We start from the raw sequence: 280,889 nt of genomic DNA, 5'->3' as shown, positions 1-280,889 counted from the left end.
TAGCAAACAAAACACTTTCAGATAGCCTGACAAAATCTTGGACATGTGGTAAAACTGAGCTTAGCCTGTGGCGACAGCAGCATGGGCTGTGTCAACACCATGACGTGTGAATAGCGGCCAAAGAATAGTAATGGCATTATAATAGAGGTTCAGTGAAAAACACAGCTAGACCTGAGCGTGAGTCAAGTGAGAAGGGAGGAGGAGAAAATGTCTGCTGAAAAGAGATTTCCGGGGAGATGCCAACATAACGGCAGCTTGAGCTTTTATTAGGTCACATTTTAGTGAACAGGAACCAAAAAGGACAATAAATATACATTTATCTCACCAAAATCTTGAATAGAAAATAATCAGTAAAACACACTTTACTTTTTAAACCTAAATTATGTCTGATAAATTGCAACCTTCTACATCACACCACTTCTGAAAGCCTGAGATGGTTCTGAGTGTGGAGACCTGCCACCTCTCCACAGACAGAGCCAGTTCGTTTATGAAGTCTGTATCCGTCTGCTTCTGTCTCTGTTTCGTCCATCGTCATGTCTTTTGTCTCTGTGCCTGCGCTGCTGGTCCTTATCTCTGTCCAGCCTCTTATCTTGACTTGTGCGGCCGTCCCTTCGAGGAGGAGAAGGAGAGCGTTTGCGCTCTGTGCGCCCTCCGTTACTCCTGTGATCTGCGGGCGGCGATCTGCTGCGGTCACGCCGTCTGTCCGGGGACTCGCTCCTCATGCGTCCTCTCGTGTTGCTGGAGCGACTAGTTCTGGACACGTCGGAGCGGCGCTGCAGGTCTGTGGAGCGAAGCGTGTTGAGGAGAAAACGCTTGTTGGTGCCCTGCAGGGGGCATTTCAACCTGTTGGGGGAACACAGAGGGTCAATCCAGCCATCAGAACGTCACTCAGAGGAAGAGATTGACGTGACATAAAGGACTCGGATGATCATAACTCACATCAGCTATACAGCATGGCACCAGGGATAGACTTTGCTTTTAGATCATTTTGATACCCTGTGATTCGTTCTGCCTTTTGCTATGTTATAATCACAGACTCTTATACTATGTTACTGGGGTTTTTTTTACACTAACACAAACTATAAGATAATTTGAAAAAAGAAAGATAAAGATACTAAAACATTTTACAAGTAAAAATCTGAAAAGTGTGGCATGAACATGTCTTCAGCCCCCTTTACTTTAGATATGTTCAACCTATAATTTCGGTATAACCCTTTTTTTTTAATGAAGGCTTCAGAGGTTTGTTAGAAAACAAATAGCATCAGGGAGATCAAGGAACAGAAGACAGGTTTAAAGCCGTATTGGGATATAAAGTAGGGATGCACGATATATCAGCATGTATAACGGTATCGGCTGCCGTCACTTTTAACATATTGCTACTGGTCCTGATAAGTAAAACTGGGCAGATATCAACAACCAATGTTTATTTATATCTTACTAGGATTTGTGTATCAAAAGGGGAAAGTCACTGATGCAGTTCAGGATTATGGGGCGTTTAACTGAAGCAGAAGAAGGCAGTGCAGTTGATTTTATATGGCATCGAAGATGTAGGGAAATGAATAGTACGTATGATATTGTTAAATAACAGAAGTGTTAATATCTTATTGGCCCAAATTTCCATCCCTAATATAAAGCACTATCAACAAATAATAATTCTTCAATCTATTATTGTAGAATGCACAGCGTATGGCACAACAAGAAAACGAGCGACATGGCCGCCCACCTGTTGGTCGATGAGAAGAACATCAGAAATGCATTTAACACAACAAGAGTCCCAGCTCACCATCCTGCGGGGCCCATGGTCTCTGCTCTCAGCCGGGCTCTGTCAGTCTCCCTGAGGAGCTCCTCTACAGCGCGCCTGCATGGACAGATGGATCCACAGGAAAAAAGCGTAATGTGGAAATGGACAGGAAACTGAGCTCAAACCAGACGTAAACACTCAAGGTAGAGCCCAAGGGATGTGAAGAGGTGAGAGAAAACTGTAGAAGTGAATCATATGACAGCGGGCAGTGTCCCCGTTTAACCCGAGGTGCTGATCATGAGCTTCGCCGAATCAGCCGAGTTTTAATCACATGGTGCAGGCATCTTGAAGCAGGCTTGTCCATGGACGCATTTTTACAAACATTACACATAAAGAGAAGTGAATATGCTGCTAATGGACTGGAGGTACCGTTTGGAGGTGAAATAAACACGGACATTGTCCGTTTTACGTTGACTGGGGGGAAAAAACAGCGATTAAGTTACTCACTTTTCCAGATCGTTATCTTCTGCCATCACCTTCCGGCTTAAAACAATCAGTTACGAGCTGTTATACAAAGAGATACTTCATCTCTAAGTCAATATCTGTAGTGTTAATGTTGCATTCCCGTCTGTTTACTTCCCCGAGAGGGCCTCTCACCAAGGACCCTGTTCTTTTGGCAGCCCTGAAGAATGCCTGATTCGTGAGTTTCTGACTATATGAGTAATTTGGGGAGCTGCTGATGTTTTTCTGAATTGTTTGACATGTTAAATTTCTACTTTTGATGAATATTTAATCTTAATTAAAAGAAAACATTTGATTAGAAGTCATGCTTCATGTCCGTTTTATTTGATCTTTTATGCAAATTTCTCAAAAGCTCATCTATCTGAACTGTGCCCCCAAAATCCAGGAGTTGAAAAGGAGCATGGCAGATCAGAGAGCAGAGAAAGGAGGAGGAAGTTCAAAACATCACTGTTAATCATATTGGGTAAGGATCATGTCCTTGACTTCAACATCGTTTGCATTGCCTTTCTAACCATGCGGCGAGACAGAAATTGACAGAGGAGTACCATAAGCAAAAGAGGCATAAGAAACAATTGATGGGGTCCTCCAGGACATCTTACTGTAAAATATCAGATAGGCAGACAGACTGACAGACAAACAGACAGACAGGTAAAACCGCAGTAAAGGCAAAAATGACTATTTTTCTTTCTTTGAGTTCTTTTTCCGCTCCCTAAATGGATGGTGCCCTGGGCGAAGAGCCACAAGTCCCATATTAAAAACCACTGAAATGCATGAGAGAATCTTGAGAAAGAGATAAGCCGCCCTACAATGTTGCATGAATCTGAAAATTACATGCGTTGACATAAATAAATTATACTCAAGACAACCAAGGTTTTTAAAAGTAGATTTTTGTACAGGCAGAAAACAAGCCACCTCTACCTCAGCTGGCGCACTCATATCCCGCCCACTCCCACTTTGATTGACACAAGTAGGCGGAGCCAGCGTCAGCAAAGGCACGGGGGCGTTTTCGTGCGGGTTGCGGTCCGCTCGGTTGCGGCGAATGCGTGGTCGAGGTCCCGCCGCTGACAGTTGTCCGCCTCCCCCCCACCACCCCTGTTCGGGGCCCGAGCGCTCAGCGCGGAGGAGCCGCCGGCGAAAAAGGTAGCTATCATCCCTCACATCTGCATGCATGAGTGGTGTCAGTGTGTGGCTGGCTTTGCATTGGTACTGTCGCTTCTTCTGTCCTTCTGTCCTCTCTCTGCCGCTCCTGGAAGGAGGGTGGGATGGAGTCAGACAGATGGAGAGGGGTGGGTAATTTCAACATCGTTCCTGTCTAAACAATCGGAAATTATGACGCTGCAGTTTGTGCGTTGCCCAGAAAAAAATGAGGATAATGTCAGCGAGAGGGGGTAAACAAACAAACAGACAAAAAAAGGGGGGGATTGCAATTTCTAATTAAACCAGTGACAGTTTTTGTTATCATCAGTGCATGTCTGTCTCGTAGATGTGTGGAGAAAAAAAGCAGTCAGTTGCAACAGACCTTGCAGAACCTTGCAGAACAGCAGCAGGCCTCCTTCTTTTCATTTTTTTTTTCCAGGATGAGGGGTTTTGTCAAAATGTAGGCTAAACCGAAAGGACTCGAGTTTTGAGATCTGTGGCCTTAGACATCATGCCATGTTTGAATAAGTAACTCCTTTATGTATCACTGTGGGATTTGATTATGCCTTGTAAAAAACAGAACACAGCACAGGTGCAGTAATGTCACTTATTAACAGGTTTTTATAAAGGATTGCTGTAATGATTTACAATCTTCAGGTTTACTTCTAGGTTGCAACAGAGTCCTCCCCTGTTTAAAATAGATGTCGGTGTTTTCATAATTAGGACATCTGAAGTCTTTACTTATTGACACGGTTGGTTTCTCAGGGCCTGCTGCCTAAAAAAGACTCCTGTGCTTGACGTGTGCTTGTTTGCTTTTTGCTTGCATGCCTGCGTGTTTTGTGGTGATGTCACAGCTTTGTTATAGAAACAGAGAAGCCTTGTGTCTTCATGATTAATTCATGTCCAGCTGCGGGATGGGGACAGAAGCGTTCCAGTCACACATAAAGGAAGGAGACATACATGTAGGTAACTGCTGGGTACGGGTGTAGATTTAAAAGGGGGGGCAAAATGCAGCTAAAAAGGCAAATCAAACAGGAAGGGGGACGGGGAAGGGGCGTCTGATCACCCTGTGACAAGCTTTCGTGGGTGTAGTGGGGAGGAGTAGAGCATCCTGCTGGGAGAAGTGCATCTGCTGTGTGCCTCAGTCCCCTGCATCCTTCGCTGGCTTCCCTCTGAATGTCAAGCCCCAGTGAGCAGAACAGGATCCAGGTCGTCATGGAGACAGGAACAAAGGCAGGTAGTCACTGTGGCTTGGCCGGGCCAGCTGAGGGGAGAAGCACGCCCTCTGTCGTCAGCTGATGGCATCAGGCCCACACAGGAAGGGGAGTGGGTGGTGATGATGAGGTTTATATACAGTGGATCCTAAGTACACCCCTCCTGTCAAATTGTTTTTGTAAGGTAAATAAACGTGACTATCAAAATAAAAATAAATAAACTTTTTCCACCTTTAAAGTGATGCACATTCTGAATATGTGTATATATATATATATATATAAATTTGTTTATAATAAGTCATAAACAAATTTATTAGTGAAAATAAAACATCTGCAATAACACATTTCTGTGATTTAATTCAATTTAATTCATTCAATCTGCTTTGGGAAGAGTCTAGCATCCCACATCTAAATAATTGCCCACTCAGCTAATTCTCTATCAGACTTAGTTCTGGACTCCAAAAACGTAATTTTTCCTCTTATAAATTCATTTTTATTGATTTTGATGTTTGCTTGAACTCATTGTGTTGCTGAAAAATGAAATCCCACGGTTTTTTGTATGGCTATGTGGGCAGGTTTCCGGGGATGACGATAGAAGGTGCAGTGCACAATAGCAAAGAAAAATTTGTAACTAATTTCTCAGTTGTGCCTTGAAAAGGTTTTCTGTTGCTTTTATGCATGCAGTTAACGGGTTGAGAAGGCATTTACTGGTTAGTACTGAGGATTAGGAGACTAGCCTATGTGCTTTGGAATGAGGGGTATATCGATAGTAGAACCACCACTGAGCAGGCATCTGCAGGTTTTGGATCCGAAATGACCAGAATTTGGAACTATTCATAATTTCATCAACCTACTACCACCATGCCTTGTGTTCCTTTGGTGATCTTTACTGTTATTTATACACTAAACATGCCTTTGGGTTGTGTGCTTTTGTTTATTCGGACAATAACACTTTCTCTCACAAAAACATTTGAAGATTGTAGCTGCCTGGTGTCATTGGAAGAAAAGAGTATTCTGCAACGCTATTCCTTAATCAGGATATATGGAAAATGGTATAGTTACAAAAATTCCTACAACATAGCTTTATTTCAGATTAATTAGACTCAGAATAGATGCTGATATTAAATCAAAAGTTGCTTTAACAAATAATTTGTCTACATTAATGCAACCAGGTTGGTGTGCCTTTATTTATCTTTTTGGATTTTTGCACCTAACATATATTTTTTGTTTAATTGTACAACAACAAATATGTAACGTTGAAGGTAGAAAAAGTTTTGAGATTATTTATTATAGTGTAATTCTTTTTACGTTTGAACAGGGTTGTGTAAACTATTGAGAGGCAGTGGAGAGCTGCTGTAGATCTAAGTAGACTCTCCCCTTTAGCTTCAGGGACCCCAAAGCTCAGCTTAGTGCTTTATTTCAAGATCTTGCTTAAGGCATGTCCTTAGTGCCTGCACTGAGCATGGAGTGTGTATAAATCCACCCTGTCATTTTCCTTTGTTCTCCCCTCGCAGCATTTGCAGCCTCCGTCCCTCCCTCCTGTTTGTTGGTTGCTTTGTGTCTGTTTACACATCCCGTTGATCTCTTTCACCGTTCTTCAAATCTCTTTCTCTGCCTCCGCTGCTCCCTACCTCCTGCTGACTTTGCCTCTGCTTTTCTCAATCCCACTTTCTCTGATCTGAGTCCTCTCTCTGCCTCAATCCCATATAATTCCCTCTCTGTGGAATTGGAAGATTGGAGCAAAAGAGAGATTATACCGTCAGATTAGCGAACAGGAGCCGCAATACATAATCTCGGCAGGCTCTCACGCACGCACTTAGCGCAAACACGTGCACAAGGCATTTGCCACATGAATAATTTCGCCAGCGTATAATGAGACACTCGTTTTCCTGAAACAGCTGTTGAACATTCCTGCTGTGCCCTTTGACCTGCAGGGCTATGTGCCATCAGCCACTGGAGGGCTTCTGTCCTCTCTGCAACCTATTCAACGTTTGAGGCCTATGGGATAGGAGTGTGCGCCCCTTCCCATCCCTGCAGCCCAACTGGAGTCATTTGTGCCAAAGCTGAGCTGCGCTGAAGGAGAAGCGATGGGCAGCCCCGGCTGCGACGTAGACGTAGTCAAGCCCTCGGAGCCGCCCCTGGAGGCCGCGTGTCCAGAGTGTGGCCAGATCCACCGCAGCTGGGAGAACCACCTTTATAATTACCGCCTGGAGGTGGACGACGACCTTGTGTGCCACATCTGCCTGCAGCCGCTGGTGCAGCCCCTCGACACACCGTGCGGACACACCTTCTGCGCCCGCTGCCTGCGCAGCTTCCTCCAGGAAAGGGATTTCTGCCCTCTGGACAGGACAAGGCTGCAGCTGCAGGCATGCCGCAGATCCAGCATCCTAGTGCACAAGCTGCTAGACAAGCTGTCTGTGACCTGCCCTTTGAGTCCCGTCTGCTCCCTCAGCATGCCTCGATGTGACCTGGAGGCGCACCTCAAGCACAGGTAATAAAGCTGATGTAATTAACTTATAAATCAAGTGATGGATTGATTCAAGCTGTGTACACATAGGTCAGACATTATGTGCGCCTGTCAATTGGTATTTCATAAACAATTTAGAGATAAGGAGACTTCTGTTTTATGGCAGTTTTTAAGGTATCTACAAAAGACTTTACTATTTTGGCAGTTAAGTGCTTGCTAAGCGCTGACAGTGGAGATACTATAATTATAATTTCTTTTGATTAGCCCCGGCTAAAAAACTATCAATAGAAGTATTTTGTTTTATCCTCTGGGATCATGATGACCCTGCCCTGAATTTACTACCTCACACAGGTTAAACAAAGCCCTCTATGCAATAATTTACCCTCATTAGGTCAGCCACCTAATGAGGGTAAATTAGGTGTACATCAAGAAGCAGTCCTTGGTCCCAAAACTATTCACTATCTATTTGAATGCATTTCTTTTGGATAATCTCTTCACTACTATGATAATAATTTCCTTTTCTATGCAGATGGTATTCAACTACATGTGCTAAAAAAAAACAACTACGTCCCAGACGCCTCAGTGATCCTACAGCTTCTTTTTCTGATACGTTGGTCAATCTGGGATTTTTTTCGAATACAGTGATGATTAGTCATGCTCAGATTCTTGCACATAGAGATCATTGTGTGCGGGGCTCCCCACAAGGACCCCAGCAGCGGAAAGGCGCATACATCTCCAAACTCCGCATTGGATGTTTGCTTGGAGACTGGAGGAAGCTGTGAATTCATCTGGTTGCAGATCAAGCTGCTGATAAGCAGTTGAAAATACTGACAGTATTTGCTTCTCTGCAGCAAAGCAAAGCTAAAACTGGTTCAGAAACCTCCCACATATACTTAGGAAAAAGATGGAGATTGTGAGGAATCTTTCTAGTGCAGGTCTGACACATTCAGTGGTCGTGTTGCAGTAGGATGGCTTAGAAAGCGGTATGGAAGATTTGATTAGGTTATTATACTGGCACTCGACTCGACATACCGAAATACCTCATCCTGTCTTGTGAAAGCTCATTGTTGATGTCGAAATAAAACTCGTCTAGCAATAAAAGAAAAAATTAAATAATGATTTTACTGTTGCAAACTGCCTGCCTGAACTATTCACTCTTCATTGTCTTTTTTTTTTTTTTACCAGTATCTAAGAATCAGATAGATTTACCCACGTTACCTTTAACCTCTACACACTTTGGCTGTCGGCCTATTTGGACCAGGTGCTGTCAGAACCCAGAAGGGATTATTGAGCTGTGGGTCATGTGATGGAGGATTAGTGGTTCCCTACCGCAGTCATAGGTTGGCTGGCCAGCAGGTTCATGTTCTCATTTCACAACTATGCTGGGCAACTTCAACACCAGAGATCTTTTCAACCACTTCTTCTGTGAAACGGCCAAGGGCAACCCAGGCCTGTGGTGAGTGGGACACGGTGGGACGTGATGGCAGTTCTGGGGATATAACAGAATCTATTTCTTACTGGTGTCCACTTGAGTTTACTCTCTTTTTTTGTACTTGGTTTGACTGTTTTGATTGATTTGATCCATTTCTCTATAGGACACAGGTTGGTATGTGTTTGCCAATTTCCTTAATCCATCTAGTTTGCTGTAGGATATCCAGCTGTGAAAATAGGTAATGTAATTTATGCAAATGTGTAGATATCATATTAACATATAAAGATCTTTATTTAAGGATAAGAGTAGACTTGATCAATGGTGTTACCTCTTGCTGTATGCATGAGTGTTTGACACTGGATTACCACTGGCTATCCACTGCCAGCCTAACACCACACTGAAGTTGAGGATATGTTCCTTAAGAAGCTTAGCATGCTGTCTATACCAGTATGATAGAAGTGGCTGTGAGACAGGTGCTTTAATAGGAGAGCTGTTGATTTTTCTTTTAACTAAGACTGTGCCCTCTTGTGCCGTCTCCTGTATTCAGAAACTAGCATTGCCTGCATTTCTCAGGTGTGACTTTGAAACACTCTTCCAAAGAAACTGCCTTCAGATTTTAAGTATTCTGATCTTTAATGTTCTAGTTTGGTGACTGAATTGGTCATTTCAACAGCTGAACTTTCTTTCCCAGAGACCAAAAGAGGGTTTCCTTGGGATCATTGTCATGCTCAAAGTTCCACTCTCATTTCATCTTTAGATTCTAGTTAAGAATATCTCAGTAAATATGCAAATTCGTCATCCCTTCAGTTACACGGTCATCGTCACATCATGATGTTCACACCTTCAAAACTCACTTTTAGTGTGGCTTTTTTTTTTTTTTTGGTGATGTCCAGTGACATTGAAATATTTTAACTTTGGTCACATTTGGCCAGATCATACTCCTCCTGCTTGTCCAATATTCTCCAGCAAGCATTAAACAAACTTCAATTTGTTTTCTTCATTAGTGGAGTCTTGTGCTGTGAGTGTGTAATGTGGAATTTGAGTGCATTACTTCTTGTTTCTCTTACTTTTTGACTCCTCAGACAGAGGAGCAACTATTTGTTTTATGGGGAAATTATGTTAGTTCCACTTCTGGATTATGGCTTCAACTGTGGTCAATGGAATATTGAGAAGTTCAGAAAAGATTGCCTCTTCAGTATGTTTCGTAACAATAAGGTTGCAGACCATCAATTAGGACTAATGCCATTCTGCCCTGATTGCTTTCCAAATATTGATAGAACTAATTTTCCTAGGGTTTTTTTTCCTGTGGTTTATAAAGCCCCTTTTTGATTATGTATTCAATAACTATTTGCTGTATCATTCTCAATTAACACATTCACCCTAATCATGGATCAATTCCTATTTGGGCTGTTACCAACACCTGGTGAGAATTTTATACATTTATCAAAAAAGCCGATGTGTTCGATACTTATTTTCCCTGTTGCATGTTGAGATGTCAAGAAGGGATGATGTAAGACAGATCAAATGAGTTTAACAAGCTGACATTTTTAAGTAAAGATTACTCTCTGGCCCCACGTGGGTTCCACACACGCTTACCCTGCTGCCGTAAGAAGCTAATCGGAGCAAAGGGTCTACAGTCCACATGTGACATTGAGAGTCAATGTTGTTTATGTTGCGGATTAGAATACAGAATAACACGGTAGAAGATCTGCCAAAATGCAATGTTTTATTTGTGTTCAAGGTGGGCTTGTTTGTTATTGGTACCAAAAAAGTGTCTTCTTTAAGGTTTTCTTGATTATTGTCTGACTAATGCATCTTTTGATTGAAAACAGAGACCCAGTACTTTTTCCTACTGTCCTTGCACAAAGTTTCTTTGAATGTTTCTCAGCAGACCTTTGTTATGTTGCATCACCCACCTGTATACTGCTTGAAGGAAAGACTGCAGGGTCAAACAAGGATGTGAACAGTCTAATCCTTTGAGTCTATTTGTTGCTGTGTATTTTTAAAGAAGGGTCTCTCCTTACATTAGCAGCTTTGATCTTTTCATATCCATCCTTTTCAAGCACATAAAGCAGGTGTCTGCATATCAGGGACTGATGCAGTTTGACAGTTTTTATTTATTATTGCAATAATAATATTGAATAAAAATTTATTGTATTTCTGTCCTCTTTCTGCTTCTTTTTTGTCATCAAGAAGTTTCTACCAGCTTGCCACAAACTTTGACATCTCACTGTACATCACAAGCAGTGAGTCATGTTTTTGCAAACAGCGTGTGAATGCATCACACTTTAAATATTACTGTACCAAATATTGCATCCAGAGAGTCCTTTGATATTGCACATGCTGATATTATGATGACAACTGTGATTCCATGTGAGAGCTCTAGGCCAGAGCCATTTTTAAATGTGCCCATGTGTGTCCCAGGGTTTATTTAGCATTCCTATTTAAAGTGAACAACCGTTGAATGTGATTGAACTTTATTAGGATGAACATTTACAGCTTTTCTAAAGTAAAAAAACTGCACAATCTGTTAGTGAAAATTTCTCTAATTCCCCATCAATGTGAATTTAAGGCCACATTTCTGCAGGAACTTTTTCCAGGAAAGGTGGTTTTCTGGGACCATTATCAATACCCTTTTTTAATTTTATTATTATTATGCATGATTATTTTTAAGTTTCCTTGTGCTTTCCTCCACAAGGAATTTTGATTCCAATTCAGATTCTTTTATTGCATTTACCAGTATAAAAACACAGAGAGACGCTGGTAGGGAGGTAGTGCTTTTTATTTTTGGGTGGATATTTGGTGGTAAAGTTCTTCTAAGCATATCAAATTGTTGTTGTCTTTATTTTCAACACAACAGTTTATTCATATTTGGGTTTTAAACCAATTATGTTAAATTACACTCTGACTTGGAAGCGATTATAATTCAGTTTCACTGTGTAAATGCTGTGAGTTGTTTACAAATTTATGGCTAGAATACTAAGTTTGACCACAGCTGTCACTTCTCTTCAGGATAGCCCAGCATGGAAGGTTGTTTTGAAATATCTTTCAAATTTGTTTGAGCTACGCCATTTTTCTTAAATTTGTTGTGATTATATAAGTGGTGTGTATATAAGTTACACACCACTGTTGCCAGAATTATCAAAAATAGTTTTATCTTGCTCCCATCTTGCAGTTGAAGTTAAAAGAGTATCTGAGGTAAAGTTCAGAAGAATGGACATGTATTATGAACTGTATTGTCTAGAAAACATTAACTCATAAAGAAATAGTCAGTGTAATGGAGATTTTGCATAAAATTTTCAAGGATAAAATATATCATATTTTGAAAATGCTGTAAACATTTGAAAATGCAGTAAACATTCCCCTTTTCACATCTGACCAAAACCATTACAAAGAAAACATTATGAATCAACCAGAACATGAACAGACGATTGAAGCAAACCATTTGGCATTTCAAAAAACAACCCACACTATGGTCACCATGAAGCTGATATTTGCAGAGAGAAAGCATCCATAACTCCAAATTGTGCAGAACCTATTTCAGGAAAGTAGCAGAAAAAAATGTATGCTGGTTAGAATGCGTCATAGTAATGCTTGTCTTCACTCTGAAATAGGTCCAGAAGGGTAAAGAGACTCTCAATATCTTATGAAGGGGTATGCTTAAGAATATTGTAACTGTTTTCACCTTTCAGCATAGAAACTGATGCAGAATTCAACATCAATTTGTTGGGAAAGGGTTTCTCAGTCTATGCTTTACTTCTCTTTAATTCAGATCCATGCAGTTTTACTTAAATGGTGTCAAATTACAACAAGTCCCAAACAACCTAACAAGTAAAATAAGTCCAACTCATAACCAGTTATATAGTTGTCAAAAATCTGTTACAAATAGAGGAATCTGATGGCGTAACAGACCTGTTTCTTGGTGAAAGGTGTCCTGGGACTCGGTGTCAGCAGACAACTGTGGACGGGCCACGATGTGAGAGCGGCGATGAGCGAGCCATGGTGACCACCCCTCCCATGTCGCCTCACTCCCCGCAGACAGACCTGAGAGAACGCTCGCCTTCGCCGCACTCTGGCCCCACCACCGCCTGCAGCAATGGATCTGCATGGACCGATGACGCCGGCCTCGACAACCCTGCATTTGAAGAAAGCAATGAAGAAGACAGTGAGCTCATCCTCCAGGCTTCCTCTGAGTGAAGGAAAATGATAAGCTAAGACTTTATGTTCTGCCTGTTCCCAGGTGTGCTGGGGTTGGAGTGTGTGGTCCCTAGGGTGAAGCGGCCCCTCAGTAACCCCTGCATCCATCTCCTCCGCTCTGTCAGCTCCACCTCCTCTGGCTGGGATTGCCCTGAGTCTCCACCTCTGTCTGCAGAGGAAGGTATGTCATCCTTCATTTCTCTGAGCATGCTTGGCTCTAGTGAAAGTGACCTACAGCTGTTTGGTTTGTCTTTTAGGGTGCGTGAAGTTACCCTCCCTTCCCGAAGGAGAGATAACAACCATAGAGGTCCACAGAGCCAACCCGTACGTTGAGCTGGGAATCAGCATCGTTGGCGGAAATGAGACGCCTCTCATCAACATAGTGATTCAGGAGGTGTACCGAGACGGGGTCATTGCACGAGACGGGAGACTGCTGGCTGGAGATCAGATACTGCAGGTGAGGGATCAGCTTCTGTTTATCGTGTATAAAACATTCACTTTTTCTATTTAAATAAAACCTTCCAGGTATTCCTTTTGCAGCTCACAAGATTCCCTTGTTGAAATGGCCCAATCAAAGTAAAGACCTTAAAGCAATTGAGAACCTGTGGCAAAGTTTACCCCAAAAGACTTGCAGCCATTGAAGAGGAGGCATAATTCATCTCAGTTACTGGTTCATACAGACATATCTGTCCGGGGTTAAAAACTTATCTAATTGATAGGTTTTTTTTAGAAAATGTTGCAGCTTATATCTCACTTAAACTCAGAGATAAGTTAACTTCAGATACTGGCTGGGATTTTAAAGAGGCAGTATCATGTAGTTTGTAGGCACATAGTTCCATTTTATTGAACAATAAAGTAACTGTGTTACATTCAGCTGTCAATAAAATTGCGCCTCTGTCTCTTTAAGAAGCTTTTGCTCTGACACTCCGCCTTCAGCACGTCGTCACAACAATCCTCCTCCATGATGCCATTTACAACGTTTCTAGGAGTGCTGCACTAAGATGTAGTTTGTGTGATAAGCTCAGCAGAGGCATGATTCAATCAGGTGTTTGCTAACTGCTGCTGCCGCTAGTCTGGAGGAGCTGACAGCTCCATACAGCTCCAAGGAGGAGTTGTGTATAAATAATCAGCGCTTTGTGAGAGCAAGCATTTAGGCACACTGGATGACTGCCAGGGGAGATTAAAGGATTTTTCAAATATGCATGAAAGAATCAAGGCAACAAGTCTGTTTTTGATGAGGGATTACTATCATAACAAGACATAAATCTAAAACAATAACTTTAAACAATAATTTTAAGAAAAATATCATTCTGGGTCTAAACAACAAATACAAGTCAAAAAAAAGTTTAACAGCTTAAAGAATATATTCATTGTTTAGGACAGTGGTTCCCAAAGTGTGGGCCGCGCCCCCTAGGGGGGTGCAGTGCCATTGCAGGGGGGGACGGGAAGCGGTATGGATGACTGAAAAAAAAAAATTGTTGCACAAAAGTGTTTCACTGTAAAGATGGTTTGTAGTTTGTTTTGTTGCAACCTGAAGTGTGAAATAAACTTCAGTGGAGTTTGAAAACAAAATATGTGTATAGGTTTATGACTGCTTGAACAACGTGTGTGCCCAGTTGATTTTTTTTTCTTTTTTGGGGAGGGATTTTATTGTAATCCATAGGGGGGTCCAGAAAATCTTTGGGAACCACTGGGAGGAGGGCTCCCAAAGGGGGGCAGAAGAAAATCTTTGGGAACCACTGGTTTAGGAGCAGGAAAAAACGATTGAATATTGATCATTAATTTCTATTGAGAATAAAAATGTATTTACATTAATGCACATCTGCTTTGATGAATTTGTTTCCAAGGTGAACAACGTGGACATCAGTAACGTCCCACACAGCTTTGCCCGCACCACCCTGGCGCGCCCCTGCACCACCCTGCAGCTGACCGTGCTGAGGGAGCGCCGCTGTGCCTCCAGGGCTCCTCCCTCCTCCTCGTCTTCGTCCTCCACCACCCCGGCTGTGCCCCACGCCCCCTGCTCCACGCCCGAGGGTGCCCCCTCCAGCCCCGCCACCCTAAGAATCACGCTTCACAAGCGAGACTCCACAGAGCAGCTCGGCATAAAGCTGGTCCGTCGAACGGACGAATCAGGGGTGTTTGTGTTGGACCTCTTGGAAGGAGGCCTGGCCGCGAAGGATGGCAGACTGCGGAGCAACGACAGAGTTCTGGCTGTCAACGATCAGGACCTTTGCCATGGCACGCCTGAACAGGCGGCTCAGATCATACAGGTGTGGATGCAGGTTGTTGTGATGGTTAGATTATTTAGGTATCATCAGAAGAGGAGTAGATTCACAGTACTGTGCAAAAGTCTTATGCTTCCTTGAACAGGTTAGAATAGATCTATGGGTTATGCAAAACATATTCATTACATTTTGCTCACAAAATCATTCTTAGATAATGAGATTTTAGTCTGTTCAGTTCTGCCGATTTTGAGCTTCTTTCAGAATGAGTTGTTTTAGGGCCTCTTCTCTCTTTAAATCCAAATAGCTGCTGCTAGCCAACCAACTCAATGTTGACACTCTCATGTGAAAATGGCTGCAAACAGATGCACAATTATACAATCGTATATCTTTGTGTGACCCGGCAGGGGGTTCTTTTTAAAACAAGATGCACCGGAACACAGAATAGTTCACAATATTTTATTTAAACAATTTCATTTAAAACATTTCTTTTTAAAAGCAAGGCTTCGGGCCCACTACTCTGTCCCTGGAAATGAAAAGGGATCATGTGAAATAAAAGTGACAACTTGAATTATTCAAAAAAAATAGAACAAACAAAACATGTAATGCCAAAGAAAACAAATTAGTAAATCAAAACAAAAAAGCAAACTCATTAGTAAGTTCAATAATAAGCAAACAAACTGTAAAAGGAAAAACACAAACACTTTAAACGGTGGAACAAATCGTCGTCGTCCAATTTCAGTGCCCTTCAAATGGGCCAGAGGAGTCCTGCCCCGCTCGCTCAGCCTGTCCAATCAGCAACAGGTTGCCTTCAGAGCGGCCCAAACAAGCAACAAGACAAGACAGCAGAGCGTCCAAGCGCTGCAACTCCAAACAATCCTAAACCAAAAAAACGCATTAGAAAACCCGTGGATTCAGGTAAAGTAAATTAAAATCTAAACAGGTAGCTTACCCAGCAGTAGTAGCACAGCCGACCCAGGGAGAGAGCGGATCAGCAAGCGAGGGCTAGATGGAAGCCGCACGCCGCAACAACCTCCAGCTGCAGCCGCTAACGCCAGCCGAGCAACGCTGCAGAAACGCACGGCAGGTATAGCACCAAAACCTAACCACAATCCCAGCCAGATGGTACAAAATGGCACTTACAATTCAGATGAGCGGATCAAGCACACCAGCCACTTGGGCAGCCGTCATGTAGTAGAGGAAACAAAGACACACACCTCGCAGCGGCCTGCTCAGCTATAAAGCTATTTGCCCCGCCCACCAATCAACTGCACGCTACTTGATACACCTGGTGCACATAGTTGGGAGGGTGGAACACCATCCCACCACATTCGAAAAGCAGAAGAAGAGCATTCTGCACAACGAACAAGAATGTAGGAAGTGATTCCTGGATAGTAAGTCAACAACAAAATACTTGTTTTCCAGCAGCCATTGTACAGCGAGTACAGTGGTAAAACCAGCTGACCAAATGTACTTGAACTGTTAGGTGATGGGCTGTCCTTGTCTGGAGTTGCTAGGTAACGGCACAGTGTGACTCAACAATCGAGAGGTTTTTGAAATGGCTTATTATCCAAATACACACAAAAAAATAACTTCTTACTAAAAGGAGCTGGATGGTGTTTTTTAAGCGCTTGGGCTATTTTAGAAGCAGCTGAGACCCAAATGGAAGTATAAAAATGTGCAAAAACTAAGTTTTGCAAAATAAATCATAGGTAAAATAAATACTAAATAAATAAATCATCAAAATAAATCATTTCTATATATATTTAAATAAAACACACTTTCTATTCAAATATTGTAAAGCAACTAGTAGTATTTTTCTATAAAATCAGTCACACTCACATTAGATACAATTTGTCACCATTTATTCTGTAAGTTGCAGTTTAGTCAAGATACTAATGTAGAAAAAGTTTTGTTTCAAACAAAGTTCAGATGTATGAAGGGATTGAAACCCCATCTCTGTGCTTCTGCAGGCAAGCGGAGAGAGAGTCCACCTCCTGATCGGTCGACCCAACAAACCAACTCCACCCCCACCGCCAAAATCAAGCTCAACCAGAGACCTGTACTGCCTTGATCACTTCCTGCCAAATCACAGCTCTACTCCAAGCCCTGTGCCCGTACACCTGTCCCGCACTAGCACTCACAGAGTAAGGTTTTGTGTATGTGTGTGCAAGAGTTTTCCCATCTGCATGCTACATAAATGTATTTTTAGCTTGGAGTCTTCAGAGAAGGATGTGTCTTAGGATGAACTGGAAACATTCGAGTCTGTGATTTCTGATGTCTCCCAGGATCTGTCCCAGTGTGTGACATGTAAGGAGAAACACATCACTGTGAAGAAGGAACCCCTCGAGTCCCTGGGGATGACCGTGGCAGGAGGCCGGGGCAGCAAGAGCGGGGAGCTGCCGATCTTTGTGACAAGCGTTCAGCCACATGGCTGCTTGTCCCGGGATGGACGAATCAAAAGAGGTGCACCCTCGTTTTCAGCGGCCAGGAGTCAGGACACCTGAGCGTTACCTGAAAAACTTTTCTTTCTTTTTTTTTGCTTCCTTCCCATCAGGTGATATCCTGCTAAGCATCAACGGTCAGGACCTGACATACCTGAGCCACAGCGAGGCTGTCGGGACGTTGAAGGCCAGCGCTGCTTCGCCCTCGGTGCAGCTGAGAGTGCTAGAGGTCAGCATGGTGGAGGAGCACGACCATGACGAGTTGCTGCCTCATGGCCACGACAGCGACTTCGATGCAAACTGGTCTCCCTCGTGGGTCATGTGGCTGGGCCTGCCTAGGTGAGAAAGACTGGCTCAACCTCTGCTTGTTGATGTTTATCACGTAAACTGCTAATAGAATACATTCAGGTTTGTTGTTGTAACAAATGTGGAAAAAGTACCAGGATCCTTTTAACTCTCAACTTTAAAGTATTGCAGCATTTCAAGTGTGAGTAGATGACTTTATTCTACATGTCTCCACTTTTCTCTTCTTGCAGCTACCTGCACAGTAGCCATGAGATCGTGTTGCGGAGGAGCCATCCCGGGAGCTGGGGCTTCAGCATCGTTGGGGGCTACGAGGAAAGCCATGGCAACCAGGCATTTTTCATCAAAACTATCGTCCTTGGCACGCCTGCATACTACGATGGCCGCCTTAAGTGAGCAATCAGTGATTATTACCCAATGGTTACATAGTTTCCCAGAACCTATAAGTTACTTTCAGGAACTTGCAAATTACTTTCCAAAGCATATTGTGTACTTATTGTGTAGTTTCTGGAAATTATAGCATATTTTCCTGAAACTCTCATGGAATGCACAGGTTACTTTCTTGATACTTACAAGGTTATTTCCCCAAAAAATATTTTGTATTTTCCACAAATTTAACTAGTAAGATCCATAAAAGTTTCAGGAAAGTTGCATATTTCTGTTATTTTGAGACTATTTTCAATTATTATTATGATAATGGAATATGTTTTCCCTCTCAAAGACCTTAATTTTGTGAAGAACATGTTACACTGAAACTGGAAGATATTTTTAAAAATCACAACCAAAAACAATATAAATAAAACCCACTTACAACTGAAACCATAAATAAAAAAAATATCTCTACACTAATTGATGATCAGAATGGGAATTATTCAACTAATTGTAATTTATCTTGAGATTACTTAATGCGACAGGCTTAGCTGAACGAAGACGCATTTTTATTTTGTAGCATTATGGCAAAAATAATGTGGCAAAATTTCTTTACCTTCTTCTTATGGTGAAGAAGGTAAAGAAAAAGCTCTGTTAAAAAACTGCAGTGTAAAGTCCACTTCTCGAACTCTGTTGCTCTAGGTGTGGAGACATGATAGTCGCAGTAAACGGCCTGTCCACAGCAGGAATGAGCCACTCAGCTCTGGTGCCGATGTTAAAGGAGCAGCGCAGCCGGGTGGCGCTGACCGTGGTCTCCTGGCCCGGCAGCCTGGTGTAACCAGGACAAAAGTCAACGGGCTTCACCCAGAATGTTCTAAATCGGGAGCAACCTCGGCCAAAGTGAACTACTGTACATCGCTCCATACCGGGCTTAATCCAGGACCAAACACACCCAGGACTGTTGTAGACCCAGCAGGACCAAGCGAGGCGGGGGGACCGATCCAGATTGTGCCACGTCACTCGACAGACTGCACTCCTAAACAGACTGCTGTGTTTCATATGGTCATGTTGTCTTCACTCCCGCAGGGAGAGCCGTGCTGCAACTGTTAACATGCAGTCTGTGCTGTATTCACCTCACTGAGCAGTGGTAGAACCTCAGGGTTTTATTCAGGTGGAGGCATCGTGGCAAGTCCGAAATGTTTCAGATGAACGTGATCTGATCCTCTGCCATCCTAGATGAAAAGAAATGAAATAAAAAAAACACAAATCCCCTTCATCAGGTTGCTCTGCTGCATCAGCGATGTTTCCATCTGAATGAGCCCAAGGCCTTATTAGAAACCTGCCGCATCCTGAGGGAGGTCAGCCCTCAGGTATCATCACCATACAACCAGCTGACCTTTTATACATGTGTGAATGTGTGTTTTGTTTAATAAACATTTCCTTTTAAGGATTAGCGTCTCCATATCCTTGATTCTGTTGAAAGGCTCTTCAAAGAAATTACTGCCACAAATGGTTCAACTCACCAAATGTTAAATAGCAGAGCTTTGACGCATTTTTGATCAATTGGTCACTTCACACCAAAATTTCACTGCAATTTTTAATCTGACTGAACACAAAATAGTTCAATTTTATTTCTGAAGCACCTTTTATATTAGATTCAAAGGCAGAACAATTAAGACAGAATAATAATGTTTCTTAAAGTACATGCCACATGTGGACAATGGAAGGGTCTTCTAAAGCCTTACAGCCACTGCTTGAAAAACCCGGTCTCCACAGGCTTTAAAACAGATTCAAAGTAACAAACATTTGACTCAAAAACCAGAATCCTAGATGAAGCTAGAGGATCTCAAAGGTCCAGAATGAATTTAAGGGCCTGGTTGTGGATTAAAAGTTGTTTTTTTATTGAATCAAGTCAATAGGAAGCCAGAGCAGGGAGGCAAGAATATGTTGCCCCCGATTACACACTCACTTACCATAATTGGTAAGCGAGTGCAAGGACAGCATGAAAGAAGCCATAGTGAAAACCTGTTTGCCACAAGCCATGTTGGGACACAAACATGTGGACAAAAAGTCTACCTTGACTAAAATGAAACATTGTATGCTAAAATATATTAAAATCACTGTGTGGAGGGAAACTAGCACTGCATATCATCCAAATGAAATGTGGTGGCAGCATTTTGCAGTGGGGATGATTTAATAGAGGGGAATACTGAAAGAATCTTATTGGCTGCAGTAAGATTTACCACCAGGACAGCCTTCAATGACCTCTTCAAGCTGACCTGCAGAGGTTCTTGCAGGACAACTTGAAATATGCAAAATGCGATACAATGGTTTGGGTCAGAGATATACTCCTGTCTTGGAATGGTGCAGTTTCAGCTCATCAATTGAGAGTCTGTGGCAAGACTCAGATTGATGCACATGTCAAATAGTTTGGGCAGATTTGTCTAGAATGTGCTGGTAAATTTGTAAACCAGGAGACTTGGTGAAAGGTGATCAAGTATTTACCCTCAGTGACCAAATGCACTTCACATTATACTACTCACATGTCTACTAAAATGCACCCAGTTGAAGTTTGTGATTGCAACTTGATGAAAAGTTGAAGCAACTTTTACCTTAATCGCTTTAAAGAGTTAAATGAAAATTGAAATCCATCTTGCCTTACCCTCCCAGAAAATCTTTAAAAACATGCATTTAAACAAGCTGCTGTGCCTCAAATGCACTGAAGAGCATTACATTTCATGGCAATAACTACTCCCCAGCCCCAATTTAATTTTGACCCCTTTATTCTCAGCAAGAGCATACAATTATTATTTTTTTATCATTTCTACAATAGTAGCAATAGCTACCCATACATTGGCTTGGACTAGTAGCTTTAGCACAAAAGAGGTGTAGGAAGACTGTTTGTTATGCTTTGATATGGGGGGTTTATTCACACTTTCAGAATCAGTAGGAAGTATATGAATGCTCCCCAATTAAAGGTCACCCCTAGACTAACGAGTAAGATTCAAGATACGTTTTCCTCCAGAGTTGTACTGTGCAGCTTTGCAGCAAGCTTGCCGGTTTCTTGATCATCTGCAGCCGACTGGGTGGCCTCCTGTGCAACCTGCGAGGGCTTGTCCTTTTTAGGCTTCCGTTTCTGAAGGGAGTGCAAATAAATATAAACCTAATGATGATCATATGAACAAGAAATTGAGGACTAAATGCATAATTTACCTTCAGCTCTCTTTTTGCAGGGTTGTGAACCACACCATGTCGCCATAAGCTTTCCTGTTGAGCAGAAAGTTTGGAGTATCATTTTGTCCAAAACTAATCAATCCATGTAATGTTTCTGAACAAGTCAGAAAGCTAAGGGTTTCTCCATGGCTTCATAAAGAGTAACATTTGCCCTAATACAGGTGAATTTACTGAAACCTAAGAGTTTGGCCAATATTCAAGACCTGTTAAATCAAATGGAAGGCAAAAACTGATCACTCTTTGGTAGAGTGGCTCTAAAAATGGCTTCAAGTTAAGATATTTTTGCATCATTGTCCCTTACCTTCAAGGCAAAGCTCTTCCCACAGCCAGGATATGCACAGGAGAAGGGTTTCTTCCCTTCATGGTCTCCCAGTACATGACTCTCCAGTTTGACACGGCGGGTGAACTTCCTGTTACAGCCCTCTCTGGGGCACAGGAAGTACCTCTTCTCCCCAGAGTGCGCACGCAGCTCATGCAGGTGCAAAAACCAGGTGTTGTTGAAGAGTCTATTGCACTTTTCACACACGAGCTTCTCTGAGAAGATTTTTTTTTTTTTTTATTGAAATTCAGAAAAGAAAAGTGCATGAGTATAGCAAGGCGTACATACTGTACCTCTGTGTTGGGCTCTGTGCTTCAGATATTCAGTCCATGTTTTACTCAGGGTAGGACACAGGTCAAAGCTGCAGGGGTAACCTGCAAAATGAGAAGCAGCAGTTTTAGAGAGCAACTCTAAAAAAAAAAAAAAAAAAAGAAAAAGTCAACAAACCTTGATGAACTTTCTCGTGATGCTTCAGTTTCTCTCGACTGGGAAAGTCTTTCCCACATCCGTTGAATGTGCAGCTATAAGAAGAGAAGCCTTTATGCAGAGAGAAAAATATTGACAGTTCTTTATATTTTGAATGTTTCCAATATCAACTTACTGAAAAGCCAATGGTTCTCCATGTTCACACTTGTGAGCTTTTAGTTGTTTCTTCTTGCTGAAATCCTTTTCACAGCCTTCATAGTCGCACTACAGGGGCGGGGGGAACATGCATGTGCAAAACAGAAAATGTAATTTTTATCTTAATTAACAGGGTGAACAGCTGTACTTTATATCTGTCTTCCTGGTGCTGGTGGACTCGAGTTATGTGGTTCTTCATGGTGACATTTTTCCCAAAGGCCTCCAAACATCCATCCATGGGACACCTGCAAACCAGGCCGGTAACTAACGACACCCAGAAGGTGACCTTTCTTATTTTAAACAATTGTGGGTCTTACTTATGTGGTTTTTCACCGCTATGCACTCGTTCATGCCTGGTGAGCTCATAGCGAGCGCAGAAACTCTTCTCGCAGCTCTCACAGGAAAATGGTTTCTAAGACAAACCCACAAGCTTCAATTGAGAACGCAGGGAGAACAGGAGGCAGCATCATGCGGTCAGTCTTACCAATCCAGCGTGTTTGCACAGATGAGCCTCTAACTTCCACGACTTCCTAAATGTGGCGTTGCAATCAGAAAAAGAGCAAACGTATGTGTTTTGACTTTGCAACTGTTCACCCATCTTTAAAAACAGTTGCCAGGTTTTGTGCTGTTTTCTCAAACAAGGGTTTGTGAAAACTGGTAGGACACTCAATGACCCACAACCACCAGCTCCACCTGGGCTTCATTTATCTGATTGGGATGTACCATTCCATTCAGAAAAGGAATGTCCTGCCATTTTTAAGCTAAACAAACAGGAGAATATATTTCAGAAGACCCTCTGATCAGATTTACTGATAGAAACATATAGTAATATATATGTATATATAACATATAGTATATATCTACCTTTTTTCTGTTTCCACTCAATCTTTGGAGAAATGTCAGCCAGGCTTCCTGTTGAATGTGACCTGAACTCCTGATCCATGTGGTGACAGGCAGGAGGAAAAAAGGCGTCTGATTGTCTGCATCAGTATGACACATTGAGATTTTACTGCCCTAATCTTAATCTTATCGCTCTATTAATAGCATCTCCTTTGAAGGTGTGATTTATTGCTGTGAAAAAAAAGTTCCTAACAAGATTCTGTGTAGTGTAGCCCATGAGTAAAAATAAATAAATTAATTAATAACAAATAAATAATAAAAAAAAAAATTTAAATCCTAAAATTGCTTAACAGAGTAAATTACTCTTCATTTACAAATGAAATAAATTTTGAATCTTTTTTATTTAGGTGTGTCTTTATTCATTTATTTCTTTATTGTAAACAACCGACAGTTTCTCAGTTTTTTTTCAGTTTGGTTCTGTCTTTTCCTGGGTTTATGAGACTTTTTCAGCATGCAAATTTTTAGATAATCTTATACATTTTCTGATTTCATTAAAAAAAACTTTTAGAGAAGTTTTTGTCAATTTTCTATGACTTTATTTAGGGAGTTTTATTGGTACATGCGTTAACAGAAGTTACTTCAGGTTTCTGTTTTTGTTTCTTTGTTAAGTATTTTCTGATTCATTTTCTATTTTGCCTCTTTGCTAATTGTTTTGCTGATTTTCTGACTTTTCTAATTTGTTTTCAGTCATTTTACATATGCTGCATTTTTTTTTTTTTTTTTTTTTTGCCCTATAATTTTTTTGTAGATTTTTCTTGTTGCATTTGTATATTTCTATTAGTTTTCTGTTATTCTACAGAATTTGTCAATATTACACAGATTTATTAAGGATTTAAGGTCTTTCTTGCTTTCTAGTATCTAAAAATCTTTTGGTAGATTTTTTTGTTTTGTTTTCAATATTTTGCATTTTATATGTACTTTTACATAAGAATTGCATTTTCTGAACTGTTCCCTGTACTTTTTGTCTTTTAAAATAGTTTTGATCCTTCTCAGTTTTCCCTGCACAATCAAATTCAGCTAATTGATTGAATTAGCCACCAGATTAGAACTGTAGCTGCAAAGTATACACATTTATTAATTAATAATATTATGATCGAACAAATACACACTTTTTTCTACTAAACATAATGTGCGTATGTCATTTTGATCCTTTAAAAAAAAAAGTGGTGGCCAATCCAGAGACGCTATCTACTTGTCCAAACATTCCAGATCGCCTTATGCGCCCATGCTCTGCCCTCATGTGAAACCTTTGACTGACTTTTGTGAATGAGGCCTATTGAGTGTGCGTTGGGCGTTAGCTCAGCGCCCTCCCACGCTCTCAGGTAAGCATGCCTGGATCCAGTAAACCCTGTTATCAGCCTCCTCCTCCCCTCCTCATCCGGCGCCCCCACTACCACCACCGCCGTCAGGGAGTGGATCAATACAGCTGGCCCGATAGCCACATATACCCCTGCGCCTACACCTGGCTGCCCCTGATAACCACACAAGACTCTCACCCCACCTATCGCACACAGAGATACAGCAATGCTGCAGGTCTGTTTGGCAAGCGGTGGGATTTTCCTGCATCCTTAAGCACATCCCAAACATTACAAGCATCAGAGCGACTGCTGATGCTCTATTTCATGGAGCAATTAGGTCAGATTATGTTAACTTCTTCATTTTCTCAGTTATGCCTCTATGGTGTTTATTTTTAACATGTCGCATTCTTACTCAGACTAGTCCAGGTGATTTGAAATGGTGTGAGCTCATATTGGGATATCACGCTATGCAGCAGCTCCACAAAACAAACCGTGTTCATGTCCTACTATCTACTGTTTGCCTGTGTGTGTGTGTGTGTGTGTGTTGTTAATGTGTAACGACCCGGGTCGATACAGCTGCTCTGAGCTGCTGGCTGAGCTGACAGACTCAATCTGTGTGTGTCAAACGTGTGTGATTAAGGAGTTCATAGTGCTCCGCAGCTTTTATCCACAGGCCTGGTCTCTCTCTTTCTCCCTCTCTCAGCCCCACCTACCAACTGGCTTTGCTTTCTCCCTCTCCCCTCAGACTACGTGCTTTTTCGTCTTTCAATCAGTAACTTCCATGAGTCAGTGAGAATCTGAAAGAGCACATGGAAAAACAGGGAGAAAGTAACCGATCATGTTGATGGGGGGGGGGGGGGGGAATAAAAAGGTTTTATGTTAGAGAGAATGAGACGATTGCTTTAAAATGTGTTCTTTCATATTCGTTTTTCAAGTGGGAGAATACAAGACAAAGCTGTGCAGATAACATTATCTGAATACTACGAGCTGGATCCAAACCGTGCCGATCAATACCAAGGGCTTTGGCTGCCAGCCTGCTCATTGATTGATTGCATCTTGTTTTTCCATCTGCTTTTCCTGGTTTTATCTCTTTGGGTTGTTGGACACTTATTACTTTGTACTGATAAGGCTGGTGTCTGAATCTACTGACCTCAGGCCGGCAGGGTTATAGAGGAGCAGGACGGAAAGCCTCTGCACGTTCAATTATAGAAGCACCTTAATTTGTCACATATTAGAAGATTCATCATCCTCTTGTAAATATAATGCATTGTAAAGTGTTTGTAAACCTTAAAGTATTTCACAGTTTATGTGACAACCACGTCAGTGTGGGGGGGGGTTTTTTGTTTGTTTTTTTTGGTATTTCATGTGAAAGACAAACAGAAAGTTGCAAATAATTGCAGAGTAGAAGGACAAGGATGCACCGTTTTCAGAATGTTTTCCGAGTAAAAGTCTGAAAAGTGTGGCATGCATTTGTATTTAGGCTCTTTTCCGCTGATCCCCTTAAATTAAATCTAACACTACCAGTCATTTTCAGAAGTTGTCAAGATGCTAGAGTCTGCCTCTATAATTTAATCTGAATATAAACTCAGCTTGTTTGTGGAAGTTGATCCACCTTAACTGTCCGTTTGCATGGAAAGATATGGCAGCATAAAGATGTAGGGAATGCTTTTCATCATCAGGGACAGGGAAGCTGATGACAGAAGACTTCAGTTGGAGGTGGACCCTAAACATACAGCCAGAGCTATAAATAAATAGCTTAGCTCAAATTTCCTATGGCCTAGCCAAAGCTCAGACCTAAACTGATTTGTCAAGACTACATCTGTAGTAAGACTAGAAAATAAATGCATGTTCACAAACACACTTCATTCAATCATTTTCTTTGCACTTTGAAAATAAACCTGTCGCATAAAATTTGAAAATGTTTAAGGAAGGGGTGTCAATACTTTGGCCACTGTAACCTCTCCACTGTTTACTTTTAAAAAATCAAAAAACACGTAAGGAAAAGGATGTTGGTTTTTGCCACAAGAATCCTTTGGTCCTCTCCTCCTTCCTAAGCCGCCTTATCTCAGCAAACTGGTCCTAATTTGTGTCAATATTGGGTAAAGTACTGAGATGGGGTGAGATAACCTATTTGTCACATAACCAACCAGCCATTCAGCCTCCACTGATTAAACAGCACATATCTAGTGGCCCACACCAACAGAGACTTGGCTCTGTATTATACTATTTCCGTTTATTAAACGGAGCAAGACACACAAAAAAGAAATAACCCAAATATTTTTACATTAAATAGGAAAACACACTCCCCATTTAATTTGATTAAACCCAAACATGGATTAGATTATTCTATAGCCAACACTATCTGAATGGTCAAGACAGAGAGCAATAATCGTTCATATCAATAAAAGCTGCAGCTGGACCTCTTTAAGAGTTAGACAAGAAGATGGTGCGCACCGCCCCCTGCTGGACAAACAAGAAAAGCTAAGTGATGCAATAACTTCCAATGATGTAAACTGTTCGGTTTGGAGCGTTAGTATTAAATCATCTGAACCTGCAGTTTCCTGAACAGCTGCAATTATTACAAGCTACGTATATTCTCAGGTTAAGTCCTGAGAAAGCACATGACTTACATTTGCTCTGTTACATTTAGTTGAACAGCTTTATGACAATGTAAGTGATTCTAAAACTATGTTTACTAAACTATGCAACTCTTGGTTGTACAGGATCAATCTTTATAAAGATATTTAGTTTTGCTATTTTAATATTTTAAAAACCGTCAATATTTGAAGATTTTGTAGTTTGCTTGTTTAATTACAGTAAAAATTAACCTCTTTCAATTATGCAAAAATTAAGACTGAAAAATTGCTTTTCAGGATTTATGGTTTTCGCTTTTATTGAGTTTAGGAGAGGATTATTTGGAGTAAATATACAACTAAAGTGTGTTTCTGAGTCTGTTCAGAAGTTACTGCATCTCAAAATATTTCACAAGTAAAACACTTAAAAGTTGACATTTACAGATGTTACAACTTCTACACAACTCTCCTCCTAATAGCTTTTGTTTTAACTTTTGTCTCTCCCAGGGATGTCTGACTCCAGACCTCAAGGACCAGTGTCCTCCATGTCTTAGGTGCTCCAACACAGCTACGTTACAGCAGAGAATTCAAAATGCATAATTCATCGAATTCAAGCGAACATCCAACACATGCAGAACTCTCAAAGCCCAAGGACTGAAGCAGGCCACCGCAGTCCTGCTCTGACCAATGAGAAAACTGCAGTCTGGAGAGCTATAGCTAGACACCTAAAGGCATTAGCCCTGTCTGTGTTTTTCTCCTAGTTATGTGATTGGTGCAAACAAGATAAAATGCTTGTGACATAGGCCCATCACCCTCAGTTCGCCGGTGAAATGAGGTGCATTTGATTTCATTTTTTGGAAATCAAAGGAGGAGAATCATCACCGAGTGAGGGCCCATCACAGCTGTTTCACATGTAAAAAGGCGTGCACAAAGACGACAACATGCCAGATGGGATGTGTACAAATATCTTTATTAATTTGAGCACTTTATGCCATGAACTCGTAGGGGATTGGCTCCAGCAACTGGGGCTCGTTCTTCTTGGTGCTGACAAAGTGAGCCTCACGAGGAGGAGCGGGCTGAGGAGGAAAACAAAAATAAAGTCAATAACACTTAACATACAAAGTGTGAAATCTCTGTGGAGGAAATGAAATGCAGTGGTTTGGTGCTTTGAATGCAGTTCTGTAACATATATTGTTCTCCACTTAAACCTCTCAGGATCAGATCATACCTGGCGTTTCAGTTCCACCCAGGTGCCTTTCTGCTTGGCCTCCAGCTTCTTGCGCTCGTTCTCTTTGACACGCTGCAGGAAGCTGTCCCTGCTCTTCGAATGCTTTACGTGCTCAATGCGCACGTTAATCCTTTTGGCCAGAATCTTGCCCCTGAAAAGAACAGACACAGGTATAAAAACATTGCCGCAGTCAGTGGCTTCAGCTTCGACTCGTCTGCAATGCCCTGCAAAGCTGCAGTCCTGTGATGTCTCCTCAAAACAACCCGAAGCCCAAAGACCAGCTTTAGACCGGGGTGCCTGAGGATGAGCTATTCTCCCCCACATGAATGACCACTGAGGACAGAGAGGATCCAGGTGGCAAAGTGAAGATGGGGGTTTTAGAAAGTTAAAACAAACACACCAGAGGTTCAGGCAAACTTTCATCCCTCAGAGCAAAGAACACAGCTCCCCTTCTACAGAGTCTAAAGTAAAACAGAATAACCATTTTCTACTTACTTGACCTGCTTGTTGACAATAATGCCGACAGCATGTTGAGTCACATTGTAGACGCGTCCTGTTTTGCCGTGGTAGCACTTATGAGGCATACCTTTCTGAATGGTACCGGTGCCCTGGAAAAACACCCACATGACGATGAATCCACTATCACAACATGGAGTCCAGTAGCTACCAATATTTATTCTTTTTAAAATTCCACACTTTTAATACCAACAAACTGTAGATTTTTGCTTTGTCTATCCTCAGTGTTTGATTATTCTTTGAAAATACCTACACTGTTGTCAGTTTTTGTTGATGTATGTTGCTTTAATTAAAGCAGCATCGTGGTGAAATTGTGTTGCAGAACGGCTCAAAGCAAAAGGCCATTTCACTGCTTTACGGAGGTGCTTAGATACACTGCCTGGCCAAAAAAAAAGTCGCCACCAAAAATGGTCACACTCTCTAATATTTTGTTGGACCGCCTTTAGCTTTGATTACAGCCCGCATTCGCTGTGGTATTGTTTCAATAAGCTTCTGCAGTGTCACAAGATTTATTTCCATCCAGTGTTGCATTAATCTTTCACCAAGATCTTGTATTGATGATGGGAGAGTCTGACCACTGCGCAAAGCCTTCTCCAGCACATCCCAAAGATTCTCAATGGGGTTCAGGTCTGGACTCTGTGGTGGCCAATCCATGTGTGAAAAAGATGTCTCATGCTCCCTGAACCACTCTTTCACAATGTGAGCCTGATGAATCCTGGCATTGTCATCTTGGAATATGCCCGTTCCATTTGGGAAGACAAAATCCATTGATGGAATAACCTGGTCATTCAGTATATTCAGGCAGTCAGCTGACCTCATTCTTTGGGCACACAATGTTGCTGAACCTAGACCTGACCAACTGCAGCAACCCCAGATCATAGCACTGCCCCCACAGGCTTGTACAGTAGGCACTAGGCATGATGGGTGCATCACTTCACCTGCCTCTCTTCTTACCCTGATGCACCCATCACTCTGGAACAGGGTAAATCTGGACTCATCAGACCACATGACCCTCTTCCATTCCTCCAGAGTCCAATCTTTATGCTCCCTAGCAAACTGAAGCCTTTTTTTCTGGTTAGCCTTACTGATTAGAGGTTTTCTTACGGCTACACAGCTGTTCAATCCCAACCCCTTGAGTTCCCTTCGCATTGTGCGTGTGGAAATGCTTTTGCGTTCACAATTAAACATACTCCTGAGTTCTGCTGTTGTTTTTCTTCGATTTGATTTGACCAAACGTTTAAGTAATCGCCGATCACGATCATTCAGGATTTTTTTCCGACCACATTTCTTCCTGGAAGACGATGGTTCCCCACCATCCTTCCAGTTTTTAATGATGCGTTGGACAGTTCTTAACCCAATTCTAGTAGTTTCTGCAATTTCCTTAGATGTTTTCTCTGCTTGATGCATGCCAATGATTTGACCCTTCTTAAACAGACTAACCTCTTTTCCACGACCACAGGATGTGTCTTTTGCCATGGTTGTTTAAGAAATGAGGAGTTACTCATTGCATCAGCTGGGGTTAAATAACTTGTTGCCAGCTGAAAGATAATCGCCTATGCAGTACTTATCCAATAGGAGGCTTGTACCTATTTGCTTAGTTAAATCCAGGTGGCGACTTTTTTTTTGGCCAGGCAGTGTATGTTGTAATAGAGCCTGGAGCATTGCGCACGTTTTAGTTCTCAAACCCTTTTGTGCTTTGTTGAAAATTCATAAGTACTAAAATTCTCTATATGACTACACTTAATATTTTTCTAGATGTTAAAAGTTTTAAATATATGTAATACAGAAGAAAAGAATATGCAATATCCCACCTTGATGTCTACGATGTCTCCTTTCTTGTAGATGCGCATGTATGTGGACAGAGGGATTGGGCCTGGGGAGTAGGGGGAAAATAATGCAAACAATTAAAATAATGATTATGATTTTTTAATGCTCATTTTCACTATTCAAGCGTGTGTACAGGTCTCCATAGTGCTGAACAATTAAAATGCTACATAATTTTGGGTTATTACTGAAATAATAAAATTTCAACTTGGCACCATTTCATTACCTTGTTTCAATGTTTCAAGAATACATAAGAGGCGAAACATGTAGCTTAGGTTAGACAAATGTATAAACATACAATTAGAATACTGAAAAAAATAAAAACACAAATATAACACTTGTCCTCACACAAACTCGCTACAAGGTTTTTAAACATTTTCCAAAGTTAAAATATTTTATTCTTTAAGCTTCTTTTTGAAGAAACATCAGTGTCCTGCTTCAAAACACCCGAATTAAATGTTTTGAGTTATTAGAGAGTCGATGGATGTTTAGGAGATGATTCAGGTAACTGATTCAGGTGTGATGGACCAGGGGCATATCTAACATTGCAGGACAGCGGCCCTTTAGGACCAGAGTTTGACAGACCAGTTGTGAACCCAGACATCAACTTTAACCAGCTACTCACCATGTTTGCGGAAGGGCCTGCTAAACATGTACCTGGTCCCCCTCCTCTTGCCTCTGGTGTTCGTCATGATGCCTGATAACTGAGGAAAAATAGACTTTAATAACCCACGAAATGCACTGTCTACAACAAACAAAGTCAATGTTTATGTAGCTTACACATAAATAGCAATATAGTTGTGCCCTCCCACCAACGAAAAACTCTTTACAGCATCTAATTTAGTGCTATATTATAAAATCATCATTTCGAAATTTTCTTTAAACAAATTGCCATTTTAACCAAAGCTGCGTATGCTGCGTTGCAGAATAATAAAACAATGTGGAGTTTACAGAGATAATCAATTCATCACCGTAGTCCATACCTCTAAATATGTCTTATGACAACATTAGTGCTACAACCCCGTTAACTGTATTTACTATATATTTAATGTGTTTCAGAGGATAAGTAAGCCTTCTATCCAGTGCTTCTGAAGCAGACAGGGCCGCATGGAGAGCCACGCTGCTCCTCATGATCACAATTTGCGAACAAAATTACACTCGGCGATTATTTTCCACCCAATAACATTTCTGTAGCGTGTAAATACACATCTCCGGCGACCGTACTGACATAACTATGCATAAATCAGGTAACAATAAAGAGGAAAATAACAATTTAAACGGAGAACATCTTACCCCCGGTCTCTACAAGATGGCGGGTACGGCGGAAAGAGAGATTAAAGGCCCCCAAACTCCGCCTTGTGAAGTAGGATTCAGGTAGAAAGTCCTATTGCCTGAACTAAAACAAAGAAATTAGATTAATTTAATAACTAAATAGGTGTTTCGTGTGTGTGTTTTTCTGTTAAATAAAATTCAAATATACAGTAATTATAGGTATGCATTTCACATGAAATTGGGTGGAGCAATGATTTACTTGACAAAGTCTTTGAAATTATTTGACAACCAATCTCAAAGGTTGGTCGCAACACTGCAACCACTGTAGACAATATTTGATGCATTTGTTCGTACAATACAATTAGTAAATTGGCTTTGTTGTAATAAATAAAAAAATAAATAAATAATCACGGAAATATCCGAACAATATCCGAAGGTTACTGAAGACTAATGACGCAGCGGGGAATCTGCTAGTTACATTACCACAATAAAAATATTTCTCACTTGTTTTGGTTCTAACCTTTCTCTGTCTTGTGAAAAACTATGGTTTGGCTCTTTTATTTATATATGCATATACAAAAAAGTCAAAAAAGTTTGCGTTGATGTTTAGTACTACTGTGCCAACATTGAAACGCAACGAGAAGCCTGCGGTCGTAACAATTAAACGAAGACGGAAGCAGCTAGCAGTGAATGCTCTTGTCTTCTTCAGGCTGTTTGTCCGCAGCAGTCGCGAGCTCAGCAGCGTCTCCTCACGAGGACATCCAGCCCAGTCCTGTCAGCGCGCGGATGTATATTGGAAGATGGCGCTAGCCGAATGGAAATCCTAATGACAGTCTCAAAATTTGCCTCTTTTTGTACCATGGTGAGTGCACAGCGGCCACATGCTGGCATTATTTAGATTATTTGCTGATTCAGAAACCACCACTATACCATTATCATCTATTTAAGCCCTAGGAATAGAAATGAAAGCAGTTAATGTTGGTTGTGCTAGGCAAGCAATATTCGGTATGTAGCCACCCACCGTCTTCTCCTCCGCACTCTTTTTTTTTTTCCGTTAAAGGCTAAATACGGACATTTTCGAGTGTTTGTGGTTTCTTTGCTTAAGCTTTGCGTCTTAATTAGGTCATGTCTGTCGAAACTTAATGTGAAGACGGTGATAGTGCACCTGCTGACGTTTTGATTCAAAGCTAACCAGCTAATCTGTAGCTAAAATCAGTGTTTCTGCTTGTCAACAACTGGAGCAGTTGGGTAATGGATGACTTAAGGGAGACAAACACTTAACCTATATTATATTTAGAGAAAATAATGAACACGGAAACTAAGATATTGCACTGGCATTTAACCATATAACATATATTAATAAGGTGGGCAATGACGACATTTGCGGCGTAGTTGTGTTCTCCGTCTCCAGTTTTATTTCTTCTCTTCCTTCTGCGGCTTGACTTTGGGCTCCTTTCAGATATTTCAAAGCTTTATAATCTCCTTGGTATGGAAACTCACAAAAAATCACCCAGACGGTTTTGCATTTAAATCCCCCTGGGAATACGTAGTGGGAGTGCAGACATATCTGCCTTTACTGTCATTTGAAAATTATGCATAATTTGCTCTAGTGACAAAAGAGGAATGCCAAGTATTTGTGTTTTTTTTTTAAATCTTATTTTATTTGAATAAAAGTTGTTTTGAAAGGATCGATTCAAATTCATTGTCAGTGTAATGTGTGTTTTATTTTTTTAAGTCGTAGATGAACTTTAAACTGATTAAGAGTTAGTGAAATTTACATGTGTGTGTTGCACTTTTTACAGGGCGCCAATGCCTCTGCTCTGGAGAAAGAGATTGGATCTGAGCAGTTTCCTGTTAATGAGCACTACTTTGGCCTGGTCAATGTAAGTGAATAACAAAGTGGTTGTTGGATCATGTGTCTTTATTTAAAGCTGACTTAATTTCCTCCCATTAAATATATATCCAATGTCCCTGGAGTTGACTCTCCTCGCAGCAGCACGTGCTTTTAGTTTAGAAGTTGTCACAGGAGGAAATGTCATTTTAAAAAGACAAGGAAAAGAAGATTGTTTTGAGATTTTTTTGTTGTTGTTGCTAAGCCACATTCTCTAGAGAAATGCCAAACAGGATTCTATCACTGTGGATAAAATACAACCTCTTCACTGGAGAAATTTTCTTTTACAATTAAGTTTTTAAATATTTCTTTATTCAGAATGTTCACTTATGAATACACATTTGAAATGAATTAATCATGGATTACTTTTCTGAATTGCTTAATTAGTTAATTTGAGAGAACTTTGATATATATAGACAATAAGACAAAGCATTATTATTGGTATGCTGGAGATTCAGCGATTGTTGAGTAAAATACGAAATGTGGAACACATTTCTGCCAATTTCAGAAAAAAATAGTCAGTCATAAACACTGAAAGCAAGTTTTCTTCCTCAATGAATTCAGAAAAGCTCTGCTTCAATAATAAAATTAATTATTGGTTGATTGTCTCTTTCAGTGTGTTGTTAAGCTGCACTCTGAAAGAAAAGCTGTCATCCAGGCAAATAGTCTTAATATTTGTAAAATTATATTTGCTCAATAAGTTCTTCTCCCAGGGGAAAAATATTGAGATCATCTATGACTTTTTGGGAAAACATGACTTGAGTTTGGTTCTCAAAAGGAACATATACTTTACACAAGAGCTAAACATCTAACTCTTTAATCTGTTTCTATTTAAGTCTGTATCAAAATTAAATGAACTATAAATAAATGTTAGAACATTTTCCTACCGTATGTTATTTTAGCAACGGTAGGAATAAATGTTGCTTTTGCCTTTTAAATAAAAACTCATGAAATCTATTTTGTGTGTGTTTTCATATTAATACTGTGAAATTGTGGCATTTCTACTAAAGGTTTTCTGTGAGAATCTCATAGCAGCTCATACTTAGTCTGTTTGTTTAAGACAAAAACAATAAAAATGCAGAACCCGAACACGAGGAAGATGGATTCATGACGGTGTTTTATGCATTTATGTGACTCAAATGCTGGAACAAATCGTGACACAGTGGAGTTGTGTGTTTTCTCAGACCATAAATATCTACTGATAATTTCTTAGAAACCTATTTATGTAAACATTACTAGTGAGCCAAGAAACCTGGGAAATTTAAGTCAAAAGAGGAATTGTCGACTGCATTACTCCCTCCTGTTCAACAAGCAGTGTGTCTTATGGGCTTGTTATGCAGTTTTGACAATTAGGGACTCTCATTTTTAAATTTTCCATGTCTAGATAAGTATGGAAAATAAAAACTGAGAGTGAGGAGCATTGTAGAGGCTCAATCTTACATCGACTCAATGGAAATGACTTTAGATTAGATAAAATCTCAATCTGACCTTTATTTTTTTCTCAAAATTCTGTAACTATGGGTGTTAAACTGGACAAGATTTTTGAACTGATTTCAGATCAAAAATACTTTTTTGTGTGTGGAGGTATTCCTGACAAATTGGGTTATAGTATCTGTATTTATCTAAAATAGCCTAGTCAGGAATTTATTAAAAAATTTGAACTTATGTTGGTTTTGTCCAGATGCTGAAAAGAAATTTTCAACACTGGAGAATTATAAGCCAGCTTCAGTACTTTCTTGAAAACTCACTCTACTAAAAGCTTACGGTCCTGCTAATATTATTGCTTACATGTTTGTTTTTTGTAATGTCGGGATTCCTGTGGATTTGCTGGTGGCTGAATTTAATCTGAATTTAATTGCATATTGGAATTTGGTTTTTCCAAACTTCCAGAAGGGGAAAATCCAAACTTGAACAAGACCTCTGTTTTTGTTCTTTGGTACTACTGTTATTTTATGGATAACTGTAGCTTATTCTTCTCCTGAGGAAAGTAAGCTGTAGAACTGTTTATGACATTTTGCCATTGATAAAATGAAAAACAAGAGCAAGAGTGGTGTAGCTGCTCAGTTCCTCAGTGCAGTCAGGGAAACGCATGAGAAATATCATTTCACCACCTGCTAGAGCTTTTAACACAAATTAGGCCAAAGTATCATTAGGGTGCAATCATCAATCCTTGTTCTCTGATGTTGATTTGCAAAATGAAGTGGATGTGATGTTTTGATGTGATGTATATTTTTACATTAGACTGCTGTCGGTAAATTAATGCTGCAGTTTAGATGCAAACTTCCTGCAGATCCAGTGTTCAGCTGGAATATAACTGCTTGCAGTGCACACCTTTGGTGCTATTAGTTAATATTAAGATGAACATTATTAATCTGTTTTAAACTATAAGAAAACAGTAAGAATGTTTCAAGAAATATAATAAATCTTTAAAGCATTTTATTCTTTGTTTTAGTGGTTTACCTTGTCACTATATTCTCCACTGAAAGATGTCCAGATTGCATGCACAGCTGCTGCTGCACCAGGTTTCTCTGCTGTTTTTTTGGTGCTGACTGCAGGGAACCAGTTTTGCAAGAATTTCAAAAAATGGAACACGTTTGTGCTTCTTCAAGGTTTTCACACTCAAGTATGTTGGGATCAGTTTGGAAAAAGTGTCTTTTTTACCGTTGTGAAGTCGTGTGACGCTCTGTGCTTAAAATGACCAGAAGCAACTTGATTTCTTTTGGGATTCTAGGAGTTAAAGATGAACAATGCATGTGCAGAGTGGATTTACTTTGTTGTAAATATAACAGAACAGGCAGCGATAGATGATTCAAACAAAGGACACACACATTCTTAAAAAAAATAAGCCTGTGATATACGTCATTTGCTCTTGAAGTTGCTCTTTTATGTTGTAAGAGGCAGCAAAGCTTTGATGTAGAATTCTAGCCTGCCTTTTAAAAATCATCATGATTATTGTGTGCTTACCGTACGTCTACCATCTGGCTCTGGAGTGCTCTGATGGAGCAGAGGCTGCTGGCACACACTCAATCTAAACTACATTTTTCAAATGGGTCAGCAATCAAAGTGAAGAGGTGGATATGTTATCTGGCTGTAATTGCAGCTCAGCTGTGGCTATGGGATGTTTTTAAAATCATCATTTTGTGATTTTTAGTTTGGGAACACCTGCTACTGCAACTCGGTGCTGCAGGCTCTCTACTTCTGCCGGCCGTTTCGGGAGAAGATCCTGGCGTACCGCAGTCAGCCTCGGCGGAAGGAGAACCTGCTCACCTGCCTGGCCGACCTGTTCCACAGTATCGCCAACCAAAAGAGAAAAGTGGGGGTCATACCACCCAAGAAGTTCATCACACGGCTACGCAAGGAGAATGGTGAGTGGGGAAGGAAATGCAAATAAAACAACCTGTTTTAGATGAAGATCCAGTGCTTCTTATAGTTGTGGCTGAAGTGCTGAAGTTTCGGTTCTGTTCTCTCCTCAGAGCTGTTTGACAACTACATGCAGCAGGATGCCCACGAGTTCCTGAATTACCTGCTCAACACCATCGCAGATCTGCTGCAGGAGGAGAGGAAGCAGGAGAAGTCTAATGGTCGCCTAGCCAACGGCACATTGGACTCCCAGAACAACAACAGCAACGCCACGCCTGCTCCCACCTGGGTCCACGAGATCTTCCAAGGCACTTTGACCAATGAGACGCGTTGTCTCACGTGTGAAACGGTGAGATCACATCGTACATTTTCACTGACTTAAACGTTCTTTTTTAGGGGTCTGAAAAGTTGGAATCCTATTTAAAAAATCTTGACATTTTAACATGTTTTTTTTCCTCTCCAGATAAGCAGCAAAGATGAAGACTTTCTGGACCTTTCTGTGGATGTGGAACAGAATACCTCCATCACACACTGCCTCAGGTAAAACTACGCCGCTGAATTACTGAAGCATCCTGAAACAGACTTGTGAAATTTTGAAGAATTGCAATTAAAGCTTCTTCCATTTGAAATGATAAATTTATTGAGCATCGCTGTATGGTTGTGTGTCAACAGTGTAAATTAATGTGATGTCATTTTTAGAAGTCTGTGTTTGTCATTTCCTGCAGAACAGGAACCTGTGGTAAAACAGCATGTATGCTGAACCAACCTCGATTTCTTATCATTTTTCCCCGTTTAAAAAATAAAATGTAATCTGTAATAAATGATAATACTGCAGGAATCTTTTTCCTGTCAGTGTGACAGGAAGGTTTGCGTTTGACAGCCGTAGGCCTCGCTCTTCCTTTCGTTTAGATTGCAGGGGTGCGTGACCGCTGGTTCTGCTCACTTCTGTATTTATACGTCTTGCATGCAGTGTAGCGGAGTCAAGCTGGCAGTTCCCTCCAACGCAACAAGAAAAAAAAATCAATAATTTATTTTAATGAATCAGCTGAATGCATCGCTGTAAGCAAGATAAGACCACAGTGAGGCGTGCTTTTTCTGTCTAGAGGCAGAAACTTCTGTCAGGTGCTGAACGGTTAAGGTTTATAGCAGCCATTTTCAAAGTCCGGAGTCCAGTCCAAATCCAGACCAAAGAAAAACGGAGACCAAGTCACAGAATTAAGAATGTGGAATATTGTGGAATTTGTGCGTTAAATATAAAAGATCTCTCAAAATCAAACTGTCCTGTCAGTGTGCCCTTACACCAATGTTCAGTGACGGAGAGTAAATCTTTTCTGCTGCTCACAACTGTAAACCTGTTAAGCAAAGGAAATGATGCTAAATTGACAGGAACTTGTTTGGAGGCTAAAGACTTTAGCAACGCAGCTTGGGTTTGTCCAAAAACACATTTTCAACAACAACAATAGTTTTTGTATCTCTTGTCCATTGAACATATAGATGTTCTTCCTCAAGTTTTTCTTCTAATGTCAGCAGTGCTGTAGTTGGCTATAGGTTTATTTCTGATTTTATTTGAGCTGCACCTCTAAAAGAAAAGAAACAGCTGTCCCCCCCCCCACTAACTTGAAGTCCACTTCAAGGTTGTTCTTTAACCCAGCCAGAGTCCAGGTTGGCAGAGTCAGTAGTTCCCTTCACGTTGGTTAAGCTGCTCCCTTGCTACTTTTTCATATTTTTCACAGCAGACATGTTGGTATAAGCTTCTTAAAAACCTTTTTTGGACTTCTGTATTATCAAAAAGGTTAAAGTTATAAAAAAAAAAAAAAAATTGATTTAAAATCTACTTAATATAATAGCAGCTAAAATGCTTTGTTTGGGAACACACGAACGGCACCAGGAAGATGTGGGATTATTTTTGTAAGCGTGGACCCTGGATTAACTGTTTTTCTTTTGTTTCCTCTCAGAGGGTTCAGTAACACGGAGACTCTGTGCAGTGAGTACAAATACTACTGTGAGGAATGTAGAAGCAAGCAGGAGGCGCACAAGAGGTCAGTGGAGCAGATTTTTTGGGGTCCAATGTCCTGCAAAAATATTTATGCCCCTCAAGTTTTTCACATTTTGTCCCATTGAATCCACAAACTTTAATGACTTTTACTGGGATTTTATGTGAGAGATCAACACAAAGTAGCGTGAGATAATTGGAGGAAAATACCACATCTAGGAAGGATGCTTTCCATCCGGTGTGACTGAATTTGAGCTATTTTGCAAAGAGTAGGCCAGATTTTAAACCTTTAGATGTGTAAATCTGGTTAAGCTTCACCTCTAAAGAAAAACCTCTAAAGATTGTTTTTTTTGTCAAAAAAAAATCTTGCCACCTTTTACTTCCACCTCAAAATTATTCAGTGCTTCATGTTGAAATGCCAGTTAAATACATTGAAGTTTCTGGAGAATAATTGTGAAAGTCACTGTAAATTGTTTGTTGTCTCGGTTAATTTCATTCATCTCCGGCCCTTCAGGATGCGTGTGAAGAAGCTGCCGATGATTCTGGCTCTGCACCTGAAGCGCTTTAAGTACATGGAGCAGCTGCAGCGATACACCAAGCTCTCCTATCGCGTTGTCTTCCCTCTGGAGCTCCGTCTCTTCAACACCTCTGGAGACGCCACCAATCCTGAGAGGTTATACGACCTGGTTGCTGTGGTAGTGCATTGTGGGAGGTGAGCGTGTGAATGAGCAACCGGTGTTAAAACATCTCTCCTTTTGACTCTGAGAGTGGGAGTTTGTATGTCTGTGTTTATTTAAGGTGTTCCCTGCCTGTTTTTCAGTAAGTGCGTGCTGAAACAGACTTGAGCTCTGCACGAAACAAACAATAACGAAGGGAAAGGTTGAACTTTAGAGTGGGATAAGAGCCCTGCTTGTGTAAAATGTCATATCTAATTCAAGCTAGCTCCCATCTAAACCCCTTAGTGATTTAAGAGCCATCCATATCAGTCAAGAAGTGGCTCAATAGAGTGAGCATCAAACTGCTTGAGGGGGAAGTAGATTCGACATTCATCTGCATATAAATGGAATAGAATCCATTATTTACCAAGCATAGTTTCCAGTGACAAAAAGGTGCAGGGAATAAACAAAAGGCCCAAGAATAGAGTTTCAGCCGACATGTTGGGTCAGCACTAGAGGAGGTAGGGACGCCAATCCTCACAGAAAAACCTCCGTCATGGAACTGAGCTTGTGATTCCCACCCATTGCGCCAGCTGCCTGCCTCAAAGGCAGCAGTAAGGTCTAACAGTGGAAACAATACACATTTTCCACAGTCAGTTGCTATAAAAAAGTTGACACTGAAGGAGCTACAGGGATTTCTGGCAACTTCTGGATTCATTCTCTACATGTGGCAATAATTTCTTATTTTCTCTGCAACTCTTCACTGAGATACATGGTTGTAAAACAGGTGTTAAAACTTGGTTAAAACCTCCATAAATTGTTTTGGAGAATGCATGTAGTATGGATTTACCCTTTTGGCCACAAATGAGGCACCAAAAGTGAAGCAAGGTAGTGGTGGCATCATGGCTGAAGGTCATTTGGATTAACATTGAGCTTTTAGTTTGTTCCAAGGTGGATGAAATAATGTAAATCTGAGTTTTGACTCAAAACCTTCAATTATCTTCCAGAAAGTTGAAGTTTCATTTTCCATTTAGTTCAAAATTAAATCTAACAGAAGATCTGCAGATTTGCCTGTTCAGGCCTGCAGATTTCTAACACAGATTGAATCTGGGAAGAGAAATGTCGCTAAGTTGGGATGAATTTTGTTGGGACAAAATATTAGAGAATTAAGACTGTTGGAGTTTTATTTGTTTTACATTTCCCTCTAAAATTTTTGAAGTATATGGAATGGATGCAACATGTGGAAAAGACTTTGAAATCAACCATTGTGATGTAATTATTGTATATGACAAAAACCTTGCATTACAACAAGTTTTGAAACACTTTAGGGAAATATATTCTTCTCTCAAATGTCCAGGATGTTTTAAAACTACCTGAAAACCTCCGAAATTTGAAGCTGAATCTGTACATTTGTAGCTTTAAAGGATAAACTTTTTTTTTTTTCTTCCAGTGGTCCAAACAGGGGTCACTACATCGCCATTGTAAAAAGTCATGACTTCTGGTTGCTGTTTGATGATGACATTGTGGAGGTAAGCAGGTTGTTTTGTGTTCAGCCCCAGTAGGATTCATGTCTGTTTGTTCGGTAACTGAGCCGTCCGTCTTGCTTCTGGTCTCGTAGAAAATCGACGCCCAGGCCATCGAAGAGTTCTACGGTCTCACCTCCGAGATCTCCAAGAACTCCGAGTCGGGCTACATCCTCTTTTACCAGTCCAGAGACTAAACCAGATGTGGACCGCAGCGCTTTGCCACATCATCCCAGAGAGACGCTCTCTTCTAACTTTGTGGGGGGGGGAGCAGCAGATTGTAAACTCGCACGGCGTCATACCTGCTTCTACCTGAGGCTTCTAAGCACCTCAGCACCGCAGCTCAGCCGTGGCAGTCCCCCCTACTTACCAGCTGACCCCCCCTCCTCCTCCCATACCTTTCCTGCTTCCCTTCATCCACCGCTGCTGCTGCTGCGAGGACAGAGAGAGACGACAACAAACGAAACTGTGTCATGATTGTTTTCAGAAGAAGCGACTGAGGGTTGTACAGATTTTGACTGGCTGTTTGAGTGCTGTTCTAGTTTTTGCCTTGGGTGTCGGGTGAGTGGGTATTTAATTCATATGATGTAATATCGGCCTGGAGTCTTCACCTCCCACAATGTTACTGTGACGGAAGTTTTTTTTTTTTTTTTGGTCATGGACGTGACGGAGGACGGACAGGAGGTGGGCGCCCCGCTTACAGGGAGCACTGGGCTGTGTATTTCTAGTGTACAGAATGGTATTTGTATAAATATTTCATTAAGATATTATCATTGGAAAATGTTAGACTTGGAGAAGATGTATTAACACTATGGTGCACTTTTGATACTGTTTTGTAGGTGTTGGCAAGCTTAATGTGAGGGTGGGGGGTTGCTTGAAAAGGCCTGTTGTGAAGCGATCATTTTCTGTTTTAAAGAAAAAGAAATAAAGCCAATAAGATTGAGGGACCGTCTGCTCCACTTTCTGCGTCCCACAGGTGCCACTGATGACTCATGGGGAGACTCGACGTCGCCATCCAGTGGTGTGCTTTGGTACTCCTGCTTTTTATTTTTATTTCATCCGGAGTTATTTTTAATCCATTCAGAGCCAGTAAACAGCACAGCGAAAGATCCTACAAAGATGCATCTCAATAAATTTGAATGTTATTGCATATCCTTCATTCTTTTAATTATTTTGATTATGACCAATAACTCCCCAGCCCTCCGAAAATGTATTATGTAAGATAAATCAAGATTATTCTATAAATAAATATATTTCTGACTGTACAATAATATGGAATGCTTTTCCATAATAAACTGTACCAAACTTAAGGTCTTTGGACCATCATCACTCTTTGTGTGGCCCTCTAAACTAGAAAGAGAGAATTCCAGAAAACATTTGTGTTCCTAAATATTTTTATCAAATCAAAGCCGTTTTTGTATTCTGCTAAATGACCTTAATCTGAAAAGAAGTTCAGTATATAACTTTAAGAAGAACTTTTCTTAAAGTGCTGAAATTTTGCTCATTTTGTCCAAAGTCCTCTTTTGTGATGAAATTAAATTTTGGAAATCAAATTGCGTTAAGTCTATTTTAGTGTCTGTGATTAATTGGGAGTCACATCATCTGCTGATGGTTGTCTATCGTCTTTTATCTAAAGTTTGCACAGCCAAGTATCTTTTAGTGCATTTCATTAGACAAGCTGTTATTTATTTCAGTTCTTTAATCTCCCCTGACATAAATCCCAAAGTAAAGCTGCAGGTTGTTAAGAGGAAAATTTGAATGTTTGAATCTGAGCCTCTCCATGTCGCACCGCATTGATGCAGTGTAGTTAAATGATTAATTGGGAGTCTACATAGGCTACGTTTCACTGTATGAATGTTTTCAAAGTTATCTACCCGGACAGGTCAGTCTGACACTAGGACATTCATGCACACACGGAGAATTCAGCGAGAGGAGGAAGCCGGAGTACCCGGAGAGAACCCACGCATGCAAACTCCGTGCAGAAAGACCCCGGGCCGGGAATCGAACCCAAGACCTTCTTGCTGCAAGGCAACCAGTGCTACCAACTGCGCCACTGTGCAGCCCTCTGCATGGTCATGTTAAAGCATTTTTGTGCAACCCACCTGTATGCTGAGGTGACTTCGCAGCAGAAGATGGAGGACAGGGAGGAAGAGGATGAGGAAGAGGAGGTTGGTGACACGCATGGGGGTTGCTGTTAATAGCTCAGACGGGACCAGAATAGCAGGGCGTCGCGGGAGGAAAAGCGACTCTCTGCATCCAGCAACCTCCCGTCTGAAACTTGAGTCTGGCCAAAAGCAAGTTAAACATCTTCCACAATAACTCCTGCTAAATTATAGACTCAACATTTAAGGAAAAAACTCTTGTTTACTCGGCAATAAATTTGTCCTTGATGAAGCGCGAGGCAAATTACCGGAGTTCAACCAGTGTGGCCCTTCTGGGACTCCTCCGTCAGCGGCATCATCATCCTCATCTCCACCTTCCTCTCTTCTCACTCACCTCCTGTCCCCCCCCCCTCTCTCTCTCTCTCCTCTCTTCCTCCTCCTCCTCCTCCTCCGCCGCTGCTGCTCCACTCGCCGCTCCGTCCCCGCACCACCGCAGTCCACGGCCCCGTCAGTGGCCGAGCCGTCGCTGCGCTCTTCCCTCCCCGGTCTTTCTTCCATGATCCTCTCTCCTCCTCTTCCTCTCCTCGCTGAGCTGCGTCTCTGTCCGCCGGCGCCGCATCATCTGCATCCCTAACATGGGAACACAAAGCTGCCGTTCTTCCATCTAGACGGGAAGTCGCACCTCACAGAGTCAAGGTAGGCTGGATGGATGGATGGATGGAAGCTTGGTGATTACTGAGCACCTTTTGCATGAATGGAGAAATGCATGTTTTTCTTCCTTCTTCTTCTTCTTCTTCTTCTTCTTCTTCCCTCCTTTACCTTCAGCCTAGCTCTGCGGGCTGAGCTATAGTGAAGGTGCAATGCCATTTTTCCAAAGCAAGGTGCGCAGGGATGTGGTGGTGTTTCCGTGTCGGGTGCGGTATGTTCTCTCTAGCAGCTGGTGGATTGAGCTGTGGCCATTGGCAGGGCAGCGCTGTCGATATTGACTTCTGCAACCTGTAAGTTAGTGCAAAGCATCGATTCTGGTTATCCGCTGGCTTCTTTTGTCGATTCGTTTATAAACGCAGCCCTTGACCGTAATAGACCTCTGCTGTGATAACTTTTAGTCAATCTGTTACGCCTCTCCACTGACAACGTGGCTGTACCTTATTTAGTAATTGCAGAGTGTAATGTTTGATCGTTTTTAAAAAGAACTAACGAAGCTTAATTCTGAGCAGTGACACTAATGCTGCGTGCTTTAGTCTCCAAAAGCCCAGAGAACACTCAGTACCACTTTCAGAAAACCGAGACTGTGCCGAGCAATGAGTGAATGTGATAAAAAAAACAGTTTTAAATCACAGCTGGATAAAGTGATCAAGCCCAGCTTTTTAGATCAATTGTGGAGGAAACATTAATGAGAGAGTAAAACAATTCAAGAGATTTATTCGTGTATCGTTACAGTGGCTGTTTTGGTGAAGATGCGGGTAAACGCTCAGGGCGCCATCTTTTGATGAAAATAATAAGTTGCATCCTGAACTAGTTTGGGATTCCAGGCTGGAATTTGTCGACTCTACTGTAACGCCTCTAGAAAAAATAAGATTGTTCACCACAGCTACCTAACGATGCTGGTTTGATTTACTGTAGTTTAATAGCTAAAAAATAACTTTAATTACCAGTAGTAGGACCTAAACTGGACTTTTATACACTGAAGAAATTGAAATCCTTGGTAAAAGCAAACAAAAAGGAGTTATAGTTTTGTCTACTTGTCAAAACTATTTTTTAAAAAATTGGTTTGATCTTTTCAGGTTGGAGATGGGCTCAAAATCAACTCCTGAGAAAGTGTTTTAAAAAAACCCCACTTTCTTCAAACAATGGTCTAGGAAGAAGTCGGTGATTTTTATGCAAGACATTGCTCCATCACATGCATCAAAGTACACCTCTGAATAGCTAGCCACTGAAAATATTAAAGTTTAAAAATGTATGACATGGTCCCCTTCTTCACCTGAGCCGAACCCAGTGGAGAACTTGAGGACAGTTTTTTTTTTTTTAATGTCAAAAATGTTTATTGGAGAGTTTTGTTTACAATTCTCTCTTAAACAGATGAAAATTTTAAAAAAGTCAGATGGGAAAATACGTGTTTTTCCTTTAGTTGCAAAATAATTCTGCACAATAATTCTCCTAAAAAAGCCAATACCTTACTCTCAAGCTTTTAAACATTCATGTTTGAGGTTAATTAGCATTTTGTATTAACAGAGTGGTTAGAAAAACTGCCCTCAAAAAATAAGACTTGCCTAATAGCTGTGCAAACAGCCTGTAAATGGATTTGCATTGAACAAAGACAGTCAGTATTTTATGAAGGGCTCGACTGTAACGTTCCACTGCTTCTGAAAGTGGAAGCAGTGAATCAGTGAGCTACATGTTTCCAGTTTTCTTTGATGGCGAGCAAGATAAAGATGTTAAATAAAATTTTCTCCATGTGTTTCTCACATGATTTCTAAAATAAGCGTTAGGTTGTGATCTCAGTCTCAAAGGTGTGACTGAGATCTGGTGTTTGCAGAGATCAGAGGGGCAATGAACCCCGACGACGGGGGTCGACTCCATGATCCTTCACATTGTTCATATTGAAATTCTGGCCCTGATAAAAGTTGTAGGGGGAAACCAAGACTCATCAGACCAAGCAACATTTACCAATCTGTTGAGGTGGGTCTGAGTTGTTCTCCCTGTTTCCTGTTTTAGCCGATAGGAGCAGCAGCCAGTGACGTTTATTGATCCTGCGGTCCATGCTCTTCCCAGGTTCTGTTACTAAATCAGCTTATGTTTATCTTAAAAATGGTGACAGATTAATGGGTTTCCTGTCAAAAGAGGACACGGAAAAACTGTTGCACGCCTTCAATTTGAGTACGGTAGGTTGTATTACAGCAGTGACATCTTTTCTGGTCGGTCTGGAGCTGCAGCTCTAGTCCTGACCAACACCAAGAAAATGGATCAAATAACTGCACTATACAGATTTTAAAATTCTGCTATTGGTTTATAAAACGCTAAATAGTTTTGGGTCAAACTACATTTCTGCGTTGCATGTCAAGTCTGAACCGTAAAGAACCCCAGGTCTACGGAGACTTTTTTTACTCAGTGTTCCTTGGACCATAACTAAATAAGGAGAGATAGCATGTCGTTTTGTTCCTCAGCTCTGGAACTAACTCCCTGAAAACCTGAGATTGGTCCCTTTAAGTCAGGGACTGAAAGCATAACTTTTTATTTTAGCTTTTATCAAAACAATCTGACTGATGAACTGTTTAAAACATTTATTTATCTCTTTAAAATTCATATCTTAACTTCATGCAAGGCTTTTATTCTGATGCTTTGTCTTTCTGTCTTTCCCGTGACGCTGAGTCAAGCACTCCGGATTATCTCGTGTATGGTTATGTAAATAAACTTGCCTTGTCTAGACTTAGCGTAATATTCTCACATTCTTATGCCTGCTTATTTTTGAACATCACCTGTTCATGACTGAACAAAATGTGCAAAGACGAAGAGGAAAGTCAATCCGGTTCACTTCGCCTCGTCGTGAGATCCACTCACTACAGACTGATGGAGCCTGTGTTTTTACCCCCTGAATGTTCTGCGTGTGATAATTTTAGTGTGTGTGCTCTAATTTCAGATGGGGGGCACAGTGAGTGAGGAGCCACCAGTCTCCCCCAGCTGGCTGAGCCCTGATCCCACAGCATGGGCCAGCGGGGCCCCGATGGACAACAGCACCAGCTTGGGGTCGTTCCCAGCGGAGGACTCCCCCCTGCGGCCCAGCCAGCTGCCACTGCTGGTCAACCCCTGGGACATCGTGCTGTGCTCATCGGGGACCCTGATTGCCTGCGAAAACGCCTTGGTGGTGCTGGTGATCTGGCAGAACCCGACGCTCAGAGCCCCCATGTTCCTCCTGATCGGCAGCCTGGCTCTGGCCGACCTGCTGGCCGGCCTGGGCCTGGTCCTTCACTTCACCTGTGCCTACCTGCTCCGCTCGGACTCGGCCCAGTTGCTAACGGTGGGTCTGGTGGTGGCTTCCTTCTCGGCCTCCGTCTTCAGCCTGCTGGCCATCACCGTCGACCGCTACCTGTCGCTATACTACGCCCTCACCTACAACTCGGAGAGGACGGCGGCCTTCACCTACACCATGCTGGTGTTGCTGTGGGGTCTCTCCCTGTGTCTCGGCCTGCTGCCAGTCACAGGGGTCAACTGCCTGGCCGAGGAGGTCACCTGCAGCGTGGTTCGACCTTTGACCAAGAACAACATTGCAGTCCTGTCCGTCTCCTTCCTGCTGCTCTTCGGCCTCATGCTGCAGCTTTACGTCCAGATCTGCAAGATCGTGATGCGCCACGCCCACCAGATCGCTCTGCAGCACCACTTCCTGGCTGCCACGCCCCACTACGTCACCACCCGGAAGGGCGTGTCCACCCTGGCCATCATCCTGGGCACCTTCGCCGCCTGCTGGATGCCGTTCACTGTCTACTCCCTCATAGCCGACTACACCTACCCTCCGCTGTACACCTACGCCACGCTGGTGCCTGCCACTTACAACTCGGTCATCAACCCGGTCATCTACGCCTTCAGGAACCAGGAGATCCAGAAGGCGCTGTGGCTGGTGTGCTGTGGCTGCGTGCCGACCAGCGTGGCGCACCGTGCTCGGACACCCAGCGACGTGTGACCTCGGAGACCCCGGGTGGGACGAGAAGGGTCAGCTCTGCTCCTCCGCTGGAGCCGTCCAGCGTTACGAGGAGGGCAGCAGCGTAGGGACGCGGGTGCAGCTCTGGTTGGAGACGCAGCAGCCCGCCGTGTCTTCCTGTCTTCCCAGCGCCAGGCCAAGAAGGTGGGCTGCATCCTGCCCACTCTGTGTGTTCTTAATTTCTACCGGAAAGTGCATCCCCATGTTCCGGTGCGCGAAAAAAAAACGCAAGCCCTCTGACAGCTCTGTAGCTTTGCTTGTTTTCATGATGCACAGAAATGATCCCAGCTGATGAACAGCGGCTGAGCAACACTTGAAGCCCGTTTGGGGCAGCAGCAGCAGCAGCAGCGGCCCGGTTGCTGCCGCCGCCGCCACCGCCGCCGCTGCTGCACTCTGGACGTGCGTCGAAAGCTGAGCAGACCCGGAGAGCTAAAAATAGACCCGATGCTCTCTGATCCGCTCCACAGACGCCGGGGAAGAAATCTAGCCTCTTTTTCTTCTCGCCTCGCCCATTTCTCTCCCCCCTCCTCGCTGCTTTCTCTCCTCTCTCTTCTGGCTGTCGATTGCGCATGAATGCGCAACAATAAGAAAGGTTCCAAACAGACCCGCCCAAGCAGTACCTGCCCTCTGTATTTTTGTTAGTTTATATATACCAAACCAAAAAGAAAGCCTATATTTAACTCTTTTTAAAAAAAAATCTATTTAAAGACATCTCAGGATCTATTTGGAGATCCACTTCACCAAAGTTTTCCACATTTCTTGTGATTTGATCAGAAAGCTACCGAAACCATTAGATTTAAAGCAAAACCACGCCAGACTTTTCCTTAAAATCAATCAAACTCACTTTAGTTATAGTTTCTAATCTATAAAACATTTCATTCCGAGTTGTATCTGTTTCTATCTAAAATGAAATCCTGTAAAAAGGAAGCATCCGCACAAACATGTCTGTTGTGACCTCACAAAAGGTGTGAGGAATCTGTCCAGCGTTATTCTGACAAAATCCGTTTATATTATTGTTTTACTTTCCCCTCTACGTTCATCATTTCGATCAAATTCTTCAATCAACATAGGGTTGAACTTCTTGCTCGAATTCAGCTCAGAATGAGTGTTCAAAGTCGTCCATCATAACCTTTGCTAATGCAGGCTGTTTAGCTTGGTTCTCGTGCCTCTTGTGATGTCACCAACCCAAATATAAAGATGTATTTTTTTTCCCGTCAGCACCCTTTTTAAAAAAACAAACAACTTTGTACTTTGTGAATCCATGTTTTGCTACCCAGCTGTGCTCTTCTTGTCGGGGTGCATCTGTTTGTGAGAACAAAAACAACACTGGACAGCATCTTTAACTAACGGGATTAGCTGTAATTAGCATGCAACTAGCACAGTCCAGTGACGCGAGGTGGGCCGCGCGTAGCCACTGCAGGCTATGTGCCGTGGCTGCCTGACTTCACCATGACCCAAATAATTTTGTCTATGTACAGAGTACCACCGTGTACCTCACATGTGCTGCATTATAAGAGCTAAAACTGTCACACCAAGGTCATGGCAGCTGTTATTTTATTTAATTTATTTTTTTAAATGTTGCTTTTAGCGTTACGATACTTTGTGAAAGTTGTCCCACTTTTTAACTTTTTCACATTGTATCACGTTACAACTAGACTTAAATGTGTTTCATTGGGATTTTATGGGGGGGGGGGGGGGGGGGAATAGAGCGTAATAAGAGAATTGGAAGAAAATTTGCATAAAAATCTTGTGTGCTGCAAGCGCTTTGCAGAAAACCTCCAGCTGTGGGTGTTTAGGGGAACGTTTGGGTTGTTGCTGCTGGAAGCTGAACCTCTGCTGGAGTCTGGAGTTTTCTGCAGCCTGTCAGAGGTTTACGTCCAGGGCTGGCCCTTCGTTTGGCTTCATCCACGTTCCCATCCAACTCTGACCAGATTCTCTGTGCCTGACGAAGCGTCCCCTCAGCATGATGCTGCCACCAGCTTGTTTTAGTGCTTTCATGATGTGTTCAGGGTGACACGCGGTGCTAACATAGCGCTCTGCACGTAGACCAAAAAGTTTTATTCTGGTCTCATCTGATCTGCTTTCCTTTCCTAGCTGAGGAATAAAAAAAAAAACCATCCCCATGGCATAATGCTGCCACCACCATGCTTCATGGTGTTGATAATGTGTTTTCCCACTACAGCCATTTCAATGCAAAAAGCAGCTGAGCGTTATTCCTAAATAACGCTTATATTATTTAGGAATATAAGCGTATAGAGGCCTGTGTACAAATAGGAATCGCAGTTTTACTTGTAAAAAACCACGTATCATTTTTCTCCCACCTTACATTTATTTTGTGTTAGTTTATCTAATAAATCCCAGTGAAATACACCACATTTGTGCTTGTAACGTGATAGAATTAGAACAGCTTCTAGAGGTCAGAGAACCTTTGCAAGGCGCTGCGTATGTGAGCCCCATCACTTCCACGCTGCTCTGAGTTACTGTTTCCAATCATCTGTTGGTTCTACTGTTACTCCAGATCTTGTCAGCAATAACTAGCCTGAATGGTAGTTATTTTTTTAGATGCAGAGCAATACTCAGACAGCAATAACATCCGCGCTCCGTGAAGCACCATAACGTTTCCAGAAAAGTGAAAGATATGACAAAGAAAGCGTTGGGTTAGTCACTCCCGGGGGTCGGGGCGAGACCAAGCTGCTCGTTCATCCTGGTGACAACACTGCCTCATTTTATCCACAAACCCCGAACGGGGTTCTGATCATTTGTCACATCAGGGGGGAGGCAGAGTTGTGAAGTTTTTTTTTTTTTTTGCCGTTTGCCTCTTCCTTTCCTGAGCGGATAAGGTTTCACTAGGCGTTGTCGGCTTGAATAACAAAAAAGGGATTTATTTTTTTTTTTATGACTGTGCATCTGCTCTGAGTCGCATGGCATTCTGGGTGTGTGTGTGTGCACACGTGTGCACTATGATGTGTCTCGTGTCGTCGACATCCCTGACCTTAGAGGATTTACACTGTCAGTCTTCCTTCACTGTCCACTTTCCTGAGGAAAGTGGACTCGTTTCGTGTTTCTCGGCAGGAAGTGGGACCAGGACGCTTTGGCGCCCCAGCACTTCAAGCCAAAGGGAAAAGTGACTCTGAATGAACTTTTACCCCAATCCTGCTGGGGTTTCTGTCGTCACACTCCAGCTTAAATCAGTCTGGTTGAGGCAGGTGTCTGTCAAGTGACCTCTGAATGATCCTATGAGCTAAAAACGGCTACTTCCAAATACAGAGATGAGTTTGTTTTTGTTTTAATTATTTGTCTGGTTTTTATGTTTTATTCATTGAGCCTTTTAATGACATTCCAGGAGCTTCAAGTCTTCAGCTTTGCTACGAAGCAGGAGAGAAATATTTTTTTAGGACTGGAAGGTCAGCTTGGAAAATCAACATTTCGAATCAAGGAAAAGTAGCCTGTGTGAGGGAATGTGTGCAGAGGGAGGCTCAAACCGGTAGACCCTCAGTGTCGGGCAAAAGTGTTCACACCGCTTTTCCGGTTCCACTTTCTGTTTCATTACAACCACAGAGTTCAAAATGTTTTCTCGTTTTATGTTTCTATAATTAACGATCTAAGAAATGCCCACCTGCATTCAGAGCCACCTTTTGCTGCAATTAGAAATCTTCATGACCTAAAAGGTAGAGCATTTTATACTGTAAACTTATTAAGCTAAATTTTAATTTAAAAAAATGTCAGTTTACTATAAAATTCTTCTTATTAAAGCCAAAAACCTATTTAATAGAGAATTGATATTTTGTATTGCAAATATTTTTATTTTTGAAAAGATTTTTAATTTATCTGCATTGTGTTTGAAAGGCTTCACTTCATAAAAAAATTGATATTTTTCTACGTTAGCCAATATGCAGCCGGAAGCCACAATGTAGTCCAGGGCCGCAAAAAAAATGATTCTGAGGGCCACAAATGGCCCACGGTCTGCAGTTTGGATACCGTTGATCTAAACCCTTGAAATGTAGCTAACAGGTTATCGCCCTTTATATCAACACTGATTAGCTAACCCGCTTCGGTTGTGGAAAAGCATCCCCATAGCATGATGCTACCACCACTATGTTTCACAATGTTGGTATATTTAGGGTGGGTTCATTTTCAAATGTTTTTTAATCTCAGGTAAAGAAAATTACATACATACAAACTACTGCATACAAAACATTGTTGAGATATTTAGAAAATAAGTTCCCCTCCACTTCAGAGTTCACAATGCATTGTAAAATCCTGATAAGATAAACTGAAGTCTGTGGTTGCAACGTAAATGTGGAAAAGTTCAAGAGGTATGAAAACTTTTGCAAGGCGCTGCAGGTCAGACGCATCATAAACCTTTACTGTTTACCTTTTGGAGAATAGTCTATTTTGTTACGGTCACTCAGAGGTTGCATTTCCTTTTCCCTCCTTTCAGGTGTCTGTCGTTGTACGACACGAGCGCGCTGTAAAAGCCTTTCTCTGAATGTAGTATCTATCAAAGTCCTCTTGAGTTTCGTTTCTGTAAATAGGACCTGCTGAACAGGAGGGGGGCTTCTTACCACCGTGCATGGTGCTACCAAAGCTCGTCAGTCTGAGGGGGAGAGTTGGGTTGCACCATTTATTTTTCTCTGTTAACGTTTGATTCATTTGCTCTCTTCAATATGCAGCAGATTTGATTCTTTTTTAAGGTTTGCCGACTGATGGGAAGGGCAAATGTTTGGGAATTGAATCGACCCACAATCGGGGAATGTGAATCTCTTGTTGCAGCTGTACTGACAAGGTTTTAACTGCTGAGCACTTGAATAAGGGCTTTGTATCAAGGAAAGCTGATGAACTGCGAGGTTGGGTGTAATTATCGTTTTTTTAACACCTTGTTTATCTACTTAATGCATTTATTTTGTGATAATAATGCACAAAGATGTGAACAAAATTGTTTTGTTTTTTTATATCAGTGACAAGATGTTGGACCAGCAGGACGAGGCGTCTTTCTTTCTGATGGTTACTAATTTAGAGCTAAGTATCAAAACACACAAGGGCCTGTGAATGTCTGTGTGAGAGTGAGAGTGTGTGTTGCTGTTTATTTTTTTATTTTTTAAGATGGAGATGAGGTTGAAGTCACAGTTACAGCATCTTGTGTAGACGTAATATTCAATGTGAAATGCACTTTATTTTTTTGGGGGGGGGGGGGTGAAAATGGCACAACGAATAATTTATCTGCAAAACGAAACTTATTAATGATAATCAACCTGCACTAACCTAACTGAAATATTGTAAAGGAAAAAAAAAAATGTTTATGTGAACGTGGCGTCTATTTTTCCAAGGTGTTAGATGTACTTTTTATTGCTTTGGTTAGTGCACTCCACTGAGAGATCTTGTTAATTTTGTATTAAAGACAAACATGTGCTGTGCATAAAACTCCTGCCTCCACTGATTTTTTAAAGAAAAAATTTCTAACCAGTGTTTATTTTCCATCCTCGTCGTGGCTCACTGCCCTCCTTTTATGCGCTCTTCTGTTTCCTTGGCAACTCCCTTCATAGCAGCACTGTTGCGATAGCAACCGAAATCCTGCAGCCAGGTGTGTGTTGCGTCTGCGACGAGAGCTGAGCATTAAAGAGACGTGACGGCTCAGCAGCGATCCTTCATTCATGATTTTATTTCTCTTTGGGTCAGAGGTTACAGAGTTACAAACTAAGCCCCCACCCCACATACACACACATACACACCCATTCACAGCAGGGAGCGATTGCAAACGCAGGTGGCTCATTTATAATAAGACATTTCACAAATAATCCCTCCATTGACAGCTTTTTAAACACCAAACTTTGTCACATTACAGTAAAAAACTTTGATGTATTTTTATTGTATTTTATGTAACAGGCCGACACAAAGCGGTGCATAACTGAGGTGAAACTAACACAAAATAGAAACAAAGTTGTACCACAAAAATTATGTTTTTATTCATGAATAAATTCTAAAGATATGACAGGTGTTGTTGTTGTTTTCACTTCTATGTTCACTACTTTATGTTGGTCAGTCACACAGAATTTTAATCAAATGTATCAAAGTTTGTGGTTGTAAGATGACAAAATCTGAAAAGCTTCAAAGGGTATAAATACTTCTGCAAGTCACTTTAAGCCGGGGTTCTGTGGAGTTGCTATCTGCGGTCAGTATCTTTAGCACAGCAGAAATCCATTTAGGATCTCAGTTTTTCCAAACAGGTCATTTAAATGGTCACTACAAGTAAGACACTGATTACCAGTAACAATCCCACAGAACCTCATTTTAAACCAAAGCAGATCTGCCCCTTTCAAAAAGCCACCACTAAACTCTCCCTATACTTCCAGTTATATTTATCTACAATTTAAAGACTTACCTCAAGATCTATGGTATACATACACAGGTATTTCAGTAAAAACACTTTAAAAAAAAGATAAGTACACAGGTTAGGTCAAGAGGAAGGTTTTCTAATAGCTCTAATAGTTTCAAGCTCCGACTATGCAGGAAGTAATCACCTTCACATGGTGTGTTATAGTGTTATAATATAGAAACATCTACTGGGGTTTATTCACAATGCTTCAAAGTAATATAATGAAGCTCAGTGGTTAACAGATTAAAGAGTGGTCGATATTTGAAGTTCATGTACAGTATTTTTGCATTTTCCAGCTTACATCTTACAGCTAATATTGACCCTACAGCATGTGATTGTGTTCAGGTGCAGCTTCTGTGTTTTACAGCGACAGTCTCTGATGGTCTGTGGGTGTGTCACAGTGAGTGTTCCTCAGCGTGAGCGTGTGGTTAAACGTGTTTCAGTAGTTCTCCTATTGTTTTTTTTTTTTTTGTGTGTTAATCTGACCAATCGTTCTCCTCCAACTCCGAGTCGTCCTCCGAGTCGGAGTATTCGACGGCGATGCGGCGCGACAGGATGGTGGCCACGTCGTTCCCAACAGGCTCTCTCTTAGCCTGCTGCTCCTGTTGCTCCTGCACCTTCTTCAGCTGGATGCCTGCAGACAGAAAAGCACATTTTACTGACACGTTCATGAAACGGGGAAGAATTATTCTACAATAGAACAGCTCTAGAATAAACTCAATCTCTAATTGCAAATTTCAAAATACTGCACAAATTATCCCAGATGTATTCCTTCTTCTCTTCCAAGGAATCACAGTATCTTGTAACCTTTCAAAACTGGCCTTTAAAAGGTTCACTTTTTCACTCTGTGTCTGTCTTTACCTTTATGGCAGCTTTTTGTACTGAATATTCTTCAAAAGATAACGACACTGGTTGATCTTTTTAGTATTGACAATCCAAAAAGATGTAAATTGAGGTTTGACATAAAAATGAATTAAAAAAAACAACAACAGAAAGACGTTTTTACTTATTAAAACCACTTTAAAATATTAGAAAAATGTTCCTCAATAAAAGACAAGTGGGTTGCTTCAACTAAATCTTCTCCTGCATTAAGTCGAGTAAATCTTACCCATGCGTATAGCAGCCAGCAGGTCACTGCGAGCGTCGTTGACAGCCGCGTTCTCAGCCTGCGCCGCGGAAGACATCTTGTAGGACGTGGAGTGGGAGGCACCAGCTGGGACGAGTGGAGGCGGTGGCCCCGGGGGGCCGGGAGGAGGAGGAGCCACTTGAGCTCCAGATACAGGTAGCGGAGGCGGAGCGTAGCCGGCGGAGACGGCCATGGGGCCGGGGGACATGGGGCCGCCGGGTGGTGAGGCGAAGGCCGTCTGTGCAGAAGGTATGAGGGGTGCAGGGGGCGGCGGGGGAGGGCCGGTGTTGGCATAGCCGTCCATACTGCAGAAGAAGACAGAGGGATGAGTTAACAGAAACCATAGCAGCCAGCAGCTATACACTAGGGGGCAGCAATAACACAGAGTTAGTCATTTCATGTTGGAGCCTGAGCTGTTAAGTATTTTTGATACCAATCAAAAGCAGGCACTATTTGAACAAAGAAAAGCCATTTGACAATAAGTGAAAGCTCAGAGCTGTGTGAAAGAAAAGAAGTGAGCCTTTGTTAGCTGGATCCTGTAAATTAAATCTGGAAAGTGTCCAGGGATTAGACAATTATGTCCCCTGTTTCTCATTTGTTCTGTCATTAAAATCTAATTGCTCAAGCAGAATAATGAAAGAAGGTGAATCCTTCTCAGGTAATGAGATTTTGAAAAACACACACATTAAAAGCATCAGAACGTTTTAAGATTAACCTCAGAGGAACAACAATACAGCTACTGGAGACCAGCTGAAGAAAGAGATCAATGTGCTGCAGATTGAACCTTAACCTCATGGAAACATAGAGAACGAAACATAAAGTGATGCCGGTAAGCCTCATTTAGTTAAAGCTATAGTGAGAAGAAAAAAGAAAGCTGAAAATGTGACTGGACTGTTGGAAGCCCTTATATTATATTTATACTATATAATGTTTAAAATTAGTTTATTTTAAAGGGGCAGTGTTATGTAATTTCCAAGTATATCGTGCCATTTTATAGCACAACCAAGTAAGTATGTTACCTTCTGTTGTAAAAATGCTGTATATAACTAACATAACTGAAAAGAAACTCTGCAATTTGATGCCTTGAAATTGGACCGCTGTCTCTTTAAAAAGCTCCTGTTTATCCAACACTCTGCCTTCAGCACATCATCACAACACATTAATTATCCCGTTTACAGCAATACTTAGGAGCGCTGGACTGAGAAGTAGTTTGCATGAAATGGAAATAGGTGAACTTTCTATGCAATCCTGATTGGTTGCCAAGGCAGATTCAAGGAAATATCAAATACAGTAAATAATCAAGGCAATAATCCAAGTTTTTGATTAAAAAAATAACATATTGCATAAAATTATCATTTTTGATACACCCCTTTTAATAAATAAATATAAAAATATTATTCTGGATTTTTAAAGTAATGATTTAAAACCTTTAAAACTGGCAGAGAGTGTTTTTAACTGTAAAGCTGTAAAGTACTCCTGTTTCAATGATGTAGGTGTTTATGTTGAAACAGTGGAAGGAAAATGTTTAATTGGTATTACCATCTACTTGCTACTCCTAGATAAAGGTCAGACCTTTGGAGTAAATAACAAATAATTATTCTGTTATTAACAGATTCTCCTCCAGAGCTAGCTTGGCTTTCTCAGCTGCTTCGCTAAATGTTCTCCTTGTCCAGTTGGTGAGTTTAGGTGGAGACCTGCAGTGTTGGTAGTTTTCTCCAATCTAACCCCTGCTTTAAACTTTATTTACCAGTAGTCCATTGGTGGCAGAGACATAGAGCCACCATTCATGGCCTCAGCTGGTGGAGGAGGCAGAGGGGCTTGGTGGTGGTGCGGGCGGCCCAGCGTCCCGCCCTGGTAGGCCATCATGGTCCTGCCTCTACTGTCGTGTTCGCCTCCTCCCCGGGGGGCGTGTCCTGCAGCCATCTGGGCGGCCAGGATGCTGGGCGGGGGGCCGGAGTAGGTGTGGGCGTGGCCGGCATGGTTCATGCTGTTGGGGTAGTGATGCTGATCCACACTGTGACCCCTGAGAGAAATAATATAGTCAGTGATAGGAATAAAAATAGTTTTTAAAAGATCCAGTTTTTGTTCCGTAAGTACCTGTTTTCTGGTGACATGGATCCTTCAGAGGAGGCGGCTCTGTCTCTGTGAATTGTGTGCCGGTGGTCTGGCCTCAGCTCCTTATCCAGAGCCATCATGTTCCACTCCTGCCGACGGTTCCTCGCTTTGCGGACCTTCTTGACCTCCCTCTGCAGAGTCCCATCCACACAGCGCCTCTGCTCCTGCAGCAAAGTGTAAGAAAAATGCAATATAACCTCAAACTCGACTTGGAAATAAAATGTTCTCCAAAAGTTGTGGTTGTAGCACTTCTTTTTTTGTGTTTTTAATGAAACCACGTTCCACTGAAATTACTTTGTTTTACTCCTCATAATATCGGAGAAAGTTGTGGTTGGAAAGCAATTAAAACCTCATAAGCAGATTGCAGACAAGCACTGTGGGAAATCAAAGCCTAGCACTGATTGGGAGAAGATCCCAGCCAGTTTCATTACCTTCTGCTTCCTCTTCTCTTTCCTTTTGTCCTCCGTGTCCTGCAGCATCTTTTCTTTCCACAAGTCAAAAAAGTAGGAGGGGTCTGTGTAAAATTTAAGGGCTTCCTTGTGATCATCTCTAAAAAATAAAAAAACAAATACGGAGGTTATGATATACAGATCTCTCCATTGTTACAGTTCAGGTTTATATTCACTCACCATCAACAGGAACGAAATGTTATTTTTTGGCTAACAAAGAAACAATTTAGGTTCCAGTGTTACCTGTTGTACAATTAACATCAATTTAAGCTTTAAATTATTCATTAGAAGTTAAATATCTGCATACATCCCCACTAATATTTGGCATACTTCACTTTTCATTGCCATCAATGAGATCCTAGTAATATTTAGGTCGGATAATTGATGATTGGGATGCACGAGTATGAAAATTTGGGCTGATATTGTTTCCAGTATTAATATTTTATGTGGACTTTAAATTTTGTGAACATTTGCAGAGCTAGATACAAAATCTATAGCAAAAACTGAGCATAAGCCAAGATTAAGTTAAAAGCAATTAGAACTAGAATATAAATAAAAGAAGAAATGCCATCATGTTTCTTATTACCTTATAAAAACATAACTGCAAATTGACTGCTAGAGCACAAACACTTCAATTAAGCTCCGTTAAGCTCAGAATCAGGGCTTGTGGTAGAAATGTGGTAGATTTTAGTATAAACAGCCAGCAGAATGTCAGAGTTCAATGTGGAGAAGGCGGACCTGTAAGGAGTGAGGATGGTGAGCGGTGGCGGCTTGTCGCTCAGGTTGTACATCTCTTTCACCGGGTTGGGAACGCTGCTCTTGGACACCACCTGCTGGTCTTGAGTGGTGGAGCTCTTAAAGGCCTTCCTCATGTTGATGTCTTGCAGAGAAACTGAGAGAACAAAAACAGCGAGATAAAAACGGAGAAATGGTTCCAATGTTATTAAAAGAAAAAGGGCTTTCAGTTATTAGAAATCATGAAAAACACACACACAAGACTGACATCACTTTGGTGACAGATGGCGGCTTGCTGTGCTATCCTTCTACCCACCTTCCTCCACTGTGGAGTCCAGCTGCGTGACTTTGACGGCGAGCCGGTCGATACGGTCCTGCAGAGAGTTGGCACGCAGGTAGAAATTGTTGGCCTCATTAAACAGTTCGCCAAATATGTCCTCTGCATGTTTACCTGGAGAAAAGAGGTGAGGAAAAAAAAAACTGATGGGAAACTGAAGGAGGAGGACGGAGACTTTAATCTTCATTCCAAGCCGAGCGGATCCCCACAGGGCCTGAGGTCCGATCAATACAAAGATAATGTGATACAACGCATAACGAGAGTCGAAGGATCAGTGCTGGGAACTGTAACTCATACGACTCCATAAAGAAATTACCTCATGAATAATTTAACACGAGTCAAATATAAATCATCCAAATCGATCTCAGTAGATATTAGTGTGCAGCAAGTGACCAAAAACAGCTGCATTCGTTTAAGCCACCAAATTTCTACATTTCTTAAAAGAGAAATGTAGAGCGACTAATTTGGAACTAAAACCTCTTAATATTCGCACATAAAAACACCTGTCAAATCTTTCTTCATTTTGTTTTTTTGGGTTTTGTGTCTACCAGCTTTTTTTTGCCTCTCGCTCAAACTCCATCACATCGTTTGGAGCGCTTCACTGAACTTCATCTCTATCAACTCTCACCAGCTTCCCTGTCCCCGCTGAAGGAAAGCATTCCCAACATCAAGATGCTGCCACTACAACATACACTGCTAGTTTTCTACCATAAAGCATTTTGAATGTAAAGATGCAAAAGTTCAGATTTGGTCCCATTTGACCAGAACATGTTTGCTGGCTCTCTGACAGCAAAAACAAAAATTACTCCAACAATGGTTGGGTTTGTGGGGCCGTGGCACCTCCTTCCATCCTTTGGGGGCGCCACTGAACACATGACTTGTGAAGGATTTCATTCAGGGGCGTAATAAAAAAGACAGAATCCTAATTTAACATTTTTTAAATTTTATTTTGCATCACTTTTATTCCGCTTCACAATCACAAACTACTTTGTGTTGCTCCTCATTAAATACCAATGAAGTACATTAAAGTTTGTACTTCACAACCATGGAGAGCATCGAGTTCAAATTTATTGCCATATTTATGGGGCGAGGCAGATTTACAAAGGTAAAAAAAAAAAAACTTTATTATATAACTAAAGCTTCTTAAAGAGAATGAGAATTTTTTTTAAGCTAAGCAATGCAATTCACAGCCGTGGCTATGTGGAGAAAATGTAGGAAAAACTGACTTATCCTAAAATTGGAAATTGTTGCTCACTGGAACCCTGATTGAAATCAAACAGGGGAAGTTTCATTATAGTGTAACTATTTCAGTGCAAAACATTACATCCAATGTCCTATAGAGAACACAGGGCTATTTCTGTCAGGCCTGCTGACAGGATAGGCTGCAGGGAAAACATTTAGAGGAAGGAAGAATCCCAAATCCGTCGTGCTGAGCCCGTCGGCCCCGGCCTCTCGTTACGGCCCTGCCGCGCACACATGTGCACAAAAGCATCCACAGTGAACCGAGTATGTAGATTTCCTCTGTCAGGCCCTTGAAAGCATTTATATTTAACCCACACAGCTGTTGCTGAGAGGCCAACTCCCTCAGCAGGAACTTGACACAATAAGACGCAGACAGAATCGATACGAAGGGGCCAAAAAAGCAGAGAGGATAGATGTTTTAATTTATCCCACAACAAACTTTCAGCACAGTTCATGCGAGAGTTGGAAAATGAACGCCGCTAAGTGCTAAATAAAAACACATTAACAGTGTGTTGATGTGTGTGGAAATAGGAAGTGGATGGAAGATGGGTGGCGCTGTAAAACCTCCATTTTGCAGTGGACCATGATATCGACAGACCAGCGCGTAAACAGCTTTTACACAAACACACACTCCGACACACACACCCAGAGTAGCAGCTCGGTCACATGCCCGCCACTGGATGGATAAGGTCCTTTTGCGGCGCTGTCTGAAATGATTACATTTCAGCGCTCTGTGTCCCAGTGCGAGGCTGGCGTAAGCCTGCAGCGAGCCCTGTGACCCCTCCACCACTGTAACCATGACGACATACAAATCAATCACAGCTTTAGGATTAATGATGAAGCCGGCGCAAAGAGGATCCGCAGAGTATAAACATCATCATGCTAAGCTTAATGGGGGAAAACCCCGAAGGTGCTGCTGTACTTTCAATCTGTTTTCTCTTTTAATTTATTCAGATATTAATATTTTATGCATCAGTTTGTTTAATTGAAAGTCGCCTGCAATTAGTTGGAAGAAGATGCTTTGGTTAAAGGAAACTACAACTCAACAAAGAGGGCAGTGCATCACCCGAATCACACCGTTCCAACATGGTGATGGCAGCACTATCATGTGGGATTGCTTTTCTTTGGCTCGACTGTGGAAACTAGAGGCAACAAAACATGAAGAAGGGGTGTAAATACTTTGCCTCGGTGAGTGTGTGTCTCTTACTCAGGCTGCTGAGCTGGCGGATGATGGCTGACAAGGTGTTGTTCATCACACACTCCAACTCGCTGCCGATGCCGTCCGGCAGCGCCCCCCGGCAGAGGTGACGCGGCTCGATGTTTCTCTTCACCAGCGGCATGGCGAGGCCTCAGACTGGAGGGAGGAGCAAACACACACACACACACATCAGATGAGACACAGATGTAGACTGTCAGCATCTAATCTGCTGAGGCGTTAATGAGCAAAGCATTGATCAAACTCCTAATTACTTCAATGATCAATGCCGAAGTTTATATATCGGAAAGCAGTCTGATTTCCCAAGAGTGACATTTAATTGCTTAATGTAGAAACGTGTCAGTATCCTGTCACGAATTGAAACCGATGAGGAGCAACAAAACTTCTTCTAAAAAACTCTGGAAACATAAAGTACAGCATAAAATATATATAAAAAAAATTTTATTACCTTTTACAAAAGAAACTCAACATTTTTTTGCCTAAAATGCAAATAGACAGCATTCCTTTAGTGAACACTTGATCATTTGTAGCAAAGGATGCTTCTGCAGCTAAAAAATCTTCTATCAACATGTGAAAAACTCAGCCCTTCGTTGAGGAATTTAAACCAGGTGAAGCTAAACCTTTTCACCAGAAGAGTTCTGGGTATTATATATTTTTAAACAAAGTGGGGTTTTCTTCTTAAGTGCAAAATGTATGTACTTTTTGCACAGTTTTGGCTTTTACTGTGTTGTTCTTTCAGCAAATGGCCTTTTGTAGAGTCTGTATCTAGATAGCTATAATCATCAACTAAACTAGTGACAAGACATACTGACAATGGCAGCAACATGCATTGAGGATGTTTTTCTTCATCCAGAGTTAGGCCAGAGTAAATCCTTATGTTAAAATGACCCGGTTAAAGTCCAGCCCTAAATCCAAGAGAAAATCTGTGGAAAGACTTGAAAGCTGATGTTCATAGACGCTCTCCTTCTAATCTGACCGTGTCTGAGCTTTCTTCCAAAGAAGAATGGGGAAAAAAATTGATGATTCCAGATGTGGAATGTTGGTAGAGATTTCCAGCTGTTACTGCAGAGAAACGTGGCTCACATTTGCACAGGTTTGTGAATGTGCAAATTTACAAAACCTGGTTCACACTTGACCTCAGGTAGGGAAATGTGGTTCATATCTGATGTTAGATTTTTATTTAGTTTGATGAAAACGATGTATAATTTTCCTTTAAGTTGGTATAGCCCATAAAATCCCTACCCCAGATCATTACCCAATGTGTAGCGGTAATTTGGTAAAACGTGAAAAAGTTCAAAAATGCTTTGCAAAGCACTGTATGTTGTGTAAAAACAATTTGTGTGTGTGTGTGAGTTGTTGATGGGGAGATTGTGAACAACGACCAAAGCCAAGATACTCCTGGCGACCGGAGGAAAGATTAAAGCATTAGTGATGGGAAGATACAACATGCCAGCTAATCCCAGGCTAGCCTGTCACCGGCCCAGCTGGAAAACTGTCACAGCCAGAGATTCTGCTTAGCACAAAGAAAAACAGAAATAAAAACAAAAACTTTAATACACCCAGAGGCACAGCTCTCTTTTCTTTGGCTTTCTGCAGACAATAAACTGTGCTTTGCTCCCATTCCCTGCAAATCTGAACATGACTGCCTCAATTAGCGCTCAGTCGCTGTAGGATCACACACTCTTACTCTCTGAGCATCAGAGAGCAGTCGTCTTATCAGCCCCTCTGCCTGCTTCCTGTTTTTCCAGCTCGAGTCTTCTTCCTGTTTCCTGGTCCTCTCTGGTGTCACAGCAAACCTTCCAGTCTCAGCTCAACGCTTGGAAAAGAACAATACAGTCACAGCTGGAGAAGCAACCAGAAGGAGAGTTTTCCAAACGAAATGTTCCCGAAAAGATCCAGGCTCAGTTATGGTTCCAGAGTGTTTTTACTGCACAGCTTTTCTGCAAAGGGAGAAAAGCAGGTTGCATCGACACAGGAGACCTGGCAGCCCGACAGAGGGCTAATAATAGCAGACTGGCTCATGAAACATAGACAACACAGAATAAAAACCTGAATAAAATGGAATTCTTGGCAACAAATTGAAATGTACAGTACTGATCCTCCAAGAATATACGAAACTCCCAAAGCCTTAGAAATGGCTTCATAAACCTTTCTGGCCTAAAACAGACCTGCCCAAATGTGTTCAAACCTCCAACTGACTTAGATTTAAAAATAGTTTTATTCAACAAAGATGCTTGTAGAAAACGAAACAGGTGAAAGATAATAAAACAATATAAAGTAGAATCTATTTTGAGAAACATAACTTAAGTTTTTTTTGGTTTTTTTTTAAACTTGAATGTTGAAAACTATTCACACTATTCTCAATAATTAATGGCGGTTCTCACAGGTGTTTTGATGATTGATCTGTGTTGATGCACTCCAGGTCTTTGAGGTAGGAGGGCCGCCTTTCCATCACCCTAATCTTTAGCTTCCTCCACAGATTTTCCAGCAGATTCAAGTCAGGACTCGCTGTTAGTAATAATTACTCTCCATTAGGAAGAAAAATTTTGGTAAAATTAAAAGATTACTTTGAAAAATAAATCTGTCGGAATTTGAATAACTTTAAGCTTAAAAGTCAATGTAAATGTCATTGATTCTCAACTTTTCTTTACTTTCCTAAGATCAGGGCATGATGTGTTGCTTTTTTAGACCCTTTTGGCCCACTTCTTGTTATCAGACAGGTTTAATTAAAAAGATTTCTCGACTCTACAGGTGTGGCAGTAGTCAGCCTTGGTTATGGCCGGTGAAGTCGAACTCAGCTTTCCCAAAAGCGTGCTATATTGTCATCACTCGTGTTCTCTCTGTTTAATGTTAAAATTCATTTGATAACCTGAAACATGCAGGAAAAAAGCAAAACAGAGTAAAACCTGTAAAAGGGTCAAGTATGCTGATTTTTAACATGATGAACCATAATTTCTCAATAGGAAACCACAGTAATTACATGTCATCTGTTTAGCTATCAGTCACCCGCAATGATTTCCACCCACAGACTCCTAACTAGATCCGGCAGCATCATGCCAACAAGCTAAAACAAAGTGTAAAATTACACCCATAATGGGCTGCCACAAAGAATGACTAATCCAGCCAACAAGATGCCTGAAGTGTCCCAAAACCACGGCTTTCAGCTTTCTGCATGAACATTTTGGAAACACTGAGCTTTCTGTTGGAAAGGAGGTGATGCAAATTAGAAGATTGCATGTTTTTGCTCACACTGTCTGGCTTGCATGACAATCACACTGATGAGGCGAAATAATGAGCAACCGGAGGGTTGTGGGGGGGTGGGAGCCTTGTCTTGCTTGTGAGACATGAGGGGAAAAGAGGAGGGCACTCTAAACGAGGCGCAAAGCGGGATAAGAGTGTGACAGATGAGATACAGTAAATGAGACGGTGTGTGTGAGAAAGAGTGTGTTTTAAGGGTGAGTGGGAAAGAGACAGCAGAGCATATACAGTATATGTGTGTGTTTCTGTGTTTGTGTGATGGAGACAGGCTGGATTGAGTGGGGGGATGGGTCTGGAGAGGGACCTCAGGGAAGCCACTGAAAGGTTCCCGGGACAATAGAGCTCCGTTCACACGGCAACAGCACTAGCTCTCCCATGAATCCCCCTTCCCTCCACCTTCCTCTTCCTTCTCCTCATCTTCCTCCCCAACCTTCTCTAAGTCCCCCTCTACTGAAAGCAAAAGCAAGCTAGCGCTCCTTTTTCTAAAAGGGCTGAACTCAAACTCGACAGATATCCTCGCTCCTGTGTTTAAGGTGCCCAACGCTTCCTCAGGGTCATGTGTTTGGACGCTTTAATTATTCCAACACAACATGCACACCCCGCCCTTCACCAAAACATCACACCAGGTAGCCTCTCAAATGTCCCATTAGCTAGCCCCAAAAAAAACAGCCTTTCATCCTCCGAGACGTGACACTCAGGCTGCATCCGGGACGAAACTCGGCTCCCCTAGTAGTAAGGGCCCGGCCGCCGGGCCCTTACTACTACAGACCTGAGAGCTCCATTAAGTTCTGAAAGGCGGGTCATTACCAATTTATGCTCTACGTCCAGCTTCTCGTGTCGGAGGCTGTTTTGCTTGTTCTGATGTTATAAATAATGCATCCTGGATTACGTCAGATCTCACTGCCCCAAATACGATGTCTAAAAACAAAACGAGAACCAGGAACGTCTACTGGTTCTAATAATATTCAGGGACAAACATACTGTAGTGGAATATGGGAAAAACTCCTTTAAATATAGAATCCTGCTGGGGTGAAAAGAGGACTCTGATGTCTGATTTTGACCTATTTTTAAATTGAAGAACTATAGAATATAAAAGAGACCAAAGTGAAGCAGGTGATGTGACAGAGCTAGTAGTTACACGATTATCACCATTCACGCCTTAATGTGTCAGCCCCCAAATTTCACCAACTATACCAGAAGTGTTGATACTAATATCTACTGCAACCTCTTTAACAAAGTTTGTACCTTACTTAAAAAAATTGCTGCACTACGTGAAAACCAATATTTTATATATTCTGTATAAACATATAAAAAGAACTACATGACTGCAAAAAAACACTTTTGTATCAATTATGATACCAAAATAGGTTTTGTTAAAATGGTCAAATGAACAATCAGCTTTAAAAAAAAAAAAAATTTCAGACAACAGTTTTGTTGTATCAGGCTTTAATCAGTTTTTTTTTTAATCGTCAAACTATATTCAACTGAGTGGTATGTTGGGAGATTTTAATTTTTGAGTAGAGCTACAGGTTTAAGACAGTATAAATTTCATTCTCAGTGCATGTTATTAATCAATTAATTATTTCTCACTGTTTAATGTCAGTCATGCACATAGCACTGAACATGTTGCTGCAATGATAGAAAGCATAACTGTGGAGAAAGTAATAGCAAAAATGTTAAAACAGTTAAGCAACGACTACCACATCCTAAGTGGTTTTCCTTTTTTTTTTTATAAACCTTTACGGTTACATTTAAATTAGACATCTATTGAAATACTGGGAAAAGAATGTAGTGGGTAATTCAATAAAATAGCAATATTTGCCTTTTTTCTCCCTAATAATCTGGCTGTTTTAGGTTGCTTTTTTATTTTTAATATTGTAATACATGCTCTACGTCCAGCTTCTAGTACAATTGAGAGTTTCCGCTTTGGAACTAGTTTCACATGGAGTATTATCTGTGTCGGACCACTGACTGACACAACCTTCTGTAAGGCAATGTGACAAGCAAGGAAAATATCTGATTGCGATCTTAATGTTAAATGTTGTATTGATGATATTTGCAGTTGTTAACCCAGATTTTCCACACTCTTACTTTTTCTTTTCTGGCTTCTTGCTGCTGCTAACACTTTAGCATCTTGGCTGCTGCTGTCTCTATCTTAACTCAATGAGGGCAAAAAGAGCAAAGGAAGTCGATTCAATAGGGATGCATCGATAAGAAAATTTGGGACGATATCGGTATTTCTGTTGCATCGATATTTTATATATCTTATACGTTTTCCTATCCTATCGACACTGGGAAAAAGTGACCACACCGTCGACATCGATTCCCTTCTTCACTATCAAATGCCCGTACAAATACCACATGGCCAACCTCCTCTCCTCCCAAAAACACATAAACAAATGACAACAAGATGGAAATAAACATCGTTAACACCAGTTTACTTATGGGACCAAATGGATATGTTAAGAAATGACAAACATCGACTGATACTGTTTTTAATACATCTATATCATCCCTACTCTTCAATTTACTAAACATCTTAGTGGTACACAGCGCTTGCATCCAATGTAGTCCAAAATGTATTTGGTTATTTGGCCAACCAAATACAAGACACCTAAATGCAGCTCAAATGTGGTTGGGGTTGATTAAATGTTAAAATATATCTTTTGAAAAAGTAACACTGGTGTATAGGTTTAACTTACAGTGTTACCCCATTGAGATTTTTGTGATTGAGAAAGGCAGAAATCCGCTAACTAGCTAACTGTAACCATTACTGTGAGGAGAAATCTACCCTTTTTAACATAATTAGGATTGATCCTATTTCTACAGACAGATATGATACTGACTGCAAAAACAACTCTAACAAACTCCACTTAGTATTTTTAAAAGGTATCTCGGTTGTAAGTAAATATATCAATTATGTTTTGATCAAATACATATCAAAATAAAAATAAATATTATGAAGGCACAAATCAGTGTGCTATAATCAGTTTAGAATAAAGTCAATTAGATCTTGTTATCTATTTTTGCTTTAAATTGCTGTGCAACCACTTGAAAACCGTAGTATTTTTACATAAACTTATACTGTAGGAAATTATTGCTTGACTAATCAAAATGTTGTTAATGCAAACCCAAGTTTAGCTACTTTTTTACTGTAATAATAATAATAATTTTAATAATAATTTTTATCCTTACCATTTCCAGGTCAGCCACTTCTTTGCTATTTTTTCTTTCTTCAATTTATTATTTAGATGTCTAAATTTCACGTTTAAGCACTCTCTTCCGTTTCCCTCCCCTCAGGCTGACAAAAGCATGCACACACATACACAGAGGCGTAAATTGATGGCAACCGCAATCAATCACTGTTCCGCACCGTCGCTTTTCGTTACCAATGGACTGACCCACATCTGTTCATCTCTCGCTCCCCAAATTTTCTACTATTTATAATCAAAATTTAACCTGGCGTCTTCGATTGGGTTCTCTAGCAAGCACTAATTTTTATTTTTTGGTTAAATAGCTTCAAAGTAACCTGGTAGCAGGGATAATATTCAATGTTTCGGGGTCGTGTATTATATTCTCCAACGCCGGGGGTCCGCTCTGACTGACCACTTTGGTTAGCTAGCTTATGTCCAGTCTTCCGACTATTTAGTTTGGTCAAATTAGACCAGAGTCTGCAGAAATGTCTACATAAATGTCACTATTATAATAAATGGTGTCACTGTTGATTGTAAAAAGTATCATAAGGCCCTCACCAGAACTTGAAATATTAGAAGAAATCACTCCGTCCGCATGTCCCGTTAGTTACTCCTACTAGCTCTGCCATCCTATGTCCCCAGCCCGTCTGGCCACTCTGGGGAAAATCCTTTGAGGATGAAAACACGCCCACTATCCATTTCGACCAATCATATTTCAGAGTAGAGGATTTATTACGTAATGGACGTTCCAATTAGCCAATGGGATTTCTGTAAGAGATTGACTGACAGGGAACCTCCCCAGTTCTAAAGCAATGCTGAGAATGGAAGAGGCGGGGCCACAGCTGGGCGTTGCTCAAGGGATTTTTCCCCATTCAACTAGCATGTCTACATCATAGATGCTATAAATGACAATATTTACAATCTTATCTCTACTTCATTTGGAGACCTTCTAAAATGGCGTACAGTAGATTTTGATTGTGCTTCTAAGTTAATACAAAGCATTGGTACAATGAGTAAGCTGGGCATTGTATTACAAAAATAGCTGGGCCAGCATCCTTCAGAAAAAGGTTCAACAGAACCTGATCCAGATTTATGGTCTAGTGTTTCAGGTGTGTGCTTAGGCGAAAATAGTCAGTGAAATATGTCTGCAACAGAAAAGAAAAAAAAAATACATGTAAGCAAAGGAAGCATGTCACATTATTGCACAGTAAAGGAAGAAAAATCAATGCATTTTGAAATGCTTTAATGCTTTCCAGAACTGTCTGAGTTGCTCCCATTTTTACTTGTCAAATAATAAAAAAAATCCAAGAGAGCAATGTCAAACTTAACATCTTAAAAGTAGCTGATATTTTGAGAAGCTATCTTTTTCCCACCCCCTCCCCATCTTGCTTGGTGTCCAATATCTTCTGCTTAAATAAATGCAATTAACTTGTTATTTTTAAGCATATTTTTTGATTGGTGTGACCAGTCAGAGTGAGATATGGAGCAGATTCTTGTTTGATATTGCATGCTCAGGTAGATAAGAGCTTTTTGGAGCAAGATGAATTTCTTATTTGTGAATAATGCGTTCTACTGCATCTTGCTGGAGTCCTAAAGCCTTAGAAAAAACACAAATGCCAGATAATTTTTTTTAACCAACTTCAATTTCTTTGGATCAAGGAATATCGTGTTCTCCTTCGTGTTGTAAGGATAAAGTTGTTGACATTTTAAAATCAGGGTTAGGTTATAATACCCCAAGCTTTAAAAATGTCACAGAGTACTTTAATTCAGAATCTGAAAATGGAAAAGAGTACTTTAAGCAAACCTACAAGACATGGTTGTTTACTAAAACAAAACAAAACAAAGGCAGGGCAGGTATCAATCAGACAGGCAGACGAGAGGTCAAAGGTAACTCTGGAGAAGCTATGGAGATCCACAGCATGGGGAGAATCTGTTGACAGGAAAACTATTAGTTACTATGTCCACATCTTTGGCCTTTATGTAAGAGTGACATGAAGAAAGTCCTGTTCCAGGCTTGCCTCAAAGCTGTAGGCAGCACAAACACATAGAAGAAGGTGCTTTAAACTCTTTGGCCTACATTGGAAATTGTATGCTTAGATGAAAACTAACCATATACATCCTCTTGAACACACCATCCCCATGGTGGCTGCATGATGCTGTGGGAATGTTTTTCTTCATCAAGTTTACTGAACCAGGTCAGAGTAGAAATTAAAAATGGATGGTCCTAAATACATGGCTATTCTGGAAAAAACCTGTTAAGAGGCTGCAAAATACTTGAGATGGTGGCACAGGTTTGACTTTCAGCAGAGTAAACACTCCAAACATAAAGCAAGACATGCAACTGAGCTAGTTCAAAACATATGCATATGTGAGAATGCTCTAGACAAATTCAAACCTAAATTTAATTGGAAGTCTGTACTGAGACGTAAAAAAAGGATGCTCACAGACTCTCCCCGTCTAATCTGCCTGACCTCAAGATATTTTCCCAGTAATGGACAACAAATATTCAATTTTGAGATCTGAAATGCTGGTAGACACACACCCAGAAGTGGACATTTTATTTACTTGAGTAACATTTTGGGGAAAAAACTGTACAACTAGGAGTAGTTTTACTGCATACTCTTGAGTAATATTAGCATGAAGTATCTCAGTTCTTACTTGAGTAAAACTCCGGCTACTCTAACCGCAAGTCACTTCAGGGACTGAAGAACAAACATGTTTTTCCAAACATAAATCCACGTCTAAAGCTTAGGGCAAAGTGAGATCTCTTGTTTGTACACCAGCTTCACTGTTCTAATCTGCTGACATTCTTGTCATTTGGAGGTCAAATGTACATTAACAGTTTACATATGTTCACTGGAAGTAGTTTACACTGTTCTAGGATGCACAGTATCTATTCCCCACTATAAGTATTGGTTTCATGAGTTTTATGTCGAAAGAAAATTGGGAAGAGGTTTCTCCCACCTAAATTTACTTTACAATCATTTCATTTGCTTGTATTATTGCTTTCAGTCTTTAAAACGCCAAACTTTGGATAAAACTTTATATTTATTTTCTGAATATTAAATTTCATGACCACATACCCAGACTTTAAGAACTTATCATACTATGTAGCTAAAGCTACATTTACCCTGTTTTAAAACATACTACTTTGTTGTGCCCTGATATTTAGGAATTAGGTTCTAAAGACTGATAAATTCTTAATTAATATCAAAGATGAAATAACTTTCCTGCTTTTGAGAAGAAGAGTTGTTTTAAAGCAAATACAAAATCCAAGTGTTCTCGTCTTGTATCTTGTCATCTTTGGACATAATGCTTTTCCACACATGCTTAAAAATGATCACCAAACTTAATGTTTCCACTTTTATTGTCAGGATATTTGTTTCATGTAAAATATTTCAGTACATTACAGTACAATGCATGTTCAATCGGCCTTCCTCCATGCCACTGGTTGATTTTGTCGTCATGTACTCTAAGGCTTTAACCCACAGCAAGAGGCCGAGTGCTTGGCTCAGACAAGCCGCTCTTGCCATGAAAACGAAACCATGACAACAGATTAAATTATAAACTACTAAAATCTTGTCGTTTTCTTTGTCGTCCTTTGGAAATAAAAAGAAAAAAAAATCCACTCAACGGATGCGGGAGATCCGCATCCACCCAGCATGCTTCCCAGCAGCTCATTTCAGCCCTCACATGAATGGAAACACGGAAATGAGGAAAAGGCTGGGAATCTGTCATGGCCGGCAGTCACATAGCAGCTTTCAGGTTCATCCAAGCTTTGACAGGAAAGGGGTGCACTGGAAGAGGGTCAGTCGCAGAGGAGAGGAGATGACACAAGAGACTCTTGGTCGGTTTTATTACGTCTGAGTAGCAGAAACAGGTTGGATTCAATCACATTTCTGTTTATTTTTAACCTCCTGCTTTTTGCTTCACGACTCAGGCTCTATGCTGTGTTTCTAATACTGGATTTGTTTTATGGTTGTTGTCTGGAACAAGTAGAGTTTGTTGACAGACTGCTGCAGATATAGCGCCCTCTGTAGGGTTGATTAGTTGACTGGTTGATAGGGAAGGTCTCCCCACATCCCTCAGTACATTCATTCAGGTGGGCGTGGTGAGAGCTGTGTGTGTATGTGTTCTAGAAATACGTGTGTCTATGTGCAAGGAGGGGCGTTTCAGTAGCGGTGGGTCTGGTGGGAGTACTGGGGTGGCTGTTGGGAGGTAGAGGAGTATCCCATGCTGCTTTGGGGCAGTGATGTGCTTGGTCCAGGGTTCTGGTAGGCAGCATGTGGATTCGAACGCTGTGGGGTCAAAGAAAAAAACATATAAAACAATGTTCGGTTTAGCCAAATGTCTTTGTAAAAACAATTTGCATGAAATTAGAAACTTTCTGATGTTAGTGAGGTTTCTTTTTGTCACATAGCAATTTCGGTCTTTTTTTTTGAGGTGACAAAAAATTGAAGACAGAGACCAGAGCTATCCTTCAAAGCAGCAATGTGAGAAAAGAAGAAAGCTGTTATTTGAGGGTGGTGGGGGGGGGAGTCTTTCTGACTAAAGATGTCCTACATGTTCTATCTGAAATATCTCCTGCATGTTTGCGAAACTGAGCGTCATGGTGATGTCAGGACATAAGAACTCACCTGGTAGTCTGAGGATATTAAGAGGCCACCTGAGGTAGTGGTGGGTGGGACAACTCGCACTTTCTTTAGTGGCGGGCCCTGGGTGTGGCTGTTGTCAGGGTTACCGGTGTGGCCTGCCCCATTTGTGTGGTTGTTTCCCTGTTGCTGCTGCTGGTTTTTCTACAAAACGCAAAACAAGATTTTATAAATGTGAATCTGGCCATCAATGAAAACTTATGAGTGGAAAATCTGTCAACTTTTTCATATCATGTCACTTTACAGCCTCAATGCATTTCATTGGGATTTTATGGTATTGATCAAAACAAAGTAGTGCATAGTTGTGAAGTTTTCATATACATATTTTTTTTGAAACTAAACTAAAAGTGTGGCCTGCATTTGCATTTAAGCATCTGTAATCTTTATAAAACCACACGGGGCTGCAGTTTGAGGTGTGTCTCAGTCAAGTCTCCCCCGGATGGCCACAGATTTAACTCTGAACTTTGATTAGGACATATTAAAACATGGAAATGCTTTGATCTAAACCATTATATAATAGCTCTGGCTGTATGTTTAGGGTCTTTGCCCAGCTGGAGTGTTTCTGCAGCTCCTTCAGAGTTAATATAGGCCTCTTGGCTGCTTCTCTGATTAAGACTCTGCCTCCCCAGCCTGATAAAGTTCCAATGAAATATATAGAAGTTTGTGATCATTTGGAAGAAAAAAAAAGAAAAGAAATACAAGTGGTCTGTGTATTTTTCTAAGGTCCTGTAAACTGAATGGAAGAGGGCTCTACACTAAATGGATATTACTTTGTCTCCTTTGTCCTCTGGCTCCTCCTCTGTCAGGAACTCCCTCTTGGGATAAGGAATCTGACAGCCTGCAAACACACTAGAAGAAAAAAGCCAAAGAAAATAGGTCACCTTAATATGCTTATTTCCAGGAGCGAGATCTAATTAACCAGGAGACACATTCAAGTCTCTGCATCCTGTGAATCTATCTAATGACTGTTAGGTGAGCGATAAAGTGGATGTGTGTGCTTCAGTAGCTCACTCAGAGGTTGGTAGAGGTTCTTCTAAAAAGTAGGGGTCCTGCATCGCCTGCTCAGAAGTGATTCTACGAATGGGGTCCATGGTCAACAGTTTTTGCAGCTGTCAAGAAAAGATAGGCGTTAATGTGAAACAAGCAGATAAATCAAAATTATACTGGACAGATTTGTTAAAACTCACCAAGTGGAATGCTTTACTGTCTGGTTTTACTTTATGTTTCTCCATATACTTTATAAGGCTGCAGTTTGTGTATCTATGAAAGAAATGACGCAACATATATGAATAATTCCTTATTTCAACTTACCACATATATACAAATAGTTAAACATGTGTAACTCCAAATGCCTTTTTTCCGGCAGACACAGTTTGCTTTGCTCTGGTTTTGTTTTAGATCTTAGATTTAAGAAATTAGGACAGAGTTGTTTTGTTTTTGTTTTTTTGCAGACTCACGTGTTCCTCCTGAAGTCTTTCATCAGTGTGGAGTGCTCTGGCATCTTTTTAATGTCCTCCCAGTCTTTATCTGTCAAACAACAACAAAAAAAGCAAAGTTGCACTTGTTTATACTCGAGGATATGGAACAAATTAACATCTCTTTTTCAGACAAAAAGCAAAAAAAGTTTGACAAGCTACAAGCAATGATTTAACAACAATTAGCTTTTTTAAGTGACAGGATTCCAACACACAATCCATGTCAAATTTTATGTTTTGACATGGAATTTGATGTCAAAGTCCATGATATCAACGCGATCATGGAATACATGATATGAAATTCCATGAATACCTGACATGTCAGACTTATCTGACATGTCAGGTATTCTGAAATATTTTGAAGATATGTGGTCAGGTTTTAAATATGAAACTGACAAAAATGGATTGATGGGTGGACATAACTTTTAGGGAACACAATTAAGTGTGAAAACACAAATCTAGTACTTTCCCCAAATCAAATCCCATCTTTTCCCAGACTGTAGCAACACTAAAGCTAAAACCCCACTCCATTTACAAGCAACATTAAAAAAGGGGTCAACTTTTAATGAAGACTTAAGAAGTAACTTTTATACAAACTGGTGTACTGTATTAAATAAAAAGAGCAGCAACGATAACAAATGGGTGGGGTTGGTGAACTGGAAAATATCGGTCCAAATGCATCCCTGCCAGCAAATGTTTCTGTTTGTGACTTGGCATCATGTGCAGGGACTGTAGACTGACTCTCAGAGCCTGCAGACCACATTAATCCAAACAGAGCAAGTAAAGCCTAAGGAAATAACGAGCCTTAGCCAGGAATGGGAAATGCTATCTTCTTAATCACATCTCTTCCCAGATAAAAACAACAACAACAACAAAGCAGGTAGAATAAAGGCATAATAACATGATTAAAATAAATAGTCATTTCCTCTGGAATATTTTCCTCTGAGGGTGTGTGAAGAGTCTCACCAGCAGGGAAGCCCATAACGTTAAAGATTCGGTCCAGCTGGTCATGATGGTAAGGGTTGCTGGTCTTGATATCTTCCTGACGACAGTGGAATATGGGCTCAGATGTAAGCAGCTCCGCAAAAATGCAGCCGATCGCCCAGATGTCTGGAAGGAAAACAGAGCGGACACTAACCCAGAGTTTTCCACCATACGGCTGGTCGCACACATACAAGGAGAGCACAAGGCCTCACCGATGGCTTTGGTGTAGTGCCGAGCTCCCAGCAGCAGTTCAGGCGCTCTGTACCAGAAGGTGACCACCACGGGGTCGAGGTCAGCTAAAGGCTTCAGTGGTGAATTGAAGAGACGGGCAAACCCCATGTCCGCTGCAAAACGAATAAATTAGTTGATGAAGGTGAAGTCAACTAAAACAATAAGCAGAGTATTTAGAGCCCATACATACCGATCTTTACTCTTCCCCTCTCTGGCCCTTCTCCCATCACTAAAATGTTGGCTGGTTTCTGATGGCGACAAGACAAACATTAAAACAATATTCCAATTTTTGTTTGGTTCAGTTGAGGAAGTTCAACATTTAGTATGGTTTGTTGCTGCCCTCTAGTGGAAAAACGATGTTTCCTCATCAAACTCTTGATGAAGAAACATCAACATTTGAAATTTTTTATGTGATTTGTTATTATCTAGAGGATGATTAATTGAATTAATTGTGACAAATCGATTATTGAAATGATCGTCAACTACTGTAGTAGTTAATCGCTAACTGTAGTACACAGGCTCAAAACATAGTTATAGCAGTAATTGAGCCAAAACTGTAGAAAATATCAAAATTTTACATTTAAGATAAAAACACCTTTGTCTGTCATTATGAGTTACCCATAACTCTTCAAGTGGCATAGTTTTATCTTCACACCCAGTTTCAATTCAGTAAAAGGTATGCTAAATTATTGCATTTTAGGCAATAAAATATTTTTTCCAATTTTTTAAATTGGATTATTTGTTTATTTGCATATTTAAGAATTTCTAATATTGTATAAAAAAGGTTACATGAAAAATCTGCAGAATATGCCAATTTTCTTCAGATTAAATTGATTGTCATAATAATAACAGAATAATCAATTCCATAAATAATTGTTAGTTGCAACCTTATTATTATTATCTTCACAGAGTTATTAAAAAACACTAAAGTTTAGTATCTAATTATGTAATTAAATGAACACTTTCAACCCTAATGATGTAATAATTAACTGATTGAATGCAGATTGACCTAAACAGCCAGCCCTCTTACCAGGTCTCTGTGAAGCACCCAGTTAGTGTGGAGGTAATGGATGCCATCCAGAATCTGGTAGAGCAAAGACTTGACCATTCCTCTTGGAAGCTGAAGTGGCTTCTTGTTGGCCTTGGAGGCTCTGTGAAACTTAATAATGTGCTGAGGGAAGACAAGATAATAGTTGATGTAGTGTGCGTTCGCATTTGAGTTTAAATACATGAAGCTTTTCATACTAAATTATAAACATTAAGCTAGCTACAGGGAAGATGGGCAGGACTGATATCCGTGCCATGTGTTTCCACTTGTTTCAAAGGGCATTGTAAGTGTTGAAGCTATGTGGCAGAAAGAGGTATTTAATTCAGCTTTGCTAGTCTGCCAGTTGCAGCTGCAGCCTGTAATGCAGCGGAGGTTTAACTACCAAATGTGGAGAACATCTTGGTTTCTGTGTGTGTGTGTGTGTGGGCGTGCGTGTGTGTGGGGGGGTGTGCGTGTGTGTGTGGGTTTCGCTGAGGTTTGGCACTGAACATTCATTCAGTTATGTGTATTGATTGGAAAATGGGTGAAAAGCTGCAGCTGAGAATGTTTATTTAAATGCGAAAAAAAAGAGAGCGAGAAACACAGTTCCTACACATTCTTCATGTTCCAGCTCTGTGCTATTCCAGAATCAAATTGAGAGAGTTCATTTTTAAAATGCCAAAAGAGTTCACTGCAGGTATTTCTATTGAGGTCTACCTCTAACTGTAAACCCTGCAATAAGCACTGGAAGGAAGACGGAAGAAAGGAAAGAGAAGAAAGGGAAAAATTTGGAAAGAAGGTATGGGGGAAGATAAAAGGAATGAGAAGGAATGAAAAAGAAAAACAAGGGAGGAATGGAGAAAGGAAGGCAGGAAACAAGCTACAGAAAAAAGAAGGAGAAAAGCATCAAATAGGAAGGGAGGACGTAGGAAGGATATAAGTAAGGAATGAAAGAATGATGAAAGAGGCAAGTAAAACAAAAGAGCAGTAAGAAAAGAACAAAAAGAAGGAAAGTAGGAAGGAATGAGGGTTAGAAGAAAAAAGGGATCAGGAAACTGAAAGATAAAGGAAGGAAAGAGAAAAGAGTAATGAAAGATAAAAAGGAAGAACAAAAATAAGAAATAATGGAAGGGAAGATAAAGCTAAAAAGAAAGAAGAGGGGCAGAAGAATATAGGGGGAAAGGAAAGAAGAAACTGAATGAAGGAAGAAGTAAAGAAGGATGTAAATAAATATATTAGGAAGGAGAAGGGGAGTAAGGATAGATAGAAATACAAAGGTGTAAAAGTAAGAAGACAAGAAAGAAAGAATGAAGGATGGAAGCAGCAACAAAAGCAGAAATAAAAAAGAAGCGAAAGAAGAGAAGGAGTGAGAGAAAGAATGGACAATGGAAGAAGAGAAGGTATGAAGGGATGGTAGAAGAAAGGAAAAGGAAATGACAGAAGAATGAAGAGTGGATGGATGGTTATAATAAAATATAAGGCTGCATAATATATTGCTGGTACAACATCACTGCAATATCAGTGAGTGTAACTGGAGGGCAATGATTGTTGGCTGATAAACTCCAAGGTGTGTGAAGTTGAATTTACATCTTAATGTAATATTTAGTCATTTGGATAGAGTCGCACAGTGTAAGATGCTCAGACTGGACACAAATGATATTGCTCACAATGCTCAAGGACACAGAGTGATGGAAACACAGATGACAAAGGCAGGAAACAAGAAAAGCATCATATATCACAAATCGAAAGTCATCACAACATTTACCAACATTTCTGCGAGATTTTCTAACAACAAAATGTCAAAACAGAATGAAGGCTAGAAATACAGTTCACAATATGCAGCGCACAACATGTTGCTTTATGAAAGTTTACATTTTTACCCAGAGATCGTGTTCTGCGTAGTCAAACAGCAGCCACACTTTACGGTCAGCGTGCGACAGGAAAACCTTCTGCAGCGAGATCACGTTAGGGTGCTTCAGCTCCCGCAGCAGCTGCATCACAAAAACCCAATCGGAGGAATATCTAAGCAACCTCAGGAAAGGTGCATGACAATGAAAATAAGTTCTTGGTAATTATTTAAATGAATGACTGTGGAAAATGGTAACTTAAAAACAACATACAGCAGACGACTAATGTTTTAATTCCCCATTTTCAATTGTTCTTGTTAATTACAGGTGATTATTTTACTACAGTAGTGAAGAGTTGTGTGAGCCTCACAGCCCGAAAGGAAAACCAGAAGCAACTCTTACTGCAATCTCTCTGCAGGCCGACATGGAGATACCGGTGCCTTCAATCTGCTTGAGGGCGTAGTCCTTATCGTCCTTCCTACAAACACAGGGAGAGAGGCAGAGCAGCATCAACACCAGGCCATACTGCCGGCCCCCAGAGAGGGACCCATACGCAAACAGAGATGAAGGACGGGGCCGCTTGGCAGCAGCTGGCACGGGAACTGGGGAGAAGAGGCCAAGTTGCATTACCTCCAAATCTGTGTAATCAAGCTCACCTCTGAGACTTTAAACAATAAGAAGGGGAGAGGAAACAGGCTCTGCCTGGCAGCTAGTACGGCACAAACAGAGCAGGAGGACTTTCTCATACGTGAACGAATTGGTGAAAATTCCCTCCCTTTCCCCTCCCTGTCGGCCTAAATCCTCTTCTCCAGAGTCGGTTTAAAAACAGCAGATTTACTTCCTAAACAGCGGCAACTCCGACATCTTTAAACACTTTGAGCTTTATTTAGTGGTTCCTGTTGGTGCCACAGTCCAGGCTGTGATAATGGCTCCTGCATGGGCTCCTTCCAGCTACGGTCTGCTCAAAAGAAACTGATTACAAACAGCAGGAGACATTTGGAAAACATCCATTTAGATTTATTCTAGGTTTTCCCCAAACAATTGGTGGGTTCAATTATAAAATAACTGAAAGGCAGAAAGTTAGAGCACAGACTTTAATTTTGTTTTAATTGGTCTTTATACGCACTAAGTGGTGGGCCAACACTAGGAGGTGTGTAGTTATTTAGTCTCACACCGTCCCCACAGTGAAACATGTTGATGGCAGAATCATGCTGTGGGCTGGTCCTCTTGTGGCATTTAAATAAGCGTTTGTTTTTTTTAGTAGATTTGAATGCCAGCCACACTTTCCAGATTATAATTTGCTAAAAATGTTGACATTAAAATGACGCAAAGCATCCACTTTATAATGCACCATTTTCCATCAGTCCATCACATAAAAAATTTTTAAATTCACTAAATCAAAAGAGTAACATACGGCATAATGTCACAATATTTAGAAAGGCTCAAGAAGTGCAACTTGTGTTGATGTTCTGCCCATTTCAGGTTTAGCTTCTGTTACAGATGTATGCAAATGTATGTTAAGTGTAAAATCGTGGAGAAAACAAATCAGCTAATTAGCACAATATTTACATTTCCAGAGTCCTCCGAACTAAACACAAAGGCAGCCTCTGTTACAATATTGCCGGGTGGAATGCCGTACTGTGGTTTCTCACACACACAGAAATAGAAATAGCAACAACAACAAAAAATCCCGAACAGAAAGAGAAAAACCAAAGGGGTTTTCCAGTTAAACACTACAGAGGCTGAAAACATCGACATTCACTGAAGTTGAGTTTTGGGGAATGTTGAACACCTGTTATAAATCTACCAGGATTTTAGGCATACATTATGTATGAAATGATCATTCATGTAACTGGAGAGAAATGCATGTATCTGCTAAAAATAATGTTTTACTATATTAAGAGAGAAGCAGTTTTAGTGGTTTGTGACAAACTTGGAAAACGGTCGGAAATGTTTCTTTGGATCCTAAATGTATACACCCTGTGCATGCAAAATGATAATAAAGTCAGTCTAAGTCTAAGTCTAAATGTTGCAGATTGTTGAATTATCCTAATACCAGCTGGTTATACTGGTGTTCCTTAAAAAGGGATAATTTTGCACAATAAACAATTAAATCTACTGCTAAATTTAGCAAGTGTGTTTGTGTTACATGTTTGCTTATGCATAGATATATTAACTAAAAGAATCATCAGTGGTTATTGATAACATTATTATTACTGCAGGAATCAATATTTCACTTTTAATGGAAATTGGGATAATTGATGCTTTTCTGTTTTAACTGAAAGCCATAAGATCATTTTAAACATTGTTGTTGTATTGTGTTTATAGTGTGTTTTATTTTATTGTTGCATAACTTTGGCTGTATGGGTACAATTTGGCCAGTCTGGGTAATCTGGACGAAATTTAGCTATGCTTTTTTCCCCCCTTTCAAGTACTTAATGTCCCTTTTTGAAATAAAGAAAGTCTTGTTGGTGTGTTTTGTGCCACCGAATCTAAGTGATTTTATAACCAGAATATCAAGCATTTTAATTGTTCCATCCATCCATCCATTTTCTGTTCACCCTTTGTCCCTAATGGGGTCGGGAGGGCTGCCGGTGCCTATCTCCAGCTACGTTCCGGGTGAGAGGCGGGGTTCACCCTGGACAGGTCGCCAGTCTGTTGCAGGGCAACACAGAGACATACAGGACAAACAACCATGCACACACACACTCACACCTAGGGAGAATTTAGAGAGACCAATTAACCTGACAGTCATGTTTTTGGACTGTGGGAGGAAGCTGGAGTACCCGGAGAGAACCCACGCATGCACAGGGAGAACATGCAAACTCCATGCAGAAAGACCTCGGCCGGGAACCGAACCCAGGACCTTCTTGCTGCAAGGCAACAGTGCTACCAACTGCGCCACTGTGCAGCCCCATTTTAATTGTTTTCTCTCTTAATTTCTGGGTGAGGAATTGCCATGTTTAACCGCTTTTCCTCTAGATGAAAACCTTTTTTTATTGTAGAGTAAATCCGCCAATTTACTCTACAATAGTAAATTGGTACTATTGTAAAGAAAAAAAAAGAAGAGAGAATTAACAATTTTGCAAAAACAAACAAAAAAAGTGCATCTGCAATTTTAAAAAAACCGAAAACTTCCTGGCAATATATGCATTTCTTCCCATGTATGTATTGAAAAGGAGAAACAAAAATTTTTTTGTCCAAAATATTTATGTACAAACAATTTTGCACAAAAGAAAATTTTAGAGTCTCTAGTGCCTGTGGAACCTACCCCCTAATTTACATACGAAGAAAATATAAAAAAACCTCTTTTCTAAAATAAAATAAAAGAAGAGGAAAGAAAGGAAACGCTTTAATCGCTAAAGCAGTTATTTCAGGGGTTCAAAGTTATAAAAAAATCTATACATATTTCTTAGACATGCTAGGGACTAATGGTAATTAAATAAATATAATCTATACATATTTAGCAATCTTAGTTTCGGGTGTTCATCTGTGTAAAAGCAGAAAACTATAGGGCTACTTTTTAATACCGTGATATTTTTACTCAAGTAATCATTGCGTCAGAATCTCACACTAATTCATGTGCAGAGAAAATAACTGTAGTAACATAAATAGGTAAACGTCATCAGCCTATATGCATCTGCCAAATCCGACCAATGAGCGACTTCAGTGTCATAAATCAAATAATACATGTTACTAAAAACAAAAGCATGCCGTACAAGAGAACGGAGAGCCCCTGTCACAATAGTAAGTCAGTACACATATCTTCAAATTGTCTGCATGAATATGCAGCAGTAAGCCTGGCCCTCTTGAAGGGGAGAAAAACGAGAGGAATCATTTAAATGTATTTGGGAGAGGGAGGCAGGGAGGGGTGCTGGCTGCCTGGCTGGAGGCCTGCAGCTCATTAAACTCACCCATCTTTTCTCTTCGCCTTGTATACATGACCGTAGGTGCCCCTTCCCACTTTGCATCCTTCGTACTCAAACAGGTCCTCGACTCGCTCTCTTTCGCCGGTGAGCTTCACTTTAAAGTCATAGTCCATTTTCACCACTGTTTGGCCTGAAGTGTGTGAACTCCTTCCTTTATTAAAGCGTCGTTTTGGGAGGCAACTGTGCTCCTCCAACGAGCTCGGTTCGGTATTTCAGCTGGTTGCCTTCCCCAGCGTGGCCCTTTCTCCTTTTAACCCAGCTTCCACATCGAGCTATCGGGGTAAATGTAATGTTCCGGAGGAGGGATGCGCGGTGAACGGAGTTGGTCCAGGGAAAAGCGAGCCCGAATAAATGTTTTGTCCTGCTGCTGCGTTTCTCTCAGCCGGTATCTGCTCCAAAGAGACGCACTTCACTCGGCAACGACGGCGTATTCACGCACGGCAGTGTCGAAAAACGTCGTAAAGACAGACCTTGCAGTTGTGGTGGTGTGAATTTTGGCTTTTCCTAGGGATCCGGATAATTTGGTCGGCTCTTTTTAGTTCTAAACGATTCTTCTTCTTTTCTTCCTTTCCTTTATTATGGCATTGCAATGTACTCATTTCTTGTTTTTTGTTTTCAACATGTAAAAGAGTTGCATTGTTCCTGAAATACATATCTCATGAAAATCACGAAATATGTTTACCTTTCCTTGAATGATGATTCAAGCTAAGGTGGACAATCATGTCTTGGTGTAGGTTTATAGTTGTGCAATTTCTTTACATTTGAATGGCGCCTAAAGCACTACTCTATGAAATGTTCAAAGCTTGGAATATTATTTCAGAACCTAATGCTGCTTTAAGCTTCTCCACAACTTCAACCCCAAACCTTTCTGCCATCTTCTTTGGTCTTTATGATGCTGTTTCATTTGTTGCTTGACAGTCTGAAACAAACCTCTGAGACTTTCACAAAACACTTTGATTTGTGATAAGGCTGAACTACAACACAGTTATCAGGTAACTTCTGAAGGTAGTTGGTTGAACTTGAATTTATTGGGGAGCATCAGAGTAAATTAGAGAATTTGCTTTCACATTAAACATATAAAACGTACAATGAAGATTGGGTGTTTGTATACTTGAAGAGTATTGTATCTTTAGCTTTTAAGAATAAGACACGTTTTTATGATTAAGATGTGTGTGTTTATGCACAAATTATCTATGGCAAGAAGCCACTCAAGCTAACCATGTCCTCTGATAACTCGTGCTTATAAAAACACAGCTGAATCAGTTTCTTACAGCTTCTCCATTGAGTCCAACAAAATGCTTTCCAACAAAATGCTTTCTATGCTCTTCAAATAATCAAACATATTTCTAGCTGCATTAATTTTAACTGGCTAATTATCCCTAAATGGCACACACTGGAGCATGCAGAATCTGTCAATACTACAGCTTGAATGTGTGTGCCAACAACACAATGGAAAAAAACAATAATGTAAAAGGAGCTGGCATCTAAAGTATGCTCGGCCATGAATGACACGTCATTATGCAGTGGAGAAAGAATATGGGGAAATGGACAGAGAAACTCATACTTTTAAATGCCAAAAACAATTTTTATATTTTCACAATGTTGCTTTGGAAATGCACCTGAAGCTATCAACAAAAATCTAAATAGTTTTATTATTTATTACATATATTGAGTACAACTTGTTTCCAATAGTCATAGCATTTATTTGAAATTTTTGGTAATGCTTTTTCCAGTCCTAACAATAAATAGCAGTAATAGAGATATGTTTAAAAGATTGGTAATCAATATAATGTAAAATCAACATTCAGTGGAAAACTAACATCTTTGTCAACAAAATCACAACTTTGAATATTGGTGGTGGCAGCAACCTGCTGTGGGTATGCTTTTTTCTTCAGTAGAAGCAGGGACGGTGGTAGAATAGTTCAATTGGGCTACATTCAGAACAGTCCTGTGGAAAAATACTGTCAAAGAAAAGGAAAAAAAAAAAAACATGACAATAAAATTTATAGACAGTACCTAAAGGTGCATTTCTTCTTCATAGTATATGTATTGTGATAATAAAAATACAGCTGGGCAATGCAGCATAGATTTCAAGTTCTGGATTTCATTTAATTCAATGTTTTTAAGAAGCATATTGAAAAAAAACTGCTTCATTTGTATTTGGGATGATTATATAAGAGAATAAATATGATCAGATGCCATTACTAAACACTATTGTGGACAAGCAGCATTTAGATGATTTTGACAAATTCTGTAATACTCTTACTTAAGGGGTTAAACGTGATTTTGGGTCCAATGATCTTTCAAACCATTGGAAGCTCATTGGAGGAATAAATTGTATTTTGAATGAATAAGAAATTATAGCAAAACCAAACAAATTTCCTCTATGAACGTGTTTTTGATTTCACATATTTATTTAATCACACTTAAGTTATGTTTTTCATGCCCTTTGAAACTAAAGATTTAAATATATACATATATTTTACAACTAGGCTCCTTTCTTTCAACCTGTTAAATCATACTGTTTCGATTTAGTATAAGTATATTCTACGTGAGTCTGGCTGATTTTAAAGAAAAATCTGGGAAGTAGCTTTGAGACAATATATATTAGGTCAACATAAAATAGTGTTTTTTAATCTCTTAAAGATCCAGTTAAATTTTGGATCTCATTATGTTGATGGAAAAAATATTACAAGCAAATTTTGTATTATTGTTCTCGCTTATTAGGAAACAAAAAGAGTGTTACGTTTCATAGGAACTAGCGAACGACTGACGGTGTTTTTCCCGGACCGCATTAGAATTTGGACCACTGGTCCCATCTTGGTTTGAGAGAGGAGAGAACCGTCCATATTACAGCTGCTTTGTCAGGTACTTTAATCGCTTAATTATCGCCGTCACCAGTTGTTGATGTGTAATCTAAGCAAGTGCCAGGCTTCATATATGTTATCTGTTTCATAAAATTGTTTGTCATGAGCGTAATGTTGAGTTTTTCTGGCAGTTTGCTGTGGTGTCGACTGATTGCTACTCACTGGCTATGCTAATACGCTAGGGCTCAGTTAACACCGAGGCGTTGCGTATTTAAATGACGTTTTACCGGCTTGAAACATCTACAAAGGTAACTATTGTGTTTCGTCTGTAGCAGAATTTCATCACCAAGTGCAAACATGTTATTTAGTCCGAGTCAAAAGTGCTGAGGGCATTCTTTGTCTTTCCTTTGCTGCTCTGCGTTTACATGGAGGAAAACTCCGTTTAGCCTCCAATGACCCGCCTTTGCGGAGCACTGATTGAATGCTTGGAGTGTCACTCATGGAAACCGGGATGGTGATTGGCTGTTGGCTGTAACGACAACGCCAGTCTTTCTGCTGTATTAGCTGCAGTCTTCTTGGGTTTTCGGCAGATTTGACTGTAACCACAATACGTTTTCCCTTTCGAGAGATACGTCGTTATTATATTTGTTAATAATTCCATCCTCGATCCACTTATCAGATTAGGATAGCTTTACTGCCCTTACCTTCAGGGTAAGTGTTAGCACGGACGTCCTAGCACATAGTCCTCAACTTTTAATGGCGTATTGATGGTGTGGACTTCGTTGACTGCCTTTAGTAGAGCCTTGAAAGAGTGTTTCAGCTAAACAGTTGCGTTGCTTTATACCTAATTTAATTGATTGCATCACTTCTTCAGCAGGTTATCAAGTCCTACAGAATCCTGTAAATCACCCATTTATTTAAATCAGGTGTGTGAACGCAGGGAAACACTTAAGGCTTGCAGTACAGTGGGATCTGAGAAAGGTTGAGAAACATTGCTTTACACCAATGTAAATGAATAATTACTTCAACATGATGTTTGGTTATTTGACCACAGTAGATTGAAACCGCTTTTGGATTTGTATCCCTGTACATCACTCTGGAATATCACACCATTTGAAAATAAGGGAAGTCTGATATCACTGACTGGAGCAATTTCTGTTTTTGGTAGAAGAGTGCATCTCAACATGGCATGTGTAACTGAAGGGTTTGTGTTGAAAACGCAACACGGCTTTTCAACTGTGCTACGTTTCTCTCCATTTCTCTCTCAACAGTCTCCGTTGAGAGTCTCCCAGACTGTCATATGTTGGTTGGCATCATTATTTAGGAATGTTTCTCAAACTATGATGCCAGGCCTCTTTATTTTACATTGAGGTTTTCAACTTTAATACCTCAATATATTTGGATGTTGCCTTATGCCAAAAAAAAAAAAGAATTGCCACTGAAATGGGTAAGGGAGCAGCATCTTAGTTCCAACAAGACCAACATGAAAAATATCATGCCAAACCAAACGTTAAACGTGCTGTTTTCTAGGCAACACCGTGAAACACAGAAGTGGAGGAATGTAGTGCAGTCACCTTGGGCTGGAATACCTGCTCACAGGTGCGACATGTTGGTCAATTCCATACAACAGAGACATGAAGCAGTTCTTAGAGTGATTGTACAACTAACTATTATGATTAATGATGTTTCGGCTCGCACAATAAATGAGAATATGTAAGCTTTTCTGCAAAGTAATGGTAAAGTGTAAACGTTTTTTTCATAGTTTGCTTTCTGAGTAGAGTATACATGTTCTTAATGTACTTGCAACACACTATTATTTTGAACAGAACTGTTTGTCCACTTGTGTAATGCTGCGATTCCATGTGTGAATGAGAGTCAAACCCATCTGCCCTTGCAGCATTTTTGGTGGTGATGGACCCTCCTGGTGGGGGAAGTGAACGGCGGAGGCAGGCTGAGCGTCTTCGACGGGAGGAGGCATACTACAACTTTATTAATGAACTGAGTGAAGAAGAGTACCGCCTGATGAGAGATGGCAATCTGCTGGGCACTCCTGGTAGGATACACTTTGATTAATCCTTAATAGACTACGTATGTTATTCTTTGCGTAGCAGCACCTTTATCCAAGTGGTCAAGAGGTTTTTGGTTCTCAAAATGTTAAGTCTTAGCAAAAGATGTTGAATGTATGAATAATTTAGAAAATAAAGGCCCAAAATGAAATTAAGTAGAATTGCTTGGGAATTTGTGACACTTCTGTCATTCCGACATATTAGATTCTGTACAATTTATGCTATAATAGCCTTCATGTTCATACCTACCATATTTTATAGGGGAGGTGACTGCAGAGGAACTTCGTCAGCGCCTGGACGGAGCCAAAGAGCGGGTGTCGTCTCAGCCCCATGCTGAGCAGCGATCGCAGACTGCTGATTCTGGAGAACAGCAGAGCAGTAGCAGCGCAGGAGAGGAGAGAGGGGCTGGAGGAAGAGGAGGGGCCGGTAAGAAGGGATTCTATCAAGCCAAAATTTGGCTTGTGCACAATAGAATATTTGTTGCGGTTGTAACTTTGGCAAGTTAATTCCACATTTTTGAAGGCAGTTGATTGGATCTTATTTAACCTTCCCACGATCTTAGTGCGACGTTCAGGAGGAGTGCGGGAAATGTCACGGTCAGACAGCGGTTGAGTGGGGGGTTTCCCTGTCAGACTGTCAGTTCTTTAAACCACATAAAAAAAAAACAGTCGTAACAGCGTACGCGGGGTCAGTATGACCCTGCCGGGCCTATGCACAGTAAGAAACTCGAGGGGTCTAGATGACCCCATTTCTTAAGACTGCACAAGGGTTAAGAGCATCAATGTATAGGGGCTTAAATAGAAAAATGGCTCATACTTTTCAGGGTTTTTCTTTCTTTATTTATTTTTTTCAGAATTATACACTACTTGATGTTGGTTTGCCACATAAAATCCCAATAAAAGATGTTGAATGCTAGGCTGTATTGTATGGCTTTAAAGAAATAGACCCAGAACATTGTAGCTCAGATTAAATCAGAAAAATATAACTGTCATTCACCTGACATCAAAAGTAATTGCTTTATGTGTGTACATTGTTATTGACAGAGCACCTTCCTTAGTGTGTTGCATATTAACTTACTAAGTCTGGCTTACATTATTTTACTTATAGGGGCTACAGAAGCTGGAGCCGATTCTTCTAATGGTGATTCGTTACTGGAGTGGTTGAACACGTTCAGGCGCACCGGTAACGCGACTCGAAGCGGCCAGAGTGGTAACCAGACGTGGAGGGCTGTCAGCCGGACCAATCCCAACAGCGGGGAGTTTCGTTTCAGTCTCGAGATCAACATCAACCACGATCAGCCCGAGCCGGGAGAGCATATTGACACTGTGAACTCTGTGGATGCCCCAGAACTCCCGGTGACTCCTCTAAACACCTCCGCCCGCACCGCTTCCCCCCTCTCCAGCTCTCGGCCTTCAGCCACTCCGAGGCCTGCGCCTTACCCCTCCCCACGCCCGGCCATAAGAAGGATCGAGACCCGGCGTACACGCAGCAGTACCACCGCTCTATCTGTGAGCTCCGCCACACTTCCTCCTGCAGAGATAGTCCCAGCCACCAACCAGAGGCGGGCTTCTACTTTGCATTCATCAGCACCTTCTCCTAATGTCCCCAGTCCTCCCGATGATCAAAGTGCACCATCGCAGCATCATGTCCTGAATGTAGAGGCAGAGCACGGGCGTAATGAAATGTCTCCTACTCTAGACTGTCCTCGGGTGTCGCCACAGGGCGACTCTCAACCCCAAGCTGCGGGACACGAATCACGCAGCAGCAGGACTCGATCACGTGGCCGAGCGCGCAGGGCTGCAGCAGCAGGGGGCGGAGTTTCTTCTCGCGCATCGAGGAGAAGTCGATCCCCTTTGAACAGAACGCCTAGTGTAAGCACCCTCCCACCAGCTGGAAGCAGTCCAAACGGGTCTACGATCCAAACTGGTGAGCCGAGCGGTGTCACGACCTCTGTATCCATGGAGACCGGGGGAATTGTGTCTGAACCCGACGCTGTGCTGGAGTCCGCCGTGGAAACAGTAGAGCGCGCAAGCGAGTTGCCCGCAGCAGGCGCAGGAAGCTCGGCGGTCAGACGCCATCCAACAATCATGCTGGACTTGCAGGTGAGAAGGATCCGGCCTGGCGAGAACAGGGACCGGGACAGCATCGCCAGCAGAACTCGATCCCGCGCGCGGGTCGCTGAGAACACGGTCACGTTCGAAAGTGACAGCGGTGGGTTCCGACGCACCATCTCCCGCTCGGAGCGAGCCGGGATCCGCACCTACGTCAGCACCATCCGGATTCCGTTGAGGCGCATCAGCGAGACGGGCCTCGGAGAACCCAACTCTACCGCCCTGCGGTCCATCTTGCGTCAGATTATGACTGGATTTGGGGAGCTTAGCTCGCTCATGGAGACAGAGGCAAGTTCGGAAAGCGTTGCGCCCAGCCACGCTGACGTTGGCGCTACTAATAGCAGTAGCGGTCGTTTACATTTAAATGAGAATGAGCCTGGCCAGGTTGGGACCGATGAGGTCGTTCAGGGGTTGGAGGGCCAGGTGAGGAGCGAGGATGAGCAGATTGGGCAGGCCAGATTTGGAGGTGGAGTAGTTGGCTCCATAGATGGACGGGCAAACAGCCGAGACACCAACAACTTGGTTGAAAACGGCACCCTGCCCATCCTAAGGTTGGCACACTTCTTTTTACTCAACGACGACGAAGATGATGAACATCCCCGAGGCCTGACCAAAGAGCAGATCGACAATCTATCCACGCGTACGTACGGTCAGGCCAGCCTTGAAGGTGAGATGGGTCGCGCCTGCAGCGTGTGCATCAACGAATACACTCAAGGCAACAAGCTGAGGCGCTTGCCCTGCTCCCATGAGTTCCACGTCCACTGCATCGACCGCTGGCTCTCCGAAAACAACACCTGCCCCATCTGCAGGCAGCCAATCCTCGCAGGGCATCACGACTGACCCCACCCTCTCCTGCTCACGGCTGGCTGAGACTGAGCAAACCCAAGTGGGCTTAGCGTGTACATATCGCTTTCACCGCTTAGTTTCTTTGAAAACATCCGTTGAGTTTAAAAAGGTGGAACCAAAAGTGTGCAAAACAGGAAAGAAACTTTAAATCCAGAGAATTAAAAAAAAACAACTTTATTTTTTTAGATGCTACATTTTGAGCAAGTCATTTAGCTCCTCCTGTGACCTTAGTTGCTACTTGTTTCATCGGGCTTCAGAAGTCTGTCAGTAAATGGGGCTTTTATGCTTTAGGAGCTCCTGTAGCGACCGTTGAATAGTCTAATTCTAACACTTTTATGTCTGACATGCGTGACCTTCTTTTTTTTTTTTTTTTTTTTTTTTTTTTTAGAACTGACCGTACAACACACTTGTAGGTTTGGTTTAATCAGTATGAGCTGTAAATAGGGCTGCACTGCTTATCAGGTTCTTGAAGATACAAGGCTAACATCCCAACTGCTCAGAATGAAAGAAGGAAATTTTTTGTTTAATTGTTTTTTTTTTTCTATTTTAAAGCCTAAAGAGTCCATTTTAAAGTTTCTTAAAAATGTGTGAAATTTGAGAGGGTTAAACACGTTTTGTATTCACTTTGGAAATACATTCATTCTGTGCTTGTATTAATTTAAGCCCTATAGTTAAAATGCAATTCAGAGATCCAGCAGTCATCCATTAAAAGCAGTCACTTTGAATGAAAACCATTTAAAGATTTGTCGCCATAGTTCCAGTAAAACAGGCTCTTTTGATAATCAGGGATTCAGACTGGTCCGCATAAGTTGTGCAATATTGAAAGAGGAAAATATTGACTTGTTGGACATTAACTTTGTTGTATCTGGTTGTCTTTTCCACTCTAAGACAAAACTCTTAAATCAATATCTTCATTGTTTCTGTTGCCAGTCCACAAACAGACAACAGGCTGGGAAAATGTGGAAATAAGATTATTCTGCAGTGTGTACGGTTTGTCCAGCTAACTCAAAATTCCTCATTTAGCATCTGACTTGGTGTGTAACCTGATGTATTTTTTTTTATCTATTTTTTTTCCCATTACATGCACAGAATAGCCGTTTGTGTAAAAGAAATGGATTAAGAGCTACCCCAAACAGTACATTTGTTTCTGTCACTTTATACATAACAGCTGCAGTACACACCCGTTAACTGCATCTCTGCAGTTTTTGTCCCTAATTAAACTGCAGGATTGTTGCAGTACCATGTGTAGGAATGTGTGGAAGAGTGTATGGTTTGTTTGCCTGTGTTTGTGTGTATAAAAAAGGCCTGGTGTCTGTTGAAGCTGGTTCTATAAGAACTCTTCTATTCAATGTGTGGCCACATAGTAGGGTTGGTGTGGACAAAGGGTTCAGAAGTGAATATTTATTCTGTTCCTATTTAATATGATGGAAATCAGCCTTTGGAATATAAACTGATATATTTTGCTTTGTCATGAGAGTAAATAAAATGGATATGATGAATATAGTATGAAAAAGAAATCAGACACTGGTTGTCTTCTCTCCTTCAAAATGCTTTGTTACGTTACGCGCACGAGTATTAATACCCCTTGAACTTATTTTCACTTATTTACAACTGCAAACGTAATTGTGTTTTTTGTGATAGACCAACACACGGTAGTGTCTTAATTGTTCAATTATTATTTTTTCTTTAGAAATAAAAATCCAAGAAATGTATTTGTATTTAGGCCCCTGATTCTGTACTTGTTAAAGGCTTAATGATTAACATTGTATTAAAAATGTGCTGAAGGTGGAGTGTTAGAGTAGGAGCTTCTTAAAGAGACAAAGGTCCAATTTCAAAGCATCAAAATGCAAAGGCACTTTTAAGTCATTAAGAATTTTTTTTATAACAACTGAAGGTAACATATTGTGCTTGATTGTGCTATAAAATGACACCCACCCTTTTAAGACATATATGCTTTGATTAAACCGTTCTATTGTATGCAGCTCTGACTGCATGCTGAGGGTGATTGTCTCTTGGAAGGTGAGCCTCCATGCCTGTCTCATGTGTCTGTTCAAGTCAATTAGAAAATAAATTATAATCTTAAAGGAAAATGAAATATAACTCAAAATATCCGAGCTTCTTCAAAGAGCGGTTGTAGATGCTGATTGCTGTGTGCAGGAAGGATCTTTTTAGATAAATTCAAACAGGAACCTTGTCAGTTTTGTGATTTATTTTGAAAGAATCCACCGGATGTGGCGCTATATTACATATGTGAAATGAACGCTGTTTGGATCTGCCCCCTTCATCGTATCCTCCGCGGTCCAGCAGCAGAGAAGCGATGATCGCCCAGCAGCTCCAGCCGCAGGAGGATCAGCGGCAGGTGAGGCGGGCTCTGCCCGGTCCCGGAGCGGCTCTCCTCGGCTCTGTCGGTGAGTCGTGAGCATGTTACTGCTCCGGCCTCCTCCTCGTCCTGGTCCCTGCCACACCGATTGTCATTCTCCCATAGCAAGATGTATTTCAACCGGAGAGGCAAGAAGATCCACAGCGAGGGAGGTGAGTTAAATAACCCAGTTCACCTCTTAATGGCGGACCAATCAGGATTCATCCCGCCGCTCACACTGCGACCTGTCATTGTAAAGTGCTTATCTCATTAGGTGAGGCCTGTCACTGCTGGACATTCAGCGGCCTGTCCCGTCCTGTTTGGACTCGGCTGGTTTTGGTATGTGCCTGGCATAATAACTCCAGACTGCGGCATGCACATGGGGTGACTTGCAGTATCCCAAAATCCCTTCATTAATTTTTTAGCCTCCGGATGGTAATTCAAGGGCAATTAGTCTGCAGGTGACGGATTTATTGTGTAACCCTGATATTTTTAATCACGGAATCTCTAATGATGCTATAACACCGTCCAAAACTTTGGGGTAAAAATATCTAGAGTGTAACCTCATCGCTCATTCAGGTACTGCATTAACTGATCCATGACATAATTATGGTATTACATAAATCTGTAGCATTGGATTATTGCATTGCACCCACTTGAATGCATGAATGGACTCTTATTTTTAGAGCGCCTCATAGTAAAATATCTGTACATCGTCTGGGCCAGACAGTCCAGGCCAAGCACCTGCAGCACCAATCCAATAAAACCCGATTTAAAAACCACGTGACCGTCCGAGGAGGGCACCGAGCTACTCTGCCAGGCCCCCATCTACAGGTGCATCTCAATAAATTAAAATCTGATCGAAAAGTTAATTTATTTCTTTTGTCAAAAAATAATTAAATAATGCATTTGCAGAATAATCACACAACGTTAATGAAAACCCCAAAATTCAGTTTATATGAAAATTACAAAACTACATAAGGCCAGTAAGCTAACGATATGTAACACATGTATGCTTTTTTGTCTTTCATAATAATTGGGGGGGAAAAAAGCCACGAGGAAAGTTTAAGTGACAAAAGCTAATTGCTGAAAAGACTGACTGTTCACAAAGTGTAGTAGCAAAGCATATTTATGGAAAGTTTAGTGGATGAAAAAAGTGTGTTGGAAAAACACAAGCAACGGGAATAATCACTGCTTTGAGAGTACTGTGAAGTAACGGCCATTCAAGAATTTGGGGGAGATTTACAAGGTGTGGTCTGCAGCTGGCGCCACCACACACAGGCATGCAGAGGACATGGGGGGGCAGTTGTGGGTCTGATTTCAACTTCCTTCACTTAAGTTGCCTCATGATCTGTGTGTGAGTGTGCGGATGTTGTGTGTGTGTGACTGGATGAATATGGCAGTGTAAAATAGCTCTAAGTGGTATTTGTGATGAAAAACAGCTCAACATAAGTACAGTACACCTATTTTCAAATATTTATGTATCATACAACAAAACCATTATTGTGCTTCACTACTGGAAAGTATTATCTGAATATGACATTGGTGGACTGTATGTCACCTGAATCCTTGCAGCTACCAGTTTAATCTTTTTTTTTGGTCTTCTATTTCAACCAATGTGGTTGACAAAAGTAATCTCAATGAATAGTTAATAGTTGTCTGTGTTTGCCTTTAGGCTGAAAAACAGATAAACTCGCTTCCTTCTTCCTCCCCTAAAAACATCTGTATTAAAATACTGGTAACTGGGCAGAATGAACTGCCTTGTTGCTGAAAATGTTCTATACAAAAAATAAACTTGACTTGATGGGCTTAACAAGAAGAGGGTTTCCTCCTGTTAAAACTCTACAAAAGGCTCTGTACAAACTTGAGCCAACTCTGTTCACTTTGAATAAAGTGTATTAGCTTAAAAATATTTTGTTATTTTTTATTACTTAAAGTAATTCTGCTCTGATGTCCAGAGTTTAGAACATAAGGACTGAATGCATGATTATTGAATATAATTCACCTCGGTCTCAATCTTGTTCTTTGAAAGAATTGAAATTTTTGCCGACGTTAACATAGTTTTCTGCATTTTGTCTTCTCAGGTTTAAAACAGGTCTGGCTACTTTAAAAATGTAACCTATTAACAACAAAACACTTAATTTTGTAAGAAGTATTTAAATAAAAATCGCATTTGTAAACATGATTTGTATGACGATTCTAATGCTCTTGGGAGCCCCCTGCTGGTTTGGGAGTCCTAAACAGCTGCCAAAACCAGCTTTGCCAGTTTTGGTTAAATGATCAGTTTAAGCTCCAATAGGACACTCCAAATGCATGTAGGATCATGCCAAGAAACAGTCAGGTTAATTTACATAAATGTCCTTTTTAAGATCTGCTGCTTTTTTTCATTCGTATATTATCTTTTTCCTTAAGAAAAGATGGAGATGAGATGGAGATGAGGCTGCAGCAGATGATTTTATGTGTGACAAAGGGTTATTTAAATGGATTGATTTACCAAAGAAGAATGTTTATCCCATTTTGGTGTTTTAAATAGCACATGCTGTCAGGGGTCTTTGTTTTTGTGAGTGAGTGTATTGTTCCTGAAGCCTCCAGAAATAAAAAGCAGGGCAGATTGTGAGCGTGTCATCTGGGCCATGAGGACTTTAGGCAGAAGTTTTCTGGATCTTCTGAGTCTTAAAAGGTACATTTTTATAAACTTGTCATTGCCCTGTGACTAATGTGAAACCAGAATTTTTTGTTTAAAAAAACAAGCTTGCTAATAAAGCTTTATTTTAAAATGAATGTTGTAAGTCTAACACAAGACTAATGTTTTTACTACATAATCTAAATCCTACCTCCTCCAATAATATTTTAATACTTCTACTTTAATGTTTATACATTTGCAGATATAATTTACTCTACTGCCATGCAGGTGTGGCATAATCACGTTTTAGGACATCAATGCAACATGTGAAAAGCACTCCAGCACAGTATGCTCTTCACGTTGCCTTTACTTTAATCTCTTGGAGCCTGATCTCTTGGTAATTTGCTCCAATTAGTGAGCTGCTACAGGCGATGACGTCCACTTCTGTCAGCCTGTCATATTTACTTACAATATTCACAAACAAATTGTATTGCTTTTAAAGTTGATAGGATATCTAAAATAGGTCCTAACAAAATACAATTGATAAAATTGTTCCTACTTGATAAATTTGAATGTATATCCGGGATGCCGTTTGTAAAATTACACGGTAAAAAAAAATTAACAACATTAATTTGGTTTATTTAGCTATTTTAAGAGCGGCTACCGACGTTCAAAAATTCCTGTTTGTTCATTCATAAAGCAAAAGTATTTATATAAAAATGATTCAATATATCGTTTGTGTATAAAAGTTTATACGCACTAAAACATCAAAAAATATATGAAACGATTATGAACCGGAAGTGTTCTGACTAGACCGCAGTGGCGGATGTTTATGAAGAAACTGTAGTTCCATAAGTAAATAAGTAAACGTCTGCATAGCAATTAAAACAGCAGATTCTATGTTTTTAACTGACATGGTGGAAATGTCGGGAGGAAAATAATCGATGACAAAGAAAACGTAACTTCAGCCACGATTCAACGGTGGAGTTTATAAAGAGGCGAGCAAAACCAACTTTTCTTTTGATATTCCACTTCCTCTTAACGGCGCGCTAATTTGCATATCAGCTAAATATTTAGCTTGGATCTAAATATTTTGTTACGAGCTAAATCTTTAGCTAGTAACCAAAATGACAAGCCAGCAAGCTAAATATTTAGTCCAAAAATTAAATGTTTAGTTGGAAAAATAAATAGTAAGTTTTGAGCTAAATATTTAGTTAGCAAAATCAGAATTTGGAGCTAGATATTTATTTTGAAATCTAGTTTTCAAACTAAGTATTTAGTTTGAAAACTAATTTTTTATATCCAAATTATATATTATTTTGGAATTAAATATTTAGTTTGCAAACTAAATATTTAGCTCCAATTAACTATTTAGCTTGGAACTCTGACATTTATAAGTGTATGAATAACATGGTCAAAATATAACCGAATAATGAACACCAATTTTTTTTTTATGATGGGGCTAAATAAAGCAAATTATTGCTGTTAATGTTTTACTGTGTAACTTTACAAACGGCACCCCATAGAAATGGCCCCATTTTGTACCACTGTTTGTGTATCTAATATATGCGAGTCGTGCATATCGGCCAAACTGTCAACAGCGCATCTGTTTTGGAAAGATAATGACTGGTCGTCATGGCTGCTTTGAAACTGAAGGTCCGGTTTGGGAGAGACAGTAGAAGTAGAAACTAAAACGAGGTGTTTCTACGGATAAGCCACAAAGGGGCACTCGTGCACAAGCCAGAAGAAATTTCACTGAGCAGCTCTCCAGGACACCTTCCACTTGAAGACATGGAATCTCATGTCATTGTAAACTTGAAATGCAGACTCTGTTTTCGGAAACGCTGTGCGCGTGTAATGACTTGTTGTCCTGTGTGTGTTGTTTTCTTCTCCTGCGGCCTCTTTTGGCGCCCACAGAGCAGTTAGTATTGACCACCATTAGGCAGGAGGCTTCTGAACTTCAGGACCAAGACCAGGGCGCCAACGCTACCATGCGTGCCCGCCTCGCAGACAGGTTTGACAAAAGTGAGTTTGCTAAAAACAACCTGGATGATGAGAAACCCAAGTTGCATGTGCAGCTAGGGGCAGGTGTTTCCCCAGCCTCCGACCCTGATGAGCTACAAATGGGACTTTTTAAAATACTTTATTTTTGATCTACTACAGAGCCATCAGGTGACATTGGAGCGAAGAAAAAAAAAAAAAAGCAGCCAAATGCTTGCTAAGAATTATTCCATGTCCATGCCAAGTGTTTGAAGAAGTGATTATAATTCATTCCCAGATTAAAATGAAATGAGATCATGTTTGTCCATTATTATAGTTTTTAATGATAATTAATAATAATTAATGATAATAATTAATGTTATTATTAAGTGGTTCCCACAAATTAAACAAATCGTCCCCAGGAGTTAAGTCATGCCCATGAATTAAGCAAAAAGTTACTAAACCCTGCCCATGAGTTTTGAAAATTATATGCCCACAAGTTAAGTCATAGTCACAACTTTTTTTTTTTTTTCTTCTTCCACTTCACCTGACGGGCTGTGTAATCTGCAGCTGAAAAATAAAGCAACATTGCTCTAGGTCTTGAGTAACTGTAGCTCCTTGGGGTCTGAAGTGATAAAATGGTGAATGCTGCACAGGACTTCACTCTCTAATTGCATGAGCTTGTAGTCAGTAGAAAGCACTTCAAACATTAGTGGAGAAAATGCATAAATTGAGGTAAAATAAAAATATTAGCACATGCATGCTGTAGAAATCACCACATGCATGCACGTATGACCACGGCATGCATGAACAGAGGAAGTACATGAAAAGTGCTGCCTGCATGTGGTGCAGAGAAGCACAGGGGAGTAGATGCATGATGGTTTATTTTATATCCTCTGGCATAAAAACGTGCACTCTCTCGTCTGTGTGTGAAAATACATCTGTGCGGTGGAAGTGGCTGTCCGAAGGTGCGTAGACACGCAGAGTCGCAAAAGTACTCACAGCCCTGGCAACCTTTCCTCATTTGGTCATTTTACAACCACAAGCTTCAATTTATTTTATGAATTAGGATGATGCATAATTGTGAAGCAGAAGGAAAATGTTATGTGCAATAATGACCAGTTGTCTAATATAGTGCAGATGTGGTAGTGGCACCATCAGGCTGTGGGGATGATTTTCATGAGTTGATGGGGAGCTGTTTTGCAAATAAACATGGCCAAAAAAGTTAATTCTCCACAGGTTTGGAGCTGTAACTTCATCAAATGATCACCCCAAACAATTGCTTAAGGTGGGAAAATATAAATGCTTGCCATACTTTTCAAACGTATTTATGTTTTAAATAGAAAAAGAAAATCCTATGTCCCATATTCTTCACAGTTATGTGCTACCTTGTGTTGGTCTATCACGTAAAGCTTGTGCTTGTAACATGACAAAACGTTAGTAAGATCAAGGGGTGTGAATACTTTTGCAAGGCACTCTGTCTGCATATGTTCAACTTATGTCGCTGGTGTGTGTCGCACCTGTAGGATTACCAGGTTATGGATTAACAGCAGGTGAAGTTGCAGAGCAGACACAGAAAGGATTATCATGCTCGCTCACTTCTTCCCTAAGAGGCTTTCTTCCCTTTGCTTCCTACTTCGGTACGGTGGCAAATGACCCACGGGGGCTGATGGCAACCATGTTAGCAAGGAGCTGGAAATAGGACTCAGGGCGCCGGGGCCGCAATGGGACATAAGGGTCGCCCAGGCAGACGGAGCTCTGTAGGTAATGTTTTCCTGTGCAGAACTGTGCGGAGGCGTATTGTTGACATTTTGATGACAGATGGAGACGTCTTGTTTGATTTAATGCATAAGATTAACATATTGTGCCTTGCAATCGTAGAGGAGCACATTACTAGTGGTGAAAAATGCCCAGATTTTTGGTGTTTTCCAAGCTGACCAAGCTAAATTTAATGTGATATTTTGATTATGTAATGGTCATGACAGGCCTAGAGGATGGGACTTCTTCAGTGTTCAGCCCGAGCAGACTTCAGTGAGGCTTGCCGCTGTCTTTGGATTAAAAACAACTCTCATGTTAACAGACAATGACTCCCCACGACTTTTTTTCTGCTAAATTTGCCAGTCTTGCTGTGAAATAGGCATGCATGCATCCATGTGGAAGCTGATTCTTTTTGAAGAGTTTTTTTTTCTCCAGATAATGAAAACAGGAACTCCGCCAGAATCCTATCCTAAGTGTGGCATGTGTGGTGGCAGAGCTTGAACATCTGGGGATAGCATCAGCAGCCCTGCCATATCTGTCGTTATGATTAGCAGCTAATGTCTTCCGGCTCATTTCTTCTCTGGACTGCATCATTGGATTAAGTGTTTAACTGTCTGTGAAGTGGCTTTTTTTTTTGCCATTTAAAATACAACTCAGATGGGAGACCGTTTGGTTGTGGCTGTTGGGAGTGATAGCACAAGTGCAGCATCACGAAGGTAGTGCCCTGGATTCAATATGCTCTGCCATACTGGAAAATGTAGATGAATTATGCAGCCTCCGTGCATGTATTATTCAGCGACCCAGGCTGCTTTTTAACGGTGAAATTTTGGCAACAACCCAGGCCAAAGGACAATTGGGAACTCTAGAGTTTGTAAAAATTTGAATTCTTTTTTTTTCTACGCTTAAGTTATTCGTCTGCATTTCTGGATTACATTGCCCCCTTTTTGCCTCAATTTGAAATGCCATTTGTGTGAGACAGACATTAGAAAGTATATAGTACTCAGAATTTCTTTATTGATTTGTCAAACAAGCTTGTTTTCAAGTAATTTAGTTTAGTTTAAGACTGCGGAACCAAATGGGTAGCTGGAAGGATCTTTCTGGCTGGGTATGAGATCAGTGTTGAGTGGGGATCAGGCTAGTCTTTCCTGCTCCGACTGCAGGTTATCAGACCTGAGGTTCCTAATTTGGCTGCCTCAGGCGCTTCGCGTGTAATTGACCTGGGCTGTGCTTTGTTGGAGTTTGCTGCTGACTCATCGGCGGTGCATCAGTGCAGCTACAGAGGCATCTGCGGCCATCCGCGATGAGTAGTGGGAGCATTGATCTCCACAGAGATGAATTATAAGCGTGGCGCAGAGAGAGCCATTATTGATCGTTTCTGGTAAGGTGGAGTCCATCAGGGTTAGAAAATGAAGGATAGTGTATTTACAATTTCCAAAGGATTCTTGAAAGACAATGCTGTAACTTGATCACATCAATACGATGGCCTTTTCCTATACTTTTAACCTCATGTTTACTGTAATCAGCTGAATTGTCTGCTGCTATGCCAGCTGCTCCAAGAGTTGTTTACAGCACAGTGTGCTGAGGTATGATTGTGACTCACATCTCAGTTTGTATATCTCTCATTAGGTCATGTGCAAAGATATAGAAAAAGGCAGAGAGGCTGTCAATTATCAATTTACTTCAACAGACTTTGACCCTTGCTCTTTGCCTCATACTGGATCTCTGTGTGATGGCAAAGAATAAATGCTGCATGTACAACACCCTCTATAGTTATTGGCACACCTGGTAAAGATGTGTTTATCTACTTTTAAAAGGTGGTTAAAATGTATTATAATTTTTATTTAATAATCCATTGCTTCCTGTTTTCACTGGGGTATAAACTTGATGTGACACAGAGGCCCGTTTGTCTTCCATTCGTTTCAAAAATACCTTATTTTCTCAAGGAGAAATTAAATGTTGTTATACCTCATATTATGTAAGTATCTTCGAAGAGTTGTTATGTATGGAGACGCGTGGTAATAATTAGTTTTGCAACTTATCAGAAGAGGCTTCTGATTTAAGACTGCTGCTGTGTGACAGTCTCATGACTGTCATGACACACTAACAGCTCAATTTCTGGACAGCAAAGATAATATTCCACATTAAGGCTGGACAAGGACCCTATTCTACAATGCCGCCCTGCAGAGCGAGGAGGATGGAAGGGGAGTTACAAAATTATTCAACGCTCATTGAACTGTAGCAAAAAGGCGGAATGTCGGGCTCGCCAAGTCCTTTTAGAAACCCTTTCTGGCAGCGGAGGGCGTTGTAAGGCTGTAGGTAGAAGTGTTTTAATTCTAAAAATGTCAAGATGATGTATTTTGTCCATTCAAAATAATCATATTATTTAGAATAGTCCAAACAATTAGCTTGTTGTGCAATTAATATTAATACCGCTAGAACTTTGTCACATTTTGTCGTTTTGCGAACACATACTGCAATGTATTTTATTGAGATTTAAAGTGACAAGCAAATGCAAAGTTTGCACTGTAATAATCAGTTTTCAGGTTTTGGGAGAAGCATTAAAGGATGCTTCTCCCAACATTTCCACCTTACCTAGATTTTATTATTTGACTAGAGCAGCTTCTTCCACATGTTTGTTGTGTCCTCTTATGACTTACAGCAAACTTTTACAGCCCTTGGCTTTTCCCCACACTGGCCAGTAAAGTGAAGTGCAGAAATCCTTCCTTCCACTTCACATTCATGCACTATTTTTGTTGCCCAATCACATAAAATCCCAATAAAACACATTAAGTTTCAGGTTTCTGGATGGTGTTCTATAAAATATGAAAAAGTCCTAGGTGTATGATTTCCTTTGCAAAACATACTATCACAGTCAGCTGATTAATCTATAGTATACACTTGACTTTACTTTACATCTGTGCACTTTTTTTTTTTTTTTTTTTTTACCATTTCTCTTCATGCCCAGAATATCCTGCTTGAGTGAAATCGAAAGACTTAATCCAGTTTTGGTTATCGACGATGGGACAGACTAATGCATCTCCTGTTGCACTACAGCGGTGCAGAAATGGCATTTCAGGACTTTGGAAATTCAATAAGCAGAACCCTGCCAGGGCTTATTCTTTTTTGAATTATTCATGCAATTAGCCTGTTGACGGTTTCACTCACAGACTATCCTATAACAAACAACAGGATAATCTGATCCCATGATCATGAATTGGCTCTATTTTAAAGATGGGAACAGTTTGAGGAATGGTGTCCTGCAGGAAGTTGCAGTGGCATCAAAGTAAAGAGAAAGCGACATGAAGTGATCTCTGATGGATGGTTTCTGACTGCCGCATGTCATTTGATCCCATCTGTGCCCAACCACAGAACCTTAAGGCGATGCGAGCCTTCTGGCCCTTTAAAAGCCGAGTCCCGCAGCTCTGAAGGAGCTCCATATGGCTTCCCCGCTTCGTTTGTGAGCAGCCGGGGCCGTCATGTTGGAGGGAGGAGCTCGCCTCAAACGCACCAGATAAAGCCCGTATAGCGTCTCAGCGTGGAGGCGCACACTTTACTATATCTCACCGGCAGCTTCAGGCTCAGCCGAGCCGAAAGAGGAGCGCGGGGAGGCGGGTAACGCTGAAACGGCTGCCCTCGCCAGTGCACGCTCGCCGTTGTTCCAGCAGCTGAGTGAACTGTAGCTTCCAGATCCAGTTGCTGCTGTTGCCTGCGTCTTCGCAGAAACGCACTGGCTCCCGTGTTTTATGGGAATAAAATCCACGAAGCTGAAGCGCATGCGGGGGTGAATGAGCGGAGATCACGACGCCTCGAGATGACAAAGCCAGGCGGGCGGAGAGGAGAGGAAGAAGAAGACGGAGCGGGTGGGATCCCCCTCTTCCTCCTCTGTCACTTTTCTGGATTTTCTCTGTCTACGTGTGCGCTCAGTGTCCACATGAGCAGCTGATAAAAAGCAGACTAACCCGCAGTGTTTGTTCGCCTTTGTGCATCACTCAGCATATCCATTATTACACGCGGGGGGTCCCCGTGGGCGTTGGGAAACGCGCGCGCGCGCATGAAAGACAATTACACAGAGAAGGGAAACGTCACCGAATCGACCCGAACCGCTTCAGCAGATCTCAGCATACAGTAGCCATCCTCTGGTTGTAATTGGTCGCTGTTGATCTGTAAAAACCACGTCTCCACGTCTATATGTGTGTGTGTGTGTCTCTCCCATCCTCCCCCTGTCTCTGTCTCTCCATCTCCCACTCGGACTCACTCAGCCTCACCTCTCTCCCATCAATCCAACGGCGCAGGACCCTCTGGCTCGTCCGCCGGGTACCGCAAGGCGGATGACGAGATGTCCGGGACCACTTCCCAGGCGGACCCCGTAGACGCGACTGCGCGGACTGTGATCCTCAACCGGACCCAAAGCACCAAGTTCTGCGACAACCACGTGAGGTAGGCTTAAAACTCAGCCGCTTTGATGCTTGATTTCTGCTCTGACGTGTATTATTTATCAATGTTATTTAAGTTAGGAAGTTCTTTAAAGGCTTCAAAAATCATGATTTGTAGCACAAAACCGCATTATTACCGCACTGGAAACAAAACATGGTTTGAATTTAATCAGTAAAACTAATCTGACAATTTTATTAGGGTTGAAATCTCACAAGTCTACCAGCTAAATCAAAATTGATTACTTTTATACTTTTAGAGATTTAACTTAAAACACTAGCGAAGTAGGACACAATTCTTAATTAGAAGTGAAACTAAATGTCTCTTGGACATAAAAATCTGAAAAGTGGGGGATGATTTTGCCTGCAGATGGACTGGGTCAATAGTACTTAAATCCACCTTTCACTGCAGATAAAGCTGCATGTTTTTTGGATATACCTCTACAACTTTTGCACATCTGGCATCAGAAATTTCCACTTTGCAACATTGCTCAAGTTCAGTCAAATGAGGATAAGTGCATATGTGAACATCGATTTTCAAGGTTGCCACAGATTCTTAATTGGATGCAAGTCTGAACTTTAGCTCAAACCAGTTTTCTTCCTAAGGAAAAGCATTCCCATTGTATGATCCTGCCATCATCATGTTTTCCTTTGGGGATTCTATGTTCAAGGTGGTGTACAAATTAAAATGCATTTTGCTGACAAGGATGCCACATGCTCAGAGGTCAAGCTGGGGCATAAACGTTATAGTCTGAGTTTAAGCTGATGCTGAGCTATTTGTTTCATGTCTTTCCCGTCTTTGTTTGCCCTTCTTCCTATTAAGTTGCTCATGAATAAGTCTACCAGCTGTACACAAACTTACAAAATGTACTTATTCGACTAAATTGGTTCAATTCTTACAAGTTATAAAAGGAACCGCTCAAAGATGAATCTGTTTTTTATTTTTATTTTTTGTAGCAAGCGGAAGAAATGATAAATATTCAAACCAGGATTTCACAGAAATATTGACCTTTTCAAAAAGCACACTTTAAACACAAAATATTGTTTCTGCAGAGTAAATATTCCGGCTGTTGATGTCTTAAAGGACAAGTTTGATCCACACAAAGAGCTTCAACGTTATTTGTTTGCTTTAGTGAGCAGTATGGATGAGCAGCATTCCAAGGATATGGACTCGGAAGTAATTTCATCTAGTCGTAAAAACGTCATTTTTTCTGAGGAACTCATCAGAGATCAGTGGTTGAATCCCAGCTGCAAGGGGTATTAAACCTTGTGTTTGAGACAGATAATGACTCTAAATGATCCACAAACCATGATAGACTCCAACATGAATGTTGTAAATGCAATAAACTCTCCTCAAAGATCATACGCAGAGCAGAGGACTTAATTTTTTGGCTTGTGCATAACTGAATCAGGTGCTATTATTTAAATATTTCCTCATTGAATTTAGCATTAGTGCCTTTGTTAAGCTAGCAGCGGGTTGGAAACATAATTTCTTGCTCCAACACAGAAACTTTATCAATAAAAGTCTTTTGAAAGTTCTTAGCTCCTACCAAGTTGAGATTTTCATTTGCAGTGCGTTCTATGTAAGTATATCAGCCTTACAAGAGAAACTACTTAGAAAAGAGAAAAGCTAATGGCAGTTTGGACAACCATTTTCAGGATGTGTTATTAAAATAGAGTTCATAATTTTGTTAGAATTAATATATTGAATAATTTGTATGCAAGTCAGTTTAATATCTAATATCTAATACAATCCAGAATTCATTTTTATAGTGTATGTGTTAATTCTTTAACCTTTTGGTGTTTTGTTTGGCTAAAAGATGGTCCATCAGAGCTGATCTTTGCTTAGCAGGTTTTAAATCCACAGCAAGTGGAGTTGAAGGACAGCCACCGTGTTTCACCTGTGTGTCAAGTAGACTTTGAACCTTGGATATATGGTTGTTTTGCGTCTCTTAAAATGTATTCCTGTTACTTAAATAATGATTATTCCCTGAGTTTCTACAAATTCTTACAAATTTTCACCTGAAAATCTCTCTCTCCTGTTGGTGATTATTTGCCGTCTTCCTAAAAGGGTGAGGCTAACATGTTTGAGTGGTGGAAAAAGAGCTTGGCTGAACAAGATGACATGACACAGTGTTGCCCAATCAATATGTCCGCATTAATATTTAATGCTGCTTGGTAAATTAAACCCTAATTACACGTTTCACATAAATTTACACAAAGCTCCTCAGGATGGGTGCGTTTCTGCTGAGGGGAAACTGTGATTAATTATTTTTGCATGACTGATGTCACTGAGGATAAAACCTGTCTCCTGTGCCTCCTCCATGTCAAAGGCTTTAGGTGTGATTCATTTAGACGTGACCTTCTGAGTTTATCACAGCTTTGGTGCGACAAAAGTAAACTCCGATGCAGATCTTTGCACCTTTTCTCTCGCATGTATTCCCACAGGTTTCTGTTTGGCTCACATCTTTAGGGAAATACGTTGTTTTGTTTTAGTGTCGTTTTCCCTCGTGTCTTTTCCTGTAGTTTTGTTGTTTGTCTGCTGGTAGATCAACTCTCCTGTTGCGTGTCAGAAAAGGGTTGTTTTCTGCTTGTGCTGCGAAGTTTTAGAATGAGTGTTTCTGCTAGATTGAATTTCACTTAAAAAAAAAAGAAGCATTTCACCTAATAAGATTAATGTGGGTGCCATTCGGCCATCTGATTGGATGCGCTTGGGCGCTCCGCCTTTCCTCCGTGCAGCTTGGACGGACGGGAGTACTCTTGCTCCAGAGGCAAAAAGCCTTTCATGTCCTTGTATTCCTGTAACTCTTTAGTTTGTGTTTTAAAAGTCCAACAGCATTATTGATTTTTCTTTCTGAGATTAAAGCTTTGCAGCTCTTATCTGTTCACTCCACTGTCCTCCTCTCCATTTCCAGGCTTCACTCTTCAGTACACAGCATGATCATTTTAGAATAAAGAAGTGCCGAAAAACTTGCTTTCCCTTTTGAAGATGTCTTCTGGTCTTGCCTTTTTTATGTCACCCTTGAAGGTTTCAGATCAAACAGTTTAAATATCGGACATAACTTGAGCAAAAACAAATGAGCAGTTTTCAAATATTTTTACTTGATATGAGAAAGGTTATGCAAGCAACAAATTTAGCCCTACGACTTGCCTCGACTACAGCAAGAACCAGAAGCAACACCCATAACACTCCCACCACAATTTCTGACTGTAGATGTTTATATTTTTAATACTGTCTTAGCTTAGTCAAAGAAATTCCACTTTTGTTGCTTATGTCCACAGAATATTTTCCAAAGCCTTGGGCCTTCAACATGTTTATTGGTAAATATTTGACCTTTTTCCCTAGTCATTTTCTCACTGACCTTAACTGGGTCAGTGAGAAAATGATAAATGACATAGATAATGTTCTGGAGTTTATCAGCTCCTGGATAAGTTGCTGAGGCCCTCTTAGATTAGTTTTGGTTTGCCCACCACTCCTGGAAAGTTCACAATCGTTGCATGTTTTCTCCAGCCGTCGATAATAATGATCCTCTGGAGTCCCAAAGCTGTAGAAATGGCTTTGTAATCTTTACCAGACTGACTGATGTAAATGCCTTTACTTCCCATCTGTTGTTAAAGTTCTTTAAATTGGGACATGATGATTTTTTCCAGATTGTTGTTGTAAGACAGCTTCAGTTTAGTGATTTCATGGTTCTGCAGCTCTAGCATTTATCTTAAGAAACTTATTCGGTATTAACTCCTGGCTATTTTTGTCTAGTATTACAATTTTGATCAATGATCTAAATTTTTAATTTTTTTTAAAAATCTGAGCCAAAGGAAGGGGGCAAATACTTTTTGACTGCACTGTTCTTTGAATGCTGTTTTCTATAAAAACAGTCCTAAGCTGCACAGCTGCAGGACAGCATCACCCCTGCTGCCAACAGCTGCTCACACTTCTTGCAATGTACACTACAAAAAGTAACACATGCAGGTGCCTTTTCTCCATTTTTGTCCTTTTTTGATTCAGTGGGAATGCACGTGTTTCTGTTGCTGGAGTGCCGTATCTCTTGTCTTTGATTAGATTGAGGCGTGTAGTATCGCCAGCTCGGATGTATCCCTCGCCTCCGGGTCAGGATCCTGTGTGTCAGTGTGACTGGTCAACAGCTGTTGCTCCCATGTTTTTTTTCCATGTAACATCCTGCTCCTCGTATTTTGTGTCTGTAAGGATGAGGCAGATCTAGATGGGGCAGCGGTCTGGGTTACGGGTTCATCTCCTTGGCGATCCTGAACTGTGCTGTGCCATTTGATGCATGCACACTCGCAGCACTCACACACACAAACATGCACAATCCATTAAAGGATGCTTATTGCAGAAGTTTTTTTTTTCTCTTCACTTAGGCGAAAGAGGGAAACAAAAAAAAAAACAGAAAACAAGGTCTTAACTCGAAGGTTGACTTTATTTTTAACTTCTATAAAAGCACTTACTGTAGCTAATGGTTATATCAAGGCTAATCAATACAGCTGTCTGATCAATACAGCTGATGGATAAATTGGGACTGCCAAGGTTTCTTGCACCTATTTTCTGACATTCTCGGTCTCAATTTAGTGCATTGGACTAAATATCTTGATCTATTTATAAATGCGATGTGTGTGCAGCCTTTAGTGGCTCAGGTTTTCCCTATCTGAGCACAATTGGGAGTTTATAGTCCAAATGGAGTTTTGTTTTGTTCATCCTCTAAAGTAAGCGATGCCCCAGAGAATTTTAGGTTAAGATATCATTATTGATATTTATTAATCTATTATTTATTGAGTTTTAGTTGCTAATGCATTACATGACCTTTTCTCTTGTTTATCTGAACACATTATCTGTTTCCATTTTCCTCATGCAGTACCACCAAATATGGGATTCTCACATTTCTGCCCCGGTTCCTCTATGAGCAGATCAGACGGGCAGCCAACGCCTTCTTCCTGTTCATCGCACTTATGCAGGTAAACACTATAGCTGGTTCTGATCAGGGCTGGGCCTGATTCTTTGTCTTTTAGTTTATACTCGAAATGGACCAATCAGAGATCTTGTGGAAAATTTCTGATTTATCTTTTTTTATTTTTTTTAAAAAAAATCCCTGACCTGCAAAGTCCAATTTAGTATTTTTCTTTTAAAACTGTAAAAAGTACAACAAAATAAATTTTGTTCTGAGATTCTGTAAATTTAACAGATTTTGTAATACTTCCTCTATTACCCTATAGCAGAGATTTCACTACTTTGAGTTGACATCAGCATTAAAATGAAAATAAATTCTCTAAGTAGTGAAAGCTAACAGTTAGTTATTAATGCACTTAATTAACACACTTTGCTGACTTATGCTGTTCAAAACTGAAAATGTTTATCAATGTGACACATTGTGGTGTTGGCGAATGTTAAGTCTACAATTTCACAATGAAACATTAACTGTGATGGTTCCAAACCATTACCGTCATTTAAAAGTTCAGTATCTTCTATGACTAATAGAATTGGACTCACCATGTCACTGGATAGAGAGCGTACCAGGTTTTACAAAGTTAAGCTTCATGGATCTTATGGAGATGTTGATTAAAGCTCTCCTGCTCCTTAACTTGCTGTCCAGCAGACTTTACCAAGTCTATACATGATATTTTCCATGGACCTGTTGTAGACTTGGACTTAGTCTCCAGTCCAAGTGATCTAAATGTACCTTTGTTCAAAGTCCTGCTCCATCAGAATGTGGACGCCAAGATATAAATTTAAATATCTGTTGATACTGACGTTTTATAACCCAGAATGCTTTTACTGAAACATTCAGCTCTGTCTGTTTAAGCCCATTTTTTGTTGTATTTGTATGTGCAATATTGATCATTAACGAGGGTTAAAATGATCCTAAGCAAATGATTAGATCGTGTTTTAAGATGTTTTTTGGAAAAAAAGGCAAAATAAAGTAAATGTAAGAGCAAAAATTGCATTATCCTGTTTATGCATATTTAATATGCATTAAAAACTCAGATATTCACCAAGATTTTATTGCTTGCCCATGGATCCATTACATTCTCATTAACATCATCTTTACAAACATCTTGAAAGTAAAAATGTTTCCTAGAGTTTTTAATGTACAAGCTAATAGATATTCTTCAGAAGCACTTGGCAATCTACTTACCAAAGAACCCTTCTGCTTGTCATTATTGTCGTCATCATAGATAATAGTAATAGTTCTTCTATGCTGCCCATCAGCACATATGTAAGTATAGATTCTTTTTCTTTCTCATCAGCAAATCCCCGATGTATCACCGACCGGTCGCTACACCACTCTGGTGCCGCTCATCTTTATTCTCACTGTGGCGGGAATTAAAGAAATCATAGAGGATTATGTGAGTAGCTCAGCAAGGGCTTGGTCAAGCCTTGTAGTACTGCTCCTAGAGCAAGTTTTTAATTCTTTATTATAAATACTTATGTTTTTATTCTATTTTCTTCTTACCCTGTTGCAGAAAAGACACAAAGCCGATAACACGGTGAATAAGAAGAAGACGACAGGTATATTGAGCAGTTGTTTTTTTTTTCCATGAGCGTGCGTGTCTGTTTCTGTCTGGGTTTTGTTTTCCTTTCATGGTTGGATGAATGGCCCTTGTCTGTCGGTCATTATAGCATTAGAGGGCACTCAGACCAAGACAAAAAAAAGACAAAGGTTTAGAGGCCATGAATACTGTATGAGAGGCTGACATAGGCTGACTGATGGCTGTGTTGTCCTTGTTTCTCAGTGCTGCGGAACGGAGCTTGGCAGACGATCATCTGGAAGCAGGTATCGCTATCATCGCAAACACGGCTGCTGCCATCTCATTTATCATGCTTGTGATTTCTCATTCACTTCATCGCAAAATAACTCAAGGTGTCTAAAGTTAAACCTCTTGGGAATACAACAACTGTTAGTTAAGAAGAAAAATGTTGACAGTTCCAAAATAAATTCATCCTCTTTAAAAAAAAACCAAAAAAACAACTTTCTGTAAATTCCAGTACAAAATATGTATTTTTCAAAATGGGAAAGACAAGAAATAATATTGAGCATGTCTGCACCCAAACTTTGGAACAAACTGTCTTTAAATGCTAAGACAGACATCTTCGCTTCCTGTTTTTAAATCTGTTTTAAAAACACACCTTTTCTTTATTGTCTGTAATTAGTCGTGAGTCAACATGATCTTATCATGTTTTTGCAACTTATGGACACTTTTACGTAATGTAGACAATCTGTGATGCAATGGGCCTTTTTCAGAGTGTATGAACCTTTTTCATTTTTGGAGGAAATTCTTGCGCAACCTGACAGAAAACCCAAAATGGGTCATTATTTGGACTGATGACCCAGTCAATCCAATCAGACACAAAATCAACATTTTTCCACATTGGTTACAACTCCCTGAAGGATTTGTTTCTTTCATTCAAAATGCCAGGAAATATTTTTTTTTTATTCTATTATCACAAACTGAAACTCGGAGTTTCCAAATGTTACTGAGGTTGAGTTAACCCAGGTCTGTAGATAAGGAATGATCAAATACCCCTTTTGTCCAATGCTCCTTCATTTTAATGTGATTCAGGAAAAGAGTATGTGCTTTCTATTTGGAATAAGGGAAGCATTAAGTATTAACAGTTCATAAATCTGATAATAAATGTGGCAAAAAATAATTATAGAAAAAATAACCTGTTTCTGAATAAGCTTTCCCTCTACGAATATATATACTCAATTTAAGCGTTCAGTTTTTTGCAACACTTCAGTGTTTTTAGGCTTTTCTGTAGCTAATAAATGTGGAGAGTGCTCCATTTCCTCGAGTTGTACAAAAACAGAAAGTAAATGCATAACTGAAATGAAAGCCAGCTCATCGAGATAATGAAACGTATAATCAGAGTTGGAGGAGAAATGTACCGAATCAAGAGCAGCAATGCAGTTGAGCTTAGTTATTAGAAGCAAGTTCCCAAATGTTCTGTTGTCACTATTCAGTGTGAACTTGTTTTCCTAAGATTTTTGCTCCTTATTGAATGTCCTCATTAACTGGGCCCAGCTGTGCTCAGCCTCGCTCCATTAGGTCGAATCAAGTCAGATCTGGGTCCTTGTTACAGTGTGTGGGTGACAAGCTTTTTTATTTTTATCAGGATTTAAGCTTCAGTGTGTCTGGACAGGTAAGGGAATTTGGTCCAGCTGTCATCCAGTCTCATTAAAGTTTGCTTCTGAAAAAAGTTTTGTCTAAAGTTTCATAGTTTGTGCGAAAGTTCTCTGAATCTCTGACTGTGAGAACAGGTGTGGTTACATTTTCGAGATCCATTGCATTCCATTTGTGCCTCTTTAAAAAGAGTAAACAGCCTACAGCAGGGTAGTTTCTCTTGTGCATAGTGATACTGTGTATTAACTTTCCACACCCTTGTTTTCAAAAGAGATTACATTCTTTTTTTTTGTTGATGTTCTTTGGAACATATTAAAGTCAGACAAGTTAATAATATTAGTTTTCCTTTTGTAATTTTAAAACATTACATTGCTTTCTGTTCTTTTTCAAATCTTCTTGCCTGTAATGAATGACGATTTATTATGGTTACTGGCATGACTGATTTAAATAAAAGTAACAACTTTTGCTTTCTGAACCTTTTCTTATCACCACATTCTTTCAAGCTGTTATGTTTCTGTAATCTGAATTTGTTGCAACCTGACCAAAACATGGTGCACTGCTGTGCTCGCTGTCATCTTATCACAAGTTTTTTCCCTCTGATGGCTGCTTTCTTTGTAATCACTGATTAACCTCCCTCTTTCTTTCTCTTTTTTTCCCTCTTTTCACCTACCCATGCCCCCACACAAACTCTTGTTCCTCTTGCTCATTCTGTCGCTCCTCTGCATTCTGGCCACCAGGTGGCAGTAGGCGACATAGTGAAGGTGACCAATGGCCAACATCTTCCAGCTGACATGGTTATAGTGTCCTCCAGGTCAGACTCCGTTTTGTGTGTGTGTATGTGTGTGTGTGTCTTAGAAAATTCTTTGATTAATGTCAGAAAATGTTTTCCTAAATGTGGCACTGGCATGCCTTTTTACTTAATTGGGCTTTAATTAACTTTTTGCTGACTGAGGTGGTGTTAGATGATTTAAACAATTCCACATGACTTTAACTGAATTTTAAACAAACCAATTAAATTAATTGTGAACAACTTATCTAGTGTGATTATTTTGTCATTTTAACTTTGCTGCCATTTCTGCAGCGAGCCACAAGCCATGTGCTACATTGAGACCTCAAACCTGGACGGAGAAACCAACCTGAAGATCAGACAGGTACAATAATCTGTGTTTAGCAGAATTTATTTGGGTTTTGGTCTGCATGGGTTTAACTGGAGGTTTAAAATATTGAAATAGCTTATGTAATGCTTTCTAGATTTAGGAAAAAAGCTACTGGAAAAAATGTTCTTCTGACTCTTTATATTCTCAAATGGGAAAATCTGCCTCCTTATTTTTAGAATAAATTGCTTAAGAAACCATTGTTTCCCTATGCATTGATAGAGTTCCACAGTCAGTTTTCCACAGTCTGGAAAAGTTTGATTACAAAAAAAAAAAATCCAGATCTGGAATGGTTTGGAAAAAGAATAATGGGGGGAAAAATATTTACAAACTTTTTCCCATCCATCCAATCCATTTATTCACTCATCCATAAATCTTAATTTATCTATCCACTGGTCTGTGTTTCCTTCCATCTGTTCTTCCATCTACGGTTCAATGAGGACTGACAACTGATAGCTTCAGTCCAGGAAAATGTATGGATTTTTGAAATGAAAATTTATATGAACTCCTGTTTTGATTGTATAGTAAAAATATTTTCTACTAGCATTTACTTCTGTAAGTACACATTTAAAACAGACCAAGGAATGTGGAAAATGTTTATTTTTCCAGGAACTTTACATTGTCAACTTTTCCTCAAATTTCTTTGGACTCTTGTTCTGTTTTGCGTGTTTATAAATCTTCCACTTCTTTGATTTTTCTTTACATTCAGGGTCTTCCCCTGACAGCCGGTTTTCAGACCCTGGATGACTTGATGGCGTTGTCGGGTCATTTGGAGTGCGAAGGCCCCAACAGACACCTGTATGACTTCACCGGCACACTGCGCCTGGTGAACCAGAAGTGAGACATACACAACATTTAGCAAAAGTTGTATTGCCAAAAGCTATGGATGATTTTTTTTGTATTTTTTTTAAAAAAAAGAAAAAAAACTGGTTAAATAAATTTTTAAAAGACAGATGAATAAAATGTGCATGAAACTAGTTGTGCAACAATGGCTGTTCAGAGTTAGAAATTTGGATCCTTCAAGGGAACTGAAATTCTGAGAATCCAGACATCTGGCGTAAGAAAAGCAGAGCCATATAAGAAGCCAATGTTGATTCCTAAATGCTATAAATTTCCACTCATGGACGAAATCTCCATTTGCTTTACCTCAGTCCAGCTCCTCTGGGTCCAGACCAGGTGCTGCTGCGTGGAGCCCAGCTCAGGAACACACAGTGGGTTGTAGGAATCGTCGTCTACACTGGCCATGATTCTAAACTAATGCAGGTACCTCAAACCTCTGGGCTTTGAAAAGCCAAGAAACGTATTGTTTCTATATTGAACAGAAATTGATACAATAATTAAAGACTTTAACAAGGAGTTTTCATTTACTCTTATACCTAAAATTAACACATTTTTTTATAATCTCTTTAGTAGTAATTCGACATGACTAATTTATATAGTAAACAAAGAAGTTTAGCTGGATTTTTCTGCCTCAGAAATTACTCTATTACTCCTCTGGTTTCTTCACCTTTTCAGAACTCCACCAAGGCGCCGCTGAAGCGCTCGAACGTGGAGCGGGTGACCAACATGCAGATCCTGGTTCTGTTCGGCATCCTGCTGGTCATGGCGCTGATCAGCTCGGTGGGCGCCGCCATCTGGAATAGGGAACACACAGACGAGGCCTGCTGGTATCTGTCGCGGGCCGGTGAGATCACACGCATATTCGCCTTGAAAACTGTTAGGTCTAGTGCATGAAAAACCACAGAAATGCACATGCTTTGCTTTAAAGGTATTTTTTTCCCCTCCAGGTGACATCTCTCTTAACTTTGCATACAACCTGCTGACGTTCATCATCCTCTACAACAACCTGATCCCCATCAGCCTGCTAGTTACCCTGGAGGTGGTGAAGTTCACACAAGCCCTCTTCATCAACTGGGTATGAGTCATATTTTATTTTATAATCGATTAACTCTGCTAAAATCAAAATCTTCAATGTAATTTAGTGGGATTTTATTTGCTACACCAGGGGTCAAGTACATAAGCCATTTTGCTTTCAGGACAACCAAATAAAACTTTAGAGCTGCAAATGTCCCAAGACTTTTTGAAAAAAGACAACTCTTTAGAGAAGTATATACTTTAGGAAATCTCTTGTCATTTTTTAAAAAACCAGCATTTTACTTATATTTTTAGGATTTAAAATTAAGTGAAATAAACATAACTAGTACTTTGAGTGACATTCTTTGTGGAAATTCAGTGCTAGTATTGCAAGAATTTTTAAAAAAAATTATTAAAAACCTGCATTTGTTAATATTGCTGCAAAAAACATTAGTTAATTCTGTATCATTTTTAGCTAGTTTTAAAGAGCCATTGTGGAAAGTCCAAAGAGCCTCTTCGGAGCAGCAGGTTGCAGTCTCCTGTTATATTACTGCTATATTATTATCTTCTCAGGACGTTGAGATGTACTACTCGGAGACGGACACGCCGGCCATGGCGCGAACGTCCAATCTCAATGAAGAACTGGGCCAGGTCAGTTGCCCATCCTCAACAACTGGCTTCTGAACTAAGAGTGGCACAATACATTAAGCCATCTCTGTCTCTTCCAGGTGAAATACCTCTTTTCTGACAAGACGGGAACGCTCACGTGTAACATCATGCACTTTAAGAAGTGTACCATTGCAGGAATCACATATGGGTCAGTCATCCTTTATTTAAACACCTCTTTTACATCCCGAGTTTACTTGTAAAACGAGGATCCTGATAAGAGAATATGAGCTCAGAATGCTGCTAAACACACTTCTGCTGTTTCAGTCGCTACATTATGTAGCAGACTAACCCAATTAAGGCTGAGCTGATTGTACTTTTGCATGTTTAATCAAAGAAACTAATCAACTAATCACCTGTTTTTGACCTGATTCCCTACACGATTCAACATCGTTCATTACTGCAGCCACTTCCCTGATCTTGACTGTGATCGTTCAATGGAGGACTTCAGGTGAGTTACTTCCATTCAAGCTTCCGACTCCTGTTTTGCACCTCTAGTAATGATTAACTGTGTGCCTGCTTGCTTTAAATAGAACATTAAACAATGCCTTTTAATCTATGAATCCATTCATTTCTGTCTAATAACCGAAACATGTTTTTGACTCTCAGCAACCTGCCGTCCAACAGCCATAACTCCACAGAGTTTGACGACCCGAGTCTCATTCAAAACATTGAAAAGAATCATGTAGGTGTCCTAAATGTTTTTCTTTTGTTTTAGATTCAATCTAAATTAAAAGGTTGCAGTGAATGTTCTTATTGCTTCCAATCTTTTCCGTGTTTTTAGCCAACATCACCTCAGATCTGCGAGTTCCTGACCATGATGGCGGTGTGCCACACTGTCGTACCGGAGAGGGAGGATGACCAGATAATTTACCAGGCCTCATCGCCGGACGAAGGAGCGCTGGTCAAAGCTGCCAAAGGACTCGGCTTCGTCTTCACAGCCAGGACCCCTCATTCGGTCATCATCGATGCTGTAAGCTTGTGTGTTAAATCTGAGCTGGGATTTTGGTTAGAAATTCATAACTTTCTGTGTACAGGACATGGCAAGGTAATCTCATTGGATGAGGGAAAAACTAGACTTTTTGGACGACTTGCAAAATGTTGTTTGTGGCAGAAAACCAACACCGAATATTACCCTTCAACACGATATCCGATTTAGAGTTAGAAAATTAGATTAATTTTCAAAGCTAGCAAACTTTACTTGCAAATTTTATGGGATTAAACAGAAACAGACCTGAAATTTTAAATACTAAAGATGACTGCTTAGCAGGGATTTCACTTATTCTTGGTAATATATGTTATTTAGCTAAATCTTGACTAAAACAAATCTCATGTGAGTAAAGTAAAATATATTTATGCTGTTCCTCAATCACATGCAGTTTCTGGAAATTTTCCGGAGCCTTTTGCCCCATTGTATTGCTAATCCATAGTGTGAACCAAGGTAGTGTCAGTATTATTCAGTGGGAATGCTTTTTCAGGATGGACAGGAAATCTAGTAGGAACTGATAGATGGATGAAGTAAATAAAATGAACACTTTTTAGATATTTATTTAAAAAAAATGTTTATTCAGCTTTTGAAATGTCTAAATGATTTTACAAGTATGGACAGTTTCACCAAAAATCTAAAACGCAACTGTATTTTTTATTTCTCCCCTTTTTTGGTATAAGTTAACAAGCTTTTTGTGTTTCAGAGAGGAAAGGAAATGACCTATGAACTTCTGAACGTACTGGAGTTCTCCAGGTAATCCTCCCTGAAATGTCCTTGTACCCAAATAATCGTGTTGTGACCTTCCATTAAAACTACACCTACCTCTTCCACAGTAATCGCAAACGCATGTCCGTGGTGGTGAGGACGCCCACTGGGAAGCTGCGCCTTTACTGCAAAGGAGCTGTAAGTTCATCAGATTGTCGTTGTCATTCTGTCAGTAAGCTTGAATTTACGTTGAAATTTCAATTTGTTTTTTCAGGATAATGTCATCTTTGAACGACTAACCGAAGCATCTCAGTATAAAGATCTAACCGTCGCTCATCTGGAGCAGTTTGCTACTGAAGGTATTACTTACCCTCTGAAAAAACAGCAGATGTCTTCATATTTTCATTCAATGGAGAAAATAAACTGCAGTACTATCAGCTAACATATTAAACTCAGAGCTCCTACAGGACTCTATTCTTGTTTAACCTTTCTAGTAATGATTTACCAGAGATCTGTACAATTTCACTTTTTTTCATTCTTGCATCAGCTCTAATTCAAGAAATCTTTTACTGTATTGCAACATTTTAAAACACAATTTGTAGAATTGAGAATATTTTAGCAATTGCTTATTTCACCTCCCTTTTAAATATGGAGTCATGACAATGGTATTGGCACAAGTGTTTTTTCTGGATTAGATGTGATTTCTTCTAAATCTGGTGTAAAAACAATCTCAGAGACTTTAAGCTGACTTTCAGGAAGAGTTCCATCTGTAATCTTTTTTAATGGCAAACGGACAAGGTGAAGTGAAAGGTTACTGATGAAATCTTTCAATATTTTTAAGATGTACCTTTCTGCAAGCAGTTGTCAAAGTAATCCTTTGGAAAACAAGAGCATTACATGTCCCTGCTGTAAATTTCAGTGATTGCACAAATTCAGGAATGCAGCTTTTGAACCAATTATTCACTCCAAATTTTCCCCCTCATCTCATAAATCAGATTTGAACTTAGTTTCCCTTTTGTGTTTTTGTGCTTTTGAATGCACAAAAACACACCAAGTGTATTATCAAATTCACCTGAAAACATCAGCAGTTTTATCTACCCTTAGTGTATTTTTCATCAGCCTCTCCTTGTTTTGTTCCTTCAGGTCTGAGGACGCTCTGCTTTGCCTATGTGGACCTGGAGGAAGGCGCCTATGAGGAGTGGTTGAAAGAATACAATCGTGTCAGCACTGAACTTAAAGACCGCACTCAGAAACTAGAGGAGTGTTACGAACTACTGGAAAAGGTATTAATAAGTTTAATCTATTATGCTTGAATGTTGTTGATCTCCCACTAGCGTTCTGCAAATCTTGTATTATAACTGCTTAAGCATTATATTGGCTACATCTGTGCTTGTTGCAACATGTTTTGAATAGCTTCAGTAATGTGCTAACTCCTTTTTACACAACTTGCTTATAACAATAGTCTGTTCCAGCATCCTGTCTGTTTTTTGTTTTGTTTTTCTTATTTTTACGCAAAAATTAACCCTCAGTGGGCTGAGAAAATCAGCTTTGCTGTCTATTTGGGAGATAGCAGATTTACACGCAGCAAAGGTTCCGGCTCAGGACTTTTTGTATGTTTGTAAAAAAAAAAAAAAAAAAGGAAAGTAATTGCGTTAATTTTTAGCATGTGAAAATTTACGTTGTTAACTTTAAAAATTAATGAGTCAAAGTCTCACCCCTAGTTTTATCAGGTTTTCTTCCTGGATTGTTGTACGTTTTAGCTTCATTCATATTTGCATCAGCTCTTACCAGCTTCACTGTCCCTGCTGATGCAAAGAATACCCACGGCATGACTCTGCCACAACTGTATCTTACTGTACCCATGTATTCACGTTTAATGTGACTATTTGTCTTCCGCCATCCATCTTGTTTTGCTTGTCTGCAAATGCTTTTCTTCTTTCAAAAAGTCCATATTTCTTGATTGCACAGCTGTATTTAGGGGCATCAGAGTAGAGCTCAAACAATGTATGAATTTCTTCCTTTTCACAACTACAGAATTTTTTTTATTGTTGGTCTATCACAGAGTTTGCCCAATTCAAGTTCTCAAAAGCCATCATCCTGTAAGTTCTGGATGAATCTCCTCTCCAACATGCCTGAAGAAAATGGTTAAATTCCCTCATCAACCTGTAATTCAGCTCTGCAGAGGCATGCTAACAAGCTATTATTTTGATTCAGGTACGATGGAGGAGGGATGCATCTAAACGTTTCAGGTTAATAATGGCTCTCGAGTTAGAGTTGACCACCCCAGGTCTACTAAAAATACATTAGTTTGTGATTATACCAATCCAAAAATGTAAAAAGGACTCCAATTTGGCATTGAATGTGTAGATTTTATTTTAATATTTGGGGGAAAACACAGAAAGCTTTTAAGAACTTTGTGTTGAAATGTTTTCACCTTCAGTAAGACATGACGTATAAAGCCAAAGCATTTATGGACTGTGGAGTTTGGTTGCCAGCAGGTGGCAGAGTGGATCTACTGATTTGTTACACCTTTAATGTAATGCACAGATTAACAATTTTTAAAGTGTTTCGATTTCTTCATCATGTATGTTTTGCTTTCTGATGCAGCAGTGCGTTTCATGTCTGATAGACTACACTATCTGGTTAAAAACCAAACAGGAAATTCACCAGAGAGCTGAACTAATAGGTTTAAAAGCCAACTGATTTGGCAGAAAAGGCTGAGGTGAGAAAAGTATGTGAGGAGAAAAAAAAAGAGGAAGCAGGAGGAGGAGGAAACCTCTGACTTGGAGACCACAAGGGCAATTACCTGCACTGGCGTGCCAAAAGCCCCATAAAACCGGAGTCAACAACACAGTCGTGTTAAGTTGTGTGTCTGTGTGGGTGTCTAATGAGGGCACACAAGCATTTAAACATTGAACAAATTTAAGCTAGCATGGGAAAGGGTAATGAGTTACCTCTTGGCTAGATGGTTTCTCGACTCAAAGTTGAACTGTCTGGCATCGCTCTCATCCTCAAATTAGTCATGTGTGGTGTTGTCAGAATTGTTCACATTTACAGGGACCTGATGTCTTTCTGAAATCAGTCCTAATATAATTTCTTAAAACCTCGTTAACTTTTTTTTTTTATGCCATTACGGGTTCATTTCCTAGAATTACCTCTGGCTCTGTCCGTTTTGCCAACAGAACTTAATGCTGCTTGGAGCCACAGCCATAGAGGATCGTCTCCAGGCTGGCGTCCCAGACACGATCGCCACGTTGATGAGGGCCGGGATCAAGATCTGGGTGCTCACAGGAGACAAGCAAGAGACGGCCATTAATATAGGTGAGAGAAAACAATTAAATAAAGACACAATGCAAAAAAACTAAAGTCATTCCAAGAAGCCAGACTTTTTAAAATCTCGTAGCTCTGTTTTTTTTAATTATTTTTTTTATTATCTTTTTTGCTGATTTCCTTTTTAGTGCTTGTGTCTGACCTCATATTGAGTGCATGCTAAAGAAATGTTATGAATGGACAAGTGGAGACCAGAAAGACTTATCAAGGGTGGGAAAAAATATCTGAAAGTTAGTTACATTAGTTTCTGTAGTGAATTTAGGAACATTTTCCTTTTCCTTGAAGGTCAGAATTTGTTGGCTTAAACAAAATAAACATTTATCTTAAAATATTCAAATAGTGGACTGAATATGATTAGAAAAGTGACAAGTTACTTTTAAAAACCTTAAAAAGACCTAAATCAATATTGCTCTAAACCGGTTTCTAATACTTTGGGAAGGTCTGGCAGACTTGGAGCAAAATAAAACCTCTAATTTATGACTTTGGCTTTGTGATTGTAGCTTTATGAAAATTTTTTCTTACAAAAACAAGTGTTCAGTTTATAAGTGCGATTCCTTAATTTCACTTTATTGTGCTGCTCTGTTAAGTTAAAACGATCTCTCTTGCACAAATGCTTTGCTTTAGTGCTTTGGTGCTCCAATTTAGAGCCTCTATATTCTCCTCCTGATTAAGTCCTGCACTTTAAAGGTGCGTCCTCTTTGTACTCAAAAGACTTCCCTGATAAAAATTAAACGCATATTCCGATTAAGAAAGTCTGAGCTTATCAAACAGTTTTGAGTTTAGGATCCAATATGGCGTCCATGCATATCAAGTGCATCAAAAGTTGCCCAAATCTGTTCTGATGATTCATATTAACAGAGTAAACATAGCATTGTGCATATTGTACACCTTCAGTTTTGTGGACATGATTCTTTTTGATACAGAAATGTCATCCGCTTATATGAAGTAAAGTCAGCAGCCAAACAAATGGCAACTCTCAAATGTTTTTATTTTTATTTTACAGCGCACTCATCTCAGGTCATCATTTCCACCTCTGACTCCTGAGACAAATCAAATGCAGCACAACTTCCTCTTTAGAGATGACCCCTACACTCTAGGATAGGATTTCTCTGCTAGCATATTTTTCTTTGCTTTTTTTTTTTTGGAACAAAGTAGCAACTCTGCCTAGTAAAATATTGTGACCATTGTTCTCATAGAATTTGCTCCAGAGAGATTTGTAAGCAAGTTTCAAAGTAAGGAGCAGAAGATATTTCTGCTGGAGGCATTCAATTTGACTTCAGAAACACATGCTTGGGAGGATCATAGCATAGCTGTTTTTCTTGATTTAAAGAAAAAAAAATCCCCCTTAGTTTAAGGTGTGACAAACTCCAACAAACTAACTACAGTTTGTAGGAATCTTAAGTGGTATGTATTCTGTATGTGAGCATTTATGCAACCCCTTAGGTCTTTAACGACAAATTATTGGAAAACGGTATATTTGTGCTCCAGCTGAATGTAGTTTCTTGGTTATCGTAGGAGTCACAGAGCAAACTGGTGGCAATTGTCCACTAATACAAGGACCTGAAAACAAAATATGAGTGGATGCTTTTCCTCTACTAATTGAAACCTGAAACCAATTTAACCACCAATTCATTGACAAATGTTTATAAAATTGATTGATTGATGTATGAGTTGTGAGTTCCTAAGTAGACCACGAGATTAAAAATCAAACCAGACTTAAGAAAAGGAAACAAAAACAATCTATATGTAAAAATTAACCCCTGCATGAGATGCAAACGTCTAACACTTTCAGGTTGTGTTTTCTGATTGTTTAGTATTTAGTATGCCACATTCACTGATCAGAAAAAAGGTTTGATTTTTGATTTTGAAGTTGGAAGTCAGCAATGGGGGCAACCTCTGATTTTTCTGTGCATCTCGACAAAAAATTCTACAATTTCAAGATGGTATTCTTTCTTTTTACCGTGACATCAGATTATTACGCTGTCATTTGGTCAGAGGTTGAGCAGGTTTGAGTGACAGTCTTTTTTGTATTTGAGTAAACCCAATCTCTCTCCCATCCTCCACTCTCTCCCCTCTGGTGTATTGTTTTCTCAGGTTACTCCTGTCGCCTGGTGACACACGGCATGTCCCTCATCATTGTCAACGAGGACTCTCTTGATGTGAGTAAACCTTCCTCCTTTTTCCTCCTCCTCTTCTTCCTGGCAGCCTCCTGCGCCTGCATCATTTTGTTCAGCACTGGGGGATTTTTATTTTTTTTTTTCATGCTCCCAGGGGAGGAAGTTATGCGGTGGGGTGTTTTAACAAGGTTACCGTGAGAACTGGGGTGTGGTCTCTAGTCAGATTGGTGGGTGGGGCTCTGTACGTTTCCAGGTGGAAGCAATTAAAGTCTCTAATGTCCCCTTTAGTGAAATGGATGATGATCACTAAAATATCACACTTTTTGTCCAATCACTGTGTGAACATTGTTTACTTTTTTAGAGTTACCATTCAAGTATAAGAGCTTTTCTTGTTAAGATTGAATCTTCCTTCTTAACTTAATCTATGTTTTTCTTGCATTCATGTTTCATGTGTTAAGAATCTCACTTGTTGGCCTTTTGTTTAATAAGATGTTGGCTGCAGAAAAGTACAGCTCCAGTGCTTTTAAGAATATAAACACAACTTACTTTTTATCTTTAAGCTGATATACTTGAGCTGACTCGTTCTACAGGCCTGTCATCCTATCCACATTGGGAGCAAACGAGTCAATGCTTGAGGAGCTTTTACTATTGGATCTATTAAGGAACAAACTGCTGAACAGACTCGCTAAAATCATTATTTGCCTAAATGGTTACAACAATAAATAGTCCATAAACAGCTCTGTTGAAAACAAGCTGCTCATTTCCAGAGTGGTTGTTGGACATTCCAGTTTATCTAGTGCTCTCTAATTTAATCATGTAATAAAGTAAAAGTAGTGTAAAGCAGTGGTTCCCAAAGTGTGGTTCAAGTGTTTAGGGCTGTAATATGTAAAACTGACTTGTTTTGAACTCTACTTCATGTTGTAAAGTTGTTCCCTCATCAAAAAACATACCTGGAGTGTTGTCTCGATTCTTTCATGCATGTTTAAAACATTCTTGAATGTCCCGTTGCTCTCAGAAAGCACCGCCTATTTCCAGTTGTTCCAGTTGTTTCCAGCAGTTGTAAACGGTATAATGCACAACACCATCACCACCATTTGTTGTGGTAATGTTTTAAAGGTGGAGTATGAGAAAGAGTAGGAGCTTCTTAAAGAGACAGAGGCCCAATTTCATTTCTTTTAAGTTATATTTATTTAAAGCCATTTTATAACAACTAAATTGCACCATGTACCTGGAAAATATGCAATACTGCCCCCTTTCAAAAAAATTACATATAATAACAAATTGTTTTGGTAAAGGGGTTAAAAAATAGGCTAAAATAAATCAAGGCAATATATTGGCTATGGTGGCTGCTCTTAATGCTGTTTAATTGAGAGTAAACGTGCTTATATAGTGGGTCATGAGTATTTTCCATTATTATCTTAACAGTTTGGTAAATTGTGCTTTTTTATTTTTGGCTGAAGTAAAAGTCTATTTAGTCCAATAGAATCTATCTGATCATTTGAAGTGGACATGAGAGCAGAAAGTCTCTGAAAGTCAAAGTACAATGATTGGGTCTTTTTGCTTTTAAAAATATAATATGCTTTTGTAAATTTCCTGTTGTGGACATTGTGGTGTTGTTTGGTCAAATAAAATGAGGTTGTAGCTTTTTTTTCTGTACTAAAGCATTATTATGTGCATGGATATCAGTTTGTGGGTCCAAAGTGTATCATAAAGCTATAAACAGTGGAGGTCTATGTTTGGTTTGTAATTTTCTTGCTTCAGTGCCTCGGTTAGTCGGCGTCCTGGACTGTTAGCTCGTATAATAATTGCATTACTGCGGCGCATGGTCAGCGTGAGCCCTTTATATGGTTAACAGGGGACTTAATTTGAGAGCGATGTAAAATGACTTTAATTTGTTCATGATTACACATTTAACTGCACACTGGTACTCACCATCACTTTAAAATGTTTGCATTGTGACAGATAATGGAGCACTTGTGAGATTTCTCACTTTATCAAAATGATGCTCCAAGCAAAACCCTGAGGTTTCCAGACATTGTGAATCCAGATGGCATGCAGGACCTCTTAAAAGCTGAGTAAATTGAGTTGGACAGGGTGCATATTTTAGGTTTAGAGCAAATATGGTGCTTTAGACCTATCCTTTATGCTAAACAGGTGACAGCTAGCACAGTTAATGCTCTAATCTGATCAATCAAATTATTGGTTGTTTTTGGGGTTTTTTTCTTTTTTCTAGAGGTCTGCTATGTGTGATTAGTTTGACGTTTGCTGTCTGGTTAATAGTTGATGTGAAGGGGGTCAAATTCACTCAAATAGATGGTGGATTGCAAATATTTTGTTTCCTGTTCTTTATTTTTGCCACTTTCAACAGAGATTACTGGCTCGACTGCTCATGAGAAAAGGTCTAAGTATATTTTGCGCGTACATGTGCACAGGGAAAACACTCTAATCTTTCGCGAAGAAAAATGTTTTCATACATAAGAAGAAAAATCCTGAATGCCTGAGTGACTTTATATGAAGCAGGATAAATGGTGCTGTCTGCAGATGAGGCAGCATAAACAGAGGTCTGTGGGAAGTTTCATTGAACTGAGAAGGTGAGGCGTTTATGTTTTTTTCTTGGATGTATTTTACCCAGAGTAGCAGGAAATTTGAGATGAACAGTCGGATGAGATTCAGAAAACCTCAATGAAGTGCTTTGAATGGACTTTGCAATAATCTTTTATGTTTTGACTTGAGGAAGCTGGAAAGATTTCTTAGAAATTGTAGCTTTAAACTGCAGCAGAAGAAACATGCATATGGTGTTAATCCCTCCAGTCTATCAGGATGACTTCAGAGAGCTCTTGATGTGCGTGATGCAGATGAAAGCCATGCCATCCTCAGCTTAACACTTGTCTGCCGTTCACTTAAAATAACTCACACGAGGTCCGCTTTCTGTACGCATGTGGACCTGTTTGAAGGCCTAACCTGCACATGAGTGAAAACAGAAGCTGCTTATCAAAATCTCTCGAGGTTGACCTTTTGATCCCATTTGTATCAGGCACTGTAGCTTCACTGGTAATGTTTTGGACTTGTGTGTGTCAGTGTCTTTTTTTTAAAGATAAAGGAAAAAGCACGTCTGAAACCCACTGTTCTTATTTTTCTTTTGTGGATAGATTTTACCTTCATGATTAAATTGGACTTCACAGATTTATCTGTATCTTCAGTAGGCTATGTTAAAGTAAGCTAAAGTGAAAATTAGTCAGAAGAAGGAAATATTCTCCTGTCGATTGGGCAAATCATTATTGCAAACAAACAAAGCAAGAGATTTGCTAATATATCTCGGGATTAAGATTTATGTCCACCTCTAGATTATTGCGAAATGTATCGATGGAAAAACACATTTTTATGCATGGCATCCAAAACATTATTATAGCCGACATTATTCAGTGTGCTGTCTGGTGTGTGATCCTCTTCCTGCATGTCCTCCTCACGCCGCTACCTCCACATCTGTCAGCATGCTCTTTATGCTCAGGAAGCGACCACACACCCTGGCTGCTTTGTGGCAGGAAAAGGTAGACTTAAGAGCAGAAAACAGGAACAGTATATGTGTGTTTATCCTTTTTGGAGACACAGGAGTGGGTTTGTGAATAAAGCTGTGGGGACTGTTTATTTGGCTCCATCCATGAGCTGGACATTCTGGGCAAAGGTAGAGTGTGGGGTTTTTTACCAGCCCATTTTACGGCGATGAATGAGCGGTAACACGATCTCCTTTTGGTGCTCCTCCTCACCAAAACAAACCCTGAGACCAATGCCTCCTGGGTAAATGGTTTGCGAGCACTCGCCGTGACATGCGCCACCTGTCACCTTCAGATCAACCGCCACACACAGACCTGCACAAATCTTCGCCCTGCTCCTCTTGAAGTTGTTTAAAACTTAAAATCTCAGAAGCACACCCATCTCTGCTTAACTTCACCCACTGTTTACCCAAGACCAAGTGGCACTGGGTCCTCCTGATCAGCATGATAAACGTGTAGAACAAACGTCCCATCAAACTTTCCCACAATCGCCAGGCGCTCGTCATGCTGCCCGCAGTACAACCCTTAAACAAACACCCCCTTTCTTCTGCCCATTCATCTTCTTTATGTACACACACACACACACAGCTTTGCAGTGTGTGCTCCAGCTTGTAACTGCTGCTGTTCTCACAGCTGAAGTCCTCCTGTGTGACCCCGGCTGCAGAGGATGTGGGTTGTTTGCACAGATGCATCGTCTGATAATTAAACGGTATATTGCATCTCATTGGTGACAGAATCTGCACTGCTAAAATGAGCGTGTCCTTACCCGCCTTTTTTCCCCCCCACTCGGCAGTTTTTTTCAAGGCTTGTCTGGTCACCAGTCCATGTCTGTCTTTCCACATGTCTCTGTACCAGCTCACAGATAAATGGCCTTGCAAAAGTTTCCAAACCCTTTGAACCTTTGCACACTTTGTCCTGTTACAGGCACAAGCTTCAATGTATTTTATGATTTATCTTTTGTGTGTGTGTGTATATGTGTGTGTGACACTCAAGTGTCACACACTTGGAAGAAAAATGGAAGAAAAGTGGAAGAAAAATTTTGCACATTAGTTTTCCACATTATTTTTATAGTCACAAATCTAAAACGTAATGGTGTGGATTTCTTTCCACCCCCCTTTTAGACTGATACCTATAAATAGAATCCATTGTAGCTTTCAGAAGTCTTGAGTCTTCTGTGAAGTAGAACATTAGCAAACATCAGAAAGACTAAGTTATAAAGTTGTTGACAGGTCTTTATCATGTACTCTGCAAATTGACCTGCAAACAGAAAACATTATGTTGAATGAAATCCTGTTTAAAGTTTGCCTGATCAGCATCTTTGAGCTCTTCAGAGGCCTGGTAGTGAGCCATTGATTTGATTCATGTGTGCTGAAGCATGGATGCATCTTAAAATTGCAGGATGGTAGCTCTTGAGGACTGGACTTGGGCAACCCTGCCTTAGGAGGTGAGAAAGTTGCAGGTCCGACTAGTGTGAGTCCTTACCTCAAATACTTTTCTGGAATGAACTAGTGCAACAGCAGTGAGACTTCTCATTTCATAAATGCACTTCTGGAAGAAAATTCCCATGAACCCACTCCTAATTCTTGCAGATAGCTATAACTCTTCCAGGAAGGCTATCTGCAAAGTGTAGATAGACCGGTATCATTTTAAACCCTGTGGATTAAAAATGGAAGGTTGCTTCAGAAATGAACATTTAAATGTTGTGTAGAGTTGTACCTTTTACGTGGTTTGAAAATAAGCAATAAATCTTGTTAATTAAATATGTTTGGGTTGGTTGTTTTAATTTTATTGTCCCTTTGTTTTAAAACGAAGTAACAGTGTGACCTGGGACGCCTCAGCTTGCCTCCATACACCACCCAGCTTCTGACCCAGATATAAACCTGAAAAAATGTCCATGCCGTCTGGCCTGTGAATGCTGTCTGCTAGTTGTGCCTCAGTGTTTGTGTCTGTGGTCCTGAGACTCTCCGCTTGCGTCCAGACCAGATGCATATGAAACATAAACATTTAGTTTGGAAGCTGAAATGTCTACTAATGAGATCAGTCATGTTGTTATTGTTGCAATTAAAAAATAAGACTTTTTTTTTTTCCTCCCCAACATAGTTTCCAGAAATAGAAGGTAATTTGGCGTGAGAAAGACGGAGATCTTTTCTCTTTCTTGCGTCAGCGTTTCTGTTTAAGTACTAACAGACCGTAATGGACCATTGTGAGCTATTCTTTATGTTTAGACAGTTTTCTTGTCGGGTTGGTCTGGACTTGGTGTGTGGTTGCAAAAGCCAACCATTGTTCAAACTGTAGTTACACTTTAAATCCCCGTAGCTCTCCGCAGGTTTATCCTGGTTATTATCCTGGGTTATCGTAACTGCCGCTCAAGCTTTGTCTGAACCTGCTGTGACAGGTTACAGTGGAGCATTAGGGCCCAGTGGCAGCTACAGGAGACCATTTCTGCGCCTCTGTGTCTGCATTCAGATCACCTATCATACTTTAAAGCACAACTTATTAGTGAATTAAATATGATGGGATGGACTCACTAATGGCTAAACATGATCAAACTTTAGGTGTAAAAGTGTGCAAGACCTTAAAACTAAAGCACACACTCTACACATACTCATCAGCACCAAGGTTTTGAGTCTGAGAACTCTGACCACCTTTAATCCTTTCATTATGTTTTTGTTTTCCTCTTCGTTGTTTTGGGCAAAAAGGTGAAGGCAAACAGGAATTCCGGCATTCAAAGGAAAAACACACAGCCCCCAGGCTGAGAAAACAAGAGGGAGGAATTTTTTAGGGAAGAGAAGGGACCTGTGTGTGTGGGTGTGTGCGTGCGTGTGTGAGTTTGCGGAGGGAGGGCATGCACGTGTGCATCGCTACTTGGCAGGAAGAAGAGCAGCTGCTTTGTTCATATGGTTGCGTTTGATACATTCATGTCTTTTGAATGCTATGTGGGCAGGAGGGTCACCTCCCCGTGGGTTGCTGGTTTCTGTATTATTTGATGTATTAATGTTTGCTGTTTAATGTCTTGAGATGTTTTTATTTTTATTTTTTTAAAGGTGTTGCGACAACAAACTTCAGTGCATTTTTCTAAAGATTTTATTTTGACAGACTAACCCAAATAAAACCATTTTTAATTTTAAAGTGGAAGGAAAAGATGCATGGTTGTGAAAATAAATGCAAAAATTCTAAAAGTTTGCCATATTTTTATGTTCAACTTGCCTGAGTTAATACTTTGTAAAACCAAGAAAAAAAACATTTGTGCACCTTCTTAAAGCAAAATTAAAACCTAAAAATCACAGAGACTGATTTTGTAATTAAGTCTGGACTTTGACTAAGCCATTCTAGTACATGCTTTGATCCAAACCAATGTAGCTCTGAATTTTCTCTTTACTGTTGCTGTCCTGCTGAGAGGTGAATGTTTTCTTCCAATTTTGCCCTGTGCTTGGCTCAATCTATCTTATCATCAACTCTAACCAGCTACTTTGTCCATGTTGAAGAAAACTGTCCCCATAGCATAACAGTACGGTGTAATTTTGTTGTCGTCGTTGTTTTCTGCTCCATGCAACCTTTTTTCTTGTAAACCAAAAAGTTCAGTTATGTTTTGTTCTGGGAAACTGCAAAAAGGACTTTGTATGGCTGCCTTTCAACACCTAACTTCTTCTTGCTGCTCTTCCAAAGAGCCCAGATTTGAGCAGTGCAGATTTGTTGAATAATGTCCTCTAGGAAGTTTTTGACCCCTTCATAGAACTGCTATATTGATTACATTTGTTGCACACAGCTGCACTCTGTTTACTAAGTGGGAAGCTTCTGAAGGCAATTTGCTGCATTTCATTTAAGGATAAATGAAATGAATTAATCCAATTCAGCGGGAATAACCTCTTTCGCAACGCACTGTTCACTAATTATTTTTGTTCCTGCTGTCATAAACAATCGTTTTAAGAGAGAACATGCATTTTAAATGTTCTCATGTGCTCAAAAAACTAAACTGGTTAGATTGCCAGGTTTTTTACTGATGTAACAAACATTTGTATTGTATAAAACCTCCTTTTTCTGAATGCTTGACTGGTAGTATTTTACTTATTTTAACCTGAATTTATCTTTTAAATCTTAGTTTCCCTTTAATCAGCTAAAGTCTTTTTGAAGTCCAAGGGACTTCCAAAGTAAATAAGGATTTGAGTCAGTGGATATAACTAATTCAGGTGTGCGTGCGGGTTTGTGTGTGGGCGTGCGGGTGTGTGTGGGTGCGTGTGTGTGTGTGTGTGTGTGTGTGGTGGTCAGGCTTGTAGCGTGTCTGCTTCCCCACATGGAGTTCATTACACCGCCGCTGGATGTTTGTTTTCGCTATTAATCCCTGTTCCTCCATTATCAAGATCTAAATCAAAACAGCCCCAAACCTCTGCGCTGTAGGCAACCTAGCATTCACACACACACACCCCCACCCCCACGCACGCAAACACGCATGCACAGGTACCTATTGCTGCTACTTGTGAAGGTGAGATTTCACCCATCTACACCGGTTAAGCTCATTTTTTAACTTCCGTTCCGTTTTTTTGCTAGTTTTTTCTCTTGCCGTCATGTGCTGCAGCGCTTAAAGGAAGGATTTGGGATTTTTATGGACCGATTAAACGTACCCTCAGGACCTGGCAGCATCTGCACGTTGTATTAGGATGCCGGGAACAACTGTGAACTTTATATTGGCATTTTTAATTGTTTTCGGGGTACACAGAAGCAAATTGTTTCCCCAGATGAAAGCCGACCGTGCAACCAAGCACACATGGATTCCATTTACCTGCTGGTGGCTTTGACCTTTCAGCAAACCAGCTTGTGTGTTTTGATGTGCGTGATTTGCTTTTTCATCACTTTGTAAGACAACAGTGTCTACATAAGAAAACATGGAAAAGAGAAAAGTGGTGGTTTGAAACATCCGCTGCCTCATTGCAGGAAAGGAGGAAACATTGTTAATCAGATTTAGTTTACAAAGAGTTTTTGTGGCAAGATTTAGATTTATGGTAAGAGATTTATCATTTTAATGCCAACAGCATTTCCTGGTGTAATCTTATTAAGGTTTGCATCTGTTTTCTTCTGACTTATGATAAGATCTTGGTAATGTTAAAAATTATAATTTGCATCTTTTTCTCTGTGCATTTGTCTTCCTGCAGGCCACTCGTGCCACGCTCACCACCCACTGTTCCTCCCTGGGCGACTCTCTGAGAAAAGAAAATGAACTTGCACTGATCATCGATGGCCAAACTCTCAAATACGCTCTGTCCTTCGAGCTCCGCCAGGCCTTCCTCGACTTGGCGCTGTCCTGCAAAGCTGTAATCTGTTGCCGGTATGGAGGAATCATTTGTAATCTATTGTGCATTTCTCATACAAAACCTTTTTATATTTATGTAAACGGGTCAAGAAGGATTTAAAGCAAAATCACTGAATGGGATTTTTCTCAAAAAGTGAAAAAAGATGGTTTTAAAAATCAGTTTTTATTGCATTATGATAACATAAAAGAAAGAAGTGCAAATCCATGCTTTAAAAAAAATGAAGTTCACTTATTGAATGCGTTTGTTTGGGAGTTCCCTTATCTTTATTATTATTATTTTACAAAATCATTGGTTTCATCCTTTTTTACAAACCCAGTTAACATCTAGTTTCTGCTTTCCACAACGTTAGTATTTTAAATCTTTGATATTTTGATGCCGTGCAAGAAGGTTCACTGTAATAAAAATATACAAGACAAAATATGAAATAAACACATTTATGGCTAAACAAAAATCTTAAGTTTCTTAAACTAACATTGCACGTTTATAGACTGTAGTTACTTTTGTACATTCTTAAAAAAAGAACAATTTCAAGTTACGATCAAGTCAACTCTCAAATGTTAATGTTTTGTGGCTGAAGAAGTTCAACAGCAAAAGTTTCCCTATAGTCTGGAGGTAAAACGGCAGTTTTATGTGTTTTGACAAAGACCGACTGAATTACACAACATCACTTGATTCTTTGTTGTGAGCCTGAGAGAAAGTGAATGAGGACAGTGAAAGTCGTGTCATGTTCCTGTATTGAAATGTCATCAGTAACTCACTGCTCATGTCCCTATAATGGATGCTGTCATTTGACATCCCATGATTTCCTAGTGTAACTAGTTCATAAAGCAAACTGCATGTTCCTTCTTTTGGTCATGTTGCAGTCGGAACCAGTTGAATATTAAGAGTTTGCATTTGTCCATGTCTCCTTGAGTGCATTTCTGAGTGTGTTTGTAGTCAGGAGGGACGTAAAAGAGTCTCTCTTCTGTATCCAGGCCATATCCGGACTCTGGTCTCACAGGCCTTAGAAACAGCCTCCAACTTCTCTCTCTTTCTTTTTTCTCTCTTTTGTCCACTCCTCTTCTCTTCTGCTGAGGTCAAGAGTACCTTGATCTAGTTAAAACAACAACAAAAAATCTCCAGATGTAATTTGCACCAAGAATAGATCCCTTCACAAATACAATTAGCAAGTTGTCTTGGTTGTATATTTTCAAAGCCTTGTGCAGGCTATGAAAACTAGTGTTTGCTTTTTACCTCTAACAATAAAGCTGCATCCTCATGATTCCCACATGCACAGGCGTACTTCACTCCACAGAGGTCACAGATCAAATGCATATTTGAGGATTTTTAAACTCCAGCTTTTCTAACTTCTCTTAAGGGCTAGCTGTGCTGCAGTGCTAACACTGGCTTTTACACAGACACAAATGACACTACTATCAAACCAATATTAAAATAATTATCTCCCAAAATGATTTCCACATTGGCAAAAAAAAAAAAAATCTGTATATCATAAATAATTGCATAAGTTTTGAGTTAATGGCCTACAAGACTCTAAACTTTCTATAGCAGCTGTCTGTGCTGAAATACACAAATCTATACCACCAGAGCAAAACACACTTGTTATAAAATGTTACTTATGCTGTCTGTGTGTATTCGCAGAGTTAGCATGCAATATTGTTTAGCCATAATAAGTTGAAACAGCAGCCCATAACTGAAACAGAAACAAAACTGAAAACTACTAAAGACAATCACTGAAATTATCACCCAAGGTGTTTTTCACATGATAAAAATTAATGAATCATAAACGATGTCATAACTTTAAAGATATCCACTCTAAACAGATTTTTTTTGTTGTTGCTTACTTCCTGTAGCAGCTAGCTTTACTGTTGCGCTAGCACTAGTTTGTTCATAAACATGAAGCTTAAGTGGAGATTAGGTTCCAGCAGGTTTTCTTTTACTGTTTTTATTGTCTGACTAAGATCAATTTTTAGACCCTGCTTATGAAGAAGTAAATTTTCTTTATTGTAGTTTTTATTATTACGATGTTAAGGTTAAACATTATATTGAGCTAAGATATTAGTTGATGCTTTTATTATGGTTGTACTTTGTTCATCAACCTGGGGGAAATTATTTATAGACTTCATTTTACTTGGTGCTGTTTAGAAGAACATGGGAATTTTTTTTTCCTGACTGAACAATAAGCTGTAACAGTAGCCATCTTTTGATTTTGAGTTGGCAAACCTCCAAAACTGGGATTGTAACTTTAATTGTACATACTTCCACCATTGGTTCTGTTGAAGTAAAAAAAACTACATTCTATTTTAACTTAGGAAAACATGTTTCATTTTAGCTTGGCTATATCTACTAATACACAAGATATCAAATATGACTGTATTTACTTTAAAACAATCTGATTATGGTGACATTTGGTAGATGGTTTTATCTTGTAGCTTTGCCGTCGTCTTTGATCAAAGACAAATTAGTCCAAATTGAATACAGAAGATATTTTTAAACACTAAGGAATCTGCCGAACAACAAGAAGCCTTTTATCAAAATTACTGTCGATGGTTAGATGATGTGAAGCTAAATTTAAAATCCAGCGATCAGATAAACTTGCATAAAAAAAAACAAACGGTTGCTCAATGAAACAGAACTGTTTGCTTGGACTTATCATGCATCCCTAGGGAGACCCCATCTCCTCAACAGGGAACCAGGATTTTTGGAGATTTCTCTAGTGAGGAGGTATATGATGAGACCTAGATTTGAATTTCACTAAAATTGTCTGTGAGATGAGTTATGATTTTCTGTGTATGATGAATCAAAGTGGGGGAATGGGTTGTGTGTGTGTATGTGTCTGTCTCTCGCTCTCAGGGGGCCGTTGGGTCGAGTGTGCTCGGTATGCTTGGGTTCCTGACTTCACTGTGCGTTTGTTTATAGGAGGACTTAGCGGCTGCTTATTTTCTGCTCAGTTCCACCGTGAAGAGCTTTCGGGAGCCTTTCATCTTCCCAGCTCCACTTTACACAATCCCAGACTCTGTTGGCCGTGTTTAGAGGGAAGCTAGAGGCGGAGATGAAGAGAGATTTGTGGTCAGAGGCCAAGAGATGCAGGAGCTCGCACTTCAGATGCAGAAACAGGAAAAGCGGAGAGCAGAGTTAGATCCCATCCTTCCTTAATGGCCCTGGAAGTGAGGCAGCTGAGGTTTAGTTCCTGGTACTCTCCTGTGGTGGTTGGGTGATGTGGGTTATAAGAGGTTCATGTTATTGGAACAGCAAATTTTTGCACATGATTTCATGAGTGCAAGAAAACCACTTGGAGCTGATTATTTAGCTCATCTGAAGAATGGTCCAAATTGATTCTTTGTAGCTCGTGGGCTTCATTTAAGTCCCTCCTGAGGACAGGGGATCATCGTACAGTATGCCTGTAATTTAATTTAATCATAAAAATCATCTCATTTTGTTCCCTGGCCATGTGACGCCTCATGCAGCTGACTAAAATCTAATTTTGTAATGTTGTTATCACAGGACTTGCACACATGGAAGGGGATTGCTTTAACCTGACCTCCAGGAGTCACACTTCTTTCTTTTTAACAGTATCTCTCAGAGAGACTTTGTCTTTCAAGAAAATATTGTACTAATGCTATTTGTCAGTCATTCATGACTGAGAGGGAAGTAACTGCTAGTTACTACTAGAGTTTGACCCATCAAAGAACTGCTGCCGATTTCCGATCTCCAGTTTAATCCGCCGATACAGACTTTAACTGATTCTGATTTTTCTTTAAGAAATTCAGCCATGAAAACAAGCAGTTGTCAGTAGCACAGAGATTGACAGATGGACAAATGCATCAAATCAAATCCAATTTGATTTGTATAGCACATTTGAGCAATAAAGCATTTCAAAGTGCTTTGCATCATAAAAACACAATAATACAAAATCATAGGACACACAGTCAACAATTTAAACATTTAGTCAAGTTCCATTAATAATAAAAAAAATACATAAGGGACATTTTGACCAAGTGTTGGCCCTTTTAAGTGTTAATGCTAAAGAGTTTCATTGCTCTGCAAGTAAAGATGCATTTGACAAAGTTTGTTTTTCAGATAAATCTTGGAAAAACAAACTTCCATTGATGCAGCGTCATTCTGCATCAATAGTTTATCTTTTCTTTCTGCGTTTTCGTCACACCTTCTTGCAGTAACCGATCAGTTGATACAAGACTGTCAGTGAAAGGGTAAAACAAGGACTAAATTATTTGTAGTTGAAGTTATTTAACAGTCTTATTTGCTGTTTAGTACAAGCTCCAAACAATTAAATGGTGCCTTTTTTGTGTTACAACATTAAGATTTTTTTGCATTGACTGATAAAACTGTCGGTCATTTCGCTTACAAAATGTCCCCAAGGTGAGTAAGTGGGTGTCCTGTGAAAGATGGTTCAGAATTGTATCCCAAAAAACTGAGCACAAACCTCAAAAGCAAGAAATGGTGAAAGAACTGAATGATCAGAACCCATAAAAGTCCCAGTCGTCTTCACTCAGTTATGATTTTTTCTCAGAAAGATATCATTGCAGGAATTTTTAATTTAATCGGGAGAATATAGCATATACATTTGCTATCAAACTGTAGCTTAATATCAGTTATAGAACTGAAAGCTGTATAGTATCTGGCTATAGAGGCCTGTAATATATGTCTGAATCTGTTCAATATTTTAACAAAGCTCATGCAAAAATAAAAAATATGGAGAATCTATCTGCTTGATGCTCAACAAAAGCTTCTACAATTACAAGTGCTTTACTTCCTTTGTACTTCATCTCTAATCCCAGTGCTTGTATCCTGTTGCTGCCATGTTTCCTCCTCTGAGACCCATCTGTTTTCACTGTACATTTTTTAGGTAGTACATGATGAAACTTTCTTAAGAGCTTGGCTGCAAGGAACTGGAAACTGATAGAGGGCTTTTTACACACTCTTAAGGACAAATTTACTCCAGGGTGCAACTTCTGAGAATGCAAACACTGTGTGTGTGGCCCACGATTGTTTCTTGCATACACATGTTATATTTTGTTTCTGGAAGGAAGCTGAAGAAATTTGAAACGATAGCATGAGTAGTGAATTATTGATCTAAACTTTGTTTTGCCAAGCTGGTGCCTTCTTTGTGTAAATTGTTGAGCAAAGAATAGTTTCTCTTTTTCTCAAGGCAGAATATGATTTCTTTTTTTAGATCAGCAAAACTGTGCATGACTAAGAATAGCATTTTTCAAGGAATGCACATAAATACAGGTTGTTATTTAAAAAATAAAATATTCAAAACACAGCTGCATGATTCACAAGAGATGTGGAAGCAACCAATGTACTCTTAAAAAGAAGGATCTGGAGATGAATTTCGGTGGGGAATTTGAGAACTACAATTTGAAAAATGGATAGATCCGCTTCTTGGGATCACATCAGGAAATCTCTTGTCAAAGCAGGTTTCAAGCCATCATTCTAAAAAGGAAAGGGTATGTGGCACATCAGTTAACCTCGCAAATCATGACTCTCCTAAATGGATAAGGGAGCTTTGATCCCAGCTGAGAGGTCCTCCTGGAGGAGCTGAAGAGATCCACAGCTCAGGTTGAACAATCTGCTGATATAATGTTTACTCATGCACTCCAAAATTCTGGCCTTATGTGAAAAGATTGCACAGAAAATGTAAAAAATAAACAAGAAGCTGCATTTATAGTTTGGCACAATCTGTTTTCTTTGTGATCCATGATAGTGCGGCATCATGCTGCATGGAAGTCAGGTTTGGTTTTTTTTTGTATAGCACATTTCAGCAACAAGCCAGTTGAAAGTACTAAACATTAAAATAGCATCATACAGTCACAATGGAAGCTTTCCTTCAGCAGATACAGGGAAACTAATGTTGGGGGGGATGGAAAGAGCAGATGGAAAATATTACTCCGTCCTATTTTATCCAACAGGACTGTGTTTTAGTCTTGCACCTGTAAGTGCAGCAAATGATTGTTCTGGAAAGTATTTGTTCATAGAGGTTGATTACAAATGCATGCAATACTACTTTAAGTTGGAAAAAAAATAATTTAAAAACCATCGTCTCAATACTTTGTGCTGGCCACAAAATAGTAGTAATGTGGAAACATTTCAAATCATAGAAGTGGCATTAGTGCTTTTGCAAGATAGTGTCAAAAACTCAATGAGTATTGACATTCATTAGAAACCAGTTACATTGATTTTCTAAGTGAAAGCCAAGCATAAAGCAATAATATGTAGGACTATAAGCCTTTTGTGCCCTCCATCCATAGAAACCCGTCAGTAACCATAAGTCGTCTTCTCGGTGGCTCAGTAAATGCAGCCTGACACCTTGCCATCCTCCCTCTGCGTCCTTCAGGGAAGCACCTGTAATTGAGCCTCCTGCCGTCTTCTTTTGTCAGTGAAGAAACAGAACCGGTTATAGGCCGAGTATCAGTGATACGGGTCAAGAGGGTGGAGTACCTCTGGAAGCTCCCTGAACACACCCCGCTCAAGATGCATGCAGTCATAAACGCACATCAAGGATGACTGTCACCAAATCTGTTTAGCAGAGAAGTGAGCATTTGCTTAAAGCTTCTGGTTACTGTGGTGTGTTTCCAGCAGCCTCTCAGAAATTGGCTCTCCCATCTCTGCTGGCTTTGTTGGCATTAATGACTGATTCAACTTGTACTTTCTTTTAAAATACATTTTCCTTCCAATTTAATCCCCAGTTCAAGCAGTTGCATCCATTAATATTCTAATATTAACTAGAAAATCTCTATGTATTCCCTACAGAGTGTCGCCACTGCAGAAGTCTGAGATTGTGGACATGGTGAAAAAGCACGTGAAAGCCATCACTCTGGCGATAGGTGACGGAGCGAACGATGTGGGCATGATTCAGACGGCTCATGTTGGGGTGGGAATCAGCGGCAACGAGGGCATGCAGGCCACCAACTCCTCAGACTACTCTATCGCACAGGTGGGAGCAGATTTCTGGTTTCTTTTTAAAGACTGTAATGCAAGTAGATTTAAGAACATAATTCAAAATGTCTCCTCTTGTATTTGTTAGAGATTGCAGACCTTTACCTTAACTTTGAGATTTCCAAAAGGCCAACAACATTACAAATGCGTTTAGTCCTGTGTCAGAGGTTGAAAGCTGGAATGGGTTAAATGAAGCCCTTTTCCTGTTCTCTGTTAGGCCTTCCTGTTGTCATTCTAAGGTCTCTCTCACAGCAGTCATGTCTCAACATTTAATAAACATAGAACTGTGTGTTTACCGGTGAAAGGAAACATTCATCAAGTCAACTAACAACCTCCGGTCACCAACTGATTTCTGAGAGCGGGTCTAGTTACGACCAGATGTATCATCGGAAAAACCAGCCGATGATTCAGACTCAAATGGCTTGAGAACAAAATGTTAGTGTTTACAGCTTGAAAGCTTTGTTAATGGTATAAAATGTGTCCAAGGATTCAACAAAGTCCCCTAAAACTTTGCAGACAAGTACAGCGTGAAGCTGTTTCCTAAAACCAAGCTAATGGCTGGGTAGAAATAACAGTGTTTAAGTGTAAAGTATCAAACATTTTCAAGCATTTATGTAGTTTTTTTTTTTTCTTAGAAATTACAAAATTTTGGTGTCATCACCTTTTTGTAAAAGTTGTTGACGCTGTTGAAACGTCTTCAGTTACTGAGTTTTGGCTACTTGCTCTTCCTCTTATCCTGCTCTTTAACATCACCCCCGGGGAGGGAATGAAAGGAGATTTCACTTACAAAGATCAGTGAAGTATCATGTTTTCCGTATGAAAACATTGCTCTCAACAAGCCTTTACAGTATAAACTAAGCCAATGCAATAATAGTCAAAACACAAGCAGATGCAGGTATAAAGATTTCACTCATATTCACCTTGGCGGTCATTATTTTAGGAGACAGTGCTTTGTGTTGCAGTAAATGTAAAATTAATATACAATGAATGCATGTGTTAGCATTTTTAGAAATAACATTTGTATCATATTTTATGTAAACTTAAATTGTGTCCCTGCTTCCTTCAGTTTTGCTAACCATCCACAGATGAGAGCCATCAGGTGAATCTAGTGACTTAAATGTAAGAATCCACAAGTCAAAATGAAAAATATATATTTTATACCACCATTGAGGTCAACAAGACCAGAAGACAATAAGTCTTCTGCGTTAGACCCCTTTAATGGGTCTAAAGTTTAAAAGAATATGGTCGCTTGGAGATCTTAAAGTTCTTCAAAAGACAAAGTACTCCCATATTGAGATTTTATAAATGGTCTTATCAGCACTTGAACCTCTTAAAAAGCACTTAAACATATATTTACAACTGGAGGTGACTGGAGGTTGTGACTGAAATAACTTCAAAAGGTTTCCTAAATATAAAAGGAAGCTGTATTTTGTTGAAAAAATGTGGCAAAATTCATTTCACCAAATTTTGGGGTTCTAGCATTGACTGCAATCTGATTCAATTGTTTTCCAGCTTCAAGTTGACCAGGTTAACTACTGTAAGCAATTAAATGGCACTAATAGCAAATGTATTACTTAACCGTCTTTGCAGGAGTATTTATTTTTTATAGGAGGTTTATCTCTTTCCACATTTAGTGATGTGATGATAAACTCCAAAGTATCTCATTAGCATTTTATGTGACAAACACATAGTGCATTGTATTTATGCATGATCCCATTTGGAAAATATTGTTCAGGGGAAAATGGTTAAGTTAATAAAGTTTTATAAAAGCACACAGAGGAGTCACAGGATATTGCAATGTCGTAATGACAATTAGGGTTGCTATAAATAAAGCTTAACTGAGTATTAAGATCTTTCTGCCTCAATGCAAACCTAAACCGCAGATGGTGAGTAGTCTATGCATCAGTTGGAGCAAATAACATTTATTATTTCTATCTCAGCAATACAGTTTTATTAAAAGTTCTTTTTGATCATATTGCTACTTTACATGAAAATGTCCTTTGAAAACATTCAGCGCCATTAAACAAGCTTTTCCAATTAATCGCATAGAGAGGCCATATGCACAGCTAGCGTTTATTAGCGGTTCTTTGGATACGTATATTGATGTCAATACTAATCAAATAACAATATATACTGAAGCCATATTAAAGTAGCTCATCTGCTGTTTATCAGGTTCATTTTAAAGATCTTTAAGCATCTATTTGCTGAAACTTTTTCTTGTCTTGGTTGCCATCTTTACATCTTCATTCACCCTCTGCCTGAAGTTTTTCATTCCAACTCTTATATTTCTCATATGATCAGAGGCATTTCTGTCTCTCATTTGCATCTCCTCAGTTCTCCTATCTGGAGAAACTCCTTTTGGTCCACGGGGCGTGGAGCTACAACCGCGTCACCAAGTGCATCCTCTACTGTTTCTATAAGAATGTGGTCCTCTACATTATCGAGGTAAGAGCCCACACACCCACTCGGCTACATTAATAGAGACATTCAGCAGCTGTTTGTCGACATGGCTGACAGTGACGGACGAGGTGCCCTTCTGGTGTCTGCTTTCTGTCTCCTTTCCACACACACATATACAGTACACACACACACAGTGTATATATATATATATATATATATATATATACAGTATATATAAAGCATATATATATATATACTTTAAAAGAGTCTTTACATCAGCCATGGCAAAACCTTGGCCCTTGAGGTCAGCTGCCGTGTGTACACGTACTTGAATTACATGTTTCATGTATTTATCATCTGGGAACCAAATAATCCCAGATTATCAAAGAGAAAGACTTGGTGTAGGGTTTTTTACTAGGGATTATTGTACAGGAGGTAGTAGTCACGGTTTGGGAAATGCCTGAAAGATGATTGGATTGTCTTTATTAGATGAAGGGGTCTGCTGTCCTTGGTCAGCTGTCCTCACTTCCAGCAACTCGCTCTGCTCTAGAAGGACGCCAGCAGGTGCAGGTTCTCACAGGAGGCGCTGACTGTTGCCCGGCGCCAGTTCTAACCACGGTTCTTTATCAGTAAATGCACGTTTCTCTGATTGTCTCACGTTATGGGAGTTCAGCGAAGCATTCTGTGCCAAAAGTTAGAGATGAACTCTGTCCATTTAGAGGAGATACAACAAGTGGGAAGAGTGTGTTTGTGTGTGACTTCATCCTTTGGCTGTTTGCTCCACAGTATGCCCCCAGTAACACCACAGCTCCCAGCAGCGACCTCAAGAATTTCATCTATCTGACCTCAGATCAGCTTGTGGCCTGCGAAACTCCACACTGGACCATTTGTAATAGTCTTTCACTGCCAGTCAAAAGTTGACATACATTAATCATGTACATCATTATTGGACTTTTATGAATTATTTGTTTCATACAGACCTAGATGTAAAAACTCTCAAACATTTTGTTATCTCTGACCAAGTTGCACCTGGACTACAGGCGTTTTGTAGCATCCGCAAGCACTGACATTAGCATGGTTCTCACATTGTTTTGGTTTGATTTATGACCACTCTTCTTATCAGAGTTTGTAAAGGATAAATTAGTTATTGCTTTCATATCACAAATAATACCAGTATTCTTCAAGAAGTTTAATGTTGGCCTGCTTTGTCCTATCAAACCCAGTTTTGATGTGTGTTGGGGATCATTGTCCTGCTGGAACATCAATCTTTGTCCAACTTTCAACCATCTGACCCAAACTGGTGCCCTCAAATTATTGGGAATTTTCTAATAACAAAGGAACTGGGAAAACCGATGTTGACGAAGGTTCTGGCTATCAGGAAAGCTCAAAAGCTGAATCTTTGCAAGGAAACCTACCTGTTAATAGCATTTTTACCAATTCTGCTAATAATAGTAAACAAATATTGAGCCAGATGAAGATATTAATTTGAGTATATGCACATATTTGTTGTTTACTATTGACCCTGTGGAAATGAGGAAAAAAAATAGCTCAATAAACATGAACAAAGTGCAATAATTTATGTGAAAGTCATATGATACCTTTTATAATGAGCCCACCCTGAAAAAGAAGAGCTCACCTGTTTCTCTACAATCCCAAAAGTTTTGGCATTCACGCCCTAATGCAGTGGTTCCCAAAGATTTTCTGGGCCCCCCTATGGATTACAATAAAATCCCCCCCCCAAAAAAGAAAAAAAAATCAACTGGGGACACACATTGTTCAGCCAGACATAAACCTATACACATATATTGTTTTCAAACTCCACTGAAGTTTATTTCACACTGCAGGTTGCAACAAAACAAACTACAAACCATCTTTACAGTGAAACACTTTTGTGTAACTATTTTTTTTTTCATTCATCCATACTGCGACCCCCTGCAATGGCAAGGCGCCCCCTGTAGGGTGCGCGCCCCACACTTTGGGAACCACTGCCCTAATGCAACTCTGCAAAGGTTACGTCCAGGTTTCCATGTCATTCCTTTAAGAGAGACGCAAGGCAAAGACATTATCCATGTCTTTGCCTTGTTTCCACTATCATCTCTTACAAAAAGTTAGCTTTACTTGCAGACCTTGCTCCTGTCGTCACCTCTCACCCCTCTGTCTGTGTCCTAGCTCTGGTTTGCGTTTGTGAACGGCTTCTCTGGTCAGATCCTTTTCGAGCGCTGGTGCATAGGCCTCTACAACGTGGTGAGAACCTCCTACACTTTCACCTAGTCGTCTCTCTTGCTCTCTGCCTATCTCTCCATGGATCTCAAGCACTCTGTCTTCTTATCGCTGCTCTGTCCTCATGCTAGAGACGTCTGCATGGATGCATGTCTGGATGGGAGTGTGCTTGTGTACGTCCTGGCGACTCTGTGTGTACGTTGCGTCTGGCTGCAGATGCCTTGGGGCTCCTCTGTGTTTAAAACATTATGGAATTCCTTTTTAGTACTGACCATCTGATAAGAACAATGACTGCTCAGCAAAGCATGTGTGTGCTTTCTGCAGATTTTCACCGCGCTGCCCCCGTTCACTTTGGGTATCTTTGATCGACCGTGCAGCCAACAGAACATGCTCCGCTTCCCACAGCTCTACAGGATAACCCAGAATGCCGAGGGCTTCAACACCAAGGTATGCATGTGGAAAAAATGTTTTTCCTGGTCTACATTGAGCTTGCTGTGGATGTTTGTGATATGATGAGTGATGCCGGGTGTTGGGTTGGGATCTGAGGCAAGTAAACAAAGTCTTAATGAAATTCGCAGCTGTGGAATAAGAAACTCTTTCATTTTAGCCTGCTGCATGTGGGTGTGTGTGTGTGTGAGTGTGTACTGCACAGAAAGCAGCTTTTGGTGACACATGGGGAATGTTGTGCTTTACTATAAGAAATTGCTTTTTTGTTACTTTTTTACATGTAAGACCCATATGGTGTAAGTGCTATTCATTCACTTCTCTGGTTAAAAAAAAAAAAAGTGAAAATCTTTAAAATAAATTTCCCTCTTATTTAGCTTAATCCTGATTTGGAACCTATTTTAACTATATTCATTCATTGGGAATAAAAACAAAAGCACCAGTGATTTTTTTTTTCTATGATTCAGAACACATCCTATAAAATAAACATAACAGAAGCATTTTTGTAATGTTATATTTTCCTTTTTGAAATAATCTGTCATATTCTGTTTTCCTGAGGTACAAATATTAAGCAACAGAGGTTAATGTCTCCTGGACATTCTAGAAAATGGGAAATATAAGAGAACAGTAGGCAGGAAGTTGAAGCTGTGAGGTATTATAGGTCGCCTTTAAGGGCTGATCATTCAGGCGCTCAGTTAAATATTTGTTGTTTGATGCAGCAAACTAAATTTTGGTAGTGTCCAAACTTTTTGTCACCAAATTTGTCAAGTCAAAAGGATTTGCGGCCCAAAGAAAAATGTATCTTGTTTTAGCCCCAAAACATTTAGCTAAATATTAAACTATGCATTCACTATTTTTAAAGCATTTAACAGTTTAGAAAAACAAATAAAATAGCCTTTTTTTGTAGCAAACAGATGTTTAAATTGTTGGAGAGCCAAAGCTTAATGCACATTTACCTCATTAAAATAGTGGCATTGAGTTTGCAAATTCAGTTGGCATTGATTGGGGGAAAAATATAAAGTTTTAGTCTTTTCTCAGCTGTAAGGGTAAAGTCAGTGGATAAATGTGGTCCTGTCTACTATAAAATCAAAGGGAATACTAAAAGCGTGCGCATCAATATCGTTATACTGTATTTTTCAGACAAGTCATGCCAAAGTATAGTCAAAAAATACATGTCGCACTGGACGATAAGTTACATTTATTTAAAAACCATCAAGCATGTGGGGAACCTCGTCCATGTTGAGATGATCTGGTGACTCGTTGTGTTCAGTTGCTTTTCAACAAACTCCAAAAAAACTGTTGACATTGTCTGGAGGTCTGCTGGCCGCTTCTGACAAGGTTTCTCATACCTTCTTCCAGGTATTTTGGGGACACTGTATCAATGCACTGATTCATTCAATTATCCTCTTTTGGTTTCCACTCAAAATGTTAGAGCACGGTAAGCAACTCGCGCACATTTTTTTAATAATATAAAGCTAGTTCTGGTTTATAAAGCTTTACATGTGTTGTCCACAGATTCCCCGTTTAGTAACGGCCAGGGAAACGACTACCTGTTTGCAGGAAACATGGTCTATACGGTAAGCTTCTTATTTATTTATTTTCTGCAGATTTGTGTCATGTATTCATTTTGGGCTTTCAAAGATGCATTTGTTGCTTTTCTGTAAATTTTAAAACTAATAACTTGGTGCACATGCTGGAATTTGCCTCTTTTTTTCCCCCTCAATTCCTCAGACCAAACTTTTACATGGCGGATAAAACTAATGCTTGATTAAATGTCTTTTGGTGCATTGCAGAAAACTACATACTTATTAGCCAAAGATAATTTGATGAATGTTTGGCCACTCCTCTTTCTGAAGTTGGTTAATTTCATGTTTGAAAGTAACACTTTGACTCCACCAAGCATCCTTCTTGATTATCTCCATCTTTGTCTCGTTTGGCTTTCCTGTGTGTTTCCTTTCTTCATGTTCCTTCTTTCTTTCCTGCCTTCCTCTCTATTCCTTCCTTTCCTTCCCTCAGTCCTTCTGTTCCTTCAGTCTTTGTGTTCTGTCTCCATTTAGTTTCCTCTGCCAAAAATTCATTGTGAACTTTAATATTTTATGTTTTTGACTGAATGTGGAGGACTAATCTCTGGAAAGTGGAGTCTTGGAGAAGTCTGGAATTTTTATATGGGAACTATGTAGGAATCCTGTCTGTTCTGTGTTTGCATAGAGGTGCTGGTGGGGGTCCGGGGTATTTTAACAGACGTTGCTGAGTTTACTGTACAGCATTAATGTTTATTGTCTCCACAGTCGCCAGCATTCTAATACGGTCTCCTGTTTCTTTCTCTGTTTTTGTTTGTGTGCCTGTCCGCTCCTGGTGTTTGTGTGTCTCTTTGCAGTATGTGGTCGTTACAGTTTGTCTAAAAGCTGGCATGGAGACCACCGCTTGGACCAGGGTAGGAGCATTAACACCCCTTAATAAACAGAGCCACATGTGCAATATTTTGCTCTTAAATTAAAACGATATTATAGCTTGTTTTTTGGGTTTTTTTAAAATGTCAGTTCTCTCCATAGTCAAGGAAAATCTTATGGGTTTTCTCCAAGTGCAGCTTCTTTTGCAGTTTTCTTCCTTCCACTTCTTTCTCAGCAGTATTTCATATGTACAAAAACAGAGTCTAGGAAACATCCAAATGATGATAGATTGACCCTCGAGTCTGGAGGCCTTACTGTGAAGCAGCTGAGACGGATGCTAAATATGCTCTGAGAAATTCATTTTGAAAGGAACAAAGGAAGATCATAGTTGCTCCATGGTGAAGCAGAAAAACACCCCAAACCATCAATCATACTGATATTACAGTTAGAAACACCAAAAGGAAAATGGAGTGAATTTGACATTGCTAACGTAGAATGCAGATGTCCTCTGTGTTCCCAGAAAAAAATGTTTTATTCAACTCACTTTCCTTTTTTTGGATTTTTTTTAATAAACTGTTATAGAGGACTACTGATCATTTATATGGTTCTGTTCATAATTTTCCAGCAAAAATATTACTTGTACTTATTTATGGAACAGTGAAATTTATAGAATTTGGCCAACATTTCCAGTCCCAGCTTATTCTTTAACAAGCTGCAATTGAAGGCTATAAAAATGGATAAAACAGAGGAACTTGGTGGTAAGTTATTCGGCCTTCCTGTTATCTGCTGAAAATCTCTTTGTCTGTCGCAGCCTGGATGAACCATAGACATGTCCCAGTGTTTGTAGAAAACATTGTCTATTTAAATAGAATGCTTCAATGATATCAAAAACATGCAACCTGGTAGCCTTTATGTTCAGTTTGTTTGCTGAAAAAACTTAATTTCCAAGTTTCTATCACTGGCTGGTCACTTTTTTAAACTGTTCATGATCCTTAACGCGCGGTGTCAGCTTTCAGTTCTTAACCACCAGCAGAAGTGGAGGTAAAGTTTGGGAAAACAGGAGCTCCAGCTGTGACGGTGACATTATTTAGTTAGTTCCCGCTGCCGGAGTGACAGACTGGCAGGACAGACAGCGAGGCGCTGACACCTTTGTCCGTTCAGCTGTCCACACAACAGTCTGGGAGTAATGAAGTGAGGTCCCACTGGAATTCACACAGTGTCCCCTTACAGCACATCACAGAGACAGAAGAAGACAGGGGACAGACAGACGGAGGGAGGGAAAGGTTGGCTATATTCAGAGCTATTTGACCTCGTCTTGTCTCTGTAATCTCCCTTTTTGTTCTTGTCTTCCCTTGTTTGTGTCGTAGTTTTCCCACCTGGCCGTTTGGGGAAGCATGGCGCTCTGGATGGTCTTCTTTGCCGTGTACTCTGTGTTCTGGCCCGCCATCCCGATCGCTCCCGACATGCTGGGCCAGGTAATTTACTCTCCATAAAGCAGCTGATCCCTAAATATCATTATTTTTGAACGATTGCCTGTCCACCTTTTCTCCATGATGGGCACTACTTGGCGTCTAAGAGACTCACCTCATGGGTGTTCTATGTCTGCGCTGCTGGAGCCCCCCAGGAGAGAGGTGTTTACCCCAGAGGACAGCCCCACACCTGCTGCGTGTCACCCGAACTCCGGTCTTTTACTGCTCTCTGAGGAGGTGTTGACTCATAAGGGTGGGCTGCTGATGATTGTTATGAGGGTCGAGCAGGGGAGTGAGGAGAGTGTTTGAAGAACCCCCTAATTGGGAGACTGATTGCAGAGGTTGGGGATAAAGACCCGGGTGGGACTGGGCGTCCCACTGAGTGGACATGGAGAAGCAACAGGACCGTCTCAACTCTCTCCAGCCCATTAATTCAATTTGTGTCAGAAATCAGGAATGCGGTCAAATATCCCTGCAGCTGCTCAGACTGACTGAGTCGGAGACACTCAGCCATCACAACCCCCGTAACTACCCCCTTACCGCTCTTATTTCCCCCTCCTCCGCCTATCTATACGTCCATTTGTCCAGGGGGGAGGGCGGCGGAGGATGAAACGCAGCATAGCTGTGCTCAGAATAACAGAAGGTGGCATTAGGTGGCACCATCAGCTGTTGCAAAAAACGTGGAAAACCTTCATTGCTCTTAACTGATTTAAATGAAAGTGTTTTATTTTTCAGATGTGAAAATAATACTATTTACAGCCTTCATTGTCCATTCCATTGTTTAAATGTCGTCTTCCTTTTTCTCTGTCTCTCTATTATGTGATCACCTCTGATTTTGTGTCCTTGCTTCATCCTCTTTATTCCTGGTTATTTCCTCCATCCATCTTGGGTTTCCTTGAATGAGTCTTTTCTCCATCTTTCCTGTCTTCTTTTCTACTGTCTTTACTTTCTTCTTTTCCATCCTCAGGCCCAGTTTGTATTATGCCCTTCAAATGAATCCTTTCCTCTTTCCTTCCTTACTTCCCTGATTTTTTCCCCCCTCTTTCTTTCCTGTCTTATCTTTCCCTTCTTCCTCCCTTCTTTTGTAATTTTCTTGTCTTTCCTTCCTCTATTCCTTTCTTTCCACCTTTGTCATTTCTTCCTTCATCCTCACCAGATCCATGAATTTACAGTAGTTTAGAGTTTTGTATTTTCAAATAAGCTATAAAGGACTGAGCACTCTGGAAGTTGGATCTGGTTTTTTTACGAATGTTTGAACCCTGCTCCTTTCGTTTCTGTCTGCGAAGGTAAACCCACTGAAACTCACTGAGCGTGGTTTGAGGTGACAATTGATCTAAATATTCATAGCTACAGACAGACTTTTGTAAAGTTGTGTGAGAAGGAGAAGACAAAGATTAGCAGCAGCAGGTGAGGACAAGCAGCAGACCACAGTCACTAATGGTGAAAGACGGTTGCGAAAGAGAGAGATTGAAGGGAATTGCAGGAGAAAAGATGTGTGGGAGTAAGAAACAGAGAGAGACATGCAGACTGACACAGTGAGACAGTGGTTGGATGCATGATTAATCTTGGGAGACGGACCGAGAACAGGGTCAAAGGTCAATGAGTCGTGTTGCAGCTGGACTGCATGGACAGGTAGGGGGTAGAATCTGTGCGTTTTTTGTTTCGCAGCAGAGAGTTTCAGTGAATCCATTCTGTGGTGCAGAAACAATCTGTGAGAAAGCTGCAAAATATGTTGGGTTAAGAGTTTAAGTTTCACACTCTGTACTTAATGCACTTTAAAACTTAATCATCTTTGCCACATATAGTCCTGTGGAAAAGTTTTCACCACCCTTGAATTTTATCACCTTTTTATGGTTGAAAAACCTTGTTACAACCATAAACTTTAATGCATTTTATTGGGATTCTATGTTGTTGACCAACACAAAGCAGAACGTAATTATGAAAGGAAAAGAAAAAGGGTTTTAGATTTCTGTTTACAAAGAAACTTTTAAACTGAATCATTTTTCTTCTTGGCAATATCTCCTGGCTGTGTAAGGGTGCTTGAAATCCTCTAAGATGCAAATTGAATTTCAATTAGGTGCTTTCTGTTTAAACTCCCTGAAATTGTTTTCATTTTCAAACTATGCAGGTTTTGTTGTGAAGTGCAATCTTACGTTTAACTAAAAACCTAAATTTGGAAGATGTTATTTAGTTGAAAGCAGATATTTAGATACACTTAATAAAGAGACACAGATGTTTTTCTCACTATACGAAGTTAAATCGGATTGAACTTTTTTTGTTTTTAGGTGCGTTAGAATTACCAAAATTATTTCTATTTACTAAATGGCAGAAAACTTGGAACGAACATTTTTTAGATATATTTTTTTGTAACTTTCTTTGGATTGTGCTGAAGCATTTAATTTGAGCAGGAACGTCATTTACCTTAACACAATTTGTTTGGGTTGTTTCAATGTAATTAATTTTTGTTATTCCTAACAGTTAAATAATGTATCAATCTGTGCAATTGAACCAAAGATTGTCTTATATTCATACATAATTTTTTATTTTTTTTATTTTAAATTGGGTAATTTTATTTGTTAAATTTGTGTTTTGTTCTCGGACCAATCGGATGTAAAGAGTGTGTGAGAGAAAGACATTTTAAAACATAGCATTTGGTTATATTTTTATGTACCTTGTCACTGCTGTAGAAAACCTTCACAAGACATTATCAACAGAAATAAAAACCTTAGTCATGAATTGAAACTTTTTTCTTTTTTTTAATCTTTTTTTTTTAAAGTGTGGTGCTGGAAAGGTTTGAAAACTTACCTTGAAAATGCTTTACTGTGGGTGAAGTGTACGAACCCTGAATCTTGCACTTTGTGCTGGTCACAGGAAACCTTAATAAAATCATCAAAGTTTGTGGTTTTTAAGGAGATAAAAGGAGAAAAAGATAGAGGGTGGGATTGTTTTGCGAGGCACTGTACTGTATATGAGGTTTTACTGGCTCAAGGTGGAGAAAAATGGGTTAAACTTTAATTTAAATCAAAACGTCAGTGAAACCAAATGTAACCTGTATGTCGTCATTGCAGGCTGGTAAAGTGATGCAGTGCTGGTACTTCTGGCTGGGTCTGGTCCTGGTGCCCACCGCATGTTTACTCAAAGATTTCGCTTGGGCTGCGTAAGTAGAGCACATTTTAGCATAAATACATTATAAAATCTACACACAGGCTGTATACGTTAAGTGAATCGTTTACATAACCCATATCGAGTCTATGTCAACACTGACGCACAGCGGATTATGAGCTGCATGTGTCTGCAAAGCGAAGTAATCCAGACCCTGTTTCACTTCTTTTTTTTTTTTTTTTCTTCTCTGCAGGACACGTCGCACTCTGAGGAAGACTCTGCTGGAGGAGGTGCAGGAGCTGGAGGCGCGGGCCGTTGACCCGGGAGCCGCGGTGCTCAGGGACTCCAGCGGCCGCAGGTGCAGTATACGAAAGCACAAATTAACGTCATCTCATCAACATTGAATTTTTTGTTTGTTTGTTTGTTTTTGTATTTAATTCAGATGTTTACTTTGTATTGGTACAGTTTATTTTCATTCTAGATCTATTTCAGTTTTTTTTGTAAATGTTCTGTATGCATTTCACTCTTCATGGAAATAAATTAATCTACCCCTGTGGCACTGCCCACAGGGCTGAATCCAAACCCGAGGTCCCATAGACCCAGAACTGCTCCACAGAGGTAGTTTTCAGGTTTGCCCTGTGAACTCTGGCCTCACATGACCTGCGTTTTTTGTTGCACGCTGACTTTTGAGTGACACTCGCATGGTTTTCTCTCAGTCACATCTGAAAGGTCATGTATATTTTCTCTCCATATGTCTTTAAAAATTTCCATTCCTCTGGATTTTGTTTTATTTTTTTATTTTTTTAGGTGGACCAATTTGAACTGCTGTACAGACCTGGTGTGTTTACCGTTTGGCTGTGGCTCCTCAGGCTGTGACTTAGTGGTCTTGTGTGTGGTGTTTGTAGAGTTGTGTTAGGATGAAATGGACCTGGGATTCAGTTAGTGCAGAATCCACAACCAATTTTTCCGATTAGCACCTCAGGTTAAAACTCTAATTTATTTTATTATGCATTCAAAAACCAAAAACCTTGTTTGGCTTCTGTACACATATTTTGGATTGTGAATATTAAAATGAAAGGAAACAACCACTTAAACATCTCGTACTTGTGCAAAAAAGTGTAGTTAGCATGAGTCTAACTACATAAAATACTAAGACATAAAAGGGTCATCACTTTCAAGAAAACAGTTGGCATGTGATATAACGAAAACTCTCTATCAATAATTATTTTATTTTATTTATTTAAAAAAAATAAAATAAAACATAGTCCACCCCCAGTATTTGCAGAGTTTAGGGACCACAACCACTTGCAAATTGTTGAAATTCTGAAGTCCTCCTATACTAACACTTACATTTGCATATTTTAATAGTTTAAACACCAAAAATACCTTAAAATGCATTAATATTCACAGTCTTCCTCATCAGCAGAAAGGAAATGAAATGGCGCTCCAGGATTGGCTGCTTTGCACACACCGTCCAATAGCGTGTAGAGGAGCAATGTGCATCGGTATCTCAGCTTCATAAGCCGTATTTTCTCTAGAATATTTTTGACATGTGAATAGTGAACTGAGGATAGACGGGATTCCAATGTGCCATCTCTCTCCCAGTGTGGTGAAAAAACCAACTAATGTCCTCGTCCAACCCTGATCGACTCCATTCCTGTAGTTTTAATCTAATTATTGCTCAGACAGTAGGCTAACTATTTCCTCACATGTGAAGATCAACAGCGTGTATTATTTGAATGGCATGTTTTTCTTGAAGCATAGTCAGAACAGGAAATCAGTAGGCTTATTTTGTAGGGTTTGCTGCCAATGTAAGTGTAGATCATTTTCTCTAGAAGTGCCAGTAGTGGTGAAGGGTGTTGCATGATGCATTTTCTAACTAAACAGAGGGTTAAGGTAGCTCTAATTTTACACCATCTGATATGTGGAGTGTTTGCTAAGTCGATTCTAAACGCAGCTGGCTAATTGAACGAGCTGGAAAAACCTAAATTGTGCTTCAGGTTTCCGAAGGATAAGTGGGGGAACCAAACATATGGTCTCATCCTTAATCAAACTGCTTTCCAAATCAGAATCATCACCAGATCCTTCCATCCGCTCCATTTCAAATCAGAAAAGGAAAGTATGGAAGGTCAGAGAAGTAGGGTGGGAAACACTGAAATGAGAACACATCTGTGTTTCAGTGCTGGATTTTTTGTGTGTGTGTGTTTAAAGGGTTCAAAATGGAGCATATCCTTGGGCTCCTTTTGAACCGGCAGGAATTTGAGGGGAGAAGGCTAAATGTCCAGCTTCCATTTAGCCTTTTATGATTCAGCTCTGTCATCGATCTAACAGACATTTCTTTTTTCGAGGCCAAAGAAGTCCTTGAGCGAGCTGAAAAGCTGTTTGTTACTTCTCTCCGGTAGAAACTTGGGGGAAGATTCCCAACAGTTTCCTGGCTCCCAGATTCAAATTGTAGCCCGGGGCATTCTGGCCCAAGTTCATAACTAGCCCACCGATCATAATCGCTGCAAAATGCATTTGCATTTGGGTTTCAGCGCAAACCCCTCGGTTTCACGCTGTTTAAACACCAGAGGATATAAACTTAACTATACATCCTGGTCGCTGTCGACGTCCTAAACGTTTACATCCCGTGCATATACTTTTATGGCTGCCATGATGGTGATGAGACAGGGGGGGAAATTCATGATTGTGTGTGTTCGTGTGGAATATGTGGCGAGAGCTTAGTTATTTTTGGTCAGGGGAGGAGAGGAGCCGTGACGGCGTGTGGTCTTAAAACAGAGGGGCCACTCTTCGCCGTGGACAGGAGGAGTTATGAGGAGAGGAGAGGAGCCGGGGGGAGAGGAATCGTTCACTGTGGATGGCTTGTTTCCCTGCAGGCAGTTGTTGGGTTACAGTTGGGCTTAATTAAATCACCAAAACATGCATCATTAAATCCCTTTGGACCTAAACTCACTTCACATGTTGATCAATGTGCTTTGATTTAGATGCAATCTCCCATTAGCCCTCAGTATTGGGGCATAGTGTTGATTTTCACTCTGAAACTGCAGATTAATCGCTCTGTGTTTCATCCGTGTTGCAGTCTAAACGAACGAGCCCATCTGCTGACAAGAGTATTTAGGAAAACGCCTTCAAGTGTCGGACGCTCCAACTCGGTGCAGCAGACGGTGTCACGTGAGTTTCCTTAAACACAGTAGAGCCTTGCAAAAGTATTTACACCCTTTGAACTCTTAAGTTTTGTCGCCTTACAGCCTCCATCTTCTGTGTTTTATGCAATAGATCAACAAATATGAGCAGCATATTATTGTGAAAAGGAAGGAAAACAAAATGTGTTCAAACAGCATGATGCTGCCACCACTACAGGGATGGGCAGTGTCAGCTTTCCTCCTTATATAACCTTATATTTCCAGATAAGCTGAATTTAAATTGAGCTTAAAACACAGGTCAACTCAATTTAATAATTTGTTGACTTCTGGAAGTAATTGATTGCACTTGATTTTATTTATGGTTATTAGACTATTTGAGGCTAAATAGAAATGCTCTGTTTATTTAAATAAAAAGAATTGAACATTATGTTTTATTTCACTACAGTGCTTTAAATTACATTAAAGATTTTAATTCCAATGTGACAAAATGTGAAAAAGTTCAAACTTTGAGAATACTTTTTTGAGTCTGATAAATGCTCTGGACAGAATAAACCCAGTTATTGTGAGAAGAAAACCAATGTCAAGTCGAGAGAAATTTTTCAAAATTACAAATTAAAAAAAAAAATCTTTTATAAAAAAACCCTAATCTAGAATATCAAAAGAATGAGAGAATTCAAATTCAAAGCCTTTTAAGTAAATTTCGCTGTTCATAAGTGATCCAAAAGGACAAAATGGTTAATGTGGAAAAGCAAATATTTAAACACTCAAATACAAACGGCATTTCAAAAAAATGATAATTGAAGTCTCACAGTGAGATAAGTTGCTCTTGTTTGAGTGTAAAAATGTAAACATTTCTCCTGTTTTGTCCTTTTTCAGATGGCTATGCTTTCTCTCAGGAAGAGCACGGCGTGGTGTCCCAGTCCCAGGTAGTTCGGTCCTACGACACCACCCGCCAGCGCCCCAGCCTCTAGCCGCCTCCGCCAGCCCCAAATGAGGCGTTGGCTCAACGTAGCAATAGTTGTCATAACGACAGCCAGATGAACTTCAGAGCCACACTCTGACCGGCCTCTGCCGCGGCCTTACCGAGACAGTGATGTGACCTCCCTGTCACTTGGGGATGGGAGGGTCACGGTCGGGTGGGGAGGGGCCGTGTCTGGTGTTCGGAGGACGGGACGAGGCTAATTACTGAACAAACTCCTAAAAAAGCTGCACAGGCATGAGCAAACCATATCCCAGACATGCCGAGTCGAACTCAGAGACTTGTACCTGTATACACCTCAGATCGCTTCACGCCGCTGTGCGTCGACGTGTGTGTGTGGGCGTGCGTGCGTGTGTGTGCCTGTTTCAGTTCGTTTTTGCCTCTGCCTGTGCATGTTTGTCTGCACACCGTGGCGCTGTGCGTGTGTGCATGTGTTGTCTACGTGTGTCGCTTCCACGGTTACCGCTCATCTCCAGCAAGGAGGATTCTGCACACCTGTCGTCACGCAACGAAGCGGAGACAGATGTCAAAATGATGGAGTGCTGGCTAAATTCCTCAAAAAGGACAGAAGGGAGCTCTGCACCACAGCTACACACCCAGTTTTGGCTCCATGGCAGCACCAAGCTTCACTGCCAAACACCACAGAGGTGGAGCTGAGGCAGAACTCTCCACCTTAAACTTGGACCACCACCTTGCTGCAACACCCCTCTGAGATCTCCTCTTGTTTATTTCTTCCTCGCTCTTATCTCTGCATCTCATTGCATTTCTGCAGCCGCCATGTTCGTTTTCCTCTGGACAGTTTTTAGGTTTGTTTACACTCGTCTAACGCCATCAGCTGATGTAGAAGCAGCATGCCAGTTTTTAACGCTTCCCCTTCCAGTTCTGCTGGGATATCTGCTCTGAACTAAACATTTTATTTTTATTTTTTTAATTAAAGTGGACATTCATGTGTATGCATTTATATTTTTTTTCCTTTTTGACGTATGTTTTTGTACTCATAAGTGGGGGAAGACCCGTTAATACCCGCAGGAATATTTTACTTGAACTACTAACAGGCGTCCAAAAATGGCGAAGGGATTAGATTGAGGACGCTTGCATGAATCATGTGTTTCTCTGCGCTGTCTGAATGTCCATTGTCTGTGTGCTCTGTGTTGAGGACACTGCTTTAGGAATGCGAGATTGAAGGCTTTGTATGGGTGGGTTGTGAGGAGCGGGTGGGGGGGGGAAATGTCCATCCAAGTCCTAATCATTAAATCTAATCAATCCATGGCCCGAGCTCATGTCTTTGTGTTTTCACTGCTGGTTGAAAGGTTTTTGAGTCCAGCTGTAGGTCCAGGGAAGCTTCAGAAGTTTGGTTTATGTTTCAGGCTGAAAGTGTGTGTGTAGACCACGAGGGTTTGACATGAGATACGCGCAGTGTTGACCGCATTTACTATTACCCCTGGTAAGGATGTAAACAAAGCCTTAATTACATTTTGGAAAACCTTTAATTTGATTATGCTATTTTAGTTCAGGTTATTTCAATTAAACTACTTTTAGCAAGATCACTAATGTAACGATTATTAGTACCTGTAACAGTTACCATGAAATAGAGAGGATCTGCATTCAACAAACCAGCCATTTCTGGAATAGGGAAGAAAGCCATAACAAATCTCAGGTGGAGCTGGAACAACCAAAATTACATTTTTGCCCTTCACTTAAAGCTGTATATGCCACTGACTAGACCATCTCAAATGCAAGATGCTACCAACACCATATTTTACCACAAGAATGGAGTTTTTCTGTAGCGATAAATCCAGAGCTCTCCTGGAGAAAACCCTGTTGGAGGCTTTAAGAGTTCACTGGGTTGAAAGTTCACCATGAGGATTGAATGGTTTATATTAAATAATCACTGCTTTCACAGATACTCGCTGATCATCTGACCGCAGACTGGGGTCGTTTTTCTCAAAGGAGTGGCTTCAGAAGAAATCTGTGAATATCCTAGAGAGGCCTGCAGAGTCCAGACTTTAATCTGACTGAAAATCTCAACATAAATCATCTTGAAAACTTGTGAGATGAGCTGAAGAGAAACGACCATAAAGGTTGAGCCAAGAGAATAGACGATCTGGAGATCTGGTCAAAGATCCCTCTCTCTCTCTCTCTCTCTCTCTCTCTCTGTGTGTGCTCCAACCTTGTTCCACAGAAAATACCGTCCTATTGGCAAAAGAAGCTTCTTATGCTGTATCAATAGCAGGGATGCCAATAAATGCGGCCAGAATCAAAGTTCTCCCACACTTCACCATTAAGCTCAGGAGAGTCCTCACAGTCGGATCATGAGGAGACCCTTCTCCCCCTCTCCCAGCTGGAGATCCTGTTCCCACCCACCTTCCTGGATGTGGCCCGGCCAAAACCAACCACAGCTGCTGCTGGGTGGAGAATCCATCTTTGGCAGGAAGAAATCCGTTCGGTTCTTTCAGTTCCTCTCCAGTGGCTCGTTCCACTTTATTCTCTTATTTCTGGAACCCGGGCTTTTAAGCGTCCACCTTTAAAGTTTCTTTGTGCTTCGAGAGCTGTGGGAAGCAGACTTGTCAGTGAGTGTGCGTCTTGTACTTCTTTGTTTGGCTATTTAAAACGGATTAAGTTGACTCTTAAGCAACCAAAGTGTCTTTGTTTGAGAGTCACTTGTTCATCTGTTTCAACAAACCGCTGCGACACAAACTCTCATCAGACCACATTCTGTTTCAAAATGTTTATTTTTCAAACTTATAACAAAGCGTCATCTCCCCCTGCTTTATATATTGTTTCAGAGGGAACGATGATGAATCCACGGTTTGTCTCACACAAGCTGCCTGCTGAATCTCACAATGTGCTTGGATTAGAGATGAGAAGCCATGCTTGGTGTAGCTGCATGTTCTCATCAACTGCATGTTCCTGAGCTGTGCAACATTTCACCAAATGACTGGAAATTAAGCAAGGTTTGTTTGTTTTTCCTAACCCACAGCCAATAACTGCTACTTTCGTGACTTTTTAAAGTGGAAAACTGTGACTCAAACCTGGCCTGACTCCCTACGGCTGCAAGTTCACCGAACTGTGCAGCGTTTGTCACACACACATGCACGCGCACGCCCTCACTCCTCTCACCAGTGCTGGTTCTTAAAAGCGATACAACTCGATGAGTTTTGGTTTTATCTGGTGCTTCTGCGCCCAATCTTTCTAATGCCTCCCTGGGCAGTTGCCCTTGTGGCCCATATCAAAAGCCACATCTGCCTCTCAGAGGAAATAATTGATGGGGTTAGAGTTTTAGATTCCTTGCTGGATATTTGCATTCTCGCTCATGTCACAGTAACACTTCCAGGGAACATTAACCACCAGCCTTCTGTGAATACTGCCGTAGTTGGAGGGGGTTTGTGAGAGCGTTTCCGCTCGGGACTGTTTTTTCTTTCTGGGTGGTGGGCAAAAGGCCTCGTGGGGGAACTGGTACAGTTGGGTGGAGCGTCACAGTCTGCGTCCCGTGTTCACTTCATTAGATTTTAAATGGTCTGCTGGGAGATTGCAACAGCCTTACACATCACACCACCTGCATTTCCCATTACACCCGGTTCACTCACAGCTACTCGCATAAGACCACATCCGTCCGCGCTTCATGCTCACACTAAACGTCTGTCCACATGCTTTCTCTCCTCACGCTTTCAACACAAACAAACTGTACCATATTGTGTAAACTCACTCGCATTTATTCGCGGCCACAGATGTGCACGGTGCCTCAAACAAAACATGTGGTCTTGTTCTTTTCTGCTCAGAGATCCATTTTTCATGCTATAAATCAAACAGTCGTCACTCATTCCTGCACATATAAGCCAGCAAATCTCTTTTCACACTTTTGCACGCAGGTCCGATTTGAGCTGCGTGTTGTACTGCATTGAACTGTGCGTCGTTATCCACCTGGCCCGTGGTAAACCCTAAAACATTCAGTTTTGCAGAGAATTGTTTATGGATCCATAAACCCCCATCACGGGTTGAGCTTAGCTCGGCGACACTTTGCCAAGAGATCATATGAAAGGCCAACACACAATAGCAGGGCAGGTCCAGACTGGGAACAGCTTAAAAAGTCCTTCATGTGAGTCCGGACTCCTTGATTTCTTTTCTTTTTGTTGTTTTCTCCACTTTGGAAGTGAGCCCAGATGTCCCTGCTCCAACAAGATCCAGAGTGGTCTGCAAGTAAGCCACCCTCCCCCCTCACCTCCCCCCTCATCACACTGTTACTGGTGGGCCTTTATTGTCACTGGTGGCACTGGATGCTGTTGGAGGAGGACAGGGGGACTGGAGAGGTCTGTATCCCCCCTGACTGTGGTCTAAAAAGGCCGCCGTAGGGGACACGGGGTGGGCGTAGCCGATGTACTGTGGGTGCATGAACTGTGACTGGTGGGACATGATCTGGGTGGCCTGCTGGCAGTTGAGAACTGAGAAGTTGGTGGGCATGTTGACGAAGACGCTGGCGTCGGGGGGCAGACAGCAGGAGGCCTGAGCCCGCATTAGCGGAGCGGGACCGGGGCGGGCCCCGGCGGGCGGAGCCGAAGAGCTGGACGAGGTGGCGGTGCTGGACTGCCGGGACGAGGAGCCCCTGGAGCTGCTCGCCATCATGGGAATGGTTTCCAGGAGGCGGCCGCCGGTGCTTCCGCTTCCTGAGGCGCCAGCCGAGGAGAGCTCCTGCTTTGGCCGGAGGCAGCGGCAGCAGCACACGGCGACCACAGAACCCACCAGGATGAAGGCCACAAACACAGATCCCACGATCAGGAAGGGCACGTAGATTGGCACTGAAAGGAGGAGACACAGGATCATTAATCAAGAGTTTAAAGTGTTTCAGCTGGCTTCTAACATAAAAATTAAAGCATTTTCACGTTACTGCCACAGCCATCAGAGTATTTCATTTGAAAGACCAACACAAAGCACACATTTATAAAGCATAAGGAAAGTAATGCATGGTTTTCAAAATTTTTTGTGTGTTTTGCTTAGAAAAATCTGAAAAGTGTGGTGTGTATTTTTATTCAGCTTTCTGGATCAATACTCGTCTTTGTGGTATGTCTGTACCAGCTTTGCTCATCTAGAGACCGGTCTTTGTAACACAGCTCAGCCTCCATTAGTCTGGATGGAACACTGCTTTTCTCCATTGAATTCAAACTTTGACTAGGCCATTCTAACTCATGAATATTTTACATCCCACATGTGCTATTGAATCTCTGACTGTTTTTCAGCCTCTTCCCACAACCTGACTATGCCACCACCGTGTTTCACTGTGGGACTGGTGCAAGTCTATTTGCTGGCATCAGTATTTAAGAAAGCACCTTTGAGTGTTGGATGGTCCAACTCAGTTCAGCAGACGGTGTCTTTTGAGTGTCTTCAAAGAAAAACGTTTGAACAAAGTCCCGCTATCCAGACCTTTGCAAAAGCATCCACACAGTTTGAACTTGTTTTAAAATTTTTGCCACATAACAGTCGCCATCTTCATTGGAAATTTAGCACAACAATGAAAAATGATGCATAGTTTTCTACATGTTTTAATTAAATAATTTGATATATCCCCCTCAGTCGTTCACAAAGCATGATACCGCCACCACCATGTTTCACTATGAGGGGGGGCTATGCGGTGTTAGTTTTTCTCTACTCCTGACATTTTGCATACAAGTCCGACTTTTGACCAGAGAACTTTCTTCCACATGTTTTCTATGTGTCCTCTAAGCAAAACTACCAGTGGATTTTATTTTTGAGACTTTTCCACAAAGGCCATAAAGTTGTGGATCTTTGCTGCTCCTCCGCAGCTGCCATGAGTCCTTAAAGTTATTGCTCTTGTAGTTTATGTGCATCATTTTCATGTAGGCCTTCTATCTATTTTCGCATGATGGATGTAACAATACAGAGTCCAGAAGTTTAAATATTACGACACAGTTTTATAACCTCATCCTTCTTCAAACTTCGCCACAATTTTATCCCTGACTGGTCTGCTTCGTTCTTTGGGCTTTGAAAACATGCATGTAGATTTTCCGAGATTGTAACTTGACAAAATGTGGGAAAGCTTTAAGAAGCATAAAAACTTTTGTAAAGGTAGTAATACGACAGACTGGACAAGCCAAGTGTTTGTTGCAGATTAAAAGACAGAGAGCTATTGGGGTCCCCAGGGTTTCTCAGGCTCTCATTAGCAGTTATTAACTTTGTTTTGATCTGTTTTAATCCTCCACGCCCTGCTGTGTCCTCAGACTCCTTCACCCCACAGACTTCAGTGTGTGTGCGTGCCTGTGGGGGTGCGTTGGACTGGGTAATGTTCTTAAACCCAGCTGCCGGTGGATATTTGTGACCCCTCTTTTTCCTCAGCTATTTATGACTAAGCTTATGAAAATAAGTTACTGTAGCTGAACTGCAGCACTTGGCATCAGTTTAAAGAAAGGCTTTAAAGTGGACTGATTTAATGTTGCATTGAGAAGTTATTCCACTCTGTAAATCAGAGGAATAAGCCGGTTCCTTCTCACTGACCTTTCTGAGTTTTTTTTTTTTTTTTTTTTTAAAGTTAAAACAGCAAATCATGCTCCCAGCTTTCACAGCTCCACCAATCGGACTCTGTTGTTGAACATGTAAAGTCTTGACAGTTTTACATGCGAAAACCTCAGTTTTAGAGTGTTAATGTGTTAGGAGAGCAGGAAGCGCTCCAGGAACAACTTTGGAACCTGATCAGCGAGAGCGTTCCAGTTTTTTGCCAAATGGGGAAAGTGCAGAGAGAGCGAATTTTGCCCAGACGGCATATAACATGATGTCACTCATGAGGTGTTTCCTGCACCCATTCATTCTCTCCAAACACAATAACGTCCATGTGACATTTAAAGTGATTAATTTAGTCTTATTGTTCCCACAGGGTGTAGCTGAGCGTTGTTAGGAGGTGGAACTGTGGGCCAGCGAGAGAGAAAGGTGGCAGCCTGCTCCAGTTTCCTTTTGTCTCTGGGCTCTTTTGAAATGCAACCGTTTGACTTTTTCAGAATGCTCATCAAAAGTCGCAGGGCATTAAAAGGATTACAGCATGATACTTTTCCAGAGAGGGAGGGAGGATCGCGGGGACATGAAGGAAAACTGGACCTTGACCCATTTGTATTTGGTGGTGTCACACCTCGCTCCTCGCAGCAGAGATATCTCTGAGAGTCTTTCCTTCCCTGCAGTAACACAACTTCAGTCTCAACATTTCTGCCTCCACTCCCCCTTTTCTCTGTGCTTCAAAGCTTGTTTTGTGTGTGTGATTTCATCCCTTCTTGCAGATCTGCTTTTTTCTAAAATCACCTTTTAAATCAACGGTGGAGGAAGAAAAAAAAGTCGAGCTTCAAGTTTTACTTGCTCAATCGCACATAAAATACAGTCTGGCATTTTAGTAAAAAATGCAAACTAAAGCCCCCTCACAACTGGATGGGTGGGCGAACAAATCCTTTATTTTGCTAGAGTTACAATACTATACCTATATCACAAATCTACTTCAAATGAAAGTTTTATATCCTCAATCCCTTGTGCTTTTTTGTAAAATCTTTTGTCACGCTACAATGATAGCCTTTTAGAGTTCTATTAAGATTTGACCGTTTTAAATAAAGAAAATCTGAAAATTTGTCCATAAACACCATCATGTAGATCAAGCAACACAGCAGAAAGATCAGGAATGAGAGCAATGTTCAATCCGTCATCAGAACAACACAACATCGAACCTAACAAGACGTGAACATTCACCTAAATTGAGAAAAGCAAAAGTCAGAGATGCACCCAAGAGGCCTCTGGTAGATCTAGAGGAGATCTACCAGAAATCCACAGCTCAGGTGCGAGAATATTTTCTACATATCTGGCTTTTGTGGAAAAAGTGCCAATAGAGATCAAAACAAAACTTTTAAGTCTCCATGCAAAATACTGTGGGTCAGAAAGCTAACACTGCACATCACCAAAAGTAGAAAACCATGTTTTCTTCTCCTGTAGTGTCACAATTTCACACTACATTGTGCTGGTCAGTCACATGAATCATAATATAGTGGAAAAATGGAGGCATGAAAACCTTTCCATGAAAGCCACCTTTTAACTTTATTATCTAACTAAAGAATTGCAATGTACACCTGGACAGCTTGAGAACAAACAGAACTGAAAGTTTTGATAAAAATCTGACTTGGATCTATGTTTAAATGCTTTAACGTATTGAAGGAGCAAAACTGTGAGACAGTTGTTGTCTTTCTAGTGTCAATTCAGATTCCCTGAATCCTACCTTCATGCTTGGAGTGAATTTTTTTTAAAAAGAAGCAAGAATCGGTTTTCATGCACATGCTGGTCGAAGCTCCCCCATTGTTTTCTGTCACTCGCCCACACCTGTTGCTGCCGCTGAGCTGTGGCAACCACGCTGCAGTAAAAAGCCCTCCACCCCCTCCACCTTTAAGCTCTTGTTTGGGGCAGAGTCTGTTTGAGGCTGGCCGGCCGGCCAGCCTCTGTCTCCTCGGGCCATCCCCCGGGGATTCTCTTGTTCCTAAATACCACATGTTCCCTCATGTTGAGCACATTAATAATTTCCTGCCACTGTATCATTCTGGAATGATGAATAGGCCACAAGCAAGTGAAAAATGTGCAAAAAGCGCAAAGTGAACAAGGGTTTCCTGTTTGAAAATAACGTTCTCTCTGTGCTTGGTGAGAAAAACCAACCACTTTGAGGTAATTCTGGCAGGAGGCCACAGACTGGAATGTATATTCCTCTTCCTGCAGTGATAAGGTATGAAAGTTGCAAATGACAGGTTACATTGTAGCTAGAAGACCAATGACAAAAACAAGAAGTAAGCCTTTTCTGTCTTACTTCTTGATGCCTTTCTGTGGTAAAATGCAAGTTCAAAGACTTAATGAAAGATTACCTCATGGGAATGTTGGTAACGAGGAATGAGTTTGTTTTGTCAACAAATCAGCAACATAAGCTGAAAACTACAGGTTTAGCTGTTGTTTTTGGTAATTATTCCTCTTTGGATGTCAGGAGATTCCCTTCAGAGTGAATCTCCTAAAGCCCACAGACACCAGAACGACTGCAGTAGGTGGGAGGTGGGTTGTTGAACAGGAAAATAACATGATTTGAGTTTTTCTTTTTTTTTTTTTTCTTCCTTTATGAACAGTGCTGTCAGCACCCAGGGCAAGCCACTCTCCAAGATCCGGTCAAGTCCAAATTTGATCCCCGTGGGGACAGCGTGATTCGAGCCTGGCCCTACTCTGCACTGTTACAGAACAAACACGGCTATTTATAAAGTGCAGCGGCACGGCACAATTTGCCATTTGTGAGGGCTGTTAACTGGTTTTTGGAGGAGTCTGCTGTCTCCTGTGCAGCTGTCGCAACAGATGAGTTCTTTTGACAGAGAGCCATGGCTGCTGTACGCAATGCTACGTTAGTGGAGGGGGAAAACTGGAGCTTCACACTTTTCGGATTTGACGATCAAGCCCAAAACATCCTGAGCGGAGGGTTTTCATGATGTTGTCCAACAATATCAAAATATTCATATTAGGCAGGATTTCATTTGGATGAATATAAACTTAATTATGGGCAATAAGACTTTCTGCCCAGAGGGACGCACCTCAGAGGGGAAGCTAAGAGGAAAAAAAATAAATAAAAAATCTGTTGAAGATATGATGGTATGGAGAGCTAAAAGTACCACAATCCAGTACATTAATAATTGCTCACACAAATGCTTCTTTATGTGATTATTTACACAGAACTCTAATAAATAGCATCAATAAATAGAAAATGCTTATTTGATCAATTCTTTGAAAGTAATAATGTTTTTAAAATATTTGAAACATTTAAATAATTCTGCATTTATTTGTTTGATATACTTTTGATATATATTATTTTTTTAAATGATTGTTTATTTATTGAATAATATTTTTCCAGTTCATAGTGTTTACTGTAAGTTACAAAAAGAAAACGGTTTTGTTTGGTTTGGTTTTTAAAAGCAGCTCCTCTGACAAGTGGGTCGCTTTTACTGGCATCTATTGCTGCCATAATCACCACTGACTCACTTTACGGTAAAGCAGTTAATGAGTCAAACAGCCTCGTCTCAGAACCCTAATTTCACGATTCTTTAGAGACTCTGAAAAAGTTCAAAATCCTCCTACAGTTTAATAACATGCTAAACCGACTTTTATATTCAACTTCCTTTGTTTAGTTTTAAGCATCCAGAAAAAGGTTGTGCCACCTGTTGTGAATGAGGATTGCTCTGCACGTTGAAGGGTGTAATAGTAGAAGTTATGGGCTGCTGCTGGTTTTGACATAAGTGTTAGGGCTTTCTGCCAGGGCTGCATGTTCAATGGGGCATAATAAAAATGCCAACTCTGCTTCCAGGAAGCCTTTTTAGCTATTCAGAGAGAATGGTGCCTCCTATAGTTCATAGGTGTATGAACTATAAAACTTTATTGCTGGACACTAAGGGACACTAAGGGCAGCTATTGATACTGATGTTGGTATTTGAATTACAGCCAATGATTTGGTGTTAAATTCCAAAGCTGTAGGGCCATTTCTTATGATTTCACCGCATTAGAATAGCCTAACATTGAGGCAAATGTGAAACACTATTGAGAGTGGTCAAGAACGAAGTGGATTATAGCAGCTTGTTGGGGGCAAATGAAAGGGCTCACCCGGGCCACCATTCAAGAAAGAACCGCCACTGGTTCTGCTTTCCTACCTGCACGGGAGTCCTTGTCCTGTTTGCTCTCCGTTCCCGGTACCTCAGCCTGCTTGTCGTTCTCGCAGCTGCCCTGATCCAGCCGCGCGTCCGTGCTGGCGCAGCAATATCGCAGCTCGCACTTCCCGCAACAGATGATCGAGTCCTCCCCGTCGATCTTCTCCGGGCACTGGAACCCGTCTTTCCACGCGCCCTGCGAGTCTCGCCACCCGTGACAGTATTCCCCGCTGGCCTTCACGTCTATAACGACCAAAAGCAGAGTCATCACCACGGAGACGGACATCGGGAAACCTCCTTCACGCATTCTCAGCCACACGCCGGTGCGTTTGGATGCACGGAGGGACGCCTTTTAGTCTCCTTCGTCAAAGCCGGTGTAGCAAATGATGATGATGATGATGATGATGATGATTTGGGTCAGAGTGGAAAAAAGACCTGAGCGGATAAAGGAAGACAGTTGAGGAGCAATCACAGGTGGTCATTTGTTGAGAAAATCCCGTGCGTAAAACACAGCCAACGTCTCCAAAAGTAGGTTCCAAACTGTAGCCTGTGGTGCCTTAAGCATTAAATCTCTAAAAAGAGAGTTAAATTAATATCCCAGTGGTGGTAAATGCAATATGTATAAAAGATGAATGGATTTCCCTTATTGGCACCGCAGTCCGGCTGTTCGTGTCTTCTCCCAACTCTTCAGGCGACTTTCCTTAGGAATGCAGGGCAACCAACACATGAACCCCGATCCGTGGGCGCACAGCTGCTGCCCCAGCCAGTCCCGTGCCCAAAGATGCAGTTTCCAACTTTTCAGGCCTCTTCTGCATTGTTTAAAGTCAAAAGTCGGTCAGTCAAAACCGTACGTGGTGTGTGGGCGTGTGTGTGTGTGTTGCTGCTGCCTTACTGAACTGCGCTGGGCAGAGTCTCCCCTAGTTTTCGTTGCAGTGAGAGGGGCGTAAAAGAAGACGGATGCAAATGAAACACCTTACGGATTCTTTGAATGAACCACGTCAAGTTAGAAACTGGTTTGTACAACTTCCTGTTTAGGACCTTCAAGTGCACACGCAGCCAGATTAATTACAGCTCTTGAAACCCAACCGTAACGGAAAGTTTAGTGGAAGAAAAAAATATATATAGAAAAAGATGTGTGAGTGAAAAAAGTTAGGCGAAGCATTCAACGCAGCATCTCCATGCACTGTTACTCCTTGATGCAGTATGTCATGCAAAAGGAGCCCCAACCAAGCACTCAATGCAGATGTTATACAGAACATAGACAAGCTTTTCTTTAGACCAATTTATTCATCTTGTTTTTTATTTATTTAATATTCTATGCCTCCTGAGAAACTGACTTTGGGTTTTAATTAGCTGTAAGTCATAATTACATAGAATAACTTTCTCAGTCATATTCTTATTTCCTAAGATGCATTTGTAAATTGAGCCATGAGATTAGTCTATAATTTAGCTGACAAGTCTGCTGGGTTAGATGCATTACAGTGTTAGGAAATATTTGCTCTTCAACAGCAGGTCAATGAGATATTCTTCCTGTTGCTTAATTGAAATGATTGAATCATTGTCATGGCTAGAAGTACAAGTGAAATGACAATTCGTGCTTTACAAAACAAAGCAGACCTAAATAATTCGAGCAATAATCTTGTTAATTAGAAGAGCAAGACACAGAGAGCTAAATGTGCCTCACAACAAGTAACGAATGTAAAACAGATTCCTTATCTGCTGCATGCTCATTGCTCAGTTACTGGAAGTTATTAAGGGGTAACAGAGTAAAAAGGGTCTGCATACAAATGCGCACCATCGTATTAAGTACGTACGACATAAATGTTATTTTCTGCAACATTATGTAGTACTGTGCAGTGGCAGATTACATCAAAACTCAGAAGAATGGAAAAATGCTGTGATTAATGAGAGAGAAAATTCAAAGTGTACTAAAACGTCTCAAGCCTTGGAATACAGAGTAGGAACGTCAGGTTATTTAATGCCACAACTCAGTTTTCAATTTAATTTAGGAAGAACTTCTGGCAAGGAAATCCTAAATGAAATATATATATATATTGATCCTGAGGCAAAGACTTTTTTTTGGCAGTTTGGCATTTGCCTGCTGCTCTTTCTTTTTCTCAGCACACATATTAATGTTAGCAGAAACATTTCCATCTAGTGGTGTTGACCTGCATTCACACTTTTGCTCTTAATCCTTGTTAACATAGGGGCAGTGAAGACTAGACTGAGGTTAGCTGTGAACATTTGAAATTTTTGTCCGTATCTAAGAGCTCTTTTAAGACTAGTAAAACGTGCCTGCTAGTCAACAATGTAACTGTTTATTCTGCAACATATACAGAAATCACAGTTTAAATGTTATAACTCACTCATTCCTCTGTGGTGTGGGGTCATAGTTCAGGTATTGTTTTTGATGCCTATGTGCGTTTCTTCTTTCGTAGTGTTGCTAACAGATTATTTCTATATTTTCACTTATTATACAGCGCTATGTTTGTGACTATTTTAGTCAGTGAAAAGTGTTTAGTTCAAGAATAAATCATTCATGCAGTCCGTCAGTCAGGCCGGTTGGTGGCGGTAGTGAGCCGTTAAGCGATCAGAGGCGGAAGCAAGGGTATCCGTGGTAACAACACAGGAAGTGTCGCGCGACAGTTTAAAAACTGTATCAAATTTTCGTTAGCTTTTCTGTTATGCTTATATCCCCTTAAAATCTCATTTTCCTGCTAATTGTTCCTCTACACTGATAATGTAAGTTTTTTTTACTAGGTTTAATTCGCCCTGAAGCCCGAAGCAGAGGTTTGAAGTAGTGGAAGGTCGCGGTAGGTTTGTGGGGATTTTTTTAAAAACGATTCTCAGCTAATTTACTGTCTGAGCAATGCTTTTGAGAACGGGGCGTCCGCAGCAGCAGCAACCCAAAGGGAAAAGACTCATTCGCCCTAAGAAGGCAGCAGCTCCCAAGAAAGACTGGGTGGTAAGTAGCACGGATTATTTAATTAATCAGGGATTAAAGACATCAACTTCTGTTTGCTTTGAGCCCTCTCTGACAACGAGAGGATAGTAATTTAGATGCAATTTATTCACAGAAAACATTGTAAAATTTCAAACGTATTTTACGTTTTAGGAGGCAAATTACACCCATTATTTATGAAAATGAAGAGAAAATGACCAGAACAAACATCCCACATTCATTTTTGTGTCACTTTATCAGTCTCTCATTGAATTGCGGAGGAACTTTGGCTCTCTTTACCTGAATGTGTTGCTTTGCCCAATGCAATATTTTGGTATAGAAAATAATTCACTGGTGACTAAATACCAACAAGATTCTTTTTAAATTTTCTGATTTTGCTTCAGGCTGATTCTCTCATTCTTGAAACGTGATGCATGTTTTGGGATACATGACTGTTTTAACAACAATAATAATAATCCTATTAAGTGAGTCTTTTAGAAACTCCGATGTAGCAGGTGAGATTTTTATACTAGACCTTTTTTTTATTTAAATACACTTGAGCTTAGGTTTATTGAGCTGATGTCTATTTATTTCCCTGATGTCTATTTATTTCTCATTTTGTACTATTTATTTCTTTATCTTTTTTATGTATGTATGTATGTATATTGTATATTATGTATATACACATAACCTGCATTTTAACTGGAGTCGAGCAAATCTCAATCTCGTTGTAATCTGTTGATGACAATGACAAATAAATCTTATCTTATCTTAGTTGTCAGAATGTGATCCTTTTTATCACTGGATATGTAGAACCTCACAACTTTTGCTGCACTAATATCATCAAGACTTACAATCATGTTTTTATTTTCATATTTTGCTGAACAACTTTATTTTAAAGTCTAATCATTGATCTTTTTGTTTCAGAGCACTGTCAACGACCTCTCTGTACACAAGCTGAGTCCTGCTGAGCTGGTAAGATCTTTTTATTTATAACAACTTTTTTATGAGGGAAAATGTCATAGTGTGAATTATGTACATAAGAATCTGGTCGCAGTGTTTGATATGTGGTTTAGTTGCATAAAGGACTTCTTCCTTGGTTACGGTGCATATAAAAAGTACTCACATCTTGGATGTTTTGCTCTTTTATTACTTATAGAGATCAATCATAACCAACAAAATTTGGCTCTTTTTTTTTCACATTTAATGCCAATGTGAAAACCGATTTCTTTAAAACTACTGTAATGAAAATTAAATAAAAATATTTTAAATAAAATACGTAAGTGCATAAATATTCACCCTCATCAAGTCAGTATTTAGTAGATTCACCTCTGGCTGCAGCCGCAACATGGAATCTGTATGGATAGATCTCAATCAGGCTTGCACATCTGGATGTGACATTTCTTTTTCTCCTCTTCAGTGTCATCGACATGAGATCCACAAGTCTCACAATAAAGCTGCAGCTCACTGGGAGCTCAGGGAGAAAGCCCTGAAACGTCGTCTCAGACATGCCGGCAGCTCCCCAGGCCTGGACCACACCAGCCTCACCATCATCAGAGATGTGTGTGAAATAAATAATCCGGGTTTTTTTTTTAGTTTTCCACACAGTTTCAAACACAGCTCACTGGAGGAATGGTGATGTGTTGCTGCAGGTTTTCTCTGAACAGCCGCTGCTGCACGATGCGCTGGCCCAGTCTGACAGAGCCTTGGCTGTGGTCAAGGACCTGTTTGGAGACGCTCCACGGAGGCAGACTGGTGAATGTTTCTACATGAACTCTCTGAGATTATACTCATTTGTTTCTAGAATATTTGTCTCTTTAGATGCCTCTTTCATCTGTATAGTTATTGCTACATGTGTACATCTGCAGGGCTCCCCAGTGTGACTGTGGCTCCAAACTGTGACTCTGACTCAGAACTGCCTGTTCTCCAGAGACCTGATCCTCCAACCCAACTGTCCCTCCTCAGCCAATCCATAATGGATCAAGAGGTATGAAATGATGACACTTTATTATGTTTAGATTTCCCTAAGAGGTTATGATGGCATTTTTATAGGCAAATTTGTTTTTTTCAGGCACTTAATGAAGTAGAAGTTTCAAGAGAAGATGTCAGAGATGAGGATCTGTCAAGCAGTTCAGGGAGTCGATTCATCAGAAGGTATTAATCCATTCACCAACAGCCTATTATTATTTAAGGACTGCAGTCAGAGGTTCACATCCTCATCTGCATGATTATTGCTAAACTTGGGTTTAATTAATCTTTTTTTAACCTAACCACCTTCTGAAATATTGTTCAAATCTTTTTTCCATGACTCAACTCTGGGTGATTCTCTTTTTAAAGAGCCAATTCTAAAACAGTGCAATTAAACTTCTGTTAAAGCAACTATTTAGCATCAACTCTTCTAGAAATGTGAAAGGATTCGTTTTGTTAATGAGATGAAGCTGTTTGTATATATTTAACACTGGATTAAAAAGAAAAATTCATGATGAATTCAAACTTTTGCGCCCAATTCTTTTTTTTCTAAGTCCTCCTTAGTGGTTGTTGTACTACCAGTTCACAAGTGAAAAAAACGGCTTTAAAAATGTAATAATGTTAACGTCAATGACTGCACAATTACTGTTTGCAGGACAAATATAAGGAAAACAAAAACCCAGACCAGAGCGACACAGAAACAAAAAGGTCATCGTCTCAGGTCTCATGCAGGAGATAAAGAAAACATCCCTGTGACCCCCATCAGATCAGGCAGAGCACCGGACCCAACTGGTAAGTTTCATCCAGATGTTCTGTTTAATTGACTGAAGTTTGAGAGAACGACTCATCCAGCCTTTTTCCTTCCAGCTCTCAATGCCACGGCAGCTGTTAAGCGTTTTCTGACCAAACAGCGTCCATCAGATCAAAACGAGGAAGAGGCTTCTATCCTGGTTTCTCAGGTCCTGAATCCCGAACTGCCTTCACGCCAGTCAGGTAATATCTGCAACAAGCTAATTTTGTTTTTTGTTCTTTTTTTTTTATCTTAAATGAATTATTCAATAATTGAATTCTAGTGTTTCAAAAAAAAAAAAAAATCCCACATTTTCAATTTTTCTCAGGAAGAATAAGAAAACACACTGAGAAGACCAGGAAGGGCGTCTGTCGGGCCTTGGAGCTGGATGGCTCCTCAGTTGCGTCTCTTAGTGGAGACCAGTCCAGCCTGGGCCTGCTGCAGGACATGTTGGGCCACGTCAAGGCGGACCTGGACACTATGGGTTCTGATATAGCACCAGAACCAACAGGGAGTCCAGAACCCTATGAAAGACAAGGTCTTACCGGATTCTCTGTTGCCTTGGTCTCCACGATTGGACGCTTAGTCCAGCTCATCAGAAAGGTATTTTTATTGTAGACTTATTAAACAATTTGAATGTTGAATTATTTGTCTTTTTTCATTAAAATCAGTTTCTGTCTGTCATTTTATTTTCCCACATGTGGTATAGGTCAAAGTGGTTGAGGTTCTAAAGCTCAGAAAAATTGGTGGCAATAATGTCATGATGGGAAAACAGAGAAAGTGGTGCAAAAAAACTCAAAGCTGATATTGTCATGGCAACAACATTTTGTAATACAGTGATGCAAAGTGGTTTCAGGGTTGTAGTTTTGTTTCAAAGTGAATCTGCCCCAGTGTCAAGTCTGTTGCAGCTTCTAACAGGTTTTCTTTTCTTTCTTTTTTTTTACCAGACTTCCATAAAAAGCAGATTTGGGGAAACAGCGATTAATTATTGTCAGATTTCACATGTTCAATCTTTCATTATTTCCTTCTCTGCCTCCTTTCTGTTAGAGAGAAGCTGAAGCTCAGGAAGAAGCCGAGGAACGGCGGCGACTGCAGGAGGATCTGAAGGAGCAGCGAGGGCTTATGGATGCTCTAACAGCTGAAACCATGACCCTGAGAGAAGAGGGCGCCGCCATGCAGGTGAGGCGGAGTGTGGTTTCCTGTCTGGAGTGATAAATCATGACATTCAGATAAGATGTCACTCCTTAATATTTAGTCATTCTTTCTGCCTGTTGTTGAACTGACCAGGCAGGGCTTCTGCAGCGGACAACAGAGCTGGAGCAGAAGCTGGATTCTGTGGTCCTTCTGATGAGTGGACTGGGAATACTGGGAGAACAGACAAAACCAAGCAGAGTCTCTGATGGAAGAGTGTCCCAGTCTTGTGGTATAGATCAGATGAATTTGGTTGTGCAGATTTGCTGTGTTTTGATTGTAAGGCGTTGATAATGAATTATTGGTGTGCAGTTTGTCAGTCTGTTGGTGGTGATGAGAAAACACAAACTAGAGTTTCTCCTGCCGTCCTCCTTTCCCCACCTCAACAATGTGACAACTGGCAACAAAGTCCTGGTGAATTTCCGGAAACATTAATTGACCTGTCTTCATTTTAATAAAAAAATGACAAATTTCATTCCTTCCCTTCTTCTCCAATAGGTCACGCGTTACCTCTACAGCGACGCCTTTCCCCGTCAGACACCCAGGGTTCCTGTGAAAACGTCCAGTCTCACGTCTCCACCTCCGCTCTCATGAGGCGTCAGTCTGTCTCCTCATCGTCACTCCCCTCTAATCAGCCCGTCCTCCTTCCCTCCCCTAAAGCCATGATGGCTGAGATCGCTGAGCTGAAAAGGCAGAACGACCTGATCAAGGCTCAGCTCATCCAGGCAAAGAGCCTCGGGTCAGGGAACGCAGGATTGGCCGAGAGCTGCAACGAGCAGAGCAAGTCGAGTCCAGCCAGCGGCGCTGGAGAGAGGAAGATGACCGGCCAGCATCTTCAGTCTCCAGAGGGAACATCTTCAGCTTCTCAGGTGAGAAGTTTGATTGATCGTTGTTTTGCTACTGCTGCCTTCAAAGGGAAATTAGATAAACCTTTAAAAATAAGCATTCCTAATTATATTAAAATTCTTTCATATCAAAATTGTTGTGCTAATTTTCACAACATAATCAGAAATAAAAGTTAGGTATTGTGACAAAAATAGTTACAATTCAAATTCCATCAAATTAATGAAAATGTAAAAACAATCTGCAGACCTCACTGTCTTAAATAAGTAAACTTAAAAAAAACTGATCTCAAGATTGCATTAATTCTGTATATAGTACTGGTATATGTCACTGCCTAATGACTTTTCCTATTGGAATAGTAATTTTTGCTTCATGATGACAATATAGCAAGAAAGTGTAGAAAAATACTTGCTTTCCTGCTTTATTAATACTTTTATTGGCTTGGCAGTTCAATCCACTAGTTAGTCGCTTGTCCATTCATCAGTTTATCCGATTTTGCATCCCTTCTTTCTTATCTGCTGTAGTATGTGTGCAGGTTTTGAGTCTAAAGCCTATATTTATCTTCAAATATTGCCTTAAACATGAGTAAGGCATTACTCATGTAAGGCATTTGAATCTATGAGAGGTAAAGAATTTGAACCTGAAAACATACCAGAGCCGTGATGATCTCTGTTCAGGCAGCGTCCTCCAGCACTCCGAGCGTGGAACAGCGCCTCCTGGAGCTCAACAGACAGAGCGCGGCAGCGAGGAGTCGACTTCTAGAACTGATCGAGCAGCAGAAGCGAAGCTCTTCGCTCAGAATCTCCCCATCCGTCTCCCCCATCCCTTCCTCAGCCGTCAGCCCGAACGCAGCAGGTACGATGAGTGAATGAAGCATGCTGCTCTGCGACTTCTTCTTTTTAAAGAATTAAAAGAAGAATTTGATTTTCAGCGGAAGGACAGAGCTCAGAGGAGTCGGTGCTGCTGCCTGAAAGGGAGTTTGGGTCTCATCGACAGTGAGTGGCTGAACAGATTTAGAGGAAATCTACACCTTGTATGCACGCAGCATGATTCACTGCCATATTTGTTGCAGATATGCTGGTTCTGATGCATCCAACAGTTTGAGTTTTGAGAGCAAGACTGGAGAAATAAAGGTGCAGGCTGATAAATGTCACATTATATCCACATTCTCATACTATGATGCTGTTGGATGAACTTAATCTTTTTCTTTTTTCTCAGCAAAACGAGAAACGGCGAGAACGAGAAGGATGGTTTTCTCTGGTCGCTCACACCAGATGACACGAGGGAAAAGACTAAACGAACCTGACAAAAATGAATGTTTTTATTCTATTTTTCAGCCAAATAGTTGTAGTGCATTTTTCATTCCTGCAGTTTATATGTTGGCTGTATGAAAAGTTGTATTTTCTGAGGAGTTCACATCTTTTTATTTTATTTTATTTTATTTTTTACCAGAGGTAATTGAGCTGAGCAGCCTGACTGTTACATAGCAGTAAAACTAAAGTAAACATGTATGAGTGACATGAAGCCAGACTGCTTTGTATGTTTAAATTTAGCTTACTAACCATTTAGACAATTTTTCCACTCAACAGTTTGTTGTTACTGTCTTACTGCTTTTTTGTTTTATTTGTGTTCAATATTTACAATTATATTGCAAAAATGACATAGTTAAAACTAACTGATCAAAGTCATGAGGATTAAATAGCTGCTTCACGGTTGATTAAGTTTATCTAGCACGTTTTGCAAAGGTGCTTTATCCATTACCACTGAACTTTTGTCATTGGTTTTCAACCGCAGTCTTTTATTAGGATTTTATATCATCTCAAGATCTCTAAAAAAATGTATTCTTTTCCCATAAAGTCTTTAAAATTGTGGAAATTTGATTAGATCATTTTCCAACTTTGTAAGTATGGGAAAACTGAGAAGTAAGTCTGGACAGAAGTTTGAGTTTCCAGACTCCGTTCTTTATTACATGTTTCAAAGGATACAATGAATCATTTTTGGAGAACATTTGTTTTTTTGGGTTTATATTTAGGGATTCTTCCTTGACCTTATTATTTGTCACAAAGTTTTTATGTGACTTGTCCAGTCCACCCAGTTTCACAAATTGTACTGAGTGAAGTTTTTTTTTTTTCTTTCATTTTTTTCTGTTCTCAGATCTGGGATTTTTACAGACATGAACCTGGTTTAGTCAATAAAGGTATAAAATATTACAAAATCTGATTTCACAAGTCTCCTAATCATTGTAGTCCAGATTATCTAGTCCAGATTCTACAAACCTAATTTTTCTAGATTTTAAAATGGAGCTGATCTTCTTTCTCCAGGTACTAAAAACCAAAATTGTCCTTTGCTGCTGTGCTGAATCAGGAACTAGTTCCATGATCAGCAGAATGTGAAATAAAATACTTTGTGGTTGTAATATAACAATGGCACTGTAGGTTAGCCTGTTGGGTGAGACCGCGCCAATAACCGGTGAATGATTTATTGTAATCATTACTTGTTCTCCAGCAGTTCATTTGAGCATTTTCTGTTGATCGGTTTTTGTCTTTGGTTGATGATTCAACTCATTTCACGTTTTGTATGGTCAGGGTGAAGAGGTGCAGCTCAATTTGCTGTCGGCAGGTGGCACTGCAGACTCAAAACGAAATTCAATTGGAAGATGAAACGTCTGGTGACCATCGGCATATAATCCTCCAGCTGTGAACAAAGAGCTTCAGAACAGCAAAGACAAGTAATTAGCGCTCAAAAGGACTCAAACTGTAATTTGTTATTCACTAAACAGCATATTCTGCAGTCTGCGATTAAAAGGAGGCGTTGAGTGCTTATAACTGGGATTCCTACAAGGCGTTAAACTATGGAAACATTTTAGGAAAGTTATATATAATATCAAGTATAACTCTTCTGTTTCATTTTTCAGAACATAAAAAAAACATGATTTCAACAAGCAGTTACAGACAGAACATAAGAGATGCTGCTTCCCTTTTCCTGAATCAAAATTTCCTTAAAACATCACCACACCCTGGCTGGCTTCCACTTGTCTGAGCTTCGTTTTTACCATTTTAGGTTGACCCAGGGAGAAGTGAAAAGAGTTTCATGCTGAATCATTCGATCTGTGCGGATAATGACGATGATGTCCAGCGGGGGAAATTAAAAGAAGTAAATATTGCAGATAACGACAGGACACTGACATAAAGGAGGACGGCGATGGCGGCCGTGAACCTGGGGGCAGAGGTCACGGCAGCAACGCAGTGGGAGGTGGGCAGGGCTCATTATGCCCGGGCAGGCTGGGTGAAAGACCGGGTGAATGGGGATTAACCTTAGCCCAGTGCCCCTCAATGCATTTTCCTCCACTGCAGGGGAAGTTCCCATGTGACCGCAACCTTCCTGCTTCAACTTAGCACGTTGGGTAAACTCCTAATAGTCTCACAAAAGTTGAGCTATAGTGAATGTGGTGGAGGGGATATCAGTCTTGTAGGATGGATTACACTGAATTTATAGACGCAGTTATAAAACTATGGGGAGGTGGGAGGGAGATTAGAATGGGAGCTGTTTTCTTTCACTCATTTAAATGTGCCCCCACTTCACCTCAGTGAAGGACTCCAAAATCACTCAGTAAAACACACTGAAGCTTGTGCACACACTCGAGGTAATCTTTTTGAATCAGTAAACAAAGTGACACGGGTCTTATTCACATGTAGCCCAGATTCTACAGAAAGCTGAACCATTTTATGTTCTTAATTGTCTCCATTTTTAATAGTATTTTAGTGCAACAAACCTCAGATTTAATCAATGACATGATTATGTTTTTAATGTGAAAATAATAAATGTTTTTTTTCACATTAATGTTATTCAAATTAACTTTTTTACACTACCTGCAAAGAGGTGGGTGGGAAACTTATAAATGTATGTTTTAGAAATGGTATATAAATATCTTTTAAAAATAATTCATTATGTATTTAATTTAATTTTCATTGGTTACAGTTCAGGTAGGTGACAGTGTTTTTTTGATATAATGATTTTTTTAAATGCTATACACCCTAACACAAACACTGACACTACTTTGGGACGTTAAATCCATACAATTTATGGACAATTTATAGCTAACTTGGATTTAAAAGCAGATAAAAGAAAAACAAATTGACATTTCTTTCAGAAACAATTATAGATATAAACTTGATGATAAACATTGGCAGTTAGTTATTTTGTTCTTCCCGTGTGTTTTATTTTGTTGTATTTTACAGTAATATCAAGAATGTAGATAAATAAAAAAAAAACTTGCTGTCACAGTGTCAGTACAGGCCTACTGGCAACAGGGGGCAGTATTAATGTTTTGCTAGAGTTCTGTATTTCTTAGATTTTGTGGCTCTTATGTTGCAATGAGAATTTTATATCGTCACTTTTTCTCTTTTTCAATATCTCCTATTTCTTTTTCAAACAATTGCCGAAACTTGTTGAATAATACTGACAACATATTTACTCACTCAAAGAATTTCACAGTAGGAAAACATTATTTGTCTGATACTTATTTTTCTTCATGTGAAAACAGTTGAAAACTGAAAAAAGGTGCTTGTTGTGTCAGCTAAACCTGCTATCATTACCTATTTCAGCTTGCCTTGATGAAGTTGTGCTTTGAATTATTCCTGCCCTTATCTTATAAAAAAAAAAGGAGTAACCTAAATGTGAGTGTGTGCATGGCGTGACATGTGCGTGTTTGCGTGTGTGCAAGCATGCGTGTGAGTGGTGTGTGTGGACGCGTCCTCCACAGCTGCACGAGGTTCTGAACTGCAGCAGGCTGTTGGCTGCTGTGAAAATATTATTGCAAGTGTTTATTATTGCTTCAGTGTGAAACAGTGGGAGAGTTGTGTGTGCGGCACGGGCTGGTGGAGTAATGGAGTGCTTGCGTGTGTGAAGGGGTAGTGGCGTAGGGAAGGTTTTGGAGGAGAGTGGGGTGGGGGGGTGTTCTCTGCCTTCTCCTGTTCTCTGTTTCCCACCGGCCAGCCTCCGGCCTGCGGCCCATTGCACCCTGGGTAATGGGGAGGCCTATTGGAGTTGATTAGTTCCGGCTGGATCCCAGATAGAGTTCTGACAGGCAGGAGAAACGAGCTCTCAGCGTGACCCTCCGTTTCCCCCCACACACCCCTGTCTCAGGCACAATGGCTAAAGGCAGGAAAAGGGCTTTTTAAACAACTGCCCTTTTGCTCAACTCCACTCTTCTCCTCTTCCCCACCACAGAAGACAAGCTTTCCACAGGTCCAAAAACTATGCAGACAAATAAACTGCTGGAAAAATAAAACGTTTACAGCAACATCCTAATGTCAGAGCACATTTTTTCCTTCTACTTCTGATATGCGTCATTTGTATGAAAGTTGCTACAGATGCGTAAAAGCGTTGCAGAGGTATTCATACCTGTTGAACTTTTTTTCCATTTTGTTATGCCACAACCACAAACCTCAACGCTTTTATTGGGACTTTATGAGACACACAAACACATCCTTAAATGTGTCCCAAATACTTCTTTTAACATCAGATCAGTCTGATTTTTTATTTGTTATTTTTTTGCATATCCAGAGAAAGAAACTGTTCTCACCCAAATGGACTTTGACAGGGCCGATTTAACACTGGAGTGAACTTGTTTACTGTTGCTGTCATGCTGGAAAGTGAGCTTCCACTCTTGATGCAAAGCTTTTGTTGCCTCTAACAAGTTTTCTTCCAGTATCTGACCGACTCCTTTCTCCCTTCTGAAGAAAATATCTCCACAGCATGATGCCGCCACCACCATGTTTCACTGTGGATAGGACAGTGCTGGTGTGTTTAGTTTTCTGTGAAATAAATGCTGGCATGTGGCTCCCACCCAAAGTTTACCTTACTGTTATCTGAGCAGAGCACCTCCGCAGGACTTGTAGAAAACTTTAAATTAAAACAACAGATCATCCTCCTTTATTCCCAGTGCTGGATTCTCTGTGTTGGTTTACCACATTAAATTCCAAAACGGTACATGTACGACCGCGGCTGTGACATGAAGCAAAAGTGGAAAAGGATACAAGTACTTTTGTAAGACAAACCATGACATCCACCGATCTGGACAGCTGTGGCACACACTGACATCCGCTGGACACATTCCTCAGCAGGGCAGCATCATTCCCCTCTGCTCGCTGAATCCTTTCCATCCTTTATTATTTCCCAGTCTACCTCCTTAGAAATAAAATCCCTCTCTGTCTTTTCTTCTGTCTTTCTCTGCCTCTTTCGCCACATATAATTGATTAAGGGCCGTTTTCATAAATCAATTTGGGACGCACATCAGTCAGCTATGAATGGGGAGCCACTCCCGCCTCCAGCCCCCTCTGTGCGGCTGTATTAATCCACCCCAGCATGCCCTGCCACTCTCGCTAACACACATTGACCCATTCTTACACACATCTGCACGGTTTTCCTTTCTCTGGCTGAGGGGTTCTGGCAGTTGCAGGAGACCAAACATGGAGTATGCTAATTCGGTCAGTGGTTTCTGAAGACGCTCGGATGTGGAACATGCAGTCTGACAGACAAAAAAAACCCCAAAAAACAATAAAAAACTCTGTTTCTGCTGGGTTTGAACAACACATGCTGTTCTGCAGAAAAGTGAAGAAAAAAAAACTGGGGGGCAAGGATTTCTTTTTTTTTTTTTCCTTTTGGAAAGAAGCAAATGTTTGTTCACTTTGCCTTCTGTCTCTAAGACAGATGCGTCTCCCTGCTGTTTATAATTACAGCAGTTTAATTGTCATTATTATCTCATGACTTCATATGCCTTTCTTTCTCTGCCCCAAGCCCTTTCCTCCCATTCGGAGCTGTTGCTCTGAATGTTTTGATACGAATGTAACCATGACACTACCATTTCTTATTAGAAAAAGCCTTTCCAAGCTGCAGTGCATTCTGGGAACATGCATGCAACAGCTGCAAGTGATATTCCCGACTTTCCCCTTTGCTCTCGGTATGGATTTTCTTACGCTGCTCCCTTTTCCCCGTGTAACGTTCTGCTGCACTTTGATGTTTCTTTAAAAAAAAAAAAAAAAAGAATAATTTGTTCCCCTGGCAGCTCTTTTTGATTCTACCTCTTTTACCTTCCCCTTCATCTCTCCACCCTTGCCCCTCCATCCCCAGCTCCGTGCTCCAGGGTGTTGGCTTTAGTGGCAGTGAAAGCTGCTTTGCCTTTAATAACAGTTTGTCTTAATGAGTGTGTGTGGGGGGGGGAGCAGAGGGGGCCCATGCAGCGGAGAGGGAGGAGCGGAGGGTCACAGCTGAAGCCAATTGCGTCCTTTTCCTGTCTGAGGTGCTGCAGGCTGGGGTCAAGCTCAGGGTCACTCTGGCCCGTCGCCCGCGCTGAGTCCCGGTGCCGGTTCTGAACGCCTGCCAGCGTGTGTGAGTGAGTTAAGAGAAGAGGGCAGGAGGCACATCTGTTTCTGATCCCCTCAGAAAGCCTGGCTCTCCGGACGGGGACGTGCTGGCGTGCCTAGTGGGTGGGTGGGGGGGTAAAGCGGGAAGGAAAGGAGATCGGGGGCGAGTGAATGGTCACACGCAAACGGTGTGTGTTGAGTACAATGTGGAGAGATGTGGCACGTTTTAACCGCTTTTCGTTTGTCTCCTTCTTCACATCCTGTAGTCATCACTTTACAATCCATTGAACAGCGTGCCAAAAAAATCCTCCCACTTCAACCCCTAGCCTCCTAAATAGTGAGTCAAAAATCTTTCAATTAAGAGCAGGAACATGAGCAGCATGCTTCTCCATTTCCACGCTGCCAGACTTGTACTGAAACCCCAGTGAGCATAAACATTTGGGGTGAGGATAAGAGCCTGTTTATGCTGAGCTGCAGATGTGCAAAGAACTGTAGCTTGGTTCAGGGGTGCGATACTTTGCACATTTGGCCTCACGCAGTCCGTCTGATAATGATATTTAGCTCAGACATACACAACTGGAGCCTTGTGCATTCATGAAGGCTAAAAGCACACCAGAACAAGAGACTTATAGAGTTAGAGGGCTACGGTGCATGCAAACCGAGAATAAAGGGGCGACTCATTGTAGCAGACCCTGCAAGCCAATCAAAACTGAATTTCAGTCTGCACAACTAACCCCCAAAAAACGGGAATAAAAGTTTGTTTAATGTCTGTTTTTTTTTCTGACACCAAAGTGTGCATACTAGCTTTAACTTGTCCACATTTTGTTGGATGACAACTACAACTTTTATTTCATTTTATTGGAAGCAAAGCAGCGTGTTATTATAAAGTGGAAGGAAAATTGTGCACGTTTTTCAGAAGGGGACATGGAAGCCGAATGAAGTTGGATGAAACTGAATACAGCGCAACTATAGATGGTTGGAGGGTATTAGATATATACCAGAGACTGGAGGGAGGACAACAAACATAAACACACAATAGTTCAAACCAACATATATTAATGTGTTAAAATGGCTTGACCCATATTGCAAAGAACTGTAGCTGTAAGTGCAGCAAAAGGAAAACTAAATACTATTGATTATAGATTTTGAATCTCAATCATGCATCCGTTTCCTTTCTCTTTGCAATTGTGCACAACTTTGTGTAGGTTAGACCCAGTAAAACCCATCAAATGCTTCAAATATTGTGGCTGTTAAAGGGGTAGGAACACTTAATCTGCTGCTGTGGATGCAGACATTAAGTTAACAGGAGTTTTAACTTCATCAGGTAATGAAAATGAGAACGCAGTCACAGTGTGATGTATTTCAAGCAAACATCTGTGATTTATGACTCTCTTAACTTCCACAGTTGGTTTTACTGTTACCTGGGATAATTTTTTTTTTAAATGTTACTGCAGACACAGACTTTACAACCAAGATCTTTTAAAACTTAATTATCTAAGATGGTTATTCGGGGAACATTAGTATTGTAGCAAAAATCCAGCCTGACTTTTTCCACACTTACGGTAAATCTGTAACATATGACTGCAGTTGGCTGCTAAAAGGATGGATTGATTTTTGTTGATTTAAAGACAAAAATGAAACACTCTTGCTAGTATCCAGATAAAAATGATGATAGTTAAAGATATATTGCACCTTTTTCACTTGCTCTCTGTTCCTCCACAAACACATTGCCCTGTGTTTCATCATGTTTAGCAAATTAAATACACTCTATTGTAAAAAGATGAACATTTTGCGCATATTTTCACACCACAACTATTCCTTTACCTCTGACAACCACTTACTTCTCTTCACTTCTTCCAAACGTCTGGGTGAGGAAGGTGTAGATGAGATGAAACGCCACGTCAGTCTTTGAACAGAGCCCATAAAACAGGCCCATATTGACGAGCACGACTAACAAGCTGCAGGGATTGTAAGAGTATATTTCACACACACTCCTGCACACGCCCCCACACACACACCCTTCTACAATATGTCTCCTCAAGTATTTCATTTTCTTTCCATGCTCCTTGAAGTTTGCCCTTTGTCTTTTAGTCACAGCTTTGCTTATTTTCTACACACATACCAAGCTTCACTTAATTTAGAGATCTTTTTGAAATGGTTTTGATATATTTTAATGCTCGTGCCAGAAGACGCTTGCAGTTCTTTTTCCTTCCAAGTCATGATTTGTTTTGCTGTGGCCATAGTTTCTGCAATAAATATCCATGCCCCATTAAACCCTTTCACATTTTGTCACGTCGTAACCACAAACCCCATCGTATTGTTGTGAAGATCTTTTATGTTATGGGCCAACAAAAAGTAGCCAACGGTGGAGAAAATTGTTTTCTTTTTTATGTGTTTCAAATAATTGTATTTAGCTCTTGATAAGACACCCCAAAATGAAATCTAATGCAACCAACCCCTTTACAGAGATTTTCTACCAAGAGTTTGCACGGTAGCCCAGAAGAGTAAGCAAAATGCAAAAGCCACAACACAACAACAAGAACACTGGCAATCAAAAAGCATCATAAAGACCAAGGAACACAGCAGACAGAAGTCATGAAGAAGTTTAAAGCAGAATTATAGTAAAAAACAGAATCCTTACTTTTGAAGATCTTACGGAGCTCTCTACATCCATTTTCTGAAAATTAAGAGCTCCCACCCAAAGTCTACAGTACTCCATCCATCCATCCATTTTCTAACCCCCTTGTCCCCAATGGGGTCGGGAGGGTTGCTGGTGCCTATCTCCAGCTACGTTCCGGGCGAGAGGCGGGGTACACCCTGGACAGGTCGCCAGTCTGTCGCAGGGCAACACAGAGACATACAGGACAAACAACCATGCAAACACACACTCACCCCTAGGGAGAATTTAGAGAGACCAATTAACCTAACAGTCATGTTTTTGGACTGTGGGAGGAAGCCGGAGTCATGCACAGGGAGAACATGCAAACTCCATGCAGAAAGACCCCGGGCCGGGAATCGAACCCAGGACCTTCTTGCTGCAAGGCAACAGTGCTACCAACTGCGCCACTGTGCAACCGTCTACAGTACTGTTATCTAAAATGGGTCAAGTGCCTGACAAAACATGGTTTTCCACCTAGACTCTGTGCCTAGACTCATAGAAGCCTATGGTAACTTCGGAGGAGTTGCAGAGATCCACAGCTCAGGTGGGAGGATCCCTTTGACGAAATAATAATAGAACAGGGGCATTGTTAAATAAAAGCAATAAGAAGTTCTCTTTGAACCTTGCCACAGCAAACATGTCGAGCAATGTGCTCTGACTCAAGGAGACTCAACTTAAAACTTTTTAGCCTACATGCAAAGCACTATGTGTGATGGAAACTAACATTGCACATCACCACTGATATGGAGGGAGGAGGAGCTTCATGCTGTCAGTCAAAGATGAGAAAATCAGAGATTCACCTCCCAGCAGGACAACAACCCAAATCACATGCAGAACAGTGAAAATGTTTATAAATAAGTGTATTATACATAGTATAATATTCTTATACACATAAGTATATTTTGGTTTGGTCAAACGGCCAGCCAAAGACAACTTAGAATCTGTAGAAAGACTTTCATCACAGATGTTCTCCATCCAGTTAGACTGAGTTTGAACTTCTTTACAAAGAGAAATGTGAAGAACATCTTTAGATGAGCAAAAGCTTGCAAGTGCAATTTTACAGAAGGCATTCACTACTGCGGGCTGCATTCAAATGCACAGCACACTTACAAGATGTTTATTTCTAAAAAATAATTGATCATCTTTCTTCCATTTCGTAAATAAAGACTACTTTGAGTTGGTCTATCATGTAAAATTCCTATAAAATACATAAAGGACAGTAGTTGTGACAAACTGTTAAAATGTTCAAAGGCTGTAACACTTTTTCCAGATGTAAAACTCATATCACGCTGGAGCAGAGAAATCCAGGCTTAGCTTGAAAGGCGACCTTAAAATAGTTGAAGCGGGCAAGTCGTCTGAATTTAGAGAACTGAATTCGTCTCTTTTTTGTACATAATGAACTACCACTAAGCTGCACGGGGTTTAAAGGTCTATAGGAAGAACTTGACTAACTGCTTCAAAATGTTGAAGCTGAACTAATGATAAGCAGTTGCTTGCTGGACCTCTTCTTTGAAGTTGGTTCTGTCTGTTTCTCTTTTTCACTCTTGGACACGGGCCCTTAAATTCAGCTCATTGCTATGACAGCCATAATCGTCGACTGACTGTTCCAGACACTCCCCTCAGCACACCTGAGCCAGATGTTTATAACAGGAAAATCTATTCAGTCTCTCCATGCCCTCATCCTCTCCCCTCCTTCCTCACCCTTCCAGACCCCAAACTTTGCAGTCCCCAAGGCCTTGCAAACTGCCCAATACTTAACTTCTCCCAAACCCCTGAACACCACCTGACCTCCTCTCCCAACCCTTCACTCTTCCCCAGCTTTTTCCTTAATTCACCCTGAGGCGCTTAAGTCACTGAGCGTTTGCCTCCTCCGTTCTGCTCCCCCTCTTCCATGCTCCCTCTGCAGGCTACTCCAGAGAGGTTCTTTACAGCCCTGTCATCCCAGCCAGAGCAGTAAAAAACACATCTGGAATCACACTCCATGTTTCTACGCTCTTAACCCAGGTTCGTGAAGCCTTCGTCAATCCCTCCTCCCTTCTCTCTGCTCGCACGGCGAGAGCCATGCCGCAGGAAAAACACTCCCATAACGAGCTACAAACATTGAAATAACACTAGTACCCTAAACGAGATGCTTCTAATGAGGGCTGGAGAGGAGACATGCATTTTGATTGGGAGGTAAAGGCAGGGTGGGGTAGAGAGGCACACCATGAAACAAGACGCAGGCATTTTGGACTTGACTGTATTCATCAGCCCACACAAGCTGAGGCCATTTTGGATCATGGTCAGGCTTCAGTTTCCCTCTGTGCCTTAGGCTGCATGTCTTCACAGGAGGAACTTGTTGTATGGCCCTCCTTTCGCTCCTTTGAGTTTTTTTGTGTGAGAAAGTGTCTCTTGGTCTGAAGCGTGACTATATATACATTTAATAAGAGCCTGTGTGGTTAAGTAATAGGCAGTTGGGCTGGGCTATGGTGGAGGGAGGAAATGTCCGTAAGAGATAGAGAGCTATGAGCGCAAAGAGAAAACAAATTGATTCATAAAAACTGCCACCTTGTTTGTCTTGATAGAGATTTATTGGGAAACTGTTGTCCTTATGCTACAGTTGTAGGCACCTTTTGTTCTCCAACGACTATGAAACAACTATCAAAGAGGTTCTAAAATGTTCTGATTTCAAAACCTTTTTAACGTCACACCATACTGTTTAAAGTCCTTTTAATAAAATGCCAGAGAAAGTTTCTGAGTGACCATAAGCTGAATCCACTTTGTGCTGATGCACACTGCCAGTGCGCTGGCTTAAAGATAGCTACAATACTTTTTACCTTATTTACATATTTATGTTTTTTAGTCACATAGACGGCTAACTTGATACCAGAGCAGATAGCCTGACTACCTAAGCGGCTAATTTCAGCTTGATGGAGTCCCAATTCTGACTGACAATGGCACCAGCAGCACTGTGCACTGAAACCAACTCATGTGGCTTGCTCTCCTCTCTCAACAATGGTTTTGCGCTGTGCTGAGCATGAAAGTGAAGCATCCACTGGGCTCTGGTCAAAGTTGTAATTTGCAGAATTTTGGCCACAGTGTGCTGTGACAGATATTCGTTCAGCCAACATACCCAAGATATCTTTCAAATTGATTTGCACTGAGCTGAATGCAGTCTGGCAATGTGGAAATAGAACTCCTTCACAAGCCCTACGCTGGTTGATCATGGCGTCCATCGTAATTTTCTCTCCCTTGTTTTTTTCCTCCCACTCTGTCTCACCACAGCATATTTATATGCCATGTTGGTTTTATCACAAGACAAATGTTCTTCATTATAATATAGCACAAACTCAACTGTTATCTACTTGTTGGTGACGTGTGACTAGTACAAGAATGGATAAAAATTTAATTAAAACAGCTCTCTGTTTTCCCCTGCCTATTATCACAACTCAAATGAAATTCTAAAAATCAGAGCAATAATATGAGCACAAGATTAGGCTTCTTTTGGGACCCATAAGCTTTTAACCACACATTTCCCCTTATATACTTTTGATAGTCTGTAAATTTAGCTGGCATTACTCACAACTCATCATGGCTCATATCAGCTAGCAATTATGTGATCCTTTCAGATGTATCTAAAATGTTTTTTTTTCCATTTTAAATATTTATTCTAGCTTATATTGTTTTCTTATTTTAATAAGTATTGTTAGCATTGACTGCTAGTCATTTTAGCTAATATCAGCAAGCATTTAGGTGTATATTTAATTTAATTAAATTAACATTGATGTTACGTAACATTAATATATTTCATTCCTATATCTAAAATTACCTGTAGTTATTCACCATATTCACCATTTTAGCTAATATTATAATAATATAATTACAGTATGCATCTGTAGCATTTTCACCACTTATGCTAGCTACAATTAACTTGAATTTCAATGCCTCTTTTTAACATTTTGCTAAAATTATCTAGCATTAAGCAACACTGTAAAAAACAACACAGAAAAAAAATATCGCAATCGGGCATTTGCTTACTACTGCTGTGTATAATATAGCTAATTCAAACTCCTTGGCCCGCCTTTTCTAATGATGAGAGATAAATGGGGTGAGCTATGAGGGTAACACACAGAAGGAAGATTATAATGGAACTCCTACCATTTCACATTTATTTTCTGAAATAAAAAATTGTGTAAACTGACGGAAAAACATTGCTTCCAGCAAACAACCCCCCCAAAAAATCCCCAGAAGGTTTTATACCAGGGTCTTGTTGCTCCCCCTTTGTTGCATGTTGGTGTGTGCTGCAGGAGGAGACGAGGGGTCGAGTTTCAATGCAGAGGGGAGGTGCTCAGTGCTGTAAGGGGAATCAGAGACGTGCTGCGGTAGGTATTGAGCGTCTAACCCAGGCCTGCCAGTGGAAAGCCTCTCTTCTCCCACTGCCAGAATCTTTTTTGTTTTTGTGTTTTTTACTTCTGCCAGACTTTAGGGGGTGGAGTGAGGGTGGGGTTTGGTAGTGTGCATGCATGTAGGCGGAGGTTGGGGGGGGGGGGGGGGGATCTGGCTATTAACGAGCACCATCGTTTTTCTAATTAGTGCTTTGGGGAATATTTTCTTAAGGACTGTCGACCCTCCCTGAGGAGCCTTTTGGAGGAAAATGCACATTTATCTAAGAGTGTGCACATACGTGAGCCTGTGCTCATGTGAATGAGTTTTACTGCAAAACTTTACTAAGTTTTGAGCACAAACTGACTGTGTTTTCTCAGCTGAGTTTTGTCATTTATACAGTCACACACACCTTTGACTCATTCTGAAGGTTAGGATGGAAGCAAGAACACTATCACACACTCTTTGTAGTCCAGGTTCATTAAATCAAGAGGCTTCAGATCCTTTCTTCTTCCTGTATTCCCAGAACTCAAGACCATAAGGAAATATTCCTTTCTCTTTTCTTCCCTCTCAAAACTTTCTTCTCTCTTTTCTTCCCTCCTCTGCTGTTTCTTTTCAGTGAGTCCGCCGCTCTCGTCCTTGCTTTGATCCCCCTCCTCCTTTTGCCCTCCTTTTTCTCCTATCCACCCTTCCACCTCCCTCTCAGGGCCTCCAGCCAGCTCGCTGGAGCGGTTTCCTGAGTCTGCCCAGATTAATGAGTGCAATTCGATGTGTATGTATGTGTGAGAGAGGAGAAGGGAGAAAGAATGCCTCAGTGTACCACAAATTGTGAGTGTGTGAGTTTGCATACTGTACGTGTGTGTTGATGTGTGTGTTTGATCTGTGGTCTCCAAACCAAACTTTATTTTGTGGATTTTTTTTTTTTTTGGTGCAGCGAATCATCAAAGTAAGTGATTCCGCAGAAGACTGGCTCACTCCGAGCATCTGGGCTGTTTTAAAAAATTCCCCGATCACAAAGCAAACGGGATAAGATTGCAATCAAGTGGCAGGCGCCTGAAGACTAAATTGAAGTGGGCCTGAGTTTTACCAGCTTTGCCAAAGTCATTTTGTTTGGGGGCTGGAGAGGTCAGTTTACTGTAGCAGTGGATAAACTACAGTAAAGTTAGTAAAGTACAATATATCAATCAACTTATCAATCCATAAGTCTTGAAATCTTCAGGAAACGTGTTGAACGGATAAACTCTACACCTCCCAGTTTAATCAATTTTTTGCTGCAAATTTGAAGAAGTAAAGAGTTTCATTTATATTTCTCAGATTGGGGTCATTCGTCAGCACTGAAAGGTTTAAAATTTAAGTCAAGGATTATACAAAGAAAATAATTGTTTTGAGTTTCAATTTCAATCTATAAATTTAGGAAAACTGTTTGTCAGAAGCAATTCAGGGCTTCAGCCTGAAAACAGAGCCCTCAGCGTGTCAAACCAGAAACAGCACAATAAAACAGGAAAGGGGAATTGAAAAAGAAAAGTGCACGCCTACTTTCTGGGTCAGACATTTTGCTTCTCTGAGCTCAGTTCTGTTGTTCCACCACATTCTGTGACTGATGTCTTTTGGGACTAAAGAGGGCACTATAGAGGCAAGACTGAAATACAGATGTTTACAGAGTTTGATAGATGTTACCAGAAAATGTGACCGTATAATGTTTGATGATCCAATTAAACATTTCTACATGACTCGATTGATAAAATGATCAGTGAACAGCTAAATAAAGAGCTGAAACAAAAAATTAGTTTGGATAGCTCTTATTTAAAAAAATGTGACCTTATTAGTAGTGTCACACTTTTATCAAATTAAATAGGTTGAAAATAATTAACCATGTTAGTGTGGTCGGCTCAGGCTCTCATTTTGTGATAATGGTTATCAAAATATCTGACTGTATCAGTCTAGCTTAGCCGGTTGGAGTAAAAAATGAAACTCATTTGAGTTTGGAAGGCTCTCAGTTCAGCTTCTGTTCTTCACCCGGTCCTTGGTTTAGACCGGGTGAAAGGAAACGCAAAAACAGGAAAGCCACACGAATCTTGCGCCAAATTAGATAAACATAGGAAAGCATACAATGCAATAAATAAGTCAATAAATAAAAGAAGAAATAGGCTGGTCTCTGTGTGTGTATCAGAACTTAGCGTATTGGTACTTGGTAGGGGATGGAGTCGTCATGACGATCTCATCGGCCAACCAGAAGTGGACTCCAGAGAGACAAGTAACGTAATAAATTATCCTTGCAAATAAACAACCTCCAGGCAGAAGCTGTATAATATTCCGTTTCAAACATGTAATCATATAAAGTCTATTGTTATAAATCACCTTCAAACCACTTCTACTCTTAATGCAGTGGAATTACCTGTTGATGCATATTCAACATACATCAACAGTCATTTAAGAAATGTCTCCCAGAGAGTGAGCTACATACGATTCCTTTTTCCGATGCTAAGCTTTATGTGAAAAATTGTAATGGTAGATCCTTTGCAAAGTCCTCTTTTAGCAATAATATCATAAAATATTACATGTAACTGAAACTGACATTTATTTAGTTACTGTCAAGCCAAGCACACCTAATGTTGCAAATTTGCATCATACTGATATTTTTTCGCTCTTATATGGATGTGTTTAAAATTGCATCTGGATTAAAGATTCAACACAATATTTAAAAGTGATTAAATGTGGATTTTAAATTGTACTGAAGGTTTATACTTAATAAATAAGATACTTTCACTCATACTGGCATACAGTCAGATTTCTTTTCTTTTCTTTTCTTTTTTGTTGAGTAAAACAGTTGAAACCGTTGAAAATGTTCATATTTGGTCAAATGTTTTATGTGGCCAAGTCTTAAAGCTCATGAAGGATGAAGGGATTTCATAAAAAACAGAGAAATTAGTTAAAAGGTTAGAACTCTGTGTTTGTACTCATGACATTATGGAGCTACATCAACAAACTTCAGCTTGTAAGCTGAAATAATTACAACTACAAATGATTCAGATTTCTCCATGAGCGCTAAAAATAATCCTCTGATGGAAGCCATGTGTTGAATTTTGGGGAGATTGTGTCTTTCTGCGTGAGGGTGTGTGTGTGTGCGTGCGCGGGCGTGCGTGTGCTGTGGTGGGTCGCAGAGAAAAGGGGAAGGCAGTAGAGGGTGGTATGAATCAAACCAGAGAGAAAAAACAGTTTGTCTTTTCTCTGAGCTCTGATAATAACGCCACGTGAGTTCCCGCTGCACAGCGTTTATTTACTCTCACAACTCTCTCTTCGTACACACTTTCACTCTCTCACACACACACATGGACTTGTACACAAACCCTGTTGTCAGCACCACACTCACGAACATGGTCCCTTTGCTACGCACTCGCAAATATGGATATAAACACGTAATCACAACCATGCGTGGACCAGTGCAGCTCGTTGTTTTCACTTCTTCTCTCAGACAGACGGGCAGGAGGAGGCCTGATGGAGGAGAGAGGGTTCAGTAATAATGGCCAGGTGGTTTCAGTTAGGATGTGCTCTACCTGAAAATGTACGCATAGGGAAGGGAAAGACAGTGAATTAGCTTTCTTGGTCCTTAAAGTTTCTAAGAAATTCAACTTGGGTGGTTCACAGAAGTTACTCTCAGAGATATTGTACTGTATACACATAAAAATGTTTATCATGCCCTTAAAAGGTTACTCTGGCTACTTATTATTGTAGGTACATGAATCTTAAAGGCTTAAAAAGGAACGATCTGGAAAATAAAGAATGCTCTCTGTTACTATGCCAAAGTTATGTTGGCAAAGGCTGCAGCTTGAATCAATCTGCATGATCAATTGATCATCAGTTTGTTGTAGATCCGCCAAAAGTGGGATAAACTAGTGGATTTTGTTACAGGCCGATAGTTGAATCTATTATTGGTGGTGCATTCCTGAGATTTTCAAAGTTTCGCAGTTGTTCAGAAATTATTTGAATTATCCGAACAGGCAGACCTTTACAGCTGACGGCCTCCTTTAGTTTACAGCACATTCAGAAATAAGTAAACTTTAAGGTTTCAGCGGTGACCAAAATGCTAGGATCATCATCAAAAACAACCTGTATCTTAAGTATGGGACACAAATAAAATACCTGGCAGTATTTAAGATTTACCACTATTGGCAAGAAATGGCAAGAAAACAACTTTTTGTTGCAAGAAAATTGCTGTTCACATGAGAAATCAGCTGCAAGGTTGACAGCAAACTTCTACAAAGTTGTGGAGGATTCATGTTGTATTTCACAGCTATAAACCTTTCCAGTTTTATTTGTTTTTAATCACTAATAAATGGCGTCTGTTTGATGCTAACCTTTCACTAATCTGAGAACTTATCCACTTTTCTACAAACTCTTCAAGATAATGTTAGCTTATTAAAGTTATGGAAATACAGCAAACTACTGCTTCACGGGTTTCTCATTTATTGGCAAATATTGGCATTTTCTGTATTTACTGCCAATTTTTTTGCCTCAAAAATCTCACTTTTTGCTGAGATTTTGAGCAGAAATCCCTTCCCACCTTATTACGATCAACACACAGCTGCTGCACTAGAAATGCAGGTCATCTTCATGTAAATTGTGTTTTCTTGTTGGTGTCATGCCCTGTGAAGCTCATCAAAACTCAACTATAAAGCAGTCACTGTCACCGCGCCTGACAGATGTATGAAGGGTTCATTTAGAGCTCTCTCTCTCTCTGCTATATACAAGCGGAGACTTTGCTGTGTGATGGTCCAGATGAGAAGAGGGCGGGATATCTACTGGGAGCGCGTGGTTGGACATCAGGCTCTGAGGCAGTGTCTGCTTATTTGATAAGAAGTCGTCCGTCAGGAAGGAAAATAAACAGCCGAGCATGCTGCTACTGCAGAGCCACAGGAAGAGCTGTTACTAGAGCACAACACAATATTTACACTGCCTGTGTGCACACACACTTACACAGACCCTCCAATACTGGCCCAGTGCTCCTACCTGCACAGATTAACGGCTGAGCAAACACAAGAACATGTGTACACACAATGTGCAGTGATTGAATTGGTTGGAGTTGTTTGTCTTTATATCTATTGGAGTGATTGGTTTTATTTACTCTTTGCTTTATCCAATGTAACTAAGTGTTCTCCTTACATGGAGCCAATTTATTGCAAAGTGCAAACGGTTTATATATATCACTTAAACCATCTGCTATGTGTGCATTTGTGCTTAAAATATTAACAAGCCTGTCGTGGAAAAAAAACTATTTCCAAGCACTGTTCAGGTGAAATCACTCAATCAGGTTTATTCACGAATTGTGCACAACTCAAGAGAGTTCGTAGGACAATCAATAATGAAGCAAGTCTGAACGGAAAGCTCTGCCAGGCAGAGACAACACATGAGTTTTGTACAAAGGGATAAGGGATCCAAAGCATGGGAAACAGACTGGTTCCCATGCAGCTGGGGAAAAAAACCTTGTACATGTAACCCAAACAGCTTTAACTTGGTGGGAATATACAGGAACTTAGAATAAACAAATAGCAATACAACTAGCAGGTGTGACCTTATTGTAGTTTTTCCACATCATTTCCCCCCTTTTGATTATAAGTAAATATGCAATATTTAATATTAATCATCATTTCCCTCCGAGGTTAAAAGATATAGCATAACACTATCCTGGAGGATGTAACCAAAAGAGAAAAAAAACAAACAAACACATATACACAAGATACGAAAAACCGACCGGCATTCACCTATTCAACCCTATAACAATATGACTGTGTTAGGTACAAAAAGTTATCTTGCAACCCCTCCTTGCCAGGGAGACGATCCTGCATATGTTTGTCCAGGATAATTGTGGAGGTATCACACCAATGATTGAAGACATGAAGTGTCTTAAACCTGAGCAGATCCTACGGGCTGGAAAATTACATCTTCCAATAAAAACTTTTTGTTTGTTTGTTTTACTTTTTCTTAAAACTGGTATAAGGCATTGATCAATTAAAAGAAAGGAAACAGAAATGTAAATAGCCATTGGACGTTTTCTATATAGGTTTCTACTATTTATCCAGATTTAAGTTTATCGGATAAATTAGCATTTCCCGATTTACAAAATTAGAAAATGTCTCTGAGTCCTGCTCTGTTTCATTTAAATATTTAACATTAAAAAATGTTTTCCACACAAAATACAAGATGACTAAACTCAAAAGAATAAAATAAAAATGCTTTTAGTCATAAATTTGAGAAACCTTTTTAAAAATTTTACATTTTATAGGAATTGTTTGCAGGCAGTTGGCTGAAAATTTGAATCCACAACTCATTGCTGCAAGTATTAAAGAGTTTGTTGGCAATGATCAGCTTGTTTTGGCCTCTAAGGTGTCATTCTTGTTGTTGTGGCCAAACTCTGCACTCTCATGTTCTGTTAGTGAGCGAAAGCATCTTGTTTGTTTGGCTAAGGAAGTAGGGGGGAGAGCCAAGGGACCTGTGATAGTCCTGACCTCTCGGATCAGAGCTCCACCCTTCTGGCTCTGACTGACAGATAGCATCAATGCAGACTCCTTATCAGCTCCCTGCCCTCTGAACTGGGATCAGCCTCCAGCGTTGACTGAAGGCGTTGGCATGCCAAAACAAGAGAGCACTGAAGACACACAAGCACATGCCATCATGTAAATATCTGATTCGGGTAGGATTGTGTAAAAACACACAAAAGCACTGCATGAACACAGATTCAGCCTGTAACTTCCTCCTGTTCCTTGTCAGAATTAGTCATAAAGAAAGAAGGTGCCAGCAGAGGGCTTGCATACATGTGTGTGTGAGGGTGTGTGTTATTTCTCTTGGATAGTAGACCAGTCCATGTTTGCAGTCTGTGTTTGGGAGTCGCTGCTAGTCGTTTTAGCGTGTTTTTTTGAAGGGGGTGAGATCATGCTGACACTGAACATAAAGGCGCTTTGAGTGGCGCGGGACCATATAGGCCGAGCCAGGAGCTAAAGTGGGAGCAGCTTCTCTCTCTCTCACAAGGCAGAGAGCGGAGAGAGAGAGAGAGAGCTCCCAAGGGCCAGGGGGACTATCGTTTTCCTCGTTAATTATGACCGTCTGGCAGGCTGGAAAGCAGGAAGTCGGAGATGGAGAAATGGAAAGAAAGAGGGAGGAATGGGAGATAGATGATAGGAGGCAGAGGGAAGTACGGGAAAGGGGAGTGGGAGAGAGGGAGTCAAAATAAGGGAGGGGAAGCGAGAGCCAAGATGGATGATGGGAGCAAGAAGAGACATCTGAGTGGTGATGTGGGAGTGATAGAGAGGCAGGTCCAAATAAAACCATATGCAGGGAGGATTTGGATGATGAAACCAGGTGTTTGATAAAAGCTGGAATGTTGGACTCTCTGCCATGACAGTTCTTTGGATGTTCTCTCTTCCCTCCCAACGTCCTGATATACAGCACGCACTCCCCGACCTCTGCTTTCACTCGACCTTTTGACCCTTTCAGCAACACCAGCTTGAGTCAGTAACTTAACTTTACTGTTCTTTTTTTTTTTTTTAATCCTTCACCTACTCCTGATCGGCTGTTCTTCACAGAAATGCCTTCAAGAGCAAAAACAGAGAGTGAAACCAAGACTAGATCTTACAAAGTGGGAACTTTTCCACACTTTGTTGCATTATAAGAAGAGCTGTATATGTTTCCTAATTTGCATTTAACATAAAAACAACAATGTAAAATGAAACATTCCATTAATTTTCATTAAATTAGTTAATCTGATACCCCTAAATAAAATCCAGGGGAATTAAATCAGGCACTTATAGGAGAAAGCCACTGTTATATGAAAGCCAATAAAATTAAATTTTTCCATAAATTGTGCAGAAGACACAAAGAGAATCTGTTGTTGGTTGGAGCATCATGCTGTGGGGAGGATTTTCTTTTGCAGACTTCCAGTTACTTAGAGTTTTTAGGAAGATAGATGCAAATGACTTAAGCTGGAGATTCACTTTCCAGCAGGACAAAGACCATCAACATTCAGCCAAAGCTAAACAGAAATGGCCTATTTAAAGCCCAGATCTAAATCCACTAGAGAATATGTTGTAAGACTTGGAAACAGATGCTTCTCACCTGACTGTCTTTGAGCTATTTTGCAGAACAAAAAACCAACAAACAAACAAAAAAAAAACAATGGGTAAAGATATTGGGATCCAGATGTGCTGGGCTTTTAGAGACTCACTCCAACAAACTGACTTTTCAGCAAAATAATATATTTAGTTAAAGGATCTCATTATAAATACACTTCACACTTTTTTAATGTTTATTTGTAAAAAATAAATAAATAAATAAAATAGAAAGCCATGTCTCATTGCTTCTAGTTTATTGTTATGGTTCCTTATGCTTTGTGATCACTTTTGTCTGGGCTCTGTATTTTTGGGTTATTTGTGTTTTTTCTATGTTTAGTCCTGTTTTCCTTTAGTTGATTGTTTTCTTAGTTATCCCAAGCTTCTGTGCCATCATTTGTAGAGGTGTGCGATTCTGCATATTTTGGTATTGATCCGATACAAAGCAAATACAGGTAATTTTTTAATTTAAGCTTGATATTGTTGTGAAAACTGGCATAGGGTTGTGAGATCTTTCCAGGTACACGCTGAAAACAGAGCATAAAGGCCTGAGAGAAATAAGTAATCTTGCAGTTTGATTTAAGTATAATTAAAAATAAATATATACGTATGTGCACATGTAAACACTGAATGATTTTCTGTAATGTATTTTTGTATCTTGATCTGTAATGATTATAAAAACATGATGATTATGGTTGATAATTATGTGTGTGATTTACAATCATATTTGATAATTAATAATGGATTATAGAAATGTGTTGATTTAAAAACATACTCAAAGTTATGATGAATGTAAATGATAAGATGATTGTGTTAATGATTTATAATGAATTAACAGAAATGTAATGATTTAAAACGATGGAATTAAAGTGATGGGTGAGGTCCTGTTCTCAGGCTGTGTCGCAATAGGCAAGCTGGGTAGAGCGGGGGAGCAGGAGAGTTTTAAGGAAGTACGATTGTGAAAGACGTCAGCTGCCTCGCAAAAAGAGGAAGTTCACATGATGTTTAACGCTGTAAGTCATGCAGGGGCTGATGGTTGGGAAAGGTTGGGACTTTCCATAGACTTATCGAACGTTCGAGAAGTCACGTACACCATCTCCCCATACACAACCATGGGCTGAGATAGTATAAAACAGTGGTCCCCAACCACCGGGCCGCGGACCGGTAAAGGTCCGAGGCAGCTGACGTCTTTCATAGGTCTTTCATAGGAAAACAACATAGGAGTACTGCGCGCGCACCCCAACAACAGCATCGGACTCGATACTTACGACACCCCCCCCCCCCCCGGTCCGCAGCAAAATTGCGAAGGGCTGACCGGTCCGTGCGACTAAAAAGGTTGGGGACCACTGATATAAAAGACGGCAGAAAGAGGAACAAACTGTTCTAGTCCGCGGCGCTGAAGACGAGTCAACAGGAGGACACAGAGAAAAGATCAGCAGAGGACAGCACTTTGGAGCCACGGGGAAGTTGAGACTTCACACCGCCAGAAAGGGACAAGATCCATCAGCCCCAACCCTGGCTCCTGATTCTACCGTCGACTCTGCCTCAACCCAACGATCTCAAACCAACCGCAACAGACTTGGAGAAAAGACAAAGATCCCTGGAGGGATAAAGAATTGGATGTTCGAAGGACAAGGACCAATTCTGCTTTGCTTCTATTCTAAAGAGGATTTTTCCACACAAAGACAAAGATTCTGACCAAGGAATTGAAGACTTCTGTTGCCGAGATCAACTGCCATCTGGGTATGAGTTGAACTGCTCCCCAAAAGCCTCTCTCAGTTTATTAGTGACACAGGTCAGGGAAGGGAGTTAGGATAAAATGTTTGGTTTATGTTGATTTTATTATTTTAAATTAGTACTGTAATCTCTAATAATTAATCTGCATGTCACTTATCCCTGCTAAAGCTTGCTTAATAAATATATCTTTTTAAAATACTGTAGAGGTTGGTGGACATTGAAATTAATTGAGTCATTGGTTGTTTTAGTTTCTCCAGTTAAAGTAAAATTAGTGTACATGATTCTAGTAATGTGGTGGCTTCGGACTTTCCTTTAGTGAATATAAAAATAACGACCCTGGGACTTGAATCTAAGTCACTAAATCTAATCTAGCCGTTTCCAAGTGCAGGTTATTTTAGAGGGAGGACTACCGTTAACAGAAGTGGTTATTGGGGCTACGCAGCTGTGAGGGCTACTCAGTTGACTGTTCCTCAACTGTAGAGGTTCGTAACTTCTGGATCGAAGGTAGTTAGAGCTAGACGAGCCTCCCTCACCACCAGTTTAAACAGATTAACTCTCATAGACCTCCTGTAGGGTAAGACCCAGGTCTTAGAGAAATTCCAGACCTGTTAGACAGAGAACTGGTCAGTAGTCAGCTCAGAGGAGTTGTGAGGAGTGGGCGGGGCTGACTATTGCATAGTAATGAACAATATATAATCAAACTTCTGACTTTTAGGTGTTTTTGTGGTTTTTCCTTTGAATGATTTTGTTCAAACGTTGGATAGAATTGGGACGAAGTTTATGGGTATCTACAAAATACATTACATTAATGCCATATTAACATATTTCTGTCAGTTATTAGATCCTCTACTTCACTCTCCATCACGCCCCTGTCCTCAACAACAACATTGAGCATGGCGATACATGCTAATTTGTGTAGGTCTTTCTCATATAATTGCAAAATACATTGAGGTTTGTGGTTTCACTGTGACGAAAAGTAAAAATGTTGAATGTGTATGTTGCAAGGCACTGCAGTTTTTGCAGTTTGGATAAAAGAAGGTCTGTTAGGACAGTTTAGGCCAAACCAGGGGCCAAGCAGTTACACGAGCTGAGCAGAACGGGTCCTGGATTTAACCGGCTCCAGGTCCAATTAGGACCGTCTGCTGCATCTGGACACGGTTAGGAGTTTGAGTCAAAACTCGCACTTCACTCCAGCGGGGATATAAAGTCACAGCTTTTAGACTGCTGGCCACTTAAGCTTTAGTACCACAAAGAGCATTGCGATATTTACTGCCTAATATGGCTGCGGGGATAAAACCTGAAAACAGAGAAGGCAGTGGGAGTGGGGCTGCTGTCAGATTGTCCCAGTAAGAGCATTTTTTCCATGTTGCAACACACCAGTTTGAGGGTTTGCAGTGACTGGAAAAAACAACAGGTTAAAGATGTTTGTTAGCGGGTTTTAGTTTCCAGTTTTTAGGGTCTAATAAATGAGGCTGTCGAATTGTATCCACCTTCAGCTCCACCACAGAAGTTCACCTACTTGCATTTTTCTCAGGTTTCATTCTGTAAAAGTAAACTCCTTTGCACCTGAAACGAAGCCACAGATGCAACTTTTTACATTAAAAAGACGAAATGCTAAAAAGAAAAGTTGTTCTGTAGATTTCTGTTCTCTGCAATCAACTAAAAGTCGGGGAAGCTTTCTGGACTTATCGTCCACTGCTGTTTCAGCACAGCCTAAAGTATAATGAGAAATTAACATAAGGCAGGAAATTACTGTCTGTTGTTATCATTGGAGACCTTCTGAGAAGAAAAACAGCATCCAATCAGAGCAGTTGTGGAGCACATTCCTGAACATGACATGCACAGTTACTCAGCCTGAGGTCCGACCCCACCTGAGCCTGATGTCTGTCTCAACAGCACAATCCCACTGGAATGAGAACCAATAATAGCCTATTACACACACACGCACACACACACACACACACACACACACAGTACGCTTTACATCACTAAGATAGGACAAGTACAATAAAATCTCCGGATATGAAAAGCTCCCGAGGCGGCGATGCACAGCTAAAGTAAAGAATTCTCCCTTTGTGTATGCATGCGTTCACATGTACATAGTAGGCGCTTCTGGAGAAGACATCTTAAAAGAAAAAAGATGCCATAAATCTCTTCAGCTCCAGTTGTTCTGGGAAATTTGAGATTTTTTATTTTTTTTCAGGGAGGCTGATAGGGGGGTGAAGCACAAGGCAGAGCTTAGCCTCTACAGCTGTGGCAAGTGAAATACTAAAAGAGTTTAAAGATATGTAACATCTACCGCATGAAAAACAATCACAAACTTATAGAGTGCTACTCAAACTTGCATCTGAAGGAGAAACCATAATTGTCAAGAGGAGGGAAAAAAAATCTCCATAAATCAACTCACTGCTCAAACATCTTTCTATGTACTTTTAAGTCTTATTGTATTCCTTTACCAGATTTGTTCATCTAGGCTGAAATATTTACCTAATTCTTTTTCTCAAACTCAGTCAAATTGTCTGGAGAACATCTGCAAACATAAATTATGAAGTCTTGCCCCTGACAGGTCTGTGCTTTGACTGGACCAATTCAGAATGTGTCTGATTTAAACCGGTCCTTTGTAGTGCAACAGCTACAATATTTACAGTCCTACTGCTGGAGGGTGAACGTCATCTGCAGCCCAGATCTACACTTCCTTCTGATATTGAACTCTATTAATCTTCATCTTTATCTCAGTATGGTGTGTTCTCTGATCAGGAAAAAGGTAGGATTTTCTAAATTTTAGAACTACCAATTATGGAATGCATTTCAAATGAATTCCATAACTGAATGAATGAATTTATTGTTATGCGCCTTGGTCTCCTTATTTTAACATTTTAAAGCTTTTTATCAATCAACAAATGAAATTAAATGAAATGGCTGATCAGGCTGATAATCATGGCCGCCACCTGATTTCTCTAGACTTCTTTTACTTTAATGCCTTCACTTTTTCCTAAAGTCAAAGTGCACACTGAGTTTAAAGTTGCCCAGGTTGCTCTGAAATTATCAGTGATAGTCAGAATGCATTGCAAGTTTCAATGCACTGTGTAAATACATTTTTTGAAACTGTCTTTTAGAATTTGTTCTCCTCGTTTTATAAAAAACCTGAGACTCTACATTTCCAGATACATAGTGATAATGTATCACGGATAAAAGAGGTTTTTCTTTCTGAGACGGAAACACCTGTAGCTTCAATGTTTAGCATATTGACAGCACTTGAACCATGACAGAAGATGGAGTGACATCTAACATCTAAAGCTTTTCTTATTTTTTTAGGTGGTTATCATCTTGCCTGAAAGCAATTACTTTAAAAAACAACTTCAACTTTGACTTCTCTGTTGAAAACCTTGGTCTTACAACACCCTCATGATTAAACAATAAAGAAATATCTTTCTGTTATCATTCCTCCTGTATTTACTGGCAGCTAACTCATGGCTTTGTGGCACGTTTCAGATGATGTTGGACAAAGCTTCATTCTAGCTGCCCCTATACTCTTTGTGGGATGACAGCAATCTTACTGAATCTCTCCACTGTCATGCACAAAATTATTTGCAAGTAGAGACACATCTAGAGCCCGCATCTGCACCCCTGTCATGTTTTAGAATGGCAAAAATCCCCAAAACAAGCCAACAGCAGCCCTGGTGCTACAAATACAGTTGAACTTGAAAGGTTGACAGAACATTCTGTTCTCTCATAAGACACTTGCTCTGCATCACAACAGTATTTACAGCCCTTGCAAAGTCAACATTTTGTTATGTCACAACCACAAACTACATTCTATTTCCATTGACAGAAATATGAAAATTGATATGTATTTACATGTGCCTGCTTTATTTTTATACCCCGACCGGTGTGTAATTTAAACTCAGTTGGAAAACACTGGTGAACAAACAGACCAAAAACAACTTTTTTTGTTGAGATACTAAGCATTATAAAAGGTGGAAAACTAATGCTATGCATCACACTGAATCACTATAGAGAACCATAGTGGTGGCATCATCATGCTGTGGGAAGTTTGGATTTTCAGCAACAGGAACATGGAATTTTATCAGAGGTGAACGCCAGGTAATCCTAGAAGAAAATCCACTGCAAAAGACTTGAAACTGGGGCAGAGGCTCATGTTCCAGGGGGTTAGAATGGCCTAGTTAAAGTCCATACCAAAATCAATGTCCTGACAATCTGTGGCAGGACATGAAAGATGATGTTCACAGCAGAGGCACCCCACACTTTTATGATTTTTGTGCGCAAATAGATTATTTTTCTTCTACTTCACTATTATGCACCGATTTGTGTTGGTCTTTCATATAAAATCCTAATAAAACACATTGAAGTTATGTTATTGCAATGAGACAAAATGTCTAAAAGATCAAGGGATATCAATAATATTAGATAAAGCTCTACAACTGAATTCCTCCTGATGTCAGACTAGCAAATGTAAAACGGAAGACATCTTGGATATTGAAGCTTTAGGTGATGGCGCCGTTTCATTTGTTGAAAATGAGCTGGAACGACAGATACAATGCCAGAGTAAATTCAGCTTTAATTGTTGTGCAAGGTCCATAAATCTTGTAAAAAACCATGAATGTTTTTTTTTGTAGTTTTTTTTTGTAATCCTGATTTAATGCAACAACTCTGTGCTTTTTATGTAGAGTAATAATGCAACATAATGTTGCTTTATTTTTTCCATTCAGATAAATTTGTGATTAAGAAAATAACATGACTTTGTCCCATTGCTCTGGCATGTGGCATGAGACAGAAACACAGTTTGTGGAGAGTTGCTGACACCACCAACATGCCTTTAAGTTATATTTGTTTAAATCAGCAACAACTGAGATTTCAGAAGTTTTTATCAAGTTTGAAGCAGTGCATTCCATTCCGGAAAAGACAAATCCAAGCATGCCAGACCTGTGTGGTCATTTGGGAAGAATCAGATAAGTCTCACGGAGGCTCTGCAGTGACCACTGATGTGCTTGTGTATATTTAGCGATGTGCTTCCTCACTTCACAATCTTCAAGCTGTTGGTGTTTCCTGGCTTTGTTAGGAATGGGTTCCTCTGTGACTGAACCACACAGTCTGGCTTCAGGTTTAGAATAGAAGATCACTACTTCAACAGGTATTTGCATTTTCTTTAGTTTTAGTGACACTTCAACGGTGCTTCAAAAAGCTTTCATCAGTGACTAATATTTAGTATGAATAAGTTGAATTTCTGTAGACGAAAAGAAATGGACAATACAATCCACACATAGTAAATGAAACATAAAAAAAATACATAGTGAATTTGTAGATTATATTTATCATTTAACCATGAAAGATCTTTGGCAAGTAAATTTGTGTTGGGCTATCACATGAAATCTCCTTAAACTACAATAAAATTTGTGGTTGCGCCTTGAGAAAATGGGGGAAAATGTCATAAGGTAGAAATACTTTTCCAAGGCATTGCGCATATGGACATATTGGCTCCTTTGGTATGACATCAGTGTGTTTGTACTTTCTTATGCTCTCACTTTGAGTATCTTAAAAAAAAAACCCATCAAAATCATTAACTGCAGAGCCAGTATGCCTTAACTAGTGGTCTTGGGACTACAACTGTGCTGATTTTACACGTTCTGGAGCAGTGTGTTCTTGGGTGATGCATTCTGTTTTTGTCTCAGTGAGGAAGTTACACAGCTGCTGAGGTCAGCAGATACAGAGACCGAGGGACAGCGCAGCTCGTTGTCATGGGGCCCAGTTAAACAATGCGGTGACCACGGTTGAAGATGGGATGATGTTATGCAGTGGAGACCCTTCAGGAGAGCTCACTTCTACTATACACACACATAAACACACAATGATTAACAATGTACCTTCTTAATAGGGAGGCAGAGCGGATGAATTCCCACCTGACAGAAAACTAAACTCACCCGGTGCTCCTCACTCGGTCTAACTCAGGATCTTTGTTGGCAAGATGCACAAATCACACCACATGCTCACACTCAGCTGACACTCCTCTCACCCTCCATCACTTTCATAACAACATTTATAATCATCTACATGACAATCTGTGCAAGGCTCTATAATGCAGCTCTAGGGCAATAGAGGTTAGTGCTGAAGGGGAACGGTGCATGCTGGGATTGCGGCCTGCTGAGAGAGGGGCATTCTGGGAGGCGGTGTCCTGCGGGCAGGGCCTCAGGGGGATGCAGTATGGTTAATGGCCCTTTCATGGCCGACCCACAAAGCCTTTTGTCCTTGGGTTAATTCATCCTGCCCAGCATGGATAGATGGGGGGAGTAAAAGGGGGGTATGAGGTTTTTTTTTTTCTTTCTTTTCTTAAATCAGAATGGGGAGTCCCCATTTTTTTCATTCACTCTTCAGCTTGCTGCAAGGTGGCGCTAGTGTGAAGAAGCCAGACCTGTTCAACAGCAACACCAAAACACTGACAGAGCCTGTAAGGAGCTGGCACACTGCAGCACAACAGTTAAAGGTCACAATCAGTGAGGAAACAAGTTGACAATTAAATATTTAGAAGATACTTATCAGCTGAAGACAGCTGAAGAAACATAACATCACACACATACAATGCTGTTAAGACAAGTGGGATATTTGAACTCAAACAGTGGTTCTCAATTTGTACAGTTTGTTCTTGGGGTTATTTATGGTTGGACACCAGTGATGGCATAGTTACTTTGAAAAAGTAACTTTAATCAGATTACTGATTACTTGATTTGGAAAGCAACTAAGTTACATTAAAAGTATATTTTTTTTTAGTTACTTACATTGAGCTTTGCCAATACTTTATTGCAAGTTATTTTATAATGGTAACATCAACAATGTGTCTCCACTTACAAGGTTGAACTGAATGGGGAGATTGTTTAATGGTTACAACAGTGCAAAAAACCTTTAGTAATTTGTGCGTGTTTTTGTGTGTTCCACTTTTGTCTGGAAAACTCTAAATAGGATTTTTGACCCCCTCCTCCTCCCGCCCCAGCCTCCAGGTTCTGTGTTACGGCCCTGTGTTTGGTGTCACAGCGCAGCGCGCAGCGCTCTTCCTGCGGCTCCACAGCTCAGATGGCTGCACAGATTTGTGACACTTATCTTAATATTAATAATTATAGTGGCGTTTAGTCGCACAAGTTTACGGGCACGTTCACTCGTGGTTGTTTTCATGTTTATCGCGCTGTTCGCATTAGTCTCGATGTTTGCAGTTTTCTGGAGCGCAACGCGAAGCTCGACGTCATTCACAGCAAATATATTAACATTAACAAAGACACAGCAGGACGGATCATCCGGAAAATGATGGATTAAAATTAACTGGATGTCAGACAAATTCTGGGGTTTATGTCTGCTTATTTCCAAGCCCAAAAAGCGCAGCCCGCGACTAATTAATTTTGCAAGCGACTTTAGAAAGAAAAAAACAAGCCCAGAGCCGCAATAAACGGAATTGGCGACCGAAAGTCAAAATAGTTCCTTTTCAGCAACAAAATGCGCATCTCCCGCCATTGTTTCTGTCGCTGCTGACACTGTCGCATAGAAACTGAGAAAATGAAAATGTCACAATTACTGATAAATAGTTTTCAACTAACTATTACATTTCATATGCACAGCAGCCATATTGGAGGGTGGATTTCATGGATCCATGGCAACCCTCCCAGGGTTCAGTCAAATCTGACTTACAATTCCAACCAAGATGCACCATAATTATTTGGGATAACACCTTCAGAGAAACTCAAATGATCCAATGTATCACCTTAAAGTTATACATTAGTCACTATATTTTAGGTTGCAAACCTACAAACCTATTCTATGGCAGTGAAATAATCCAGGACTGGATCAGTCCATGTTTGAACCTGGGTACAAACATGGGTTAGCAAAACAACCTGAATAGGGTTGTTTTTATGAATGGCAGTTGTTTAGCACTGTTACCTTTCAGCAAGAGTGGATGGGAATCCAATCCAGTCACTCTATCAGAAGGTTCCAACTTATTATTGACACCACATGCATAGAGGCTGTAGATAACTTCTTCACTGACAGGTAAGGGACTTTTTTTGTTTGCGGCCCTTTCTGCCCACGAGGCCCATTTCAAAAATCTTTGCCAGGATGTACCTAGTCTTAGCTCGTCTGTGGACCACCTGCAGTAGGTACTATCCCCCCAGTCACCTAGTAAGAATTGTCTAGGTATACAACTGGATGGGTTGTTTTTAACCAAGCAGTTTTTAGAACACAAACGGTGAAGGTTTGTGTTCAACACTCATCTGATCAAGGGCAACAAGTGGTTGGTCATGGTGGGAGTTCCTGCATTCTTCCCTCCAACACCGCCCACAATCAAACCCTGTGATCCAGGAATACCCAGTTATTAATGAACTGGACCCCTCATTTAAAGTGTGCTGACTGGAGTGTGGAAGAGATCTCCAGTGAGAGCACAGAGGGAGGGAGGTGGTGGGGGGGTGAGTTCAGGCTGATCACTGTGCTTTGAGTGGTCCGCACCACAACAACCCAACACCAGGACAGCACAGTACACAGCTGCGCCTGAGGGCCTGCAGGCCTCAATAGAAGGGGGTCAATACAACTTCGGAGGGGATCATGGAATACCAAATCAGGGGGGAATAGAGGGAGGGAAGGGGGATGGGGGTGCTGTTTTTCCACCCAAACTTACTTAAACTCAAATACGTTTTTTCTTTTAGTTTTATATTTCTTTAATTATACACAAGACTCTCTATGTTCCAGTTCCAGGCAGACTGTCTCTTGAAAGCCCTAATGTATAGTGAAATTGGTGGAAAATCGACAGTGCAGTACCCAGCTCAGGGATTTTTTTTTCCTTTTTTTGGGAGCCAGTCCCCATTGTTCAGATCCCTCCTCCTTGCTTGGGAAGTGGGAGGACCCGAAAAGGCGTTCCAAAAGGGAGGAATTGTTTGAGAGCTCAGTCATCCAAAAACGGCCTTTCAATGTGAGAACTTGGGGAGCCGAAGGAAGAAAATGTCGGTGGCATCGCAGTAAATTACTAAAGCAGCTAAGCTTTAGAAAGGGAAGAAGAAGAAAAGTGAAAAGTGTCTGGTTTTTTTTTATTATTATTTTTGAGAGAGAACTACAACTCAGAAGAGAAGCCAGGAGAAGGATCGTGAGAACAGCAAAGTTACAGCCAGATTTGGTGAGTTTATGGCTTCATGCGGTCCGTGCTGTTGTGGCGCTACGTTGCCTGGGAACATCTATTACTAATCTATCAATAAACTCATCTACTTTGGTACGTGCTTCCAGTTGTTATCGTGATTTAATGAACGATCTGCTTCTTTATTCACCGAGAAACCTTTACAACCTTCTAGATCATGAAGTGTGTGCTGTGATAGCCGCATTTTGTTTTGTTTTGCTCTTTTAGAAAATCACGTAAACCTTTCCAAAACTGTCTTCGTTGACGCTGTCGGTGTTTGGATCTTCGTGTACGACGTGCTCGTCAGTGTCAGATTTGCTTATTATAAGTGGAATTAACTTTGTTGTCGGGCTTAGCTTGTTGTTGATTGGACGATAAGCCTGCGCTTGTGTTATCCAAACTTTTCCTCTAAACTCCTGCGATGTATTACAACACAATACGTGTTAAAGCAGAGCTAAGATCGCAGAGTGATACGCCGCAGACTCTAGGAGTTTTGTTTTTAACGCGCATTAGTGTCTTTTTAGTTGGGAAATGTGTGCAGGGTTTGCAGGCCGCAGCCTATAGTCGTTCCCATAGGGTAAGGCAAAACAAGACCCGGGGAGCAGAGCCGCATTTATCCCCATGATATCCAAAGGGAGCAGACTGAAGGGGTGCGGAGTGTGATGGAGCTCGTTTGTTGACGTCTTTCTGTCGTAGAAAACACAGAAAATGAATGACGGAGTTGCAAGAAGTCAGAAAAAGATAACATTTTATACACGGTAGCTGTTTTCAATGTCTGGATAAGCATGGAAAGGGAAAACTATTTGTATTTCCATACTTTTCCCTCTCTATAAATTAACCTGCCTATTTATTTGTCCATTTATTTGCCTGTTAGTCACCCATCTATACATCTTTGCATCCTTATAGTTATCTTATCGACTAGTTTTTCCAGGTACCATATTTAAATCTTAGCCATCATAGAAGTTTCTCCCGTAATTCCAAAGTGAACTATAGTATTTATACTTAAAAATGCTCTTTTGATAGTACTAAGAGTAGAGTGACACATTTGAGTTCGGAAAAGAGTGGAGTTTTGACATAAGAAAGCTGTAGCACTTAGAAATCTTGCGTATCTTTTAAAAGCAGTTTTTATACTGTTCATTTTGGTGAAATTGCATGCCTAAAATTAGGTTTATTCTCATCAGTTTGGTCTCTTGTCGGTGTAGCTGCCCATATAACAAAACAAGCCCAACTGAGTATATTCTCCTCACTCTAAAGTCCTGCTGTCAGAATGACCCTATTAAAAGCTTCTAGTAAACAGGCAGCTGCTGGAGCTGCCTTACGGGAATCTAGGTGCTGTCAGGAGAGTCTGTCCTGATATCATCCTCTCATTCAGGTCTGATTTAATGAGAAAAATGCTTGCCAGTCCTCCAGACTGCTAATGAGTGTTGGCCAGGAAGAGCAGGGGGTAGAGAAGGCCTGCTGGAACAGCCACAGGGGCTCAAGTTTCCAACCCCAGGTGTCGTTTTGTGATTTGGATTACATTTAGCCTCCGCCGCCTCTTTACATGGAGGGGGACCTCTGTAATTCAGTGACGGACATGGCATCGGACAAGAGGGCCCGATTGTTCCCGCTGAATCAGTGTCACTTGGATTAAAAGTCGAAACGAATGGCCTGGCCTCCCCCAATTAGGCGCTGGGCCTATAAGCGAATTAATTGGTTTCAGTAGAAAGAAGGGGGCCTTGTTGTTCGCTCGTTGGGTTCTTGTTGTTTTTGCTGATCATCTCTGACAGGCGGGCGGATCAAAGTTGGAACTAAATGATTCCAGTCTGATTATCTGCCTGTTTTCTCACACTACTTTGGCCTTTTTGATTAAGTAGGAGTGCCATAAGCTCCTAATCAACTCCAGTGCCATTACACTTCCCAAGCCACTGTAAAAGTAGATTTATTAGGATGATTTAAAGAGTTTTTCTTGGCTGCTAAGGCAACTTTTGACTCATGTTAACCTAATCAGCAAAAGTAGGTCTTTTTTTCCCCCTAGTGGTTCCAACCATTTCAAGCAATGCTGACAAATATTTTAATAAATGTATCCCCAGTCCTAGGATTACTTGCTTTTGCTCAACCTTTTCTGACCTATAATCATGATATCAAGCTTAGACAATCTGGTTTTCTTACTCAAGCAATGGCTGATGGCAATCAGGAAAAAGAAAGTTGTAGTTTGACATTGTAGTGAGGTTTTATCCCAGAAGTTCCTATTATCCAGACTAGACTGAACAATAGGAATCTAACTCTTGAATGTAGAGTTGAATGTAGTTCTGAAAATTAGCTTGCAGGAGATTGTCATAGGTGTGTCGACCTGATGTAACAATATTACAGTATCTCAGATTTTACTTGGACTCAAAACAACATTTATAAAATTATCTACCTAGGGCAAATAGTCAGGACTACTTTAGATGTCAGCAAGTTTTTTAACCCCAAGAGCCTTTTAAGGAATTTCTACAAAGAAATACAATTAAAATAGAGCCACAAAATCTATTTGACCCTTAGACAAAAAGACATCTTGTTAAGTTTCTAAAGATATATTGCATAAAATTACATTTTCTTATAAAAATGACTAATTTGAAATGATTTTTTCACACAACAGCTATAACTTCTTTTTAACTAAACTGCGTGTGGCAACCACGAAACGTTGGTGCTTTTGGTGGCGAGTTGCATAGCCATACAATACCAGTGGCTGTATTGTACATTCACAGGTGGTGGCACTCCTTTAGGTTTCACACCTTGGACTGTCTTTGTGTTTCACTGCATCCAATCTTTAGCTAAATATATTTCCTGCAATTGGCAGAGAAGAATAAGAAGTCTTCTTTCAGTCACCTGACCGGCAGTGCTCAGCCATAGACCAGGGTATGACAAGTGTGATGTCATTCTGCTCCGAATGCAAAAACCTGAGCATTTTTGATACTGCAGCTGCGTGAAATATTGGTTTACCTTGATACCAGTGACTGTAACTTGAGCAGTGTTTTCACACGTATCACAGATCTTTGAGTCACTAAAGAAACAAGTGGATTTAGCTTGTCTGGTGTGCTTCCACATCTGGATGCAAATCAAAGTCTATAAAGTGTGTGTTTTAAGATTATTTTTCAGATAAGAAACAGCCGGCGGGACCAGAAGGTTTTCTGTTGGCGCCTGCATTTCACGTTTGGCACGCAGCAGTTCGGACTCTGGCGCTGGGAAGCGGCATTGTTATTACTAGAGGGTGTGACATTGGCATTAATTGACAAAAGAGGAAGAAAAAAAAAATCCTTCTCGAGGGTGTACTTTCATCTTTCTGACAGCAAGTATGCTTATGTTGTCATAGCACCCTGCAGGCAGAATCTGTGGGCCTTTTGCAGCACATGTGCGCACGTGTTAGTCGTCCAATCAAAACCATTTCTCTGCAATGGAATCCATCACTTGTTGTTTTGATCCACAGCCGCTCTCACCTTTGCGGTTGTTTTGAGATTAAAGCGTTAAAGGAAGACTATTTTTGAGGGAGAAGAGAAAATGATTTAGCAGCAGTTTGTTCCTTCATTTTGAGTTGATGCAGCTTTTACAAAGGCAGCCGTTACTAAATATGGCTGCTTCATCCTCTGCTGATCATAATGTTGGCTCGTTGACATACGGTGCATTAGTCCTTGTGGCGATGACAGATTGGAGGGTTGGGTCCCCAAGAGAGAGTTCCTGTGTCCAGTCGGACATTGGATAACCTAAGAAGGACACCTGGGCTGGCAGGTGGCCGGGAGTCCGCTCCCCCCTTCCCCTGGGGCTGCATACCTCTCTTCTCTTGATCCTTACTGCCAGCCAGGGCCACAGAGGGGGTCATGGAGGAATGTGATGTGAAAATGGAGGGGATAGTGAAGGAGAAAGTTTGAGAGGACTGTAGTTAAAACGATTAAGATAGTGGGAGAATGAAAAGTATGTCAGGAAAGGAGCTGAAGAATCAGTTATTTGCAGATTGTTTAACCTTGAGATGTCTAAAAGGTTTCCCGCATTTTCTAACATATTGTAGCACAGATGGAAAATTATTCTTCTGAGCAACCTTGTTGTGAAAGATTTAAGTTCCTGCTTCCTGATTAAATCTCGCCTCTGTTAAAAAGTAGCTGCATTAATGAACATGTGGCAATTGTTTCCTTTCTAAAGCCTTATTAAGCTGTTTGTGCATCCTCTGGCTTCTTTTTTAAATACCATACTGATACTGAAAATAGCTAGTTGAGACTTCTCTCTTCAGTAAAATCTTCCACACTCAAGAAGTTTAATAAAGCATGTTATGTGTAATGTGTAGTGAATGGTATTCATCAAAATGGACCTACCAGTCACAAGTAAACTTGTCATATTCTGGTCCCCATCTGATTCTTCTGAGCATTTTGACTCAGAAGAATCAGCATTTTTTTTATATATGTTACATAACTTTTACATAACTCTTTCATAACTATTCACAAGTCTAGCCTTAAAGGAAGGGAAATACTAACTCTACGGTTAAAGCACAATCTGTAAAGGGAAAAGCACACAAATTGTTCTAATTGTTAATATAAGATGATAAAAGCCATCAAGTCTGTAATGACGGCTCAAGTCATGGTTTATGATGACCTCATACAGGAATAGGAACTTTTTTCTAAAATGTTGGATTGGACCTGTTTACTGTATCTGATAGGTAGGTAGGGGTAAAAGTCCACCAAATTTGCAGGGAATACACAGAGAAATTTATGTCTGTGGTTAGTAATGTCAACCATACTGATCTTGCTAATATGAGACGCTTGAAGCTGTTTAAAAAGGAATCAATAACAATGTTGCCTTTGTTACAAAATTATTGAAAACTCCTGTTTAACAGCAGGGCTGTGTAACATTGACTGCTGTCTCACAGAAACACTGTGTGACATCAACTGAATATAAATACTTTTTGTTTGAATACAATGACCTAATTAATAATTTTGTATATTTGCAAAAAAATTATGAATGATACAACAATCAGACTTATGATTGTATAGTAGTCCGTTCCTCTCAAACATTCGATTGGTCAGTGTTTTCACTTACTAGTGGACGTTTTGTATCTTGTGATATGATGCACTTGTATGTAGCAAAATAAAAAAGAAGATTGCGGAAGCAATAATCTGTTTTGAAAAGAGTCAAATGAGATATGCTCCAGTTCCTTTTATTGGGGTTTAATTTATAAAAGCCTCTGTCTTCTAACCTGCAAGCTCTTACTTTATTTGTAGATTTCCAGTGAAGCAGAGAGACAGACAGCTCTGCTGCCTTGGGCTGGTTTTTAGGAAAGTTAGTGTTTCATTTTCTTTTGAGCTGTTGTTTGGATAGTTTTCAGTTTGTGAATAAAATATGAAAAAAGAGGTTTGTAGGTATGCTTAGCATGTCGAGAAAAACCAGAATCAGCTCAACTCACATGACAATTCAGATCTTTACAAAATCATGCTTCGAAATTGGCTATAAAATCTCTGATTGGTGCATCTCTAAATCACACTTGAATTAACATGTTAATGGTGATTATTCTGAACCTTTAGAGCCAGTTGACTTCATTAGTTCCACTGCCTAAAGCAAAACTTATAGCGCTCTTGATTGGATAATGAAGTTATTCCAGCCTTCCTCTGGGTTCACTCTACAGACAAACAGGCAAACACGCAGTTTTCGAGTGCTGTGTTTGCATCGTTAGATCATTGATCAACTCCAGACTCCACTAAGAAAGCTCTCTGTGTGTGTAGACAAATAATTCAGTGTGTGCAAAGCAGATATTTGGACAAAGATTAGGGGGGCGTTATTACGAGCCAAAAGCAACCCAGACGCTCTAATAGATCATTTGCACACAGGCTTGAGGTTTGCACTCACACTTTAAGCCTCACAGTTGCGTGTATTTGGGAAATTTTCATTTAGGAGGTTTGCCTGTCTGACAGCAAGCTGTCCTCCAGGAATATTAACTGCACATTGTTTTCCTTTCTCCAGCAACAATAAAAAGCATCAAAAATACATCTAAGGGGAATTTTGTTCGTGTTCCAGGTCTTTAACCAGTAATCAGATTTATTGTGTTGCAAGAAAAGTCATCATTGAAGAATGTCAGACTGGCAGGAGAAGACATGATTCAACAGAATAAATCACTGGGCACCAGATCACTTACTTATTGGGCCCCTGAGGTTATCAGAGCTGGAATTTTCCATCGACAGAATGGCTCCGTCTGCTTGTAAAAAACTGTGTGTCGGTTAACGTTTTAGTTTCTGATATTTCTAGAGGAGGATTGTGGACATCTGCGGGCGGCTCTGAGTGATGGGACAAGTGGTAGCTCTCCAGCGTGTCACAAACCCAGCTCCTGAAACTTAAAGCTTTTTTTTTGTCTTCCAGCTGTTTGTCCTCTCCACTAAACCGTTTCAGATCCACCGGCTCTCTCTTCAAAACCTACAGCCAAACTCAGCTGCACCATGTCAGACATGGCTGACGCCTCATGGCCTTTTCTTCAATTTCCTGCTTCTACTCCCTTTCTCTGTATCTGTTGTTGCTATAACTTTCTCCTTTGGCTGTTCCATACAGCTGCACAGCCTGTCTTTGCCTTATCTCTCCCTCCTGATGTCTCCCCATATCTGTTTTTCATATAATTTTTCATCTGCTCTGCTTTTCTCGTCTTTCCTTCGTCTCCCACTGAGAGTTTTAGGGTCAGGCAAACTCTCGCTCTCCCTCCTTCCCCCCTTGTCTTCTCTGGGTTCCTGCTGAATAATGGGGAGAAATTGCTCTTGATTTATAATTGGTTCCATTCACTCTGATGCATGAGCTGCCAAAAGAGTTTGGGGGCCCCTTTAACCCATCCAATACCCACTCTCCCTCCCTCTCGATGTTGCAGGAACACACAGGGAGCAGGCTGCGTGTACAGTATAGGCAGCTATAAAAGCCCACATTGGCCTGCAGTATTTTATCTCTCTGGCTTGTGAATAAGTGGTAGTCTGTGTTTTTGCCTGTTGACATTTGGTGTTGGAAAAACCTGATCAGGTCTGCATGTTTATGTGCCTCTGTGAATATACTTTTACCATGTAATGGTGTGATCACTTGTTCATTTGTCACAGAATGGTTGTGGTTAAATGAAATATGTGAGTGTTAGTAGTGTAGTGAATATCCAGCTCATAAGTTGAGATGCTCAACTTTTGGGTTCATGGGAGCATGACGGTACTAGTCTTTAACAATACAGACTTTTTAGCTTTACAAATAAGATATTTCAATAACTGAATCTTTAAGAAGTCCAGGTTTGTTGTCTTAAATGTGCACTAAAATCTTCTACAGAAAGGTTTGGTTACACTTTGCATTGTAGTCCCACATATATACAGTTATCCGCACATGCATAAAAGCAACAGAAAATCAATTATTATCAATAAACACATCTCATAAATTGTTAGCTGAAGGAAGAGTCTTTAAGATTGGAGTCCAGTTGGCTTAATCTGGCCTTGGAAAAGTGTTATAGAAAGAGATTCTAGATACTCAGAAAAGTGTCTGTAGAGCTTTTATGGAGTCTTTGCTTTTGTATTGTGGACATAATGTCTACTATTCACAAATGAAGAGGAGGAGGAGTGGAAGACCTTTACTCTCTCTGGATCGGTCCCAATGGCTGCTTTACTGTATCAGGTATTGCCATCAAGATTGGGAGAATCCAGAAAATTAAAAATCCAGGTTCAGGCAGAAAGTAGGCTTGGCATATCAGTCAAATATTCTAGACCATGTACCTGTTAAATTACTTTTGAAAAAAAAAAAGAGTTTCAAACATATGATATACGTACAACAGGATGTCATGCCTCAAGCAAACATCTTCATATCTTCATAAAGGTCACATGGTGACAGTCATGACATATTTTTTTTCCCCAAAACAGAAATATTTTAGTCTTTTTATATGTAATTTCTTGCTCCCCTTGCAATTGTATGATTGTGATTACGCAACAAATTACAAAAAAATCCTTCATATTTTGCTCCCAGATGGTGAAAAACTGTCATCTTCTTTGTTGTTTTCTTCTCTTTCAAACAATCCTTCTTCCTTCTCTTCTTCTTCACCTCCCATCAGGTCTGGGTGGCCGTGATGATCCCGTCCTGTTCCCATGGCCCCACTGGGCATATTGGCATCACTATCCCAAGCCTAGGAATGTGGGTGGATGTGCTCACCATGGCATCATAATTAGCTCTGCTCGGCTAATTCGGCCTCGTTATCTAAATTATGCAAATGGCGCTGTGCCTAATTGATTAGAACGCCGCCTTCCTCCACAACGCAGTAACGTCCAGATCCCATCCCTTAATCCTCCAGACGCTCTGTAGCTCGTTAGTGCCGGATTGGTTGCAGGGGTGGGTGTAAAGGAGCGCTTGGACGGGCAAACAGCTTGTTAATACTTTGTAAAGCATAGGGATAAATATGTGTGTGGGTCTTTAAGAGAGCTTATTTTGAAGGGAGGGGGTGCATTCTCAGCCTCATTAGGGATGCTTTTGATGTGTAATTTTACGGCATGAGAACAGGGGTGTTTCGAGTGGGTGTAGGGTTGGATTTGGACTGACCCCCTATCCACCTGTTGAGCAGTATTTTCTTGCCAAATTAGACTCCATAATGTTCCCTTCTGGCTGTGGAGCGCTCCGGGGGAATGGGACGATAACTGGGAATCAATTTAGGATCTGTTCCCTGTTTTATATTCCACTCATTTTCTTGTGTGGAATATAAAACAAGAGTAGGGAGAGTCCACTCCAGCTTGGGTTATCCAGAGACAATAGCATTTTCACTCTGAAGCAAAATGGCTGATTTGTGAAAGAATTATGTGAAATTACTTTTTGCTTTTTCTCAGTAAAGACGTCTTTTTAGTAGGTTTGTAGATCAATAATGCATGTACACTGATGTGATAATATACTAATGCAATAAACTTAGTATACGTCTACGATGAAGTAAACTTATACCAACTTTTGGCAAGATAACAACTAGCTCATCAATGGCCACATTTTGGGTCAGCAGTGATGCACCGATTAGGATCATTCTCATTCATACAGATTTGTAATTTATTATCAGCGAGGTACTTTGACAGAGGTGGAAGTTATAAACCAGCATAAATTGAAGGAGTTATGAAGTTAACCTTTAAAACAACATCTGATTTTTATTAAGAGTGACTCACTAATCTGAGCTGATTAAAGGAAAATTGGCAGATTATGATCACTTTCTTTTTGAGCAATGTGTCTCCAGAGGTGACAGAAGTGAGAAAACTCTTTTAAAAAAACCTGAGCTTTGTCTACATGGGTTGTGACTAACAAATTAATGAAATAATCTACTAATTTGAATAATACTCTGCTTACCAAATGTTAACTCTGTCCTAACTAACACATTTTCCAGGAATAGTTAGGAATGACTCGTCCTGCTGACATATTCAACCCATACATGCATTGCTTTAAACTTCTTCACTACCTTCAGAGGCAAAATCCACCTAACTGCATACTGGGTTAGGCTATAAAAGGGTAAAATTAATGCTAAACGGGTTTTAATACTATTATCTAATGCTAAGGCTGCCAAATAGTGGGTTGAAAGGAACAAGTATGTGGATTAAAGTGTTTATTTTTTCTTATTTTCTTTTAATTCTGTCTAAATGGTGGCATGAAAGAATAACAAAATCACAAAATCCCTACTGAATACACACTCTACAGAAATAGTCAATCTGTAGTAATGTATCTATGGTTAAAATTTTAATGTTAAGCATAGCTTGGCTTAGGTTAATTGAACAAGCTCATCCTCGTGCTAACAGAAGTTAGCTATACGACCCACTGACATTTCTATCATTATTCAGCTTCATTTTATCATCCTGCCAATTCTTAAAATGACAATCTTAAAAAAAATTACGTGGCCCATTTTTTTAAGGCTTTGACCAACATCTGTGTATTTTTTGTTAAAACATTTATACTCACAAAGACAAAAGTTATGAGCTTGACAATGCTTTACGCTGACCAACTAAACAGGAATCATGTTTGGCTTTTCATGCAATCAGTATATGTCACTTACAGTGCCCTCAACTATTATTGGTACCTCTAGCAAAGCCCTAAATTAATTGATCTGTTATTACAGTAGCATAACTTTGAAAATAACAAAATTCAGAAAAATGTTAACTTTAATTGCCCATCTTGATTTTGGAAACAGGAAAAGTTATGCAAATCATATTTTCCCATTTTTGTAAAAAGAGCAATGTTCAGAACAGGTGGAACTGTGAGAATTAAGGCTGGCTCACTGTGTGTGTGTGTCTCACCACTACACACAGTGAGTAGAAAGCTGAGAGCCTCACCAAAAATCCTTGTCTAAAAGTATAAAGAGGGTAAAAAGGTAATTTGAAGGGATTATCTTGGAGTGTAGTACTTTTACCCCAGGATTGTTCCAGAACCAGTACTACTGCATTACTAAAGGCCAAGTTTGTGACTAGTAGCACAGTTGTTCATAATACCAGCTATGACAAATGATCTATGAAACTTTTGATTGGACTAAAGAACACACTAAGATCAGTCCATAGTGAAGTTTGCTCACAGCAGCAATATTTATTGTACTATAATTAGATGTTTGCTATGACAGAATTGCAAAATGAAATGTTTGTGCCACAGATTTGTTGAGAATGTGCTGATTGATGGAATACTTATGGGTGGTTAAATTCAAAAAAGGGCTTCTTGTTGTTTGTGTTGTTTGTCCATCTCCTGTTAATGAGGTTGATGGTAAATCGGGCAGGGTGCTGGTTTGTTAAGCTACCTCAGCACTCGTCTCATCGCGCGCCGCTCGGCACAAATCCCAGGCGGCGACCGAGAGGCCAGCGACCAGATTGACAGAGTAAGGGGAAAATATGTTGGGACACTCTCACAAACACTCCCTCTCATTGACGAGGCTCTGCTCTCTCCTCCCGCTTGCCTGCCAGTCGACGTCCTCTATATTAATTTAAGTTGCTGTTCGGCTTTCCCAGTCACCGCCCCCACTACCGCTGCTTTCATAAACCTCTTTTAACCGTTTCACATCAATCGATAAAGGCATTGACCACCCCCCTGTTCTTCCCTCCTGCCTCCACAGACTCTCCACTCTCTAACCTCTCTGCCACGTATCCCCCTCTTCCTCTCTCTTTGGTCACTGAGCAGGGCCCATCAGCTCTTCCCCGGGCCCTTCAGAGCAGCGTCTCCCTTTTCTCCAGGGGTCTGCGGGGTCTTTGTCCGTGCACCGGCTCACTGCTTTACAATGACTCTCCACTCTATTAAGGTGCGTTCTGCCTGTTAGCGTCGCCAGGGGCAACCGGCCTCCCGCATGGCAGCTATGCAGCTCGGCATTGTGGGCCTAGGGCTCAAGCGGGGGCAGTTGAACCCCCGGCACTCCTCATACTTGACACCGCATGTGTTTATCTAGAGGGGGGGCTTTGTGGTGTTTGGAGAACCTCCAGAGTGAAATGTTGGGAGGGGGGCATGGAGTGTAAAAAGACGTAAAACTGGAGGAAGGGGGGCAAATTTGGGGAGGTGATAAATATTCAACAGCTCAACTCCTCTGGAGTTACTACCCTGTGAGCACTTCACCTCCTCCCTCCCTCCTGTGTGCCTTCTCCATGCCAGAAAGCAGATGGAATGTGAGAGCTCAGGGAGGAGGCTCCAGTCTGGTTTTATCCAATTAGCAGGGTTGTCAAAATGAATTTATCCACGGAGGCAGGGGGACAATGGGACTGGTAGTGGCCCGAGAGGACAGGGTCCCTCGCTGTCTTTACTTAGCACGCTCACAATGAACTTCTGTCAAGTGACTCTCCTGCTCATCATCTTATAAGGCACTTGCATAGCTATGGTCATGATACATGCCTGTGCACTACAAATACTGTGTTGCATTGTCTCTTAGTTGTTCCAGTTTTGGGGTGTGTCTCTTGGAACTTGTACTCCAAGTATTTATATCTCATTAAGTAACACCACATGTTTAAATGTTGCTGTTTTGAGGGTTTTTTATCTTGTAAAATATTTATACCTTGCCCGGTATGTGATTATGTTTTAGTTCTTGAAGCATGAGGCATCAGCCTTCACAAGAAAAATTAAGCCTTAAGGAAAGACCAAAGTTTATTAAGTGAGTTTATAAGTTTTCTACCTTGCTTAGATAACTCTTGTAGTACCTGTTATTTAGTCTAAATGTAGATCAGTTGGTCTTGGAGATGTGGCCAAAAGCCTTTCCAAATATTTTAACACTAATGATGAGATAATTTTCTATGCAAATGCTATTTTATGACCAGGCTTTTGTCAGTATGAGATTCTCAAGGTATGACTGCCTTCAGTCAAAGTTCCGCTTCTCAAGGTACTAGCTCGCATAGCTAAAATATTTACATTTTGTATTAGTTATCAAGAGCTTGTGGCACAGAATATTATCCTTATCCTAATTAGAGTATAATAAGCTTATATCGGCAAATAATAAGTAGGGCAATCTGAGTACAGTCTGGCAACCTGAACAAACAGGTAGCTCCTTAGGTAAAGTTCATTGACAAGTGATCATTTGACATCTTTACATCTTGTGTGAATAGATCTCTATTACCTTAATAAGAGTGGTAGTTGGCACTTCTTTTCTTTTCCCTTTTTTTTTTTTACATTTTCACCTCATGTTTTTCAAGAGCAGAAACATTTCCAAACAACTGAACTAGATTTTTTTTTGTAATGGAAGGAGAGAGTGTTGTAGTTTTCTTTCATCCAGCTGAATGGCCAACAGGAGAAGTAGGGATGCAGTGTCACACTGGTTGTTTCTCTAACATCTTACATGAATGAATTTAAATCTTAGGAGAGGTCTAAAAACAGAAAATGTTGTAGAGGTTCAGAAACCACAGTTTCTTATAATCTTGATAGACCTCGTTATCGATAACCCAAAATAATCCATTGCTTGGTTGTTTAGAAACAGCTTGATCATTTAAGAGTACAGTACGCCACCCATAACCTTCCTGTGTAAAACCCAAAGTGGGAGTTTTTGCTTTTTAAACCTTTTCACTTTTATAAAAGTTATTCTGGCCAGAAACATTTAACACGTTCTGGTCTCAGTTCATGCTTGACAGGAAAGATCACTGGTAACTCACTGCCTCCTACTTCCACAATCATCCGCTTTTTCATAAATAACCACCAATAGAAATGGTGCCAATGGCATGATTGTGAAAGTTGATGCAGGCCTATATGATGGTTATGAAACAGTTGTTTCACCTAAAAACCGAACCACATTTAGCAGGCATTAATAACCTCACCAGAACTGGCTTCTCAAATAAAAGCATTTTATTGGCAAAAATCGGAGTATGCTAAATTCTCCTGGCTTAAATGGATACTTTTGTAATTAAAGGTGTTTATTTAACAAGAAACAGTCTACCACCAAAATAAACTAACTGCTCTTAATGAAGATCCACGACTTGTAAAGTTAGGAATGTGTGTTCTTTCCATCGAGCTACTCTAGAGCCGTCAAAGCAGCTCTATGAGAAGCTGCAGTTATATAACTTTTGTTTTTTTGTTCTTTGTCGTCTTTCATGAACGTCTTTAGGCCTGATGTCTGCCCTAAATGTTCTCTGTTCTCCAGACAGAAAAAATACCCATAAATCTAGTGAAAGCGGTCTGTTTTAGTTTCTGGATTCTAAGAAATGTCTTTACTTTATCTTTTAATGTGGTTACAGAAATGCCGTTTTCTCCTTGAACTGCCTAATTTGGAAAGCTCAAGCTGTTTTATACCTGCAATACAAGACTGTATTTTAGAAGTTCGCCACGCTGCAGTGATCCTTGTGTTGAGGCTAAAACAAAACAGTCTCAGTATACAAACACAAGCTGAGCTGCTAATTTAGTGGAGCTGTCGGGGTGGATGTTCTGTGTTTTATCAGTCACCCTGATGCGTAGGAGGCTCCATCTGCCTCTACGTCTGTGACCTCTCTGGGAGCGATGGATGGAAAAACTTGGACATAGATGTCAGGCCAACTTTTCATCTTGAGACAAAGCAAACAGAGGACCCAGCTGACTAATGAATCAGACAGACAGGCTCAGAGGAACAGGGCTGCCTTTTAGGGATTGATGATATATGAGGGGGCTACTCATACCGCTGATATAACAAAGTATCATCTCTGTCTCTGCTCATGTCATGTCGTTCTTGTGTCGATTTTGGAACAAACCGAACAGGTAAGCCATTTCAAAGCAGGGCAGCGTAACCCGTTGTGTGTCCCCTTGGCTGGTGGTTCAGTGTGGTTTACAGTTATTGACTCTCACAGCTGTGACAGGTGCTCGATACACATGTACAGCCAGCTGTCCTGAGTTGTGTCCATAATGCAAACAGCCACAAAAGCCACAGGCCTTCAGCTCTGCTGCCTCCTGGATCCAAGCAGTTTGCTGTTTGTTTACAGAGTAAACCCGCTACTGATGGGCCTCTCTGTGGACAAGAGAGTGAATGAGAAGGAACAAATCTGCGAGGCTTTATCCAGAGGTTACAGAAGGCATCATAGTTATTTTTTCTCTGGTCATTGTGATACTATGTTAGTCTGTGAAATGATAATGATAAAACAAAAACTATTGGAGATAACCACTACGGTTTGAGAAGATTGATAAAGACTTCAGTGTCTGAATGGATTTTTTTTTTAAATGCAGAGCTAATTGTCAGCTAAAATAAAATAAAAACCAACAAAATATAGTTATGTTGTCTACAAAAGTGAATTCTTCCAGGTTAATTGCTATTAGCAGAACAAGCTAATAATGCTAATTCTGTGTTTTGTCCATAGATGACTTTAGCAACTACCTATTCACTGATATGTAATTGGATGTATGTTGCATTTCAATGATTTATTGTTAGGGCCGGGACTGTTTATTTATTTCTTGATTTAAGCCTACAAAAGTTCTGAGTGGAACCTTTGTACTTGCGTGTTGTTTCTGGTACACTCATAAATCTGACACACAAGCAACATCTGTGAATAACAGCAACGTATGTCAAAGCTGCTACTCTTGGCTCACTACTGATCAGTGTTTCTCTTTCTATTCTAATTCCTGCCTCAAAACAATCTGATAGGATGTTGGACAAAAAGGAGATGGCCTATCACTGACTTATTCAAGCCTAAAATACCATCTTAATGCAAAACATCTGCAACAAACAAACAGCAGCAAGCAAAGATGTTCCCAACGCCATTGTTGGGTCCACAGTTAAAACGTTTAAAGCGTTTTTCAAAGAAGTTGCATGAATGATCAGGGGTTCCTGAAACATTTGAAAGCTGAATGAGTAGAATAGGACTTTGCCTGATGGATGAATAACCTAATTAAGAGAATAAACAATAAATATCTTTGTTTTTGTGCTCAAATGTCTATTTACTCAGTAGTTTGGCAGCAAAAAGGGTTTTTGAATTGAGAATGTAGCTTATTTTGTTGATATATAGTTTTTAATAAAAATGCAATCAATTGCAATTAATTACACACTCTTGGTGGGTAAAAAATGCAATTTTTACCCACCCAGCGGCCATGCCAGATTTTGGCTTTGCTGTGGTCCTCTTGTCATTGAAAGTTGGAAAACCAACTGTTGGGACTGTCAGACTGCTCTTGTAAGAACTAAAAAAAATAAAATAAAATTACAATCCATATCAACACACTATAAATTACACCAGAAAGGGATGAAAAGCAGTACTAAAATCTACTCAAACTGAAAGCATGTGGGCCACTCATGAAGTCTGACTCACAGAATCTGCTTCGTGTAAAAGCCTGCCTAATAATTGCTCATTTCAGGAGTCCTCGCCTTCTATTTCACCACTCTTCTCTGAGCAGCATGCGAGTCCACCATGATTGATTTCAAGAAATAAACAGAAGATCACATGTTTTTTTGCCTTTTACACCAGAGTATTACAGTTAGGGCTAGGGGCCTGTTTCTACTGGGTAGGTACTTGTGCGCAGATTTCTGATGCTGCACCCAAACTGACACGAAAAGAACCTAATTTATTTCAATGCGTATTAAAAAAAGCTGTTGAAAGTTACAGTAACTTGCAGCACCGCACATTGTGTTTTCATGCGAATGGCTTGGTGCTGCTGTTTTCATCTGAATTCATCATCTAGAGTTGTTTACACATTCAGGTTTCTGCAGAGCAATGTGTGGTCTGGTTTAGCAGTTGCAGACATTGGGAGCTGTTTTTCCATTAGCCTCCTCCTTTGCTCATTTTCAATAAATGTGCCTGGCAGCAAAACTTTTTTTACGGCTCCCATTAGATGATGAAGGTGCGCTGTAAGAGTTTCCACTAACTGTTTCTCCTTCTTTGCCCCCCCCTAACCACCACCCATCCTAAGTCCCGTAACACAAGTCTGTATTTGTGTGCAAGAGAGCGCCATTAATCGTTCCTCCTCCTCCAATAGGATAAATGTGAAAGTTGTGTTCTGCTTCCACTATTACAGGACAGTTGAGTGTGTTCAGAGGCATGCAATCGTATGTTTGTAAGAGTACAGGGGGAGAAAGAGAAGTTCACTTTTGCAGGACCACCCTCCTCATCCTGACGGGAAGTTGTTAGTTTAACCTGACAGGAAAGAATTCAGGAAACTTGGCTAAGACGACAGTGGAGAGAAAAGCTCTCCTCTGTGCGTTAGCTGTTCATGTACTGGCTATTACTCTCAATATATTCTGTTCTGGGGAATAAAATAGTACTCCTCTACCTTCAACACACTCATCACTGCTGGGATATACATTTCCCCCAACTCAGTCCCCCTTCTCCTGTCCTGCCTCTCATTAGTTGCTCTTTGTCCCAGCTCCTGAATGCTGCCTATGTGTTTTCCCCTTCTCCTTTTCCCTCCCTCCTTCCCCCATCTAAGCCCCTCTACCTGTATCGGTTACACCTGAGCGGGAAGGCGGCGGGCTCAGGTTACGGCCTGCTGAATGAGGGCGCCCCTTTGATGAGTGCAAGCTGGAGTGCGGGTGCAGGCGGAGAAATGGGGGCTGAGAGAAAAGAAAGGCTTTATTTGTGTCTGGAGTTTTGGCTGCTGAGGGTGCTGCAGAGTGCAGCCATCTCACCTGGGTTGTGTTAATGGCTGCCTGTTTTTGTTCGCGCGTACACAAGCTAGATCCGAGCTGACAGAGGAGTGCATGTATGAGTTCAAGGCTGCCTTTTTTGGTGAGCGTTGTTTGTCTCCCAGTCGAATCATGTGTTTTTTTGGCGCAGGTGTTGGTGTTTTTGTGTGAGCCAGTCAGATTAACTGTGCTTAGGCTGTTTGTTTTCACTGCGCTAAGTATGTAAATGACCCTCTAATCATTATCTGTTGTGTTTTTCAGGGCATAGTGCATGGAAAATGTCTGGAAAGCAAGACTGGACTCCTTGGATGAAAAAGAGAAAAGCTCCAGTGTTTTGTGCTCTGGGCGCAGTTCTGCTGTGCTGCCTGCAGAGCGGCGCTTCAACCACTTGTGAGTTTAAAATCAACTGAAAGTTCATCTATTTCAGTAATTGAATTCAACTGAAACTCATTTGTTGTACATAATTACTGCATGCAGGGTCATAACTTGAACCATTTGTTTTTTCATTTCTGTCCTTATGACTTATAGTTAATTAAATTCTTTCTCAGTAAATTACAATCAAAGTTGAGGCTGTCCACTACTTTTAGTTTATGTCTGCCACACTTTCTCTTTCCACTCAACTTTCTATTAATATGTTTGGATACAACACTTAGTAATTGTAGGCTGCAACATGGCCTTGACGTAGTTATTGTGTATTAAAAGTTTTTTTCAATTGATCTTATGTAATAGTAAAGTTTCGTAAGAAACAGATTATTTTACATTCCCTGTAAATTGTAATCATCAAAATGGACAGGAATAAACACTTTTAAATATATTTACTGAAATGATAGACTTTTTTCATCAATATTCATTGAACATGCTTTAAAAGAATGTTAGATTTTAAATTCATTCTGCTATTCTTTAGTTTTATTAGTCATAATAACACCGCTCCCTGCCATTTCCAATCTCCTCTCATTGGACGGTGCTCCGTGTAACCTCCCTTTCCAAGTGCTCTGTACATTTAGTTTTTCTAAACACCTGGTGCATGATAAGTCGTGCCAGGACGTTTTCTGGCTTCAACACAGGGAGTGAACTGTTTTATATGTCTGGCAGCAGCAGGTTTATTTGAAATAGATTTGAATAAGGAGGTAATTTGGACGGGCTTGGATCGCCACCATGAGCGAACTGAAAATGAAAAGAAGCTTTGTATAGAAAGCTGGAGTCGGTTCCTCATTAATCAAATGAATAAATGAAGGTAGTTGGTTGAATTATTTATTATTAATCGATTTAGTTTGATTAGTTGGTGGTACACCTTTTACAACTTTCATAGCAAATTTAATGTAGATGTAAAGTTTGATTGTGCAACTATATGGATAAATAAATAGATGGAGAGAAAGAAACATCTCTTAATTAATTATCCATCCGGTCCATTTGTACAAAATTCATGTATATTCTCATTATTCCTCTTTTTTCCTTCCAGTCTGTGTGTTTTTCAGCTGGGATATTTGAAAACTGACTACCGTTTAGTGCATTCATTATACTCTTTTTGTATTTATACTTATAAATGTCCTCAGAAGGGCTGAGAACATGACATTAAAATGTGTGTGTATCTTGTATAATGCAAAACCACCAAATCTTACCAAACATTTTTGAGTTTCTAGTGTCAGGCCTAGTTTCTAGTGAAAATATGTTAGTACTGTATACTTAAAATAAGGTGAAACTAACTTACAAGTAGCTGTTCAGCAATGTGGGAGTCAAAACTTATTCAATATTGATAAGGAAGGTACTAGTTGCACTGGCAGATTATTTACCTATTTTCACAAATATTAAAGAATTATTGACTTAAAACAAGCTTCTATATCTTGCTGAAAAGTTTCTTGTAAGTTAGTATAGTCTCATTTCAAGTGTGCTAGGATATTTGCAATAGAAACTAGACTAAACTGCATAAGATTTTGTGTTTTTGCTGTGTAGGTTTCTTCCAAATGTCATACGCTGCTCTGTCTTTAACCCTGATCTCGGTGCGTTTGTATATTCATCTCTTCAGATGAGGTGCCGGTGTTCACTGAGGAGCCCGTGTCTGTGGTGCAGAAGCTGGGAGGCAGCGTCATGTTGCGCTGCAGCGCCCGACCCGCCTCAGCCAAGCTCAGCTGGTGTCTCAACGGCGAGCAGCTGTCGAACGGCGATCTGGGCGTGGTGCTGAGCCTGGGCAGCCTTCTCATCCCCGCTTTGACCAACCGGACGCTGGGCAGATACCAGTGTGTGGCCAGCACCGGCGCTGGTTCTCTGGCGAGCGTGCCTGCTAATGTCACCGCTGCCAGTGAGTAGCCGCCCACACAAAACCGTAACAAATAAACACACAGGCCTCTTTATGGTTAAGTCAGAGTATCCAAAAGACTCCCTCAAGTTGATTTTCCTCGAGTAGAACAAAAACAGTGAGTAGGTGGTATTTGTTTGCTTAAAACCTTTATCAATACATTGTAAACTCTGTACTTTTCCAGTGGTTATAGCCTGTTTGAATCTCAACTCTATTGAGGGCTAAAACTATCTGAAGTTTTTCTTCTTATACTGAAATTCGGATGAGAACTACAACACTCGTGTGTTTACTTGGATAAAACAGCTGCTTTGATAGTGAGTCATATTGATCTATTAGTTAAAATAAATGATTCCTCATGCTTTCAGTGCTTGGCTGCACCAAGTCTGCGCTCTTATATTTGATATGCATCATGGGACTGAGAGAAGGCCTGAAACTGTGAAACATGAGCTTTAGGAATGGAGGGGACCCTGGGGCTGGGGGCCGGTCTGAGCAGGGGGAAAGAAGGGACCGGCACTCACCGTGGGGGCCCTTTACCTTCAGTGGCTCCTTTTTTTGCTCCTCTCAACTCCACATTCCACTCCACAGGGCCTGACAGCAGGCCTGGTCAGAAATTACAGCCCCATTATCGGGAAGAGGGCTGGAGGGAGATAAGACTGGTGTGAGTGAGTGTGTGTGTGTGGGTAGGAACTGGGGTTGGCGGAGGATATGGGTTTAGGCAGGGCTGCTGTTAACAGTATTGTTTTACATGCACAGATGTGATTGATGTGTGAAGTTGCCTCAACTTGGGAAGCTCGGGGTGTTTTTAGGCCAGTCGAGACAAGACCCTGACAAGAGATGAGACGGGACGTCACACTCACACGCTCACACGTCTCTCTCTCTGCACATTTTCACTCCCTGTCACTTTCTCTCCTCCTCCTTGCTTTCATTACTTTTTACCTTCCTTGTTTTTTTTGGGGGGGGAGGTTGTCATCTGCAGCACTGATCTCTTTATCTTTCCTTTTTCCAGCACAGCATCTCTAGTGCCTCGCAAAACGTTTTCACGTTTATTCCCTTACAAACACAAACGTTAATGTATTTTATTGGGAGTTTATGTGGCAGACCAACAGAAACGACGGTATAATTATGAAGTGTAAGGAAAATGACCCCTGGGCTTTCAATTCTCTTCTCAAATTGAAATATAAAACTTGTGGTATGCATTGTTTCCAGCCTGCTCAGCTGCAGATCTTTTGGGGTCTGTCTCCATCAGCTTTCCTCATTGAGTCTAAAAATGTTGCCTATTTCATTTAGCGGATTTTCTCCGTCTAACCTGACTGAACTTGAGCTATTTAGCAAATCTTCTCCTGAGTCTTTTGCAAAAACAGCCCCACAGCATGATACTGCCACCCCTTTTTCAATGAGCATTGTGTGCTCTTTCCATGTTGAGATAATAAGTTCTCGAAGAGATGTACTTTAAACTTCTCCAAAAACTCTAAAGTGCATAAATACTCCTGCAAGGCGTTGTACACAGACATTAACATTTGAATGTGTATAAATCATGCTGGAACAGCCAGATGTGAAGCTGGCTTCTAAAAAAAAAATACAAAAAAAATAAGAACGTCTCTAATTTAATAAAGGTTCTCCATGGCCACCCCCAGATCGCCTAAGGAATCGCCCCATGGGGAGCCTCTACGTGCTTTCCTTTCCTTCTGAACCCTCTTAGCTGTATGCACATGTTTTTTACCATCAGTCTAGGTTGATTCCAGACCCTCTGTGCCATCCAAATCCACCCCCAACCCTCTTTTTTTCTCTCTCTCTCTCCCTCTTTGGCAGAACTTTAAAAGCTGCTCGCTCAAATTCCTGTGCTGACAATCAACCCCGCCGTATATCTGCACAACACGTTGCACAAACATGTTCGGATTCAGACGCAAAAACACAGACAGGCCTCCTGCTGCTGCGCATAAAGATGATGAATACACTGTCTCTTCTTGAAATATTTTTCGTGGGCCCTGCCAAGCTGCCCTGGTGTGGGAGGTCTGCTTCATTTTATGCATACAATCAATCCTCTGTGCGTGCAGGGATGCTCGCTCGCACAAAAAAAGTCTCACACACACACACGCACACCCCCCCACACACCTGAGAGGTATTCTGGACGGGTTGTTTCGGTGAAGAATGCGGGAGGAGGGAGTTGATGGAGGGTTCAGAGGTGTAAATGGGGGGTTGGGGGGGTTAGGGAAAGAGGAGGATGGGTAGATGCGAAGGCTGGGGTTGTAAAAACAGCACCCGATTGATTTAGCAAATGGAGCGCCACACACACCACTAAAGCTTTGCCTGCCCCGGCTTGGATTCTCATCTTTCAGAATCGGCGCTGACAGAGTCTTGAGATGGAGCTGTTGAGTGTGTGTGTGTGCGCGTGGGCACCCAGGCGTGTGTGTGTGTGTGTGTACCCTCATCTGCCTCCCTCATTTCTCCCATCAAAGCTCCTCCAGATGCTGGCAGGGGGTTCACATCCAGCACGAATAGCAAATTAATCTGCTGTGGACGTGTTTGCACCAGTGATTTGACTACATCGTGGTGAAAACCAAAGCCCTGATTGAGATTTGCTTATTGAGTCAGAGCCGTGTATAAATCTGATCAGCTGCTCATTTTTTTTTCTCTCTTTTGCTTCTCCCCCCCCTTTTCTTTTGTGCTAAAGTGTGTGACCAGTCCAAGAAAAACACAGCAGTTATAGCACCTCTGGAAAGAACGGAGAGCCTGTGTTTGTTAAGAATAAATCAACAAAAAACTGGTAGACGTTTAATTACGCTCCACAAGAAGTTTTATTTATCTTTCATTTCACTCTTGAACTCCTCCTTGACGAATTTCTCCTGCTCTCCCTCCCACTCCAAGCTTCTCCCTGCCCTCTTTTTCTTCCCTCGGCTTTTGCTTTCTGGGGTTCTGTTTTGTTCTTAAGAGCAGAGCTTCGCCACTTCCTCTCGAGCCCAAACTGGAAATCTGCCCCTGTAACTCTACTCTCTCACCTTTGACCCTTCCTCCTCAGCCCTCTGGGTCGCTCAGGCTGGGGTTTTTTAAAGGAGGGGAGGTGGGTCACGGGGTCAGATGATCATCTAGGCCGTGCAGACTCTGTGTCTGCAGGAACACGGTCGTAGCACATGGCTCCAGTAATCCCGCTCCCACGTTTCCCACAGACTCCAAATCAGTTCCAGTCCCGATCTGATGTCGGGGAGGATTGATGAGACCTCCTCGGATAGTACAGAGACCCCGTTTTTGGCTTTTGAATAAAACTATTTTGATTACAAGAAAAAACAAGAAACTGGAGTGATTTAAAAAAAGAAAACCCCCGAAAAAACATTTTTTATGAAATTCCAGCAAGTTTAACTGGATCACACAGTGGGGAAGAAGAGAAACAATGTGGTTGCAACACAGCAGAGTGAAGCTGCTGTGACAGACACTCAACACGGAGACATCGCAGTTATTATTGCTCAAAATATTGTGGTTTCTCTGCTTCTAAAGCTGAGGACTGACTGTGTACATGTGCAGCTAGATGAGTTTTATTTGGTGCGCTTTGCTGCTGAAACGAAGCAGTTGCGCAGCTTTCTGACCGTTTCTGTCATTCTGTGTGCTGTTGCAGAGCTACGGGATTTCGAGCCCGACATCCAACAGGAGATAGAAGTCGATGAAGGCAACACGGCCGTCATCGAGTGTCACCTTCCGGAGAGTCAGCCCAAAGCTCAGGTCCGCTACAGTGTCAAACAGGAATGGCTGGAGACGTCCAAAGGTACCGCTCCTCGTTCTCATCCCGCATCCCATTTTAATTCCTAAACTGTCTCCATTATTTACAGGAATGCTGTAATCCTCCCCTCTGAGCGCTTCATAAAGCCTGCGATAAGGCCGTTATCTGGGGAATGTTGTAACATGGGAATGTAGTTGTTTATTTTTCAAATGGTTTTACTTCTAAGTCTCCTGGAAGAAAAGAAAAAGCTCCAGTGGTTTGTCACTGGTATGCTGATGATGCCTGGGAGCCGTAGGTACTGATATCTGCCTCTTATCTGAGGAAATGAATACCACATTGTCAAAAGCTGGCGAATTGTTCTGATTCAGACTCAAGGGCGCCACTATGTGGCCTGTTAGGACAGTACAGCCTTTTAATGGAATGGCTCTGAGGGCTCATGTTACAAACCAAAGTTTTGCAACGTGGACTTTTTTTGTTGTTGATGTTCTTGTTTTTATTTAGCTTCTCTTCTTTGTCATCCTCTTATTCCAAAGTGCCCTAATGTATTTTCAGCTGCCTTTGTGCTTTTAATGACTGTAGAGCCCAAGTAAACAAACCCTGACCACAGAGTAAATTAACTCTGCCAAACATCTCCATAAATCAAACTGTTGCTAAAGGTGGTTGCTAGTCACACATTTTGTCATAACTGTTGCGAGATATCGAATACAGTAGTCGTGAGTGGATAAAAATACTTTGCCCAGAGTTGCCAACATTTGAGTTGAAAGCACAATTCACCAAATGATCAGTCAAAAACAGTTCATTTTCAGCAAGAGGGTTGTCTCTTTCTGGAAATCTGAAAATTCTCCAGGTTTTGGGACAGATGTATCTGTACAAATAAAGACATGCACACATCTCCTTTACAAAACAGACTATACATTCAAGTAAAAAATAGAATTGAGGCCATCACACACAATATTCAGATATACAAATTTAATAATTGAGTGAAAAAGCTCAGATTTTCCTTTCTTTGCGTGGGATTGTTAAACCATTGCAACTGTTCAGAAGTTTTAAGAAGCTCTCTGTGACTTCTCATTGTTTATGAGGCGTCGTGGCACTGTGACAGAGAGCAGTCTGTTATGGCTCAAACAGAAATGATATGATATGATTAATGTTGTGTGGGAATTACAAAAGACTGCCAACATTTCTAAAATCCAAATTTCCATGACAAAGGGATTAAACAGAGAAACTTTGCTGCAATAAGTTGGGTAAAACTTTGGTAACTAAGAGTTGATAATAGGGAACATATTCTTCTTCCCTTGGTAACAACTTCCACACTGAAATGTGTTGTAAGTGCAGTGAATGCACTGTTTCCAAAAACAGTGCATTCACTGTTTTTGGAAAAATGTTGTTTCTCAGTGCATTTTCACGTTTTTGTTGGAGTGAAACAGGGCTGCAGGTGAGGTCATTATTGTAAAAACTTCAATGCTACTGATGCAATTAAATTAGCTTATATCAGTATTATGTTGCTATGGAAACAGCTGAACAAGCTTTGGTTTATTTTGGCAAAGTAATGCAATTGTTTGGGTGAATATTTTGATATGCTCTCTCTAACTCTGGTATTCCTCCCAGGATGCCTTCAGGAACAGATTTTTTCCCCCAAGCACTCTTAACTGACTGTGCTGCTGCCACGCATATAGACAACCTCATCGTTAAATATTTCAATGTAACTAAAGTTTGGTGATGAAGTGAAAAACAACAACTTCTCTCTCTTTGACATAAAAATTAAGAAGGTGATTGGTGGCAGATGACATTGGAGGGCTATAGTAGGGAGGGCCAGCAGGTTTCCAGGGAGAGAGAGGAAGTATCAACTCCAAGTGACTCAACATCTTAGCCATCCTGAGGAAATGACACCAAAGACTATAAAACATGCGCAGAGGGTAGTCAGGACTCTAAAGAGAACTGACTAACTGTGTTGACTCAATCATAAACGGCTGTCGTCAGCTTTCCGCATTCGCAGTGAGATTTATCTGGGCAAAGTGAGAAATGGAAGAACTCTCATCACTCCAGGAGAATGAGAGTTGGCAACCTTGCTATGCTCTTTAGTTTTTATTGGGGTTTTTTTGTTTGTTTTGGAGATTGGTTTTGCACTTAACCAGCACTGGGTGTGAATCACACGTTTCTGCCTCTGGGTTTAGATTGTTTCATAACCAACTTTCTGAAATGAAAAGCAGCCGTTAACCATATGATATCCAATCATGCATAAAAGACCTTAATGATAAAGTATGTTCTCATAGTTTACTGCGATAAAGTGTGGTTCAAAATCCAATGATTGGGTTTTGGTTTGGACGTCATGATCAGGTCCATTTTGTAAAAATGGGTAAACACAATAAATGCAAATGGGTGGGGATCATATAAAGTTTCCAGCAAATGACATATGACTAAACTGAATAATTGGAGATTTTTGCATTTTATATCTTTTTGGCGACATACGCAATGGTTTAAAAACGGAAGTATAACCAGATCAGGAGCCTTTTTAGGTCTTGGATCCACTGAAGTAGATCTCATTCTTTGTCTTTTGGGCTTCTCTCATCCAGCATGTATTTTCTGTTTTTTTATTTTAGGAAACTACCTCATCATGCCATCAGGGAACCTGCAGATAGCCAACGCCACCCAGGACGACGAGGGGCCGTACAAGTGTGCCGCTTACAATCCTGTCACTCAGGAGGTCAAAACGTCCAGATCCACCGATCGCCTGCGCATTCGCCGTGAGTCTGGCTTTTGAACGTCAACATCAAGGCACAACAAGGAGATTTAATGTTTGCATATTTTTTTGGGTTTCTAAAAATCTAAACTTATGACCATAAGAACACAGTAACAACAGCATGGTGGTAGAGTTCCTGTTTTACAATTGTCAAAGTTGGAGATTAAAATACGTAAATGTTTTAATTTAGCATCTGTTGCATCTCTCTCCCAGTTTCATCATCCATATCTCGACTCTCTCCGTCGCTCTTTCAGGCTCCATGTCCGAAGCGGCTCGCATCATCTACCCGCCGGCGCCCCGATCCATCATGGTGACCAAAGGCCAGCGGCTGGTGCTGGAGTGCGTGGCCAGCGGCATCCCTACCCCGCAGGTCACCTGGGCGAAAGACGGGCTGGACCTGCGCTCTCACAACAACACGCGCTTTCTGCTGAGCAACCTGCTCATCGACGCCGTGAGCGAGGGCGATTCGGGCACGTACGTCTGCAGAGCGGACAACGGCATGGGCTCGGACCGATCCGCCACCGTGCTCTACGATGTTCAAGTGTTCGGTGAGCAGATGATTTATTACATTCCGTGTCTCGCTAATTTGGCTGTATTTTTGTCTGCGTCGTGAAGTTGGGAATTATTTTGTCTCCTGTTTGGCGAAGCTGCAAGACAGAGTTTTGTCTGTGTGTGTGCAGAAGCGTAGAAGACAGGCTGGAGACAGGGCTCTTTATTCTATAGCTGCACTTGATTGAACGTGTCTAGGTTATGGATGGCTGTTTTTACAGTGATTTAGTGTGCGTATGCGTGCGTGCATGTTTGTGTTAATGTGTTGTGAGCTTGTCTCTCTACAGCTGGCTCTAATTAAAGTCAAGAGTGCTGCTGTAGCTGTAATGAGTTCTGTCTTTACCCCCCATTCACAAGCAGCCAACCATCAACTAGTGGGTCTAGCTCACTCTACACACACAAACCTTTTAATATGTACAGTGACTTGCAAAACTATTTGCACCCCTTGAACTTTTTCATGTTTTGTTGCATAATAGTTGCAAACTTCAATGTGCTTTGTCGTAATTTTATGCTCTGGATCAATACAAAGTGGAACTTAATCGTGAAGTGAATGGAAAGGTTATTTTAAAATTTTTACTACATAAAACCTAAAAATTGTAGAAACAATTGCAACAGCCTTTTTGGTTTTTGCAATACAGCTCAAAACTAGTCGGATGAGATGAAGAGCGTCTGTGAACATCACTTTTTTCCTTCTTGCCACAGACTCCTAATTATATTTTAGTCTGGGTTTTGACTTGGCCATTCTAACACATGAATGCGCTTTGATCTAAACCAGTCCATTGTAGCTTTGGCTGCATGTTTAGGATCTGGGCAGTAAACTTTTCACAAAGTCTCAACATCTTTGGAGGCTTTAATGGGTTTTAGTTTCATATTGACTTTCCAGACACCTCTGACCAGCTTTCTTGTATTTGGTGAAGAAAAACGCCCTGTAGGATAATGTAGCCACCACCATGTTTCAGTGATTTGAACGAAGACTAAAACGTTCAATTCTGGACTCATGTGATGGGAACACCTTCGTCCATATATTTGCTGTGTCCCCTTGGGTTTTATTTTGGGGTATCAGAGTAAGGAAATGAATACGAATGCATGAAAATTCTTTCAGGTTTTTGAAAATGCAAAATGTGAAAAACCAAATGTCCTTTTCTTTCTACTCTAAGGCGACTTATACAAAACCACAGACTCTTAACCCTCATGTGTACCATTCCTCCTGCAGAGCCTCCCCTGGTGACCATAGAGCTGCAGCAACAGGAGGTTGCGTTCGGAGAAACTGTGCGGATCATCTGCCAGGCCCGAGGAAAGCCCACTCCCTCAGTGACATGGCTCCACAATGCCCGACCCCTCGCTCAGTCCTCCCGCCACCGCCTCACCTCGCGGGCGCTGCGCATCTCCAACGTCAGCTCTCAGGATGATGGCCTGTACCAGTGCATGGCGGAGAACGGGCTGGGCAGTTCGCAGGCATCTGCTCGCCTCATCACGGTATCGACCGGTAAGCTGCTGTAAATTGGTGCTCCGCAACGAGGTTTCTCTCTGTATTTGGAAGCCTTCAGATTTGATGGGGTTTTTTGTTCTGTAGGGATTTCATCTCGGGGAAGGCTGCCTCCTAATTTTCGCCCACTCAGTCCTGATAAAGTGCTGAAAGAGCAGCCTCCTGTAAGGCCTGGGGCCGCCGGAGCCATGCTGCCTCTGGACTGCTCCTCATTACCAGGACAAATATTACCTGCAGAAGCCCCCATTATTCTCAGCCAGCCTCGAACAGGCAAGGCAGACTATTATGAGCTGACCTGGAGACCTCGGCATGAACGAGGGTCCCCTGTGCTGGAGTATGTGATCAAATACAGAAAGGTAACAAGGGCCCTTATGAAATCTACATAGCACCTCTTCCTCTTTTCTCTCTGACCAAGTCCTGTTTTTACTTCTAGGAGGGTCCCCCTCTTGCTGAGTGGATCACTCGAAGTATCTCAGGTTCCCTCCATAAGCTGATTCTAACCAAACTGCAGCCAGACAGCCTGTATGAAGTAGAGATGGCTGCAAAGAATTGTGCTGGTTTGGGACAGCCAGCCATGATGACCTTCAGGACTGGCAAAGGTATGATAGATACATGCATCTATTCTCTCATTTTGTCCTGACATATCCCATGTAATTCGTTCTTGAGTAAAAAATAGTTTAGAGGGGAAAAAAACTTTTCCAATCAGAAGTGGGGAACATTTGCCTAAACTTTCTAAGGTTTCTAACCTTCTGGAACTACCATGTTATACCATGTGTTAGTTTTACTCCATTGTTTTGCACGTTGGCCTAAAAATTCAATATTGGTATCATCTGACTGAGCTCCTCCTTCTTAACCCCCATTAAGAAACCCCGTTTTTAAACTGCGTTTTGTTCCAGCAGCAGCATTTGTAAAGCTACTCCAAGACGAACATGTTGAGTCACAATTATTGTATTTAAGTTGAATCTGTTGCATCATTTCATCCATTTAATTGATTAGTTTTATAATTAAGTCGATACTTTTTTCTTTTTTTACTTTGTATTGCCATTAGTTGCACTTCAATCATGATGTTGCAATGTTTCCCCCAGAAAACTTGCTAAGCCTGGCGGTTGGAGCGCTCTGCAGTCATTCATCCAGTGGCCTGTTGTGTTTTTGAGTTGAAAAATGTTTAAAGTTGATGGGGAATGTGAAAAAAAATCACTTAATAATTATGTGTCATTGGAAAATTGGAAGATTAATATCTGAACACCAACTATAAAGTTTTAAAAAATGCAAACATAAGAAAACAATTAAATAAATAAGCCATGCTAAGCCTGGTGGGGGCACAAGTAAAGCATGGTGGCCCTCCAGGCTTATAATACTCTGGGGGAAACCCTGTGTTGACAGATTCTGCCGCTTGAGCTGTGAATCTTTTCATTTCACAGCGTTACTTTGAGCCTCTTGGCTGCTTCACTGATTATTGGTCTCTGCTTGCCTGACCTGTCAGTTTGGGGCGCTCAAAGCCAGTCCTCGAGGGCCGGCATCCTGCATGTTTTAGTTCTCTCCCTGGTAGTACCAACAACCTTTTCAGCATGTCAGTGTTCCTCTTAGGCCTTCTAACGAGTCATCATTTGATCCAGGTGCGTTAAATCAGGGAGAGAGCTAAAACATGCAGGATGCCGGCCCTCGAGGACCCACTTTGGGCACCCCTGCTATAGATGGTCTAAATTTCTTCACAATTTGACCTCTGACCTATCTACCTTGGTCTTCATGATTATGTTTGTTCTCTAATATTCTCCAACTAACCTCTAAGGTCTTCACAGAACCGTGAGATTGATACTCAGATTAAACAACTCAGAGGCGGACTTTTGAAGTTAATTGACTGCAGTTGATTTTATTTTGGGATATCTTGGACAAGGGTTTAAATATGTAGATTTTATTATTTTCTGTGAAAACGGTTGAAAACCGTGTATCCTATTCTTTCCACATAACAGTTCTGCACTTTTTTGTGTCGTTTGTGGTTTTGTGTGACAAACTGTGTGAAATTTCCTTTTTATGAGGCACTGTAATCAATTTCACCATTTTAAACCCATTGTTCACAACAAAAAGAAATTTAATCTGCATTTTTTCTTAAGATGACTCAAGGAAATATCTGTAGCACTAAACAGTTTTGTTTTTTCTGTCTTCAGTGCGTAAAGGCTCCGGAGCGTCCAACGACCCACCAAAAACCCCAGCTGTCCCTTCACCAAGCCTCTCTCGTAAGCCTTCTACCTGCGAACGCAACAAATCTCTGATTAACAGCACTAATGACATCAAAGGCCAAAGCTAGGACTAACCTCAGCTACTAACCCTCTCCTCTAACAGTTTTCTCTCTTGCATTTCTGTCTGAAGGATGAGCTCTCAGTAAGTTGAGCACTTTGAGGCTGCATTGTTGTCCTGTGATTTATTTCCATATTGTCGCTACATATTTGACCCCACCCTACCCTCCGCAGCTCCCGAAGCTCCCGATAAGCCCACCGTCTCCATGGCTACGGAGACCTCGGCATACGTGACTTGGATTCCTCGCGGCAACCGCGGCTTCCCCATTCAGTCGTTTCGGGTGGAGTACAAGAAGGTGAAGAGGCCCGGGGAGGACTGGGTGACGGCGGTGGAGAACATTCCCCCATCCAGGCTGTCTGTGGAAATCACGGGCCTGGAGAAAGGTTGGTTTGGAGGAGGGGCGTTATTGGATGTCGTTCCATGCAATTATGACGATGATGCCCTGAGTAATTACAGTTCCTCGGTCTGTAAATTTATCACCATAATGAGTATAGTTAAAGCCATTTCAGTGATTGCTGCCATTAATCAAAACATAACTAGGTTACAATTAACAAAACATTTGCTTTGAGAAAACTGCTTCACTCTGCCTTTTAAGTGTCTGAGAAGTCTGGGGCCGCTGATTGCGAATGTTCGTTCCTCTCCCTGTAGGTACGTCCTATAAGTTTCGTGTGGTCGCCGTGAACGTAATCGGTTCCAGTCCACCCAGTGCCCCCTCCAAGGCCTACACTGTGGTGGGTGGGAAAACCCACGAGCGTCCCGTTGATGGACCTTACATCACTTACAATGAAGCCATCAATGAGACCACGATCATCCTGAAATGGACGGTATGTGTCCAAAGACATTTTGACAGTCAGGGAGGATCTGAAATGTCTGAACTTTTAAGTCTGGAAATGTTTTTTTATATTTAAAAATTCATAGGGAAACTGGGTTTGATATAAAGCTCATTGTGATCGTTACCTCCTCACTAGTATGATCCTGTGAACAACACGCCAATCTATGGTTTCTACATCTACTACCGCCCGACGGACAGCGATAATGACAGCGACTACAAGAAGGATGTGGTGGAGGGGGACCGGTACTGGCATTCGATCACCGACCTGCAGCCGGAAACGGCGTACGACATCAAGATGCAGAGCTTCAACGAAAAGGGCGAGAGCGAGTTTGGCAACGTAGTAATTCTTGAAACTAAAGGTGAGAGCATTTACAGAGGATGTTTGTTAGATTTTCTTGAACATGTAGCTATCTGACTAAGATCTTCCTAAGCCTTTTCTATTTATTTTTTCCTCAGCTCGTCTTAATAACCCGCGACCTCGGGCTCCAGAGCCTATAGATCCAGAGGCTGAAGCCCCCGGCGTGCTGGTGCCACGGCCTGGTGACCTCCCCTACCTCATCGTTGGTATTGTCCTAGGAGCCTTTGTCTTCATCATTGTTGCCTTCATCCCGTTCTGTCTCTGGAGAGCCTGGGCCAAGCAGAGTGAGTTTTTCCCAGAGATCCTCAGGTTTTTGATGACAGGCTATTGCCTTTGTACATGTCCTAATTCATTACTTCACTACTTGCAGAGCAAGCATCAGACTTATGCTTCCCAACTGTGGCTGCTCCGGTGTCAGCATGTCAGTACACCATGGTTCCTCTGCAGGGACTGGCCCTGGTAGGACACTGTCCCCTGGACTCTCACATGAGTCCTTCACGCAGCGTTTACCCCGCTAACGGAGAGTACATCCAGAACGGAAAAGCTCAGCACTGCCTTCCAGGACTGCAGCAGGTGAAAACACTTTGGCTGAAGTGACATCTGGTACACTGGAACAAAAATCAGTAATAGAATTTCAGGAGCTGTGTAAAAAAAAAAAAAAAAGAAACTGCACATTTAAAGGCCAGTGTCAACATGCTGGTGAGAACAGTTAAGAAAATGTTTTTACAAATGTATTCATAGGCTCTAACTGGTTGAGATTAGCTTAATTTTAAACTAGAAATACTTGTAAATGTATTTATTTTTTCATCCAAAAATTACCTTCTTTAAATAACTAAATGTTGCATCTCAGTCCAGACAATAAACTCAAAGCTTTTGCTAATTTTAAATTCTGGCTAGGGTTGTTCACTTGGGTGGGACAGAAAGGTGTTTTCTTTTTCTTTTCTTTTTTTTCCCCAAAAACATATGGTAATAGTTCCTGTTCTTTTTGTGTTGTGACTCACAAACTTTGTAACACTTCTGCTACTACTACTAATGTTTTATTCTTTTATTGTTGAATAAAAACCTTCATGTACTTTTACTTTGCAGGATGAAGTGGATTGTGACTTGGAGTGCAACACGCTTCTGCCACAGGCAAATGGTCATCTGCCTCTTTACCAGTACTCCAGCAGGTTAATAATTGTTAAATTCTGCTAATGATATTTCATTAAGTAAAGCTAAAAATAAAAACATTCTGCTATCATTATAAATGTATGTTTTTCTCAGGGAGGTGGATCATCAGGAACAGAACCACTGTTCTCCTGACGACTCCACTCATCAGCTTCTGGCGTCTTCCCATGAATTTGTCAGCTCACAGGAAGTAGGAGGCGGAGTTAGGTTTGGTGACGGCACGCCAAACATCAATCAAAGTAAGTGTGGATTCTTCTAATATGGAAGGAACAAATGTGGCAAATAACCCTTTGAGATTTGAGTGTCGTTTTGCCCAGTGTAGAAAACTTAACAATATTTTACCTGCTCTCTTTCATTCCTGCAGAACAGGAACCTCTTCGTCTTTTGTCACTTGAGGACGACGGAGTTTTCACCTCCTATTCCACAACCACAATGCAACAATCCCAAGATACAATACAGGAAGTAAACATCCTCCCAAATGAAGTGTCCTCTGAGAACATAGGGACGTCAGACACCACAGATGCATAACAGACTCTTAGTGAACAGAGGAAAAAAAAGAGAATATATTTATTTTTGTATTAGAATATTTATATATTTATGCTTTTGTACATATAATTGTGTTATTATTCTGTATATATGGGTATTTTCATATAAAAACACGATTTATCCATATATCTGCTCACTCTACATCCTTGACAAGGGGAGTCTGCATTTCCAGAGCAACTTCCATTTATTCAGCACTTCCATGTCCAGACCTGACCCGTCCATTTCTCATCTCGCAGACATGACTCCTTCCTAAATGTTCATTGTGTTTAGCTTTATGCAGACTAGAAACAAAGGGACCATTTCTCCAATCAGATGCTGTAATTATGAGGTGCTGTCATCACGTTCTCAAGAACTGAAAACTGCCATTGTGTACAGTAACGTAATATACTTTGCTCTTCATTAACAAACTATTAACAAGTGTATGCAATTTAAATCATTGTTTTCAGTAGTGTACATGAGATTATATATTGTGTATAGTTATTTATTTGTTGGAGTTTATGGTATTTTTTTAAAATCATCACTGAATGGGAGAGATTCTGGAAAATAACAGTCATCGATAAGCTGAACTTTACTCTGCAGCCACTTCTGTTTACTTGTTCGCTGGTTACCAAAAGACTGCCAGGTGAGGAAGCTGTGACAGGTGTTAGTATTATTCCTTCCTCACAGGTCAGTGAAAAAAGTATTACATAAAAGTGATCAAAATGAAGGAGATCCTGAATCTATACTCCCTAAAGAGTGCAGGCTGTTTTCTGCACATGCTGGAGCACTATTGCATGTAAATAAAAAGCTTATGAAATAATTATGTGTTTTGTTTCTTTTGACTAGCTTCAAGTTATTAGCTATTGTTTCGGGTATAATATATTAACCACATGGTGTGTAATGCTCAGCACAATAATTTTATTAAAAGGTATTTGAAATGTAGAACCTAAAATGAAGACAATCAATAGACATTTTAAGTGGAAAAAGGATAAACTACAAACAAGCTAGCATTATGCCATAAATAAGAATATGCATTATCTGCTGTTGGGTGTGAGGCTCAATGCCTGATATACTTGTGTCATACAACATTCAGAGCTATGCATTGGCGTTATTAAATAAGCTACAAATGGCATGTTAGCATAACATTAGCTAATCTATGTTGACAGCAGCTAATATGCTAACATGTTAGCTGCAAGAAAAAAAAAGCAGGAAAATTACAAAATTATCCTTATAACATTAGCATGTTTCAAAGTGGTATACAAAAGCTAAAGTTAGGCAAAATAGTTAACAAGTATGCTAGCTAAAACAAACATCTAGAGATCATGCAAAGAAGGTTTGTTCATATGAAGAACATTAGACTATGGGCCTCCTCTTCATTAGAGGAGAGTCTGGAGAGTCTTCCTGCCTACTCAGATAAGTTACAATTTTGTTTTTTTGAATACTAATTATTTAAAATAAACTGGGTTCTGATAACAGAAAAAAAACAGGGAAATGACAATGTTATCCTTATAAATTTTATTTATCAATTTTGTATTTACAAATACATAATCTAGCAACTTTGATATGAAATATTGGTATTTACAAAATAGCTCTTCGAAAAATCTGTACAGTACAACCTGATAAGTTAGTAAATTAAATTAGTAACTGTGCAGAAGGTTTCCTTTTGACCAAAAATTCAAGTTCTAAACTTTTATATTTTCTTCAGAACCAACATTTCGAAAAGGAACTTTCAGGACTTATTTCCATAAAATTCAAAAGCCTTATGAAATTTTTAAATGATTACTCTGACATTAGGCATGTCAAAAAAGAAAAAAAAAACAAAACTGGAACTGAGTGGACATGTAAACAACAAATCCCTCACATCAAGTGCTTCATCACTTCTTTCTTTAACAAACTACACGTTTCAAACAGAAAATGCAATTGTTTGCTCTTGAACAACAGTCCAAAAAGGCATTAAACTGAAACTCATCACACAGCTGAACTGCCATCATGGCCCAGGATGTGGCTGATGTTGTGGGCCGGACGATTGGGTTGCTTGCCAGAGTCAGCTGACGATGTGTTGGTGAGTGACAGTAGAGGGGACATCTGCATGGATGAGCCATCCGAGGGCATGCCGGTGGCGATTTCAGGGAACAACGAGGTGAGGCTGAAGTTGGAGATGTGAGGGGTGATTCCAGACGATGGCATAGGAGGCATATCCGGAAGCAAAGGGAAACTGGCCTGACCGAACCCCACTGGCCGCGTCGGGGAGAGGATGGAGCTGAATCTGTTGTTGAGAGGAGGGGCGCTGGCCTTGTCGGCGCTCGGGCTTGTAAACATTTGGTTGGGAAAGTACTGGAGAGCAACATCACCAGGAAGGCTGGGATGTGCAGCTGGGGAGTAAGAGGGGTAAAAGGAGGGTAAAGTGTTCTGGGGCTCCACCGGGAGGAGGGACGGTGTGCGGGAGGTACTGGGTTGGCTCACTGGAGGGATAAATGTAGAGTTTGCATTAATCGGAGGAGGAGGGTTCATCCCTCCCTCTGAGATAAAGGGGAACCCAAAGTTCTGAGCCAGGTGTTGGTCAGCAGCAAGATTGTTGTCACTGGGAACCTGTGCGCTGTCTGCCATCAAGCGCACAATGGTGGTCCGGCGGTTCTCTCCTCCAGACTGAGGCCGGCCCAGCAGGACCCCTCCCCCTGAGGGCAGAGGTAGATGGCCCTCGGCCTCAAAAGGGTTGGTGGGTCTCTGCGCTCCTGATCGATGTCTCAGTTTGATGGGATGAGCGTCTCTGGGTATATGTCTGGAATGCTGGCTGACAGCAACGGGGGGTCTGGGGATGGCAGAGGAGCGGCCGGGCTCAGAGCTGCTGTGGGGGGTCGGAGGGTGGGGCAGACCTGCTCGGACACCGGGCCCTACGTGCATATTACTGCTGACCTGAGAAATGTGGCCCTTGTTGGCCTCTGTGAGTCGCATAGCTGGGGCCTTCTGGGACTGAGGCACGCTTGGACTGGAGGCCTTGGCCTGGATGTCTCCTGATGAACTTCCAGGCATGCAGCTGTACTCCATGGTCACTGGGGGGCAACATTGAACTCCTCGCTGATGGTTGCTCTGCTCAGGAAGGTGGGGAGAAAGGAGGCTTTGCATGAAACTCTGGTGGCAGCCTTCCTGTTCCCGAGGCAGCGCAGGACCAACTTGGACTCCCTGAGAGCCGGGATGGGGTCCACTGTAGCTTCCACGATTTCTTACGTCTGCAGTGGGGCCGACGCTCATCCTGAATCCTCCCTGCTGCTGTCCCTGAGGGCCCCGCTGAGAGGGGGGTACCGACTTGGGGGCCATGTCACTCCCACGAGAGACCTGAGCTTCAAAACTGCTGAGCTGATGTGTTCCCCCTCCACCAGCCATCGCCTTGAAGGACTGACACTCAGATATGCGTTGGTCAGTGGATGTAGAATGGTCAGATGAAAGGCGGTTCTGAGGGTTGTGAACAATGCCAGCCTTCCCTCGCGATGTATCCAGGTAGCTGCGGAGGTCTGGTTGCTCTTGGGTGGCACCACGACCGGGCTGAAGATGGAGAGCCATGCGTTGCTGCTGATCCCCGCTAGTAGTGCTTTTACCGATGAGCGCCTCTGCAGAGTAGTTCGACACGCGGTGTCGCTCCTGTCGAGACGGAGCACAGGCCAGCTCAGATGAACGAGACACCGTGTTGGTGGGAGGAGAGATGAGCTGCTGCTCCAAGCTTCTAGCGCTCATCATTCTCTGCATAGCATTATGATCCTGACCAGACTGCAGAACGACAAGTTAAAGACACAAAAACCTTTACTATAACAAAAAGAAGACAATAATATGTCATAAAATATTCCTCAGTAAAAATGAAAATAGGATTAAATTCTGCAAATTACAGGAAATCATAAATAAAAATAATTTCAGTCAGCCAATTCCAGGGTTCCTTTGCATTTTTGATAGTAAAAGTTCCCTGCTTCAAAAGAAAGACAGAAAGAAAGGTTGAAATAAATTGCAAAAGAAAGAGCGAACGAAAGAAACGAGCGAAAGTGCTAAGGGAAGACAGCAAAAGAAAGAATGAAAGAGCTAAAAGAGTGAAAAAAAGGTTCTGTCATCTAAATGAGTAGGTGCTACTAAGCACTAGCACGGTTTATAATTTAGAGGATGAACTTTAACAGTATTTCTCATTCAGATTCAAACAAATGATCATAAACTACACATTACTAACATGCTACCCATACCCACCTTGAGGTGGTCCTGCTGAGCCAGGTGGCTGTTATGATGGGCTCTGGATCCCACTGACTGAGCCTCACATGTCTTGTCCTGATGCCTAAAGTGCTGCTGTTGAATCTGTTGCTGTAAATGCTGAGGATGTCTGGGATGAGAGTTCTGCTGCTGCAGCTGCTGTTGATGCTGAGTCTGGGGAGGCTGCTGGTGCGCCTGCTGCTGTTGTTGGTGTTGCGGATGAGATGCTTGGTGCTGTGTTGGTTGTTGATGCTGTTGAGACTGTTGGTGAGACTGCTGTGGATGCTGTGACTGCTGCTGCTGATGGGAATGCTGATGAATTCCAGACTTTTCCAGGTGATGTTGCTGCTTCTGCTGCAAGCCAGCAGGTGAGCCAGTTTGATTCCCTCTGACGATTCCCCGCTTCTTCTGGACATGCTGCTGCTGCTGTTGCTGCTGCTGTTGTTGTTGTTGTTGTTGCTGCTGCTGCTCCTGCAGCGCCCTCTGGTGTAGTGAGTGGCGCTGTGCAGGGTCAGATTGAGTCAGGTGGTGCTGCAGATGATATAAATGGTGTCTCTGCTGCTCTTGTTGCTGTTGTTTCATGTAAAGGTTCCCTCCCAGATGCTGACTGGGCTGGCTAACAGAATGCTGCGGGTGACCCTGTGGCAGATGAAGGCCGCCTGCCTGGTTCTGCTCAGGAGGACCTTGAACGGGGCAGTGACCATCAATGGGGCGCACTACTGGGCTCATGAAGGAATTTGATGAGAAAAGAGGGCCTCCATTTTCTGAATTAACCCTAGTCATTACAGCTGCAGAGGTGGACGACAGCTGTCCCAACATCATCTGACTGTGGTCTGGTGCTTTCACATCCATATGACCCACTGCGTTACCCGGCGGAGGGCAAGGCTTTGGTCGTTTTCCTGCATTTAACATTGCTTCTTCTGGGGCTTGTCTTTTGGAGAGGATCTTCCCATGTCGCTCACCTACCACACTTCCAGGTGGGCCTCTTATAGCATTATTTTTCAAGGCAGAATACTCTACTACTTGGGCAGTGCCTGAACAGGTTGAGATGGCGTTGCTTGAGGGTTGGGACATATGAGTAGATGTCCCGGCTGGAGAGGGAGCTGACCCCTGCTGGGCCGTCAGACTGGGGGAACTGGGATAGGGTTGGTGACTGGAGCTGGATCTGATCAGATTGTTAACACTGAGGCTAGCGGCTGTCCCACCTTGTGTTGAACTCTGAGACTGTCCTGGAGGGAGAGGTTGAGATTTTGAGCAAGCAATACTTTGCAGATGTCTGTTTGGCCCACTCACAGATACATCATGGTGTTTAGCCGTACTTTGGTCCATCAGTTTGGTTATCTTGCCTGGCTGCCCAGCTGAGCCTCTGTCTCTGCTGGAAGACACTGGTGGGGTTTTGGGGGAGTCCCATGTAGCTGAAGCAGTGTTGTCCCCTGAGCATCCTCCACTTCTTCTCTCTGGGCTGTCTTGTTCTAGCATTGCCAACGCAAGCATCTCCGCTTGTTCGGATGTAAACGCAAATGACCCAAAAGAGCTGGAAGACACACTGATGCTATGGCCCTGAGGAAGCATTGATGCGACAGAGAATCCTCGACCACCAGCTCCCCCTGTGGTCATTGGAGAATCAGTCTGCCTGTTGGACGTCATATTCTGCTCCATTGCCTGGTCATCCAGGTTTGTGTAAACTTGTTGAGACACTGCAAAGTCCTTCTTTAAGGGAACTTCAGACATCACCCCAACCAATACTTCTTTTCTTGCTGCTGTGGAAGGCCTCTCCTCCAGAGCATCCCTGTCAATCCTTGTTGTCTGAGTTGGTTTGAGTTCTGCAGGACGACACAAGGAAGGTGGGGGAATGTTCACGTCATTCTGTTGTGAAGGAGCTCTTGAAGTACTAGCCTTTTTCTTAATTTCAATAGTTGATGTGGAAACTGTAATAGAGGCGTCTGGAGCCAACTCATTGGGTATAGGTGATGAGATGACAAGTGTGGTGGGTGCAGAGGATGTAGTGGTGGGCTGAGAAGAAGATGGTTGATCTTGGACCTTTGATTTCTGGGGAACAGTAGGTTGCACTGTGTTGGTATTCTGAGTCACTGGTGCAGTAGTCTGAATACAGATTGGGGGCAAACACAAACTAGAATCAGAAGCAGAAGTTACATGAGGGTCATTGGAAACTGCAGAGGTGACTGTGGGTTTATTTTGTTTAGCAACAGAAGAAGCAGCAGCTGGCAGGCTTTGCATTATGGTAGTTGTAGTAGTAACAGTTACCTGTTTAACCTCTGACACCAAAGGTTTGGTTACAGCAGAGCTGCTGTTAGAAACTGGAGTAATTTTAGTCTTCACTGCTAAAGCTGAGCCATTTGATGGCTTGATAGCTGTTTCACAGACAACCTTTGGTGCAGCTGAGTTACTCTGAGATGCACAGACAGAGCTTTTATCCTGCATCGGGCAAAATACAACAGAGTTGCTGGATGAACTGCACACAATCATTTGCTGTGTGTTCTGACCTGATGCTACAGAGCTTACAGCATCTCGGGACTCTGAAATTGTGGTGTCCATTGGGTGAACGTTTGCTGAGGACTGTAAAACTTGAGATGTTTTATCTTGAACTGCCTGGCTCTCTTTAGCAGTAGCAGATTTTTTGAGAGGAATTAGTTGTGCAGTCCTGAGCTCTTTCTTTTTGGGAGATTTGGTCCTTTTAGCTACCACTCTCTTTGTGTTTACAACCATGTGGGGCTTTTTTCCTGAAGGCTTAGAGGTGCTGGCAGCTATCCCCGATGGAACCTGTAGCTGCTGAGCAGGTAGTGCAGGTGCAGATCCAGGTACAGGTGCAGTAACACCAACTGATGATGTAGGGGTAAGCAGACAACTGCTCTGGCAAGACCGAGGGAGGCCTTGAGATATGCTCTGGTTCAGACTGCTAAGGGCACCTAAAGTGTTGAGGGCCACATTAGTAGTGGGCTCCTCAGTGGTGGTGGGCTGTACCAGTTGGAGGGTGCTCTGACCGATCTGGGAGCCACCTTTATCAGAAGTTTTCACTGGCTTCAGAGCAAACACCTGGCCATTCACAGTGATTGTTTGTGGGGCTGTGGAAACTGGTGAAGAGGAGCATCCCTGGCTGACCTGCAGAGGATGGCTCACCTCAACCTGGGTGGGACGAGGCAGGATATGCACGAGCTGCTTTCCCCCAACACTTTGTAAAGGAGGGACAGTCACTGAACTGGTTGTGGTTGCTGTTTGAGTGGAAACAGCAGGGAGAGAGGGAGGACCAATGCTCAGCTGGGAGCTCTGAGGAGTGGGCGCAGACTGACTGGGGGCTTGGATGATCACTATATGCTGACAAGGTGTTTGATTAGAAATGTCCTCTCTCACAACCTGCTGGGTGGGACAGGCACTGGCCTGCTGCAGGATGACAACACTTGGATTGTTCGTGCTCTGAGGTGCGGTTACACCTGGTACTGCAGCGGTAGTACCGGCTGGGTTGACCTGCAGCACCTGCATGGTCTGCAGCAGGGGTAGCACAGCAGCTTGATGCTGAGGAACCAGGGTTTGCTGAGGCTGTGGAATAAGGGCTGTTGGAGGATGAGGAACCAACGACGCTGGCTGCAGAACCGCAGGCTGGGGCTGAGCAATCACAGCTGGTTGCGGCACTATGGCTGACTGGGGTACAACCGCACATTGAGGCTGTGTCTGGTTTAGAACTGCAGCTTGTAGGTGAGGGGTACTTTTGAATGGATTAGCTGGGATATGAGTTGTGATAGGTGCCTGCTGTACAGGCACGTGTGGCTGCAGCTGTATTTGAACAGGATTAACAGAGGGTCTACTGCCCACAGGACATACTGCAACCTGTTGGACCGCCTGGGTGGTACTGCTGACCTCTGGCGTGGACAAACTCTGGCAAACTGGTTGCACTGTGTTTCCTGCCATCTGCAATGTTGTCCAAGTCGTCTGTGTGCTGCCTGCAGCTCCAGCCCTAAGAACAGTTTGATTGGCAGGAACTGCAGTGTAGCTTACAGTTCTGATGGCAGTGTCCTGTGTTCCCAAAGAGGAACCCCCCGATGATGCAGAGGTTATAGTCTGGGTAGATGTAGTGCGTGTGGACACAGATTGCGCAGTGCTTTCGGTGGTATGTGGCGAGGCTGAATTAGCTACTAAGGGAATGCTCTGAGGCAGGGGATCAGGCTGCACCTGCTGGAGCAGGGATGTAGTGGCTGCAGGGATCTGGAGGGTTATGTAAGACACAGAAGGCGCCAAAGAAGGGCCTCCAGCAGGTGTTTCAACCACACACTGCTCCAACAACCTCAGACCTGATTTTGACTGAGAGGGTGTTGTGGTTGAGCCTGGGAGCAGTGCAGGGGTGGTAGAAGAAGTACTGACTTTTTCTATTGCATTAACTTGCAATCTGGCATCAGATGGTGGCTGAATTGCTTCAGAGGACTTCTTTCCCGGGCTTGCCTGTTTCCCTGCAGGACCGATCACATTGCCATTTGAATAAACAACAATTCTCTTTGGGAGCTGATGTGTAGGAGTCACTTTTGCCACTTTGGCACAGCGGTGCTTTCCCTTCCAGTGAATAGTTGGGTCCTCTAAAAGGCTAATATCATGAGCTTTGAGGAGCTCAATGTAGTGAGCGCTCTCCTTTCTCAGTTCATCCAACTGATGCCGCAGTCTCCGGATCTCCTCAGCTACATAGAGACAAAGCAGGTATTTGTATTTTAAAATAAATATTTAAGTAATTGACCAACATCAAGTGGAGCATAACTGTGCAGTGGTTTTCTTTTTTTTTTTAATAGATGCTATTTTTAGGAGCAGGACCTCCATAAGCCATCAATTCTTCCTGCTCCCTCAAAGGTAGGGTGCCCTGCAACTTTTACACATGCCTCTGCTTCAGCACACCAGAGTCAAACAATGAGGTCAATAGCAGGACTCTGAAGAATTTAACTGCATACTGAGGCGGTACTTCAGCCTCAGGTATGTTGGACCACACATGCATCTAAAAGGTGCCGGACACCATCCCACATGCTACTTTTAGAAACATGGCTGAATAAACTTATAGTGTTATAATTTTGATTATTATATATTGTTAGCATGCATAAAAACTTCAATCACAGCCTGTCACTTTGCTGTTGGTAGATTTGACTGAGGGTTGCGGAATAAATAGAAGATTCTTTTAAAGTTCATGAAAAAAATGTACAAAAAAACTCTGACCTTGGACTTTATCACCACCGTCCAGAAGCAGTGTATCATTTTGTTTCTTCAGCTCAGTAATGTAGCGAAAAGCTTGGTCCAATATCATGTTCTTGCTCTAAAAACAGAACATTGACATAAAGTTAAAAAAATATACACTGTACTAGATAGACACATGGATGATTGTAATTCAATAAAAAGCAGCTATTAACCTGTTTAAGTGCCTGAGAACACGGCAGAAGATTCCCAATGCGATTAATCCCCGCATTAATTTTCTCCTTTCTGTGTCTCTCAACTATATGCAGACACAAACAAAGAGACAGTACCTTTTATAATTTAATTCAATTTTAGGTAAAAAAAAAAAAAAAGAACCGATAGCTCAACTGTTATTAATTAGCAATTTTTTAAAAGTTGCAAAAGTAGCAGATATGATGTTACCTGCATTATGAGATTCTTTGTTTTTCTTCTTTCTGCAAAAAGTTAACAATTCATAATGCATTGAAAATATTTACAAAGCCTATAGGTGGGCAACATGATTTTTGGTGCATTTGTTTCAAAAGAAAAAGAATAAATTATTATAAACATGTTCGGAGTAATTTTTTTTCAAGTTAGGCAAGGTGATGCCATCATCAGGATGAATATGAACTTGGGGTGCATCTGTACAAAGCAATCCCAGATCAGTCTGTACTTTGGCTTTAATAAAGTCAAGACCCACTTCAATCAAGAGAAACAAATAAAAAGGGCGCACTAGAGAACTCAAGGGACATTTGTTTTAATTTTATTTTGTTAATAAAGGGTAAGCAGGTATAGTCGATGGACTGACAGACAAATGAATAAGCAATAAAACAACTTAAAAATGGTCAATGTTGTTCAGGAACTTTTAAGCAGACTGCAGATGTTTGAGAATTGATTGGTCCAAATCACTTCTGAGTTGTTTTTGTAATTGTTATGTTTTGCCATTACAATATCAAGATAGCAAAAGCTGAATGGCCTCCTTTAAGTGTACGGAGAAACAATCATTTAATGATCCTGATGTATAAATCTTTACTCGGTCTAACCCCAGCATATTTATCCACTCTCCTACATAGAACTGTCAGTTCTCGTTCTCTTCGCTCCAATAACATTATTCTTCTGCATGTCCCACGCTTTCGAACTGAAAAAAGGAAGCAGGCATTCAGTGTCTTGGCCCCCACAGCGTGGAATCAGTTGCAGTCTGAACTTAAGATGTCGGAAATGATTTCACTGGACTTATTTCGAGCAGTTCTTAAAGACAGGCAACAAGATTCTATGAAACAGTGTCATTGTTTTTAAATTGTTTTTATTGTTTTATACTTGTGCATATGTATTAATTGTTTTTTATCTTGTAACCAGGTTGTTATGTATTGCAAATTTTTTGCTCAGGTCCCTCTTGAAAATGAGATCTAGATCTCAACGGGGTTTACCTGATTAAATAAAGGAATATATATACCAAACACTGAAACTATGATAACAACTGTGATTTAAGACATATCTTATGGTTTTAAATCAAATGATCAACAATTTGTTGAGCAACAAATGGCAACAAATCATCCAAACAATGGAGGATAATTTTCAATTAAAGGATTTAAGAGGAACGTTTTTTTATATTGGGAAAGAAAAAGGAAAAAGCAAAACAGAATTAATGACAGTGCAATATTTATATACTTTGTAAAAATAAGAAAAGACATAGAATGGGGAGCTTGTCTATTTAAGCAAAGCGTTGTCTATGCTTTGAATGTCCCTATTCTCTTTAAACTTAACATGTTCATATGTATATAAGCATACTCACTTGGGTTTTCGACCAGGTGTCTGAGTTTCAGTCATCTCTGGCATCCTGTTTTAACAGTTGCCTGAATGGTGAAAGGTACCAGTTAACGCATTCAACAACTGGACCTTAAGTCCGGTCTGTTCCCGTCCTGCACACAACACAAAAACGCTGTAATCATCAACAGCTGCGTATTAACAACTACTATGTTACATTTGGGCTTCCTCCAGAGCAACTGGATGCTAACATGCTAGTGCACAGTAACCTAGCTTTACTGCAAACCTAAATGCTATAACATTTAAACTTCTGCATAAAAAGAGCTTCTTTGACAAACTGTTCAAACAAATGTTCTACTTCAACATAATCATATCGACAATAGATGACGTTCAAATGTCTGTTCTGTCACTTAAATAGAAGAAAGCTATCAACCTGAGCATTTAAACTAGCTAGTTAGCCAACAGCTATCTTAGCTTACCGTTACCTAAATAATTATTGGACAAATTAAAAACGAAATAATTTACGTCCCACGTAACTAAGCGTAGCAAAACAAACGTAAATTCCACCAACCTCTAACTTCGGCATTGTGGTGAATATATGTTCCAGTAACAACTTAGACATTAGGAGCTAAGCTAGCAGAGCATTCAGCTCATCTCTCAAAACAATCTAGATACACCTAAATCCGTGCAAAAGAAGGTTGTACCTTCGAGACAGCCAATGGGATCGCGAGTGTAAGAAGTCTCAACCAATCACGAAACGGTAAGGAAACCATCACTGTGAGTTCGTGTCTAATGAGGCTCCATTAGTTTTCTAGATACATGTAAAATGCGTACCTCCTGTATCTTGAAGGGTTAATAACAATTATTTATTTTTTTTAAATATCCTAAGAATATAAAGTTATATGATAAATACTACGAAAAAGTTGTAGGCTAATAGAAAGATATGTATGGGGGAAATACTTTTTCAAATTCCTATAATATTACAGTTGAAAGCACAGTTTTATACACACACCAAATTAAGACACAACTTTTATTATCTGAATTCAAATCGGAGCAAACTTCTCTTGTTTTAGATCAGTTCAAATTATCAAAATTATTTCTATTAGCTAAATCCTATGTCAGATTTATTTATAAGTTTACATATATTTTCAAACGTTCTAGGTTTCCTTCCACAAGCTTCTCACAATAGTTTGCTGGATTCTAGCTCATTCCTCCAGATGGAACTGGTTTAACAGTCAGGTTTGGTTGTAGGCTGCTACGCTCACACACCGGACAGATATCAAGACTTTGTTCCAAAACATGGAGTCTGTTCTCATTACGCCACTTTGTAGCCACTTTGGGTCATTGTCCATTTCGGAAACCCATTAACAGCCCCAACTTTTACTTCCTGTCACCAAGTTTCTTTTACATTTTTGAGTACATTTTTTTTCTTCCACACTGCATAACTGCGTAGACAGGACACTTCTGCAATGATCTGTAAATCGATCTGAGGTGCATCCAATTTGCAAAGCAAAGGAAATCAACCAAGCCGAGAAAAAAAAACTTTACTGCAAATAGTAATTCCTTTATTTAGACGTTAAAAAGTCTTACAATATAGAGCTCCAGAAAAGATAAAATTCTTCAAAGAAAGCAAAAACATGCGTATACTACAGTCGAGAGAACAACTCTCCTTGCATGCAGAGGGTCAGAGCTTCTTCTGGGTTAAGAATCTATATCCGACCAAAAGCTCCAGACCTCCAACTCATGAGGGTGCAATAACAAAAACTCCCTAAGTTTAAAGAAATCGCTGCTATTTGTAAGGTCAGTACATTGGGAGCCAAAGGTGTTTAAGAAATCAATATTTATCCACCTTAAGCAAATAAATTTACTAACGCCAAATCAAATCCATTTAGTCAATTACTAACACATCCCCTACAAGTCAATGAGAGGGGATATACCTATCAGAACCTCTCCAATACTGGGACTTCTTGTTTGGCTCCCCCCAAACTAAACATTTCTAATTTTGTCTTACACCCAGGGGAACCTCTGAGCCGTTTGCTGTGTAAGTGTGAAAAATAAAAAACAGTTTAGGGGAATTAAATTAAAAACCTAGAGAATAAAGTTCTCTGGAAATCAAGAGTGGTGCCAACAACTTTCCACCACAACCAAACCATTCAGCCTCCCCTGTGTCCGTACTGAGGGGAAACATTTCTGCTCCTCCCATCTGGATGCATGAACAAACTGGTCTTGTTCACTTCCCGTGAATCCCAGGGTTCAGGTAGCGAGAGAACTGTCTCTTCTGTTCAACGGATCAGCTCCAGCTAACACTCCAAATTGACCAGCTAAGTAATGGTCTTGCAAACATTTTCACTGCTTCCTTTTTTCCAAAAATATAGATATGTCCCCACTAGGTTTGATAACCGCATAAAAACAACTCAAATGCAAACAGAACGATTTGCAAACTGAACACCATCCCCGTCACCGTGTCTACTAATGTTCTGTGTTGGCATTTCATCATTGGAAACCAATTTGTGGATAACAGAATTTTCTGTCACTTTTCAAATAACCGCATGTAATAATTGGGAACAATAAAATATGAAAAAAAAAAAATAAAAAATCACCATTGCAAAATAAATGCAGCAATTTTTATACTGGACAACTGCTTTCTCTTTCTAGCGTCCTTTTGGAGAAACTGTTGAATGTGTTGACCTTGGGGCATCTGTCACAGTTCTGTTTCTGCGTCGATGGGCACACATGCTTTTCTTTGTCCCCCCAAAAAAAGCTGTGTGCGCCGCTACTCTACTTTCTGAAGCTCCCCACTGGGTGGCGCACATGGACTGCGCAGGCTCTTCTGCAACACATGGGCATCTGCAGGTTCTATCCTCTTGTAGTAATTCTTTTTTGTTTCGATTATCTCAAAGCCAAATTTCTGATAGAAGTCGATAGCTGACTCATTGCTGATCTGCACATGACTGTGGAATGAGAAAGATGCAGTTAGCACATTTGAAGGAATCTGTTTTTAATTACACTTGAATCACTGTGAAAGGAATAACACTTTAGACCAAATACAAGAAGAAGTAAAGACAGTCAAATCTCTTGTACATCTATCTTCAGTCAAAAACATTTAAATGTCAAACATCACAAACACCCTCATTTTCTCCTGTAATAAGACACTTACAGGTAAATGTTGTCAAAAGTGCCATCCTTCTCGCAGATGTTTAGCACATGATTGAGCATCTTTGTACCTAGTATAAAATCATAAATTCAAACTTACAAAAATGATACAGAAAACCAAAATGAGTCACATCCGTATTTACACATGAATGGATCTTCTTACCAATTCCAAGTCTACGGTAGGGTGCTAAACACCCAAGGGTCATGATATACAGCCTCTTCTGGTTCTGAGAGTGATCCACTCTGCAGCACACAGCCCCCACTGCAATGTCATTGAAGTATGCTGCAAGGCAAAAAAAAAAAACTAATGTTAATACCATATTAATAGGCAGGAAAACACATTCATGAAGAAAAAAAAGCAAGGATTACTATATTACAGTAGATGCCTAGCCTAGCATCCATAATCTATTATGCTGCTTCAGGTATGGACACTAAACAGTATGCATTTAGGAAGTTATAGGAATGCAGATACATCTCAAAAATGTACAACATTGTGAAAAAGTTTAATATTTTTTTTGTCAGTCACTTCAGAAAGTGAAACTCATTACACATGTTGATACATTTGAAGTTTTTATTTCTTGCAATTTTGATGGTTGGGGCTTAAATATAATGAAAACCCAAAATTCAGTGTCAGAAATGTTTCAAATTGTGAAAAAGTTAAATAGAGAAAAGTCATGGCAGGAGTAATTTTAAGCTCCTGCCTACTGCTCCCTAATCAGTTAATTAACTCAAATCCCCACAAAGGTTTCTTGAGCCTTTGAATGGTCTCTCAATCAGGGGTCAGTGGGCTACATGGGGAATCATGGGGAAGACTGCTGACTGGACAGATGTCCAGAGGACAACCACTGACACTCTCCACAAGAAGGGTAAGCACAAAACTCCATTATAGAACAAGCTGGTTGTTCACAGGTTGCTGTATCCAAGTATATTCATAGAAAGTTTAGTGAAAGGAAAAAGCGTTGAAGAAAATTTAGCATCTTATTTGGGAACTAAGGTCCCAGAGTCTGGATGAAGAGTAGAAAGACCCAGAATCCATGTTGCTCTAAGTCCAGAGTGAATTTCCCCATCAGTGATGGTTTGGGATGCCATATCATCCGCTGGTGTTTGTCCACTGGGTTTTCTAATGTCCACAGTCAACACAAAAGAGTACCAGAAAAAAATTTGAATGCACTTCATGCTTTCTTCTGCTGACAAGCTTTATGGAGAGGGTGATTTTAAGATATTGCCTACTGACAACCTGCGGAGACATATCTTACCTAGCTTTGCGAGCTCTCCAACTTCCAGCACATCTTTATAAAATTTGTCGTTGTAGCTGACAGGGAAGATGACTTGGTTCAGGCGCTTCAGCTGCTTAATGTTGTGAGGCGTAACATCCCCCAGCTCGATCCGGCTACTGGAACAAGAGCAAAACGGTCAAATAGCAGACAGAGGCACATGTAGCAGGATTGTCTCTTATTTTTTTGCTATATAGATCAAACCTACAAAACACATAATTTGAAACGACATGATTATCTAACTCAATTTCTTCCTTCCCTTCAGAGTATCTAAAGTATTCTGTTAACCCTCTCTGGCTGGACTCAATATAATTAATTTTAAACTACAGATATGCTTACAAATATTTGTTGAGTACTTGATTTAAAACATACTAATAAAGGGGTAAAAAGAATGCTAAGAAAAGAACTGTGATCTACAAACTTAAGCAATGTCGATAAAGTGTGTGTGGACAGAAAATTGTATCTGGGAGAGAATATTTTTATTTTGATTTATAACAAAATTGAAAAATGAACACATGTTGTGTTACAGGTGACAAATTACATCTAAAGTGAGTAGTTCTGATTTTTACAGTAAATTCTGACTGGTAGCTTCATTTAGAATCATATACATTACATCAAGGTTCCAAGGTTTGCTTAATGAGCAGGAGACTCTAACCCAGAACTGTCTCTGTAAAGGTTCCCACTGTAGTATTTATAGGACCTCTGCAAGTCCAGAAAGAGCCTCGGGTCACGTGTGTTATTCACAGGAATGTTCAATAACATTTATTTAATCCCATCTTCCTAATTACCAAGGTTTAGCGTAATTTGTACATGTGTCATTTGAAAATTTAGCCACATATAGTACAATTAAGAGCACCACAACATGTGAACGCAAACTTCATTCCTGTTACTTTGACAGATCGAGTTACACTAAAAAAAACTGAAGTTCAATTAACGCACTGGTGATTGTCCAACTAGAACACGCATATACTACAGTTTATTGATATAACTAGTTCAGTGATTTGTCTGCTTTTATTAAGTAGAAGGACGCAGCAAACATAGAAAATCAGGATATTCCCGTCCTGTCTTTTTTAGCTTAGCTTCGCTTTTGAGTCTTCCCTGACTCAGCCTCCCACTAGTAGCACCTAACTGGTTAGCCTAGCATATTAGCGGTGTGGACGAACAGAAAAGCGGCTTAAGATAAAAAAACAACCACAACAGAGCAGTTTCACTAGCTGTCTTGTAGTTCATATCCTCCCATACACTTGTATAGATTCAGCTTAGTTGGCTAGTTTGCGTCGTCTTCCCCCATGCCCACCTCCCTTTTAAGAAAAAAAAAGACAGGCATGAAAAACTTTAGTCGCGCTAAGCTACATATTCGTGACTCAAAAAGCTTAGACTCACCCTTTCATTTTACACAGATATTATCCCTGTTTGAGATTAGGCTTGACTTAGGCGTTGTCTGGGGTACAAGTTAATAAATTGAACAGAGTAAGGGTCAGGGATGCCTCCTGTTCTACCCTCCACATGTAGCGAAGGATTCAGTTAGCTTAGCCGCCACACTACCACGGCAGACTGTCAACCCTGAACCCCTCACGTCACTAGAAAGATTTGTCCTGAATTTAGCCTGTTAGGCTGTGTTCCGTTCTGAAGGAGATAGTATAATTAAACAACGATGAGCCAAACTATATGATAACATTAAGAATTACTGCTTATTTATGGGAAAGATTAAATCTAGAGCAGCCATGTTCGCAAATTTAAGATTTGCATGTAAAACCAACCTGCGAGTCTAAAATCAGGGTAAAATAGTCAAAGTTAAATGAAAACCGCCTTTTTTTTAATCGTAAAGTCTCGCATGAAAAGCAGAAAGTATTAAGAAACAATTTGGCTTATAAAATAAACTGCTGCTAATTATTATGTTAATGCAAATTAAAGTGTCTCACATAAAGTAAACTCCACACACAAAACTTAAGACATCTTATTCTATTTGAAGATCAAATTGTTTTGGTGTAAATTTTATCGGAAGATTTTTATTTTATGCTATCTACTAATTGAAAAATTGTGTAACACGGGCACAAAAATTTAATGAAATTTGATTTAGTGAAGGTATATATTCCTGTAGCGTAAGGGCACTTAATTACATCGGAAGATTTTTAGTTTTTTTGCAAATTACACCACCAGGCTTGCCAAGCCAATGCATGAAGCAGTTATAATAAATGCACACAAAAGTTTACATTTCTATATATTTAGTTGTCAGTTTAATTTTGTAAAACAGAATTAGGGCTGGGCCTCGTATATATGATTTTGGAAATTTTATGATTTTAGTCTCAAAATAATCATAATATATAGTAATATTACGTCATAAATTGAAATTATGAGTTGAAAGTCATAACTTTGAAAATCTAAATGATTTTAAACGCCAAACTAGTGCCTGATTGTCAAAATGGCCAAATTCGGTTTTTTTTATCTCTATATATCATAATCCTGAACTTAAAAAATAAAAATGGTCAAATTTAAAATCGATTGTACAATTTTTTTATTAACTTATTGCATTTTAATAATGTTTTTTGAATATCAAACATGTACATTTTAAACTCATAATTTTATGTTGTGCTGAAATGAACTTCCACAGTCACTCACGGTTTGAAGAGCTTTGGCTCTGTGCCGTTCATGGCCGATCCGGCTTGGTGTTACAGCTCATAAAATGAACAATTGTAGCCAGCTCCCGTCTAAGGAATTGGGGTTTTCTCTCAATAATATATGTTTTTTGTGTAAAAAAAATACAAATAAAAGATAAAAACTTATTCAATCATAGCATCTAAAAGTATTAGTGAATGAAAAAGCACGTAGATACCAAAATATTCGGCCTTATTAGTAAATTGAACCAAATAATCTGGATCTCAAAAGAGATACGTAATTCCCATCACTTGTACGGGGGTGGATCCAAAATGGCGGTAGTTACCAGGGCCTTGCAGTTAAAAAAAACTAAAAGGCGAGTGAATGAAGTCAGCTGACACCCAGCCTGCCGTCACGCACCGCAGTAGCCAGCTTTTTTCCTTCGAGGCAAGACCTTTAACGACCACTTCACGATCAGACGGTAACAAAATCTATATATTTGTACTGGGTTCAGTGGTTTTGTTATTTGCAACAAATAAGGTTTGTTGTGCTCGGGTGTTGAAATGAAACCGCTTAGCTTTGCTGTAGCGACAAAACGATAGAGGCAGCAGTTTTTCTGAACCAGGCCGACAGAGGCGGCTTGCTATTTAGTATGATACTAAATTATAGTTACATTCTAGTTAACATTGGTTTTAATGTAACGAACCAAGTTCAATTCAGAGATATTCTTATGTTTGATTTTACGACTGGGTTATATCCGCTTTCCGCAGTGCAAATAAATATAGACAGTCATTTCGAGGAAACCTGTCCGACATCCCTGAATTCAGATTCAAAGCTCAAATCTAAACTCGATATAAAGCATCAGCTTGACACTGGAGTTTTCTAAGCATTAACATCTCCACTGTTTACACAGCAGTCTGGTTTGATAAAATGAAATAATGGATCATCGGAGTTAGCTATGTTACAGGGTTTTGCAGGTAACATCACCATGTTAAAATGTTCTGCGTGACTATCACGCATATATGATACAAATATGAGCTTATTTTTGCCCTGTCTCTTGCCTACAGCATATGAGACAGAAAATACGATCTATACTTTATGTCTGCCTTTTTAACAAGAGGGCCTCCTTTTCCAAATATACAAAATTGGACAACAGGAGACATTTTCCTCTTTTCACAATTATTGATTATCCAACTCACTGTGGATAATGATCATTTTTTGTAGATCAAGTGTTGTCAAGTGGCAGGGCTTCTCCAGAGTTTCCACACAGCTAAAAAAAAATTTACTTCCTAGTCTGACACTGTGCTCATTTTCCACTTCCTTAAAAGAGAGTGGGAAGCCAGTCATGTGCCAAAATCATATGATCAAGTGAAGGTTGAAGTCTTGTTTCATAGACCATATGGCTAAAGTTTATGAGAAAATGGTTTGACCAGTATTGTTTTATCAGAATTTATAATTCATTTGTAAAGACTGGTGAGTTGAATGACAGCCACTATAAAAAGCTTATTACAAGGTTTGTGACAAGGCTATATACCATGTAATGTAAATGTGTCCAAAAGGTCCTTCAATAGAGACTTTAAATGTAGATCTGGAAAACAGATGTACATGAAAGACTTTATTTGTACAGTGTGTCTTTAGGGTTCTGATGGGAATGAGTATCATGTCTTCCTGAATGCACCAATATAAATGTACTAAAGTATACAGTCACTGGTCAATTTATTTGGTATTCTTTGCTGGTATCGTATTTGATCCCTTTTTGCTTTCAGAACTGCTGAAAATGTTTTGTATTTTTGGTCCATATTGACATGATAGCATCACACAATTCCTCCACATTAGTTAGTAATCCAAATCTTCCATTCCACCGCATCCCAAAGTTGCTCTGCTTGTTTAAAATCTGACCATACAGTTAAATTATTTTCATGTCCAATAAATCAGCTTTGTGATATGACACATTATCTTGCTGGAAGTAACTGTCATGCAACTGATTTGTTTATCTCTGTATTGCATGCCTTTCTGCAGAAGCCCTAGAGATAGTTTAGTGTGAAAAGCGGTTTCTGAAATACTTAGACCAGCTCACCTGGCACCAACAATTATGCTGTTATCAGTCACTTAAATCTCATGCTGATGCTACATGAGCTCATAAAGATGCCTACATGCATTAAGCTGCTGCCTTGTCAGTCTTCTGTTTGAATATGTTAATCCTAGCTGATGTGTTTTGTTTTCTCTTCTTTTGTGCTCTAAACCAGTTATACAGTCGAAAAAATAAATGAAGAAATTAGATGATTTAATATTATAGGTTTGCATTTTTTTTTTGTATTTAAGCAGATGCTCTCCCGTACAGTATGTCATGGAATGCTGGTAGAAATATTTTCAACATCACATTTAGATTGACTCTGCTAATGGGCTCCGTTTCAGTTTAAGCTAGATCAAATATAAAATTTAGCTGATTAACATCTTTGGATTTAAGTTTTTATTTTGTTGTGCAGTTTATTTCTACTAGAAATCAAAGAAGCAGAGTGTCTTCTTTGGTTTGATTCTTGCAGTACTTCCGCTGACCTTTTGGTGGCGCTGCTTTACTCATACCCAGATGGTTGGAGCAGCCAGACGTAAGCAGGAAGATAGATGTGTACATCAGTAAGAAGGGCATAAAAGGACACAGGGAGAGCAGCAGTCATTGGATGCAGAAAATTGCACTTTCTTGTAATGTCTACTTGCTCTGAGACGGACTAATTCATGCATTAGTTTGTTGTACATCTGAAGGTAACTGTGGAGTCGGCTGCATTGGGGGATGGGTTTGTCACGACTGCTGACAGCTTGAGCTGCTGCTGCTGCTGCTTTGCTGTACAGTTTGTGCAGCAAAGGATTTAACCATTAATGTTGTTTATGGAGTTTTGGAAATGACACAAATGTGAAAAGAGACTGTTATTAGCTTTATTTTAATATATGTACTGTTTTGAATGGTGCATTCAGATGATGGATGATTTTATTACTTTAGTTCTCTTGACAGTCAACATCTGTTTTGTTTTGGCAGAATGAATTTAATCAATAGATTTGTAATTCATTTTTATGTGTTTTTTTTCTTGTCTATTCTGGTCAGGACTCAGGATACTAACCAGTGAAGATGGACATGTCCAAGCTGCCCAAGATCAGGGATGAGGAGCGAGAGAGCCAGTTTGGATATGTTCATGGCGTCTCTGGACCAGGTCGGCCGCCATGGGCTCACATATACACAGATACATTTATAAACAAAGATTTAGTCACATTTGAGTTGCAGCCTTTATTAAGTGCAGTCCAAAAAACTTAAATATCTCTTGTGTTCTCCAGAGAGAAAACTTTTTATTACTTTCTTCCTGCCACTTTCTTATAAAGTCACATTTGCTAAAAGCAAAACCAAAAGTTATCATATCCTCAGAGTGGAGGCAGTTGTCTGATTAATACTATTTTTGCTTGGTCTGTAAGACTGTCAATGTGCATGCTATCTAATGCAACTTAAACAAATTTTCATTCATGCAAAGACGTAATTTATTATTTCTTTTAGTTAAAGATAATATTTTTCTCTTAATTGCGTTTGTCAGTGGTGACGGCCACGGCCATGGCAGGAGCAGCCATGTATGAGTTGGTTCGTGTGGGTCACAGTGAGCTGGTGGGGGAGATCATCAGGCTGGAGGGAGACATGGCCACCATCCAGGTCTACGAGGAGACATGTATCCTTGTTGGTGTTTGATGATTTAATTTTTGGAAAACTATGATGTTTTTCACCAATGCATTCTGTGGGTTTCCATTGTTCACAGTGATATTAACACCCCCAATTCTGCCATTTTGTTTGACAAGCGTGTTTTACAGTTCCTATTTATTTGAACTTTGAATTCATGTTAACTCAACAACAGAATATTAGGGACAGGCTAAGATGTAATTCTTTTATATTGAAATAAAAGACACTTTTTGAAAAATATTTTTTTCGTAATTTCTTTTCTTTTTTAAGATAAAGAAAGCGAGAAAAAAATTTTTGAAATTGGATCTGATACGAACTAATGAGAGATTTTATTTTTATGCCATATCAAAAAGGTTGCACTTTATAAATGTAGGGCGACTGTGTCAAGGAGTTTATTTTGGACACAACTGTTCATTCTTACCATTGGTGGGTTTTTCTGAGTGTAAATTCAGCTGGCGTGTCGGTGGGAGACCCTGTGCTGCGAACAGGAAAGCCTCTCTCTGTCGAGTTGGGTCCAGGTATCATGGGCTCCATCTTTGATGGTATCCAGCGACCCTTAAAGGACATCAATGACCTCACACAGAGCATCTACATCCCCAGAGGAGTCAACATCGGCGCCCTCAACCGAGACCTGAAGTGGGATTTTTCTCCCAGCAAGAGCCTGCGAGTATGACTTTCGTCTTGAGATCATTTAGATGAGGTGTCTGTTCTGTATCGATCTTCCCTTTTCTTAACATCAGGTTGGGAGTCATATCACAGGAGGAGACATTTATGGCATGGTCTTTGAGAACTCTCTTATCAAGCACAAAATCATGCTTCCTCCCAAGAACAGAGGCACTGTCACCTATGTGGCTCCACCTGGAAGCTATGACATCTCTGTAAGTTCGGCAAATCAACTCTTTACCTAGTGTCCGTTGGGCCTCGCTTTGGGTTAACTTTCTGTCTCTTTCCATCAGGATGTGGTGATGGAGCTGGAGTTTGAGGGTGTGAAGGAGAAGTTTACCATGGTGCAGGTGTGGCCTGTCAGACAGGTCAGGCCTGTCACAGAGAAGCTACCTGCCAATCACCCACTGCTGACTGGACAGAGGGTGCTGGACGCCCTTTTCCCGTAAGCTTCACATCCTCTCTCAGAGGATTTAAGGTGTTTTGAAGATGTTCTCTTAATCCAAGGCTTCTCTTCCTGTATGAAGATGTGTGCAAGGAGGAACCACAGCCATCCCAGGAGCCTTTGGCTGTGGAAAAACCGTCATCTCTCAGTCACTGTCCAAGTACTCCAACAGCGACGTCATCATCTATGTAGGCTGCGGGGAGCGCGGTAATGAGATGTCAGAAGTACTGAGAGACTTCCCCGAGGTGATTCCAGGGGTTTTTATCAAAATATCTTTTTGAAAGCAAGTTAGCCTAATGCTCGATGCAACTGACAGTATTGTCTGATCATCAGCTAACCATGGAGGTGGATGGAAAGACGGAGAGCATCATGAAGAGAACAGCACTGGTGGCTAACACCTCCAACATGCCTGTCGCTGCCAGAGAGGCCTCCATCTACACAGGTGAAGCCAACAACAACACTGCGTCACTAATCCATACTGTGCATCGCGAGATTATTTGTACCTCTTTGAATTGTCTTACTGCTTTATGTGGTAGAGTGACACAAAAAAAAGGTTGTTGAGACCATTAATGGACAAACGGCTTTAAAAAGATCAAGAAACTCAGCAGAAATTTAACTTCAATACTAGTTAAAAACTAGTGTTTTGTTCCACTTTAAAATTACTGCCAAACCAGTTGGTTTTAATGAGACCGACTAGTTTGTGTTGGTCTCATTAAAACACACTAAAGTTTGTGGCTGCATTATGGCAACAACAGGTTTGAATATTTTTGCAAGGCACCCTAAACGCTGGGAGCAATTGCTCATTGACTATTTTTGTTGTTTTTGTTACTTTTGCGCACATAATAAATCTGTTTCTGTAGGAATCACGTTGTCCGAGTACTTCAGGGACATGGGATACAACGTGAGCATGATGGCCGACTCCACCTCACGTTGGGCCGAAGCTCTTAGGGAGATTTCTGGACGTTTGGCAGAAATGCCTGCTGGTAAGTTTGGAGACAAGGGAAAATTCTGCTCTATTAATGTGGCTAGGCACAAAATACCACGCAAACATTGTGTAACATACGCAACACAAATGTGTAAAGCATCAGAGTTCATTCTGGACTAAGGTGGACTAAAAATCACCTTCTATGCAAATGATTAGCTTAGTTTTGCTAAAAGACATAATTCTGGCATTTTGTTTCTGTTAAAGGAAGGAACATTTCCTCTATCACAATGTGTTGTGGTGTTTAATATGAGAAGCACCAGCTAAAAATCTTTTACTGTGAAATAGACCTCTGTCAATGAAATTATGAAATTCTAGTTTTCACTTCCTCATATTAAACTTCTCAAATGAAGCATGTGGTGGATATTTCCCTAAAGAGTCTGCCATGTAAATTTATCAGCAGCAGCTGCTGCACTTTTGGTCTGTTTACGGAGTTTACTCCTCACACTTTTTGCTTTTGATTTATGAATAGTTTGTTAGATTAAGCAAAGAGTGGAGCATTGCACCGTTTCATTTCAGTATTCGAAGCTGAATCGAAGAAAAGTAGGACAACTCTCAGCATGCAGGTGTAACCTGTGTTTCTACCCTCAGACAGTGGATATCCGGCCTACCTGGGCGCCCGACTCGCCTCCTTCTACGAGCGTGCAGGAAGGGTAAAGTGTCTGGGCAACCCTGAGAGGGAGGGCAGCGTCAGTATTGTTGGAGCGTGAGTACAACTTTCCGTCACTAGAGGGAGACAAAGTTTACTACACAGTCTGCAAAAGTATGGAATTGAAATGAAAGTATTTTTCAGGTCTGTGGATATAAATGCAAAATATATATTTCTATTTCCACACATTATTCCCCATCCTGGACATTATTCCCCACTCTGTTCTAATCTACTCTGTTCTGCCTTATTCCTGGCCTTTCTTCCCTTCTTTTTTAATTTCTGTCAGTCATCACTCTCTCATGCCCTTGCTTTCATTCTTTTCCCTGTATCTTGTGTTCTTTCTTCTTTCACTCTTATTGTCTTTCTTACTTATATCCATCATCTTCCTGATGGCTTATCTCTGTTCCTAACTTTTTGCCTATTTGTCCTTCTTTCCACACATCCTTTTATTTCTGTCCTTGAGTCCTACCTCCTTTCCTGGTATTCTTCCTACTTTTCTTATGTCCTGCTTCCTTCGTCCCTATTTTCTTATGCCATTATTCCTTTTTTGTTCTTTTCAGACTTTGCTGTAATCTTACCTCCTTTTCTTTTGTATTTTCATCGTTTTTTTGTCTTGCATCTCTCTATTATCCTTTCTTCTTTCTTTGTGTTCTGTCTCCATTCGTTCCTTTTGCTCATCCTTGCATCTTTTTCCATTGTGTACATTTTTCCTTCTTCTGTCCTTCAATTTTTGTCCTTATTACTTCTCTTTTTTGTATCCTTTGTTACTTTTTATTCCTTGTGTTTTTCCTTCATTCATTTTGTCCTTTGTTGACTGTTGACTCCATCCATCCTCATGTCTTTACTTGTTCCAATTTTTCTGTTCTTATTTCCTTATTTAGTCCTGTATTTTCTTTCCTTCCTTTCTTCTTTTGTTATGCTTTTTCTATTTCTATTCATTCTTCTATCCATCTTTCCTTTTTTGTGTGTATCCTTCTCCGTGTCTGATCTCATGTCCATTTTTTCTTATTTTTATCTCCAATCTCATTCCTTGTTTCCTTCCTTCTGAAATTCTTTCCAATCTTTACTCCCTTCCTTTCTTCTTCCTTGTGTCCTTTCTAATTTCCTTATAGCCTGCATCCTTTGTTTTCTTGTATCCTTCCAATCCTTATATAGTTCAACACTTGTCATTATTTCTTTTTCTTTTCATCATGGAAGGTTTCCTTTTAGACCTTCCATGATCAGTGGAAGGTTTTTAAACTTTGAAATTAACATAAAATGCTGGAAATTCTGAGAAGTAGATGACTGTATGGGAAAGTATGGAAAATCATTCCTATTTGTTGTGGATGATAGTAGTTTAATAAATCGTTTGCTCTGTTCTCAGTGTATCACCTCCTGGTGGCGACTTCTCTGATCCCGTTACTTCAGCCACGCTTGGTATTGTGCAGGTAAGCAGTTATACTCTCATTCATCTGTCCTCTTCTCAAACACACCCATTCTATCAGTGGTAGATGCTTCACCAAGTACGTGGGTCATCCCCTCCTCAGGTGTTCTGGGGTCTGGATAAGAAGCTGGCTCAGAGGAAGCACTTCCCCTCCGTCAACTGGCTGATCAGCTACAGTAAATACACTCGCGCTCTGGACGAATATTACGACAAGCACTTCCCAGAGTTCGTTCCGCTGCGTACTAAAGCAAAGGAGATCCTGCAGGAGGAAGAAGACCTGGCCGAGATTGTGCAGCTTGTCGGAAAGGTAAGTCACAAAATATATTCTGCTTTTGCTCGTCGAAGCACCTAAATCATGTGCCGTTCACTATGAATTAAAGATGAATTCCCTTTTGATAGGCTTCATTGGCAGAAACCGACAAAATCACTCTAGAAGTGGCCAAACTGCTTAAAGATGACTTCCTGCAGCAGAACGGTTACACCCCATATGACAGGTAAAACGCTACCATGGGGGCATTGTCTACTTAGCACTGCCTCTATCACACTCTAAAAGAACCATTATAGTTACTGAATAATTTACTTCCGCAGGTTCTGCCCCTTCTACAAGACGGTGGGCATTCTGTCCAACACGATAGCTTTTTATGACATGGCCCGGCATGCGGTGGAGACCACAGCCCAGAGCGACAACAAGATCACCTGGGCCATGATCAGAGAGCACATGGGAGAAATCCTCTACAGGATTAGCTCCATGAAGTTCAAGGTGAATTTGGGGGGGCTGTGAAGGTTTATGGGTCTTGCATAAATTTAAAGTGAATGTTCGAATAGAGCTGGACGATGAGGCTTAAACAAAAAATCTCTGATTTTTTAATTTTTTTTTTATACTGGATCCAATTTCTGAATGTAATAGATTTGGTTTTGTTTTGTTTATTTTTCTAAAAAAAGAAATTACAAATGACAAAAAATATTTTTAAAAAAATGGGTTTTTCTTCAGTCTTTCAGTCTGTGAGATGAATTACAGAGTATTATGGCTGGGCTACGAGAATGTTTGTTTTAAGGAGAATATGGTCAGAGTATCAGCAAAATAAATATGTAATTTTACCCGGAAAAAAAACGCATCTTAAAATTACTAGAAGGAATTTGTTTTAATGAGAAAAATAGTTTGATAGTTATCAGAATTTGACGTGACCATGTCAGTTCATGTTGCTCTTTCTTTGAAATAGATACCGTTTTTTGCGTGATCATTAAAAAATCCTCCTCTTACTGATAATATGCTCATGTGTGAAAAGATTAAGTATTATCTATAAAACTTATACCAACATTCCTCTTTATTTTTTATTTTTCGTGTCTCATAAAAATAAAAAATCCTTCTAATATTACAACTGTATTCTTGTAATATTTTAATATTTTGACTTTGTAATAAAAATCTAATTTGGGTCTAATACTGCATCGAAGAGTTGGCCTGAATTCAAAGTCCAGATAAATAGAAGCTGTAAAACATGCTTGTCAAACAAGATGGTTGGCATTGACTGTGGTGACATCACTCTGAACTATGGAAACCCAAGGACTGCATTGGTGAAAAACAAATCTAGATTTCCAAAAATTAACAAATCAAAAACCAAAAATTTAATTAAATCAATTTATCATCCAGCCTTACGTTCGAGGTTTTTCATTTTAAAGTGAATGTAAAATGCTAAGAGTTTGTAGCTACTAGATGTGAGATTTATTGGAGACCTAATTCTCACTGTTTGATTGGATTTCTGTGTGCGTGTGTGTGTGTTTGCAGGACCCGGTTAAGGACGGCGAGGCCAAAATTAAGACTGAGTACGCACAGCTTCTGGAGGACATGCAGAACGCCTTCCGCACGTTGGAGGAATAGGCTCACGCTGCCCTTCCAGTCTTTCCATCTCTACTCCTCCACCGCTGAGCACATTCCACCTCCGTGTATTCCCAGACATCGTGTGCTTCCCCTGTGATCCTCTGTGCGTGAACGTGCGAGTGCGTGTGTGTGTGTGAAACTTATTGTGGAGGGAAAAAGAGAAAGATGTACTGTATTCATTATTTGTCGCCTCATACAGGCGTACTCTGGATCCTCTGCATGGTCACTGACTGTGTGTGAGTGCGTGTATGTGAATGTGTTAAATATGCGTGCGTTACTTTTTTAATTTACACGATTTCTGTGTAGCTGTGTTGCTTTTCCTGAAGATTTTTCAGTTCATGTGTTGTAATTCAGACCATCTGTACAGAAGAGTATTGAATATAAATTTAAGAAGATCAGTCTATTTATTGCCAGCATTTCTTCTGTTGTTTTTGCTGCTGTTTTTTTTTTATTTTGTTGACGTTTTATGGTTGTATTTCCGGCTGTGTAGTGCTGTGTACTTTGCTGCGTGAAAGTCCAACTGTTTAATCATAATACTCTCAAAGAATTAAATCATTGTGGGGTAAAAAAAACAAGGTGTCGAGTGTTTTGCTCAACCTCATTGTGTGTGTCTATGCAGTTAAACTGGTATTTCTGCATGACTGTAATACTGGAACATCAGCTCTATGGCAGCAGCAAAGCAAAGACATTTTTCTTAAACATAGAGCTGATTCTGTTCATAATTAAATTGGATTACTTAAGGTGTGTACTGCAAGTGTTTAGATTTTTAAATACAAACACAGATGTCTATAATTTAAAAATTATTTTAAGAAATCACTTAAATCAACTCTGATTTGCTCTTAAAATTGGGCATAATTTCCGAAACCACAAACACCTGGTTATAGAAATCACCCTGCTTTCCGAGAGGACTAGTTAATAAAAAGTTTGGATTCTAACCAGCTGATTTAAAGCGTCATCAGTGAGGCGTCAACTCCCACAAGGCGTTTTTCCCTCCCGGCTGGATGAGACGCACCTGCTGAAGCAGCAAGCGGGAGGAGGAGCACATTTGGCTCAACCTCAGAGGTTTCAGAACCAAACAAACCTACTTTTTAAACCTCGGCCAGACAGAACCGGAACCCTGGGTCCTCTCCGTGTTAGGTAAGTGACCGATGGCTGCAGGTCTGGCTTGGATAACCCACACGTGGACACGTAGAGGTGAAGGGGAACAGCGGGCGACTTTATCTGATTGACATACCTACAGATCAGCTGATGATGGCTCTTATCGGAGAAAACGGCTGCTTTGTATTTTTACTCGGATCTGGTGGTTTTAACTTTGCTGTGGTGTGGAAAGGTGATGTAGCTGTTTATTCAGAAGCGGGATTAAACCCATCCTAAGCATAGATCTCCAGACAAACCAGTTTTTGTTTCAATAATGCTTACTTCTATGGCTTCTTTGAATAGCTCTGTCGCATTACGATTTTTCTCTTATACTTTTAAATTTGGATTTTCTGACTACTTTTGCACTTTTGAAGACCAACTTATTTTGATCAGTCGAATTGTAATGTTTCTCATTAAAACGTAAGGTCAGGCACTTCAGATTGCAGAGTTGAGTGGATTATTTTGTATCATAATTTTCTCAAAAACTAAATTTTGGGTTTTCATTAGCTGTCATCTACATACATAAAATGAATATAAAGGCCTAAACCCTGGGAGGTTTGTTGGGCAGTTGCTCAGGGTGGCATAAGAAGGGGGGAAACAGAAGAATCATGTAAAGTATATATTTGTTTGCACCCTAATAAGGTTTATATTGGTTTAATGTACATGCAGTTAATGGAGCGTTAGGATCCCTTTATGTTGAATAGGTGTATAAGTTGAGGGAAACATGGATATATACAGTATATATAAATTTAATAAGTAAAAATCACTAAATCCTGGACAATATTTTGATATAGTCTCTTGGAGAATTACGACTTAGGCCGGGTCTCAATTTGTGGCTGAAAAGAGCTGCTCACACCTGAGCAACCTGACAAACCTTGAGTTATTTTGCAATGTTCAGTTGTGCCAGCAATTTAATCAGTTCTCCAGTTGAAACCAAAGCTGCCTTCACCATATAAAAAGTTTGTCAGTTCAATATTATTATAATTATTTAAAATTCTTGTCTAAAGAGCCAAATTATTGTGGTCTTGTTTTTGTTAATAAAGGCAACCGAGTGGTGAAAAATCCAGAGTAAAGGGGGAAACTTATTTCATAACTATAGTAATGTTGTATAGAGGAACCATTCAGACTAAAAATCTTTTACACTGTTTTATGTGAAACATTGAGATGTCTTGATTGAATGGTTTATTCTTGACAACTTTTGTAGCTGTCCATTTTATTACTCTATCATCTTTAAGTGTAAACCTGGATATTTCTGTTGTAATTAGCCCAGCAGAGCTGATGGACCAGCTTTCCAACCGGTCAGGAGTGGGCAGTGACGATATCACGGATGAAACGGGATCCCTGCTGGACGTCCAGTTGAGCTCGGATGAAGATGTAAGGAACATTTAAAACAAACAAGAACCTGGAGCACAGACCTGAAAGTCTTCAAAATTATTTTCCTCAGACTTTAGTCATGAGGACAAAGGTTGCTAAGAATAAACTAACAATATTACACATAAAATGAAGATCTTTCACTGCTCTCTAGTGGTTCAGATGCAGTATTGCATTATTTTCAACTGCATCATCTGTTTCAGACACAGATGCAGAAGAAATGTTCTGAAACTTTGAGTTTTAAATTTATATGAACCTGTAATCTTCCTGAAACAGAGCTCCGATGCTCTGGGTCCATGTCTCGCTGTGCCTCAGTCTCCTCTGCCAAGCTACAAACAGAGGGTGGAGGAGTTTAAGAGGCTGTTCAAGGAGCTTCCTGACTCAGAAATACTCATTTTAGGTAAGTTCAGGATGGAGAAAAAAAATTATTTTTTAAAAATCATTAGTTATTTAGAGACTAAATTTGGTGGGGAAAAAGCTTTAGTTCTCAAGTTTTGGATATATTTGCAAATATTTGAGCTGCCTATTCCACAATGTCTTAAAATAAGTTCCTGAGATTAAACAGAAAGTTTTAAAGTAAAACTTCAAGTGTTCTTATCTGTCTGTACCGGGTGTCTGCTTTATGTTTTCTCGTCAGACTATCCCTGCGCCCTCCACCGGGACATCCTCCTCCAGGGACGCCTCTACCTCTCAGAGAACTGGATCTGTTTCTACAGCTATGTGTTTCGTGGTACAAAGGTAATGAGACTGAGGGGGGAAAGGATGAGGAACCGGAAATGAGTCTTAACTTTCAACAATGATCCCCAATGTTGCTATTCTTATCCATAAAAAAATTACGAATAAATTCTTCTTCTTTTTTTAAACCTGTGAAAAACAGCCATTACAATGGAAAACATCTTGCGCTCTAACATAATTAATTAAAAAGAGCCGTTTAGTTTCTTTAAAATTGGATTAATAATTAAATTATGATAAATGAAAAAACGGTAAGTACAGACAAGTTCTACTTTAGTTTATTTATTAGGATTTACCTGATAAAGTTAAACAAAAATTTGTGGAAGTGTTCCAGATTGAGAGAAAATATTGAATAGTTTAGGAAAGCATTATGGAGTCAATCCATGTTAAGGGTTACTGTGGACTAATTATGGAATTGCTCAGTGATGAGTAAGTTGTTTTGGAATTGCAGTTGTTTTAATTTGACTTCTAGGGTCAAATCGAACATTGGACAAGCAATTTTATTCATTAGTTGAAAAGTCTTAAAATATAGGAAAATTCAGAAGAAATTTTGACGGGGCCGGGTGCTGGCTGCATGCTTCTAAGTCTGAATCAAAGTTGCTATGGTTGAGTTGGTTGCAATGTAAATCAGCTTTGATCTTCAAATTATAAAGCGCTTACAGTAACACTCAGATTGGGGCATGTCTCTGTTTCAGTTCCATGAAAATAACCAAATGGGTATTATTGTGTCATGTAGGCTTTTTTTTTTTATTCCTTCTGTCTGTTGTACCATCTTATTTGGGTCAAAGGTCACCTGTACCTATATTTGCTTGTGTTAATCTGATCAGCTGTTTGTTACAATCCACATTACCCTAACACCCTAGATTCAGGAAATGGTTATAGAATAATTTGATTTTATACATGGCAAATAAAAGCGGAACAAGGCAGATAAATATTTTTGGGTTTTTTTGTAGAACATTCTGGTTTATATAAAACACACCTTGAAAATAAGAAATATTATTTTTGGTTTACATATTTTAAGATATATTTGTACAAAGCCAATGTTTCCTCTTGGTAAATAAAATAGGTTTTTGATCAGACTGAGAGAGTGGTGATTCCAGCAAGAAATGATGGTATGCATCAGTTGCACTAAAATGGGTGAAGTTACTCTTCACTTATCAAAGCACTCACTGGTTTATTTATTTGTTTAAAATGTATTTACAGATTACACTGTCTCTCAAAGATATAACCACAATGTCCAGAGAGAAAACGGCTCGACTGATCCCCAACGCCATCCAGATCTGCACACATACCGAGAAGGTATTTTGAGCAAAAAGAGACCTGATTAAGACTTTCTTTATATAAAAGAAAAGTACATAATCCTAAATATATTCGTCATTCATCCACAGTATTTCTTCGCTTCCTTCTCGGCAAGAGAGAAAAGCTACCTGAGTGTTTTCCGCATATGGCAGAACACTCTGCTAGACAAGGTAAGACTCTTCAGTGGAGCAGTCAGGCTCCAATAGGAGGAATGACTGCTACTCATTTGCAGTCAATTTTCTACCATCTAATCTCCTTCCTGAGGACCAGTGTGTCCAGTTATAAAGCAAATATCTAAACGCAGATACAGAAATCCCACAGACAGACACTGACTGACGTCATCAGTGAAGAACTGCAAGGTTTTGGCACTAGTTCAACAGACTGAGTTTTTGTTTACTGTTCTACAGGTTGGGGTAAGGTTTGAAGTTTACTCATTGAAGTCATGAATATAGTTCAAAATGGAACCACAGGATCTAGGCTTTCACCTTTGGCTCAGTTATTGATTAAAGTAACATGGGAAAGCAGGCCTATCTCATTCCCCCAAAACAGACATGTTTATTTCTGCACTTCAAAAACCACAATTTGTACAAAAAAATGCTGTAGCATGTTAGCTAAAGTACTTTTAAGAGGTGGAGTCAGGTAGAAACTTAAAGTGTGATAGATGGGAGCACATAGAAACGTGAAACTCTGAGCCCTTGAATCAGATCTGTTTTCTATTTGGGGATATTAGAGTAAATACGAGATTTTTTTTAAATTTTTATACAAGAATACATTGAAAAATAAAACTGATTTTTTTTTTTTTTTTTAAAGAAACCCAACGTCCTTTTTATTACAAGTCTCAACCTACTGTTGAGATTCCAAAAAATAAAATGCAAAATGCAATTATAGGGCTCCATGAAAGTGTCAGTCAGAATCAAAACTAAACTGTCAACAAAATGTTGGGATCTAAAAATAATTAATAAAATATGGCGGAAGTAACTGATAAGGGTGCCTAATTTTATTAGGCGCATCATGGCTGTGAATAAACAGCAAGTACAAGCATCACAGAGAAGGCATTTTGCATTAGGGTGACCTCCTTTGGTATATTATTATGATCAACTTTCAGTCAGAGTGAACTTCAGCCCTTTAATTTGATCTCTGCTGCTGCAGCCCTTTTTTTCCCTGAACGGTTCCCCTCTCACAGTATGGGGACTGCAATCAGGTAAACACCTGTGTAAAACTTGAGTTCATTGACCCCATCTGGGTGTGGCCAAGAGATTTGTATCGTCAAGCTGCCTGTGACTAAACGGACTTCGCCGCGGCTCGACGGCAATGACTTGCTGCTCGGTTCTCGGTTTCTCTCTCTGCGCAGAAGAGGAGGGTTTCTATTAAATATCTAACTGGTGTTTGGGCGGCGCGTCTTTACGGACTTCCTTAATGCGCGGTGGTGCGTTCAGGTCACACGGCGTATGAGCCATTCAGAACCCGGTTGAAGCGCGCAGGGGGATATGTCCTCTGACAGGTAGGAGAACCCCGAGGAACCGGTTTACTGAAACTTTGTTTTTAACGCCGACGCTAAAATAAAGGAATTATTTTTCATTTAATAGGCTGAATGAGCAGATATGCGTCTCTATTTCTAGCTCCTCACGTTTGAAGTTTGTTTTTGGCTTTTCCCCCCCAATAGATATTAGGTAATCTGAACTTCTTTTGCAGTGAGAACACAGTAATGCAACCTGACTGACCTAGTTGACGATGATTGTATTTGTAGGTTGTCACCCATGGAGATGAGACTAAATTATTCCTTATGGAGTTCTCCAGGCTATACACCCTCTGCATAATTGCTTGTTTTTGTGTTCCCCTTCTGGTACCAAGAGAATGCAGGAGGAGACCTCTGCATACTTCTAATTGATGTTTATTTATCTTTATTTTAGACTTTGACGTGCCCTGAGCTGTGGCAGATGATCAAACAGCACTATGGCTATGATCTGGGCCTGAACAATGAGGAGATGGAGAGTTTACAGGTGTTGATAGAATCAACTGGGCAGACCAGGTAACTTTCCCTCAGCCCTTGGGACCTTGAACGTGTTTTTTTCCCCCCTGACTTTAAAGATACCTCAGGGTTTCATTCTTTCTTTGGTTGACCAACAAACAATGACCTTTAATACGCAGTTTGGGGTATAGATTTCAAAATAACTCCCTTAAAAATTTAAAATAATTTTTTTTTAAAAAGCATGAAAAATATAAACCTGCATTGTGCATGTTTGGGTAATGACATCACAAGAGGCAAAATAATCAACCAATCCCAACTGATTTTCTTAATATTACAGTGACCTTTCACTGATTTCAGGACTCGGAAGCATTCAAGTTTCATCTCAGTAGTTCGGGGTTTAGCACCGTATGTTTAAGACCGAGTTTGACTCATCATGGCAAAGCTGAAGAAAAACGGTGGAGATGGTGGTAATTGCCTTCAAAAATTTAACTGGTACGAATGTGTATATTACTCTGAATTTATCTCGTAAAGGGCGAAGGAGCAAAATAACCAGCAACCGTTTGATTGCAAAGAGGGAAAAGAAGATGAAGACCTATATCGCTGATTCGAATTATGCCTTACAAGATGTCACAAGAGGCAAATAAGAGCATGAACTTTCTTTGGGGAAGGCATAGATTTTATCTTTATTAATTGACAATTTACAAGGGAATGGCAATAAAAAGAAAAATAGAAAACAAGACCATGGCAGCGTGTTCTAAAAAGGAAGGTTGATTCTACAGAAAAGTTTGGTGCCAGCTTTAATCTGCTTTTTTTGGTTTTGCTTGTTTTTTTTAGCCTGCAGCAGAAGTTCAGCGGTGGCGTTGATGAAGGTCTTGGGAGACTGGAGCGGCCCAACAGCCTCCGTCTCCCAGTGGTGGAGCATGTTCCGTTGCAGAGCTCCACACCTCAAGGAGAGGAGATGCCTTCACCCATCAGCTCACCAAGGACAACCAACACGGTATCATCTTCTTTTCCTACATTACAAAATATTTTCTTCGCTCAAATTATCTTCTTAGAATGCTATTAATTTCCTGCAGGATGAGTCTCTTAACACCCCGTCCCTACACCGAACTCCGACTCTTCCATTGGAGCGACACCTTGCAGAAAGGCTCTCCAAGCGTTCCACTCAGTCCCTCGACCTCAACGCCAACGAGAACTTGTTGGAGCAAAGCGGCTCGGAAACCAATGAAGAAGGTAAGAGGAGAATGGGGACGCAGATTGTTTCTCTTGGTTGATTTACTTATTTTTGTTAATTACATTGCGCTCGTGTTTGCTTCCACCAGTGGAGGATCGAATGGACAAGTCCGAGGAACCTGGGCGACTGTACCTCAACAAGGTTTTCCACATGAGCGCAAGCAAAATGTTTGCGCTGCTCTTCACAGACTCCAGCTTCACTCAAAGGTTTATGGAAATCCGCAGGATAACGAGTAGGACCTTACATCGATTTCTCCCATATTAAAACATATTCATGGAAGCTTTTTAATAAAGATTTCCCCTTTTTGTGTCTTCAGATGCGAGCTCTACTGCTTGGCAGAAGGATGACTCAGGAAATGACAAGCGGGTCATGAACTACACTATAACCATCAATAACCCCCTTATTGGGAAGTTCTCCACCGCTACAGAGTACCAGGTGTGGTTCTGTCCGTGTGAATGGTTGACTAGATGTGTAAACATGTTTTTTGTTTGGCTAATTTGAGCTTCATTTACCTCGTCAGACTCTGTCCAAAGAATCCAGGGAGGGTCAGTATTACCAGGTGGATGCTGTGGTGCACACTCATGACGTCCCCTACCATGATCACTTCTACACACAGAATCGCTACTACATCATACGAGTCTCCAAACGGAAGTGTCGACTAAGGTGATGAATTAATTGATGTGCAGACTATTTATTTAAATGTGAATGGATTTGAACTAAAAGTCTCAATTTTGTTTTGTTAGGGTGTACTCTGATGTGAAGTACAGCAAACCAACATTTGGTCTAATCAAAACCTTCATTACAAAAAACTCCTGGAGTGGCATTGAAGACTATTTTAGACAACTGGGTGAGTGTTTCTGGGACAGTCCAAAGGCAGAAAGGGCTTGTCCTTTTTACTTTTCATTCTCACTCCTTGATTTATTGTATGTTTTATCTGATATGAACAGTTTCTTCCAGCACACATATAGCACTACTGAATCATATTACTGCTGTATCTGCAGGAAGGGCAAAGAATATGAGGGCCGATATTGCAGTCACTCTTATCAGCTGCTCTGAATGCACGTCACACAAAGCTGGAACGGCAAACCTTCATTATCATTTATTGTGTGTGAATTAGTCATATCGCTATGGAGAATTAAAAACGATCTGGCAATAAGAACAACACTGTGCAATCTCAGCTATAAATGTTTTTGTGCAATAGATAAACACAAAATAGTGTGACTATCAATGGGGGTGCAGGAGAGATGCATGGTTTTCACATGCAGACTTTTTTTTGGTAATTTTGTTGCAAAATAGCCTAAGAACAACACAAAGCTGTACATAATTGTCAACAGAGGATGTTTTTTTCTGAAAATTCTTGTGTTCAGTTACACAAGCTGATTCAGATTGGAAAAAATAATGACGGTCTTCATTATTTTTCATTTAGATTTGGATCTGGACTTTGATTTAACCATTTTGACACACAAATACATTTTGATTTGCAACCCTTGCTCTATATTTACTGCTGATGTCCTGCCCCAGTCTGAAGACGGTTGTTGCCTGTAATAGGTTTTATTCCTTTCATTCGTTGTTTCATGTTTACTGTGTGTCCCCTATTATTTACAGCTACTTACTTATTGATTAACTTCTAGGCAGTTTGTTGCTCTGCTTTCCCCCCGCATATCCGAGTTGATGTGGATGACTAATGCATGACACAATTTGTATTACATTTCAGTAATGTGCCTCTTTGTTTTGCTCTTTGTCATAGAATTCTTATATGAAGTTTGTTGTTGTAGTGTGAAAAAGTGTATAATGTTGTCATAAATCCATTCAAAAGATGGATGAAGCTAATGATTATGAACATAAAAAACTAATATTGCATTAATACTGAGGGTAAATTGTTCTCTGCTCAGGAAAACTTTCATACCATTATTTATGGTATGAAAAAACAATACTGTATCAACTTTTTGTTTCAAAATGGTTGCAGATAAAACTTCATGAATCTGTGGATAGTTGTCATCCAATGTAGTTTAACAGGAATTTTGACTGCTGTCTGCAAAACACTTGAACAAGAAACTAGCTCACAATGTAGTGGGTAGCAAGGTGGTTGTTATTTTTAAATAAATAACTTCTTAACCCAACTTTCCTTTTCTATATATTCTTCGTGGTGATATAGAAGCTGAACTGCTGGAAGAGGAGGCAGAGATGAACCAAGCAGTTGGAGAGTCTGGAAAAGCTGGGCTCCGCAGGAGGAGGCGAACGTTCAGCCGGACGCTACTGGATCATGGAAAGCCCGGCAAGCAGTCAGTGCGGGATCCTGACGACAGAGATGGAAACATGGGTACTGAACTATTTCTTAAAGACATACCTAACCATACTTCTTTTACCATTTAGGCTGGTATAACCAGGTAGTGTTTTGCATGAAAAAGTTGGTGGCAAATTGATGCCATTTACATACAGTTGCTGACGTGGGAAGATGATTTGAAAAAAAATTTAAGACATTGCATCATTGTAGCTGAAGAATGGGGCAACATTTATCTCACGGTTCTGTTACAAAACATTTCCTGTCCCTATTAGAGCATATCCTGTTACATTAACCCAGTGCAAAGTTTTCTTATTAATTTAAAATTCTGCTTATGTCTGTATGCTAAAAAAGATTAAGCCTATTTAAATCTTGTGTTGTTTCAGGCCCCATGGATACCACAGGCCCACAGAGATGGAGCACTACTGCAATAGTTCTTAGCATGAGTGTAATGTAAGTTGATAAACTAAAGAGGGAACTGAATATTGTGATTTTTCTATTTTGTTTATGAGGATGTTTTTTTTCCCAGCTCAAGCATTCAAAGTCATTTCCTGTCAAACCTGCGAATGTCGCAACCTTTTGTGTCTGCGTCGATCATCTGATACCACTGTCTTTTGTTCTTGTGACATAAACTGTGTTTCCTCCTGGTTTCAGTCTGCTGATCCTGATGGTAGTCAATCTGGGCTTGTTTTTCAAGCTGTGGGCCATGGAAGACGTGGCTCACCGCATGTACCTCACGACAAAGCATCGGCTCAGGGAGCGAATGGAAACCAGGTTGGATAACCTGTCTTTTAATCAACATATTTCTGTAGATAATGGGACAATTGGTAGTTGACTAAATCTGAAAAGTGTTTGTGAAGGTGATGCTTATGCAGGAAAACATCAGATTATTTTTCTGCATAAGCAGCTCACCTCAGTTCCCTGCATTAAGTCTATGTAGATGCTGTCTCAGTGAATATGGTTGTACAAGAGGTGTTGCATCAGCTCTCGTCTAAAGTTACATGCTGTTGAGTTTGCACTCAGTAAGTGCATCGTATTATTGCATGCAGGAAAATAATGGTCTCTTTCTGACAGCTTTGGACCACAGTATGGTCCCAAGCCATTGCCAGGATTCAGGACAATTGAGGACATGCAGCTGCTAAAAACTGTCCTGCAGGACTCCATTCTTCTTCTAGAACAAGTAAGATATGAACTGCTAATGTGTAACACAAACTAATCACAAATTGCATTGGGTTGTTGGGTGGTAGACTGACATAGAGTTTACTGTAATTGAAAGTGAAATAATGTAAAGGTTTTCTTTTTGTTTTTAAATGGAAAATGTTGTGCAGAAATCACAGTAGTTGGTAACAAATCTAAAGTAGCCAAGGCATTTTATTTTTCTTTTTTTGCATTTTTCTTCGACCTTAAGATCAGTCGGATTAAATTGGGAATCTTTGTAAACCTCTATTTTCAAATCTTGCAACAGATTCTGAATTATATTTAGGTCTAGAGTTGGACTAGGCCATTCTAGTAGATAAATATGCTCCAGAGCCATTTTGGCCCCTCCATTGTGACTCTTACAAAACAAAGTAAGAAATGGTTTTTAATTTTAAAGGGAATATGATGTTGTGGTTTTAGCAGTTTTACAACATCAGCATAGAATATCAACAACAGAAGGAAACCAGTAGTATAAGGTTTTTAGAAGTAATTTTAATGAGTTATAGCTTCAAAGAATTTTGTGCTTTATATTTCAAAATAATATATTTTCCCTTTGTAAAAATATATATATTTTTAGATTAACTCCCCTGGCTCTCAAAGTAAGATTTAATTTAGTGCATATTCTAAAAAAAAAAAAAATGTGCCAAATTTTATTTTGTAGCAACAAAGACTAAATTTTTGAATTGGAAAAAGTTGCTGATCCTGATCTGAACCAATGTAGTTCAGGCTGTATGTTTAGTTTTGTTCTGCCTCTAAGGAAATCTTGGTGTCAATCTCAAGTCTTTTGCAATTGTTTTCTTAGAATTGCTTTGTACTTTGGTCCATCTTCCCATCTCAAACAACTGGCTTTCCTGTTTCTATGTATATCTACTTGTCTCTATATAGATTTTAAAACAAAAAGCACCTTCTACACAAACTTAGTCGTATGTTTTCCTCCACAGCTCCGTACCTCTCTAGTTGTGCTCCAGCAGAATTTTGCTATGGCCAATCAAACAGCAACTCAGCAGTGACCTTATCCTCGTCCCAACTGCACTTAAAGAAGCTGCGTTCACATCTGTGCTAAAAGAGCAACAGACTGCTGCAGCAGACTCCCTCAGAGGAGGCCTGGTATCCAAAGCTTTGTTGCTCCACTGGCGTCCCCAGACTCCAGACATACCATGTGTTGCCAGAGTTACAAGCCAGGATGATTTTTATTTTTATTTTTAAACTGAGCTGCTATTGAGGGAAAGATTGTGCAGCAGGTGCAAACTTCTTCAGGGTTCTCCGTTTTTAAAGCAGTGGCATATTATTCCTCCATTTTACCCAGAGATGTACCACTAGTGTAAATATTTATTTTACTTTTGTTTTTAGTGTTGGTACATGCATTACTATTTAAGAATTTTAATTTTTGCACAAGTCTTGTGAATATCTCTGAATCTTTAACTGAAATAAAACTGTTGTGACTTAAACCTGAAGGTTTTATTTTAATTTTAGCAAACATAAATCATGTAAATTAAAGGTTTGGCTCAGGTGTTTGGTTTATTGTATACATTTAATTTATATTTCAGGGCCAATGTCACTGTGTATAATTTAGATTTATTTTCTTTGTTTTGATTTTTAAGTGTAAAGGAAAAATATTTTCTTTTTTTTTATTTTTTAAATCAGTTGTTGAAGCACAATACAGTTGAGCCAGGTTTATTGTTTACAATGTTTTTATCCTGAATGTTAAAGGAACAGCAGTTTCATTCTGCTCTTTCACAGCCTGTATTTATATTAAACCATCTGTGCTTTTTACATTAAAATGATTTTTTTCCCTCTGTTTTTGTATATATTTATCACTGCAGATGTTAAGTGTTCAAAGTGAAATCAAGCTGATTGAAGGACTTATAGTTTGGACTCTGTGGTATTCTTGAATGCTAGGTGGACTTCATATTGTTCTTGAAATGGGAACGAATAAATGATTCAATGAAACTGAACCTTTTTTTTTTTTTCTCCATTTCACAGAACCAACACACAGCTTGGTCTTTAATTATTGACCAGAAGCCTGCGTCCTCTTGGCTAAAGTACATATTGCTCCTTGTGTTTAGTCCCTTTGACTGAACACAAAAGGACTAAACACAATACAATACAATAAGGCATCTACAGTAGGATTGCATTACAGCATATTCCCATTACCCAGTTAAATGTATTATCCTTACTAGAATGTGTATTGAGGCTTATCTGAATATTGTTCATCATCATGAAGGGGAGTTACAAACATGAGTAAAAGTGCATTTATTACTAAAAGAACAGATGATGCCAAATTTTTTTAGATGGACTGCATAAGCATGTTTATTTTTATTACATTCTTTAAACAGAAGCTTTTTAGCTTAACTTCTTAGCTGAGATTGTCACAAATCTATATTTTTGGCTGACTTTAGCCCATTGCCTTAATTTATTACAATTGTGAAAGAAAATGGTTATAGTCTAAATTAAGTAGAGTTTTTTTTTTTTTTTTTTTTTTTTAATAGCACATTGTTTTGGCTGTTTCAGGCAATAGATGGCAGCAAAATGCGTTTGGATGACTGGTATTTTTAACTGACAGTTTAGGTGAAGTCAAAGGTCTAAAAGGGGAATCTAAATAATTTTTACCCTTACTTTGCAGATAACATTATAGTATGCTACTACAGTATGAAGCCGCAAGTCCAACCTTATTGATGCATGATAGAACCTGGATAGTACAAGTCTTTTCACACATATTGATCTCTACAGTGGAAAGCAGTTTGTGGGTGCTGCAGCTTCATTGGGCTTTTTTGTGTCAAACCATTGAATGCCACCAACTGGCCAAGTCCAGCATGACCGGAAGTCCCGAGTAAATTCAAAAATGTT

The 280,889-nt window shown here is 40.5% G+C and overlaps 17 protein-coding genes across 34 annotated transcripts; 9 read left to right on the top strand and 8 right to left on the bottom strand.

Moving 5' to 3' along the window:
* Positions 1-225: 225 nt before the first annotated feature.
* Positions 226-3,338, bottom strand: si:ch211-140b10.6 (protein POLR1D). Of its 2 annotated transcripts, none has more exons than XM_032551639.1 (3): positions 3,182-3,338; positions 1,784-1,858; positions 226-843 (listed from the first exon to the last, which is right to left on the bottom strand). In XM_032551639.1, exons 2-3 carry the CDS (start codon positions 1,798-1,800, stop codon positions 486-488), a joined length of 375 nt encoding a protein of 124 aa, XP_032407530.1. In that variant the 5' UTR covers positions 1,801-1,858; positions 3,182-3,338; the 3' UTR covers positions 226-485. The 2 variants fall into 2 exon arrangements, with proteins under 2 accessions (XP_032407530.1, XP_032407529.1); XM_032551638.1 differs by lacking the exon at positions 3,182-3,338 and adding an exon at positions 2,249-2,594.
* Positions 3,297-19,498, top strand: lnx2a (ligand of numb-protein X 2a). 2 transcript variants are annotated; one of them, XM_032551635.1, is made up of 11 exons: positions 3,297-3,403; positions 6,549-7,105; positions 12,443-12,678; positions 12,754-12,891; positions 12,968-13,167; positions 14,558-14,980; positions 16,906-17,079; positions 17,221-17,398; positions 17,490-17,715; positions 17,913-18,071; positions 18,751-19,498. In XM_032551635.1, exons 2-11 carry the CDS (start codon positions 6,702-6,704, stop codon positions 18,884-18,886), a joined length of 2,274 nt encoding a protein of 757 aa, XP_032407526.1. In that variant the 5' UTR covers positions 3,297-3,403; positions 6,549-6,701; the 3' UTR covers positions 18,887-19,498. The 2 variants fall into 2 exon arrangements, with proteins under 2 accessions (XP_032407526.1, XP_032407527.1); XM_032551636.1 differs by lacking the exons at positions 3,297-3,403; positions 6,549-7,105 and adding an exon at positions 7,142-8,537.
* Positions 19,499-20,813: 1,315 nt separating this feature from the next.
* Positions 20,814-23,458, bottom strand: gtf3ab (general transcription factor IIIA, b). Its single transcript, XM_032551637.1, has 9 exons — positions 22,707-23,458; positions 22,540-22,634; positions 22,371-22,467; positions 22,203-22,291; positions 22,049-22,122; positions 21,895-21,975; positions 21,584-21,816; positions 21,262-21,315; positions 20,814-21,184 (listed from the first exon to the last, which is right to left on the bottom strand). The coding sequence occupies exons 1-9, from the start codon at positions 22,818-22,820 to the stop codon at positions 21,053-21,055; spliced, it is 969 nt and encodes a 322-aa protein (XP_032407528.1). The 5' UTR covers positions 22,821-23,458; the 3' UTR covers positions 20,814-21,052.
* A 4,484-nt stretch (positions 23,459-27,942) lies between these two features.
* rpl21 (ribosomal protein L21) lies at positions 27,943-31,957 on the bottom strand. Its single transcript, XM_032551634.1, has 6 exons — positions 31,855-31,957; positions 31,187-31,265; positions 30,549-30,610; positions 28,717-28,829; positions 28,222-28,372; positions 27,943-28,069 (listed from the first exon to the last, which is right to left on the bottom strand). The coding sequence occupies exons 2-6, from the start codon at positions 31,251-31,253 to the stop codon at positions 27,980-27,982; spliced, it is 483 nt and encodes a 160-aa protein (XP_032407525.1). The 5' UTR covers positions 31,254-31,265; positions 31,855-31,957; the 3' UTR covers positions 27,943-27,979.
* Positions 31,958-32,545: 588 nt separating this feature from the next.
* Positions 32,546-42,565, top strand: usp12a (ubiquitin specific peptidase 12a). Its single transcript, XM_032551632.1, has 9 exons — positions 32,546-32,695; positions 33,636-33,716; positions 36,876-37,089; positions 37,198-37,433; positions 37,548-37,624; positions 39,040-39,123; positions 39,592-39,789; positions 41,184-41,262; positions 41,352-42,565. The coding sequence occupies exons 1-9, from the start codon at positions 32,648-32,650 to the stop codon at positions 41,451-41,453; spliced, it is 1,119 nt and encodes a 372-aa protein (XP_032407523.1). The 5' UTR covers positions 32,546-32,647; the 3' UTR covers positions 41,454-42,565.
* Positions 42,566-43,900: 1,335 nt separating this feature from the next.
* gpr12 (G protein-coupled receptor 12) lies at positions 43,901-49,279 on the top strand. The gene is made up of 2 exons (XM_032551633.1): positions 43,901-44,054; positions 46,996-49,279. Exon 2 carries the CDS (start codon positions 46,996-46,998, stop codon positions 48,031-48,033), a length of 1,038 nt encoding a protein of 345 aa, XP_032407524.1. The 5' UTR covers positions 43,901-44,054; the 3' UTR covers positions 48,034-49,279.
* Positions 49,280-52,736: 3,457 nt separating this feature from the next.
* Positions 52,737-68,757, bottom strand: wasf3b (WASP family member 3b). Of its 2 annotated transcripts, none has more exons than XM_032551630.1 (10): positions 68,655-68,757; positions 61,636-61,782; positions 59,166-59,300; positions 58,853-59,006; positions 58,097-58,214; positions 57,648-57,829; positions 57,298-57,573; positions 55,533-55,855; positions 54,911-55,058; positions 52,737-53,657 (listed from the first exon to the last, which is right to left on the bottom strand). In XM_032551630.1, exons 2-10 carry the CDS (start codon positions 61,766-61,768, stop codon positions 53,519-53,521), a joined length of 1,608 nt encoding a protein of 535 aa, XP_032407521.1. In that variant the 5' UTR covers positions 61,769-61,782; positions 68,655-68,757; the 3' UTR covers positions 52,737-53,518. The 2 variants fall into 2 exon arrangements, with proteins under 2 accessions (XP_032407521.1, XP_032407522.1); XM_032551631.1 differs by having other exon boundaries at positions 53,524-53,645.
* A 2,688-nt stretch (positions 68,758-71,445) lies between these two features.
* On the bottom strand, positions 71,446-82,680 carry cdk8 (cyclin dependent kinase 8). The gene is made up of 13 exons (XM_032551659.1): positions 82,227-82,680; positions 78,715-78,790; positions 78,346-78,456; positions 76,469-76,609; positions 75,629-75,686; positions 75,420-75,551; positions 75,190-75,333; positions 74,206-74,275; positions 73,936-74,008; positions 73,760-73,857; positions 73,519-73,597; positions 72,734-72,892; positions 71,446-72,394 (listed from the first exon to the last, which is right to left on the bottom strand). The coding sequence occupies exons 1-13, from the start codon at positions 82,352-82,354 to the stop codon at positions 72,269-72,271; spliced, it is 1,395 nt and encodes a 464-aa protein (XP_032407550.1). The 5' UTR covers positions 82,355-82,680; the 3' UTR covers positions 71,446-72,268.
* A 2,365-nt stretch (positions 82,681-85,045) lies between these two features.
* Positions 85,046-91,789, top strand: rnf6 (ring finger protein (C3H2C3 type) 6). Of its 3 annotated transcripts, none has more exons than XM_032552249.1 (5): positions 85,057-85,109; positions 86,579-86,647; positions 86,946-87,101; positions 87,376-87,540; positions 88,222-91,789. In XM_032552249.1, the coding sequence occupies exons 3-5, from the start codon at positions 86,960-86,962 to the stop codon at positions 90,063-90,065; spliced, it is 2,151 nt and encodes a 716-aa protein (XP_032408140.1). In that variant the 5' UTR covers positions 85,057-85,109; positions 86,579-86,647; positions 86,946-86,959; the 3' UTR covers positions 90,066-91,789. The 3 variants fall into 3 exon arrangements, with proteins under 3 accessions (XP_032408139.1, XP_032408140.1, XP_032408141.1); XM_032552250.1 differs by lacking the exon at positions 85,057-85,109 and adding an exon at positions 85,187-86,495; XM_032552248.1 differs by lacking the exon at positions 86,579-86,647 and having other exon boundaries at positions 85,046-85,109.
* A 520-nt stretch (positions 91,790-92,309) lies between these two features.
* Positions 92,310-155,404, top strand: atp8a2 (ATPase phospholipid transporting 8A2). 8 transcript variants are annotated; one of them, XM_032552245.1, is made up of 37 exons: positions 92,310-92,603; positions 96,971-97,078; positions 103,051-103,228; positions 108,090-108,189; positions 109,480-109,578; positions 109,696-109,741; positions 109,966-110,006; positions 112,092-112,165; positions 112,436-112,505; positions 113,218-113,345; positions 113,660-113,771; positions 114,024-114,192; positions 114,296-114,423; positions 114,936-115,013; positions 115,091-115,179; positions 115,435-115,479; positions 115,638-115,713; positions 115,813-116,001; positions 116,720-116,769; positions 116,850-116,919; positions 116,996-117,080; positions 117,865-118,004; positions 119,904-120,042; positions 122,146-122,210; positions 130,867-131,039; positions 137,797-137,980; positions 140,317-140,427; positions 142,552-142,626; positions 142,927-143,049; positions 144,406-144,484; positions 144,562-144,623; positions 145,424-145,480; positions 146,804-146,911; positions 149,974-150,062; positions 150,261-150,365; positions 150,577-150,625; positions 153,087-153,178. In XM_032552245.1, exons 1-36 carry the CDS (start codon positions 92,561-92,563, stop codon positions 150,602-150,604), a joined length of 3,516 nt encoding a protein of 1,171 aa, XP_032408136.1. In that variant the 5' UTR covers positions 92,310-92,560; the 3' UTR covers positions 150,605-150,625; positions 153,087-153,178. The 8 variants fall into 8 exon arrangements, with proteins under 8 accessions (XP_032408136.1, XP_032408130.1, XP_032408129.1 ...); XM_032552239.1 differs by lacking the exon at positions 150,577-150,625 and adding an exon at positions 154,027-155,404 and having other exon boundaries at positions 92,311-92,603; positions 103,084-103,228; XM_032552238.1 differs by lacking the exon at positions 150,577-150,625 and adding an exon at positions 154,027-155,404 and having other exon boundaries at positions 92,311-92,603.
* A 1,438-nt stretch (positions 155,405-156,842) lies between these two features.
* shisa2b (shisa family member 2b) lies at positions 156,843-166,084 on the bottom strand. The gene is made up of 2 exons (XM_032552251.1): positions 164,824-166,084; positions 156,843-158,922 (listed from the first exon to the last, which is right to left on the bottom strand). Exons 1-2 carry the CDS (start codon positions 165,125-165,127, stop codon positions 158,360-158,362), a joined length of 867 nt encoding a protein of 288 aa, XP_032408142.1. The 5' UTR covers positions 165,128-166,084; the 3' UTR covers positions 156,843-158,359.
* A 1,150-nt stretch (positions 166,085-167,234) lies between these two features.
* spice1 (spindle and centriole associated protein 1) lies at positions 167,235-174,773 on the top strand. Of its 2 annotated transcripts, none has more exons than XM_032552247.1 (17): positions 167,235-167,785; positions 168,689-168,736; positions 169,182-169,322; positions 169,414-169,516; positions 169,630-169,748; positions 169,833-169,915; positions 170,385-170,521; positions 170,597-170,722; positions 170,848-171,122; positions 171,567-171,698; positions 171,807-171,942; positions 172,023-172,124; positions 172,209-172,579; positions 173,231-173,408; positions 173,488-173,548; positions 173,626-173,686; positions 173,772-174,773. In XM_032552247.1, the coding sequence occupies exons 1-17, from the start codon at positions 167,690-167,692 to the stop codon at positions 173,829-173,831; spliced, it is 2,229 nt and encodes a 742-aa protein (XP_032408138.1). In that variant the 5' UTR covers positions 167,235-167,689; the 3' UTR covers positions 173,832-174,773. The 2 variants fall into 2 exon arrangements, with proteins under 2 accessions (XP_032408138.1, XP_032408137.1); XM_032552246.1 differs by having other exon boundaries at positions 167,244-167,785; positions 173,485-173,548.
* A 30,924-nt stretch (positions 174,774-205,697) lies between these two features.
* boc (BOC cell adhesion associated, oncogene regulated) lies at positions 205,698-239,683 on the top strand. The gene is made up of 18 exons (XM_032551418.1): positions 205,698-205,934; positions 223,171-223,299; positions 224,933-225,205; positions 228,810-228,956; positions 231,512-231,655; positions 231,906-232,199; positions 233,414-233,686; positions 233,774-234,042; positions 234,120-234,285; positions 235,852-235,920; positions 236,155-236,364; positions 236,630-236,805; positions 236,950-237,172; positions 237,270-237,455; positions 237,542-237,744; positions 238,258-238,340; positions 238,435-238,577; positions 238,703-239,683. The coding sequence occupies exons 2-18, from the start codon at positions 223,188-223,190 to the stop codon at positions 238,864-238,866; spliced, it is 3,135 nt and encodes a 1,044-aa protein (XP_032407309.1). The 5' UTR covers positions 205,698-205,934; positions 223,171-223,187; the 3' UTR covers positions 238,867-239,683.
* Positions 239,684-240,363: 680 nt separating this feature from the next.
* usf3 (upstream transcription factor family member 3) lies at positions 240,364-250,752 on the bottom strand. Of its 3 annotated transcripts, XM_032551463.1 has the most exons (8): positions 250,622-250,752; positions 250,079-250,205; positions 248,710-248,741; positions 248,484-248,566; positions 248,293-248,389; positions 243,502-247,769; positions 243,088-243,243; positions 240,364-242,625 (listed from the first exon to the last, which is right to left on the bottom strand). In XM_032551463.1, the coding sequence occupies exons 2-8, from the start codon at positions 250,120-250,122 to the stop codon at positions 240,832-240,834; spliced, it is 6,474 nt and encodes a 2,157-aa protein (XP_032407354.1). In that variant the 5' UTR covers positions 250,123-250,205; positions 250,622-250,752; the 3' UTR covers positions 240,364-240,831. The 3 variants fall into 3 exon arrangements, with proteins under 3 accessions (XP_032407354.1, XP_032407352.1, XP_032407353.1); XM_032551461.1 differs by having other exon boundaries at positions 243,088-247,769; XM_032551462.1 differs by having other exon boundaries at positions 243,088-247,769; positions 250,079-250,139; positions 250,622-250,741.
* Positions 250,753-251,593: 841 nt separating this feature from the next.
* On the bottom strand, positions 251,594-256,057 carry naa50 (N-alpha-acetyltransferase 50, NatE catalytic subunit). Of its 2 annotated transcripts, none has more exons than XM_032551646.1 (5): positions 255,861-256,057; positions 254,460-254,596; positions 253,367-253,486; positions 253,208-253,274; positions 251,594-253,001 (listed from the first exon to the last, which is right to left on the bottom strand). In XM_032551646.1, the coding sequence occupies exons 1-5, from the start codon at positions 255,866-255,868 to the stop codon at positions 252,824-252,826; spliced, it is 510 nt and encodes a 169-aa protein (XP_032407537.1). In that variant the 5' UTR covers positions 255,869-256,057; the 3' UTR covers positions 251,594-252,823. The 2 variants fall into 2 exon arrangements, with proteins under 2 accessions (XP_032407537.1, XP_032407538.1); XM_032551647.1 differs by having other exon boundaries at positions 254,460-254,593; positions 255,861-256,048.
* Positions 256,058-257,394: 1,337 nt separating this feature from the next.
* atp6v1ab (ATPase H+ transporting V1 subunit Ab) lies at positions 257,395-267,394 on the top strand. 2 transcript variants are annotated; one of them, XM_032551221.1, is made up of 15 exons: positions 257,395-257,553; positions 260,170-260,275; positions 260,648-260,776; positions 261,237-261,451; positions 261,525-261,662; positions 261,741-261,892; positions 261,975-262,137; positions 262,226-262,334; positions 262,753-262,875; positions 263,466-263,580; positions 264,887-264,950; positions 265,050-265,253; positions 265,346-265,440; positions 265,535-265,706; positions 266,730-267,394. In XM_032551221.1, the coding sequence occupies exons 2-15, from the start codon at positions 260,194-260,196 to the stop codon at positions 266,820-266,822; spliced, it is 1,854 nt and encodes a 617-aa protein (XP_032407112.1). In that variant the 5' UTR covers positions 257,395-257,553; positions 260,170-260,193; the 3' UTR covers positions 266,823-267,394. The 2 variants fall into 2 exon arrangements, with proteins under 2 accessions (XP_032407112.1, XP_032407114.1); XM_032551223.1 differs by lacking the exon at positions 257,395-257,553 and adding an exon at positions 259,659-259,832.
* Positions 267,395-267,832: 438 nt separating this feature from the next.
* Positions 267,833-279,997, top strand: gramd1c (GRAM domain containing 1c). Its single transcript, XM_032551220.1, has 18 exons — positions 267,833-267,959; positions 269,225-269,333; positions 269,607-269,730; positions 269,968-270,068; positions 271,266-271,361; positions 271,451-271,531; positions 273,272-273,390; positions 274,165-274,327; positions 274,407-274,563; positions 274,653-274,796; positions 274,881-274,999; positions 275,085-275,227; positions 275,308-275,411; positions 276,720-276,884; positions 277,232-277,298; positions 277,500-277,619; positions 277,920-278,025; positions 278,984-279,997. Exons 2-18 carry the CDS (start codon positions 269,238-269,240, stop codon positions 279,050-279,052), a joined length of 1,974 nt encoding a protein of 657 aa, XP_032407111.1. The 5' UTR covers positions 267,833-267,959; positions 269,225-269,237; the 3' UTR covers positions 279,053-279,997.
* Positions 279,998-280,889: the final 892 nt, after the last annotated feature.

The sequence above is a fragment of the Xiphophorus hellerii genome, chromosome 21 (genome assembly GCF_003331165.1).
Source record: "Xiphophorus hellerii strain 12219 chromosome 21, Xiphophorus_hellerii-4.1, whole genome shotgun sequence".
Taxonomy (NCBI): domain Eukaryota; kingdom Metazoa; phylum Chordata; class Actinopteri; order Cyprinodontiformes; family Poeciliidae; genus Xiphophorus; species Xiphophorus hellerii.
This window is presented reverse-complemented; position numbering and strand designations above follow the sequence as displayed.

Excerpts from the sequence above, each read along its gene's own strand:
- si:ch211-140b10.6 (XM_032551638.1), bottom strand. The coding sequence starts at position 2,274 with ATGGCAGAAGATAACGATCTGGAAAA. Across the intron at positions 1,859-2,248 it reads GAAGATAACGATCTGGAAAA|GCGCGCTGTAGAGGAGCTCC; the intron begins GTGAGTAACTTA and ends CTGTCCATGCAG. Across the intron at positions 844-1,783 it reads ACCATGGGCCCCGCAGGATG|GTTGAAATGCCCCCTGCAGG; the intron begins GTGAGCTGGGAC and ends TTCCCCCAACAG.
- lnx2a (XM_032551635.1), top strand. The coding sequence starts at position 6,702 with ATGGGCAGCCCCGGCTGCGACGTAGACGTAGTCAAGCCCTCGGAGCCG. Across the intron at positions 17,080-17,220 it reads CCCGCACTAGCACTCACAGA|GATCTGTCCCAGTGTGTGAC; the intron begins GTAAGGTTTTGT and ends GATGTCTCCCAG. Across the intron at positions 18,072-18,750 it reads TACTACGATGGCCGCCTTAA|GTGTGGAGACATGATAGTCG; the intron begins GTGAGCAATCAG and ends CTGTTGCTCTAG.
- gtf3ab (XM_032551637.1), bottom strand. The coding sequence starts at position 22,820 with ATGGGTGAACAGTTGCAAAGTCAAAACACATACGTTTGCTCTTTTTCT. Across the intron at positions 22,635-22,706 it reads TGTGCAAACACGCTGGATTG|AAACCATTTTCCTGTGAGAG; the intron begins GTAAGACTGACC and ends GGTTTGTCTTAG. Across the intron at positions 21,316-21,583 it reads GGAAGAGCTTTGCCTTGAAG|GAAAGCTTATGGCGACATGG; the intron begins GTAAGGGACAAT and ends TCTGCTCAACAG.
- rpl21 (XM_032551634.1), bottom strand. The coding sequence starts at position 31,253 with ATGACGAACACCAGAGGCAAGAGGAGGGGGACCAGGTACATGTTTAGC. Across the intron at positions 28,830-30,548 it reads GAGACATCGTAGACATCAAG|GGCACCGGTACCATTCAGAA; the intron begins GTGGGATATTGC and ends GTGTTTTTCCAG. Across the intron at positions 28,373-28,716 it reads ATTGTCAACAAGCAGGTCAA|GGGCAAGATTCTGGCCAAAA; the intron begins GTAAGTAGAAAA and ends TGTTCTTTTCAG.
- usp12a (XM_032551632.1), top strand. The coding sequence starts at position 32,648 with ATGGAAATCCTAATGACAGTCTCAAAATTTGCCTCTTTTTGTACCATG. Across the intron at positions 32,696-33,635 it reads TTGCCTCTTTTTGTACCATG|GGCGCCAATGCCTCTGCTCT; the intron begins GTGAGTGCACAG and ends CACTTTTTACAG. Across the intron at positions 39,790-41,183 it reads GTGGTAGTGCATTGTGGGAG|TGGTCCAAACAGGGGTCACT; the intron begins GTGAGCGTGTGA and ends TTTTTCTTCCAG.
- gpr12 (XM_032551633.1), top strand. The coding sequence starts at position 46,996 with ATGGGGGGCACAGTGAGTGAGGAGCCACCAGTCTCCCCCAGCTGGCTG.
- wasf3b (XM_032551630.1), bottom strand. The coding sequence starts at position 61,768 with ATGCCGCTGGTGAAGAGAAACATCGAGCCGCGTCACCTCTGCCGGGGG. Across the intron at positions 59,301-61,635 it reads CCGCCAGCTCAGCAGCCTGA|GTAAACATGCAGAGGACATA; the intron begins GTAAGAGACACA and ends TCTTTTCTCCAG. Across the intron at positions 53,658-54,910 it reads GAGTTGGAGGAGAACGATTG|CTCTCGTCGCAGACGCAACA; the intron begins GTCAGATTAACA and ends TTTAATGCTCAG.
- cdk8 (XM_032551659.1), bottom strand. The coding sequence starts at position 82,354 with ATGGACTATGACTTTAAAGTGAAGCTCACCGGCGAAAGAGAGCGAGTC. Across the intron at positions 75,552-75,628 it reads GAGGGGAAGAGTAAAGATCG|CGGACATGGGGTTTGCCCGT; the intron begins GTATGTATGGGC and ends TTCGTTTTGCAG. Across the intron at positions 75,334-75,419 it reads GCACTACACCAAAGCCATCG|ACATCTGGGCGATCGGCTGC; the intron begins GTGAGGCCTTGT and ends TTTTCCTTCCAG.
- rnf6 (XM_032552248.1), top strand. The coding sequence starts at position 86,960 with ATGGACCCTCCTGGTGGGGGAAGTGAACGGCGGAGGCAGGCTGAGCGT. Across the intron at positions 87,102-87,375 it reads CAATCTGCTGGGCACTCCTG|GGGAGGTGACTGCAGAGGAA; the intron begins GTAGGATACACT and ends CATATTTTATAG. Across the intron at positions 87,541-88,221 it reads TGGAGGAAGAGGAGGGGCCG|GGGCTACAGAAGCTGGAGCC; the intron begins GTAAGAAGGGAT and ends TTTTACTTATAG.
- atp8a2 (XM_032552238.1), top strand. The coding sequence starts at position 92,561 with ATGTATTTCAACCGGAGAGGCAAGAAGATCCACAGCGAGGGAG. Across the intron at positions 97,079-103,050 it reads CGCAGACAGGTTTGACAAAA|CCTCACCTCTCTCCCATCAA; the intron begins GTGAGTTTGCTA and ends GGACTCACTCAG. Across the intron at positions 115,180-115,434 it reads ATTGCAGGAATCACATATGG|CCACTTCCCTGATCTTGACT; the intron begins GTCAGTCATCCT and ends TCATTACTGCAG.
- shisa2b (XM_032552251.1), bottom strand. The coding sequence starts at position 165,127 with ATGCGTGAAGGAGGTTTCCCGATGTCCGTCTCCGTGGTGATGACTCTG. Across the intron at positions 158,923-164,823 it reads GGACAAGGACTCCCGTGCAG|TGCCAATCTACGTGCCCTTC; the intron begins GTAGGAAAGCAG and ends TCCTCCTTTCAG.
- spice1 (XM_032552246.1), top strand. The coding sequence starts at position 167,690 with ATGCTTTTGAGAACGGGGCGTCCGCAGCAGCAGCAACCCAAAGGGAAA. Across the intron at positions 170,522-170,596 it reads CAGAGCACCGGACCCAACTG|CTCTCAATGCCACGGCAGCT; the intron begins GTAAGTTTCATC and ends TTTTCCTTCCAG. Across the intron at positions 173,687-173,771 it reads GCAAGACTGGAGAAATAAAG|CAAAACGAGAAACGGCGAGA; the intron begins GTGCAGGCTGAT and ends CTTTTTTCTCAG.
- boc (XM_032551418.1), top strand. The coding sequence starts at position 223,188 with ATGTCTGGAAAGCAAGACTGGACTCCTTGGATGAAAAAGAGAAAAGCT. Across the intron at positions 223,300-224,932 it reads GAGCGGCGCTTCAACCACTT|ATGAGGTGCCGGTGTTCACT; the intron begins GTGAGTTTAAAA and ends TCATCTCTTCAG. Across the intron at positions 228,957-231,511 it reads ATGGCTGGAGACGTCCAAAG|GAAACTACCTCATCATGCCA; the intron begins GTACCGCTCCTC and ends TTTTTATTTTAG.
- usf3 (XM_032551461.1), bottom strand. The coding sequence starts at position 250,122 with ATGCCAGAGATGACTGAAACTCAGACACCTGGTCGAAAACCCAA. Across the intron at positions 248,742-250,078 it reads ACACCTGGTCGAAAACCCAA|AAAGAAGAAAAACAAAGAAT; the intron begins GTGAGTATGCTT and ends AACTTTTTGCAG. Across the intron at positions 248,567-248,709 it reads CAAAGAATCTCATAATGCAG|TTGAGAGACACAGAAAGGAG; the intron begins GTAACATCATAT and ends GTCTGCATATAG.
- naa50 (XM_032551646.1), bottom strand. Across the intron at positions 253,487-254,459 it reads TGGAGAGCTCGCAAAGCTAG|CATACTTCAATGACATTGCA; the intron begins GTAAGATATGTC and ends TTTGCCTTGCAG. Across the intron at positions 253,275-253,366 it reads CTACCGTAGACTTGGAATTG|GTACAAAGATGCTCAATCAT; the intron begins GTAAGAAGATCC and ends ATTTTATACTAG.
- atp6v1ab (XM_032551221.1), top strand. The coding sequence starts at position 260,194 with ATGGACATGTCCAAGCTGCCCAAGATCAGGGATGAGGAGCGAGAGAGC. Across the intron at positions 261,452-261,524 it reads CTCCCAGCAAGAGCCTGCGA|GTTGGGAGTCATATCACAGG; the intron begins GTATGACTTTCG and ends TCTTAACATCAG. Across the intron at positions 262,876-263,465 it reads TTTGGCAGAAATGCCTGCTG|ACAGTGGATATCCGGCCTAC; the intron begins GTAAGTTTGGAG and ends TTCTACCCTCAG.
- gramd1c (XM_032551220.1), top strand. The coding sequence starts at position 269,238 with ATGGACCAGCTTTCCAACCGGTCAGGAGTGGGCAGTGACGATATCACG. Across the intron at positions 270,069-271,265 it reads ATGTGTTTCGTGGTACAAAG|ATTACACTGTCTCTCAAAGA; the intron begins GTAATGAGACTG and ends ATGTATTTACAG. Across the intron at positions 275,000-275,084 it reads CCACCGCTACAGAGTACCAG|ACTCTGTCCAAAGAATCCAG; the intron begins GTGTGGTTCTGT and ends TTACCTCGTCAG.